Source organism: Myodes glareolus, chromosome 21 (assembly GCF_982192425.1).
Source record: "Myodes glareolus chromosome 21, mMyoGla1.1, whole genome shotgun sequence".
Classification (NCBI taxonomy): domain Eukaryota; kingdom Metazoa; phylum Chordata; class Mammalia; order Rodentia; family Cricetidae; genus Myodes; species Myodes glareolus.
Window position 1 is genome coordinate 7416180 of NC_142046.1, and position 240981 is coordinate 7657160.

Below are 240981 nucleotides of genomic sequence, written 5' to 3' on the forward strand. Positions count from 1 at the left end.
TCTTCTTCTACCATGTGGGTTTCCCAGCCCTCCTGGACCACGCATTACAGTGACTTCTAACCTTGAGCACAAGCAGTCTTTGCTGGGTGACTTGTCAGCCCTGTTTGCAGTCATCACTCATTTTACAGAGAGTAGGAACTGAGCACTGAACTTAGCCAGGTTACCTAAGGTTGCACAGTTGAGTGTGGTTCCAGGTCCACTCTCTCTACAACTTTCCCTGGCCGCCCTGTCCACCCAGGGCTTCAGGGTCTCCTGTAGACTGGTTCCATGAAGCCCTTCTCAACCACTCTTTCTCACTACCTTCTGGAACTGGGACGGCAGCAATCCATGCCTGTCTTCCCTGGTACTTGGGAGTGTGCAAAGGCAGAACTGGTGTCCTCCATATCACTGCTGGCCCCTCAGGCATCAGTGAGAGGTTGAAGGTGCACATGATCCCTAAAACGTTCATCTCTACCTCAAACCAGAGAGATGACTAGACATAAGAACTAGCCCTGTCCTCGGGCAGACGGGGAGAAAGGAAAAGGCAGATGGGCTGGCTAGTTCACCTTGACACAGTCATCTGAGAGGAGGGAGCCTCAAGTAGGGAACCGCCTCCGTAAGACTGGACTCTAGGCAGGCTCGTAGGGAATTTTCTTAATTAGTAATTGATGTGGGGGGAACCCACCACCATTGTAAGCTGGTGGTCCTGGGTTCTTTAAGAAAATGGACTGAACAAGCCATGATGAGCAAGCCAGTAAGCAGCTCCCCTCCATGTCCTCCACATCAGCTCCTGCCTCCAGGTTCCTATCCAGTTTGAGTTCCTAATTTGGCTTCCCTCAGTGAACTGTGAATCAGAATATGTTAGCAAATAAACCCTTTCATCTCTAAATTGTTTTTGGTCATGGTGTTTTATCACAGCAATAGTAACCCTAAGAGAGGGTCAAAAAGAAAGAGCAGCCCGACAGTCATGCAGACTCCTTAGGCCCAGGTAGGGAGATCTTGGAAGATCCTGGGAGACCCTGAGAACTGCTGGGTGTCTGGATGGCAGCAAAGAAAACAGAGGCCCATGTGGGTGACCCAGAAGGAGTCCAGGCAGGGCTGGGATGCTCCACCCCCATCTCACCATAGGAGCAGATACCCTTGTGCCCAGATGGAAGGCAGAAGCGGGGCAGGAGAAGTGATAAGGAGGAGCGTCGAGAGATAAGCAGACTGAGCCTTGGCAGAAGGCAGAGGGGTCACAGTGACCTGGGTACCCAGCTCAGGCCTGGGGCTGGGTTGCCCAGCATGTGGAGGCTGGTCAGCCCTGGGCTGCGATGTGGGCACTATGCTGAGCACTCCAAATCTGAATTTTAGCCCTTCGCCTGGCTGTTCACTTCCCTCAACCCTCATTTCCTGATCTGTGACGGGAGAGGGCACCTCCCTCTTCTGCATAGTGAAGATGTGTATCAGCCCCAAAGGTTCTGAAGAACATGCTGGGCTCCATCTTCTCCTTGGCCAAACAAATTTTGCTGCCATGCCTATGCCCATCTCTTCCTGTGGGTGTGGAGATGAACACATGGACAGCCAACTTCAACACACACAGCAACTGTCAGCCTTCTCCACAAGAAATTAGTGTGTGAGAGTGTCTCTCAAGCCAAAGATCTAGTTTCCACTTCCTATTGCCACCTTGGGAACAAGGTCATCTGCAGTTCTGGTTTGGGGTCCCTGGCCAGCCCAGCCCGTCTGTTGGGCCCTCCTATGGCCCACCACAAATCTTGGAGCCTTGACACTGCAGTCTGCCTCCAGGAAGGGTATTGATGGCATTGCACTGACCTCTCCCTCAGCAGCCTCTCTGGAGCCCCTGGGGTCTGATCAGTCTGGCAGGCAAGGCCAACAAACTCAGTAATTCTTCAGGGTCTGACATGCCATGGCTGGCCATGGCACACTCCTGGCTGAGCAATTGTTTATCAGCCCAGTACTGACAGACTTACTGTGTCTCAATAAACCGTCTATCTGAGCAATTATCTGCTGCCAATGGGGCCCCCTGGGGGGAAGCAGCGTTAACACTGAGGGGAACAGATGTCAAGATGAGCTGCCTCCCTTCCTCCAGTCTGCCCTTCATGGTGACCATGCAGAGTACTGGTGAAGGCAAGTATACCATGCTTCAGGTAAGACGTTGATATACCACCAGGGCCAAAGTCTGTACCCTTCATGCTACAAAGGGGCAGACCAACTCCACTGGTGGGACTTCCTGTGTACCAAGTCACATGTCACATTCTTTATCTGTTCTAGATTACCCAGCCTTTACAAGCCTCTAGAGAATAAAGCCCTTCCTGCCTTACAAACAAGAAAACGGGCCAAAAGAGCAGACATACTTGTTAAGTCCCACAGGCTGGGTGCCCTGACCTGTCTCTGACCATCTTTGGAAATCTTTGACGCCCTCAGATGCAGCAGCACTTTCCCACGGAGTGCTCTGTTTCTCCAGAACCCAAGGATCTGTTCATTGACAGTCCACACATCTCCTCTAGCTCCCTGGGTCCAGTTCATTCTACTGTCTCTGGTGCCCATTCCAGGAGTCACCCAGGCTCAGAGCCACAGAGTTCCTCTCCCATTCCCTAAGGTGTATCCTGCCTGGAGATAGACAGTGACTGATGTGCCATGGCAAGGAGCAGCTCACTGGGCGTCCTTGGCTTTTCTGACCTGCATGCCTGGGTTCTGCAACACAGACCCGGCAGCCTGGGGAATCATGGTTCAAGAGGGGCTGCAAGGGCTGGGTTTGGGTTTTTTTCTCTGTAAGGCCCCTTACAAACAGTGCTGACGGTGGCTAGGATTCCTGGGCTCCTCCACAGGTTCTGGGAAGGGGAAGCAGGAAGATTTCGGCCACAGAGAAGCCAAAAGCAGGAAAAAACACTCAGCAATGCTGGGACAAAAGCCCTTCCCATCCTGCGTGACCTGGACCCCCTACACCAGGAAGGCAGCCAGAGGAAGTGCCCTGCCCCTGAATCCAGAGTCCTGGAAAGCTGGGAGTGCTCAGCTCCTCTTTCTCTGTGTGCAGGGGATGTCTGCAGTGTCTAGGGGCGGGGGTGTCATCTTCCAGAGCACTTCGCCATGAATAGAGGACAGGTGGGAGGACCCATTATCTGACCTGTGTTCATCTCCTACACCAGTTGGCCTAGAAGAACCAGTGAGAGAAGCCACCCAAGACAGGGACATGGCATGTCCTTGGCCATGGCAGGCCCTCTGCAGTAGAAATGAGAGCCATGGTCATCAGTTCCTAACTCCCAGGGTCCTCCGGGTTAAATAAACCTTGGGGTGCCCCTATAGGGCTCAGAATGCTCATGCTGCATCTTACTCCCCTCCATGCCAGCCAGCCAGGCAGTGCCCTGTCCATCTGGCCACGTGCCCAGAGGAAGCCCAGGCAGAGTGGCGTCAGCATTGACGGTCGCTCAAGGCTGCAGTGGCTCCAGCAGGGAGGGCAGTGGCCCTGCTGTTTATAGCTAGCCTCAGAACAACCAGGGGGGCTTGACCTAAGAGGGTCAGGCTTGAGTTGTACCCATGCCAGCAACAATGAGGCTTGGTCAAGATTCTGGAGTCTCAGAGGTGGTGAATGTAAGGAGCGTCAGCTCTCAGGCTTTAGGGTCTTCACGAGAACAGATGAAATGCCTGTGAAGTTCCTCCTATGTCTAGCCTCTGTTCCTCCTGCTATGTTTCCACTTTCCTTAGTGTCATGTGCACTAACTATAGTTTTTAAAAAAAGGCAGTTCAAAGAATGTATTTTCCATCTAGTTGTTCTGCATTTGCACATTTGTGCATCACACACATGCGTGTGCACACGCCTACTTTATCACAGGGACAGTGAGTTCCTTCACTTCAGCTAGGTAGGAATCAGGCCCACAAACACCCAAAGTCATAGACTTAGAGCCTCATTTATGACAGTTGAGGATGGTGGGGATCGGTGTGCTTTCTGAATGAACGAGAGGATAGGATGGCTGGACCTACTTCTGACATAGGTTGGCGATTTGAGGGAGCTCAGGGTCTCCTGTAGGAACCTGAACTGGGAGAGAAGCAAAGGCTGGAGGAACATGGAGGTACGGAAAGACCTCAAGTCACAGAGGGGACATAGGAGAGACAGGGAGAGCGATGGGCAGGGGGGCGGTGAGCACCAGGAAGCTGCAATGGCTCCTGTGGTAATACCTCTCCAGAATGGCCTGAAGCCATTGGGTAGGACTGCCCATCCAGAGGGTAATGCTGGGCAGCCGAGGGGAGTGGCTGGAGCCAAGGCCAGGGGTCTGTGGGGAGCACCTACCTCCAGCTCCTTGAACACCATGCACCTTCGTGCCCAGTCGACAATGGAGATGAAGGTCTGGTCAGCCATCCTGCAGAGGAGGCTGAAGTGCGCTGGCTGGTCAGAGCGACTTTTGGCTGGCTCCTGCAGGCAGCCCACTATGCGGGCACGCACCTGGTCCTCCTCTGGCTCCAGCTGCAGCAGCTGCAGTATGAGCTCTGGTACATTGGGCCCTCCTGAGAAGGGCTCTGGATAGCTGTAGGGTGGCCCTGGCTGCTGAGTGGGGCTGGCATAGGGCTCTGGATACTCAGACTTGATGGTGCGGTTAGAGAAGGCAGGATAGAGGTAGCCAGCCAGAGGCCCATGGGTACCAGGCACACCCATGGGCAGAGCTGGGGCTCCAAAATCACTCAGTGGCCCAGTGGGTGGGCCAGAGACCAAGGCCTTGGGCTCAGGGGCATGCAGGCCAGGGGGTAGCATGTAGTCCGGAGGGGGAGGGGGCGGCGGGGGCACCCCCATCGGGGGTCCAGTCTCCAGCTTGAAGCCATTGGCCCGAATCTGTGCTTTCTTCTGCTGCTTCAAGGCCCGGTCCCTCTTGTACATGGGCCCAAACTTGTTCCGACCGCCCCTCATTCGATCAGCACGCACAGCTGTGAGCAAGAGCAGTCAGTCAACTTCCACCTTCCCAACTACTTCTCACAGATCTTTCCCGAAAGGATATATCTGTGTCTCTGTCTCACACACACACACACACACACACACACACACACACACACACACAGACAGACACGTCATTCTTCACCTCCACTCAATGGCCTCCTGTGCCCACAGGTATAACCTTAGCTTGGCATTCCAGGCCTTTCTCCACCTTCTAGTGACCTTATCTTTCTTCCCTCCTCCCTACTCCTTTGTTTCTCCACTTAACACACTTTCTCGCCCACCTTGCCCTCAATTATTGGTTCCCTTTGCCTGGAACCCCTTTCTGACTCCCACATCTTCTTTCTTATAGCATAACCCAGTGGCCAGGTTGTCACCTCCACGAAGTCCAAGAATTCCTCCAGACAGAACCTCCTGTCCTGTTCCATAGTATACTTGAGGCTGAGAGCACCTGGGGCTCAGCTCTGGGTTCATGGGCCCAGCCTAGGGCCTGGCAGGGAAATGTGAGGAAAGGGGGCCCTAGTCTGCTTTGCTCTCAGCGGGTGCTCAACTGCTTGCTGGAGCCTCCTTAGTTCTATCTAGCTCCTGGTACAAGATGATGGGGCTTCCCCCGCTGCCTTCTACTGTGGAGCCTAGTTTAGTGTTGGAGAAAGGGACCTATTTTGCTGACCAGATGTTTTTATTCTGGCCAAGAATGTGTCACCAGCCAGACTTAACAGGTGCATCTCTGCAGCTTGAGTGTGGCTCCAACCCCTGCTCAGACAGGACCCCACCCAAGCTCTGAGGGAAGGGAGAGAGGGGTGGTATTTCACAGAACTCAGGGCTTGGGAGCCTGCCCGACACAGACCTTCCTGCAGGGAGGTGGCCATTCTGCTTTGCTCCCTCAGGCTGCCCCAGAGGCTTCTGCCACCCATGATGGCTAGCTCTCTGCCCACTCAGGACCTGGAGGTAGGCGTGATGGCTCCAGGAACAGGACAGGGTCCCTCCTTCAATCTGAGTCCTTCCCTAGGTCCCACAGCTCTCCCAGCCTTTGGAGCCTGCAAAAACTTTAGCCAACAGCTGCTCTCTGGGCGCTCAGCCCGACTGGGGCCAGCGGGGTAGAAGCTATGACTGTCCACTCTCTGAGCCTGAGTCTCTCCTGATGGACCATTGCTGTCCTCTCTGGAACAGAGATAGCGAACAGGGGTAGGAAAGAGACCAGGATAGGCCACTGTCCCTCTCCCCTCCCCAACCTTCTCAGAACTGCACGAAGAATGCATGGGAAGGAATCTCAATTCCTGCGAAACTTAGATGCCTGGACAGATAGACAGACAGATGCACAGGGTGGCGAGTGATGAACAAATAGCAGCAGAGAGTGTGATAATAACGACAATTACAGCTATCCTGCTGAGTATTTGCCCTCACAGCAGGCAATTCCAGCTTTTTGTAAACCCCCAGTCTTCCCGCCGGCACAGGACAGGCATTACATTACTTTTTAGCTCATTATTCAGATAAGGGCATCTGCAGCTCAGAGAGGTTAAGGTATTTGCTCAGTGTCTTCAGCCTACAATTGAATAAGCTGGAATTTGAACATTCAAGTTATTGAGACCTTCGACTCTGGCTAGTGTGGGGATATATAGGGTGGCCCCTCACAAAGTGGGTCTGTTGGGGCTCTGCTCTGTCCTGGAGAAAGGCTCACTCCCTAGTGAGGAAGGAGGAGGGAGTGCTGGGTCTCAGTATGCAGTCCTTTACTGGTAATCACCGGGCCTCAGACTCCTCATTCCTGGGATGGCAGGCATGGCCCACCATGCGGGAAGTCTCGCTTTTGATATTCGGAACTGAGCCCAGGCAGGTTCTGCCTGCCAGGCCTCTTCTGGCGCTTGCCTTCCCCGCAGAGCTGGGGCCCTAACGTCTCACCAAGGGACCAGTCACCTGGATTCAGAAACTACGCCGCTTTCCCTTCAGCCCCTCTCCCAGGCCCGCCCGCGACTCCTTGGGGCGGTCAGCAGTCAAGGGTACCGGGTGTGCAGAACGCGCACCTTCCAGGCGCATGCCCACCGTCAGACACTTCTGGAAGCGGCAGAAGGGACAGCGCTTACGCTGCGTCTTGTCGATTTTGCAGCTCTGACTCTCGGTGCACGTGTAATGCTTGTTGTTCTGGACTGTGCGCTTGAAGAAGCCCTGTGCAAGAGGAAGGGAGTGAACGCCAGGTCCCGACCCTCAGTCACCGTCCGCACCCCTGCTACCTGCAGCCTAACCCTTCCCTGCTAGCGCTCACCTTGCAGCTCTCACACGTGAGCAGCCCGTAGTGGTAGCCCGACACCTTGTCACCACACACCGGACACAGCTCGTCCAGGTCCTCGTCATACGAATAGTCCATGCCCGCGGCGTCCGCCTGTGGAAGGAGGAGTGGATCAGTACCGGTCGACGGCAACTGGCCTGGGGCTGCCCTGGTCTGTGCGCCCGGTACGGCCCACAGCACCGGTCTGGTGCGGGGGTTTTCGAGCCGCGTCCCCGCGTCGCAACTCAGCCACCCGCCGCACTCAATGCTGCTTCCACACCGCCCCTGCCGCACCCGATCCGGGACTCTCGGATTCGATGCGTTTCCATTCTGATTCGTTTGTCTGAAAACAAAACCCCGATTCTGAGAAAATCAGATAGGTTCGGGGGCAGGGAAGACGAATGCTAGGCAATCAGGGTGAAGTGGGGCGCGCAACTGGAGTGGTCTGGGGGCCTGACAGAGACATGAGGCAGAAACAAGTCTAGAGAGACCCCAGCCGATGCTGCTCAACGGAGAAAGGATTCTGGGCGAAGGAGATAGGAATGCCGAGCTAGAGACATTGGGAGAGATTCCTAGATGGTTGGTTGGTAGAGAGATACTGATAGATGATAAAGTATATAGATAGATGATAGATAAATGATAGGTCAGATAGATGATGGACAGATGATGATCGGTGACCGACAGATGTTATAAAGATGGTAGATAGTAAATAGATGAAAGACCAATGCTGGGTAACGAAAGAGACGGGATCAGAGGTTCATAGTAACAGACTCAACGAGAAAACCCGTGAGACAGAGAGACAGAGACACAGGGTGAGACACCGAGCAACGAGAGACATCCCTAAGGAGACGGAGACAGCAAGAGTGACAGAGACAAGGACGGAAAACCTGGAGAGACGGAGGTGCCCAGCGAGAGGGTCGGGGACCTGTAGACAGACTCTCGGCGGGCGGCGGTGCGGGCAGCGAGCTCTGAGGTGTGGCCCGGTGGAGGAACAGGGGCCGACCCTGAGAGGCAGAAAACCCAGTCGCCGGGCCACTGGGTCCGCAGACAAAGCCGCGCAGCGACGGCACCCACCGGCGAGCCCGGGACGTCGGGCCGGTAGCAGGAGTGGTGGGCGCAATGGGGTCGCGGGCGCTGGGCGGAGACCTCGGGCGGAGACGGCGAGGGCGTCCAACAGAGGTTGGGGTGCAGGCTGAGGGAGACCTCAGGCGGAGAGTCCAGATTCCGAGAGCAGTAGCCTAGGACGGCGAGAGCCGTACGACGGCGTCGCCCACCCAGGCCGCTCCCGCAAGCAGCGCCCCGCACCTTTCGGCCGCGCTGCCGCCTGCAAAGAAGCCGCACCCGGGCGCAACGCCACCCGCCCGCGATGACGGCCACTTGGGCCGGGGGCGGGGAGACCGGCCCGCTCTGCCCCCGCCTCCCCGCGCCCGCCGCCCGCGGGGCCGCTCGAGGCGCACCTGGGACCCGGGCCCCTCCACCGCACTGCGCGCTGCGCGAACCCGCCGCTCGGGGCCGGGGTGGCCGCTCTATAAGCGCGCGTGCGGGATCCGGGGGCGGAGGCGCGGTCCGCGTCCTCCCCACAGATCGGCTTGGCCTTCACTCTCACCTCCCGGCCCTCCAACCCCAGCTTGGTCCTCCGAAGCCCGCGACTCTAAGGGAATTAGGGACCCCGAACACCCCGGAGTCCAGTCAGGCGTCGTGCGCCGGGAAGCTTCAGGCCATAGCCTACGCAGAGAGAAGGCGAACTCCCATTTGCTAGTCCAGTTTAGGGGTGATCGGGGCCAAGATGGGAACGCTGGTCGTTTTGTGGTGGAAGTGTGTTTTGTGTGGAAGTGGCTAAGGGGACGTGGGTAAGTCACGAGGCCAAGGTAGAAAGTAAGCTTTCTAGTTGACACTGCCACATTTGCTTACTCAGGCTGCAAGCACCCACTCAGACTCTGTTTCTTAATCCGAAATCAGGTGCTCCCAGAGGGTGGCTGAGGATGGACGAGTGTTGCGGTGGAGTGGGTAATGAGAGTTGGGGTGAACCCCATATCTGCGAGTCTCCCTCAGGATGCTCTTCTGGAAATGGGAAACATAGTCATCCCACTCTGCAACATCCCCAGGTCTGGTAAGCAGCCTGAGCTCCAAGGGCGCAGAGACCTAAAAGCAGAGGCAGGGAGCTGCACCCCTGTGCCCCTGTGAGCTCTCTTCTAACTAGGGGGAGGAGGAGCTCCCGGCAGTCCGTAGGTGAGATGGTAGAGCGGTAGATCCACCAGACCACACGGCTTTTCAAGTTAGTTAACTGAGGCCGAGAGAGCTTGAAGAGGCCTGATCAATCCCACCCAGCCGGCTTGACTACCAAGGGTGGAAGACAGTGCTGGGGGCTGGACATGAACACCAGAAAGCCGCAGTGGGGAGGCACAGAAGTTATGCCTTGGCATAGCCCCACCGGTCCAAAACTCTGTGTGGATCTCACCCGGTGGCTCAGGCTTCTGTGGCTGCTGAACTAGGGTGCTCGAACAAAACTGAAGACCCGCTGTAGCAACCAGAGTCGTTCAGCCGGTGGAGGGAGGCACGGAATCTGACCGACTTGGCTGTCCTGTCCTAGCTCAGGCAAGTCACTTCCCTGCTTGGGAAAAAATCCGGTCCTACAGACCAGGGTTCCTGGGTAAAACTGTGTGAATGAATCTTGGAAGAAGAGAGAGCCAGAGGCTGTCAGGCCCTGTCCTCACACCCGAGAACCTACAGCCTGTGTTGTAGAACCAGGGATGGGGGCTATACGGGTTTATGAACAAATCCCCTTCAGACAGGAACCCTCAGAAAGTGAAACTGGGGAGGAAATGGGGTTCGGTGGCAGGACCACACCCAATGTAAGGCTCTGCGTTCATTTCTAGCAAAGCAAACACACAAACACAAACACAAACAAAAGCCCCAAGATACACCAAGCCACAGAGGCCAGTAGGCAGCGGCGAGTGAAGGAATGGGGGGTTGGGCTCCTGAATAGGCACCTCCAGGGTAGAGCCCACTAGAGGCCTCTTGTACTGTGTGGGCACTCCTCTGGGCTAAAACCCTGGTGGGATGGGGGATGGGCAAGAAGCCTCCCTATCTTTCTGCCTCTACCTTAGCCCTTTCCTCCAGGGCTCCACAGGTTGAAAGCCATGGTTCCACTGAACCCCAAATTCACCCCATATACCCCTACAATGACTTACAAACCTTCATCCATCTACCCAAGGAAGCAAAGTAGACACTGGCCCAGACTGACAGCAGAAACACAGACATACATATATAGAGTCTCAGATACCTTCATAGAGGCAACCCAGACACTCAGGCAGCAAGATGCCAAGACTGGAAGATAAACCCGAGACCCTCAGGACAGTCACAGAACACCACACCCACAGGAACACACCTCTAAGACACCGCGGGCCACCCTCAGAGTCCACTAGCTCTGTCGCCGTAGGCCTAGCTCCTCCTAATAAAGCCTAGGGAAGATGAGGAGTATTGTAATGAGGAAATGGATCTGGGGAGACCCCTGGCTTTTCCCTGTCCAGAGTGGTGGGCACTGGTCCTTTCATAGAACAGGCAGTGGCTAGTCCAGGCCCGAGTGAGAAGGTGCTGAGAAGGGAGGCTGGCCATTAGAGGCCTGGGCCCTGGCCCTCACTTACTGAGCGGAAGGAGAACTCTCAGCCGGATGAGGATGGACACTGGGCACCAGGGTCCTGGTGGAGAAGCTCCCAGGGCCCAGGTAGGGCAGTGGTGAGCAGACTGTCAGGAACTTCTTCACCCAGCAGCAGGCGGGTAGCGGGCGGACAGCAAACTGGCCCTGTCCGATAGTCCTCTTCTCCTCCCCGTGTGTGTGGGGGGGGCCACCGGAGGCCCAATTGGTCTCTGCCCCCACGTGACTCTGCAGGCCTCTCTCCTCCTTTGTTGGTGTTTCTCTTCATTTAGGTCTATATCTTTTTCACTCTCCTAAAAGAAAAAAAAATACCCCTATCTTTCTGGGGGCCCTGGGCGGGGGCAGAGGCCAAGGCACTAGGGAGGCCTTGGCCAGCTGGTTGTCCAGGCCACTGTGGGAGCCTGAGGCAGGGACCCCATGTAGGCGGGTAGGCAGCCGCTTGTTAGCGACTGGGTGGGAGTGGGACCTGATTTACGGGCTGCTCCCTCACAAGGCTGCAAGTCTCTCCTCTTGAATGACTTCCTCCCTGGGTGTTGACCTGGACACTACTTGGTCCAGCTTGTCTCAGATCTGAGTGTGGAGTCAGAATGGCTGATGGGGAGGAATGGCATAGTGGAATCCGGTCAGGTGGGGCTCATGTGGCTTTTGATTATGGCTTCTCTGAATATCACTATGTATTGGGAGCTGCAGATGTGTTCTGAGGCCATACCAAGACTGCTGGGCTAGGGGTGTGGTTACAGGGACTCCAGACTGGGCTATGTGGGTACTCGGGCCGGTAGGAAAGGAGGTATTTTTTAATCTAGAAGGCTTTTTTTTTTTATGTCTTCCCTGTTTTGCTTTGGATATCCCTGTACACTTTCTTCAATTCCAAACAAGTCCTGGACTGGCCTGATCCTTTTGGGTCCAGATTGCTGAGTCCTGCATGGTCCTCTATCCCATACCTCTCTGTTCATTCCTTTTTCATCTCCAATAAACTGTGTGCTTTGTGAGCCAAGCACTGTTCTGGGCACTAGGGGATGCTGTGGTGAAGAACAGGGAGTCTGTCCCAAGAGGATTTGCAACCATTTGTTCTGGGGAGTTGCTTAGGGCACAGGGCCACCAAGTAGGGAGAGAGAACTCCCACTCCACTTGAAGAAACAGGCAAGTCACCCGAAACTTCTCATTTATGTAGCTCTGGATGACAGGGACGTTTCTAGATAACCGAGCCAATTGGATTTAAAATCTAGAGTGTCTTTTCCTTATGTTACCATTTAGTTCTTTGCTTTTTTTTTTTTTTTTTTTTTTCTTTGAGACAGTGTCTCATTATGTAGCTGTGGCTGGTCTCAAACTTTCCAGCCACTCCCTTGGGAGTGCTGGGAGGATAAGCCTGTGCTACTGCACCCTGCTTCAGGTTTAAAACAGTGAGTTCAGCCGTGAATCTTACTGTTCATCAGAACATTTGAATAAGTTTTAATTATGTCAGTACCATTACATACAACTCCCCCCCTCCATCATGCCTTTTAACCTAGAAAGTTACATTTTTCCTGTCTAGAGCTAGTACTTATCCAGACTCCTTCGCTTTGTTTTTGTTATCTCTCAGTTCCTTGTTTCACTTTACTACTTTTGTTTCATTTAAACATTTTGTTTTTCTGATTTACTTATTTTTGGTGCTTCATAAATCATCTTTATGTCTAAACAAACAGAAAAGAGAAAATTTGATTGTTCACTAGATACTGTGTGCTTTTAATAGCTCATCACTGGTAACACTTCATAACCAAGAGTAAGTTAACAGGCTAATATGTAAAAATGTGACTTTAATAGGTATGCAGTCCAGCTTGTTAGAGAAGCTGACCAAGACACATTGAGGAGATACAAGTGGCCATCTGGAGTTTTTATATTTCATTATTTTTGTAGAATATTTATTAAGGTTGTTTAATATACAATTTTCATTTGACATTTTGGAAATCCTTTATTGTAGAGATAATCTTTTTGTCTGGTGACAAACAGCAGCTACAGCGATCATTCTGGACCTCCACGCTGGATAAAGTCCATTTCTTCTTGAGATATAGGTTTCCTTCTGTATTTCTGAGGTAATGTTTTTAGTATTTCTGCAGCGTCTGGTGGCCCCAGATGCATCAGCAAATCTGGGGATATGCTTCCTTTAGAATGCTGTGTGAGAGGAGAGGGTAGCCCAGCAGACCAACTGAGGCAGTGAGTTTAGGATGGCCTCTTCTGTCAGGGAACCTTATTAATGGAGCATGAGGCTTCACTGCCTGCACAACCCTTGTTTTCTGTTTGCTCTGGGCCACCGCTCTGTCGTCCAGGCTATTCTCCTGGCAGCAATTCTGCACCAGCCCGGAGTGCTGGAATTACAGGTGAAGCTACCATGCCTGACTCTTTTTTCCTGACCTTCCTGCCAATATTCTCATTTTGAATCCATGCTGCTTGTCCTCTGAGTTTAGTAAAGACATAGGCTAGAAAATATCATTTCACCAACTTGTCACATACATGCCACAACAAAATCTTGGCTTTTTGCCCCTTTAGATGAAAGACTTCAAAAAGTAGGTTCTACATCTCCTGGTATGTGTGTGTGTGGGGGGCAGGGGTTCAAACTTTAGAAGTGCCTAGCTTGCCTTCTTTTTAAAAAAAATTTGTATTTTTGCATATTTATTATTTTTGAGACAAGATCTTACTATGTAACCCTGGCTGGCTGGAACTCTCCAAGTAGACCAGATTGGCCTGGAAGACACAAAGATCCACCTGCCTCTTGAGTGCTGGGATTAAAGGCATGCGCCACCATGCTCAGCAGAACTTGCCTTCTTAAACAGGGTAAGTGGTGTCTTTCAGCACCATAGTGCTTTGGAAATTACCGGCCAGCTTAGCTGTGGTGTCCTGACAAGTCCTTGAGATCTGAGCACTGCCGGCAAAGACTCTGGGTTCCATGTCAATATGGCCCCTCTCTGGGCCTCATGTTTTCCCTTTATAACGGGTATGAAACTTGTAATTTGCCTAGTGTCCTCTTAGTATGCTGTGTGTGCTCAATAAGTGTCAGCAACACACACACACACACACACACACACACACACACACACACACACACGACCCAGGGAAGACCTGGCTGCTCTGTCTGTCCTTAGAGACCTTTTCCTTGTTGAGTCTGACATTGCAACATCACTGACAACGTTGCTTGTCTTTCTGGTGACTCACCTCTGCCAGGGGGAACCCTCAGTGAAGGCTTGATTTATCTTTAGGTTCTCAGCACTATTGAATGCTTGTTTTTGCAGAAGGCCCCCATGTGCTTGTGTAAGGGGCTAGGGCTCTGGCTTATCTTGGCTCCTCTCTAGGTGCTAGCTGTCACTAACACTTAAGCTGGGTGGTCCCTAGTCAACCTTGGATATGATATACCCACTTTCTCAGGGCTGCCTCCTATTCTGGCCCATCAACCCTCACTCAAAGAGGTGCTCCACCACTGGACAGAGCAGGAAGGAGCCGGGGTTGTGAGCATGGGAATGGCACTATGTCCTTGTGAACTATTACATACCCAGGCTTAGTCTCCAACCCTTGCTACCATCCTAGGAGTGGGGTAGAGTATCTTTATTTCGCCCCAGTGAGCAGCGTTCACGACTCAGTCAGGAGGCATCCCTCTAAAGTTACTGAAGCACGGACAGCTTAGCAGTGGGAAAGCAGAGAACTGAGGCATAGCCTACATGTCATGTGTGTTCCTGTGTGAGCTCAGCTACAATGCTGGGGGTCCAGGCCAGACCTCTTGCAAGGAAGCAGAGCCACAGCCCGGATTCAGAGCTACCACCCCAACGCAGACAAAGCTTAGAGGCTCACTCCTGAGTAGGGACTTTCCCGAAATGCCAGGCTTATTTCCTGGAGGTAAAAGAAAAGAAAAAAAAAAAGCAGTTATTCAGACACTGGAAGGGAGGGGAGCGGGACAGTTGTGACTGAGGGACAGTGGGGAGAAACAGCTAGGAAGAGGCTGGGAGGGGTGGTCAGAAACCTACTGATGGTAAGGAATACCCACAGATAGTGGAGGAGAGGAATGAGAGACCCTCAGGAGGGATGAGAAAGAAATGTGCAAGAATGGAGAGGGAGGGAGGAAGAGAAAGGGAGGGGAGAGAGAGATAGAGAGATTGAAGCAGAGAATGGACTAAAGGCCAAGGGGCCCAGGGAGTTGGGGGCAGAAGGAACTGGCTGTGAAGACCCCATTCCAGGCAGCGCAGGGGGCGGGTCTGCTGGCAGCAGCGGAGGCTGTTTCCGCTGCACCCCTTATCAGCCTGCTGCCAGATGTTCAGATCCGATGCCAATGTCAGAGAAGTCCATAGTGCTGGGTCAAGGCCGTGGCCAGCGGGAGCCTCAGCTGCATCATGAGGAGGGGGAGCTGGGGGCCTTCTCTAGACCTGCTGCCTTTTCCTCCTCCTGTGGCTCATCAGGCTGGACCACCTGGTGAGGGTGGGAAAGACCAGTACCCAGGGGCTATTCTCTAGACAGAGAGCCAGGGCCTGTAGAGGTAGTGTCTGGAGACTGGCAACATATGTGTAGACTATTGCATTGCCCCCCAAACATTGGAGGTAGCATGTGGACACACACACACACCAGTACAGAATCACATGGGGACAACTTGGGGTTCATTTCAGAACTGTCTACCTCAGTACTTGTCTGTGTCCCAACCTGCTGGGGCTCCTGCTCTGCATAAGGCTTCGTACCCATCCCTTTCCCATCCCCCAAAAGAGCCAAGGCTGCAGGCAGGTAAGTGCCTCTTGGTGCTGTTCCCAACACAATGTACTTAGAAGCTGCATGTCCTTCAAGGAGGGCAGGGCCAGAGGAACCTGGGACTTTCTAGAATGAAGCCTGATGGAACCCCTCCAGGTAGGGCAGGTGCTTGGGGTCCGGTGGTGCTGAACCTCCAGCCTTGGGCCTGGGCCTCTCATGCTTCTGGAGCGTGCAGTACAGCTGTGGGGCAGCTTATCTCAGAGCGCACACGCTTGGCCCTCAAGAGGTGACCCAGCCTTGCTCCCCACATTCCTCTCCAGTTTTGCAGCCGGTGGGCCCCCCACAGCTCTGAGACTAGGCTTGTGCTTGGTGGGGGTAATCAGAGCTGCCACTGGGCTATGGCCCTGCTCTCCTGGACCTAGGTCACTGCAGTTACTGGTGGTGTCTCCTGGCTTTCTCTGTCTCTATGCTGATCAATCTGTTTACTTTCTCTTGGACTGTCTCAATTTGTTTGCTACTTTCAGTGTTCTAGTATGTTTTTCTTTGCCTTTTCTCTAGTGTCCTTGAATGAGACCAGATCTGCGGACACCTCCGCTCTTCTGACTCAGTGACCATCCTCATGGGAAAGTACATATAAAGTCAGTCCGTGGTGAGGGGACGAAAGGGCCCTAGAAAGGGGAAACCTGGCCTGGAGTAGTGGGGTGAATGGAGCAGCATACTTTTAGGCCCTGTTTTGCCCACCTAGGAAGCCGTCCCCAGTAGGTACAAGAATCCTGCTCTGGTGTGCTCCCCCATGTAGTAAAGAAGGTTGGGGTGGGGGGAAGGGGAGGAAACTGGGGCTGGAGGTCTTGGCCTGAGGACCTCCTTCCTGTTTGTAGGGAAGTGACTGCCTCTGAAAGCTGCTGGGGGAGAGGAGGGAGGCCGTGGTGACTTCCGGGAAGCTAGCCAAGGGCCTAAGGCCACCCTCCCCTGTGCCCGTATGGGGCCCTCCAGTCCTGGCTTAAAAATAGTGCAACTCCTCCATTGATGTAGGATCCCGCCTGGACCTCAAAGGGCTGCAGCAATGGTTTGTGTGCCAGCAGGGGCGCTCTCGCTCTCTCTCTCCCTCTCCCTCTCTCTCTCTCTCTCTCTCTCTCTCTCTCTCTGTGTGTGTGTGTGTGTACCAGTTATCCAGTCCTAGCTAGACTGTAGCCCAAGGCAATCTTGGCCACAGAGAGGAGAAAAAACAGATCGCAAACCTAAAGCCTTGGATGCAAGTTTCAACTCCTGTACTGATCAGCTTTGTGACTTTAGTCTGGTGCCTGCCTGGCTTTCAGCCAAAATCAGGAAGAGCATGGCCACCATAGAGCCTTCCCAGGCATAGAATTGGGCTGCTCCTGCTGGCCGTATGCTTCCTGATTGCACTCTGTTATACCCACATGCTCTTAGGACTGGGTGCAGAGCAGGGAAGGTTTGTGGAGAGGGAGCTTGCAAGGAGGGCAAGGATGGGGCTGTGGTCTCCATGGTGAGACTTGTTACCAAGGGAACAAAGTCTCTACAAGCCCTGGGTCTGGCAGTTGGGCACTTTTGCCACAGGAGCTGGCAGGCTGATTGTCACTGCACCCAAACTCCTGATGGGCAGCCAGGCCAAGGCTAGGCCGAGCAGAGAAGAGGCTCCTGGCTTTGCTGGACCTCTGCTGCTGAGGTGGAAGGGACTGCAGTTTCAGCACACAGCCTCCTTGTACGGATGGACTTCAATAAGCCCTTAGAGCTAACCACTATCATTCCTAAATTCCTGAGCCATGGACAAAGCAAGTGGGGACCACAGAGGTAAATGTTAAATATCACCGTGGAGGAGATGAGCTGAGACCCCTTGTTGATGTTCCCCACCTCACAGGTTGTCAAAGGAAGTCAACCCTGGAAAGGATCCTTGCAGCCAGACCACCCTACCCATCATTTCTGAATGTATCTGGTTTCCCTGATGGAACCTGGAGCAGTCAGCTCCCAGTGCTGGCTGCACAGATATCCTTACCTCCAACCTGGTGAACTCAGTGGACATATTTCCAATAGGCATTTGTGAAAAACCCCTAGTTAGGTCACCTATGCAAATTATTTACCCTCCCTGGGCTTCAGTTTTCTTATTTGTAAAATGGAATTACCACAGCACATACCTTACTGGATTGCTCTAGGGAGTAAGTGACCTTGTGGATGTCACTATAGTCTATGTCACTTTTATTTTGGTGCTAAAACTGAACCTGGGGTGTCACACAGAGCTACACTCCTCCATTCTTCCTTCTTCTTAGACAGTCACCTCATACCCCAGGAAGCTTACAGTTCACTATGACTTAAGAAGCCACTTAGATATTTGGAGAGCACGGTCCTAAATTTTATCCTATGGAATGCTGACCCAACAGAACTTTCATGAAAAAAAAATTAGTAAATCTGATAATCAAGTATTTTTGGCACAATCTGGTTGGGCTAAATGGTAGGACTTCCCACAGCCTTGGGAAGGAAGCCTGGGAGTCTGGGAGGAAAACAAAGAGCATGACATCTTCCTAGTTCCTGGCAACAGACTGTTTCTTTTTTGACAGGGCCTTCATCAGAGGCTATGTTCAGTGGCATCCCAGGGTCTTGGGGACATCATTGCTTTTCAGCCCAACTAGGTCTGGCTTGCATATAGCTTACAGGATTACTCTTTCGCTGGTGGGTTTGTTTTTGAATAGTGGAAGGTTCAATCAAAGGCCGTCTGTTGCTAAGCTTTGTTACAGACTCCGTTTGTGCTCAGAACTGCTGAAGGAGCAGGGAGGACGCTGTTGTAACTTTGCTATCAGATAGACCTGGATTCAAAAGCGAATTCTGCCGCTTGTTCATGTGTCATCTGAGGCAAATGCCAAAACTTCCCTGAGCCAGTTTGCTTCAGAGCAGGTGGCCATAAGGCATGGCTGTCACTAGGCAGCCAGTCCACTCCCTTCTTGTGCCTGTTTCTATCCGCTCCCTCTTGAAGACAGCCTATTACCTCCTTCTGCTGTGGTCCCTTTGTTTCAAATCACCTCTTTCAAGCCTCAAGGGCTCTTTGGTACCTTGGGCTGGGCATGGAACATAGAAGGCAGCTGGGTGTCCCTGTTTCGCGCAGAACAATTTAATAGACTGAGGAGACGCTTCAGGCCTTTATCTTGCCATTGGGGAGTCTCCCTCTGTCTTTTCAGGCGACACCCTGCCTAAGTGTGTGGCTGGGCTTTGGAACTGGTGCTGCCTCTGGCCATGTCCTTTGACTTTTCTGTTGCTATTTGCTCACAACCTACGTAAGTTATAAAGAAGCCATACTGGTTTTCTGGAGCGTCATCATGCAGCACCCTGCTGTCACTGACACAGCTGAGCTTCAGCAAATGACTTCTCCCAAACCCTGAACTTCCAGCGGCGCTCTTCCCCAAACTCAATTTCTTCATGTCCTTTTGTTTTATAGGATCTTGGAAACAGCTGCAGTGTATAGCTCTCATCCTGGTGACTTTCAGAACCATTCTCACCAGGGAAGCCCCTCCGTTACAGCTTCTTACCACCTGTCCCATCCCACACCACAGCGTTCCTCACAGTACTTCAAAGGTCTAAGGATCTCCCACAAGGCTATCCCAGAGTTGTGCTTTTTTTCTGGCTGTGAACCTTGTGCAAGTTTTCTCACCATTCTCAGCCTTAGTTTCTTCATTTACAAACCGAAACAATAGTCCTCGAATAAACCTAGTCCTCCTGGTGGACTTTTTAGCAATGCAGGCACTCACTGGTTTCTGAACTTCTAGAGTAGAACATTCTTTGCCAGGCTCTCAGCAACAGAAATGGATGGTGCTGGCTATGAGCAGAAGTCCATGCCTCAGGACACCCGGCCATCCCTCCCCCAAGCCCCAGATAAGCTTCACAGACAGATGGCATGTGCAGAGGATTCACATTTATTGGTTCAAATACAGTACCTAATGCTTGCTAAACATGCATTTCACACTAACTGGTCACATTTCCAAAGGTAGTCAATTCACAGAACAAGGCCCACCCCTTGCCAGCAGGCAAGTGTGGGAGGTAGCAGAGGGCCTGAGCAGCCTGCAGAGCCCAACTATCATTTGGTCATGCAGGGTTGATGGAGCCAGGCTGGCAGGCAGCCCTTGGCCAGCCCTTTGGGAACAAGGGCTCAGAGACATCCTATTCATCCGATTCCTACTGTGGGAGGACTTGGAGGTAGCCTAAGGTAGGCTCACGATGCACTTGCCATCAGAGTTCCTGAAACCCAAGCTATGGAGCATACATAGGAAGGCCTCTTCCAGGGGTGGCTGGTCCCTAGCTGGGCAGGTGGGAAGGACTCCCAGGATACTGCCCAGACATTACAATGCAACCACAAGCCCCTATCGCAGGCCTGGGATGGCAACACAGACAAAAACACCAACAGTCCAGGGTTTTGTTCCCGACAGAAACATGTAAACAGCACGGGAACAACAGTATTCTTTTCCCACAGACTCCTCAGAGAGGGAATCGACCAGGATGTCACTCAAGAGGTAGTTTTTTTCCCCCCATGGAAATTTGAGTCAAAAACATTATCACCTATTATATTTCTGCTAAGAAAAAGGTCACCAAAGAGCAAGAGAACCCTTTGGCTGGCAGCACTGGCTTCAGGGTTTGGAAAACTAGCCTCCACCAGTAGCACATTTTTCTAGGGTTTACAGCAGGCCCTGGCCTTTCCCATAGCTTCCATTTAAGCCTCCAACTGATATCCATGCAAGCTGGTATCTATTTAGGACTACAGCCTGAGAAGAGGAAAGCAGAAGGACCAGGCTTCCCAGGAGCACCAAAGAAGCTCATGTGCAGGATGGTTGAAGCCCAGACCTAGCCAAGGAGGCAGCCTGCTTCCAGCTCAGTAGACTGTGGTGCTCCCCCTGAGGAAGCACTCAGGGTTTGACTCCAGGAAAGATGTTACTTGTGGCAGCCAAAAGAGGGCTTTCTGGGGACCCTGTAATTAAATACACATCCCTGAGCTGTGGCCCCAAAAGCGCCTGCTTCAAGGCTGACCAGTTTCCAGCACCTGGTGGAATGATTGCCGTTTTTCATCCTAAGACACAGATAAAACACTACTTCACAGACACTGGGCATGAGGAAAAGGGAGGAGGACCAATGGCAGAGGGGCGAGTGGGTATTCCCATGAACCACAGTGGGGGAGTCAGTTAATGGGTTTTCTTTCTTTCTAAATTAAAAAAAAAAAAGGTTTAATAGAAGAGCTGGTCTAAAAGGATGAATTTCTTAAAAACTGCAATTTAAAAATTAAAAAGTAACAAAAGAACAGTGTTGCAGAGGCAGAGACACAGAGCAACTGCTCAGCTTTCTGCCCTATGGGAGGCCAGGGCCCCTTTAGTTTAACTAACCTTGGCCACAACTTAATGACTGCCTTCTGCCTATCCATCCCATTACTCAGGAAGTCAAGAACAAGCAAGAGAGGTGCAGGGCAGCAGGCTAGACAGCTGGCTGAGATCATGGCAGCATGCACTTCCCTCAATAGTGGGGCAGGCCAGAGGTAGGCTATGTGTGGAATGGGCAACTCTGGGTGATGCCTCTATGTTCTCCGATTCCCTCCTGATTCTATGATCAGGATGGGGGGAGGGTTCCTGTTCGCCCCCTTCAGCTGTAGGTTGGCCCTGGGAACAGGGTGTCCTAAGCCAGGTGGAGTGCTTTGAGATGAGTTAGTTGTAGGGAATTTCTCCAAACCCTGCAAAGGACACTGAAGGTCTATCATGGGAGCCAGAGAACAATTACAAAGCTCCAAGACTCCAAACTTTTGTCTTAGGTCAAGAAAACACACAAGAAAAGGAAGGGGATGTCTTTATGTCCTGGTATAGTGCAAGGAGGCTTTTGGGGCCATATTTTTTATGGTGGAAAAATTTTCACTCAAAGTGAGTACTTTTAGTTGCCAAGATCAGAGAGGATAGAAAAAAGAAGAATGAGAAATAATGTGCACAAATTTTTCTTCTTCCACTAGCAAAAAGGCTGCCTGTTAACCAAACATTATGGGAAAAAAAGGCAAAAAACAAGCACACCAAACCTCCCCCTCCAACCTTTCTCTGTGTCCTTCAAACCAAAATCACAAATACATCTAGTGGCTGACCTAATGTCTCCACGCTGCTAGCTGCGCTCCTCCCTCTCCTCACCACACCTGAGTCTGCAGCACACTCACTTTACCCTGTTTAAAGATGCCCGTGTCATAAAAGGACTGGGAGCAGAAGACATTAAAGGCGGTCCACAGGTCAGGCTCCAGCTCAGAACACACAGCCACTTGGCTCAGAGATTCTGCAGGGCTCTTGGCAATGAATGGGCTCTTTGTTCTGTGGAATCTGCTGCAAACATTTGCAAAAATGGATTTGTACGATGGCAACTTGCAGACCGTTTCCCCCACTCTACAAATTAACAACTTGGTCTGTTTAATACTACATTATTGGAGAGACATGTTCCTGCCTCATCAGAGCTCTGACAGTCAACACACCAGGTAAAATGCTAATTTGAAAAGCAATTTCAAAAATTAACAATTTGACAAATGGAGGTCTATGCAAAGTAAGCTGCCGCACACAGGCACTGTCTCTAAGAGGTGTCTCTGATTCCTAGCTTGAGGAAAGCAGCTGAGACTCTGACCTGGAGCCAAAGAATGTGATCTGCTTGGTTAAATGCAAAAATTCAGGCAAACAAGAAAAATATTGTGAGCTTAGAAACTAAAAGACACATCAACACACACATATCTTCCCACCAAAACGTGAAAAACATTCTGTCTGGGACTTTCCTGAGAAACACATCTCTTTCTTTCTTTCTCAGAGTGGCTAGTGAATAAGACTAAGAAGAAATGCTCTGAGCTATGGACAACAAGAGACATTAAGTGTCACTTTGCTGGTACCCGTAACATTTTACTAGAGAGAGAAGCTCTAGTGAAGACTACTTAGAATACACAGGATGTGGCAGCCTCCTGGGTAAGTGAACTAGGCTTCATAGGGGTAGAGTAAACAGTTCCTGGCCACAGAGGCTCAAGGAGATGCTGTGGATGCAGCAGGCCAGCCAAAGGATGCACCAGTGAAGCAGCTGTCTGGGCACCGACTGTAGAAGGCCTGCTGAGGGCAAAGAAAGGAAAAGCAGCTCAAACAACTCTACGACAAACTAGGTGTAGCCGGAGCTGAGGTGTGGAGGCAAGAACTTTCCTAGAACGAAGTGGGCAGGCAGTAAAGCACAGGGGCACCAGGCTGCGTCTGCAGAGGCCTGCAGCAGCCAGCCCTTAGACACATGAGGTAGTTTAAAGCCCCTTTCCCTTCCAGGTACTTCTGGGCCCATCCCTCTAGGCCTCGGTAGACCAGACCACTGATGAGAGTTGAAGGAATAACTGGGCTTCTCTGGGTCTTGGCTTTCTGCTCTAGAGCTCTCGTTTTGGAAATAACAGGAGAGCTTACAACAAAAGTTAGGAGCCAAGTCTCTGGTTCCTTCTACTGTTTAAAAATGGCAGTTTTAGCCACGCGGTGGTGGTGCACACCCTTAATCCCAGCACTTGGAGGCAGAAGCAGGTAGACCTCTGAGTTTGAGGCTAGCCTGGTCTATAAAGTGAGTTCCAGGACAACCAAGGCTACACAGAGAAACCCTTTCTCAAAAAACAAAAAACAAAAAGCAAAAAGCAAAACCCAAAACCAAACCAAACCACCACCAAAATACAAAAACTAAACAAGTTTTAGATTTCATTCTAAGGATAAGGTAGGGTGAGAACAGGGGCTTCCAAAGGAGTCTATTCTTTCAGCAGCCTGGCCTTTGTCCCTCTACCCTTTGAGGGAAACAAGTTAAAGGAGAACAAATGAGAAATGACAGAACAGGGCATTTCTCTGTTACTGTTCTAAAGGACAGGGAGTCAAATCCATAGGAGGAGGGATGGAGTCTAAGGAAGGAGGAGACTGGGCAGCTGGGAGGCAAGTCCTACAGACTGATTTATAGTCAGGACTCTGCCTGGACAAAACCTGACAGCAGCATTCAACAGACAGCAGTGTGTGGGGTGGGAGGTGCAGCACAAGGGAGGAGCACAAGCTTCTGCCCTCTGGGCTGCTGGGATGAGGTGATGGTTAATCCTCATCAAACATTGAGGGTTAAAATAAAAACTGCTTCTCAAACGTCCTGCCCACCTCTCTAGTAAGTCTCCCTTACTGTTTGCTCCTTTGGCATATTTCTCTGGGGCTATAAAAAGGCAGCCAGTTCTCGAACAGACAAGCATACATCTGCTGAGAAATTGTGGAAAGGTAGGGATGGTCATATCCCTGTTTCCATTGAGGTAGTTGTCTTTGTCAACATTACGGAAATAGTCGTCTACTCCATCCCACCCTCTCCCTCAAAATACAAAAGAACTATCTCTAAACAATGACAACATGGTAACATTAAACATCTTCACATTCTGTAAACTGCAAGGAAATGCATCTGCTGCATTCACACAAAAGCATGTGCATCATGTTGAAGGCCATACATTCAACTCTGTCGTGAAATAAATATATAGAAAAATGAGGTTAAAAACAGACAAACAAACAAATTCTTCTTGTGATGGAGGCAGCTGCTCCACAGTCTCCATCTCGGTCTCTCTGGCTCTTTCCTCTGGAGCTTGTCCTGCCCACCCAAGGCACTGCTGGCACCCGAGGCAGTGCTGGGAACAGGTCACTCCTTCACTGCACTTGTCTTGCAGGAATGCAGCACCACCTTAAAGAGGAGGGGCAGCTGTTCCAGGGGCACATTCACCATCTTTCCTGGATAAAAGGGAAAAGAGGCATTAGCAGTGGCTACCAGCTAGGGAAGAAAAGCCAATTTTTCTCTTCTCAGGCTGCTTAATCTCCTTGGTGCAGGACAAAGGTAAGACAAGTATCAGGAGTACCGGCAAGGTCATAAGGGTTAGATAATGTCAGGGTATATCTAGGCTCACTCTTCCATATACTACACTTGTTCTATGCCAGTTAGTTCAAAGCATTGTCTCATTTAGACTCAACGTTTTTGTGATTGCCTTTTACCCCCTTTTACAGCCGAGGCTCTGAAATGGACAGGGAGTCCTACTGAGCTCTTTGTAGCTGAAGTACTATAGGGAACTTGCTTCCTGCAAACTCTCTAACATTCTATAAAACACAGTTCTTCAAAACACAATAACTAATGCAAGTACTAGGGAAGTAGGGGGAAGAGTTATAAGGGCAAATAAATTTGAAATGCCTGAAGATAAAAGAGTTTGACAGGTTTTTTTCACTGATGATTTCTCAGAGCATTAAGCATACAAACAGTGTAAGCAAACTATCTAAGGCTATTGTTCTCCCTGTCAGTAACTTAGAATGACCTGAAGGGCATTAAGAAAACACTGATGCTTGGGCTTCACCCCAGACCAATGAAGCCAGAATGTCTGGAGATGCAAAAAAAAAAAAAAAAAAAAAAAAAACACAAAAAAAACAAACAAACAAAAAAAACAAAGACAAAACAACAACAACAAAAAAACCCAAAAAAACCCAAAAATCAAAAAAAACAAAAACAAAAAAAAACCTCCAGCAACAACGAAAAACCCCACTAAACTAAACCAAACCAACCAACCAACCAGCCAAACAAACAAAAAACGAAAACACAACAACAATTAAAAAAGAAAAAGCTGTTTTCAAAAGCTTTCCAGGTGATTGGAAATACTGTCAGGTCCAGCTCATATCTGCCAGACTGACGTTTGGTCTGGGGTATCTGCACACTATATGAAGATATAGTGCTGTGATTGGTTCAATAAAAAACTGAACAATCGGGGGCTGGGGAGATGGCTCAGTGGTTAAGAGCACTGGCTGTTATTCCAGAGGTCCTGAATTCAATTCCCAGCAACCACATGGTGGCTCACAGCCATCTGTAGTGAAATCTGGCACCCTCCTCTGGTGTGTGGGCATACATGGAGGCAGAATGTTATGTACACAATAAATAAATAAATCTTTAAAAAACAAAAAAAACCTGAACAGTCAATAGCTAGGCAGGGGGTATAGGAGGGACTTCCAGGGAGAGAGAGGAAGCAGGAGATAATCAAGATCAAAGGAGATGCCAACTGGAGAGAGTCGGACATACAGAATGAAGGAAAGGTAAAAAGCCATGAGGCAAAACATAGATCAATATAAATGGGTTAATGTAAATTATAAGAGCTAGTGGGACAAGCCTAAGCTAAAGATGAGCTTTTATAATTAATAATAAGACTCCGTGTTGTTATTTAGGGCTGGCAGCAGAAAACCAAGTCTGATTATATATGTTTTCCTTCAAAAATGGCATTACTGGGGGGTGGAGAGATGGATCAGCAGTTAAGAGCACCGGCTGCTCTTCCAGAGACCCTGAATTCAATTCCCAGCAACCACACAGTGGTTCATAGCCATCCATAATGAGATCTGGTGTCCTCTTCTGGCAGAACGCTGTACACATAATAAAGAAATAAATCTTTAAACTTGGCAGTGGTCGTGCATGCCTTTAATCTCAGCGTTTGCAAGGCAGAGGCAGGCAGATCTCAGTGAGTTCAAGGTCAGCCTGGTCTACAAAGTGAGTTCCAGGACAGTCAGGACTACACAGAGAAACATTGTGTGTGTGTGTGTGTGTAAACCTTAAAAAAACTTTAAAAAATTACTGAATTTTACAGAAACAATCCCAGTCTAAACATCACCCCAGTGAGTACTAGACATAGAAAAGAAGAACCCTCACTATGTGAAGTAAAGCAACAACAAAGAGCCAAGGTCATGCACGAGAACAGACCTACTGACTGTCAAGAGCTTAGCAGAGGGCTGAAGCCACATACAAATTTCCTTTTGTATTTTGTGGTGCCAATTTATATGGTACAATTCTACAAGACAGAGTTTTTGTTGTTGTTTTTTTTGTTCAAGACAGGGTTTCTTTGTGAACAGCCCTAGCTGTTCTGGAACTAGCTCTGTACACCAGGCTGGCCTCAAACTCACAGAGATCTCCTGCCTCTGCTTCCTGAGTTCTGAGATTAAAGGCATGTGCTACCACCGTCTGGTAAAACAAAGTTTTTTAAATTGATATATAACTTGCATATAAAATTCATTATCTAAAAGTATACAGTTCAGGGCATGAAGTGGAGATACTGAGCTTGCTTTCCTCATCCACAGAATAGCTGTACACCATAGGTGCTTGGGAAATGGAAGCTTCTCTTTTCTAAGAGGAAACACTAACTTCCAATTCCAACAGAACTTTTCTAGTAATGGGCCTAGAATGAGCATCGTATGAGCCTTGTCATCTCAGCCCGTTGCAAGCTTGGAGAAGCAAGGAAGGGAGGATACCTGGACCCAGAATATTACCTGCAATGTATCGGATCTCTGGCAAGCACATCATAAGATCAGGAAAGCGGTTTGGTTGATGTGTGTATTTATATTCAGTGAAATCCTGACAAATGTACCAATACCGCTTATTCAGTTGTTCCAGTTGTGAGGCACTGGTCAGACCCCTGATATCTGTAAACAAAACAAAATAAAAATCACACAGGGAACAAACAGGATGGTAAACACCAGATTTTTTTTTTAATGAGACATTATTAAACACAGTCATAAAAGGGATCTTTTCTCCTTCTAATGTGGAGAAAGTAAAATCCAGACTCAGTAAATAAGATTAAAATAAAAAAGGACCTGCAAAGAACAGTCCTTTGTCTTTGTCTGAGCCCCAAGTGCTTACATCGAGGTCTTAACACAGGGTATGGTGGCACAAACAGGCACCAGAGACCATGGAACAAGTGGCTAGCTCTTTACCCAACAATATTTTGAACTGGAGGTTATCAGAAACATTGGTGATACCATCTCCAGTGTCCCCATGTTCTTACCATTTTATCTTGATTGTAAGTATGTATGTCTCTATCTAAAGTACAGAAGATGAATAAAGCATACTGTATGTAAATCCTACCCAGTCTTTGAGGTCCGCACAGTTCTCCTCCTCTAAGAAGTTGCTGCTCATCTTCCCCACACGCAGTACAATTCATGTGTTGAGTACTATTGGAGTATATACTCTTCAGGGACCTGGGAGCTGGTTTGTTTTTTTTCTCCTCCTTCCCAACCCCTGCTAATATCTTTAATATATGGTACAGGGCTTGGCTAGAGAAGGCATGTAGGTCACCTGATAAATGCATGACAACCTATAGACAGGAGTAGGAGTCTACCAGTTACTAGAAGGCAGAGCGGGGAGCAGTGGTAACAAGGCAGGCATGATCAAGAGTCTCTGGATTGGAAAACTGAAGATAGTAAGACAGCACTTTCAAAGTCACAGGGAACAAAGTCACACAGGCCCACTCTGGGAATGGGACATTCATACACTACTTTTGATAAAAACAAAACAAAAACAAAAACAAAAACACACCAATTTTCCTTCATAGATTGATTACCAGCAACTACCACGCGTTACTTGTTGGCGATGTGCCTATAACCTGACTGGACTCTTCTAACGGAGGAGTCATGTGTACCAGCACTCTTCCTGGAGCACCAGAGCAGCTGCCAGCATGTCAGCCACTGTCTTATCGCCAGCAGTTTCATCAGTCACCCTGCTCTTCTTCAATTGCTGGTAAACTTGGTACATATTTTAAATGACGCATGTTCTGTCCTTGGTGTCTGTGTTTAAATGCATTAAAACTGACTAAACAAAGCGAATCCTCTTCCTTCCTCTGTGAGTTATAGAGATTGTGGCATTTAGATTTCAAGAGAAAAATCCAAAGCATTCCTTACACTGCAGGGGATCAAGTAGGGTGATGACTAGGGGGAGCACATGGCCTTCCAAGACGGATGGTCACGGGGTGTAACAGATTCTGTGACAGTCCTGGAGGTGGGGGTGGGGGTGGGGACAATGGGGAGTTGTATATGTGTGACACATAAAACAAGCTGCTGCCTTCACCCCACCACCTACTCACCTTGATTCAGGAAGTTAATTGCTTTCATGCATGCATACTCCTCATTGCTGACCTTCAGCTGATGGAACTTGTGATATAGGTAGATAAGCCGTTCAATCACCTCCATCCCTTCATCACTAAATCTAGACAACAGATAAAGGCTTTTACCTAGGGTACCAATATGAGCAAAGGCCAGTAAGGGACACAGAGGTTATCTATGATAGGAAAGAAACTCCACTTGGGGGAAATGTCACCCACAACAAAATCCATGCTCTGTTTGGCAGCCAGTGTAGATTCTGCAAGTTGCTGTTTCCAGGGTCGGACAGAGTCAAGTAAAACCAGGTTCAAATCCAACTGTACCACACAAAGCTCTGAGAGTCTAGGAGGATTATTTAATCCCTGTAAGCTTTGAGATCTCCCTCTGCAAGATGTTTACCTGCTTATGCTAAAGGAAATTTGGGATAGAAACCGAGAAGAATGTGACAATATTAAGACACAGCTTTTGTGGAGATGCAGTCTGCAGTATCAATGACAGCTGCTATGGCGACTCTGTGAGAGTCTCAGTCACGGTGTGGAAAACGCTTCCAGTTCTGTTTATTTAGGTTCACTGTTTCTAACAAGGCTAGGATAATATACAACAAAACACTCTTACTAGAGACCCTGACTCAGTCCTGGGGGAAGGAAACACTTGCTGAGTCTTTCCACCACAAGAGCCTTGTGCTGAGCACCTGTCCATTCTTAATCCTATGAGTGACGGGAAACAATCACTATCAACACTAGAGGAGAAATTCAAGTTCAACATGGAGAAGGGACTGGCCCACCAACACACAGCCAGCTACTGGTGAGATGAGAACCTGGAGCTTGGGCTAACTTCCCAAGGCTTTTCCAGTGTCTAATGTGGTCTGTTTATGCAGAACAGACAGGTTTCTCCAACTATTTACATATAACTTCTTTCCACCTGATGAATTCTTACATGACCCCAGGGATATGGATAATAAAAGGCATACAAATCCAACATTGATAGTAAACCATAGTGAAATTCATCTTATTCTTTTATATGTTGGTGCATATGTGTACATATATTCATGTATGTGTGTAAGAGCAGAGGTTGACACTGGGTGTCTTTTACTATTGTTCTCCACTTTATCTTTGGGGATAACAATCTCTAATTGGATTTGAACCTCACTACTTGGCTAAACTGGCTGGCCAGCAAGTTCTGGGATTTGTCTGTCTCTGCTATCATTCAGTGCTATAGTGTAATAGACACTTTCAGACTTTTATATGGGTATAGGTACCTAGGGGTCCTCCTACTTACATAGCAAGGATTTACCTACTAAGCCAGTCCCAGTAAATTTACTTTAAGACAACTTTTTGGCATGTAATTTTATCATTCACTAAAGATAAACCAAATTTGCAGACCAATGAGATGAATATGATTATTACTTTTACATGAAGAATTAAGTTGCACCCAAGTATTCGACACTGCAGGACACACAGCAAAGTTTATCAGAGTTTCTTTCTTTCGACAAAGTGTTATCATTTATAAAGAGGTGGTGGTGGACCAGTCACATGAGGAGCAGCAGCAGGTCACCGGAGGCCTGGGTGGGAGACAGATAGAAACACTACGCAGAGAGAGTTTGGGTATAGAGTTTATTTAGTAGGTTATGGAGGGGAAGGAGAAGAGGAAGGGGGGAAGGGGGAGAAGAGAGAGGCAGAAGCAAACGGAAGAAGGGCAGATGGCGGGGGGGGGGGTGGGGAAGGGAAGAAGGGAGGGAGGGAGGGAGGGAGGGAGAGAGAGAGAGAGAGAGAGAGAGAGAGAGAGAGAGAGAGAGAAAGACCAGGCCAGCAAATTATACAAAGTCTTACCATATATCCCTGGCTGGCCTAGAACTCACTACATGAAACAGACTGGTCCCAAACTCAGAGCTCTAACTGCTCTGACTCACTCTGACTCTCTCTCTCTCTCTCTCTCTCTCTCTCTCTCTCTCTCTCTCTCTCTCTGTATAATATATATATCCATATCCTCCTAAAAAAAGTATATTAATCAAAATCTCTTTGTTCATGTGTAGCAAGGCTCAGAGTGGTCACCGACTGTGCTCCTGACATAAAGGCCCTTTCATAGGAATTCTTACTTTCCTGACAACTTGTGAGATGAACCATATTTCTGTATTAGGATAAGGGTGTAGAAAGAGGTGACTCTCTCAAAGTTACATAGTAAGAAAATCTTCCCCAATCCTGTCAAATCCTCAAGTGCTACCTGAAAAAGGCTGCCACATGCTATCCTGTGAAACCTTAAGAGCTTTATGTTCCCACAGCAACCCATCCTGGGGCCTGACCCTAGGAGGTGATGGGTATTTCTGCATAACTAGCAGGCTGTGTCTTGGAGGAAGCAGCATGCCTAGGGGTGAAGACCACTCCTCATAAAAGTACTTGCTGGCTACTTAAGTTCTTGAGAGAGAAGGAGCCTCAATGATGATTCCCTGTAGTATCTGCATGGAGGAGTTGTGATATGCTGAGGTGGGACATAACAAATAAGACGGGGGAAACAGAGCTGACATCTGTCTGGTGGTCGAGCAATGCAGGAAGCACAAATAATGCTCTGTCTCTTAATCAGCCCCAGACCTCACGATGGCAAGGCAGGACCTGCAGGTGTGTGGCTATCATCCAGACTCTGAGCTGGCAGTGCCAAATCTGTTCCCAGTTGTCTTGGCCTGGGGGACACAAAGGAGCTCTGAAAAGCTTGGGCCTGTACATATGCCCAAGCTCTGCTCTTTCTCTTGGGGACAGCACACCCCTTCTTCAAATACCTTAAAAGAAGCAGCCATCATAGTCCCTTGGCAGTGGTCCCCACTGCGTCTCCACAACTTGGCTGCAAAGCTTTCCTCCACACCCGCATCCCACCCTTTGATAAACAGAGCTGTTCTCTGTTCCACAGGCCTGCTTTCTCCTCCAGCCGTCCCTCCTCCACATCTGCCCACTCCACAGTTCTGACGCCCCTGTATTCCCTGTCTACAAATTATCAGCACTCAAAGCCATAAAGTTGGACAAACACACCCATTCTTCTCTTAGGTTCCTATCATACAAACATTCTAGCACAAAGAAAACATTCCTTCCAGGATCCCCCAAACCACTGGACCATTCAGTCAGCAATTGAACCTGACACTCTAATAAGTTATATGCCAACAAGGGGCAGAGAGGAACGGCTCTCTTCCCCATTCATCTAAATGTTCCCTCCTCAGCAGCAGTCATCAGCAGCCACCTTCACATCCACACACAGGCCAGATTACAGCTCCAGGATGCATTCTAGAAAGTCATTCCTTCTAAGAATCTGGGATAAGGTAATGGCAGAGAGCTCTGACTTTGAAGCACAACAGACCTGCATAGCAATCTTAGCTCTGTCTTTTTCTACCTTTGTAGCCCTGCATTTTCTTCACTTTGAAATTCAAGGTCCTCAACAGCAAATATAAGTAAATACAATGATTAAAAACTGGTGCAACAAATTCCATTGATCATTACACATTCACAGTATCACTCTCATTGTCATTCTCCTGTAATAAGGAGAGAAAAGACTGTTTCCCGAGCCTGAGAACTAGTCAAAAGTGCCCATTAGAGCCCATCTAACTCAAAGCATCTTCTCCAGGGAGTGAAAGGGTGTTATTAGGGCTGGGAGCGGTCCCCGGCTGGTGCTACAATCTGCTTTAAATCACATTTGTCCACCTCTGAGTCTGATAACAGTCTGATGAGGAGTAGGCACCAGAAACTTGATTCAGTATTAAGAAGAGAAAAGGAGCTGGTCGTGCATCATCTGGGAAGCCTTTTCCTGACAGCAGGCACTCACACTCAGGAGCTGTGAAGAAGCAAAGACTGCCTGGGGGAGTAGGAGTAGAACAGCAAAGGAAGAAAGAGCTATGGCCAATTAGACGCTACACCCTGGGGATGTGGCAGAGAGGGGATGCTTGGCAGTGATTAACCCAACTCCAGAGGCTCAACTTCCAGATCTTATGACTTACATGCGACTCAGACTTCACAGGCACCCAAGCCAAACACAGAGTGTCTTATGTCCCCCATCATGCTCTTCCTTGATGCTTCGTCCTGGCTAAGATAACTTGTGCCCACTTGCCTAGCAACTACTCACAACTTACAGATGTCCTGCGGACGCCTTGCCTTTGACACTGCTAGCTTGGCATTGTCCTGTCTTCCCATATCACTGTTCTGTCCTTCAGGCATTCTCTGCTTTTCCATGGACACAGAGCAGCCTCTTGTTCAACCATGTTCTAGTCTTAACAGCCACAGAGCGCTTTCTCAAATATAAACCACTCAAGCAATTCCTTGATGCAATGCTGCTAACAATCAAATCCAAAGTCCTCTCTCTGGTTTGTTTGTTTGGTTTGGTTTTTAGGCAGAGTCTCAACATGTATCCCAGGCTGTCCTGGAACTTGATCTGCAGACTAGGCTAGCCTTGAACTCAGGCATTCTCCTGTCTCTGCCCAGCTCTGGGACTAAAAGTGCGTGCCACCATGTCCAGCTCTTCTAGGGTCTCTCTGTGTACTGCTGAAACTTGCTCTGTAGATCAGGCTGGCCTGTCCTGCCTTCATCTTGCTCTCTATAGTGTATTTGGAAAATTCTCACTTCAAAATGCAGCTCAAATGTCTGCTCTTGTGGTATGCCAAGTATGTAAGCACAGCCCTCTTTCCTTAGTCTGAGTTTGAATCCTCAATCTCCTTCAATATGACCTTACATTGTAGATTGTATTTGTTACTATAAAATGAGAACTGGGACTCTCAGAGTCAGAAACCATGTCTAAGTTGGGTATGGTAGTACATAGCTATTATTGAAGCTACTCAGAAGACCAAAGCAAGAACATTCTAAGTTTGAGGCCTGCCTGGGAAACTTTGTGAGATCTTATTTCAAAATATATGAAACATAGATAGGGATTCTATCTCAGTGGTAGAGTACTTACATAGCACGTGTAAGGCCTTGAGTTTAAATCGCTGGAACCAGAAAGAAAGGAGGGAGAGAAGGAAAAAGGAATGAAAGGCAAAACCTTATCTACATGGTTTGTGTTCCTAGAATCATTGCCTCCAACAACTCCTAACATATGCAGTGCCTGCAGAGGGCCTGGAAAACCTTCCATCCTGTAGGGAGTGGAACCTAGAGGCTGATTTCACTGCTGCTACAGGGAGTCCATCCCAGGAAGAGCTAGTAGTTCCCAGAAAAATAGGGAGACTGGGCTCCCTGAAGCCAGATCTACAAACCAAGTTTACTGCTATCCACACTGCCCTTCAATCCAGAGTTATGATCTGGAGACAGAAATCTGATGGAAACAATGAATTAGAGGGTCTAGACAAGGGGTCAGGTCATCTGTAAAATTAAGATGGCTCTGTTTATAGGACAAAATGTCAGGTAGGTGCACCCTGAAGCCAGTAAGCAAGGAAACACTAGAAAAGCAAAAGAGAGAGCCAGTTCCCAGATTCCCACTCAGCTGGGCACAAACTCCTGAAGGTCTTAAAGCTTTGCTCCTTGCTTAAGTGTTGGCTTGTTTTATGTAATGCACAGGATGGCAGGACTGATGCACCCTAGTTCTGTAAGGAAAATTACGGGAGTTGGTACCCTATTTCCTCCATATCTCATTTATTCTTGTTCTGAGTACCTGTAAATTGTTATGACTTATATTATTTAAACTGTCCAAAAAAAGGTGATTTACTGAAATGCTTACTTAAGTGTGAGTTAAGCTACATAAGACATTTCATATGGATAAATTAATAATCCAGAAAAGTTAATGAAACAGATACTTGTTTTTTGTTTGTTTGTTTTTTTGGTTTTTTGAGACAGGGTTTCTCTGTAGCTTTGGAGCCTGTCCTGGAACTAGCTCTTGTAGACCAGGCTGGCCTCAAACTCACAGAGATCTGCCTGCCTCTGCCTCCCAAGTGCTGGGATTAAAGGTGTGCGCCACCAACACCTGACTGATACTTGTTGTTTTAATTTGGAGGTCAGAAATGAAGAGTTTTCCTTTCCATTTTCCCTAGGTCTTCAAAGAATGTGACTAAAATAGTTCATGGACAGGTTATAGAAGCAGCAGGGAGGAAAAAGGCTGTTCTAGAGGAGGTTAGAGGACGCTGGTTAGTCAGAAGGAAAATTATGGCAAAGAACAGCCAGGAGACCTGCTTGGTTCAGTTCCGTGCTCTTAACATCTCATCCCACCTCAGGTACCACGAAAGAGCCTAAGCAGTCAGGCGGAGGGCAGGGGAGGGGGACGGGAAGCTATGGAACAAGATCAAGACCAGGCTCTAGATTAAAATCTAAAACCTTTAAGGGGCAGGTTCTCTGAACTTCAACTTTCTTATCTATAAACAAGCACACAATGGCGCTTATGTACTATAAGTCATAAGAAAGAATCAATATAAAGTTGCCTACAAATGATACCAAGCTGACTTGCAAGTCCAGAGTCCCTTCTCGTGGGGGTCAAGTTTAGATTTTTGTTTTTCTCAGGTATATCATCCCAATAATGCAGACATAACATTAAAGCAACAGCTTAGCATTCTTCCAGTCTGACTGTGTGACACTTGTCCGCCACCCTGTCTTGTTGGAGAGATACCTACTCTATACACTGAAACTGTGATTTGGACAATAACAGGACAGTATTAAAATCCAGGTCCATGGGATTCAATGTTCCCTCTTTGGAGACTAGGTAGCCTTGCCTCACAGGGAGGATGAAGGCTTCGTTGCTCAGGATGTCCTCCCCAGTCAGCAGCTCTCACCTGTGTAGCTCTTCATCAGATGGTGAGTACTTGGCAGTGACATCAGCCAGCTCCCCAAAGATTTGCTTGCTATAAACTGTGAGGGAAGAGAGCAGGATCAATTCCTGCCATGTAGAGCTCAAGAGGCACGTGTAATCCTTGATTGAGAGCTCGCAGAAGAAAGGCAGCTTCTTGATCCAGGCAATTTGTCTAAAGAGCAACTCGTCGGCCAGGCGGCAAAGCAGAGCAAACAGCTCCGCTTGTGTCACGGCGTACCTGGAAGAGGGGGCAGGCCAGAGAGTGAGGGTGGGAGCACAGGAGGGAGGGTGTTCCTTGAAGGCATAGTATGTCCTTGGCAGTAGGGCCCTTGCCCTTAACCACAGATTTCCAGTTTCACTCAACTTCTTATAAAGGGGTAGGGATGAAGTCTGCAAAAAGCTGGGATGGGAGTGGGGGGCAGTTATATGATTTTCTGAGAAGAGGCTGCTGAGAGAAAAAGAGGTTTAGAAACTTGTGGAATTTATGAGGGGCTATCACTCTTAATGTTGGTGTTCTCTAATGTTTCATGCCCTAGAAGAAATTCTTACTCATTCCTGCTCTAGTTTTGGTAATAAAAATACTAATGTGGTGGGTCTGGAGCATACCTAGTATGAAGAACAACAATCACACATACAAGAAAACAGAAACAAAACACAAAGCCAAATAAATCCAAGGGCTAGACTGCCGCAGAGAACAGGCATTCAGAAGCTTTTCCTGTCCTCACTGTGCCCCCTGGTGGTGACAGTCAGGAACCAGAGTTGCTCAGCCTTTCTAAAAAGCTATTTCTTAGCTCTAGCCCACAGGGGACTCTGAGTCTCAGCTTTATTACTGTCAAGGTCCCTGGTCCCCTTGTCATCCTCTTCCTCATTCCCTATATAAAAGCTCTGGGGGATCCTTCCTTTATGTATTTAAATCTACTCTTCTGAAACTGGAGCCTAGCTGAGGATCTCAGGATATCTTTTGGGAGGCTTAAGACTCTAGCAACCCATGTTCTCTACCTAAAAAGTAATGGGTGCAAGAATGGGTGGCCCAGATGATGAACTACACAACATCCAAATGCAGCCAAATGCAGACTGAGGTATCACTGCCACCCACTCAGGTCTGTACCAAAGGCTGCCAGTCACATGCCATTGATTACTAATGGGCATGTTGGCTAGGTATATAGACAGGTCACAACTGATTAGGGTTTGAATGATTTTAAAACCTTAGGCCCGAAGTAAAGCTTATTTCTGACACAAAAACAATCATTTCGGGCTTGGTTTACATAGACCCACAAAGAAATGAAGGCTCTTCAATCACAATTTCATAGGAACTAAAAAGTAACCTGAACTCTCTGAGAAAAGATGCTTAAGGAAACATGAGGAACCAATGCCTTCAGTGACAAAACTGGGGATACAATTGGTGCATGGTAGGAACATTTTGAGACTAAAGGGGCCAAGCAAGGCAGAATTTACTCACCCATCTTCAATCAACATGGGTGTGCCCAACGGCTCCAGGTCTTCAGCTGACATCAGCTGGTGAATCAGACTGTAGGACTGAGGGTCCAAGCTTCGAGCTTGTGGGGGCAGAAGTGGTGAATGGCCAGAATAGCTAAAAAGGTGTGGTATATATTGATAATGTGGAGGCACTGACATCCCCATGTACTGATCCCTGAATGTCATGAATCCATTTAGTTCCACAGACCTACTGGAGAGAAGAACTCCACATTAGGAAAAGCCATGGCAGATTGAGTACATGTTCAAAGGAATAAGATAGCTGAGGTGTTCTCTGGTCATAAAGTCTATAACTAATCAAGTCATGGGACAAAATTAAAGATTACATGCATGTCTACCCATTAGATTTCAGCCATGAGACAAGGACTCTGTGAGAGTGCAGAAGCATGGGGCTCACCATTGGCAAACTCAGTGACTTATAGGAGATATAAATAAATAAGGATTGGTTGAAGTCTTTGTACTGATGTCACAACTAGCACCGCACTCAAGCTAGGTAGGTGCTTGGCCATTGTGCTCTGTCCTAGTGCTCCTCTACCTACTAACATACATTTGAGATCCTGTCTCTAGGGCTAGTTGCCAGGGCTAACCTTGAATTCATTCTGTAGCCCAGGCAGGTTTTGAAGTTGTGATCCTCTTGCCTCAACCTCCTCGATAGTTGAGACAGTAGTCTTCACCACTAAGCCCAGATTGAAAGAGTTTTTAATGTACACCAATAGACTATTGTGACAAAAAATGTGTGTTTATATTGTTGTTTTACTGTTAGGAAAACAAAAGGCACAGGGCAGGCTAAGTGGACTTAATTAGTCCAAAAACCAAATCCAGTACCTAGCATGAAATATAGCCTGAAGTCCTTAAGTTCCTAACCCCTAAAGAGAAAGAACAGGGAACAAATAATGGACTAGAAAGCTCTAACTGAATATGAAGAGGAAGGCAAGCTCTTCCCTGCTTCCTCTCTTTGGGAGAAATCTAATCATTTTCTCAATTGACTAAAGAAGTTACATCTGTTTATTTATATTTCTAAGCATGTGTGAGAGTGCATGAGCGAGTGACTCTCCTGACGCACGTGTGGCATCAGGCTTGGCAGCAGGTGCCTCTACCTGATGAACCATCTCACCAGCCCATTGTTATTTATCATTTTGAAACTCATTTAGCTTTTCCTAGATGTATCTCCTATGACTGAGTTTGGCAAACTATAGTTTATAGGCCAGACCTAGCCTAAGGCCTATTTTTGGTAAATTGAGTTTTTTATGGGAACAAAGTCACACTCACTGTTTTACATATGATGTGTGCAGTTTTTGAGCCACTAAGGCACAGTTGGGGAGCTGGGACCCAGGCCAGACTTAGAAAGTCTAAAATAGTTACTATATGGCCTTTTAAATTTTTGTTTGTCTATTTGGAAATAGGTTCCCTATGTAGTCCTGCCTGTCCTAGAATGACCTTTTATAAAAGAAAGATTTTTTATCATGTGCATATATAATGGTGTGTGTGTGTACAGGTCTGAGATTGATGTCAAGTACCTCTCTCAATGGTTTTCCACCTTATCCTTCTGAGACAGGGTGTCTAAAAAGACCTGGAGCTTATCAGTTCAGTCAGATTAGCTGGACAGTGAGCGCCAGTGGCCACAGTCTCCCTAGTGCTAGAAGGACACAAAGTCTATATAGTCCTCACTGCACCTTACTTTTATGTGGGTGCTGGGGATCCAAGCTGGGGCCTCATGACTGCAGAGCAAGCACTTTACAGCCTGAGCAATCTCCACAGGCCCTACTGTGTGACATCTTTTTCTCATTTATTATTTATTTATTTTTTAAAGAGTTATTTATGCTGGACAGTGGTGGCACAAGCCTTTAATTCCAGCACTCAGGAGTCAGAGGCTGGGAGATCTCTGAGTTCGAAGTCAGCCTAGTCTACAAGAGCTAGTTTCAGGACAGCCAGGACTGTTATACAGAGAAACCCAGTCTCAGAAAACAAAACTAACAAAAAGATTTATGTATATGAGTGTTCTGTCTGCATGTTTGCCTGCACTTCAAAAGTGGTCATCAGACCCATTACAGATGGCTGTGAGCCACCATGTGAGTGCTAGGAATTGAACTCAGGACCTCTGAAAGAGCAGTCAGTGCTCTTAACCTCTGAGCCATCTCTCCAGAGATTTCAAGAAAATATCTTTGATTCTTGTCCTAAATGAAAGACTTCTGGGGCGAGGAGCCCTCCATTATAGCTAAAAGCTATATTACAGCTACTAGCTAACTTAAGATAGCACGATTGCCTCAAGAAGCTTTAATTTTTTTTTTAAAGATTTACTTATTTATTATGTATACAGTGTTCTGCCTGTGTGTATGCCTGCATGCCAGAAGAGGGCACCAGATCTTATTATAGATGGTTGTGAGCCACCAAACGGTTGCTGGGAATTGAACTCAGACCTCTGGTGAACAGCCAGTCTTCTTAACCGCTGAGCCATCTCTCTAGCCCCTGAGACTTTAATCTTTAGTTCCCTAATAACACTGACTCTTGTGAGTTAGAAAAACTGTTAACTCAATTCTGCAAACAGTGTATTAAAATGTTATTCTGCTAACTGAAGCCTATGTAGGCATGGACAGAAGTAGTGCTTATCAGTCTGAAAAAGAGGCTGATGACATTTTGTTTTGGTCTTGGAAAGCCGGCCTTGTACCATCCTGGTCCCCAAGAGCCTGAGAGACCAAGGGCACAAAGGCTGAGGCAGCCTGGTAGAAGAGCACTCTATCAGAAGTTCTTTAGAGGACAACTTGCTGGGTAGTCTGTAGATAATGATACTGGGCTTGCCTTTAGCTTACCTGGATGACAATGTGGAGCCTGGCGAGGGCTGGTTGCTCTCTGAAGCCCTGTTCCCAGGGGAACTGTGGTCACTGTCACCATGGTTGCTCCAGTGATTGGCTTCTTCCTCAAACTCTTGTCCTGACATGATTCTTTCAATCTCTTCTTCTGATATCTTTGACAAGAAATGGACAAATGTTACACCTGGTACTATAGATACCTCTTGTTCTGTCTGTAGGACACTGAGTTTATACTCCAGGTCTCTTATACTCTTTGGAGTTCCTTGGTTATGCCCAGTATATCTGGACACAATCTTGACTTTTTCCTTGCCCATTTACCCTACCTTCCAGCCACAAAGTCTATTTCTCAACTCTCGGTTTTGCGTCCTCACTTTCCTAACTGAAACTTCATTCTTCAATGACAATCCCCTACTTGCTCTACCCAATAATGAATGTTATCTCCTTTGTAAAATTATCTAGCATTATTTACTATTCATAATTATATGGATTCTGAGAAAAGAAGGGCAGCATCATGGCTAATAGTATAAATTCAGGAAGCAGACCATCTTTTGTCAAATCCAGACTTCTGGAACAAACTTGGTAAAGTTACTGAATTATCTCACGTGAAGTATGTCCATCTGTTTGGTAGATAGAACAAAATCTCCACCTCACTGGATTCTTGAGGATTAATCAAATCAGATACTTAGAAAGGGGACTAGCACTGAGAGTTACAATATCATCATCTTTGGGTTGCTTTGTTTGAGACAGGTCTTGTTACAGTGCTCAGGATAGTCTTAAATTCCTAGGCTCAAGCAGTCCTTCTGCCTCAATCTTCCAAGTCGCTGAAACTATAGGTGTGTATCACCAAACTGGGTTGTCATTGTTACAGAACCCTCATAGTAACATATCACTAAAATATCCTTTGTATAGCTAAAACAATGGGTGATAGGATCTAACAAAGAAGTGTATAATAAATGGGTATTAAGTAAGTGGTGTTCATTGTTTAAGAGCTGACATGTACTTTCACATGGATTTTCTTTTTTCCTAAGAAAGATATCACTTACGGGCAGTGGTGGTGGACACCTTTAATCCCAGCACTCGAGAGACAGAGGCAGGCATAGCTCTGTGAATTTGAGGTCAGCATGGTCTACAGAGTAAGTTCCAGCACAGCCAGCCAGGACTATTTCACAGAGAAAACCTGTCTCCAAAAACCAAAAACCGAACCAAACCAAACCAAACCAAACAAACAAAAACAGAAATAAAAAAAAAGAATATCACCTAATCTATTATTCTATTAAATAAAACTTGAAGAAATCACAACTCACATAAGTCATACTGTGTGCACCTAGATATGGTTGGGGGTATGAGGAAGAAACAGAAATATACTAGAACTTAGTCTAGTACTCTATAAAAAACTTTATCTTCTATACAGTTTCTAACTTAGGGTTGAGGCCTAACTGGTTACAGTCAACAAAGGGCAGACAGAGTAAGTGCTAAGGAGGAGGGCCAGAGAAAATTTTATATGATGTTTCTATGGAAACTGCAAAGTCCATTTTTTCACAGGCTCGTTTGGTTCAGACCTGTATATGTATTTGCTCTAGCGGCGTTCAAGAAAACCCTGAACTGTCATGGTCATAAACAAAAGCTTTCAGAATGCAACACTACAGGAGCAGTGAGATGACTCAGCAGGGAATCGTGTTTGCCATTCCAGCCTGAGGACCTGAGTTCAACCCTTGGAAGCGATGTAAAAGTGTAAGGAGAAAACAAACACCTCCAACAATGAACTGTGGTACTTGTGTGTTTCCATGCACACATCACACATGTGAGCACACAAGGGCACATATGTATAAACATATAAAACAATGATAATAATTTTTTAAAATTCATATTTATTCTCTCATTTATCCTGACTCTAGTTTCTGATCACTCCACTCCTCCCAGTAATAATACAGTTTTTTGTTTGTTTTTGCTTTTTTTTTTTCAAGACAGGATTTTTCTGTGTAACAGCTTTGGTTGTCCTGGAACTCATTCTGTAGACAAGGCTGGCCTTGAACTCACAGGGATTTGCCAGCCTCTGCCTTCCAAGAGCTGGGAATTAAAGGCGTGTGCTACCAGTGCCTGGCATAATAAAGTTTTGGTTTTTTTTAAAAATAAAAAAAAAGAACTGAACATTAATGAGAATATGGGACTAGGCAAGAAGGATTTAACTAGTAGATAAACAAAGGAGCTGGTCTGAAATTATTTGGTGTATACATTGAAATGGAGCAACTGTTTTTGAAAATTAAGTCATATATACCAAAGAAACAAACTCCAGCTTTTCTCTTAATTTCAGAACCCTGAAATTGTTGTCACTCAAGTGATGGTACTGACAGCAAGAACAGAGTTTGAAGACTTGGGCTGGGTGAAAAGAGCCAACCCAACTCCCACGTGGGAGTTGTGACTGCTTTCCCTTGTGGGCACCATGGGACAGTGAACAATCACTGATACACTGACTACAGAGAGGACAGAACTTGTTGGGAATGCTTGGCCTGGGTTCTAACTTCATTTGTTACTTCCTAGTCAGATGCTCCTGGGAGAGTCAAGTCATGTGAACTCTCTGCCTGCAGACAGAGGCAATATTACCCTTTGTAGCTCACGGCTACCCCATCAGAGGTCAAAGTCAGACAGACTTGGGAGTTAACCCAAGATAGAGTGATAAAACAGACAGAGAATAGATGTTTAATAAATGGAAACTCCATCTCTCCTTGTTGTTTTGCTTGTTTTTGTTTTTTGAGACAGGGTTTCTCTGTAGCTTTGGAGCCTGTCCTGGAACTAGCTATTGTAGACCAGGCTAGCCTGGAACTCACAGAGATCTGCCCACATCTGTCTCCTTGTTTTTATTAAGACTAGCTAAACACAGATGGGTAGTGGTAGTACAAGCCACTACTTGTACTACCCAGTACTGAGGAGGCACTCAGGAGGCAGAGGCAAATGGATGGATTTCTGTAAATTCAAGGCCAGCCTGGTTCCAGGATAGCCAGGGCTGTTATACAGAGAAACCCTGTCTTTTATTCTTTTTATAATTTTACGTATATAAGTGCTCTATCTGCACGCCAAAAGAAGGCATCATATCCCACTATAGACGGTTGTAAGCCACCATGTGATTGCTGGGACTTGAACTCAGGACCTCTGGAAGAGCAGCCAGTGCTCTTAACCACTGAGTCATCTCTACAGCTGGTTGTGATGGTACATGCTGGTAGAATTTGCTCAATGAGGTTGAGAAGAAAGACTATGAGGCCAGCTTGAGAGAAGCCCTGTCTTGAAAAAAAGAAAAAAGAATAGCTAAACACAACTGAGAACTTACAGATCACAGCTCTAACACACTACCCATAAAAACCAAAATAATATGCTTAGCATAAAAACTCAAACATAACTGGGTGGCGGAAGCACATGGCTTTAATCCCAGCACTCAGGACATAAATGTAGAAGGATCTTTGAGCCAGAGGACAGCCTGGTCTACAGAGTGAGTTAGTTCTAGGATAGCCAGAGCTACACAGAGAAACCCTGTCTCAAAAAACCAAAGCAACAACATCAACAACAAGAAAAACTCTCAAACACAGTAGCAGATGAAATGGCTTTTCTACTCACTGGTGTCTTCAGTTCTAAAGGAAACAGTAGGACCTGAGCATCCCCGGGCAGGGCAGAAGTCTTATGGCAGAAGACTAAGAATTCATTAGGTGCTACTATAGCAATAGTTCTCAACCTTTCTAATGCTTCAACCCCTTAATATAGTTGCTTGTGTTGTGGTGAACCCACCAAAAATAATTTGTTGCTACTTCATAACTGTGATTTTGCTACTGCTATGAATTGTAATATAAATATCTGTGTTTTCTGATACACAATCAACATAAATGAATTCTTTTGTTATAGGCTATCAGGAAACAACCTGAAAAAAAATTTTTTTGTTTGTTTGTTTGTTATTTTGAGACAGGGTTTCTCTGTGTAGCCCAGGTTGTTCTGGCACTCAAGAGATTGCCTGCCTCTGCCTCCTAAATGTTGGGATTAAAGGCATGCACCATCACCTCCCATATGAAAATTTTAAGGAAACAATTCCACTTAGAATAGCATAAAAATGTAATAAAGTTAAGAGGATCAAAGATTTACACAGTGAAAAGCACAAAACATTGCTAAAAGAAATTACACACTCAGCCAGTGTAAGTGTAAAGGCACACACCTTTAATCCCAGCACCTGGAAGACAGGGGCAGGTGGATCTCTGTGAGTTAGAGGTCTATAAAGTCTCAGGACAGCTAAGGCTGTTACACAGAGAAACCCTGTTTCAAAAACAAAACAGACAAACAAAAATTCCAAACACACATATAAATGTTTGTGGACCAGAAAACTTAATACTGATGTTTACAAACCATCCTAAGAGTTGGAGAGATGGCTCAGTGCTTAAGAGTACTGACTGATCTTTCAAAGGACCCAGGTTCAATTCCCAGCACTCACATCACAGTTCACAGCTGTCTGTAACTCCAGAAAACACCATTGAAAACAAAATAAAAATACATAAAGTAAACACACACACACACACACACACACACACACACACACCTTAAAAGCCATATGAAACCAAAAATCCCCACAGCAGCCAGGAGAATCTTAAGAAGGAATAACGAAGCTGGAGCTGTACACTTCCTGGTGTTAAAGCATACTACAGTGCTGCAGTAATCAAAACACTGGTACAGACATATAGCTCAACAGAATAAAATAAAAGCCTACAACTACACTCAGAAATATATGGTCAAACAACCTTCAACAAAGGTCGAAGACTACATAGTGGGGAAAGAATAATCTCCTGACTAACAGTGCCAGGCAAACGTTTGGCAGTCTCACACATACAGGCAGAAGCATAGAAAGAAAAAGAGAGTCCTCTTGTCTTATACTACACACAAAGATCAACTCAAAATTTATTAAATGTAAGGTCTGAAATTGTAAAATTCCTGGAGAAAAATAGAAGAAAAGTCTTCTAAGGTTGGTCTTAGCAATGATTTCATGGATAAGACACCAAAAAAGCCCAGGCAGTATGAGCTAAACTAGAAAAAAGCAGGCTGAGCAGCCAACAAACCACCATCCCTTCAAAGCAGCCTATGAAATTAGAGGGAAGGAGTTAGCATCTGGAACATGGTGAATTCAAGAGGTAGAGTTTTCAATCATAAAAGATAAAAAATGCTAGAGGAGACTGATATACACTTAAGTGAGTAAAGTGTTTGCTGAGCAGGAGAAAGATCTGAACACAGACCCCAGTGTTCACAGAAAAGTCAGGTGTAGCGATGTACATACACGGTCATCTCAGTGCTGATGAGTGGGCAGACAGGTGCATACTGGGGACTCTGGCCAGCCAGTCTAGGAGCAATGGCAAACCTGAGGTTTAGTGAAAGACCTTGTCTCAAAAAATAAGGCAGAGAACAAATAGAGACATCCCGATACCAATCTCTGCCCTCCATAAGTGTCTATATGGATGATAGCATCCACTCCCCACATACCACACACACACAATCACATGCTGTTTTCAGACCAGACTGAAATAAATTATTTTTCAAGAGAAAAATTTTTCAACAGGAATAAAAATGCTTGATTAAACAAATCAAAACAGTAAAATTGGGAGTTTTACACACAAATATATACACATTGATTTAGTACATGCTGTGTACCCATGCAGAGGACATAGCTCAGATTTCTTGTCTTTCCTTTGTTTATATTTAATTGGAGAAATCCTTTAATTTGCTTATGAACTCTCTCTTGGCTCTCTTTCTGCATTCTGATCTGTGCTGTCATTGTCCTACTTCAAACTATTAGCTGACTCTTTTTTGTTTGTTTGTTTGTTTGCTTGTTTTCTTTAAGACAGGGTTTCTCTTTAGCTTTGGAACTCACTTGGTAGACCAGGTTGACCTTGAACTCACAGATAACCGGCTGTCTCTGCCACCCGAGTGCTGGGATTAAAGGTGTAACCTTTAATTAAAGGTGTAACGAGATTGGGCTACATCAATCTCGTTCTCGTTCATTGAATAGGCTTCTGCAAACCTATTTTAAACAATTTCCATTATTTTTTTCTAAAATGCAAATCTGTATATGACACTCTCCCTGTTTGCAACTGTTAAGTGATTGCTTCTTGGTACATAGCAAAAATTTTTAAAACTCAACCTGGCTCCTCATGTGCTTGAGAATTATTTTGATGGGTGGGTCATAAAATAGATCCAATTTTCTAGACTCTGGAGGCCCTTCTGTTTGCTACTAGGAACAGGTGGTGTAGGATGGCCCCATAAAGGCCCCACAAATGAGCCCATGGCATGGGCTGAGACCATGACAGCTGAGACCACTCTTTAGAGAACTAATAGAAATCCAAGGCCTCTACCTTACTTCTTTCCATGCTACTACATGTGCCGAGTGCTCCAGCTTCACTGAACTACCTTCTGGTGATTTTTTTAAAGGATCTGTCTGTCTTTAGGCCATTCCAGTCTATTCTATCTAGCTTTGATAAACAATGTGTAGCTTTTCAACACAACTACTTCTTCCTTCCCCTTCAAGGATAAGTTCAAAAGTACCTTAAGGAACCTTTTCCCGAGTGTCTCCAGCCTCTACATCTTCTGCTAACTCTCAGTGTACTGTGTCTATTTAGTATCTGTCTGTCTCATTAGACTGAGTCCATAGTATATAGACTAAGAGAGTAGGAACTTGGTAAATACCCATGGAAAGGAGTGGAATAGGAAGACTATTATTACTACTTTATATGAACAACAGCCAGGTGATGGTGGCATACACCTTTAATCCCAGCACTGGGGAGACAGAGACAGGTGTGATGGAGAACCTCCTTCAACCAATGGCCTTTAAGAGGCTGGACCAGGTGGGCATGGAAAAAAGTCATTGCTCGACCTCTTCCACACCTGGATGTTGAACCTGGTTCCTGTTTCCTTATTGTGATGTTGAGTTTCCCTTTTAATAAAGAAAAACCTTAGAAGTCCCAATTCAGAGCTAGTGTGGGATGATTTGATTCACATTTCCCCATCTGATGCGTTCTGCTTCACGGGTGGATGTCTTTGAGTTTGAGGCCAACCTGGTCTACAAAGTAAGTTCTGAGGCAGCCAGAGCTGTTACAAGCGGAAACCCGGTCTCAACTCCCCACCCCCAATAAACCCCCCCCCCCCCAACACACACACACAGAGAGAGAGAGAGAGAGAGAATATGATTTTTGCTGATTTCTGCCAGGCTAAGTTACCTATAACTAAGTTATTGATCAAAAGGAAAAAATATTTCTCTGGATGGTTTAGAACCAGAATTGAGTTCATTACCTGTGAAATTCTTAGGAAGGATTGAGGGATCATAAGGAGAGCTTTAGACTTTAAACATTCAGACTCTAAACACAGCTTTACAGAAGTGAAAGCCAAAATGGCAGAAGAGAGAGACTCAAGGTGAACAGCTACAGGAACATTTGGAACACTAAGCTTCCAGATCACACTAGGAGAGTGAGTGCAAGAACTCACCTGCACTGGCCCAATGCTCTTATTCCGGCCTCCAGGCATGCCATCCTCTCTGATAGCTAGAAGGAAATATAAGACAGTCAGAAGCACACTCATAGTCATTTAAAAATGAAAAGGAAACTTATCTGTACCAGCACTAGGGAGGCAGAGGCAGGCCGATGTATATGCACTTGGGGCCAGCCTGGTCTACTACAAAGTGAGTTCCAGGACAGTCAGAGCCACATAGTGAAACCCTGTCTTAAATGCATGCGCGCGCGCACACACACACACACACACACACACACACACACACACACACAAAACTTACCTCGCTAAAAGTATACTGTAGTAAGTGATGAATTCAAGACCAAAACACAGGCCATTCTGAACACACAGTGCACGTTATTGCTATAAGTTGGCCACAAGCAGCAGATACTTTTGGGTCCCCAAGGTAGTGGATGCATACTGCATATATTGTACACATTCAAGATGTCCAACAAAAATGGAGCATTGTTAACAAGTAAAATATCCCACAAGAAAGGGATATTTCTGAGGGACATTTTAGTGTGTGTGTGAGTGAATAGTTGCACTTTAAAATAAAATATATTTTATTCTTTGCCTAAGTTTAATGTAAAGGATTAGAACAGCACTCTACTGCCCAGGTAGATGCACATATGGCTTTTGATGCTGAGTTTTTATTAATTGCAATGATCACCTTACTAGTTTCTCATCACAAAAGCAGGAAATTGAAGCTGAAGGAACATACTTAGCATTTCCTTATTTTATATGTATGAGTATCTTGCCTACTTGTGTGTACCCATGTGTGACTGGTGCTCACAGGTCAGAGGAGGGAGTCAGATTCCAGAAACTAGTTATGAATGTTTGTGATTTACTGTGTGGGGTCTGGGTGCCATTCAGATCCTCTGCAGGAGCAGCAAATGTTCTTAAACACCAAGCCATTTATCTAGTTATCTAGTCCCCAAATGATTCTTAGGTTGCAAGTTTGTTGTTAATGTTTATTTAAATTTTAGAATTTATCTCTATGCATATGTCTGTGCACTATGTGCCAGGTACCTAGTAAGGCCGGCAGAGGGTGCTGGATACCCTGGGATACCTTAAGAAACCCGTAAGCTGCCAAACCAGAACCCAACACTGCACTTAGAAATGTTTTGGGGCTGGAGAGATGGCTCAGTGGTTAAGAGCACTGACTGCTCTCCCAGAGAACCAATGTTCAATTCCCAGCACCCACAAGGCAGACAGCTGACAAATTTCTGTAACAGTTCCAGGGAATCTGACATCTTCATACCAAAAGCAGATAAAAATAAAGTTAAATAAATATTGAAAAGAAAGAAATCATGTTTCTATTGTTTTCTCCAAATTGTAACAACTCTTTAGTCTTTGTCTTCCTGACCTTGACACTTTCCAGTAGTGTGTTACACTATAGCTTCCTACCATGTTAGTTATTCTGAAAAACAATCTTCTAGCTGGAGGTGGTGGTTTGTCTTTAATCCCAGCACTATAGAGGCAGAGACAGAAACAGGTTGATCTCTGTGAATTCTATACCAGCCTGGTCTACAGAGTGAGTTAGTTCCGAGACAGCCAGAGCTACACAGAGAAACCTTGTTTGGAAAAAATCAAAAACAGAGAAAATAAAAATTAGAAATAAATAAAAAAACTTATGTCAATAAGGGCTCCTAAGTTTTCTCATGAGTATTCTGATAATGAACTTCATGCTCTCTCTCCCCTCCCTCCCTCGACTCTCATCTCTGTGTGCGCCAGTGCTTGTCTTGACATTCTTACCAGGGTAAATTATATTGGTATGCTTACTAGTGATACAAACTATGGTGGAGGGTAGTTTTACTTGACACAAGCTAAAGTCACAAGCTAAGAGTCACCCAGGTGATACTGGTTTTGAAGGCATGAGGGGTCATGGAGAACAGCTGAAGCCTGACATTGTGAGACACCAGGAGAGGCCACTGGTAAAGGTGCAGCCTCAGTGGTACTTGAAGGCCCGAGATTGAATGGGTCATGCTGAGATGTGGAGGTTTGGCACCATGAAGAGGCTATTGATGAGAAGTGCAGTCCATTTGCAGCAGAGACCCCAGCATTTGAGATGCCAGTGCCATGGGATGACCACCAAAAACAGCAGCAGCAGTGGAGAGGATCCTGCTTGAGTTTACAAGACAAGCTGTGTGTGCTGCAGAGGACAGAGCTGGAGAACTGACCCAAGTCCTTTAGAAAAACCCAGAAGATCATAAATGGATCCCATACATTAGACATTACTCTACACTCTTGGGAGTTTGATATTGCTTGGATTTGATTGTGACTATGCCTTGGTTCTTCCCTCTTGAAGTAAGAAAGATTTTAACTTAATTTTTACTTTTATAGGTGCCCACATCTTTAAGACTTTGAATTTTTAAAAGAGACTTTGGATTTTTAGAGATTGGATATTTTAGAGATACTGAACTTTAATGTGTTTGAATCTGTAAAGACTGTGGGACTTTTAAAGTTATTTATGTATTTTTGTTTTGTTTTTTTGAGACAGGGTTTCTTTGTGTAGCCCTGGCCATCCTGGAACCAGTTCTATAGATCCTACTACCTCTGCCTCCCTAACAGGGAGTCCAGCTGCGTGTTGTGGCGCTATTTATGTTTTTAATGTGAGAACTGGAGATGAATGAGAAAATGTGTTTCAGATTGACAAGGGGTCAATTGTATGGACAGTCTTAGGTCAACTTTACACAAGCAAGTCATTTGAAAGGAGGGAATCTCAATTGAGAAAATGCTTCCATAGGATCAGACTGTAGGCTAGCTTGTAGTACATTTTTAAAATCAGTGATTGAATGGAAACAGTCCAGCCATGTGGATGGTGCCATCTCTAGGCTGGTGGCCCTAGGTTCTGTAATAAAGTAGGCTGAGCAAGCCAGTAAGCAGCACCCCTCCATGGCCTCTGCATTAGCTTCTGCCCTGTTTGAGTACCTGCCCCAACTTCCTTCATTGATAAACAGTGATATGGAATTAGAAGCCAAATAAAATAAACCCTTTCCTCCCCAACTTATCTTTTGGTCCTGGTGTTTCATTGCAACAACAGAAACCTTGACTAAGACACTAACCTTCATCACATTCTGGCTGAAGTAAATTCTCCATGGAAACAATTTCCTTTTGAGTTATTGTTTTAAACTTCAATAGTTTAAACCAGTACTCATTTCTGTTGGATCCCTATAGTGGATCTCAGCTGCAAGTCAGTACTGTGGTGTTGTAACTTGTATATCATGTCTTCTCTACTTACTCACTGGATTTCTTTCATAAGGAAGAATGGTCGCTTCTGTTTATTCAGCTAGTTATTTCTATTAATATAAGCATGCGTAGACTTATTTCTGAATATCAGAATATCTGAATTTCTGAATACCAGAATTCTGAATAACAGAATACCTAGAGATGTTCTGTTAGAACAACTGTGGTTACCGGGAGCTCTCAGGTTGATTTCTGTGCCCTTTCACTGTGCCCTGTGTGCTCACTCACACACTCACGCACACACTTGCTCTTGTTCATTTATTAAGTGTATGTGGTACCTGTGAAGGTCAGAAAAGAGCCATGGATCTCCCAGAGATGGAGTTAAAGATGTTTGTGAGCACCTGGCGTGGGTGCTGGGATCCAGACTCTGGTCCTATCTGCAAGAGCAGTAAATTTTCTTCACCATGAAGTCATTTCTTCAGGGTTTTAACCCCATCACCTCTCCTATTTTCAAGTCCTCTAAAACTCGCCATGCTTATATTCTTCTTGTTCCAGTCCTGAATTCAACTATTTCCCCATGGAGACCTTACTGTTGTGGCGGGGGTCCTTCTGTCTGTGTGTTGCTTTTATTGGCTAATGAATAAAGAACGGTGTTGAGCCTATGGCAGGGAAGAACAGAACTAGGCAGGGAGAGGTAGTTTATATGCTGGGAGAAGGAAGGGCAGAGTCAGAGATGTCATGTAGCCCAGCCGGAGACAGACGCTGGAACTTTACCCTGTAAGTCACAGACATGTGGCCATACACAGATTAATAGAAATGGGTTAAATTCAGATGTAAGAGTTAGCCAATAAGAAGCTAGAGCTAATGGGCCAAGCAGTGATTTAATTAATACAGTTTCTGTGTGATTATTTCGGGTCCAAGCTAGCTGGGCAGCCGGAAACCAACAAGCAGCACTTTACTCTTTTTTACTGACACTTAAAACAGATTCTGGGTACTGGCTGTGTCTAGCCTCATGTAGTGGTTAGGGTTTATAGAAATACATGTATGGACACTAAGTCACATACACCCCACACAATTTCTATTGTCCATTCACCAGATACCAGGCCCATATTAATATATCTGACTCTGATATTCATTTTAGCCTTTCCTAATTAATAACTCCTTTCTCAAATATAGTATATTTATTTGCCTGTTCAACCACAGTATTCAATTAAAATAGAGACAGAATTTCTAACATATAACCTTGAGAGAAAAATGTTACAAATCAGAATGCTTTGTTTGTATACAATTGTTTTTATCCTTACCCTTACAATATCAGTCAAACACTGTTTTCCAAGGTCAGCTCCCTTCCTCCCTAGCGCCTCAGTGTGGTTATGTGACTCATTTTAAGACCAGCTAAATGAATCCATCACATTGTTGACTCCATCTCTCCACCCACTTCCTCCACACCAACACATATAGCTTGACTAGTTTTTTATATCCAGTAAAAGTCACTTTTTATAACGTACAGTTCTATGGCTTTTGATAAGTAAGTAAAATTATTCATTACCAGTTATGAAAGTTTCAGAGAGTATCTCTTACTTCCTAAATAATCCCATGGAAAGTCTAATTTAGTCCTGCCTTCTCAAGACCAACCGGAAGTGGGCAGGGTTTTCCCTCAGCATCCTTCCCTAGGCTACTAAGCCAGTTTCAAGGAAACAAACCAGGCAACTCTCTGTCCCAAGTGTCACAGTCTCTGGGCTGTAAGAGCTTTCAAGAGTTATAAAGTATGATTCTTCTTCCCCAAAACAAAAAACAGATGAGTTTAACTGGAAGTTCAGAATCCTACATGCCAAATGACTAACCAAGATAATCAATCTGTGTATGCAGTCAAGAAAGTATCCCACAACTTAGCAGAGACTTAGTACTCACAGACCCTGGGCAATGAAGGAAGATGAGAAAAAATGGAGTATAAAGGCAAATCAGAGTGAAGGTAGAAAGACAGTACTGCTCTGAAATTGGTAACTAGCAAGGATTTCTGTAAGAGACGAAAATACTGGGGAAGAGAATGTACTTCAAAATTATTATCAATCACCATGCTCACTCCTCAGCTGCATGTGTAAACTGGGAGTCAATAGGATTAGTGTCTGTGACCAACAGACAACGCATACAAAGTAAAGAAGAGTCTATGGCACCTATATCTAAGTGTTCAATGTTAGTTCTGCAAATACTCTGTAGGACACCTAATCTAAATGTCCTTAAATAATCCTCTTACCTTTCTTTCTTTCTTTCTTTCTTTCTTTCTTTCTTTCTTTCTTTCTTTCTTTCTTTCTTTCTTATTTATTGCATGCGTGTATATGGTGGGGTGTACATGTCACAGCACACCTGTGGAGGTCAGAGGACAACTGTCAGGAGTTGATTCGCTCCTTCCTTCCAGCATACGGGTTGCAGTAACTGAACACAGGTCGTCGGGCTTGGTGCCAGGCACCTTTACCTCCTGAGCCATCTTACCAGGCCCCTCTCACCTTTCAATAGTAAAGCTCTCAAATATCCTTCATTTTTACCTCCTCTCCCCAAGTTTGGCTTTTCATCATCATTTCTAACTCCTTAAAAATAAATCATTAGAGACCTAGAGAGATGGCTCAGTGGTCATCAGCACTGCTGGTTTTGAAGAGGATCTGGGTTCAATTCTAGGTTTGGTTCCCAGCACCCACATGGTGGCTCACAAATGTCTGTAACTCTAGTTGCACAGGATCTGATGCCCTTTTCTGAGTTCCACGGGTTCCTCTGTGCATAGGAGCAGTGCCCACTCTCTCCAGGGCCCTTCTGGGCATTTCTAACAACTTCCTAGTTGGTTTCCTCTACTCAACTTTCAAAGCTCCATAGACTCAGTTTATTCATGTCGCTTTAGGGTAAGAGCTCCCAGAAACCTTCTCAATAAATGTCAAACTCTTTACCGCCCTAGACAAAACTTCTAAATAAACTTTGTGTCTGAGTATGCCATGTTTCTAGCAAAAGGACATCAAGTCCTACTTCATGCCTTTACAATTAAATTCCTGTCACTAGTCCCTGAAAAAGTTGGTGAACTATATATAGTGCATGCATACAGAAAAAATAACCAGCAAGTTTAATAGTTGCAGATGAGGGGACAGACAAAGGGTAGCAAAGAGAGCCCTAAGAACCAGCTTACCCTTCCTGTTCATGCCCATCTGGAGACACTTGAGCAAGCGGCAGTACTGGCACCTGTTCCTCTGCTTACGGGACATGACGCAGTTCTTGTCACGACTACACCGATACACACGCTTGTTGCAGATACTTCTCTTGAAAAAGCCTTTGCAGCCCTCACAGGAGATGATCCCATAGTGCAAGCCTGTAGCACGATCCCCACAAATAAGACAAGTTCGTTGTTCAGCTCGATCATCTGGAACAGAAACTGAACATGTACAAGTTAGAGCGCTGTGGAAACAATATGATTATGATCACAGTTCCTAAAACCTTCAGCCCTGCTCTGAGTAAATAAAAAATACCACCAATTTCATGCTAACTGGCAAGTCACTGAAGTGTCTTCTACAACCTCATCTGTTAGCTTTTGGGAAAGAGTTGTTTTTCCAACTCAATGCTAACAAAGTTCTTTTTGTTTTGTTTTTTCAAGATGTTTCTCTGTGTAGCCCTGGCTGTCCTAGAACTTGCTCTGTAGACCAAACTGGCCTCAAACTCAGAGAGATCTGCCTGTCTCTGCCTCAAAAGTGCTGGGATTAAAGGTGTGCATGTGCCGCCGCCATCACCTAGCTTGTGTTCTTAATCTATTAACTCTGTTCTTCCATGTATTATTCCTAAAACAGAGTGAAGAAAATGGGCAAATAAGCACTTTAAAGTCAAGACCAAAGTTCAGAAGATGTAGCTGAGGAAGAGCTGAGGTCCTAATGATAGCAGGCATCTGAAACACTGAATGAAGTTTGTTATCTACAAAAACATCAGTGGGTAAAAACTGTCTGGGAAAAGAAAATACTCTAGGGCTGGAGAGATGGCTCAGTGGTTAAGAGCACTGACTGTTCTTTCAGAGGACCTGAGTTCAATTCCCAGCAACAACATGGTGGCTCACAACCATCTGTAATGAGATCTGGTGTCCTCTTCTGGCCTGCAGGCATACATGGGGAGGCAGAATGTTGTATACATAATAAAAAAATAAATATAAAAAAGAAAATACTCTAATTTATCAGTGAAACTGGTATTTATAGGGCCTGGACTTTAAATAATAACTCCTGTATGCAGGACCTGCAATACTTTGGGGGAGTTTTCTGATCCCAAGTGCAAGGTAGAAAACATACAAAGTGACCTTTGTTGTGCTAGCCAAACTACTCATGAGGCCTCTCAGAAGGAAACATGAGACAATACGAAATTCTTTCATAAGTCTAGGATAAAGCAAGCTATGCATCAAAAAGAATACTAAAGGCAATGGACAAAGCATTTCAAATACATGGCCAGTGATGTGCCTCACTAGTCTGATTACCTGAGCCTGTAGTAGATAGACAAACCAACTACCAAATGTTTCCTCACCACCACAAGCACACGATCCTGTCACAACACAGTATACAAAACAAACTTTAAACATTTCAATACAAGCCAGGTGGTGGTAGTGCACACCTTTAATCCCAGCGCTTGGGAGGCAGCAGAGGCAGGTGGATCTCTGTGAAGTTCAAGGCTAGCCTGGTCTACAGAGTGAGTTCCAGGACAGTCAGAGCTACACAGAGAAACCCTGTCTCGAATGTTTTTTTCTAAATATAAAAACAAGTATACTCATTAAGATTAAAAATGAAAAGCCTCATTAGTTATTACTGAAGATTGCCAGGACCTGAATTTGCTATTTAAAAAAAAAATGAAATAAAGGAAATGGGGAGTGTGATCAAGCATTTAAATAACATTACTAGAATTATCACTTTATTCTATGTCCTAACAGTAAGAGAAGGAAGCAAGGATGGAAAGACAGTTCAGAAATATCTAAACATGGCATGGTGTGGAAACCACTCAGCTGGGCTCCCACAGCATAGGCAGAAACAAGCAAAGGGGACATCTGGCTTACACAGCTCTACAACAGAGGCAGGACGAATGAGGCCAAGACTTTAGACCTCTGAGTTCAAAAACAGGCTCTGGAATCTGCTAGCTCTGTCTCTATGAGAGGAACTGGTAAATTCTGAAGTGTAAGTAGCTACCAGCAAGACAAGTGATAGTACAGCCAGAAGGAACCACTGCCACAAAGAGTCACACCCTACACATGTGGTACTAGACAGCTCTAGATGGCTCTCTTCAACTTGGGTTTACTGAGCAAAGTCATGTTCCTTTCTTTTTTCTCTTTTTCAAGAAGGGGTTTCTTTGACTATAACTCCATTCCTCATTCTGCAAACTGTTTTGGTTTTTGACACAGGATGTCATGTAGCTGAGACTGGTTTTAAACTCCTGATCTTTCTGTTTCCACACTTAATGCTGTGATTATAAGTGTGTGCCATTGTGTCTAATTGTGCTCTCTCTCTCTCTCTCTCTCTCTCTCTCTCTCTCTCTCTCTCTCTCTCTCTCTCTTTGATTTTTCGAGACAGGGTTTCTCTGTAGCTTTGGAGCCTGTCCTGGAACTAGCTCTTGTAGACCAGGCTGGCCTTGAACTCACCACCACGTGCAACACCACCGCCCGACTCCTAATTGTTTTCAAAATGGTGCTGGTTACCTATGGCAGCCAGTAGTAAGACATTAGCCCCATAGTTACATACAGCATGCAAAGGGGGGGGGGTTATGACAGCTCAAAGCTTATAGGTAGCAGCCATGCTAAACAATGGCTGGTGGTGATGAAAAAAAAAGCTTAGGAAATAAAGTAAATGTAATAAAACTATAAAATTCTGGAAAAATTCCTGCATGTGGCCTTTATTTATATAGTCTTTAGTACAGTCTTGCAAACCTTAGGAGCAATCTTAAAAACTTTTCTGGGTCAGGCGGTGGTGGCACACGCCTTTAATGCCAGCACTAGGGAGGCAGAGGCAGGTGAATCCCAGTGAGTTCGAGGCCAGCCTGGTCTTCAAGAGGTAGTTCCAGGACAGCTAGGACAGTTACACAGGGAAACCCTGCCTCGAACCCCCCACTCCCAAAAAAAAAAAAACTTTTCGGTAGTCAGAAATTACTGTGACCCGGGTGGTGGTGGTGCATGCCTTTAATCCCAGCACTCAGGAGGCAGAGGCAGGCAGATCTCTGTGAGTTCAAGGCCAGTCTGGTCTACAAGAGCTAGCTTCTGGACAGGCTCTAAAACTACAGTGAAACCATGTCTGGAAAAACAACAACAAAAAACAAAACAAAACAAAAGAAAGAAAAAGAAGAAACAGACTTTCTCACTGACAGCATGGGATCCTCTAGCTCCTAAATGGGCACATGATTTCCAGGTCAAAGTACCTTATGTGTGACCCTTGTTAAAACAAACAAACAAACAAAGAATAAATCTTGTTTAGGGGCTGGAGAGATGACTCAGTGTATAATAGAACAGGCTGCTCTTCCAGAGGTCCTGAGTTCAATTCCCAGCACCCACATGGTGGCTCACAACCACCTTATAACTGTCATGAGAGCCAATGCGTTCTTTCTGGTGTGCAGATGTACATGCAGACAAGAGCAGACAAGAACATATATACATAAAATACCTAAATAAATAAATAAATAAATCTTAAAAAAATAGAAATTACTGTGAACAACATACTGTTATGTTGAATGTTGCTTCTCCAAACTTCTACTAAAGACAGTTACAAACAGATCCAGAGCTCAATCAATGTTTCCATGGACATGGAACTACTCAGATTCAGAATGTCAAATTCAAAAGAAACACTGAGAATGCTAAGACAGCTCATGAAGTGGGCTAGAAGAATGCACCCAGCCACAGTGTTTCAAAGCATGCCTGACATGCATCTGTTTAGGCAGATGTATGTATTCATCTTCACATCACTTACGAGAAACAAAAATGCCAGTGAGAACAAAGAAATTTAAAAGTGTGGTCATTAATCTGACTAGAACTGTACAAACTTATTTTTTATCTTGTTTCATAAAAGTTGCAGGACCTTTTAGTTACATCACATCTAACCAAAGTTACTCTGAAGACAAATTTCAGAGAATTAACAGTAACATCTGGTGTCATGTCCACCATGGAAAAAGTGTATTTTTGCTCTTAGTTCTGAAATTTGAATCTAAAGGCTCCCCTTTCTTATTTGTTTGTTTGTTATATACAGACTTGCTAAATTAAACAGGCAAGCCTTGGATATGTAATCCTCTAGCCTCAGCATACCAAATAGTTGAGATAAAATAATCTCCTACACCACTTGGTCTAGCTCGTAATCCTTTAAATAAATGTCTAAGTGGGTAGGCAGTATGACTTAGTGAAGTGTTTTCAAAATTACAAGCTACAAAAACATAGAGTTGTAACTTTTTTGAAAAAGAAAAGAAAAAAGAAAATGTCAGGTGGAAAATGATGAAAAAGATACCCAACACTGACTACCTCCCCTCACTTTTCTTTCAAGACAGGATTTCTCTTTGTAGACCTGGCTGTCCTAGAACTGGCTCTGTAGACTACAATATCCTTGAATTCAGAGATCTGCCTGCTCTGCCTCCTGAGTGCTGGAATTAAAGGTGAGTACCACCACCACCATTACCCGGATTCCAACAGTGACTTCTAGACTTCACATATACATGCACAGATACAGACACAGACACACACACACACACAGACACACACACACACACACACCACAAACAAGTATACACACATATACCACATACACATGCATATATGTAAAATATGTATTATGTAAGTGTAAAATATTGTTAGATTTGTGTCAGTTAAAAGATGCACATTTATTTGTATGCACACTGCTTGTGTACATTGTTTGTGTAGGAGGCTACTACATCCCAATGAGCATTGTATCAAGTATTAAACAGTTCAAAATATACTGACCTGGTATTTAAAACTGAAGCTGGAGCCAGGCATGGTGACACACACCTTTAATCCCAGCACTTGGCAAGTGGAGACACGTAGATTTTTGTAATTTCAAGGCCCACCTGATCTATGTGCAGAATTCCAGGCCAGCTATGGCTATGTAGAGAGATTCTTAAAACAAACAAACAAAAGTACTAGAGCTGGGTATAGTGGTACACACCTATAATTCTAGGACTTGGTAGGTAACAGAAGTGTCTTGAGAATGACATCAGCCTAGATTACTTAGAGAATGCTTGTCTCAAAACAAAGTACAACACACATACACACACACACACACACACGACTTCACCATGCTTCTTCCTAGCTTTGGAACCATGGGAAATGATTGACTTCTCTAAATCTCACTCACTATAAAACACTTATGCAACAACATAGGTGACTTGTATAAAAATGTTTGGCCAGCAACGGGTTGGAAGATGGCTGGCTCAGTGGTTAAGAGCACCTCCTGGTCTTCCAGAGGACCCAGGTTCAATTGCAAACACCCACATGATAGTTCACAACCATCTGTATTTCTAGTTCCATGATCCAAAGTCCTTTTCTGGCCTCCTCGGGCATCAGGTATGTACACAGTACATGGACTTACATACATACAGGCAAAACACCCCCCATAATAATGATGATGATTATGGTGTTTGGCCAAAACAGTCAGAAAGAAATACATAGTGTAGATTTTCATTTTTTTAAGTTTTTAAAAAATTGATAAAGAGAGTTATATAGTATGAAGAGAAGGGGTGTTAGAATGCCTTTAGATTCTGAAGATGATCTATTTCTTGACCTGGGTAATACTTGCTTTATAATTTTTAAAAAAGATTTATTTATTAATTATGTATACAGTGTTCTGTCTGCATGTATCCCTGCAGGCCAGAAGAGGGCACCAGATCTTATTACAGATGGTTGTGAGCCACCATGTGGTTGCTGGGAATTGAACTCAGGACCTCTGGAAGAGCAGTTAGTGTTCTTAATCTCTGAGCCATCTCTCCAGTCCCTTGCTTTATAATTTTCACAATTACATTTCATACACTTTTTTCTTGAGTGTTCATATTCATAATAAAAGAGTAAACAGCAAAATATGAAATACTCCAGAAAGAGAAATAATATCAACAATGGCAAAAGGAGAGTAAATTTGAAGAAACTGCATCAGATATTAATGCTACACATAGAAATCTTTGAGGAATAAGGCTTAAAAAAGCTAGTTTAGAATGAAGTGCAATATACAGTTTCCCCGCTAAGAGACCACAGGTCAAAGTAGGGTCTTAACTCCACAGCAATGCATCAGAAACAAAAAGAGAGGGAAAAGCAGGTGGCACAGACACACAGGTAACAAGATGTAAAAGAACGGCTGAGTGGCAAAGAAAGCTACGAAACCCAGAGAGGCTGATGATAACTGACTGGATAGTCAAGAAATAATGAGGAAAAAAGAAGGCAAGAAAATGTGCAATGTGAACTCTAAATCAAGGTGGTTCTGAGAAACATGACTTCATTAGTAGCAAAGTAGCAGTTAAAATAAAAACGTAATGGCTTTGGTTTAAGCGAAGATGGCATGTAGGAGACAGTGTCAGGGCCAGAATTAAGGATTTGGGAGTCAACAACATTTAAAGAGCTAAAACTAGGGCAACACATCTGAACCACCACCAGGGTAGAAGATCTGAGGAGATACAGAAACAGGATAAACAGAGATAAGCAGAAAAGGTAAGGAATGAGGGGAGTCAGATGAGTTCCCACAGAAGAAAAAGGTAGATTATATGTCCACGATTACTGGGAAATAAAAAGAGTTCCACAAAGATGACAATGATGTGATGTTAAATGCAAAAGATGTAAGAGTGTAAGAAAAAGAAAAGGCTCTAAGACCAGAAACAGAACACTTCTCAGGGCTTAAAACAAGAATCACACTGAGTTAAAAACAGATGACTGGGCCAGGAAAGGACACATCTGTAATCCCTGCACTCCAAAGGTAGAGGCAGGAAGATCTCAAATTCCAGATAAGTCTGGGTCACACAGTAAGATCTTATCTCAAAAGACCAAACAAACAAACAAACAAAGGGCTGAGACTATAGCTCAGCAGTGGGAGTGCTTGCCTAGGATTGCTCAAGACTATGGGTTTTATCTCCAACACCAACACAAAACAAATAACAAATGTCTGGTAAAGAAAGAAAACAACTACTTATGGATTACAATCCATGTAAAGACTGACTGACGTGCTCAGTCAGTAAATTACCTGTCAGATGACATGACACCCTGAATTTAGATTCCCAACACCAAAGTCTGTGAGTCCCCAGGACTGAAAGCAGAAAGAAAGCTGGTGGATCTTTGGAGCTCACTGGCCCCCCAGCCAGCCCAATCAATGAGACCTGGACTCTTAAAGAAGAAGATGGACCACAATAGAGAAAGATGCACCCCCCATGCATACCCACCTGTGCGCATGCACTTATTTGCATACACACATGTGCATATCCCCACATGAACATACACCACATATGTACACACACACATGCAAGAGTTCTAGTGCATCCAAACAGATTGCTTTTACTGTATATTTATAAACTAGGAAAGATTCAGTTTAAAGAAGGCAAACATAGAAACAAAGGCTTTCAAGGGAAGAATGATCAGCTCCCTAGGACGATTCAGTGGTATGTGGAATAAAATGTAATTCAGGCATACTTAAAAAATAGAAAATGTTCCTTAAAAATAAAATCAGTTACTTTTGCCGGATGTTGGTATCACACTCCTTTAATCCCAGCAGTCCGGAGGCAGAGGCAGGTAGATCTCTGTAGTTCGAGGCTGGTCTGGATGGATTACAGAGTGAGTTCCAAGGAAATCCTCTTAAAAAAAAAAAATCAAAAAAAAAAAAAAAACCAACCCAAAACAACAACTATTGTTTCTGCAGAATAGGAAAGAGACCACGAGGTGCAAACAAACCCACGTGTAACTTTATTACAGGGAAGGGGCGTGGGGACAGTGCAGGCTGGAAGCTGGAAGGGAAAAGAGGAAGGGGGGGGTACCGCGGTTCTGCCTTTTAAAGACCAACCCAGCGTATGCGTGCATCAGATGCTGCGTTCTTCGTCCCTGTTGGATTGTGGGTGCATGTGTCTTTGGGAAATGAAGTCTTTTGAGTCAAGCGGACCACGCTTTACTCTGCGCCTGAACATAGGGGCCTCCTGGGAAATGCAGTTCCCCAGGAGAATAACAACAACAACAAAAATCCAAAAACCAAAAAATAAATAAATTAATTAATTAATTAATTAAAAATTAGTTAATTGTAAAAGTTTTTTTTTAATGTGTATGCTTTTTCATGTTTTTTAAAAAAGTGATTTGCACTGATCAGGAAACTAATGTGACTTGCTCAAGGCGATATGGCAAGTCAGTGAGTTTCAACCTCACCACTTTTCAAAAGGCAGATTTCCTGTGATACCAGCTGCCTCTAATGAGGTAAGGGAAGGGAAGATTAGGGGATGTGATAAGCATGTCAAGACAGCTGCCTGGCACTGCTTATTTAGAAAGAAACAAACTTTAAAAGTAATAAAAAAAAAAGTGACAAAAAAACAAAACTAACTAGATACTGTTCTTCCCACCAAAAACCAAGCAACCAGATTAGCAATGTGCTCTACTATAATCCAGGCTACAACCTGCTAAAAAACACCTCTTACTCTCATTCCTCCAATAAGCCTTGCTGTTATTTAAATACCATCCCCTTCCCCAAGGACATTTTAACCATTCTAAGGGTTCAGGCTATGCAAATTACAATTTGGAAACTGATTTTTATCAAAACCTGTTATTCAAACTGTGATAAAGGGCAGATTTAGGAAACAGGCAGTACAGCTGCTCACTTGACCAAAATTACACTAACAGCCAGAGCCAGGTGAATGTGCCTGACTACAGAGTTGTTAAAGCAAAGGAGTCTGTTTTCTTAGATTACTGGTTCCAGGTTCCAGATCAGCTGCATACTTTTAGGACTGACTCCAGGTTCCTAGGTTGCCATCATCTAAAATAAAAGTTTCAATCTGGTATGGCAGAATTGAAACTCTCAAATTTTCATTTGAAGTAGGGTTTTCCTCCGTTTGTAGACCACTCCTACATGCACCATTATAAAAATCCACGTATCATTTCCTGTGTCAGCAACCCCCTTCTCCCCTAGCACCCCATAAAAAAAAATCCATTTCTAGATTCATTTATTTATTATGTATACAATATTCTGCCTGCATGCATGCCTTCAGACCAGAAGAGGGCACCAGATCTCATTTTAGATGATTGTGAGTCACCATGTGGTTGCTGGGAATTGAACTCAGGACCTGTGGAAGAGCTCTTACCCTCTGAGCCATCTTTCCAGTCCTAGAAATGGACCCAAACTTGGAAGCTTGAGTACTGAGGTTACAGGCATGCACCACAATAAACAGCTCAAAAATATGCATGGGCTGAATATTTTTATTGATTGATGAATAAAAACTGGAAAAAGAAAAATTGACTGATGCTATTAACTACTTAAACCCAGAAGTAAAAGTGAAATGATTCACAAATTACAATTGGCTAAAGCTGCACCAATCTCCAAGGAGAAGGTAATCCTTTTACTCAAAATCTCAAATGAAAACAGGCAAGAAAAATCTAGATCATAGTCACTGGTTCTCTCCTGTGGCCTCTGTGCTAGGGTCTTTGAATCAGAAGCCATGTAGACAGAACACTGTATACATAATAAACAAATAAATATTTAAAACACACACACACACACACACACTGACATTTCATTAATCTATAGCTCGAACATATATACCACAACACTAAATAAGTATTTTTGAAGTTAGAAATATACTGGAAACATTGATTCACTATTCAATAATTAGTATTTCTTGATTCTAAACATCTTAAATTTAATCACTAAGTCAACACTTCAGTGGGTAGAGAGGAGTGGTGATGTGAGATGGAGGAAGAAGGATGGTTATCTAGAATACCAAAAGGACAAAGCAGAGCATTAAACAATGGCATACCACAAGGAATTTCAGCCAGAGGGCATAGCACAGACAGAAACTTGTAGGCTGTAGGTGTGTTTTAGGAGTTTGCTGTTTGGGATGGATTGAGATGAGGAGGTGGGCCAAAAACACTAAACTGTGATTCAAATCAACATGGAAAGTTCTTCTGTCAAGAGATTCAGCATGGTGAGATGGACAGACAACAGCTTCTGCAGCACATACCTTTCAAGCTGTCTATTTAGTTTACACTAACCTTCCTTTCTTTGAAGACAGCCACTGCTTCTCTGTGAGGTACTTGTTTTATATTGTAGACAAGTGAGCTGGGCCAGAGAAAGTTATTGTCACTGCTGCTTAGACTGGAAAAAGATATTTATTCAGACTGAGTCAGTGAAATTCTCTGGTCCTGAGAATTTGTACTGTAGTGGTGTACATCATGGTGTACATATTTCTACATAGGACCTGAAAAAGCTCAAAATAAAATAAAACAAAACAAAAAACAACACAGCTTCCTGGTAAAACCTGGTGCTTGTAGCACACGAGGTGCAGTTCTGTATGTACAGTGAGCACCTGAGCTGCCTGCATGTTAAGTAGAAACAACAAGCTACTTTATAAAAAGATAATGAGCATTAAAGAATCTCTATTGGAGTTTGCCTTCAATGTGGCAAAGCTTTCAATGAGGCAATAAACTATCCTTGCCTCGACTGCTGACTGTATACCGTCCAAACTGGACAAGCAAGACACAAGGAAAGTGACTACCAAACCTTGCCAAGACAAGATGGGACAGCCCTTCAAAATTCCTGCTTCAGAGAAAAGTCTGCCAGATATTCTAGGACTATAGGCTAAAGACTGGATGCCCATCATTGCATAGGAACCTTGGGTGATTGTCCAGGAAGCCAGGTGCCTCTGTCAATAGTACTCTTCTTAATAAGAAACCTCAGTAGCCAAATGAACCTATAATCCCGTCTCTAATAATGAGCACAGGATTTTGATCATCATAAATTGTGTTGAATGTTCCTGGGAACATCTGTGAAATAAACATGGAGAGAATTTTCTTTGGTAATTGTTTTTGATATAGCTGCAGTGTATGTCTTTTTACCTCTCTTATAGAGGACTATAAATTAAACTCAAACCTAATTTAGATGTCTCTAAAAAGAACTGTAGTCTCTGGCTGAGAAATAACCGTGACTGAACAGAATAAAACTAGATTTATTGGTTCAATCTTTACTAATATTTTATAAGTCTTTTACCAGTAATCTCATTTTAATATCAACCCTGTTAAGTATATGTTTATTTTTTTTTAAAGTTGGAGTGGGAGGGGTTTAACATTCTAAACCAGGTAGTGGTGGTGCACACCTTTAATTCCAATACTCAGGAGACAGAGGCAGGTGTATCTCTGAGTTTGATGCCAGCCTGAGTGAGTTCTAGGACAACCACAGCTATGCAGAGAAACCCTGTCTCAAAAAACAAAATAACAAAACAAGCAAATGTGTCTAATGCATAGCTCAAACTGCCCTCAAACCCATTATCCTCTTGTCTCACCCTCTTCTGTGTGCTGGGACGCCACTTGCCTACAGTTTTATCTATACAGATGAGGATATGGGTGCTCTGAGAGAATAAGCAATACAGCTGAAAGGGAAGAACTACAATATAAAGTTGATGCTAATTTGCTTTAGATTTTATAATTACAGGAAGGGGTATAAAGAAAAACAAAGCCAAACAACAACAACAACAACAAACCAACCCTTTGAGGGGGCTGCAAAATTGATTACAATCACTTACTGCTCTTCCAGAGGACCCATAGGTGCTATTTCCAGCAGCTATGCTGGGCAACTCACAACTGCCTGAAGACATGAATTGGAGATATTAATGGGGGAACACCAGCAGGAATGCTGAGTAGAAAAAGCTATGTGAGGGGGCTGGAGAGATGGCTCAGCGGTTAAGAGCACTGACTGCTCTTCCAAAGGTCCTGAGTTCAATTCCCAGCAACCACATGGTGGCTCATACCCATCTGTAATGAGGTCTGGCACCCTCTTCTGGCCTTCAGACATACACACAGACAAAATATTGTATACATAATAAATAAATAAATATTTTTTAAAAAGCTATGTGAAGCTGGGCAGTGGTGGCTCACGCCTTTAATCCCAGCACTCAGGGAGGCAGAGGCAGACGGATCTCTGAGTTCGAGGCCAGCTTGGTTTACAAGAGCTAGTTCCAGGACAGCCAGAGATACACAGAGAAACCCTGTCTCGATAAACAAAAACCAAACGAAAGAAAGAAAGAAAGAAAGAAAGAAAGAAAGAAAGAAATAAAGAAAAGAAAAAGCTATGTGAAGCTACTATTGGAAGATGCTGTTCTGTAACCAGAGTGATAAGCAAATACAGCAGGCCCCCACAATACAAGAGTTCCAGGGGCTTCCTTAGCTAAATGGCAGCTCTCCTCTAAAGACACTTTCCTATTTAGTCTTCTCATGTACTTTTCACAATCCTCATTTTACTGTGGTAACCTGAGACAAAACAGCAATGAAATGTTAACGACTCCCATTTACTGAACATTTGCAATGTGTCAGGACCTCTATGTTGTTAGCCCTGTCCTAAGTACACTATACAAAATAACTCAGTCCTCACAGAGAACTTGTGATGTCAGTAATGTTATTCTTCCCTTTTACAGATGAAGGACAGAAGACACAGAGAAATGAAGAACTAGGGTTTCGGTCACACAGCCTAAGCAATGTAACAGGCAGTAAATGCCAAAGCTAAGATTGTAATCCAGACATTTTGACTTGGAAGCTTATGTCCTTAATTACCATTTTATACTGAGATATAGGCTTATTTTACTCCTCATCAACTTTCAATTGCAGAAGTACGTTATATATTCTGCGGGCTTCTATGAATGACCCAAAACTAGAAGGAAAAGCTTATAGGCAGGAATAGAGATGACTCAAGTAAGTAAATAAGAAAAATTTATGCAAAGATCCAGCTTACTGGTAAACCACGGAAAATGACAAAAAGTGAACTGCTATTTCACTGTCTTTTATTAATACATTATTTTTTATGTAGTTGTATAGTATATACTTTCAAAAACACATTATGGGCTGGAAGGTGGTGATGCACACATTTAATTCCAACACTAGGGAGACAGAGGCAGGTGGATCTCTGTGAGTTCAAGGCCAGCCTGGTCGATAGAGCAGTACAGCCAGAGTTGTTATACAGAGAAATCCAGTCTCAAAACAAAACAAAACAAAAAAACAAAAAAAAAAAAGGAAGAAAGAAAGAAAAAAGATTAGAAAATTTTAAGAACAGAAGCAGGATCACATTAGTTGTTCTACATAGTCTCTCTTCCTGATGGTGCAGTAAGGGAATCCTGACTAGTCGCCGTCTGCTATGGCAGCTTACTTACTTCTATACATCTTAATTTAGCATTCACAACTTTTCACTAATTTTACTATCCTTTATTCTGGATTATGATTTAAACTCTCTATTGTCTTAAAGGTCAAGGTCCTTTCTTTCCCTCTTTCAATCAATACAATTGCAAAAGATTCTGGAAAAGAAAAAACTCAAGGAGTTTGCAGGCAACTCAGTTTTCACTAGCACAGCACTTGGCCCAGGAGAGTGCTCTGCAGCCTGTTTCACTGGTTGTACAGCATTTTCAAGGCTGAATTTCCAAAGTGCTGATTATCACCTACTGAACTGAAACACTCCTGGGGACCTTTTCGCCTGAGGTATAAACAGCATGAGCTGTTTTTCCTAATCTTCCTAAATTTGCTACTCTTGGAAAATCCCTCCCATTTCAAGCCATGCACCGTGTCACAGGCACTCTCACAGCTGCTGTCCTATTTAGTGTACAGAGCAGCTTGCTGAGCATAGCTGTTACTGTCAAGCAATAGAACCAGGCTGATGAAATTCACTCCCCAATAGAAGAAGTCAGTGATGAGCCATCTAGGCAGCGGGGCAAGCCTTTTACCACAGAGACCAAGGGATCCAACTAACAGAAATAACAGCAGTTTGGGGTTGTTTTGATGGCTTAAAAATTCTACAGGAGTTCCAGCTGGCCCTACTGAAAAGCCTTGAGACCCATTAGCCTGGAAAGGCCCAACCATCCCTGCTTCTTACACTAATGAATGCAAGGTCCTTGGATCAAGACAGCAATGAACTTTACATTTTTCAGGCTTTTCAAAATATGTAAAACACCTGGGCATTGGGAATATCCTCAAACTCTTAGCCCTGATATATAGATAGGTGCATTTTTTTCATAATTATGGTGTTTTCACCCAAGTTTTAGAAAAAAGAAATTTTGTATTACTAAAAAAAATATTTGAGATGTGGATGTATTTCAATTGCTTTAACAAACTACTGAGGCATGGAGGAAGAAGAATCTTGTAAAAACGTGAATTCCTTATATATTAAAAAGAAATCTCAGCAGCATGGTGACACAGAGAGTGATCTGAAAAGGTCAGTGTGTGTGTAGGAGTCGTTTGGCTTTCATACGTGTCTCTCTGATATTTTTCTACACTTCATTATATTAAGGATGTTAAATCAAACATGATTGTAGTGATGTTTGTGTGTGAAAATGACAAACCTAATGAGCCCAAATCCCAACCTCATCTTGAACTCTAAAGATTTCTATGGCTTTCCTTTCACTAGGCCCTCCCCCAATACACATTAAAGATCACATTGTTCAAGGGAGTCATGGTAGGTTTTATACCCCATTTTAATACAATGTAATAGTAACTAAACTTCCAAGTTTTGCTAGCAATATTCTTTGGTTTAAATATTAGTGCAGAATTACAATGTATTCAAGAGGGGAAAAAAGTGCTATCAGGCAAGCACTAGTTCCAGGGATTACATCAGATTTTCTTTTTATACAACAATTTTCTCCAACAAAGGGACATGGACTAAAAGTGTGTTAAAAAATATACAGAACACCTATGAAATGTTTAAGTAGTTGTCTTAGCTCAAACTGTACAAAATAAGTCAGGTCTTATTAATTTAAGAAGCCTAAATACATTGAACTTGCTGCTAATTTCAAATGCTGGCTCTCCCTTCCCCCCATTCTCCTCTTCCATTTGTATGTCTGCAAGTCACATTATGGACCCCCAGCTGTTTTATTCATTTATTCCTATAAGAATTCAATTTGGGGGACGAATTAGAGGCTGTTTTTTATTCATTTTTCTCAGTTCTTACTATTAGCTGTTACCAATACTTTGAAGGGTTAGTGGTAAAGAGGCAGCGACTACTCCATCACTTTTTCAACTATCATAAACAGTTTGCATAATGAAAGCCACTGAATTAACTCCCTGGTCCTCTGAAAAAAAAGATCCAGCTAAATAGGGAATTTACAGTTGTACTTGGTAAAAGAAAGTCTGAAGGATAAAAATATGCACTGAAGCAGAGGAGTAACAAACCCTTTCAACTTTTAAAAACCATAATTTAATTGGCAGAACTGCTCACTTTCCCTACCTCAGGCATTTTTGTTTAATAGACATTAAAATGATTTTACAACATCAGTGTAATTTAAGATTTTTGCATGTTTCTTAGACTACAAACCTGAGTATAAAAAAAAAAATCTCAAACTAACACACTAAGAGCATCTGCTTAGGTCAATTCTAGTTTCAGGAGCCAACACCAGCTGTTGGGGGAGGGGTCTCACATGTGCTACACAAATCCTAACCAAAGCTTGTCATCCCCACCCCCATTCTCTCATTGATGAAAAACCAGTAAGTAAAGCAAATGTTAGAATCAATAAGAAAAAAAGGAGGAAAGGAAGACAAAAATCATAACTAAAAATTTTCATTGTCTAGATACAACCACTACTAAGACGCTCACCCTTTCCAGTTCCACACAGTGTCAGCATGAGGACAAAATACATTTAAAAATCAATTTGGAGCAATTTCTAACAGGAGCCTAGCTCTACGAGTTGGAGAATGAGAACACCCCAAATGTTGAAAGGCACTCGAGTTACTAAAAAGTTTTCTCTTGTAGGGAGCAATCTACTTTTCACAGGAAATTTCACTTTGTAGCATGTTTTGTTTTTAGGTGTCTGTCCTGCCAGAGGGGCTGTTCACAAGGGTTGCATCTATCTTGAAGTGTGCACAATGGCTTCTCTTGCGGCTCTTTCCCTCTGTTATTGATCCTTGCAGATGCTCCAAGACCCTTCCCCCACCTTTCTCCAAATCCCAACCCCCCATTCTGAAAGATAGCTTAAGAAATAAGACTTCCTGCCTAGCGACTGGCAGGGCTGAAAGACCAGATTGTATGACTCCACAGAGCAGGCCGGCCACAGTGAAGGCTTGAATAGATTTAACCCTCTGTGAACCAAAACAAAACATTTGCATGCCCAGCTGTGACAAAGGTTAATTTAAATGGACAAGGGCCCAATATCTAAAACCAGGCAATGTCTTATTTTTTTACAGTAGCATTATAAAAAAGTACACTGACTTTTATAAGCAGTTAATTTTGCCTTTTAAGCTTCCAAAGACCTCATTCAGCTGGGATAATTGTTTTCTGGAATTTAGTAAGAAAGATTTGGGTGAAACTGTAACATTTTCTTGTTTTGTCTGTGTTCTCATTTTAGCAACCAAAATTACGTTGTGCCACTGAATGGCTAAGGAAAGCCGTACTGGTGTTTAGGAGCTAATGAAATACTTTGGAAGAATCACCCAGCATCAGGAGTGAGGAGTGCGTGGACTACACATCATAAGAGATTCAAACTGATGGGGAAAAAAAATTCCTCAAACCCTAAATTCCCCACAACTGTCATGCACTCATGCTCTGAACCTCTGCCTATCCCTAAACTATCCAAGAAAATCTTAGTTCTTAAACTATTTGTTTCTATAAAATACATCTAATAAATTCAAGAGTAATTTAATAAGAATTACTATGTATATTAAGAGAAGAGGAAGCTGTTGATGATAAAACTACAGATCTTATACATAATTGATCACTTCTACACTCGTTTCTGTTAACTTACAATAAACCAATGCAGTAATGTTGGAAACCACATCTAAGGAAGGACAACAACAATGTATAAAGATTACAACTTGCAGTGGAAGACTCATTTCCCTGGCTCAAGCAGTTAGAAAACTGCAAAGCTTTCTATGACAGATGTTAGTTAGTCATGCTGAAAGGGGCTGGGAAGCTTTACCAGGACGTTCACAAGAGGTTACTGTCTTTCCTAGAAATTTATCAATTACTTCAAACACTTGAGAATTCTTTTGGCTCAGTAATAACTATCTATAAGGAATCAAACTCTTAGACTCTACATTATCAACATAGCAAATCATCAGTTCACTATTTGAGAGCTGTATTTTTCTTTCCTGGTCCAAATAATAATATGGGATACTGGGTTTCATATACGGAAGAATCTATTCAATATAAACAAGTTATAACAATAACTAATCAATGTTATTTACCTACACACATCTACTCACTTAAAACACACTCTAAAAGAAATTAGCAATGGCTTAGTCTTATACTAAATGGCTTAGTCTTATACCCCAAAACCATAAAGCTTTAAAGTCCCCCAAGAGGATGAGGCTACCTTATCAATGGCCTCATGACCCCAACTCTATCTACAATCAACAGTACTAAATTACAATCTGCTTTGACAGATTGTAAATTGGATTAAAGAATTAAAAATATCAAAAAATTCTATCAAGAGGTAAAACCCACATTGTTTAAAGGTAAAATTTACGGTGTCTCGAAACACTAAGTTTAATTTTTTTTCAAGTCAATATTTTCAAATCCATCGTCCCTCCCTCTTCCTTGCTTTCTCCTAACAACACCTACAACAATTAAATCACTATAGTTTCCCAAAGCTGCTTTTCCAGCCAGTTCTCATAAAAATAAAAGAAAGAAAGAAAGAAAAAGGAAAAAGAAAAAAGAAAAAAATCTGTTGGCTAAATTCTGACAAGATACGGGAAAAAAAACTCCCAAAACAAAACAAAACAAACAAACAAACAAAAAAACCGAGCTGTCTGTGAATCTGATCCAAACGTTTCTTCCAGGAATTTTTCTAAACTGCAGACCTGGGTCCTGGACTTAAACAATCAGTTTCCTTACCTTCCCATGTCTCCATTTCATGCTTCTCGGAGTCTGCTGAGAAGTTCCACTGCAGCCATGAAGACACTGAGATTACAGGGCAAACCCAGCTTGATGACTTACCCTTCCCACACTTGGTCAATTTCTTTCTCTAAGGCGAACTACAACAGTCATCCTCACAGGTCAGTTTACAAGCCGGTCATGTGATTACAAAGTTCAGGCTCTAAGGTCACAGTGTGCAGGGAGTCCGTTTATTACCAAAGGTTATCTGAGTGGAACTGATAGACTTATTTTCCTCAGCTAACAATACTGCCTCACACGCCTTTCTGAGAGCATTTAAGGCAAAACACTCCTCCAGTCTGAAACAGACCCAAAAGAGAGAGAGATAGAGAGAGAGAGAGAGAAAGAGAGAGAGAGCCAGAGAGAGAGAGAGAGAGCGCGCGCGAGAGAGAGGGAGCGAGAGAGCGAGAGCGAGAGAGCAAACCCCACTATTTTTGAAGAACTAAATTAAAAAGAGTTCTAGTATTAGGGTTTTCCTCTCTTTTTTCACCCTAAGCTCTATGCTACACTACTTTTCTAAACTCTAGATTAGAAAATTTAGGGCTAAGAACTTTAACCCAAAGAAAAGGCAAAACAACTCAGGGTTAGTGTAAGGGTTTCGCTCTTTTTTTTTTTTTTTCTTTTTTTTTTTAAGGAGTTGGAGTTCAAATTCTCTGATTTTTGTCATTATAATAAATATCGACAAGGCAAATTCTGAGAAAACTGAACTGAGACAAGGAGCTGTTTGCAGGGCTCCCTTTAACTTTTGGTCTTCCGTACTCTGGATGGGTTGATGTATGTATGGGAAGATACATACTTGAAAGAATGTAGAGAAAGGAAAGCAGGACTTCAAAATCCTTCTGGAAACCAAAGGTTAGAATTCCTGCCCCCAGTCAAAAGGTTGCATCTTTTTAAGGCAGGCTTCTTGCTTCATTCCTGAAGTGCCGAAGATCTTAAGTAACCACTGTGCTATAGCGTCCCCGATTCCTGAACAAATGAGGAAGGGCTTGCAAATATATTTCCACCTCCCAATCCTTGTCCAGGAGCTGCAAAAACTAGCAAATCTGGGTCATATGCAAATGACACCTGGCCAAACACTCAGCTGTCCGTCCATTCAGGTATCAGAAGACATACATAAAAAAGCAAAGTTATCATGTAGAAGGTACTGGCTTTGATCCCCAGCACCACACAGAGGAGAAAACAAACAAACAAGCAAGCAAGCAAATAAACAAACAAACAAAAAACAAAACCAGGAGGAGGACAAGTTCCACTGAGAATGTGGAGTAGATCTGAATTCCTAAAAATAAATGCTTTAAACATAACTGTGATGTCTTTCATTTTAAGAAAATGCCCTTTTTCTTCTGCTTAATTTATTAGTTAATGGCTAGGTGAAACTTATAGCAATACCCCTCCCAAAGATTCTTCTTGGATAATAGAGGGATCTAAGGGTTTTCTTAACCACTAGGGCACAACAGGATGATCTTCCAAAGAAAGGCTAAGAAAAAACGTCACCAACTATTTAGAAAACAGGATATAATTCACCTAAAAATAAATGTTTTGCCACTGCGACTAAACTTCTTATCCATCCATCCAGCCAACCAAACACACACACACACACACACACACACACACACACACACACACACACGAGAGAGAGAGAGAGAGAGAGAGAGAGAGAGAGAGAGAGAGAGAGAGAGAGAGAGATCCGGATTTTCTGGTAGCAGCAGAAGAAAGGTGAATATGCACCTCACTGCCTGTGAGATACCAGAGATAAAACATCAGCTAAGGCTCTGGGGACGCAGAGAATACAAATCACTCAAGATTCTTTTTTAATCCCGGAACTTGTGAGAAAGAAAGGGAAACATAAAATAAGTTAGAAAAATTTTTGATTTGCTAATATTAGAATATTAGCTTTGTAATATAGATGGGGTAAAACTTTATACCAGCACTGTATCTGAGTCCAAATGTAGGGTAGAACTTTAGTTAGCCTGTAAGACACTTGGTTACATCTTCAGTTTAAAGATGGAGAAAGGACAAGACAGATCATCAAATCAATTGAGAAGAAAACAAAATATTGATTTCTCACTTCTTTTCATTATATCTTTGAATATAATAAAAATTCATAGCTTTAAAGGCAGAAGCAAAACCTCTCTTTAAATGCCATGCTTTCCCATATGTTTGTTTATTCAAATGAAGACTTTCAAAGAGGCCTACAAATTCTAAAGTTGAAGCAGGTATCAAGACTAATATAAGTTTATTGCGCCAATGTAATTAAAAGACTCTAGGTAGTTCCAGTGGTCTCAAGGTCATGGCAGGCATTTCAGCCTTGCTCTAAAGAATGTTTGATGAAAGCCTGAGACAAAGTGAAAGCTGTGGAACCACTTTTATAGAGACTTCTGATGATGTCACAAGTTCAAATATACAAAACATTTTAAACTTTCTAACCTTGCAAAGATTAAAGGAGAAAATACAAAATAGGAGCCCAAGACTCTGGTTCCATGTATTAGGCCTTTGATAAAGACCATCCACTATGACAAAAGAATTAGCTCAGCTGAAAAGGGACAATGAAACAGGCAAAGGAAGAATGCACTGCCAAAGACTGCAAAGGAAGCGCCTGACTGCAGAAAACATGCATAAACAGAAAGATGTCTGTGGCCTCCATGGATTTAAACATTGGGGAGAGAGGCTTAGGTACTACAACTAATGAAGCACTCCAGAAACTGGCTATTTTCACCCAATTCTATAAACACGTGACATAGAGACACACCCACCTTATGATCCTTGCTCACACTGCAGCCTCGCTTTCCCACCACTCAATACTAACCCATTGGTGACAAAATACATAAATCACATCACAGTATTATGAATACTCTGACAGAATAGGGTAAGAAAACCATTAGAGAAATAGAAATGAGATGGCTTAGTAGGTAAAGGCACTCGCTGCCATCTGAGCTTGATCCCCAGGTCCCATATGGTAGAAAGAGGAAACAAATTCCTGTGTGCTGTCCTCTGATACACACTGACAGAGGAATGCATGACATCTGACTAGATTATCGTGGGACTTGTTGGGGGGCTCAATGACACACTATACTTGAACTAAACTTTGGAGTTCCCTAAGTAAATAAATAGGGAAGGTATTTCAGTATCTGAAAGGAAGTGGTAAAATGATTTAAGAACAGTCTTTATGTACAGCAATCATATGTAATCTATATACTTTTGGGTCCTGATTTGAACAAACCAACTAAAACATGCTTTTGCATTAAAACAAAACCAAGAAAATCTAAATGTAGGTAGGGTATTTAATTAGTTACTACCTACATACTAAATGAGAACTCTGAAAAAGGTAAGCCTAATTACACTATAGTTTCAAAAAATAAAAACCTGACCAAGGTCCATCAAAATGGCTCAGCAGGTAAAGTCACTTGCATATACACTAAATAAAGCAATAAAGAAAATAGAAAATGGGTTATATAGTCAGGGACCAATACATGGGTTTGCACAGCAAGTGACTTTACCTGCTGAGCCATTTTGCTGGACCTTGGGGTAGAACATTTGATTGCAAAAATCTGCCCCTAGTCCATTTCTACAGAGCAAAAACCAGTTCTCCCAGTCCCAATTCTAAGGCTGGGGGAATGAATGTAATAAAGTTGCAGAACAAGAGGACCAGTAAATTGCAAATTGACCAGATAGTAATTCTGCCATCAACCACCTCTACCTTACTCGAATCTCCCAAAGAGAAAGCAGTTGAGTCTTGCAAGTATTCTCTGGGTTAGTGTTGTGCTCCAGCTGGCAAACAGATAAAGTATTATCAAACAAGATATAGCATATTTAATTCCAATCTGAGTCACGTGAGCCCTCTCCTGGAGCCATCTACTGCTCCTTGAAGCCTCATGCCCTGATGATATCTGTTTCCAGGGTACTATCACCTAGATGTATCTATCTTAAGTACCTCAAATATGTCTTCTCTATAAAATTTGCCCTTTGTCTGGGCTCTCGGTTCCTTAATGACACCAATCAAGTACCTTAGCCAAAAACCTATGACTCCTTCCTTGATTCCTTCTTTCCCCTTTCTACCTATTCCATCAAAAGTTATAGTCAGTCACTCTGAAAAGGAATCACTAACCAATAGTGAAAGTGAAAGAATTCAAGCAACTTTAACTATATAATCAACTGAAATACAAAAGTTTAGATCTCCAAACTAAGATTAGAAATATAGCTCAGTGGAAGAATTACTGACTAAGTATGTGAAATTGAGTACACTTGCCAGCATCACCAAAAAGAAAAACCTATGAATTAATGAAGGTAGGGGTGGGGCTATAGCTCAGTTGGTACAACAAAAGACAATAAATGAACAAGAAAAATTGGAGTTAGGCTATTCCTATACAATAGTGCTAAGTACCAATAATCAAAAACTGCTAACATGACAAGACAACTCAACATACTCATGGAGTCATCTTCTCAAAAACTGAACTGTGAAGATGACAGAGGACAGTCTCTCGCCTCCATCTACTAAACTAATACAACTACATGACTCAGGAACACATTCACTTATGTCACAAGGATACACTGGTGGAACCCTTCCCAACTTCTTTTTTCTCATATCCTCACTGCTCTCAACAGTGTGCTAGCAGAAGATTTCCAAAACATGCCTCTGAATGCACATTCATTCTGCATTATAAAAAGACAAAAAAAGCCTCACTATTTTGTAGTCAACAAGGTTGAAGAGATTACTTTAAGTCTATCTGTATGTTTCAAAAAGACTGCAAATAAATTTTCCCTTTGAACATTTAAATTAGTGCTATCGCTGGGCGTGGTGGCACACACCTTTAGTCCCAGTACTTGGGAGGCAGAGGCAGGTGGATCTTTGTGAGTTGGAGGCCAGCCTGATCTACAGAGCTAGTTCCAGGATAGCCAGGGCTACACAAAGAAACCCTGTATCAAAAAACCAGTAAGTAGATACATAGACAGACAGATAAAAATTTACAAGTTGCAAACCAGTAGGGAATAATTATTAACACATGCAATACAAAGTTGATACAAAGAATGAGGTGAGGGTTGGGTTTGACCACAGTGGGTACGAGCACTTGCTGTGCAAGCATGAAGACCTAAGTATGAATCTCCAGCATCCCAGAAATTAAAACTGAGGGCTAAAGAAATATATTCTAGTCTTCCCTTGGCCTCCACATGCATAGACCTGCATGCATCTGACCCTCTGGTACATGTATATATTACACGTTATATGCATACTAAATATTTAAAAAGTGGTTTTTCAAGATACTGCATATATAGCAGCTAATAACATATTGCTAATATTTGAAAAATGAAGACGAGTTTCATACCTTTCATGAAAAAGCTGATTATTTCAAAGTGTAGGGTAGGTGAAGGCAGGTAAAGGGATTTGCCATCAAGTTTGATGACCTGAATCTGATTCCTTGGGAACCTACATGATGGGAGAAGAAACTGTCTGTCAAGGGTGGTCCTCTGATCTTCACATGTACACTATGGAACACAGACTACCGTCACAAAATAAAATACAAGTATATGCAAGTATGAGGCTTGGGATGCAATTAGTCAGCAGAGCACCTGCCTACCAAGCATGAAGCTCTAGGTTTGATCCCTAGCACCACATAAAACTGGATATGGCAGTCCCTCCCTATAATACCAGTACACAGGAGATTTAAAACAAAACAAAACAAAAAACAGGGGGATATAAAGTTTAAGATCAGCAGCAGCTATAGTGAGTTTGTGGCCAGTCTGGAGACATGAGACCGTGCCAGCACCTCTCACCCCACCTCAGGAGATATAATACAAATGTGTACTTCAATACCTCTGGCAAAATTCTAGGCAACCATAGAGCTTGTTAGAGTATATAAAACAACAGTTCCAGGTACTGAATGTCAGGAAATGAAGAACAATGATTTCTGGGAAGCAAATCAAACACGGTGAGCCCTGTGAGTGCCCTACGTAACTACTGAGAGCAGTGGTTCCCAACCTGTGTGACTGGACCCCTTCTATCTGGAAAACTATTTATTATGATTTTTAAGAATAGCCAAATTACAGTTATGAAGTAGCAACAAAAATAACTTTATGGTTGGGGTTACCACAACATGAGGAACTAACTGTATTAAACTGCTGCAGCACTGGGAAGCTTGAAAACCACTGGTTAGAAGTTTCCTAGGCTATAAAGGGAAGAGAACAACCAGTTAGAACCTAACAGTTTCCCAGAGTTATAGATATGAAGCTAAAAATCAAAAAGATCAATAAAACTGGAAAGAGAAGTTCATTAGGGCATGGGATTAGAAGGCAAGGGTCCCACAGAGAGCATACAACTCAGACCTGTACAGAGTTCTCTACATCTTCAGCTATAGATTGCTCTGTTCATGTATTAGAGAAAAAACATTCAAGCTGAGGAATGAACCGCTAAGTAGGAGAGTAAAAAAACAATTTCTGGGACCCTTTCAGATAGAATTATCCTCCAATGTTGGGGATAGAATTAGGGGCCTTTATGCATGCCAGGCAAGTACTTGACCCCGAAGCTACAAAGCTGTTTCAACCAGTCATTATTGGAAAACTCTCTGGATTGGAGATTTACTTTCTGAAGACAGATTAGAATTCATATATTTCCCAACACCTATCCTGCAGGCATTCTCCTTGGAGCACTGACTGATTTATCAGACTAACCACTTGATAAATTCAATACAAATGACAGACTCTAAGGCAGGTGGTAATGACTGGTTTGTGGAATGAAAGATAAAGTCAGCAGGAGCCAGATGAGACAAGTTCAACAGGTTGAGGACAATCATCTTAATAAACTTTGCCTTAGGCTCCTCTTAACAGAGACAAAAATGCAATAGTATAAGGATGTTAGCTTATACAAAATAACTGTAAAAATCATCATAACTTTATTTCAATGACCCAAACACTGAAAATTTCTATTGTATGCTTTTAAGGGCTCTACGATTCTCTATACAGTGGACCTTAACAGTTCACCACGTTTTTTGCAAGAAACACTCAAATGCATTAAGGTAATCCTGTGAGTCTACTCCTGGGAAATGGCTCTTTACACTCTTACATGGTCTTTTGGTCCTAATGAGGTAATTTTGCAGTAAGTTTGGTACTGCCCCTTTAATGGTGTTTACTCAATTTCATGCAAATAAGACATTTAGATTCCAGTGAATATCTTTGTCCAGATTAAGTAAATACAAAGTTGGAAAGCTTGGATCCCTGCTTGTGTAACATTACGATTTTTCAGATGAATGAGGCATAAAAAGAAAAGCATTGAGAATACAATTCCAGCTGAAGAGAATTCAGCTGGGTGTAGTAGCACACACCCTTAATATCAGCACTAAGGAGGAGAGGTCAGTTTAGCCTACAAAATGAGTTCTAGGACAACCAGGGCTACACAGAGAAACATTGTCTTGAAAAAAAAACACACAAAATATTAAAAAAAATAAAGAAAATTCACTATAGAGAAAATAAAAATAAAATAGCTGAGAACTTTTTACATATGTGCCTCATAGTAAGAGACACATGATCTGAAAAAAATCAACACTCAACATGATGGTATGACTTGACAGATCATGGTCAGGAAAAGGTGCGAAGTGTTGGGGACTTGAGAATGGGAACAAGGTATAGAACTGGAAGTGAATTACTGGTGAATTAAAGGCCCAAACAGCTTCAGAAATAAATAATGTGTTTATGATGAATTCTATAGACACCATACACTTGAGACCAGAAAGGAATATTAAGCCAGCAGCAACACAGTATTTCTTCAGTCATTTCATAATTCTCATATTCTCTCTCTCTCTCTCTCTCTCTCTCTCTCTCTCTCTCTCTCTCTCTCTCTCGTTTTTTGAGACAGGATCTGTAGCTCTGGAGCCTGTCCTGAAACTAGTTCTTGTAGACCAGGCTGGCCTCGAACTCACAGAGATCCTCCTGCCTCTGCCTCCCGAGTGCTGGGACTAAATTATGAAATAAACCACCACCGGGTTTATTTCTTAATTCTCATTATCTCATCTGAACTGCTGTGGATGTTTGTTAGCCCACCAGCAGAGGGCACAATTTCCCACATAAGAAAGGCCTCAGGATGCAGAACTCAAATTTAAGCTGGAAAAGGATCACACTCTGCAAAGACCACAAAGGCAAACTCCATAAAGTAACCTCACCCAAAGAGGGAAATAAAGATTAATGACATAGTTGGTAAAATTTTATTTCTATTTCTAGTTTTTCTGCATTTCAGCATTTATTTATATTGAACTAGATAAAATATGGTCAACATTGAAAGCTATCTTTAAGATGATATAGTTGGATAAAGAGATCTCAGCGATTAAGTAGAAATAACTTTTTTCTTTTTATCTATATATTAACCTCTAAATCACTACAAAGAAAAAACATTTTAGCAGAGTTTGCAGTTATGCAGTATAGTTTGAAAAGAAATGAAACCACTCTGTAATCCCGTAGATTATGACTAAAAATAGAAAGATGGGCCAGCTCTCAGGTGCACACATTGTACACAGAATGAGGTCTACTAGAATCTTCGGCCAAAGACTGCTGCGGGAGCTCCTTCCGCTCCTTCAGCCAATTGCTGCTGAGTTACCAGCCCATTGGGGCGTGGTCTCTCTCTTTAAAAAAAGCAGTGGCTGTCTTCCACTCCCTCTCTGGCTTCCGGCTCCGCTTTGGGCTTCTAGACTCCTTTCCTGTTCGCTTGGAGGGGCTGTTGTCTGGGATGGTAATCTGTAAGTTTTTTCCCTTTTGAATAAAAAACCATTTTGTTAATCATAATTCCAAACTGGTATGGGATTGTCTGTGACTTACGCCTTCAAAAGACCACTATAATTCTCATGGCACCTGCCCCCACTAGGAGAGGTAATTCCAACCAACACAACTCTAGCAGCTACTCATCCCTCCTCCCTCTCCCACCTAAGACAAGATCTAATTTTGTATGCCCCAGGCTGGCCTCAAACTCACCAGCCCTCCTTCCTCTGCCTCCCCAGTGCTGGAATTAAAAGTATGTGCCATGACATCTGGCTACTGATTACTTTGTGAGTTCAGACAAGAGTTTGAATACATAAGATTGTAAAACTGCTGTGAGACCTCCCCCTAAATTTACAACCTGCTAATCCTAACTTGGTACATGATGGAAAGGCCATACAATATAGAATCTCTGCCCAAATGAAACTTTTAAAATGCGTTTTTTAAAACGTGTGCATGTGTGAACATGTATGTGATCTCTTCTTAAATCACTTATCTTGCCAGGTGCTACACACCTTAATCCCAGCATTTGAGAGGCAAAAAGGAGGTAGGTCTCTTGAGTTCAAGGTCATCATGGTCCACAACTTGAGCTTGAGGCCAGCCAGGGCTACACAGCGAGACCCCGTTTCAAAACACAGGGAAGATATTTTAATGTCTCCCATTCTGATTTAGATATATGGGATCAGTAAGAAAGGGCTCTATTGAGAACAAAGTGTAAGGAGTATCTGTCTAAAACAACTGGCCCAGGAAATACAGTTTGTGTGCATGTGGGACACAAATTCGTTCATTCAAATACTGAGTACTCACCATCAAGCAATTTGCACCTTTAGTGAAGAGCTAGAGAGACAATAGGGAAAACATAAAATGATTCAGCCTCCTACCTAGTACACTCAATACTCATAGCTGAGGAAGGGTCTAGCTTGCTTCAATGCCTCTGAGTTAGTTTCAAGTAAAATTAATTCTATATGGTATGTGAGGAGGAAGTTGTTGGATGAGACAATAGGATGAAAAGTAACATACTAGCCATTTTTTAGTACCAATTTCCTTTCCTAGTTAGTCTTACCCAGAAGTGGTGGCATTGCTATAAGACAGAAAATGATGCAATAGAGATGTAAGAGAGAACAGTTTCAGAGTTGTCTACTCTGCTAATACTTCTAATCTAATAAAGGCCTGGTCAACTAGTAATACCACTTCCAGAACACTCCATCTTGTATGAGATGCTTCTCCTGTGAAATCAGACACTTGTCTTTTTTAAATCTCAGATCCTTTGTATACTGTTGACACAATTTACTCAATGAGGGTGATGATTTAATCATTAATTTAATGAATAATAACAGGCCATACATACTCTACACTGGGGATTTAGTGGCAAGCAAGACCAACATGTCTCTGCCCAATCAGACCTCCAAACTGCTGGAACAAAAACTAAGCAAGAGTCAGGTGGCAGCAGCACAAGTATTTAACCCAAGCACTTTGGAGGCAGAGGTAGAAGGATTTCTTTGAGTTTGAGGCCAGCCTGGTCTACAGAGCAAGTTCCAGGTCAGCCAGGCAGGGCTACACAGAGAAACCCTGCTTTGAACCTCACCCCTTCTCCACCCCCCCCCAAAAAAAAAAAACTAAGCAAGTTTAAGAACTTTAATTACAAGGCAAATCAGGAGGCATCACTTCTATGTATGGTTAAGCATCACCATACATGATTATTATGGTTAAGAATAAAGCATACCATTTCTTTCCTAAAATATAGTCTAGCCTCTCCACTAGTTAAGTTTTAAACACATTTATTCTTGCTGCTCACAATACTCTGTTTCTCAGGATCAACAAGTAGAGAGCAGCATTGCTCTCACTTTATAACTCTTGTCCCTATTGCACTGCGAACTCTTCCAGGACAAGGAACCTCGGTGTCTAAAATTGAACTAGCTACTGAACAGATCTTAGAAAATGGTGAATGTCATCATGATTACTGTTTTCTAGATTGATTCTTGCAAAGTTTGTTCCTGTTGATTAAGCTCACTTGTGATCAACAATCCAACCTGTGCCATAGCTTTCAATTCCTTTGCTGGGATGAATTTTACCTCTTTACATGGCTGATACAGAGTTGTCTTTTCTGCTGTGCTGTGGTGATGTCCATCATAAAACTGTAGGACAAGAACAGCAATGCCTTAAAGGCAAGTGATATGAAGATCATAAGTGGAAAAAGGGGCAGTGAAGAGAACTGGGACATGGCTGTAGTATTCTATAGGCTAGAACACAGGCTCAAAGTGTCACAGAAAATTTAATTACAGGTTGACTATAAATTTTAGTCTCTTGACTAAACATCATCAGGTGCCTGATATTGTTTCTGGCTACAGTGGAGCCATACTAGAACCTCAATGACATTCAGTTATAAGCCTCTGGATCATTCTAAAATGAGGAAGGAAAATCTCTGGTCCAGCAGGTCAGATTCTACAAAGCTCCAATTGCCCCAGACAGGGTGGGGGAAAAAAGAAGCTGCCAACTGCTAAATCCACATTGATAGCCGCAGGAAGATTAAAGAAACTGCACACATGGCGATGTTCAAGTCTAAGCAATGAAATTAACTCCCAGTGGACTGCCTAGACCTCAGTGGATTTCTTGTTTGTTTTCCTATTAAGAACCCCAGTATCTATTTTCATTATAGCTGAATATTGAGAACATTTCTTTCAGAATGGACTGTTAAAGGAGCTGAGAGATTTGCAATCTGGGTGCAGTTTTTTGACTTAGTACTTTGTACCTACTCTGTGCTTGGAAATGAATTAAGGTCACTATTCAGAAGATGGTGATCTGGATTATATCTGTACAGGTAGAATGAATCTTCTTTGCAACTAAAACACTTTAACCAAAAAAATAGATACATGTATTTGGGGATAATTTGTTCCACAGAAAATGTTACAGCAGGTTGGATTTAAGGCAATTTTGTTTCTTTAATGGACTGTACATAGAAAAGTGTTTAACACTTGTTTTAAGATTTAAAATTATTTTCCTTTAGATATGTATTTTTCAGCAATCATCACATGTTCCTGCAATCTGAAAAGCCTGTGCTAAACTCTGGCCATTTATAGACTGTAGGTATGCCGTGGTACTTCACTGTGCTTTCAGTACGCATCTTCCAGACAGTGTCTTTTCAAATGCTTCTCTGCCACCTGGATCATCAACACAGGTTTCTGTCCGACCTGGTCCTGCAGTCATTCAGTCCCAAAGAAACACACAGAGGTCTACATTAATCATAAACTGGTTGATCTAGTAGCTCAGGTTTCTTATTAACCCTTATAACTTTTACTATCCCATAATATTTGTCTGTGTTAGCCTCGTGACTTGGTACCTTTTTCCGTGTGGCAGTCACATCTTGCATCCTCTGCGTCGGGGTGATGACTGCAGACTGACTCTTTCTCTTCCCAGAATTCTCCTGTTTTCATTGCCCAGCCTTTAATTTCTGCCTGGTCACCCAGCCTATACTTCCTGCCTGGCTACTGGCCAATTAGCATTTTATTAAACAAGTACAAGAAACAAATCTTTGCCGGGCGGTGGTGGTGTATGCACTCGGGAGGCAGAGGTAGGTGGATCTCTGTGAGTTTGAGGCCAGCCTGATCTAGAAGAGCTGGTTCCAGGACAGGCTCCAAAGCTACAGAGAAACCCTGTCTTGAAAAAAATGAAAGAAAGAAATCTTTATAGGGCAAAACCATTGTTCCACAGCATGTGTGTATTAAGGACTCTGAACCATTTTCCATTTTTACAATCAGATTGTGTCTTTATTGCTGTTTAAAGAGTCCTCTATTCTCAGTAACAGTACTTTATTAGAAATGTCATCTGCAAACATTTACTCCCAGTGTTTGGCTTGGTTCTCCATTGTCTTGACAATATACTTCACAGAGAAAAACTCTTATTTTAAAGAATCCTATCAAATTTTTTCTTTCATGTATCTTGTCTTCATTGTTACTGCCATTAAATAGCTAGTCCACTAAACCCAGGGCCATCTAGGTTTTACTTACACACTATATTCTTGGAGTTTTACAGCTTCTCATTGTACACACAGGCCTGCAATGCACTCTGAGTTAATTTAGTGAAAGATAAAGTCTGTCTAGATTAATCTTTGGTATATGGATACATAGGTGTTTCAGTACCACCTATTGAAAAGGCTATGTCTTATTCATTACCTTTGCCCTTTTACCAAAGACCAAGCTATGAGAATTTGTCTCTGCCATCGTCATTTTGTTTCACTCATCTATTTGCCTATTTTTTTGACCAGCAAAACAATTGTATTGATCACTGTAACTCAACAAGGTTTAACACAAAGATATCTGCTATTATATTCTCCACATCTAGAACAAGAACTGAAAGAGCCACTCCTGAGACATAGTAATGTATTCTGGTGTTTCAGAACAACAAGGAAATGCAAGAATAAGACCGTTGTCCCTAGAACTTACAGACAAGATGTCTCTGCAATAGACTAAGCTACAGTGTAGTGTACTTGAGGAACATGTGAATGACACAGTAACAGGGCCACAAGCAGGGGTGATAAATCCAGCAAGGGGTATGATGAAACTTTCAAAACCAGAAGAGGTATCTGAGCTCAGTTTTGAAGGGGAGGCTGCCCACAGGCAGAGCAGGAGGGAATGGAAAGTGCATTCTAGGTAGGAGCACACACAACGACAAGGAAGCAGTAAAGAATGACTCCTGAGAATATTAGTAATTAAGTGCATCCAATTACGTACATTATGGTGAGTAGTTGAGAGATTTAAGAATGTTGAGGTAGTCAGGCGGTGGTGGTGCATCTAGGGAAGCAGAGGCAGGCATATCTCTGTGAGTTCCAGGCTAGTCTGGTCTACAGAGGTAGTTCCAGGACTGGCTCCAAAGGTACACATAGAAACCCTGTCTCAAAAAACAAAACAAAACAAAAACAAAAGAATGCTGAGGAAGGTGAGGATAGGGAAAAGTCTTATGCACCTGGATATTCTTCCTTAAAGTATGAATAATATACAATTATTGCACCTATCATTTGTCTGTTTTGAGGCAAGGTTTTTTTTTACATATTTTCTGATGAACACTCTGTCTGTCATATGGGTATTTTTCTCTTCATTACACACACGCACACACGCGCATACACACACACACACACACACTTACTCGCTGGGTGGTGGTGGCTCGCACCTTTAACCCTGGAACTTTGCGGGCTGAGTCAGACAGGTCTCTGGCCAGCCAGAGCAAGTTACAGGACAGAGAGGGCTACACAGACAAATGCTTTTTCTTTAAAAAAAAAAAAAAAAAAAAAGCAAACCGCAAGACTAAAAAAAGAGGTATCTGTTGTGGTAACTTTTTGGGGGGTGGAATGGGGGTGAAGGTTCAAGACAGGGTTTCTTTGTGTTTTGCATAATACCCTTTGCTGTCCTGGAATTCATTTTGTAAACCAGGCTGGCCTCAAACTCATTTAAAGGCATATGCCACCAGTTTATGACTATTCTTTTATTTTTTTTTATGTTCACAATTTAAGTTTATTTAGGAAGTAAAAACAGATGAAGATAAACAATAGGTTCATAAAAAGGAAATACAAATAACCAGTAACAATGGAATATCAACCTCATTTATATTGAAAAAAAAGCAAATTTAAAATATGGTATCACTTTTCAGTTATCCAGACCAACAAAAGAAAGGAGCAACAACAAAAATACCCATCCAATCTTCAGAAAATAAAATCGAGGCAGTACCTACAGATGACCAGAGGTACACAGACGGTGGTACTCATACACGACTAACTGCAGTTTTTCAAGAGCAATATAATAACACATACCAACAATGTGTTTAAATCCTGTGAATCAGCCGGGAGGGCAGTAGTGGCACGCGCCTTTAATCCCAGCACTCAGGAGAAAGAGGCAGGCCTTTGTGAGTTTGAGGCCAGTCTGGTCTACAGAAGCTAGTTCCAAAAGAGGCTCCAAAGCTGCAGAGAAACCCTGTCTGGAAAAACCACACACACACACACACACAAATCCTTTGAATCAATCATTCCATTTCTAAAACTTGTCTGCAAGACACAATTGACACAATTAAGCATGTCTCTCCAAATGCCAGAGCTTTCACTGTACTACCATTTACACTAAGGATAAAATTAAAACAGTATGGTACATCTTCCTGAAGTCCTGTAGTGTTATACCTCAATGAAATTCTCCCAAGCCAGCCTTAGCTTTTCCTTTCAATAGTCTCATTCTTGACAGTGGTAAAAAATGTCAAGACACATTCAAAGTGATGGAATCTTTGGGGGGGGGGGTTACCCATCTCTAATAAAACAAATGTCGCAACTTTATTAAAAAAAAACAAACCTGGAAGCTCCAGCAGCAGTTTCTATTACTGTAGCTAAGGCAAAACTACTGTAACGCTAATGACAACTTAAACCTTACCCTATATGCAAGACAGACGTCACAGAAGACAATATTTTAGAACTACTAAATTTATACAGCAAAAATAGTTACGAAGAGCAGATGCATTTTCTTGAAACTACAAAACATGTTATAACTTTTTAAAAAATTAATAGGGCTGGAGAGATGGCTCAAAGTTTAAGAGCACTGCCTGCTCTTCCAAAGGTCCTGAGTTCAATTCCCAGCAACCACATGGTGGCTCACAACCATCTGTAATGGGGTCTGGTGCCCTCTTCTGTCATGCAGGCATACACACAGACAGAATATTGTATACATAATAAATAAATAAATATTTAAAAATTTAATATAGATGCATTTCAATAAAAGTTTCTGGAACAATAACTCGTTCTAATAGTTCTCTAAAAATGCTTGCCTTCAGCATGCTTACACTTTACTGTTTTCTTTCTATAAAGCTCATTTATCATTGGAAGATTCTGTCATCATTTCTATTAATTACAGTTCTGGAAAGGAAGAAGTAAACATATTCAAAGAAGTCACTGAACTGGAAATCTGCTCTTAAAAAGCCTTTGGGTCCTTAAAAATGTTTTAATAAATAAAATTTGATCATATCTAGCACTTTAATGAACGCAGAAGATTGTTATTTTTATTTTCCCCCCATTACTCAGGGAATCTATCATGACTTGGTACCATTTTGTATTAGAATTTCTTCAGTGAAGTAAAAACAGTCCCAAAATGAAGGATCCTCTGGTGTCATAAGAATAGCAGATGCTATCAAATCATTAAAGTTAAGAATGGTAAACTGCCTCTGGGATGGTTTAGAATCACCTTGATATGAAATATTTTGTTGTTTAGATCTATCAGGTTTCCTAACAGCCACTGCAACAAAATTGTGCTCATCTATTTTATTTTCCTCAAAAGCCCATTGTTTTTCTTCTTCCCCATCCAAGCACAAACGTGTTTCCTTATAAACCTGACATATATCCAAGTTTAATGGAGATAAAGCAAATTCAAGCCTCTGCATTTCAAATCCCAATTCAATACCAACAGCTTTTATGAAGCTTTCTTTTAGTGCCCAGTGCCAATAAAACATATCCAGCTGAGTCCATTCATTATTAAAACATCTTAATTGTTTCCCACTCCTTGTTGGTAAACTTTCTTTTTATAATATGAAAAAATTCTGAAATCAAACCACTACCTGGAAAACTAGTCCTTATTATATCAACGCCAACTTGTAACTCAGGCTCTGCAGCAAGAACTGCAAAGTTCCTTTGGTGTGAGATGTTAAAGTTGAAATTAAGATAAGGATTCAAAGAGTCTTTTGCAAGAACCGGCTTTCCTTTTGAAGTTCTTTGCAGATGAATATGATCCCAAGGGATACTCAATTTCTCTGCAACTAATTTTCTTATCATCAGACGACAGGCCATGGCCGCCTTGGCCTCATGGGCAAACACGAACAGGCTGATGTGCTCCTTCTCCTGAGGCTGGATTGGCCACAAGGCCAGCAGCCATTTGGGCTGCCAGGTGCCGCAAAAGGCAGCAGAAGGCCCAGCGAACACCCTCCATGGATCACACCATGCAGAGCCTCTTGGAGGGGAACACCATGAGCCTCAAAGCGACTGCAGGTCTTCAGGCCCGATGGCGCCAACCAAGTCCCCTCTTATGACTATTCTTGATGTCAGCTTGACTCCATTTGGAATTAACTGGATTCCACACTTGGAGAGCACACCTGTGAGGGATTTTTTTTGGCTTTGAAGTAGGTGTATCCACTTCAGATCTGGACTTTGATTGGATAAGAAAAGAGTCTATTGAAGACCAGCTAAAACATCCAGCCATGTGGACTAAGCATTAGCTGGACTGCAGCCTATAATTCATTCTGATAAATCTAATCTGATAAATTCTCATCCTATGTATATATACTCATTCTATAAATTATCCTAGAAAACCCTGACTAACACAGTTATCTTTCTCAAATCAGATGTTTGTTTCCAAAAACTACCTAATCTCAGCATGGCTGTGGTGGGGCACACCTTTAATCCCAGCAGGGAGGCAGAAGTAGGCAGTTCTCTGGGAGTTTGAGGCCAGCCTGGTCTACAGCGTGAGTTCCAGAATAGCCAGGGCTACATGGAGAAACCCTGTCTCAAAATACTATTTTAAGGTATGTTACTTTTGTTTATGTTGCACTTGTTTAACTCTGTGAAGCTGTGCTACTGTGCCTAAAACACCTGATGGTCTAATAAAAAGCTGAGGACTTCAAGGGTCAGCCACCCAGCCAGAGTAAGAAGGAAAGAAAAGGTATACAGGAATAGAGAAAGATAAAAGCCCCAAGGCCAAAAATAGAAGGGATATTTTTTTTAAAAAACTGGCAATAATTCATTTTTTACCACTAAGTAGTAATTCACTGTGTAAATATACCATATTTTCTTTATCCAATCTTCGGTTGAGTAGTATCATGGTTGTTTCCAATTTCTGGCTATGACAAATAATGCTGCTATGAATATAGCTGAGCAAATGTCCTTGTAGTATGATTGAGCATCCTTTGGGTATATGCCAAGAGTGGTATTGCTGGATCTTGAGATAGGTTGATTCACAATTTTCTGAGAAATCACCATGCTGACATCCAAAGAGGCTGTATGAGTTTGCACTCCCACCAGCAATGAAGGAATGCTCCCCTTACTCTGCATCCTCTCCAGCATAAACTATCATTGGTGTTTTTGATTTTAGCCATTTTGACTGGTATGAGATTATGGTATCTCAGAGTCATTTTGATTTGCATTTTCCTGATGGCTAAGAATATTGAGCAGTTCCTAAAGTGTTTTTGGCCATTTGAGATTCTTCTGTTAAGAATTGTTTGTCTAGATCTATACTCCATTTTTATTTATTTATTTTTTATTTATTTATTTATTTATTTTTCGAGACAAGGTTTCTCTGTGGCTTTGGAGCCCGTACTGGAACTAGCTCTTGTAGACCAGGCTGGCCTCGAACTCACAGAGATCTGCCTGCCACTGCCTCCCAAGTGTTGGGATTAAAGGTGTGCGCCACTACTGCCCGGTTTATACTCCATTTTTAAATTGGATTATTTGGTATTTTGATGTCTAGTTTCTTGAGTTCTTTATATATTTTGGAAATTGGTCCTGTCTGATGTGGGGTTGGTTAAGAGTTTTTTTCCCCAAGATGGACAGTGGTGGTCTACGCCTTTAATCCGAGCACTCAGGAGCCAGAGGCAGGTGAATCTCTGTGAGTTCAAGGCCAGCCTGGTCTACAAGAGCTAGTTCCAGGACAGGCTCCAAAGCAACACAGAAACCCTGTCTCAAAAAACAAAACAAAACAAAACAAAGAGTTGCCGTGGTCATGGTGTCTTCACAGCAATAAAACCCTAACTAAGATAGTCATTAAAATACATTTTATTCAAAAATGTCATAGTAATATCTAGTATCTTGTACAGTGACTTTTAAAAAAGAAATATTTTCGAGTGGAGAACAGGTCAAATCTAGAGGCTTCATATATACTAAATAATCACCCTGGCAGCACTACAGACCCAGCTTATTTTAAATAGAAATAAGACCATTTTACTTTATGATTTCCCAAATCTCAGATGTGTTATATTATTACAGGATACTTAGGAATACAGATAAACAAAAATAATAAGGTCTGGAGAAGTTGTAGGGGGGCAGACACTCAAAAATATATACATGCATGAAATTATCCAAGAATAGATAAATCAATTTAAAAAATTAGAAAATGCAGCATATTTTAGAAACGTTGAAGAAATTTGTGGAAAATAGTTTGGAAAGAGGGTCTTGAGTTCAGGCTGGAGAACCAAAGTGACTCTGTACTGGGGACTGTATGCAGAGAAGCAGCAAGATGCAAGCCACAGACAGAGAAATAGAGAAGAAACGCAATGAGATCAGGTGGGACACACTGTTAACAGTCCCAGTAAAAGTAAAGGTCAGGCTGTCTGTCCTGACCATTGCTCAGGCTCTTGGTAGACAGACCAATGTTTGAATTTGGCTCTGTCACCTAGTAGCTGCATGGCTTTGATTCAGTTACGTAATTCTTTTTTTTTTTTAAAGATTTATTTATTTATTTCTTATGGATACAACATTCTGCCTCCATGTATGCCCACACACCAGAAGAGGGCACCAGATCTCATTATACAGATGGTTGTGTGCCACCATGTGGTTGCTGGGAATTGAACTCAGGACCTCTGGAAGAGCAGCCAGTGCTCTTAACCACTGAGCCATCTCTCCAGCTCCCAGTTACTTAATTCTTTAAGACTCAGTTTTATCCTGAGTTTGGTTTACATAGCAAGTTCTAGGACAGCAAGGGATACAGAGATCCTGTCTTAAAAAAAAAAAGACTCAGCTCTATCATCTATAAAAAAAATAGGGAGAGAAACCCATCTAAAGGGATGTAATGAGTGTTAGGTACTATGGAACACTATATAATCTGACTGACTCCCAAGGTCGCTTCAAGCAACAGTCAGAGAGGACACAGAGCTGACTTGAGGCATCTAAATACAGTGATGGTACTTTAGACATTAGATTGAGTCAGATATCTCAAGTTCTAAACTATTGGTGTATCAGGCTGAACAATCATTTTTATATGAAACTGCTGTGCATAACAGCAAGTAATGCCAACAGAGACTAGAGGCCAATAACAGTCTCTGACTGTTATCTCCAGTCAAAAAAAAATGTCTCCAGATATTGCCAGTCAACCTCAGCTGAGAAACATAGTTTCTGGCATATAAAGTGAAAATGAATTTTTAGGTAGGGGAAAAAGACTATGAGAAGGAAGCAGAAGGTGGTTGTTTGGAAATGACAGCAGAAATAAAAAGGGTGATGACTAAATTCATTGACTAGATTCAGTAGATTCAGAAACCATTAGAAAGGAAGGTAGCAACCATAATTCCAATTTTAATGCAGTGTGGCTAGATCAACCAAAATAATTAAGGAAGCCACAGCTGTTAAGGTTTGAAGGACTAGAGGGGCATGTGTATGAAAATACTTGCCAATTATTAAGAATCCTGGCCTAGCTGGGTTTGGTGGTGCACACCTTTAATCCCAGCATTTAGGAGGCAGAGGCAGAGGCAGGTGGATCTCCAGGACAGTCAGGACTACACAGAGAAACCCTATTTCAAAAAACAAAAAGCAAAAACAAAACAACAACAACAAAAAAACCAAAATAGGAATCTTGGCCTAGAGCCAAGAAAGGTTGGAAGAGATCCCCACATCAAATAACAAAACCATTCCTTACATCTTGAGGTCTTAAGAACTTTGGTTTTATCTAGCAACTCTCAAATGAATAGTAATTACATGGCTCAAATGTAAAATCCCTGAAGAATAAACTTGTAATACATATCTGACAATGAGTATAGGATGCTCTTTAAAATCAGAAAAGGGCACTCCACATCGTAAACAAATATGATAAAAACTAAACATGTTAAAAAAAATCACTATAAACTTATATAGTCATAGACTATAATCTTCCATCTTTGTATTATACAAAATCAGATGTGTACAGATAGATCCTGCTGAATATTAAATTACTGAGTTCTTAAATATGTACCACACATTTTAGATAAACTGGTGCAAAGAGGAAAGACCATATACAAATTCATATGCATCTAAACTCTGGGTAAATGATAGAGAAGCCATTCCTCCTGCCCCATATCACTCTTAAGACAGTTCTTCACTTCAATGCAATCCCCATCAAAATCCCAACAAAATTCTTCACAGACCTTGAGAGAACAATAATCAAGTTTATATAGAAAAACAAAAAACCCAGGATAGCCAAACAATTCTATACAATAAAAGTACTTCCGGAGGCATTACCATCCTTGACTTCAAACTCTATTACAGAGCTACAGTAATGAAAACTGCTTGGTATTGGCACAAAAACAGAGATGTTGACCAATGGAATCGAATCAGAGACACAGATATTAATCCACAAACTTATGAACACCTGATTTTCGACAAAGGAGTTAAAATTACACAATGGAAGGAAGAAAGCATCTTTAACAAATGGTGCTGGCATGACTGGATGTCAATCTGTAGAAGAATGAAAAGAGATCCATATCTATCACCATGCACAAAACTCAAATCAAATGGATTAAAGACCTCAATATTAATCTGACCACATTGAACCTGATAGAAGAGAAAGTGGGAAATAGTCTACAACACATGGGCACAGTAGACCACTTCCTAGGTAGAACCCCAGTAGCACAGACAATAAGAGCAACAATGAATAAATGGGACCTCCGGAAACTGAGAAGCTTCTGTAAAGCAAAGGACACTGTCATTAAGACAAAAAGGCAACCTACTGATTGGGTGAAGATCTTTACCAAGCCCGCTGGAGAGGTTGTGGGGAAAAGGGAACACTTCTGCATTGCTGGTGGGAATGCAAGCTGGTACAGCCCCTTTGGTTGTCAGTGTGGTGATTTCTCAGAAAATTAGGAAACAACCTTCCTCAAAACCCAGCAATACCACTTTTGGGTATATACCCAAAGGATGCTCAATCGTGCCACAGGGACATGTCCTTAACTACATTCATAGCAGCATTGTTTGTCATAGCCAGAACCTGGAAACAACCTAAATACCCTTCGATCGACGAATGGATAAGAAAAATGTGGTACATTTACACAATGGAGTAATACACAGCAAAAAAAATAAAGACATCTTGAATTTTGCAGGAAAATGGATAGAGCTAGAAAACACTATTTTGAGTGTGGTAACCCAGACACAAAAAGACAATTATTACATGTACTCACTCATAGGTGGTTTTTAAACATAGATCAAAAAAAGCCAGTCTACAAACCACAATCCCAGAGAACTTAGACAACAATGAGGACACTGAGAGACATACATAGATCTAATCTACAGGAAAGTAGAAAAAGACAAGATCTCCTGAGTAAATTGAGAGCATGGGGACCTTGGGGGAAGATTGAAGGGGAAAGGGAAGAGACAGGGAGGGGAGCAGAGAAAAATGTAGAGCTCAATAAATATCACTAAAAAAAATGAATTTTTTAAAAAAGAAAAAAAAGAAGAAGAACATAAGAACATAGATAAAACAAGCTGGTGGTGGCGCACGCCTTTAATCCCAGCACTTGGGAAGCTGAGGTAGGCAGATCTCTGTGAGTTCGAAACCAGCCTGGTGTACAAGAGCTAGTTCCAGGATAGGCTTCAAAGCTACAGAGAAACCCTGTCTCAAAAAACCGAAATAATAATAATAATAATAATAATAATGATGATGATGAAAACAACAACATAGATAAAATGAAGAGTGCTGTGCCTGGGGTCACACACCTTTGATCCCAGCACAGCAGAGGCAGAGGCAGGAGGGTCTCTGAGTTCAAGGCCAGCCTGGTCTAGGCTAGCTGTGTAGCTCTGTGTCAACAACCCAACCTATCCCTCCCCAACCTTAAAAAAAAAAAAAGGCTGGAGAGGTGGCTCAGCAGTTAAGAGCATTTGATGCTCTTGCAAAGAATTTCAGTTCAGTTTCCAGTTGTAAATGGTGGTAAATGTGTAACTCCTGTTTCAGGTGATCTGATACCTTTTTTTTTTTTTGGACTCCTCTGGCACCAGGCACACATGGGGTGCACGTACATGCATGCAAACTTTCAAACACATTAAACAAATTAAAAAGAAGTCATTTTAAAATTAAATTACTCAAAAATCCTTATAGCTTTAGTTATGCAATCAAATGATTAACACTGGGCTAATCTCGTTTTCTGAGAAAACAGTCATTTTCCTAGCAGAATGTAAGAGCATATGGTCCAGTCTTCCAAACCAATTCTTTCCACATGATATGATCCTTCTCTCTAACAGACACCGGCACCTAACTGTATCTACCTCCCTCAAGAAAGAAAACTGTCCAGAACCTTTAGGAGTCACTTTGGTTGAAGTGCAAAGGAGAAAGTTATCTCCAAGTAATGGCAAAAGAAAAAAAAAATCAGAGCTGATTAACCAATTTGGTCTTAAATTGGCTATAGAGGCGGAGGATGGCTGAACTTCTGGTCCTCCTGCCTCCACCTAAAGCGCTGGATTATAAGCATATGACACTATGCCCAATTTGCAAAGGGCTGGGAATTGAATCCAGGGCTGAATGCATGCTAGGCAGGCATTTTACCAACTGAATTACATCTCATTCTTTTATTCCAAAAGCTAACTCATGAAGAGTAAAAACTAGCTCCAAATACCTGAATCTAGACAATTTAAGAAGTAGTCCACTAAAAGTAGCTCAATTTTCTTCAACCCTACTGGGTCTTCAGACTTCTCATATAACATAGCTTCTGTTCCCAGGGTCTAAGAACAACCACTTCCACACTGGCTCAGCAATTTAGACTCTAGCACTTCGGTGCTAGTTGCTTATACATATCCTGCCCCCCTAGGTAAACTCAGGGCCTCAAATACACACACACACACACACACACCACCACCACCACCAACACCAACCCCAACAACAACAACAACACAACACACTAAATGGACAGAATGGAAAAAGTATTTATATACCTAATACTGATTAGATTTTTATTAAATTATTGGAGATAGGAGTACCTTAAGAAAATAAAAATGATGGGTCCATGTAGAGTAGAAGTAAGATCTCACAGTGCAGTAATGTGTATGGGTGTTTTACAACCAACTATTACATGGACCATTGTGTGTCTAGCACCTGAGAAGGCTAGAAGAGGACATTAGATGCCCTGGAGTTACAGAGAGTTGTAAGCTACCATGTGGATGCTGGGAATTGAAACTGAATCCTCTGGAAGATAAACCACTACCCTTAACTTCTGAGTCACCATATCTCAGCCCCTCATAATGTAATTTTATTGCTTCAATTTTAAAAGTGAACTTCAATTTAATTAACAAACAAAGCAACTTTCTTTTACTAAACAACATTACAACTGACAATCCTTTATGATAACCTGGTTTGTCAATGGTCTAGAAAGACAGGTGATAAACACCAAGGACTGTAGTTCAGCCTAAAGAGAGCAACTGAGGGTTGTATGGCATGACTAAAGGCTATGCCACAGCTCCATGGAGTCTCTGCTTTCACACTAGCCACCTCCAAAACCCCATGTGACTAAAGAGTGACAGTCTCAAAAAGGAACAATAAGAGATAAAGCTTCTCCTTCATGTGTTCAAACACTCTGAAATCTAAAAATTCACTTCTCTGCTGTTCGTCCAATTTTCATTAAGTATAATTTACACTTACAAAATATCCCTCCTTCCTTCCCTCCCTGGATAGGATGTTACTATGTAGCTAAATTTGACATGAAATTCACAGTCCTTACTACCTCTGCCTTCTAAAGCAGAACTTGCTACAGGCACACACACCACACCACTCTCGGCTTCAAACACCACTTTTATAATTCTCAAATTGCAAAATCAGGACCATGTAATGGTCTGGATAGGAAGCTGATTAGAATCTCAATAAATTTCCAAAGAAAACAATTAGTTTAGGTATAGCACAATTCATCAATAAAGGATGGTCCAGGATTCTGGCAGTCATCTGTCCTGTTTTATGTTAGAAAGTCTATTTCCCTAAATACATGTATATAGGTGTAAACAACCACTGTGTGGGTCATGCCATCAAACAAAAGCAACACCTACAAAGTCTCTCTCAGTGACTGGAAGCAGCCAGACACTCAAACTGCCAGTCCTGAATTATAGCCTCTGAATGGTGAGGGCTTCACATTTCACCGATCCGGGCACAGCCCAATCAGAAGACAAACCCCTGCCCTGCCGGGGACCAGCAAATCCGCTTTCTTCCAGTGTGCACATGACTGACTGTGCTTCTGTCCATCATCTGGGTCATATATAGTTCAATGCAAGCTAAGCAGACAGGGCTGCAAGGAAATCTGGCGCGGTTCAGTACCTTGTCTAACCTGGGCTCCAGTATCTTTCTTTCTTTCTTTTTTTTTTTTTTTAAAAAAAAACTGACAAACTCATTTTTCTACCGGGACAGGATGCTGTGCTGGCTGAAGTTCCTTTTCTACAGCAAGAATCCTATCTGGAAGCACAGAAGTTGTCCTCTAGCCACAGCAGTTCCAACTTTTTTTGATTGTTGTTGCTGCTTTCTCCCATCACCCCCATCCCCTTTTGACAAAGATCCAACTGTAAAAAGTCTTACGTAACAGTTCAGGACTACTTCGGTTCTTTTACCGGGTAAGCACTTTCAATTTTTTTTTCAGCTAAAAACCATTTTAAAATTGCATCTGTTAAGAGGCTTGACTAAAATCTTTGAAGTAATTTATGTGGTGAAATACTGTCACTGGATATTTTAGTCTCACTTCTGCACGTGCTCCTTTGTTCTCAGAACAGAAGCTTTTATACACTCCCCATAATGCAGCTGCAGAGTTATTAAGTCAATTATTATAAGGAACACAAAGGTTGCTTTGCATTCTTTGCCTTTAGATAATTAGTTTTGTATTTGTTTTTCTTAAAACAGTATTTAAATAAGGAAGATATTTTAAAAAGAATAAACTGTTGGAGAATCTAGCAAAGTTTGAAGTTTTTACCACCTTTCTATCTGGAGTTTCGTGTGGCCAAACACTTGTGCCGCCTGGAGCGTTGGGGGTAGAGGCAGCAAAGACAGAGAGGAACTAAGCCAGACATGGACAAAGGCATGAGCCAAAACCAGACAGCCCTGGCCGTTCGATCGGCCAGCAGTGGGTGAGACAGGTCAGCCAGCTGCAGAGGTGGGAGGGGGAAAAGGGACATGGATGTGTGAGGTGCTCATGCGTGTGATCGTGACTAGATTCTGAAACTGCCAGCCATTTTCCAAGCTATGCTTTGTATTATCTAAAGGAATGTGTCTCCTCTAAAGCAGTCTTTCCAGAGTCACTGAAAGACGAGAACAAGTGACACCAGCAGCACACAGAATCAGAAAATACCGGGAACTTGAGTGGGCAAGAGGGAATGCAGAGTGTGTGGAAATGTTTTAGTGATCTGGAATGTGTTGAGTGACAGGAAGTGCCCCAAGATCCCCCCCTCCAAAAACCAACTCTTCTCAGTCCCGCCTGCTTTTGTCTAACTCTGTAATCTACACACTACTGCTTACAAAGCTGTCTGAGTTTGAGACAAAAAGAACATAAAAGGCTCTCTCCTTCTCATAGTAACTCTGACATAGCAGAAATGTAAAAGCATGGTCCTTCAATCCTATCAAGACTTTTTTTTCCCCAGGAGTACAGAGGATACTTAAATAGCTTCACAGATAAATGAGAAACATGAATTATAGTAGCATTTTAAACCTATAACTTAAAAACAGTAACCAATTCTGGGATAATTGAGTGGGTTCCTAATTTGAAGGCCACTTGTTTTTTGGGTTTGCATATTCCATGTGAAGTCGGATTTTCTTTGTATTGGTGTGTGCTGGGGGCGGAAAGTTCAAAGTATTAAGAAGAGTGTATTTTAAAAAAAGGAGGTGGGGATGATTTTCCAGCATGGGCTGAAAAGCACGTTAAAAGACTAGTTCCTTGGGAAAGCACTGTCTCTTATGCTTGTGTGTAATCAAGTAGTAACTTTATACTATAATAAGTTTTAAGTAGGAAACTTTTCAAAGAATAACCTTGTTCTAAGTGAAAAAAACCAATCTGGCATTTTCCCCAAACTTCAGAAACCACTAAAAATCAGTCAAATAATTAAACACATAACTCTACTTATGAAATGAAAAATTAAGTATTAAAAAGATGATTCTTTTTCATGTTTCCAGCTCCTACCACAAAGAGCGTTGTGGTCAGCCTAGGAGTTAATCTTTCCTAGCATGGCTCTGAGCCTTCATGCCGAGCAGACGTTATTCACATGACGATTTGGAAAGTCCATTCATATATCTCACTACCTGGATTTGAATAGAAACCAGACAGCAATTCTTCAGTTCCAGCCACAATCGCCCCACTGGACAATAGTGATTTGTTAGTGCAGTGTTGCAGGCTGTGGGACACAAAGCTGGGGAAAGATGCAGATTCAGAGAACAGGAAGTTACAAGCTCCATGCACTCCTATCAGCCCTGAGATTTAAAATAAGGGGGGGAGGGCAACAGGAGATGTCATGTTTAAGAGCTACTTCTAGCATTTTAACCACCTCCAATGTCATAAAGTTGTATTGTTAAAGTGCATAGAGTCACGAGTCCCGCGTGTTCTCTTTTCTCACTACAAAAACTCTATTCAAAGCCTCAGCACAGTCAGCAGGATCTAAAGTGCCCACTGCCGATGGGCTGCATGGTCTGCTCTAGAAAGAAGTGGAACATTTTATAAATAAAGCCTATTAGCACAAGTAGAGCATAATAAACCTTTTAAATTTATTTCAGAAAACTATTCAAAAGTTAATTAAATGTAGCAAAACTGTATATAGTAATTTTTATCCAAGATGTTATGTAAGACTATTATTGAATTTCAACTAAGGTTTCTTAGGACACCAGTTTAAAACTAGTCTTACATAGAAACTTTTAAGTTTTAGATTATATTTGCCAAACCAAAAATTTTAAATCAAAGTCTCAAGCACTTAATTTTGGAAACAAAGCAAAATCATATTTTCTTTTGTTGATTATCAAATTATAAATTGTCTCTACTTTATCTAGAAACTTAAAAAAAAAACTATTAATGGAGTAGGGCAGTGGTGGCGCACGCCTTTAATCCCAGCACTTGGGAGGCAGAGGTAGGCGGATCTCTGAGTTTGAGGTCAGCCTGGTCTACAGAGTGAGTTCCAGGACAGTCAGGGCTACACAAAGAAACCCTGTCTCAAAAATACAAAACAAACAAAAAGAAAGAGAGAGAGGGAAAGAGAAAGAATAGAAGAGAGGAAAAGAAAGATACTAATGGGAATTCTAAAAAGCAGAGGGTATATTATTAATCAATCTCAATTAATAAGCAAGGGGAAAGAATGGTTTCTATTCTGGTCCTTATGGTGCGACCTGAGCATCAACAGGCCAGACTGGTGTCCATTCATTCAATAGGAACAAAAGAACCTTACAAAAACAAAAGGTACTGAGTATGCAATCTATGATGAAAACCAAGCCATGAACAGTATCATTCCTGAGATCACAAATAATCAAAGAGCTTTGCAAACATGTACTGTTCTGCTCAGTTATGTCACAGGATAAGAGTTTTGAGTTGGACCCAAGTAAGTTTCATACTGCTTCCAAAGACTGAACCTCTTCAACTTTTGTTTGTTTATTTGTTTGTTTTTGTTTTTTGAGACAGGGTTTCTCTGTAGCTTTGGAGCCTGTCCTGGAACTAGCTCTTATAGACCAGGCTGGCCTCGAACTCACAGAGATCTCCCTGCCTCTGCCTCCCAAGTGCTGGGATTAAGGGCTTGTGCCACCACTGCCCGGCAACTTCTTCAACTTTTATCACTGCTAGTCAAACCAAAAACATCAATCACCACCTCTATCTGTGCACTGACCAATACAGTAGCCATTAGTCACAATGTATCTATTTCGATTTACATAAAAGTGAAAGTTCTCTACCCTTACTAGTCTTATTTTAATTTAAACTTTCAATATGCTCATGTAACTACTGGTTATTATTATTCTGGATGGCCCAGATAGAAGGTTACTTCTGTCACTGCCAAAGTCACTGGACAAAGCTGATCTAAGCCATGCTCACACCTTACACATTGTCTTCGGCTACACATACAGTTGGATACATGCACACAATCTATAGGTAATAGCATGTATGTAATAGCAATAGCCTTTATGACAAAATAGTTAGTGATATGACATTTGACAGACACCCAAAAAGAATTTGGAACCAATGGTGAGGCAGGAGGCTCAAATCCATTTTCTTTACTTGATTTACAGTAAAAGCTACAATTAAGAATATAAAGAGAAGCTGGGCAGTGGTGGTGCACGCCTTTAATCCCAGCACTCGGGAGGCAGAGGCAGGTGAATCTCTGTGAGTTCGAGGTCAGCCTGGTTTACAGGACAGCTAGGGCTGTTACACAGAGAAACCCTGTTTCAAGAAAAAAAAAAAGATATAAAGAGAACAGTGGCAGGATAGTGGTGCTCAAATTGAGCCACAGTTCTTTCCAAATATCATGTAGATAATTCTGTAGTCTCTCTTACATTGCCATTGCTACAAATTAAACACAGTAACAAAAGTCAGACCTGGGTGACTTTTATAGCTCAAAGCTACAAGGCAAATGAATTCACCTCTCTCAAGCTTCTGCAAAATAAGGAAATATGAAAAAATTCACAATAAAACATCTAACAAGATGCAGAGCATAAAAGGAGCAGTGATTATTTACTACATTTTCCCCTTTAAATCTTCACAATGTAAATTCTTCTGAACAGATATTGTTCAGAACACAAGGTGAGCCTTTAAAAGCAATTATCCTCATATCAACTAAGTAAAATGAAAATATATGAATACTAGACAACTTTTCCAAGTCACAAGGTGCCAATGATATCTATGATTGCTGAGCCTTATAACAGACTTGCAGGGTGACATTAATATTCCTGTTTTAGCTGCACGATGGTGGTGCACGCCTTTAGTCCCAATACTCTGAGTTCGAGACCAGCCTGGTCTACAGAGTGAGTTAGTTCCAGAACAGTCAGGGCTACACAAAGAAACCTTGTTTTGAAAAACTAAAATAAGTAAATAAATGAATAAATATATTCTTGCAGACTTGTGGAAGAGAAGGAAGTGACTTATTCCTGGACAAGCCAGGAAAACCTCATGTCATATTTGACTCAAATAACCAGCATGGTTTCTATGTGTTCAGATCTTAGGTATTAAACAAAGGCCAGAAGGCTGAAGAGCAGGCTCAGTCTTAAAAGTATAAGGACTTCATCTCAATATCCGGCACCTACAACATACCACTGATCGGAAGCACCCTTGGCTTCCGGAAGTCAGGAAGACCCCTTGGCTTCGTTGGCCAACTCAGCCTAAGCAAATTAGTGAGTCCCAGGTTCAAATGACAAGTTCCAGATCTTACCATAAAAATGAAGTGAAAAGTGAATGACTAAAGTACAGTTTGTCAACCTCTGACCTCTGCACACACGTACATGTGCACCCACTTATATAAATAAACTGTAGCCAATAAAAAAAAAAAAGACTCTAAATTGTCAAGGAATGTCAACAGTATCCAATGTGAGCCCAATACCTGTTCAATAGTAAAATAAAAGCTATCATATTACATTTACTTATTATTTTGAGGGAGTATGAGCATATATACAGATGTCAGAGGATAATTTGTAGGAATAAGTTCTCCTATCCACCATGAAAGTTTGGGGACTGAACTCAGGTGGTCAGACTTGGCAGCAAACATCCTTACCCAGTGGGCCATATCTCACCCTACTTGAAAAAGCTATTTTAGAAATACAACTAGGAACCCTGAATCTCTTGTGACTTGATTAAAGAACACAGAGAAACCTTTGGTAGAAAACCTTAAGAAATACTAAACTGGAGCTTCTTCAAAGAATATTCAAACCACCTAGGTTATAACACAGGAATAATGAGCCAGAAAAAATACCTAATGCCTTATGAACTTCAATTATATGAACTGTTTTATGACGGAGACTGGATGCAATGAGCAGTACTTCCTTTCGAGGCTTTGGTGATAAATAGTAACAAAAATAAAACACCATAAGTGACTTCTATCGTGACCACAAATTTTAAACCCAAATCTACCACCAAATAAATGTGATAAGATTCATAGATTGTGATGTCTCTCTCTCGGCCATCCAATATCACACCTCCTTAGTATAAGAAATATGTCTTAGGGTTAGTAGACATACCTAAGAATACTAGCTCTACCATCTACCTGCTATAATGTATTGAGTAAGTCCCTTCCTCCTCTATCAGAGTCTACATTAATAACAAGTATTAATGTCACTTGCAAGACTGTTTAAATGCACAAGAATCACAAATATTAAACACCTAGCACATGGAAAACACTCTAGACATCCAAACTCTATCCTAACTTCTACAGGCTTTAAATCCAGACCAATATCTGATACTTTTCCTGGATAGAGAATGGAAGTACAAGTGTTCCAATCTAATTCATAGCACCCAGTATTCTGTTTAAAATTAAGTGCACAAGTGTAAAAACAGTCAACATTGCACAAGGAAGTTTAAATCTTAGAGACAAAAACTAGATGTAGCAACTGAATTAAGATGAGAAACTTATTTGGAAAAATAAGGTAGGTTATCAGATTTTAAATATACACATATATACCTTTTTTTTCCCCTCGAGACAGGGTTTATCTGTAGCTTCGGAACCTGTCCTGGAACTCACTCTGTAGACCAGGCTGGCCTCGAACTCACAGAGATCCACCTGCCTGCCTCTGGCTCCCGAGTGCTGGGATTAAAGGCATGTGCCACCACCGTCCAGCTTATATACATACATATTTTTTAATGTATGAATGTTTTGCCTGCATGTATGCATGTACACCACATGTGTGCGATGCCTACATGACAGAAAAGTGTGTTAGATCCCTAAAACTAGATAAAGACAATTGTAAGCTACCGTTAGATATCAGATTATAATAATGTCAAGAATAATTTATTGTTGAAACAAGTTTAATACTATTATTAGATCTAAAAATAGAGAATACTTTTTCCCTAAACAAGGTTTCATCATGAACTGAGGCTGGCTTGGGATTCTTTACATAGCCCAAACATAACCTGAGTAGACAATACTACAGTGTGCCTCAGGTTACACAGCAAGACAAAGAACATTTTTCTCTAAATTAACAAATTTTTCTATTTTCTAGAGACTCTTTTGGAACATATTTCTATGGATTTTTCTTGGTTATTACAATAAACACATATCCTAAATACATGTCCTAAATACAGTTCATGGTTAAGAAATTAAAAGTCTATTGTAGGCATGGAAAAGAAATTTCTATCTTTTATAAGTCAAAGCCATACAAAGAATTTCTAGACAAAGTATTCCCAAATGCACCTGTGGACACATTTCAAGTTAAAAATAGCTCAGCAGTAATCATAAGCAACAGGTGTCCTTTCACTGACGCTGTCAGACCTGACGCACAGACCTTTCCGAGCATGCAGAGTGGCAGGTTTCCAAAAGCACACAGAAATGTAAGGGAAATAACATGATGTAGTAGGCAATCTTAAAAGGTTGTTTTTCTAACACAAATAGTCAAATCTACCTGCGATGTTCTCTTAGATCGTCAGTAACTTCCTGGAGATAACCAAAGCAAAGGATTCTGGATCCTTATTAAACACTAATTATGAAATTAATCAATATTAAGCTCCTAGTATGTATTATATACAATGTTAGATCTAAACTGAATCAAGGGCCAGGAATGGTGGTACATACCATTAATCCTAGTACTTCAGAGGCAGAGGCAGACAGACCTCTGAGTTTGAGGTTAGCTTCCACATAATGAGTTCTAGACATGCCTTGTTTCAAAAAGCAAACACCAACAATAAAAGACTGACTGGTGGAGAAATTTTAAAAATTAAAACCAGCCAAGTGTGATGGTGCACATCTTAAATCCCAGCACTTAGAAGGCAGGGGCAGGTGGATCTGAGTTTGAGGTCAGCTTGGTCTACAGAGTGAGTACCAAGACAGCCAGAGCAAAAAAGAGAGCAGCCCAGTCTCAAAAACCCAAAAATAAAATAAAATAAAATAAACCTTTCACCCACTTAATTGTTAAAATACTATGTCCCTGCCAACAGCTGACAAGAAGTATAGCAATGATGATTATACATAACTTTTAAAATCAAAATTTCTAGAGGTAAAAAGTAATTCAACACAATGCAGTTACATTTCATTCACATGGCCTTCTAGTAATGCATAATGTTTGGAGAATGGAGAGATGGCTCAGCAGCTAGGAGTACTGACTGCTCTTCCAGGAGATCTGCGTTCAATTTCCAGCACAAAAATGGCAGTTCCCAACTGTCTGTAACTCCTAGGTCTGACATTGTAATACAGACATGCATGCAGGGGAAACACCAATGCACAGAAAATGAAGAAAGACAAAACAAAGAACCAATGTACAATGTTTACCCAAGTACCTATACTCAAGAGAAATGAAAATGTTAACAAGAAAAAAATAATAGGGCTGGAGAGATGGCTCAGAGGTTAAAAGCACTGACTGCTCTTCCAGAGGTCCTCAGTTCAATTCCCAGCAACCACATGGTGGCTCACAGCCATCTGTAATGAGATCTGATGCCTTCTTATGACCTGCAAGCATACAGACAGACAGAACACTGTATACATAATGATTAGATAGATAGATAGATAGATAGATAGATAGATAGATAGATAGATAGATAGATAGATAAAAGAAAAATAATAAAAACTTCCTTTGAAAAGAGTAAATTTAGTGGGGTGGTGGTGCACACCTTTAATCCCAGCAGAGGTTGGAGGATCTCTGTGAGTTCAAGGCCAGCCTGGTCTGCAAGAGCTAGTTTCAGGACAGGCACCAAAGCTACAGAGACCCTGTCTCAAAAAAAAAAAAAAAAGAGGAAAGAGTAAAATTAGCTGAGTATTTCATTTCTTTGTGCTTTTCCTGTAAACCCTATGTCTTGTAAGAGCAACTTCTTGTGAAAGAAGGATCCAATCTTGCTTGTAGATGCTAAAATCCATGTACCACATGAGAGGGATCACTGGCGACCACAGGCTCCAGACAGAGGTTGGCCCACTCAGTGTGAAAAGAGGTTCCTAGTCAAGTGTTGCATTGGCTGAAGGACTCTGATATCTGTAGTTGTATTTTTCTTTGGGCCACCAGCTCACAAATAATTAATTATTTATCATGAAATATTATAATATTTTATTAATCATGAAAGTTCAGTCAAGCTTAGACTTGTGCCACTAGATCTTATAACGTTAATTAACTCATTTATTTTAATCTGCTTTCTGTTATATGGTTTGTTACCTCATTTCTCCACAATGCCCATGCTGGTGACTTCGCTTTCTTCTTCCCAAAGTTTTCTCTCTGTCAGGATGTCCCACCTATACTTCTGCTTAGCTATTGGCCATTCTACTTTTTCTTACACCATCACCACAACAATACATTTTCACATAGTGCACAAATATCTCACAACAGGAAATAGCCAAACATGCTACTCCAAACCATATAAAAACAAACTGAATAATGAAATGAACAGTGCCCAGAGCCAGACATCTGAGTTCAAATCTGGATTCTTTTTTTTTGGGGGGGGGGATGTTGAGACAGGGTTTCTCTGCAGTTTTCAGAGCCTGTCCTGAAACTAGCTTTTGTTTTGTTTTGTTTTCGTTTTTTTGAGGCAGGGTTTCTCTGTAGCTTTGGATCCACCTGCCTCTGTCTCCCAAGTGCCGGGATTAAAGGCATGTGCTACAACCGCTCGGCCATAAGTAAGTATTTTTAAAAATATAAGCAAAACATTTTATATTTAAAATAATAGCATCTCTGTGGATATAAAAGGTATTTATAAACAGAGAAGGAAAATCACTAACACTTTATTCATTTATTATTATTGTTTTGGTTTTTCAAGACAGAATTTCTGTAGCTCTGGCTATCTTCTGTAGACCAAGCTGGCCTTGAACATGTCAGACCCCCTAGAAGTGGAAATACAGTGAGCTCCCATGTAGGTGCTGGGAATTAAATTTGTGTCCTCTGAGAGAGCAGTCAGTGCTCTTAACTACTGAGCCAACTCTTCATCCTTCTCCCACCTTTGTCTTTACTAGGTTCACATAGAACTCAAAGTTTACTAATAAATATGTAGGAACAAGACTGTACAACCAAAGTTTGGGTCCAGAGGCAAATCATTCTTTCTCTAGTCTTCTGATACTCATTTATTCAGGCACTTGTATATTCAACTTTCAACACAGTACAATGTATTCAAAAACAGAGTCACTGAGGCTAGGCAATGGAGGTACAGCCTAGAATCAACAGTTAGAAGACTAAAGAAAAACAAAAGTTCAGGGTCAGCCTGAGCTACTTGTGTCTATAGACTACCTTAAAAATATTTTTAAAGTCACTGAAAGCCTTGTCTGTGGCATGCCAAGGAGAATAATGCCTCCAAAATTCCCACAAAAGCTCCCAGTCTAGTTTAAGAGACAAATCTGATTATAGGACACTGCTAAGAAAAGCACAAACTAGAAGCATTTAATCTTCCACTTGAAAGACAACTTTGAAGACAGGATGCCTGAAGTTTGAAAGAAAGTTTTACAGAAAGAAATAAAGGAGAGCTTCTCAGACACTAATAATATAAATGAAAGTACTGATATGATGTTCAGATTTGCGTACACAGACAACAAAGGTTGAAATGGTAGGAAGAGGCCTTTCTGGTTAAAGCTAGGAAAGACATTGCAGCTCCAATGTCGTAATTCACTAAGCTTGTATTGAGAGTAACTTCAGGAATTGCAGAGATGGCCCAGCAGTCAAGAGCACACACTGCTTTTTCAGAGGAGCAGAGTTCAGTTCTCAACCATACCCTTGTCATAAATGCCCATAACTAACTCCAGGGGATCTGTTATTCTTCTCTTCTGGACTCTACAAACCTACAAAGATTAAAATCAGCATTTTTTTGTTTTTTTTGAGACAGGGTTTCTCTGTGTAGGCCTGGATCTCCTAGAACTTGTTCTGTAGACTAGGTTGGCTGTGCACTCACAAAGACCCACCTGTCTCTTCCTGGTGTACAGAGCAGGTTCCAGGACAGCCAGTACTACACAGAGAAACACTATCTGGAAAAACAAAACAAAACTTTAAAATAGTATGCTATTTCCCCCAGTGTGTGTATGTTCATACTCTTTTGTGATGGGTATGTGAACTTCAAGCACAGATCTAGTAGTGAGAAATCAAAATTCCTTGTTTAATGGGAAACTGCTAAAGTTTGCAGATCTACAAATTTCTCTGGTGTACTTAATAGTAATATTAATAGGCTCAGTGATTTGCAATTTTAAAATAAACTTCCATTTTTTCTTCCTACATTTTCCATTACAAAATCAAGAAATTTTTTTTTCTTTTAAAAAATACTTAAAAGTACTCATGACTTTTAATTGTCAAGAAAAGGTCTAAAAAGCTAGATAATGGGAAATGTTTTTAATTACTGAATTTTTATATTCTGACATTAAATTGGTTAGCTCCAGGCATAGGCAGCTGACAAACACAGCTTCAAGTAAGTCACAAGTCACTGAACGAGAGCATCCAGATACAGAAGAAGTTCAGAGTGAGTGAAGCACAGGTATTGTACAGTTTGGGAGCAGTGAGGAAAAGGTAGCTACTGGGGTCCAATAATATCATAAGCTCATCTCGAGTAAAAGCATAGTCAGACTATAAGGTTGCCAAGCAAAGTTAATTTGAATGTAGCTATTAGATGGATTCAAAATAGGCAATGCTAAAAAGATTACTTAAGTATGTTGCACTCATTCAGATGAAATCACTGTGCTGACCTAGATGACGGCAGTAAAGTTGCAAAAGGCTGTTACATGAAGCAGTTCCTATAGCAGTCAAATTCATAAAAATTCAAAACAGAATTGATGGCTATAAAAGATGAAAAACGAAAAGTTCATTCAGTGAACACAGGATTTGGGGTTTGTGAGGAGAGAAAGTGCTATAAGTCTGCTGCACACCAGTGTGAAATTTGCTCAACACTAGTGAACTGGGCACTTTAAGAGTTAAGGATGCTGGCTGTGGTGGCACACGCCTTTAATCCTAACACTCAGGAGGAAAAGACAGGTGGGTCTCTGAGTTGAAGGCCAGCCTGGTCTACAGAGTGAGTTCTAGGACAGTCAGGAAACCCTGACTTGAAAATAAAGATATAATAATAATAATAACAACAACAATAACAATAATAGAAGCAGCAGTAGCAGCTACAGTGTTAAGTTGTATGTCATGTGGAAGTTAATCTTATTTTGTAACCCAGCAATAGATCAGAGTCTTGCTAGATTGCCTAAACTAGTTTCGAACTCAAGGGCAAAGAGATCACTGCCTCAGCCTCTTAAGTAGAGAGGACCACAGGCATATACCACATGTATTTGATGCTGCTTTTTTTTTAACAGCTTAAGAAGAGAAAAAAGAGACATGAAGGAATTTATTTGTGGTGTTACCACGGAAAGTGAGAAGGAAGAAAGAGAGACATTTCGCTCTAACTAACCTCTCAATTGCTAGTGTCCCATACCCCAGTTATAAAATGAATATGGCTAAATGGGATCCTATTTACAGGGTACCACAAAGTTTTAGCATGGTTCCCAATGTCTACACTATTAATTTTCATGCTATTTAACATTTCCTAAACCACAGTCATTCTTCGTTTTAAATAAAAATATTAAGAAATAACTTAAAATGTAAGAAATATAGAACAAATGTGACCTTGGGCTAGGGCTGTTGCAGTTTCATGGTAAAGTGCTTATCTAGCATGCACAAGACAGTTCCCAGACCACCAGAAGAAAAAGCTAACAGTAGACTAAACAATAAAAAGCCAAGCAGGGTGTGTATGTGTACTCTGCTAAATCTCTTACAACCATATGCTCTTTTGAAGTACTGTTTCAATGATCACCCAAAGCCTTTCACTAAGTGTTATTTTAACAGTCCTTGATTCCCTGCTTCAGAAATAAGGCCATGCAGTCCTACTGTGGAGTACAGGAACTGTGTGAACAACCCAATGTGGTGGTATTAAAGTTTGTCTTTGGCAGTTAAAAAAGAAAGTTTCAAAGCACATTTTAAGGAAATTTTTAAATTTGAAAAGTTAAATGCAAAAAGCTGGGCGGTGGTGTCACGTGCCGTTAATGCCAGCACTCGGGAGGCAGAGGCCGGCGGATCTCTGTGAGTTTGAGGCCAGCCTGGTCTACAAGAGCTAGTTCTAGGACAGGCTCCAGAGCTACAGAGAAACCCTGTCTCAAAACACCAAACCAAAACAAAAAACAACAACAACAAAAAATTAAATGCTGAAATTTTGTGCAGCAAAAGATCAAAAATGTCTAATTTTCACTAAATGGTTGCTATTAATTACTCTGATGGACATATGGGTATGCCATTAATGATATTAAACAGACAGGTCAGCTAAAGAAGCTTTGGCTTCTATTACTAAAGCTGCATGTACTTATTGTATTAGAAAGCAAGACATTTTCTTTCAAACAAATGCAAATAAGTCTTTTCTAAATTTCCTCCATGCATTTTTCTTCTCTTAAATTTTCTGTTGTTATGATATTGGTTTTAGTCATCAAAATGCATGAATTATTAAATGGTATTTGTCTTATTTCAATCAAGACATGTTTCAAATAGTTGATTCATGAAGTTTAACAACAGTTGTAGCTTATTCTTTTGAGGAACAAATAAATAATATCAACATTACATATGCATATAAATAGCTATAGAAAAAAAACACTGGGGGATAAAGAGATGGCTCAGAGGTTAGGAGCTCTTGCTTCTCTTCCAGAGGTCCTGAGTTCAAATCTCAGTAACCACATGGTGGCTTTACAATCATCTATAATGAGATATGGTGCCTTCTTTGGCAAGCAGGCAGGCATCATCTCAGAGTAAAGGGTTGGGAAAAACTATTCCAATCAAAAGGACCTAGGAAACAAGTGGGTGTAGCTTTCCTAATATCTAACAAAATAGACTTCAAGCTAAAATCAATCAAAAGAGACAAAGAAAGACATTTCATATTAGTAACAGGAAAAATCCATCAAGAGGAAATCTCAATACTGGGCATCTATGCCCCCAAATACAAGAGTACCCTCATATGTGAAAGAAACACTTCTAAAGCTTAAATCATACACTAAACCCCACACACTAATAGTGGGAAACTTCAACACTCCCCTCTCTCCACTGGATAGGTCAGTCAGACAAAAAATGAACAGAGAAATAAGGGAACTAACAGATGTTATGATTCATATGGACTTAACAGACATCTACAGAATATTCCATCCAAACAGAAAATATACCTTCTTCTTAGCACCTCATGGAACCTTCTCAAAAATTGACATTATCTATTTTTAAATTTAATACAACCTGGAAGCTCAATTACAAGTGTGTCATGGTATATGTATGGTATGTGCTCTCTAACTCTGCTCTAAATGTGTACAAATTCAAGGAGGTCTGCATTCCATGGGTAGAAAGTAATCATTGTTTCCTACTCTCATAGGAAAAGCTACGTGTACACACTCACATCTTTCTTAAAGAAAACATTACTTAGACCAGAATGACCAATTCTGGAAGCTGTCTTAGAATGGTCTTCCTGTATTATACTAAATTTTATAGTTCTGACACTCCATAAATTGTCAGTCCTAGACAAATCAGAAGAGGTGGCTAAAGAGGCAAAACTTAAAGCAAATTAGCATGTTTTAGAACTGCCAAGAAATCGCATGAATATTAAGTCAAGGGATCAATTTTATAGACTGGCTACGGTCAGCTTTACTTACAAAGTAAACAAAATACTAAACTGTATGAGCAAATACAATTAGTGGATTGTAATTTATCTGCTTCAGAAGCAGTGCTCTCCCCATACTATAGCTTCTAGGGGACAAAAAAGAATTTTAATTCATCTCTAGTACCTACGCACGGTACGTAGTAAGTGCTGCATACAGTTTCTAAGCATTTCCTCTTTGTGCAAGGTACCATTGCGCACCAGAGACCCCAAAATGGCTAGCTTGAGTTGAAATGAAAATTTCTGTTTAAAATGTAGGCAGGGGGCTGGAGAAATGGCTCAGCGGTTAAGAGCACTGACTGCTCTTCCAGAGGACCTGGGTTCAATTCCCAGCACCCACATGGCAGCTCACAACTGTCTGAAAAATTCAGTTCCAGGGGATCTGACACCTTCACACCAATGCACATAAAATAAAGATAAATAAATCATAAAAAAATTAAAAAAAATAAAATGTAGGCAGGTATGGTTAAGGAGCTGCAGCTGCCTGCTCCCAGTCAGGATTCCCAGCAGCAGCACTACTTCCCTTGGCATGCCCATTACTATTTCTCTTAAATAATATGGTGCTTTCATGGAGTTCCAGCATGTAACCTTTTTCTGCCCAGCAAAAGGGGTAAAACTCCAGGATCTTTTGGTCATAAAAATAAGGTTAAGCAAGAGAGTAAGTCTAGTGCACTTCAAAACTCTTAACGTGCAGAATTCTGATTATCAGCAGCACGACTTAATCCAAAACATCTGACTTTGCTTACTTGGCTTCAATCTTTCTTAGAAAGATGCTAGGAAAAATTATGTTCCTGCCAGTATGTGAATGTGTGACTGCATACTCAAATATTACTCTTGGGAAGAATCTAAGGCTGAGCAAAATGGATGGGATATACCACATAGAATAGCCAGAATATACTCAAGCAAAGAGCAGGGTGTTCATATAGGAAGTAAAACTATACAGGGTACAAACTACCACAGTGCGTTACTAGTTGGAAGAATTACCACAACAGTAAGAACATTGGAACCAATCAGAGGAAATGTTTGGTAGCACAACTGAGGCACATCAGGACCACCACCTTGGAAAGCAGCATATCTATGACCCTTAATTTCCCTTACTCCAGTGAAATAAATGGGGGGGGGCAGTATGGTAATTATGGAGAAATACCAAGTTATGGTATTTCTTTCAAACAGACAGCATTGAAATTCAACACTGTGAGCTTTTGTGGCTGCATTAAGTACTCAATAAAATTCTTACACTATTACACCAAGTTAGCTTGGGTTCTGATGTAGTTTAGAGAAAGAACTTACTGCCTTAAAAATAAACAAAAAAAATCTACAAATAGTTATTTTAACAGTTATAGCAAATATTACATTCCAGGTTCTTTTAAAGGATAGAGCAATATTTCCAAGTTGCTAAAAGAGTAACTTGTGTGGTGCAGCATGGCTGTGATCTCAACACCAGAATCAAGCAGCTAGGACTGCTACAAAGAGAAATTGTCTCGAACCCCCCCCCCCAAAAAAAAGAAAATCATGATCAAGTAAAAGGTCTATGCAATGATTTTAATAAGACACAATACATGAAGTTTAGACACCTAGCACCTATGTAATAACCCACGTACAGCAAACACATCTATAACCCCAGTGCTTAGGAAGTAGAGACAGTTCTGAGTCTGAAGATTGCTGGCCAGCCAGTCTAACCAAGTCAGGCAGCTCCAAGTTCAATAAGACTATCTCAAAAAATAAAGTAAAAATTGGTAGAGGAAAAGACACCCAATGTTAACCTCTGGCCACAGTACACAAGTACATGCACACACACACACACACACACACACACACACACACACACACACCCCTACCTTTTTGTTTGGTGACTTGTAATGTTGGAGGTGGGGGCGGGCTCAAATGAAGACTTCACCCATACCAGACAAGTGCTTCTCTGTGAGATACAACTTTGACCCAAAAACCACATCTATTTTACTGTTTTGTTTTTGTTTTTAAATGTATCTTAGGTAGAGCTAGTGCTCACCTGAATGAATAACACAGCACTTCCCTCCCATGGACAAGGCTCTGGACTCGCTGCTCTGCACTCCGTGAGCAGAGGGCACTTACTTTAACAGTGTAATGGATTTACCAGACGGGGTTTCCCTGTGTACCCTGGCAGTCCTGAAACTCACTCTGTAGACAAAGCTGGCCTTAAACTCAGAGCTCCACCTACCTCTGTCTTCAGAGTGCTGGGACTAAAGGTGTGCATTACCATTTCCTAGCGGATTTAAAACTTTTTAAATTTTAACAGAACATCAACCCAGAACCCAGAACATCAACGGTACTTCATAAGTAATCTATTACTGAGATAGATTGTCAAACCTTTAAAATTTGTCTAAATAAATTAAGATATTTTACAATTTACCAAATTTCATTTACACTGCAAGCTTAAGGATAACTGCTCTGAACAATGAATGCTTCCAGCAGCCAGTGGCCTGCAAACTCTGAGTATGTTTCTGATTGGTATAACTTGAAGAGTACAGAAACTGAGTAGTAACATGTGACATAAGTAAGACTGGGTCTCCTGACTTCAACTGTGTGTTTTTTCTACATAGTAATTCTCTAATTGTTTAGAAGGTCTTAACAGAACATTGCAAATTTAGCAAATTATAATATTAACTATAACTGAAATTTGTTTATCATATGCCAGAAATTTTTCTATTACTGAACTCATTCAAACTCAGGAAAACTCAGTGATACAGAAAATTATGAATCTCCATTTTGCATATGAGAAACTTGTGCCAAAAGTCACAAGGCTACAATCACTTTATATATAAAAAGTACAGCCATACAAATTGAGTTTATACATAGTGGCAAAAAACAACAAAAAAGGAAGATTTGTTTGATATAACCACACTACCTTGCTCCCTTATATCCAGTGTCTATACCACCAGCCACTAAAATGTACTGACAAGAGTCTAGGGTTATCACTGGTATAAAACTGGCAGTTTTCTCTAAATGATAATTCCTCTCCTATGCAAAGTAAGCACCAACCTGGGTCTTCCCAGCTTTATCACACTAAGGAAGTCTTGACAAGAGCCATTCATTAGTGTCCAAACTACACTTTTTCTGATGACATGTGTCAATCCTTGATTCCTGGGGCCACTTTCTTCTGCCAACACAGGAAAGGTTTCAATGATGTCTTTGGCTCTTCTTAAATATTTTTAAGTCACAGCAGCAACGGACACCAATTCGCTCCTGAAGGTGAACACCTGGCCAACAGACTAAGCTGAATGGAGTTAGAAGTTCTTCTTATTCTTTTTTGTTGTTGTTGTTTTGTTTTTTGAGGCAGGGTTTCTCTGTAGCTTTGGAGCCTGGAACTAGCTCTTGTAGACCAGGCTGGCCTCAAATTCACAGAGATCCACCTGCCTCTGACTCCCAAGTGCTGGGATTAAAGGCATGCACCACTACCGCCCGGCTAAATTAGAAGTTCTTGAACTTAAATCATTTGTACCTTCTCACTGGTAATTATAATAAATTCCTCCCAAGAGTAGCCAAAGGTTCTGCAATTATCTACCTAATGGGAATCAGTCACCTTCAACTGGAGAAAAGCTGTAAGTGAAGCAGTAGCTGATAAATATCAGAGCCCAAATGACTACTAAAAGATTTTGATCACTTAACAGCTACTTCTCATTTAAACTATGGACAGCTTTTGAGCCAACACCACTCAGAATCACTTACTCAAATGCTTCAGAATAGCATACCAAATCCAAGTCAATAGTTCATTGGCTCTACCTCTGAGTGCATCCCTAAGAGTATGAGGTTTGACCTGTCAGGAAGACTGACTTGAAAGCTATGCCCCTTCTCAGTCTGTTTCCTGACTTGTTAAATTAAGATCTCCAGCTTAAATCAGAGGTTCCCAAATTTGATCATGAAATGGTTACGTGAGAATCATCTCGAAGATACATATACATATATACCTATGCCTGACAGAATCAAATACTAAGTTTGGGTATGTGCATAGAAACTTGCATATTACTAGATTGTATTTCCTACTATTAACTTTCAATTAGAATGCAAAATTGGCTTAGGAACCATCAGACTACTACTCAAAAGATGAGGCAGGAGCATTTAAACTTCAAGAACTGCTGTGTTTAAGTTCAAAACTAGCTTGGGGAACTTAAGAGAAAATCAGTAAAGAGGATGGGGACTTAGCACACTAGTAGAACTGCCTAGCATATGAAGAACCTGGGAAGAAGGGTTGGGGAGGAAAAGAGAGGAAGGAGAGAAGGGGAACAATAATAAATAAATTTTTAAGAATCCTATGATTTTTTTTTTAAAAAAAGATTTATTTGTTATGTATACAGTATTCTGTCTGTCTATATGCTTGCTGGCCAGAAGAGGGCACCAGATCTCATTACAGATGGCTGTGAGCCACCATGTGGTTGCTGGGAATTGAACTCAGGCCCTCTGGAAGAGCAGTCAGTGCTCTTAACCTCTGAGCCATCTCTCCAACCCCAATCCTATGAAGTTTTCACAGTTATAAAACATTATATTAGAATTTAATTTTCTATTCAACCCCCATTTTTTCCCTCTTAGGATTAACTTTCCCAGTCAAGCACCAATATTTTCCAGTTTTAGTTTATCAATGGAGACATGCATATGTTGAATACTAATAACTTGTTCAATCTAGTAAAGTGTTATTTCATTTACAAAAGTATGTGACAGATCTCTGCACTGCTATTCTAGAGAAAGCATCCTTTTAGAATATGCTATAAAGATTCAACTATTTGCTGGAGAGAGCCAACCAAAGCAATATAAAGCAATCTCCATAAATGTTATAGATAACTAAAAATAGTTTAGAATATAACAATTTACCCATGACTTATACCTTAAAGTAGAGCTATAATCCATTTGAAACAAAACTCTGAAATAGGTTCAGGTATTGTAGGAATTCATTCAACTGATAGCCTTTAAAATACCAGTCCATTAGGGCGTGCTCTGAGGTACTATAAGCACAGGACAGGAAACATGCTAGTCCCTTTTGTCTTTTCATTTGGTCGGTGGTCAGTTATGTTCGCAGCTCCCAGCACCCCTATAGCAGAGGAACACAGAGGTCTTCTTATTGTGAGTGTTCCCCAATAAACATTTGCTATCCTTTATTTCTGGCTCTAGGTGACCCTTAATTATGTTACATTCTGGCAACCAATGTGGGGCTCAAACCCACGACCCTGAGATTAAGAGTCTCATGCTCTACTGACAGAGTTAGTATAAAGTACCATATGATTCAACTGAACCCAATAAACTAAATTAGACAGGGGAATAACTCTGTTATCTCCTACCAGTGATAAATCATGAGCACTTCATCATTGTGAGAGTTAAGACTAAGATAGTGGGATACTGTTATATTTCATTAACAGGCTGCTGCAAAACATATCTGGTGGCTTTAAAGAACTATTCATAAACTGTCATCCAACTCATGATGTCAACAACTGTCATTATTTAACCGCTATGAGTATCAGCTACTAATGATTTATATTCTTTTCTTTTTCACAATTTTTTATCTTACTATTTTTAGACTTACTTCATGTGCATGAGTATTTTGCCTCAATATACGTCTGTGCACCTTATGTGTCTTTATTGCCTGAGGAAGCCAAAAGACAGCATTTGAATTCTCTAGAGTTACTGTGAGCCACCATGAGGTTGCTAGGAATCAAACTGGATTCTCTGTAAATCAGCCAGTGCTCTAAATTCTCCAGTTCTATGGCTTTACATCTTAATTCATCTGCTCAGGTTAACTAAATAATACCTGGTACAGTTACTCAAAAGAGTTCCTCACTGAAAACAAACAGCCTAGGAATTAATTTAACACAGAAAAGTAAGACCTGATTCCTATGAGATTGCAAAATTTTAAGTAATACCTCAAAACCATAAAACTCAATGTTAACTATGGGATAGAAGAAACTGTCTTCCACACGGGGCCAATTTGCCATCTCAATGTCCTAGCCTACTTACTTCCTCCTACTATTGTCTCAGATAAGAAAATGTTCCAAACTATTGAGTTTATGAAAGATTTATTACTTTTAATTATGTGTTGGGAGGGTATACAGATGTCAGATTACCTTGGAGCAGGAGTTAGCCACCCAATGTGAATGATAAATTAGAACTCAGGTTCTCTGCAAGAGTAGTATTGCTGCTGGGCAGTGGTGGCGCACTCCTTTGCCTTTAATTTCAGCACTTGGGAGGCAGAGGCAGTCGGGATCTCTATGAGTTCAAGGCCAGACTGGTCTACAAGAGCTAGTTCCAGGACAGGCTCTAAAACTACAGTGAAACCCTAACTGGGGGAGGGAGAAGTAGAGTGGAGAGTAGTATTGCTCAGCCATCTCCCCAGCCCTCCCTACTTAAATTTCCAATTCCTACCCTTGCTTTGGCAAAACACAATCTTTTTAAATTTAATTTAGTGTGTGTGTGTGTGTCATATATTGTATATAAGTATGTGCCGAGTGTGTGTACACATGCACATTTGTGTATGGGGAAAGTGGCATGTATACCATGGCACAAGAGCAGAGATCAAAAGCCAACCTGCAAGAATTGGCTCTTCCCATCACATGAATTTCAGGAATTGAAACCAGCCATCAGGCTTGGCAGCAAGCACTCTGACCAATGAAGCCATCATGCTGGTCCATTAAACCAGAAGCTTGAGAGGTTCTGTTTTCCTCCTTCCTAGTACTGAATCAGACACTACTCAGCAGGCTTCTTTTTGAGAATTGCATTGAAGTAACACATTCATTCAGATTAATTTAAAATTAGAATGTGCTCAACTATGTTCATAACAGCATTGTTTGTCATAGCCAGGACCTGGAAACAACCTAAATGCCCCTGAATCAAAGAATAGATTAAAAAAAAAAAAGTGGTACATTTACACAATGGAGTACTACACAGCAGAAAAAAATAACGACATCTTGAATTTTGCAGGAAAATGGATGGAGCTAGAAAACATCATTTTGAGTGAGATAACCCAGGCACAGAAAGACAATTACCACATGTACTCACTCATAGGTGGTTTTTAAACATAAAGCCAAGAAAGCCAGCCTACAAACCACAATCCCAGAGAACTTAGACAACAATGAGGACACTAAGAGAGACTTACATAGATATAATCTACATGGGAAGTAAAAAGTAGAAAAAGATCTCCTGAGTAAATTAGGAGTATGGGGACCTTGGGGGAGGATTGAAGGGGAAAGGGGAGAGACAGGGAGGGGAGCAGAGAAAAATGTAGAGCTCAATAAATATCATGGGGAAAAAGAAAGAAAAGAAAAACACCTGGGTTACAGGGGAGCCATCTCAAAAACAAAATAAAAAACAATTGGCAAAGTTAAAATTCAAAAAAAGTAAAATAAAATTAGAATCAGAGTCACAGCACAGAAATCACTTCCAAAGGTTAAATTCATGCAAATACTTTCTTTTAGAAGCTGTGATTATATAAATAGAGTTACTATTTAATGACTGATGTCTGTAATTAGTATAAAACTTGGTGACATCAATAGCTCTTTTTCCAGGAACTATCACTTTTAGTTTTATGCTACAGAGACAGTAAGACTGGCTAGCAGCAACAGTATTTCATCTGTAAGCCACTCCTACCAGTTAGAGACCAAGCAGCAACAAAATTTCATTATCCAACACCCCAACAACTTGACAGATGACATCTTATATTTAGTAATTCAAGTTCCTTTCAAAATTCTGTGTTTTATGTGTAAATATTTAGGGAAGATACCTTTGCATGGGGTTTCCAATTATGTTACCTAACTTAATCCTCACAATGAGGTTGGAACCTATATATTCACTTTATAGATTAAAGAAAATGAAATATGTGTGAGAAGAAAACCTTATTAAGAAAGTGATAAAACATCAGTTTAAAATGTCTTTAAAACATGCACACATGCCGGGCTGTGTTGACACATGCCTTTAATCCCAGCACTTGGTAGGCAAAGGCAGGTGGATCTCTGTGAGTTTGAGGCCAGACTGGACTACAAGAGCTAGTTCCAGGAGAGACCCCAAAGCTACAGAGAAACCTTGTCTCAAAACAAACAAACAAACAAGAAATAATGTAAAACGCCCAGGCAGTAGTGGATGACACCTTTAATCCCAGCACTCAGAAGGCAGAAGAAGAAAGATCTCTGGGAGTTTGAGGCCAGATTGGTCTATAGATTGAGTTCCAGGATAGCCAGGGCTAAACAGAGAAACCCTGTCTTGAAAAAAAAAAAAAAAGTAAATCATTTTGAATTAGCAAGATACTCCAAGTTATAAGCAGAGGTTACATCAGCCATGTTAGTTCTCACAACCACCCTATGAAGTGCATATTATCATGATGTCTAGTTTATGGAGGAGTCACCAATAAAGATAGTGTATAATTCTCCTAACTCTAAAAATTGAGTGTTCTAAAACCTGTGCTTATTTATATAATCATATTGCTTTTATAAACTATAACATAAAATATTTAAACTACAGTCAGGAAAAAAAGAAAAACCAAACATTTATCCAATTTGGAAAAGGCTATTATGAGAATACGCATCAGTTCTATTTTGGATGAGCCAAGAACAGTAACTGGAGAGAACATAGCAATTAAACATGCATTTTCAAATATATGGCCATATCTAACTTAGAAAACTGTATGTGCAGTAAGTGCTATTTGTTGTACATTTTAAACAGAAGATAACTTGAAAGTCTAAGGCTACTATCCCTACCCACCAGTGTTTGCACACTCCTTTTCTAGAATGTCCTGTCAATCCTTTCTCCTCATTGGAGTACTTTTCCTTCTCTGTCTAGTGAAAATCCAACTAAGCCTTTTAAATCCACATGGGATACTGCCTGCTTAGATACAGCATTTCTAGCAAATTAACACTCCTATTTCCACCAGCATTCTCTTTGTTATCTGCTGTATGAGTCTCACTGGCTTTGTGATATCAAGGGCTGTAATAAAGAAACAATCCCTAAGGTTCTACAGCTTCAGTCAGTAAAAGGGCGAAGTAGTAACCAGCATTTTGGCTAAAGGATGTCTGGGATTCATGCTGACACAGTGCTATTATTCAAAACAAAAATTTATCTTCATGTGAATGACCCCAGAAGTTTCTGGCAAAGCTCCCTGCAAAAAAATATGGAAGTAAGTAGGAAGACTCCTACCTAAGACAGCAACCATGTACTATGGTTTCATTGAGTTTATACTTCTTTTTTCTTTCTTTCTTTACTTTTCTTTTTCTTTTTATTTATTTATTTATTTATTTTGGTTTTTTGAAACAGGGTTTCTCTGTGTAACAAACAGCTCTTGTTGTACTGAAACTAACTCTGTAGACCAGGCTGGCCTTCAAATCAGAGATCCACCTGCCTCTGTCTTCTGAGCACTAGGATTAAAGGCTGCACCACCACCACCTGGCAAGTTTATACTTCCTGTTTCTCTCAATTTCAAGAGGTTCAGAAAGCCTCTGGAAATACTTACATATCCTTGTGAAAAGAAAAAAGTGTGTGTTTGAGTATTCCAGGTCTCTCTGGAAAAGAAGGACTGTGAATGAAATTATAATAATATGGTAACTTCTGACAAAGTCAAAACCAGTTTGAACTAAGAATTAAATATTGAAACCAAGTTAGTAAATATTCAGTTACATAACTGTCAGACAAGGTGACTCTTAACTTTTAAGTTCTTTAGAGTCCATCACTGCATAAATCCCTTAGGCAAATTCATTTAAAAGACCCAATGTGTGCTCGCTGCACCTTCGGATGGTGAAAATCTGGTCCCCAGCAATTAAGTCAGGGGGCTCATGACCATTTCCGGTGCCTGGCAAGCGATGCAATACTTTTTCTTATTCTTTAAACTCCACGGGTACCTGCAAACATGCAGTGCATGTGCATGTACAGACACACACATATATTTTTGTAAACATTAATAATAATAGGAAAAATAACCAATGTATACCTTAAATGTGAACAAACTAAAATTAAAGGCTTAAAGCAAGAAGAAATATGGAGAATAAAGATGAAAAGTAGCTGGGTGTAATGGTGTACACCTTTAATCCCAGCACAGGCAGAGGCAAGAAGATCTCTGAGTTAGAGGCCAGTCTGTATAGGCAAGAAATAAAAGTCTTTTTTAAAAAATGGAAAGAATCAAATTCCTTCCTGTGTAGTATTTTAAAAACTTTGTATTGGATTTCTTTTAAATGATCTTTGCTTGTCTGATAAGCAATACCAAGATTTATATTATTTTAAACAGATAATCAGAAGTAATGGGTTTTTTTAGATTTATTTATTTATTGTTATAGATGCAGCATTCTGCCTGTATGGATGCTTGCCCGCCAGAAGAGGGCACCAGATCTCAATAAGGATGGTTATGAGCCACCATGGGGTTGCTAGGAATTGAGCTCAAGACCTCTGGGAGAGCAGTAACTGCTCTTAACCTCTGAGCCATCTCTCCAGCCTTCCTTTCATTTCTTTCTGCTTACACATCACAACAGAAACTCAGCAAAGCCTCCAAGTAAGTTTCGATGGAAGATGGAATAAAATTATGCAGAATGTCAACAGTTTTTATTTGAACCAAATTCTCACTGGTTAATTTTTTTTCTCTCAAGAAGTGCCATTTGGGTACTTTAAAAAATGAATTTTGCCAGGCAGTTGGTGTTGTATGCCTTTACTCCCAGCACTCAGAAAACAGAGGCAGGTGGACCTCTGAGTTCAAGGCCTGATCTATAGAGGGAGTTCAAGGACAGGCTCCAAAGCTACAGAGACACCCTGCCTCGAAAAACCCGAAATACATACATATACAGATACACACAGATGAATCTGAGCTGGAGGTGGTGGCGCACACCTTGACTCCCAGGACTCAGGAGGCAGAGACAGGCAGATCGCAGCCAGGGCTCCAGAGTGAGATTCTGTGAGGAATAAAAAGAAGAAGGGAGGGAGGAAGGTAGGGTAGGAGGAAGGGTGGGAGAAAAAAGTCAGTTAATAAGTAATAAAAATACTCAGGCCAGGTGGTGGTGGTGCACGCCTTTAATCCCAGCACTAGGGAAGTAGAGCTAGGTGAATCTTTGTGAATTTGAGGCCAGCTGAGTCTACAGGAGCTAGTTCCAGGACAGGAACCAAAGCTAACCCTGTCTCAAAAATACCAAAAAAACAAAAGTAAGCAACAACAAAAAACACCACTCAAAACAAAAGTCAGATACATCTGGCATTTTACTCTCTGCAATCGGTTTAAGACTTTTCATTAATTATGTGTATATATGTGTGATATGTACAAATGTCCATGAAGGCTTGAGGTAACAGACCCGTGCAATAGGAATTGGGAGTTACAGGTGGTTGTAAGGTGGGTGCTGGCAATCAAAGTCAGGTTCCCTGCAAGAGTAGTACATGTCCTTGGCTGCTAAGCCATCTGTCCAGCTCCATTCTGTACACTACAGTATACATAAAATTTTGTTCTTTCAGTATGAAAAATAGTTCATGAGGCATCTGTGCTAATTTAGTGGCCCATGGTTCTGAACTCAGTAGTTTTGCTTTCATCTTTTCCTCTGGAACATATGGCTTTGGATCTACTTTCTATTATTACAGGCAAATAAGGATTTACTTGTTTGATATAGCTCTGAAGTGAAAGTCCTACGCAAGTTATGAGCAAGTCCTGTGGTGGGCAGGAAGAAGCAGTACAACAGTGAGCACTGAACCACCAAGTCCGCTGTTCAAGCGCTGGCTATGAGTAAGTCAGGGTTTTCTCAGGGAAACATGGGCTAGAGTTAAAGAGACAAACCCTACTACATACACAACAGCCCCTAATATATGTTACCGTCTTTCTGATTCTTGTACCTTAATAATTAAAATATTACTATAAAATTGGTAAATGACATCTTCAGAACAATAATCCACTGAAAACCATTTGCACAGATGTCCACTTAAGTCAGCAGTATAATTAGCAATCTCACAACCCTGCAGCTCATCACCTTTCTGCTGTATGCAAACTAATGCCACAATTTAAGCACACTCAACTTGAAACCTTGGAAACCATAAGAGAGACCCAACAGCAGTGGAGTCACTGCTCACTGGTCCTTAGAACATGAAAGCAGACCAAATACAAGCAACCAAGCCAGCTTTAAGAGGACTCCGTGGAACATTCAACGCTGTCGGTGAGTTTGGGATTAAAAAGGAAAAAACCACCAACCGTTGACTGTACCTTGGGATCCTTACAGACAACAAATTTCCTGAAAGGCTGTGTTGACACATCATATGACATCACACGAAATAGTAATATGTTCTGTTCTCTAAAGGTAACCAGAAACTTTTTTAATGTTTCTATGTATTTACACTGTTCACTGATTTCGTTTGAAATATTTTGACAGTGAAAGGCTTCACTTTAACAATTTATAAGGAGTGACACCAAAGGACCAAATGCACTCAAGTGTCTTCTAGAAATATGCCATTCTAGCCGGGCAGTGGTGGCGCAGGCTTTTAATCCCAGCATTCGGGAGGCAGAGGCAGGCGGATCTCTAAGTTTGAGGACAGCCTGGTCTACAAGAGCTAGCTCCAGGACAGGCTCCAAAGCTACAGAGAAACTCTGTCTCGAAAAACAAAAACAAAAACAAAAAAAAAAAGAAAAAGAGAAAACAAGAAATGTCCCATTCTAGTGAGAAATAGGGTATATTAAAAATATTTATTTAGTATATAAATGAAACCTAATTAAATATTTTATTGCTATTTTTTCCACATTCTTTCAAGACGTTGCTTTAAGGGTAAGGAGAGGATTTAGTCAGCAAAAATAGCATAAGACTGTTTAATGTTCATAAAACTTACTATATTGCACCTGCAATTGTACACTGTGGTTAGGATTGACAGTCCCCATTAAAGCACCTGCTACGTACTGCTGATTTCTACCACTATGTGCTTATTTAAATACTTCCTAATTTCAAGCAAAAAGATACAGAATGAATTTTGGGTCACCTCTAGCTGTGTAACCCTAAGTATCCAAGTTGGCTTTCTCAAGTCTAGAAAGGGAGATGACAGTCTATCCCTCCCAGTTTTGATTTAATGAGAAAATGTGAGAGTAATTTGAACTATTTCTAGCTCATAGCAAATGCTTACTACATAAACTATTACCTAACTACAAACATAATCTATGCTACTTTACCTTGAAAATAGGTACTTAAGACTTCTCAGTTTGAAAGAAAAGATGAATCGATGTCTCTGAGCTCTGCTTTACAGACATCAACACTCCAGCCCATGTGAAGTTTTAGACAGCATCTTCCTCTTCATAACTTTTCTGTCTTTAAGTTCTTGCTCTGCAGTCAAAGTTATCTATAATTACGAGTCCTTAACCGTACAGTTGGCTGGTCACTAACATGTAACAGACTTCAAAGAACCATTGTGAGAAGATGACCCAGGAGACGAGAAAGATCAAAGCAATCTCATCAACTGGAAACACTGATGGCTGCATTCAACATTCATTGCTGTCGGTGGGTTTGAATGTCAATCAACTCACTGATCAATGAATGGAAACTGCGGACCAAAAAACACAAGGAGGCAAAAATACTCCCAGATAATCACCAGATCGTCACTGTTCCAGGTTGGACTCCAAACTTCTACCTAAAGCTTCTTTAGTTTGTTTCAAATACGAAGGAAACTCTATTATTCCTAGTACTTTTCGTTTTTTTCTCAAACATACCAAGTTTAAGGAAATTATATTATCACAGGCAAAATGAATAATGCCTTAATATCATACTTAAAAATGCTTTCATAATTTTTAAATTAAAAAGAAACATTCTCATTATTTTAAATCCATCTTAAATGCATTCCCTCTGTGAAAACCACGTGAGAATATCCACTTGATAGTATTTCCTAAACAGTAAAGACCATGAAGTTAAAATCTTATACTCTTGAAGACTGCTGTTCCCCCAGAGGACTTGAGTTCAATTCCCAGCACCCACAAGGCAGCTCACTACTGTCTGCAACTTCAATTTCAGGGGATCTGAGACCTTTACATCAATGCACATAAATAAAGTTAAAGTCAAAAAACAACTGAGACATAACTAATTTTGGGGAAGTTCAATGGTAACAAATTGAGCTCAATGCTCTTCAACTTACATTTTCACTCAGTTATATACACTGAGCAAACAAATGTCATTTTGACTATTTTTTTTAAATAGGTCTTATTATTCCACACTAGATAGCTCAAAGTGGCGTTGAACTTCTGATTTCTGCCTTACCCTCCCAAATACTAGTACTACAGGTGTGCACCACAAAGCTTCGTGTGCATGGTGCTGGAAAGTGAACCAGAGGCTTTATGTATGATCAATAAGCACTCTACCAATAACTGTAGTTCCTGTGTGTGTGTGTGTGTGTGTGTGTGTACATATGTTAGTGCGTGTATAAGTCAGAAGCAGGAGTTAAATATATTCTTCAATCACTCTCCACTTTATTGACAAACCTGGGGCATAGCTATTCTACAAAACCAGAAGGCAATCAAGTTTCAGGAAGCCTCTTATCTCCACTTTCTTGCTCCTCACTGCCATGCCCAGTTTCTACAAGAGTGCTGAGAAGCACACTCAAGGCTTCACGTCTGCATGACAAGCACTCATCTAATGAACCACCTCCCCGTCCCCATCAATTTTTTCTTTTGTTGTTGTTTTGGTATTTTGAAACAAGATTTTTCAGTAGCTATGGAGGCAGTCCTGGAACTGGCTCTGTAGAACAGGCTGGCATCTGCCTCCCAAGTGCTAGGATTAAAGGTATGTGCCATCACCGCCGGCTCTTTCTCATTCTTTTGAATGACTATGTCTTATTATGAATACTCTGGCTTTTATGGTTCAACTATATTAAAAAAAAAAATCTCTCAACCAAAACTATGAGGCCCATCTACTCTTACCTTTACAAAATATGTTCTTAAAATAATAAAAAAAAGATGGAAAACACCCATTTTGTGATAACAAAAACTAAAATAAAAGAGCAACTCTATAAATTCTTTTTTTTTCTTTTCTTTCTTCTTTTTTTTTTTTTTTTTTTGTTTGTTTTTTGGTTTTGTTTTTCGAGTCAGGGTTTCTCTGTAGCTTTGGAACCCGTCCTGGAATTAGCTCTTGTAGCCCAGGCTGGTCTTGAACTCACAGAGATCTGCCTGCATCTGCCTCCCGAGTGCTGGGATCAAAGGCGTGTGCCACCACAGCCCAGCATCCAAATTCTATAACAAAAATAAGTCGCCAAATCTTTCCTGCTAATGAAATAAAAACATAGGCTTTAGTGCTCGCTTCGGCAGCACATGTGCTAAAACTGGAACGACACAGAGATTAGTATGGCCCTGTGCAAGGATGGCACTCAAAGTCGTGAAGTGTGTATTATAATTTTAAAAAAACCCATAACCTTTAGTCATAAATTAATTGTCGTACAATTTAAATGTAAGAGAGAATCATTCTTGTTAATTTAGTTTTCCAAACTTTCCTCTCATGTACAAGATGGAAAAGAGAGAATAAAGTTGTACTAAACAAGAATCAAAAAGACAAAAGACCCCCCCAAGGTCCAAATGAGGAGCAGAAGGAGGAAGAACATGAAAAAGGAAATCAGGACCGCGAGGGGTGCCCTCGTTCACCCACTGATACAAGGGGACTGATCTAATGAGAGTTCACCAAGGCCAGTTGGACTGGGACTGAACGAGTACGTGATCCAACCAGATTCTCTGAATGTGGCCGGATTCTCTGAATGTGGCTGGCACGGGGTCTTTCTGAAAAGCCATTGACAATGACACTGGGACTTGTTTCCTCTGCATATACTGGATTTTTGGGATCCAGTCTGTTTGTATGCTCACCTTCCTGGACCTGGAGGAAGGGGGGAGGAACTTGAACTTCCCACAGGGCAGGAAACCCTGACTGCTCTTAGGGATGGAGAGGGAGTGGGGGGAGTGGGAGGGTGTTGGGAGGAGGGGCGGAAATGGAAACTTTTATAAATTAATAAACTCTAAAAAAAAAAAAAAAGACAAAAGAAAAAGGCAGGTGGATCTCTGTGAGTTCAAGGCCAGCCTGGTCTACAAGAGCTAGTTCCAGGACAGGCTCCAAAGCTACAGAGAAATCCTGCCTCAAAAAATCAATATAAATAAATAGGTAAACAGATAAATAAAAAATTTTAAAAATTTAATAACAAAAAAGAAGGGAAAGAAGGAAAGCATGAGGTTCAAAGATACTGTTTTCCAAACCTGGCTGTATACCACAATCATCTAGTGTTGTATTAAAAATACACACTCCTCAGTATTTACTGTAGATCAGAGATGAGGCCTTAATTGTCTATATTAATAAACGCACTGGATGATGTCTCAAATATTGGAGGCTTGCCCAAAGCAAAGCAAGCATAACAGTGTAATATTGGCTACTGATCCCCTGCGGAGACATTGCATGCCGTCCACTTTCCAACTACAGCATGTTGTCTCGCACCACTCTTCAAGGGGCAAAAAGGTGTTGCTGTGGAGGAGCTCAATCCAAAACATACCAGATTATCTTGAATTTTATAGGAGTAGGTATACTTGTGTTTATGTCTTCACAAAATATGAATGAAGAAGGTTAAAACTCACATTGTGCCACCTAACAACTTGGGATACAAATAAAAAGCTTTCATCTGGCAGAAAAAGTACTTGGTACTTAAACCTGATGGCCTATGTTCAACTAACTCATAGAACCCAAATGATTGAGAAAACCATCTTCTGCAAGTCATCATCTGACCTCCACTGTTGTGAAATATTTGTATATCGTGAAGATGTATCTCTGTGACATGTGTAATAAAAATGGTCAATAGCTATGCAGGAAAGATTGGTGGGATTTCCAGGCAGAGAGAAAATGTTGGGAAGAAGGTGGCAGAGTTGAGACAGAGAGGAAGCAGGATGAGGAGTACCCTCATCCCCTAAAGACAACAGGAAGCAGCCTAGGGAACTTAATGCTCACATTCCCAAGAGGAGGGGCGGGTGGCTTCTGGTTGCTCAGTGGATTATGGATATTTATAATCATTTCAGAGGGTTAGTTATAAGTTGTTGGTGGTCATAAGGAGGGGAAAAATTGAACAAAATAGATTAGTTTCAGGGATCTCTTTCTGAAGGCAAAAAAGTGGGATATAGTATAGAAATGATGAGATAAAGGGTCGATTGTTGAGTCTACTTTTAACAACCAGTAGTGTCAAATATTTTATATCAGAATGGATTTTTATATATTGATACAATTTTAAAGTTACATTTGTTATACTATATTTATGCTTCGACTCCTGCGTAAGGTATTGTACCTGTGCAGCTCATTTAAAAATGTAAAACTCTAGTCCTTAAAAGCTATTATTATAAACCATTTAGGATAATTAAAAATGCAGGCTAATAGTCATCTATAATAATCAAATTTGTTTTCAAAGGTCATACATAAGATATTTTTGATAGAATGATGGTTTCCAACACTTTAAAAACCTACAGAATATGGCATGTAAAATGTTTTAATAACAAGGCTTTTTTCATGACAATGAGACACATCTGCCCTTGGCAACACCGAGGTTTACTTAAAAACGAATGATGGGCATCAAAGAACCTCCATATGGAGTTTGCCTTCTTTATGGCAAAACTAGCCACTTGGGCAAGAATTTGCCCTTGCCTCGACTGCTGACAGTATGCTACCCAAACGGGACTAGCAGGACACAAGACAATGACTGCCAAACTTTGCCAAGCAAGGTAGGCCAGTCCTTAAAAATTCCTGCTTCAATAACGACAGCTTGAATTTTGCAGGAAAATGGATGGAACTAGAAAACATTATTTTGAGTGTGGTAACCCAGACACAGAAAGACAATTATCACATGTACTCACTCATAAACATAACAAAAACACTCATAAACATAAAGCAAAGAAAGCCAGCCTACAAACCACAATCCCAGAGAATTTGGACAACAATGAGGACACCAAGAGAGACTTACATAGATCTAATCTACATGGGAAGTAGAAAGTAGAAAAAGACAAGATCTCCTGAGTAAATTGGGAGCATGGGGACCTTGGGGAAAGATTGAAAGGGAGAGTGGAGAGACAGGGAGGGGAACAGAGAAAAATGTAGAGCTCAATAAATTTCAATTAAACAAATATATAAAAAACAAAAAAGAACTGTGGTCATGGAAAGGAAAATAAAACAAAAAGCCTTCAGATTAAAAACAAAAACAAAAATCCTGCTTCAGGCTGGGCAGTGGTGGTGCATGCCTTTAATCTCAGCACTTAGAAGGGAGAGGCAGGCGGATCTCAAAAGTTTGAGGCCAGCCTGGTATACAACAGCTAGTTCCAAACTGGGCTGTGGTGGCACACGCTTTTAATCCCAGCACTCCTGAGGCAGAGGCAGGCAGATCTTTGAGTTCGAGGCCACCCTGGTCTACAGAGCGAGTGCCAGGACAGGCTCCAAAGCTACAGAGAAACCCTGTGTCAAACAAAACAAAACAAAACAACAACAACCTCAAAAGAGGTGTAAAGTATATAAGATTGAGAGACATTAAAACCTAAGTTGTTTATCTAAGAAAATGTTTTGAGGCCTAAAAGGATAGTTTTATGTTGTATGAGTTATAGTTATAGTATGAGTTAGGATACAAAGTAAATTAGGTTCAAAACTTTTGACTCACCAAGATAGGATAGATAATACAGTATTTTCTCTGAATGTGTCAAATACAAATAGACTGAACATTGTAAATGCAATTCTTACCTGATTAATTATTCTTATTGTATATAGTTTTACTATGTTAGGAGTTAAAACCTTCCTTTTTATTTAGACAAAACTGGGAGAATATTTGTATACTGTAAGGATGTATTACTGTGATTTGTATAATAAAAAGCTGAACAGCTAATAGCAATGCAGGCAACTTCGGGGATTTCCAGGCAGAGAGACGAAGAAGACGACGAAGTCACCAGCCAGAGAGGAAGCAGGATGGGGAGTACAGAATAAAAGTAACTGAGCCATATAAAAGAACATAGATTAAAAGATATGGGTTAATTTAAGTTATAAGAACTAGTTAGAAACAAACCTAAGCTAAGGATGAGCTTTTATAATTAATAAGTCTCCATGTCATTTTTTTGTGAGCTGGTGACCGAAAGAAAAATCCATCTACACTCCACATATGCTGTGATAATTATGAATTATTTGAAGTTATATTATATATAAGCTATATATAACATATACATGATTCTACTTAGATGAAATTCCTAGACTCCCTAGAAATTAATGAAGTTCTTTTAAGAAACCAAAGAGCTTTCTTTCTGATATTCTGTATGACATTTCCTTAAATCTAGAATATCAATAAGCTTTAACTACATCAATAAAGAATTCTATTTCAACAGACAAAGTTTTATGTGGTTTAACTTAGAAAAAAATCAAATAGTAGACACAGAAAAGAAGACAATTACATGACTTTAAGGATGTTGTCTAAAAATGGGACTAAAATAAATACCTGCATAACAGATAATTAGACCACAGGGAATTTAAGACACATCCTGTATCTATCATTAGCACTGTGAGTGAAGCCACGGAAAAGAGCTTTATGGACAGCACCTAGTATTGTCCAAAATATGCTGGTCTCACACGGCACCTTTAGTGCAGTGGCTCTCACCTTCCCTAATTCTGCAGCCCTTTAATACAATTTATGTTGTGGTAACTCCCAACCATAAACGTATTTTCATTCCTACTTCATAACTGTAATTTGGTTACTGTTAGAAATCATAATATAAATGTCTGTGTTTAATGATGGTTTTAGGTGACCCCTGTGAAAGGGCTGCTCGACAACCCCAAGGGTTTGCACCCACAAGTTGAAAACCACTGCTTTAGATTCTCCACTTTCAGCAGCACAAACACGATCCCTTCACTAACAATCAGCAGAATATATATATAAACTGTCTACAAAGAGGTAAGCTATAATCCAGGATTTGAAGGCACCTTTCTCTAGTCAGTCTGAATGGAATACGTCTAACTCTGGGTCCATCAGTAGAATCACACACCAAATGTTCCTCAACAAGCTTGTGGTAGATTCTGTATAGAGTAGGACACAGGATACAGTTTTCTAAGTACAAACTTCCAATGCAAAGTCTAGTAAGTGAGCTTACAAACCTTAAAACCATCTAATCAAAATTTCTTTTAGATCCAACAGATCACAGGCATTTTTTAAAAGTGTGATTTAGGTATAATTTATATACCACACAACTTATCCACTGTATACTTACAAAATTATATTCATCTAGCTATGTAACTATTACCAAAATTTAAGAACATTTCTAAGACCCTACAAAAAAACTATCTAAACTTATTCCCAAACAATCCCCACTCTGATACCAGGCCACAGTTAATCACTAATCTGCTGTCTCTCTAAGCATACATCATATAGGTAGTTCATTTTAGCGAAATCACATGTATATTAAATAATTTTTCTATGTATATATAACATATACTGTTTGACCAGATCAATCATTTGGAAGCATGACTTTTACAGCACTGTGTTAAAATTACAATGCAGTGTAACCACAACTACTGTCCACATCCAGATTTAATAATCCTAAACTGGAAACTCATTAAATAATAACCATCTATTCCCAATATCCCCTAGGAAACTTTATCTTACTTTGTCTCTGAATTTTGCCTATTCTAGTTTTCAATACAAGAAATCATACAGTACTTCTGATCTAATCTAAAAACTGACATAATTTCATTGTAAGAATTGTTTGAGTCAGGCCCAGCAGTACTAACTTGTAATCCCCGGGCGGTGGTGGCGCACGCCTTTAATCCCAGCACTCGGGAGGCAGAGGCAGGCGAATCCCTGTGAGTTCGAAGCCAGCCTGGTCTACAAGAGCTAGTTCCAGGACAGGCACCAAAAACTACAGAGAAACCCTGTCTCGAAAAATCAAAAAAAAAAAAAAAAAAAGATGTGGACTAACTTGTAATCCCTAAACCTGGGAGGTAAAGGCAGAAAGACCAAGCACTCAGAGTCATCCTCTCCTACACAGCATGTGTCAAGTCGGCCTAGGCTACTCGTGGTCTTAGTGTTTATACTAAGTGTGTGATACCCTGTGAATTATTTTGTGGCCTAATGTAGGGTCTGATGTGTGTTGTTTTCTTCCTGTAGGCTAGCTGGATTTTTTGTTTTGTTTTGTTTGTTTTTTAGAGACAGGGTTTCTTTGTGTAGTCCTGGCTGTCCTGGAACTCCTCTGTAGACCAGGTTAGCCTCAGAGATCCTCCTGCCTCTGGCTCCTAAATCCTGGGATTAAAGGTGTGCGCCATCTTTTCTAATATGTTGTTCTGTACTGCCGCTGGCTGGGTTTTTTGGTATAAACATATATCAAAAAATATATATCACGCAAGATAGAAGCCACACTCCCCCACCATATTAAGCAAGCACCTTTGCCAAGATTCACCTGGCATATAGATCGGAATCTATTGCTGAACGCAATCTGGATTCAGTGTTCATCGTGACCAGCATCATCCTGTTTTGTGTCTACAATATTTGAAACTGCACAGTTAAGTCCTCAACCTTTGTTCATTTTCAAAACTTCATTGGCTATCTTAGGCACTTTGCACTGCTATCAGTGTTGGAAGCAAGATGACAACCACTTTAAACGAATAAGTTGAGTTTTTTCATAAATACTTAACTGAATGAATAAAACAATCTAAAAAAGTTATCTTAATATCTAGTCTTTTAACCTATAAACATGGACTATTATTTCTCCATTTAATGGCGTCTTTTAAATTTTCTCTCGGCAATACTTATAGTATCTAAATCTTGTATTTGTTAGATTTATTCTTTGGCTGCAACTATGAAAGCAATCTTATTATTAATTTTATTATGACTTTTAATATAATTATTTTGTAGGGTGATTGAAACAATGCCAATCCAGTTTAATCAGTTTTGTGGAATCGTTAGGATTATAGACTACATTATCTATGAATAAAGAGTTTTAGTCCTTTCTTCTAAATTTGGATGCCCTTTCCCCCTTATTTATTGTATTGGCTAGAATCAGTGTTGAAAGGGTGAGACTCTAACCAGACATAGAGCCTTCTAAAAAAAAATTCATTCATTTATTCACTCATTCATTCATTTTTTTTTTTTTTTTTTTTTTTTAGCTTTGGAAGGCAGTCCTGGAACTGGTTTCATAGACCAGGCTGGTCTTGAACTCACAGAGATTTGCCTGCCCTTAATCCCAGCACCTGGCTAGTGCCAGGACAGGCTCCAAAGCTACACAGAGAAACCTTGTCTCAAAAAACAAAACAAAACAAACAAACGGTATTGGATAAGTCATTCCAACAGATCGAAATGGTTCAAAAGCCCTAAATCTTCTCCTGCCCTGATTTTGTATGTGTGTGGTTTTTTAAGACAGGGTTTCTTTGTATCTTCCGCCCGACTGCTGCCATGATTTTTAAAAAATATTGTGGGACTACCAAAATGGCTCAATGTAAGAGTACTTTCTGCCAAGCCAGGCAATGAGTTCAATTCCCAACATCCACAGGGTAGGAGGAGAGAGCTGAGAGAGCTGAGTCTGGCAAGTTGTCCTCAGATCTTCAGACAGGTGCTATAGTACATACTATCCCCTCAGATACATGTGAAGAAATTTTAAAAAGGGGAACAACTACTGCTACTTGTTAAATTAAATCCTGTGTTAAGTTTGTAGCCAGGTGGCAGTGGAGAGGCAAATGGATCTCTGTGAGTTCAAGGTCAGCCTAGTCTACAAAATGAGTGCCAAGACAGCCAGGGTAACACAGAGAAACTTGTCTTAACAAAAGATGAAAATAATAATTTAATTTTTAATTCCTGAAATAAATACCAAGAAGTCACTGTTTATGTATTAGGTATTCATACATTTATTATATTATTTAACCTAATTTGCTAGTGTATGTTAAATATTCTGCCAATGTTAAATAAACAAAAAATGGTCAGGGGTTTCTTGTACCGGACTCTAATACAGGGACAATGTTGTTAAAATATGAGTTAAAATGCATCCCCTTTTCTATTTTCTAAATGAACATGAAAGGTAAAATTACCACTTCTAAAAACAACTGACAACTAGCGCAGTCGCACACCCCTATTGTCTTCCATTTGTGTGAAACTGTACTTTAATAAATGTTCCTTGTTGCAGATGGATCAGTATATTTTCCTCCTCAGTTTTAATAATTCCATCTTTCTAAGTTTTCTAATTTGTTCAGAATGAAGTTTTATGGACACCCATTTTATTTTCTGATCTAATAACTCTTTTACCACTTGTTTTTGTATGTTCAATCCTCTTGATTTTCTTGGTCAGACTAGGTATGGGTTGATAGCATTTATTCAGACTGAGAAGATTGGTTTCATTGTTTTCCGTCTTCCTTTTTACTGCATTCTATTATAGAAAATTAGAATAAGTTGGGCAAGCTATAAACTTTCTTCAAACATAGCCTTGGTTATAGACCATAAAATTTTGACACGCTGTATGTCCATTTATATTTAGTTAAAAAATATCTTAAAGTTTGTCTTGAAATTTCTTCTTTTTCTGTGTTATTTAACTTTACATATTTGGGATCATCACAGGTTTCTTTCCACTGTAAATCTCTCATTTAGTTTCACTATAGTTACAGAATGTACCTTGTATTAAAGTATTTGAAAATAACAGATGTATGTTATCAACAGATGTCAGCTTCCTTTTACCCTAAACCCTCCGTATAGTATTTAAATAAGATCCTCTAGAAAAAACGTTTTTATAGGTGAGAATATCATTGGACTTATTTTTATTTTTTTAATTTATTTTTTTCCAGCAAATTTTTTACTTTTTATTAAAAATTTCCACCTCCTCCCATTTCCCTCCCCCTCCCCCAGCCCTCCTTCCCTCTTCCTCTCAGTCCAAAGAGCAGTCAGGGTTCCCTGTCCTGTGGAAAATCCAAGGACCTCCCCCCTCCATCCAGGTCTAGGAAGGTGAGTTTCCAAACAGACTGGGCTCCCACAAAGCCAGTACATGCAGTAGAATCAAAACCCAATGCCATTGTCCTTGGCTCCTCAGTCAGCTCTCATTGTGGACTTATTTTTAAATAGCTTTTCAGGATAGATAAATCTTGGGTAGAAATTGTTTTTCCACGCACTGAACATTTTTAACCCACTGACTTCAGCCACCCATTATTGCTAAATTAGAATTCAACCATAAATCTTATCTTTGCTTTTATTTTCCTTGCTACTTTTCAGATTTTCTCTCTATCCCTATTTTCCAAATTTGGCATTGATATATGCTTATTATATATTAAACTGAGTGTTTAATCAGGTATCCTGGATGTATAGATTGTTTATATTTATAGTCCATATTAAGCTATAGAGTGTTAATTATCAGGATTTTCTACCCCTTTTTCTCACTCCTTACTTCCTGATTCTCACTAAGGGCATACTTGATGCTACCCTATGAATCCTCAAATTCGTTCACTTTTCTTTTTCCTCTCTGTTTTGCATATTAAGTAAGACATACAGTGATCTATCTCCCAGTTCACCATTTTTTCCTTCTATCACTTCCAAGCTTCTACTGGTCCTTCCTGCTTAATTTTTTATTTCAAGTGTACTCTCTATACCCAGTTTATTCTTAATATCTGGCTATAAAAATTATTTGTATTAAGTCAATGTCTTCATATTTTCTTCTAATTCTTTAAACATGGTTTTCTTCCTTTGAAATATCTAAAAGCTGCATGCCAAAAATGTGTAAGAACTGCTGAAAGAAAAATTTTTAAGCTTTAAATGGTTGAAGTATGTCCTGCATTGTCAGAACGTAACTAAAAAATTCAGGCAGGATGATCTCATGTTCAAGATTAGTTTAGGCTACACAGGAAGACTCTGTTCCAAAACCCAAAAAGAAAGAAATGTCTATAACAACTGGAGTCTGTGTGCGCCAGATCCAACACTTGAATTACTTGAGATAGTTTCTAGTAAATGATTTTCCCTCTCACATCTGACAGGTCAAGCTTGTCTCTTTGTATATTTTGTAATTGTTGTTGCTGGATAGTGACTGTTTTGTCTTGTTTTTCAAGATATGGTTTTTCTGTGTAACAGCTCTGCTGTCCTGAAACTTGGTTTTAGAACAGGATGGCCTTCAACTCACCAAGATCTGCCTGCCTCTGCCTCCTAGTGCTGGGATCAAAGGTGCAACACCACTATCTGGTGGATATTTAAACATTTAAAATAATGAATCGTGGGGATGAGGTAGAGGAATGTGAATTTTTGGTTACCCTGAGCTACACAAAACCCTACCCCAAATGATGATGATGATTTAAGTGGGTGACCTTTGTTTTCACATTTTCTGAACTAATCTATGAAGTCTCTGCCTCAACGACAAGTTCCTCATATCTCAGGGCTCTCCCTTATGTTATAGAGGCTGATTTCTAGAAATCACTCAACCTCCTCCTATCTGCATAGCTTACTACTCATTCATTCAAAGATTGGTCAGATATAGATTCGCTTGCCCAAAATAATTGGCTAAAGCCTTTTTACTCTGCTGTTGAAACTGTGCTTGGAATATGTGGAACAAGTCTATTCCAGATTTCTGTTTTACTTGGGCTTTCCTACAGATTCCTGGTATTGTCTCATACTGTTTTCCTGTTGTTCTGACACAGCCCCATCACCCACCCACATCACCTTGTCAACTCAGGGTATCGAAGAGCTGGTAACGTTGCCCTATAGCTGTCTCATGTCAAAACCTTCACAGTAAAGATTCTTTGCTATCACAACAGAATGATAACCCCAGGCTAGCAGAGTTGTCACCAAGATTGCTATGCTTTTCTTTTTAATTTTCATGACACTGAAAATAAACCTGGGATCTTAGTAAATGCTGAATATACCTTCTACCACTCTGCACATAAGATCATCATTTTTAACAAGCAGTACTTCAAACTTAGTGCCTCCCTCCCCTGCCATAGCAGAAAAAATGCTGGTTTGTAGCCTGTTAGCAATCCCAAAAAAAGGAACTCATGTTGATCTTAACCAGCCTCAGTGATTTTCATGTATACACCCTTGTTGGTTTTGTGACAGTAACTTCTTTGGTGAAAAAAAACTGCTAAGTATAGCTGGTCAAACATATTTTCAGAAATTATACCCAAATGCCATAGCACCTACATGGCTAAAATACAAATTTAAAAAAAAGAATATACTGGAGAAACTCTACACGAATGAAGAATGATAGAACTGCTCTGGGGTTGTGGGGTCGTTCTCAATTACATGATACAACAGTTTAAAAACACTGAGTCAGGGGCTGGAGAGATGGCTCAGTGGTTAAGAGCATTGCCTGCTCTTCCAAAGGTCCTGAGTTCAATTCCCAGCAACCACATGGTGGCTCACAACCATCTGTAATGAGGTCTGTAGACCTCATGTAGACAGAATACATACAGAATATTGTATACATAATAAATAAATATTAAAAAAAAACAACACTGAGTCATTTTTAGTTTCTACCTCCCTGAAGCACTAACTGTCAATCTCAAGTGAGGCAAGAATCCGAAGACAACCTCAGACTTTGTCAGCATGTGGAACTCCAACAGGTCCTAGGCAAATAAGTACACAATGTTACATCTGATCCTGACCACTACAACTGAGACCACTAAAAATAAGCCAGGAATGTCAAGTCCAAAAGACTAGAAAAGAGAAATAACAACAAAAAGAATGTATACGTATTCTATGCGTTGGTGTTTTGCCTATCTGTATGTCTGTGTGAGGGTGCCAGATCCCCTGGAACTGAAGTTACAGACAACTGTGAACTGTCATGTGGGTGCTAACAATTGAAGCTGGGTTCTCTGGAAGAACAGCCAGTGCCTTAACCTATGAACCTCCAAGCCCAAGAGTGTGTACTTTTAATTAGTTTTCATGTATGTTCTTACAACAAACTAACTTTATACCTCTCAAACTTTAAAGCTAGTTGCATTACTTTTTAGACATCATTGTTTTTCTGTTTCTTTCCAAGTAACATTATCTTCTATTTTTCTTAGAGGACTTCCCTCTGCATTCTTCACTTAGGTCCTGTTGCCACCTAGTGGACTAAGCACGAACACGCTAATGAATCACCACAGTGGCTCACCACTTCCATTTCAGAACAAACCACTAGATGGAGTCTTTAAAATCAGGGAAGAACTCCTAAAGAACCAGTTGGGTAATTTGTAACTACACAAAATACAAAAACTTATAACATAAATAACAGATGCTATGTACTGAAGATAATGAATGGGTTAAATAAAACTAAAAATCTGTTGTAGGAAGCATAGTAATGTAGTTACTGTAAGCTTTGGTTCCCAAAGATTAACCTCACAAAATGAATGCTTAAGTAAGCAAGATATAAAAATTATAATATCTCATGACTACCTGAGGTTTTTCCCCAAAGTTATATGGCTCATTCAGTTTTAAAACTTCAATCAGTAAAACACATCAAGATGCAGAAATTATAGCTGGGTGGTGGTGGTACATGCCTTTAATCCCAGCACTTGGGAGACAGAGGCAAGCAAACGTCTGTGAATTCAAGGCCTGGTGTACAAGAGCTAGTTCCAGGAACAGGTTCCAAAGCTACAGAGAAACCCTGTCTTGAAAACCAAAAAAAAAAAAAAAAAAAAAAGCAGAAATTGTACTTAAACACATGGACATTGCTCATAAGAAAAATACCACCTCAGGGCTGGAAAGATGGCTCAGAGGTTAAGAGCACTGCCTGCTCTTCCAGAGGTCCTGAGTTCAATTCTCAGCAACCACATGGTGGCTCACAGCCATCTGTAATGAGATCTGGTGCCCTCTTCTGGGAAGAACACAGTATATCTAATAAATATTTTTTTTTAAAAAAAAAGTATCACCAGCTGGGCAGTGCTGGCACACACCTTTGATACCAATATTCAGGAAACAGAGTTCAAGACCAGTCCGGTCTCCAGAGGGAGTTCCAGGGAAGCCTGGAAAAAACCTTGTCTTGAAAAGTTAAAAAAAAAAAAAAAGGCTAGGTGGGTGGCATATGCTTGTAACCCTAGCAGTTAAAAGGCTGATAAGAGGTTTGCAAATTCCAAGGGAGTCCAGACTACACAGTGAGAGATTCTTCTCAAAAAAGGGGGAAAAAAAACGAAAACAGACCTGGATATACTGGCACACACCTTTAATCTCAGCACTTGGGAAGAAGCAGATGGGATCTCTTACAAGCTAAAAGCCATCATGGTCTTCACAAGTTCTGGCCAGTTAAGGCTCTGATAGAGACAAAAAACTAAATCGACTACAGATATACAAACACAGCCATAAAAGCTCAGACGCCTGTGCAAGGATTGCCCATGTGCTCAGGGTCAACACTTGCCTCCGAGAGCTGGACCTGAGCTTCAGTGACTTGGGAGACAGGGGCCTGCAACTGCTGGGAGAAGGACTGCGGCATCGGCCTGCAGACCCCAGAAGCTGTGGCTGGACAGCTGTGGCCTCACATCAAAAGCCTGTGAGGACCTCTCTTCCATCCTGGGTACCAGCCAGACCCTGATGGAGCTTTATTTGACCAACAATGCTCTAGGGGACACAGGTGTCCGGCTACTGTGCAAGAGGCTAAGGCATCCAGGGTGCAAACTTTGAGTCCTGTGGCTGTTTGGAATGGACCTCAACAAAATGACCCACAGAAGGCTCGCAGCACTTCAAGTCACAAAGCTGTACTTGGACATTGGGTGCTGAGCATTGCTGCAGCATCAGAATGGAGGCGACCAGGATCTTTTTATTCCCTCAGATAGCTACAATCCAGCATGTGATGGAGTAAAGAGGATTAAAAATTCAATGTCACCCTAGGAATCAGAAACCAGAGACACTGACTGTGGGGCAGGAGGCCCAAAAAGTACCAGTTGGTAAAAATGTTTGTTCTGCTTGAGCCATTAACAATCTTTGATGAAGCTCTTTGGAGCTGAAAAAAAAAATTAAAAAAAAAAGTAGCCCCAGGTGATGGTGGCACACACTTTTAATGCAAGTACTCAGGAGGTAGTGGCAGGGGAATACATAGAGAGAAGTACTTACCTAATTGATATATGTAAATACTAGCTGGGCAACAATGGCGCAAGCTTTTAATCCCAGCTAGTTCCAGGAATAGACTCCAAAGCTACAGAGAAGCCCTATCTCAGAAAACAAACAAACAAATAACAACAACAACAGCAAAATTTTAAAAGGCAAATACTGAGTTCAAAACTCAGTAAAGCGAAAAAAAAAAGTATGCTTCAGACACAGACATGACAACAAACTGGACAAGAGAATATGGTTATTTGTTCAAATATTTGTGTATGTAGTTTTTTTTCTTTTTTGCACTGCTGGGATTAAACCCAGAGCTTTGTACATATTAGGCAAGTTCAAGTAAGTTTTTGTCACTTTTTACAAATTCCATAGGGAAAGAAATTCTTTCAACACAGAACAAGAAAAACAATGTCCATATCCAAAATAAACTAAATATTACCTCATACCATATGTAAAAATTAACATCAAATATGTAATATAAAGAAAAAACACGCCAGGCAGTGGTGGCACACAGCTTTAATCTCAGCACTAGGGAGGCAGAGGCAGGCAGATCTCTGTGAGTTCGAGGCCAGTCTGGTCTACAGAGTGAGTGCCAGAAGAGGCAGGGCTACAAAGAAACCCTGTCTCAAAAAACCAAAAAACTGCACGCAACAAGCAGAGCCAGTCCCAAAAAGAGGTTGTGTTTGCTGAAACCTGAAAGACTAGGGTGGGACTGTGCAAATGCCTTTGAGTTTATATCATATTACAACCCAAGTCCCCCTATAAAGAGAAACAGGGTTTAAACATTTGTCTTGACAGGCTTTCCACTTACTTTATTTTATCTCTTCTTTCTCTGCCCCTACTACTCTCTTTTGGGTGGAAATGTGAACCTGTGACCTTGGGAAAGTGCAGTTTGCTCTTATTCAAGAGTTTGCCTAAATCTCTAAGAAGGAATTTGGACTTCTGAACCACATTGGAATTATTAAGATTTATGAGAAGTCTAGAAAATAAACTAGGTACATTATGGGGTTTTTGTAGTTTTTTGGTTTTTCAAGACAGGGTTGCTCAGTGTAGCTTTGATGCCTGTCCTGGAACTCACTCTGTAAACCAGTCTGGTCTTGAACTCACAGAGATCCTCCTGCCTCTGCCACCACTACCCAGCTTAGAATTCTTATACATGTTAGTAAAAACGTAAAATGGTGATTCTGGTATTGAAAACAATACAGCATATATACAAACATGTATACATAATAACAATGAAAAAAAGACCATAAATTTGAAAGACAGTGGGAGGTGGTAGATGAGAGGATTCAGAGGAAGGAAAGGGAAATATAATCTCAAAAAAAAGTTACATAAAATTAAAAAAGAAACAAAACAGCAGTTACTCAAAAATAGAAAAGATAATTATCACATGGTTCAGCAATCCCACTTCTGGTTATCGATCCAAAAGAATTTAAAATAGGAACTCAGAAATATACTTTTGTACACCTATGTCCATAACAAGACAATTCACAATAGATCAAAAGCTGAACAAAACCAAATATCTACTAACTAGTAAATAATAAAATATGATATATACATACAAAGTGACGTTATCCAACCTTAAAAGAATAAATGAATTCAAATATATCATACAGCAATATGGATAAATGTTGTAGAATATTATTTTAACTATGTAAAGATGTTAGATTTGTGTAAGCTGCAGAATATTACTTTAACTGTGTAAAGGTGTGTTACATTTGTTTATGCTATGTTTGCTTAATTATGTAAAGATGGGTTGCATTTGTTTTGCCTTGACTGTCTAAGGCACATGATTGGTCTAATAAAGAGTTGAACAGCCAATAGCTAGGCAGAGAAAGGATGGGCAGATTTGGCAGTCAAAGAGAATTAAAAAGGAAGGGAAATCCAGGAGAGAGAAAGAGGAAGGATGAGGGAGGGAGAAAGGAAGGAGAAAAAAAGAGGGAGAAAGACAAGGACAGGCCTGGAACCAAAAACCAGCCAACTGCCAGCCAGTCGCCAGTCAGAGAGACACAATAAGCAGGAAAGTAAGACATAGAGAAAGAAAAAGGTAAAAATCCCCAAGGCTACCTGGAGAGATAGATGGCTCAGGGATTAAGAGCATTGCCTGGTCTTCTAAAGGTCCTGAGTTCAATTCCCAGCAACCACATGGTGGCTCACAGGTCTGGTGCCCTCTTCTGGCCTCCAGGCATACACACAGACAGAATATTGTATATGTAATAAATAAAATAAAAAGAAAACATTCTTATAAAAAAAATCCCCAAGGCAAAATGTAGATAAAGAGAAACAGATGAAAATAATAGCTAAGATAAGGCTGAGCATTCATAAACTATTAAGTCTCTGTGTCATGATTTGGGAGCTAGTTGATGGCCTAAAAGAAAGACTGCTACAGATAAATCTGGAGAGCATTATGCTAAGTGAAATGTTAGAAACAAAAAGACAAACACTATGATTCCACTAATCTGTAAGGGTAAAGAACTGGCCAGGTGGTGGTGGTGCACGCCTTTAATCACAGCACACACACACACACATTCACACGTGCATATGTATACACACACGCAAAGGAGAGTCAGACATGGTATTAGGTGCCTGTAATTCCAGAACTAAAGAGGCAGAAGCAGTACAATCTATGAGCTCGAGGCCAGGCTGAGCTGAGCTACATGGTGTACTATAGGCTACCAGGAGCTATACAAAAAAACTTGGTATAATTACACACATCTGCATGCACATAATCAAAAAATATATTTAAAATGAAAACTGTAAGAAAAAAGTCTGGCTGGGTAGTGGTGCTGCACGCAGCAGTTGGGAGGCAGAGGCAAGCAGAGCTCTGTGAGTTTGAGGCCAGCCTGGTCTACAAAGAGTTCCAGGACAGGCTCCAAAAGCTATAGAGTAAGAGAAACCCTGTCTCAGAAAAAACAAAAAGAAGAAAAGAAAGAAAAAAGAAAAAGGTTTAAAAATTAACATTGTATTTGATCATGGAAATTGAAATCCTTCCACCTAAGACTAAGAATGAGACAAGAATACCATTGCCATCGCTTCTACCTACTATTATGCTGGAAATCAAACACCATAAACATCAAAAAGGAAAACATATGGCTGTCTTTATTCATAGTTGTGCACACAAAAGTCCCAACAGATTTATTGTTTTAGGTGACTACCAGAACTAGTAAACAAATTCAATACAAACTCAATACACAAAAATCAATTGAATTGCAACAATTTGGCAAATAAACTTTAAAACCAGTCTGAGTCATAATAGCATTAAAATGCAAAATGGAAATAATTTAAAAGTAAAACAAGATGTCAACATTAATCCATTTAAAACATTAATGAGAAAAAGTAAAGATACTGCATTTAGAAAAAAGACAAACTAAATGCAAGGATTAGAAGCCCTGCTACTGTTAAGGTGACAGTTTGAGCGAGGGACAGAACACAGTGATAAAGCACTGTGCCTCACAGGCAAAGCTTCTGAGTTTACCTAGCAATGGAAAAAAAAAAAAAAAGACAATTCTTTTGATGGACTCAGTGCAAATCAATTGTAAAAACTCAGCAAATTTTTTAGTTTTCTTTTCAAATAAATTGACTCTAAACTTCATATGGAATAGTCTTTTGAAAGAAAAACAATTAAGCCAAAATAACTTTGGAAATGAAGAATAGAGGCAGCTTATCAATACTCCTTATTTATCATAAAGCCATAAAATTGAGGACACCATGGCTTTGATTAAAAGATTCAAAAGGATTAATGAAAGAGAATACAAAAATCCACAGATTCGCCTTTAAACCCAGCACTTGAGAAGACAAGAGGCAGGCAGATCTCTGTGAGTTTGAGGCCAGCCTAGTCTATAAAGCGAGTTTCAGGACGGCCAGGGCTGTTACACAGAAAAACCCTGTCTCGAAAAACCAAAAGAATCCACAGATTCACACAATTTATTAAAGAAAACCATAAAAATATTGAGAAAAAAACTTTAACAAATAACACGAAGAAACAAACTTTCATATGAAAAAGTCTTTGATTCCTACTTTATAAAACATGGCAAAATTGTGGGCATGAATGTAGCCCTTAAAAAAAAAAAATCATCGCTGGGTGGTAGTGGCACACACCTTTAACTGCAGCACCCAGGAGGCAGAGGCAGGCGGATCTCTGGGATTTCGAGATCTACAAGAGCTGGTTCAGGACAGGCTCCAAAAGCTTCAGAAAAACCCTGTCTCAAAAAACCAAAAGATAAAATAAAATGTTTAAGTTTTGGCGGGCAATGGTGGCGCACTCCTTTAATCCCAGCATTCGAGAGGTAGAGGCAGGTGGATCGCTATGAGTTCGAGGCCAGCCTAGTCTACAAGAGCTAGTTCTAGGACAGGCTTTAAAGCTATAGAGAAACCCTGTCTTGAAAAAAAAAAAATTCATAGTTTCTAAAAGAAAATGGAATTTGGTTATACTAAGAATTTTTAGTGAAGGCTGGAGAGATGGCTCATTGGCTAAGAGCACTGGCTGCTCTTCCAGAGGATCTGGGTTCAGTTCCCAGCACCCACATGGCAACAGTTAATTTTTTAAAAAAGATATTCATCATAAAATATGTTTAAAATGAAAAGGAAAACCACAGGCCAGGAGAAAATATGAATATCACATATACCATATGACATTCAGAATATAAAAATGCCAACAATGCAAAAAGTAAAAAAAAGAACTTAATGCTTCTAATGTTCAAGACTTTGAACCATTTAAAGAGATGACATATGAATAGCCAGTAGGTATATAATACAGTAGCCAATATAACTGGCCATTGGGGAAATGTTGGCTAAAAACATACCTTCCCATCACAATGCTCACTAGAGTTACAAAAATTAAAACCCTGACAATATCAATTACTTGAAAACATATGAAATAGAAATTCACATGCTATTTAAACTATAAAACATAAAAACATTTTGGAAAACTGGCTACTCTATAAAAATTTTAATGTGTATCTACCTACCATATAAACCAACAATTTTTACTATGCTTTAGAGGATCAATATACAAAATGTATACAAAATTTTGTGTAAGAAATTATTTATTTATTTATTATGTATACAATGTTATGTCTGTGTGTATGTCTGTAGGCCAGAAGAGGGCACCAGATCTCATTACAGATGGTTGTGAGCCACCATGTGGTTGCTGGCAATTGAACGCAGAGCCTTTGGAAGAGCAGGCAGTGCTCTTAACCTCTGAGCCATCTCTCCAGTCCTGGTGTAAGAAATCTTATAGCTGTTTTATCTGCACTAAACTAGGACCAGCCCGGACCAGATGACACTGTCAGTACAATACCCCTCAGGGGGAAAAAAAGAACGATTAACACTTGCATCATGGATTACTATGAAATATTGGGCTGAAAATGCACAAAGAACAAATGTGTAAAGTTATGCTTGTGAGATTTTAGGACAAGAACTAAGAAGTTATTAAGTTTTAGGGATAGACTAACGAATCAAAGGGGAAAAAGCATAGGGAACTTTGAAGTGGAACTACAGTGGCGAAAACTGCTTCGATTTACATTGCAGATAGAAGCATTTCTTTGTATGAAAATTCATGTATCAATTTTAAAAAGGTACAAAGAACAAGGGCTTGGGATCACATAGAGCAGCTCCACCACTTACCAGGTGTGTGACCTTGGCCAAGAGTTAAACTGTCAGTCTCCCCATCTGCAAAATAGAAAGAATTAGTGTTGAGAATAACTACACAGAGCTGCAGGAAAATTAAACAAGATAATACTTTTAATTAATGATATAATACACTAAATGCTCAGTAAATATTAACAAAGAAGTAAGGAATTTAACTCGCATATTTCAGTCTTGTTTACAATGGCACCTAGTAGGGGCTGTTACAGTTTTATGAAGAAACCAGGCTTCACAAGAAGTAGCAAAGATCATCATGCAAACTGTCATCTATGTTTTTTCTTTTCTTTTCGATAAAGGGTCTCCTGTATTTCAGGTTGGAATTTACTGTGCATCCCAAGACGATCTTGAACTACTGATTCTCATGCCTCTATCTTCCAAGTTCTGGGATATAGTTCATTTGTTTTCTACTGCACCATGCATCCTAAGAAGCTACTCAACACTTCGTTTATTATTTCTTTTAAGAGACAACATCTTACTGTATAGCTCACGCTGGCCTGGCACTAACTAAATAGACCAGGCTGGCCTTGAAATCACAGAGACCATCAGCATCTGTTAGGATTAAAGGTGTGCACTGCAAAGGCCAGCCTCAATTGATTCTTGCAAGTATTAACTCAAGCCTCACTTTATGGGGCTGAGCCATCTCACTGACCTATTCTAGGCTTTTAGAGTTTCCCTTCTACAGAGCAATTTCAAGATAAGAGAATTCTGGTCTGGCACAGTGACTGACACATGTAATTCTAGCACTTAGGAGGCTAAAGCAATAAAATCTTGAGTTAGGCAAATCTTGACAACATAGGATATCCAGACCATTCCAAACTACATAAGACCCTTTCTCCAAAAAAAAAAAAAAAAAAAAAAGAAAGAAAGAAAGAAAAAAACCACACCTGGGGGAAAGGAGTATGAATGAATGCATATAATCTGAATATAAAACCTATGCTCTAAGTCGAAACCTGGAGGTAAGGCTTGATTTGGCAGAATAGTTTCGAAAACTTGTCAGCTGAAAAGTAAGCTAAATTCCCTTTAAAATATATCCATTTTTCTTAATCATGCAAGACTCTTACTTTAAAAAGTTAAAATTATGAGGCAGGTGGGAGTGCAATCCTTTAAACCTAGCACCTAGAAGGCAGATCACTTTGAGTTAGAGACCAGCGAGATCCTCAAAGGGAAAATTCCTAAAGTGAAAGACCAAAACAGGAGAAAAATTCTCGTGTATTCTGATACCAAGGTATTGAATTCAAACAACTATTTTCAGCTTTTTTCTTTTCAAATATGAGGGCCAGAGACATGGCCCAGTGGGTAACAGCACATGACACACAGGGCTGATGACATGAGAATGATTCCTGGAACCCACCTAAAGCCAGAAGGAGGGCGCTGGAGAGATGGCTCAGAGGTTAAGAGCATTGCCTGCTCTTCCAGAGGTCCTGAGTTCAATTCCCAGCAACCACATGGTGGCTCAAAACCATCTGTAGTGAGATCTGGTGCCCTCTTCTGGCCCACGGGGATACATGCAAGCAGAATATTGTATATATCATAAACAAATAAATCTTTTAAAAAAAAAAGCCAGAAGGAAAGAATCAACTCCTCAGGGTTGTCCTCTGACCTTCACACACTTGCTTTGGCAGGTGTAGCCCACCCCATTCATCTCTCTGTCTCTGTCTGTCTCTCTCACACACACACACCAATTTCAAACTGTCACAAGACTGCTCCCATAGAAAAATAATTGCTACAATCTAACCTCAGATATTTTTTTACATTCTTTCTTAGTCATCTATTTTAAATTTCCAGACTTAAGTGTTTTAGCATTCCCTATACCACCAAATAATGACAGATCTCCATGACAACTGAATAACTAACAATTGACTTTGAATGTAACTATCTTTGCATCAATTGTAAAGAAATGCTGAACTCTTGGCTCTGCAGAGAATGTCTTCAAGTCAGTATAAACTCTGAAACAGCAGCAGAGGTCAAGGGAATGGAGGTTCAGCCTATGTTCTCAATTGCATCACACCCCACCTTGTTCAAAAGAATTCTTATGAATCCTTATCAGAAAGCACTTCCTATCAAAAGACCTGAACCAGCAATGATGCAGCATACTGAACTGGAGCTTTAGATGTACGGGGAAGTGCTAATGCCATGAGCCACTGTAAGATTTTAGACAATTCTGAAGCCATTTCTGACAAGTCTGAACCCTCTCAGCCTCTGTGCCTCAGTGCTTCCCCTCCTCCCCTGGGAACCAAGGACCTAACAGCTACACATGCACGTACTCAGTTCCTGAACAATTACCCATACACGTATGTTTTGACTCAGTCCCCTGGGAAATGGGGTCAAAATGACCTCTTACCTCATCTGATCTGACAATAGTTCTCCAGTCAATTATTGGTATTAGCCCTTTAAGAACAAGCCAATCATAATGGTCAAGGAACAACCCCTCTTGTTTCTATGGGGCCTTCTCCTTTAAAAGTAGACTGTACCAGCTAGTCGGGGGTCCCTCGGCTTCCCGAATGCTGAGGGACCCTGTCATGACAGAATTAATAAAATCCTCATGCTTTTGCATCGGCTGTGGTGTATGAGGTGGTCTCTGGGGGCGACTCCTTCTCAGGTTGGACACTAGAGTCCAACACCACCTAATCACTGAACGGTGCAGAGGAGACATTAAGGAAAAACAGGGAGACTTGTAAAAGTTTCTTAATCTGCTTTAGGAAAGAGCCTGTCTCCTAAAGGACCTGTCTCATGAAGTCCTGAACATAAGCTAGAGAAAAAAAACCTTGACAGTGAATTCTTCCAGCTTGTATCCAAAATCATCCTATAATGCAAAAGATGCTAAAATGACACATTATTGCCTTATTATTTCACACACCAAAACACACACACACACACACACACACACACACATCAGGCTGTAGTGGTACACGCCTTTAATCCTAGCACTCGGGAGGGGAGGCAGAGACAGAGGGACAGCTGTGAGTTCGAGGCCAGCCTGGTCTACAAGAGCTAGTTCCAGGACAGGCTCCAAAACTACAGAGAAATCCTGTCTTGAAAAACAAAGAACAAAACAAACAAACAAACAAAAAATCACACCTGGGCGTAGTAGTGCACAACTTTAATCCTAGCACTAAGGAGGTAGAAGCAGGCAGATCTCTGAGTTTGAGGCCAGCATGGTCTACAAAAGTGAGTTCCAGGACATCAAGTGCTGTTACACAGAGAGACCCTGACTTGAAAAACCATATGTATACAGACACACAAAGAGAAAATAACCATCATATATGTTATAAATCATTATACTGAACTGGACACGCCTTTAACCTCAGTACTCAGACAGAAGCAGGCAGATTTGTGAGTTCAAGGCCAGCCAGGACTACAAAATGAGTTCCAAACCAGCCAGGTGTAATGTAGAATTCTAAAATAACTCTAAAGCCATTTCTGACAACTCAGGCCTCTCAGCAGTAGTGCCCCCATTCCCCTGGGAACTAGGAATCTAACAATTACCCACACACGTACTGAAATGTTGGGAACTTTCCATTTCCCTTAGTCATTGTGAATGTTCTCCAGAAATTGGGGCAAGATAACCTTTAAGATGTTGACTCAGTTCCTGATGCCAGGTGGGAGGCCTCCCGGAGACTTGATTTGACTCAGCCCCTGGGAAAGGGGTCAAAGTGACCCTCAGATGTTTCTTCTTACCTAGCAACCACTCTCCAGCCAATTATTGGTAATAGCCCTTTTGAATAAGCCAATCATAATAGTCAAAGAACAACTCCCAGTCACCCCCCTTGCTTCTGTGGCTTTTTCCTTTAAAAGTAGCTTGTACCAGGGCCTTTCTGGCCTCTCTAATGCTGAAAGATCCTGTCATGACAGAATTAATAAAATCCTCATGTTTTTACATCAGCTGTGGTGTGAGAGATGGTCTCTTGGGACGACTCTTCCCAGTGATTGGACTCTAGGGTCCAACACAGGGTGACATAGTAAGACCCCGTCTAAATAAAACTGCCGTTACCTCTTCATATATACATATAAAAAACACATATACATAGATACACACACACAGAGAAAATACAAGTTGGGTAGTGGTGGTATACACCTTTAATCCCAGTACTTGGGAGACGGAGGCAGGAGGATCTCTGTGAGTTCAAGGTCATCCTGATCTACAAAAAGCCAGTTCCAGGCCAGCCAGAATTACACAGAGACCATGTCTCCAATAATGATGATGATCATGATGATGAAGATGATCATACAAGGACCTTGCACATATTAGCTAAAGGCTTTGTCACTGAACTTCTTCCTCAGCCTCACCACTAACATCTGAGACTCATCAAAATTCAGAAGGCTACAGACAGGGCAGACCAGTTAAACAGGGCTCTGCAGCCTTGCTTTATGGCATACTTGGGATAAGTCATTTCACATTTTTTTAATTGTTTGTTTGTTGGTTGATTTTTTTTTTTTTCGAGACAAGGTTTCTCTGTAGCTTTGGAGCCTGTCTGGAACTAGCTCTTGTAGACCAGGCTGGCCTAGAACTCACAGAGATCCACCTGCCTCCCGAGTGCTAGAATTAAAGGCGTGCGCCACTGCTGCCTGGTTCATTTCATGTTCTTAAGCAGACGTCACAGTTCTTATGTAAAACTATGGAATGTTTAGTCTTTATAAGTATTTAATAAAAAAAACCAATGTGAAGCACTTTGTAATATGAGAGTTATTCTCATGGTAACCAGAAATATTTTATATACAGTGTCTGCCACATAAGAAATACCCAATAAATTGTATTTCTCAGTCTGGGACAAAGTCTAAGTGAATAAACTGAGTTCAGATCCCCATGCACCTATAATTCAATTGCTCCTACAGCGATGGGAGACAGAGACAAGAAGTTTGAACAACAAGAGACCCTGTGTCTCAAGGTGAAAGGTGAGGTCCAACACCCAATGTTTTACCCTAATCTCTATACATGTACACACACAGAATAAGATAAAAATAGATAAAAAATGAAATAAATAATAATAAAAATAAAACAAATAAAAAGTTAAAAATGAGATTAAAAGTTTGGGTTTTTTTGTTCTTCTTGTTTTAGTGTTTTGAAACGGATTTCTCTGTATATTTGTGTAACAAGCTCTGGCTGTCCTGGAACTTGCTTTGAGAAACCAAGCAGGCCTCAAACTCACAAAAATCTGCATATCTGCCTCTCAAGTGCTACGATTACAGGTGTGCGCCACTATCACCTAGCTACCTTTCTTTTCCTTGACAGTACTATTCAACTTTAAATTGATTCTCTGCAGACAGTGTTTGGACATATCCTCCCCACCCCCTTTATTTTTGTTTGTCAGTGTTTTGTCTGCATGTGTATTTGGGCACCATACACACACACTGTATGTAGAGGCCAGAGGAGGCATCAGATTCCCTGGAACTGGAATTACAGGTGGTTGTGACTGGCAGGTGAGTGCAGGGAACTGAACCTGGGTCCTGTGAAAGAGCAGCCAGTGCTCTTAACCACTTATACATCTCCATAGCACCTGCACTTTTTATTTTTTTTAAGATTTATTTATTATTTGTTTATTATATATAGTATTCTGCTTGCATGAATGCCTGCAGGCCAGAAGAGGGCACCAGATCTGGGAACTGAACTTAGGACCTTTGGAAGGGCAGTCAGTGTTCTTAACCTTTGAGCCATCTCTCCAGCACCCTGCACTACTTTCTAATATCAAAAGTTATGCTATATTGCCAGGTGTGGTGTTGTACACCTTTAACCCCAGAACTTGGGAGGCAGAGGCAGGTGGCTCTCTGTGAGTTCGAGGCAAGCCTGGTCTATGGAGGGTTGCAGAACAGTCAAGGTTATACAGAGAAGCCCCGTCTTAAAAAAACCAAAGGTAGGGGAAATATGAAAGAAACAAAACATAGGTTAATCTACTGAATAAAATACAGTTACAATATTCCAAGAATACAGACAATGAATTTCAACAACACAACAGCATACACTTATTAGTGTTTACCATTAGTTAAACATTGTTCTAAACCCTTCACATGTATTACTACACCTAATCCTCATAATAGGCCTAATAAAATTGTTATACTTAAATTATACTTTTCTTGTTCGAATTTTCAGATGACAAAAGTGATACACAAAGATTACATAATTTAGCCAAGATTGTAATAGAGCAAGATACTGAGCTAGAGCTCTTCCTTTTTTTATTTATTTATCTATGTGTATTGTGTATGGTGTGTCTGTGTGGTTTTGTGCACATTTAAGCATTGCTTACAGAAGAGGGGATCAGATCCCCTGAAACTGGAATTACAGATGGTCTTGAGACACCATGAAGATGCTAGAAACTAAATCCAGGTCCTCTAAAGAAGTCTAATCATCTATCTCCCCAAACCCTGATCATTTTTTTCTTAATTCAGAAGTTTTTGCTTATACAAAAAACTGAAGCACTTCATTTGAAATGTGGACTTACGAACTATAGAACATGTCCACTGTAGCACTGTTTATAATATAGGAAAAGTAGAAACCATCTGAATGTCCAGGAATAAGAGAATGGCTAAATAGACCATGCCAAAGCTATTCCACCATTCAAAGAAGTTGCCATACTGCCATTAAAAGTATTTATTAAAATAAATATCTCATGACTTGGAGCCAATGTTCTACATGTATAAGGGGAAAATGAGATAACAAAAATACACAGATGTTAAGATTATTAATAATTTAAAAGATTATCTCAAACACAAACTTAGAATGGTTATTTTCAAATGAAAAACAATGTTTAATTCTGAGTGGCAATATTAGAGATTTCTGTGTTTTCATTTTAATATTTTAAAGAAAAACACAAGTTTCTGCTAATTAAACTATACCAGTAATCTCAACTGTCTGGAAAGGGAAAAAAAAGCTAAAAAGATTCTGATCTGTCTAACTGCACGTGGCTTCTTTCCTTTTGAGTCATAATCTTTGGACATCATACAAAAAGCAAGCAGATATAAAAAAAACCAACTTCAACTTTGTAAACCAAATGAAAGTATTTTCAATTTTTTTAAATGATTATTTTAGGATCACAGCACAAGAAGAGGAACAGACTTCATACAGGTCAAAACTTCAGGATAAGAGACAAAAAATGGACTCTGGAGAAGGAACTGATGTTGAATCCAACCATTTACCCTTTCACCCTCTGCCCCATAACTGAGCAAGACCAATTGTTTCCCTGTATTATGGGATGTTTACAATCCCAGAGAGCCATGAAAGGAATTAATAATTTAGCTGACAGCCTTTATTGGGAGCCTCTGGTCTACAGGATAGACATCAGAGCAAGCACTGTCTTGAAATCACAGGTCCCTTTACTGTTTTATAGCTTAATTGGCCCCCAAACATAAATCACTTATTTCTCCTGTATTAGGCAACAATGACTTCTATTCTCTAATTTTCCTTGTTATCAAGTCAGCCCTTGTTCTTTTGAGTTTTACAACTACACGGTAAACACAGCAGCTGAGGGAAAACTCAAGGAGCCAGGCAGACTGGGGCTATTTGGAAAATAGCACAGAAAGGTTATGCTATTTTGAACTTCTCTTGACCTCTGACTGCCCTTGTACCCAGGCGTATGCGAAGGACACAGTACAGGGCACTTCTTGTAGAAATGAACTTAGCCTGAACCTGGGTCATAACATTGGACTCTAGGAAGTCCGGAATTGTAGGAAGGAGCCAGAATGTGAACACAGCTCATATTTGAAGCATGGCTGTCCATCTGCTCTGCCACAGAAAAGGTGAAAGAACACCTGGTAGGTAAAGTAAGTCCTCCCTAACTAGTTCCAACACATCCCACCTGTTGTCCCAAATCTGCTACCTACAACCACTGCCTTAACCTCTGAGTCATCTCTCCAGGCCCACCCATCTCAATCTTACAGCTTCTTAATTTGACAGAGTTAAGTGTGTGCACAGTCAAGGTCCAAAACTAATGCAGACTGAGATCATAATTTTAGTTTTGTCAATCGATTATATTATAATTAGATCCTTACATGTTTTTCAAAGACAAGAGCAAAAGTAATGTACTAGCTTCACAAAAATGATGTAGGAATTGAGAATATTACCTGTATACACGAAGTACATTTTAAAGTACTTTTAAAAGAAAAGTCATTTTAAGTGACTCCCATTCCACAGTGATATATAAAATCATGTTTACTTGCCAGGCCTGGTGGCACACACCTTTAATCCCAGCACTAAGGAAGAAAAGGCAGGAAGATCTCTGTGAATTCAAGGCCAGACTGCTCTACAATCCAAGACAGTCAGATCTGTTACACAGAAAGACCAGGTCTCAAAAAACAAAAAACAAACCAAAAAAACCATGCCTACTCTCACAAAATGAAGAAGTCTGTAAAAACCACCATATTCAGTAAGGGAGCAAATATGTAACAGAAGTAGGGTTATTTAATCCACAAAGTACAATACCTGAGTAACAATCTCTAAAGATTTTCTCAACAAATGGCATGAGCTACTACTTTTAGTAAATACAGAATTGGATGCTATTTCAAAGTCTGAAAACTATCTTTCCAAATATCTTTAATATATTCCTAATATGTGAAGGCAAGAACTAAAGTTAATCATTTGTGCAATCTGAGGCTAAAAACTGGGCCTGGAGCAAAGAAAAGCACAGTATTCCATCCAGCTTTAAATTATTTGGTGTGCTTTCTACATAGTCACACAAAAGACTGCTTGCAGAATCTCTTAGTACCTTAGTACTTAGGACCATGACTCAAGAAAATAACTGAAGTTAGCTTTTCTTCTTCCCAAGGTTAATCATAAGAAAATGATGAGAGTCAAAACGGTGTGCTGACCCTCAGCTGTTGTACTGATACAGTGTATGGTCATAATTTAAAATCGATTCTGACTTTTGTGAATTTCAAAGAGCCATGTCTAGGGCTGCTGAGTTACCAAACCTAAGTTTGATCCCTAGAATACACATGGTAGAAGGAGAAAACTAACTCCCACAAGTTGTCCTCTGATAGCCACATGCATATTGTGGCATGCACAAGCCCCTATAGACACAATTAATCAATGTTTTTTTAAGAAGCAAATCTAATTCCCTGCCATTTGATAAATATCATGGACTTATTTTGCTTGACAATAAAATAATAGTTGAACATATATGAATACTTAAATTTTAAGGTATGGGGGAAAATACATAAAAAGGTCCATATTCTCAGGGATGATATTAGCTCGTGGGTGAAATATTAGCTTCATTACTTACTTAATAACATAATGGTCAGTTAGCTCCATGACCCTTTAAAAGTTCTAGAACGAGAAGGTAACTCTAGACTGTCTCATAAATGTTAAATCTAATTTATTATGTGACCTTTTAAGTTAATACACAGTAGACACTCATGTTTTATTTCTGTAACAACTATAACCATGTCCCAGAATATTTCATGCCAAAAATTTAAATAGTTTTTATCAAAACTTACAGAGTTTTGAAAATCATCATTAAACTAGAAATAGTCGCTCTCATTCCCTCATCTTAATAATATACATGCAAATGCTTTACAAATTAAACTGGAAAAAAGATTATCGATTATAAAGTTCAAACAAAACATAAAGCTAGGCATTTATATGACACACATTTGTAATTCCAGCACCCAGGATGCACAGGCAGGCGAATCTGGAATTTAAAATCATTACCTGAATTTGAGGCTACATACATGCACACTGAATTTGAGGCTAACCTGAACTATAAGACCCTATCTCAAAGAAAAAGAAAATATCAAGAAATGAGGGTATCAAGGAGGTTCAATAGGTAAAGTGCTCCCTAATGAAAGTCAAGCATGGCAGAACAGTGTGTGCCCACGATACTAGTGTTGGGGAAATGGCAAACAGGTCATGCAGGTAAAGACACGTGAGTTCACACCTGCACAAACACAGGTATATGAATACACAGAGGGAGGGAGGGAGGGAGGGAGAGAGGAATGGAGGGAGGGAGGGAGGGAGGGAGGGAGGGAGGGAGGGAGGGAGGGAGGGGAAGAAGGAGGGAGAAAAATGAAGGGGAGGGAAGGAGGGAGGGGAGGGGAGGGGAGGGGAGGGGAGGGGAGGGGAGGGGAGGGGAGGGGAGGGGAGGGGAGGGGAGGGGAGGGGAGGGGAGGGAAGGGAAGGGAAGGGAAGGGAAGGGAAGGGAAGGGAAGGGAAGGGAAGGGAAGGGAAGGGAAGGGAAGGGAAGGGAAGGGAAGGGAGGAGAGAAGGGGGAAAAGGGAAGGGGAAAACAGAAAAGGGAGGGGAAAGGAGAAAAGGCAAGGTAGAGGAAGACAGAACAAGAGGAAAGAGGGAACGGGAGAAAACAAGCTGGCCGCTGTAATGCTTGACTTTGACTCTGATAGCTGACCTTCACTGTTAACTTGAAGGACTTATAACCATAACCACTTAAGGGACAAACCTCTGCATGTCTAAGAGGACATTTACAGAAGGCTTTAACCGAGAGAGTAAACCAACCCTTAATGTGGGCAGCACAATCCGACAGGCTGGGGACTCAAACTCAATAATGTACAAAGAGCACTAAGCACTAGCATTCTTGTCTCATCTCCTTCCTGAATACAGATACAAGTATGACAGCTTCACACTCTGTCATAAGGAACTGGACCATAAAACTGGGACCAAAGACTGACACATCCCTCAATAAGCTTCTTTTGTTACAGCAATGACAAAATTAAGTAATATAACTCCTTTGAATAAACTATGACAACTACCACTTCAAATGTTTTTGCTCAGTATACTGGCTTACACTTTTAATCCCAGTACCCAGGAGGCATAGGAAAGAGGAGTTCAGTGAGTTCAAGGACAGCCTGGTCTACCAGTAAGTTCCAGCACAGCCATTGCTGTCTTGGAAAAAGGAAGGAAGGGGAAGAAGGGAGTGAGCTAAGGTGGGTAGTTTTGAATATACCGTATATGTTTGCTGCTAGTTTCACTGGAGGATGGAGAACTGAGCAAGGGGGGGGGGGGGGTCTGTTTTAAATGAAAATTTCAGAAAACAACTTTTTATTAAATGCATAGATCTGGCCATCAAACAGTACTAGCAAATAAAAAAGAAAATATCACAAGAAAGAATATCATCCTTATTGTTAAGAAAAGATACACTCTTCAAAGAACAACATCAAAGACGCCATAAGTTAAACACAGCCACACCTTTTCTTACCCACAAACACTAGGTAACATTTAGAACTTACTAGTGCCTGGATCAAGTTCTGCCAATTCATCCTGACAGAAACCTAAAGAGAACACAAAAGGGGGAAAAACAATTATTATTTTTTAATTACTCCAAGCTGACTCTAAATATTAAAAATCAAATATCATATAATATAAGAGGATTTAGACTTCAGGCTGGGGTGTGTGACTCAGTTTTTGTCTAGGTGAGAAAAATACTGGGTTCAATTTCTAATAAACACTCCCACATCCCAAATTAGACTCAACAATTAGTTTGGTTTTAAATCCTAGTTCTAACAATTACCTACTGCACAGGCCCCTCTCTGGGCTTCCATTTCATCACCTTACTAGAGAAATGATGATAAGAGCATGTGCCAAAGTTATAGCTGGAGTGAGAGAGCTTAGCACATTTCTTAGCATAGCAAGAACAAAAAAATGTCAGTGTCCACTGGAATATGGAAAATTAAAATTTATTTAATACTTGGGGGTTTCTTAATGGTATCAATTATGTCCCAAAAAGAAAGCAAAATAAGCAAAACAGGAATTTGAACAAATATACAGGGTGAATTTACTTAAGATGAAAACAGATTATGGCTGGGGATATAGCTCAGATGTTAGTGGTTGCTTAGCATACATGTTCTCTGTTTGACCCTTGACATTGTATAAGCTGGGCACAGTGGTACACATCTACATTCCCAGCCACCAATGATTAGATACGGGAGGACCAGATCAAGATCAGCCTGGGAGGCGTAAGAACAGACAGGAGGACCAATGGAATCGAAAAGAAGACTCAGATATCAGGCTGGAGAGATGGCCAGCCTATTCTACAGTGAGTTTCAGAATACCCAGGGTCACATAGAGACCCTGTCTCAAAAACTACTAAAAAAGAAAAAGAGTGTATGCCTGTAATCCCAGCAGAGGCAAGCTTACATTGTGTATCGAATGACAATGTTGGAACATTCAATGAAGCCCCAATTTCTATATCCAGATTGGTGAAAATTGTAACTGTAACTTTGATGTGGGAAGTCCTTCTGTATATGTGTTGCTTTTATTGGTTAACAAATAAAGAATCTACCTTGGCCTGTGATGGGCAGAGTAGAGCTAGGCAGGGAAAACTAAACTGAATGGTGGGAGAGAGAAGGTGGAGTCAGAGAAAAGCCATAAAGCCACTGCCAGGTGCTGAACCTTGCTGGTAAGCCAAGGCCACATGGCAATATACAGATTAATAGAAATGGGTTAAATTAAGATGTAAGAGCTAACCAGTAAGAAGTTAGAGCTAAACCGGGCAGTGATGGTGTGCACCTTTAATCCTAGCACTCGGGAGGCAGAAGCAGGCGGGTCTTTGTGAGTTCGAGGCCAGCCTGGTCTACAAGAGCTAGTTCCAGGACAGGCTCCCAAGCTACAGAGAAACCCTGTCTTAAGAGAAAGAAAGAAAGAAAGAAAGAAAGAAAGAAAGGAAGGAAGGAAGGAAGGAAGGAAGGAAGGAAGGAAGGAAGGAAGGAAGGAAGAAAGAAAGAAAGAAAGAAAGGACGGACAAATTAGAGCTAATATGCCAAACAATGATTTAATTAATACAGTTTCTGTGAGGTTGAGTCTGGGCAGCCGGGAACAAACAAGCAGGCTCCTACAACATAACTTGGCTTATAATTTTTATGCTTAAATACTTGCTTCAAGTTGCATTTGGGGGGGTCACAGTTCAGTTCCTAAATCTGTTCTTGGCCCCGATCAATCAGCGCGTTCCTCCCTTTTCCCCCTTCTTTTGTGCCATGTGGTAACCTCTTGAGTCTGTTTGGGTTGATTTGGAACCTTGGTCTACAACTCAGACTAAGTATTGTGTAGTGATGCATGTCATTGGTCCCAGAACTCAAGAGGCATAGGCAAATGTGGGCCTAGTTTACATTATATAGTTGAGTTTCAAGACAACAAGGGTTATGTAAAAAGAGCCTAAATGTCTCAGCATTTTAAAAGGGAGGGGGCCCGGACAGATGGCTTGGTGACTAAGAGTATCTGCTGCTCTTGCAGAGCACCCACGTGGTTTATAGCCATCTGTAACTCCATTTTCAGGGGCTCCAACTCCCTCTTCTGGCTTTTATAATAATTGTTATTAATCTGGCTGGAAACCTTCTTGTGTATGTACAACAAACTTTTTAAAACAAGGTTATGAAATTCTTTCCTTTGTATTTGAAGAAACTGTCAAAATACAAAATTAAATTAAGAAAACATGACAATAGGACATGCTTTTCTCTTAATTATTCAGGAAACTTTAAAAATAAATACACTATGAGGTGGTGATACAAGCCTTTAATCACAGCACTAGGAAGGCAGAGGCAGGCAGATCTTAGGATCTGAGGCCAGTTTGGTCTACATGTAAGTTTCAGGACAGCCAGAGCCACACAAAGAAATGTCTCAAAAAATTTAAAAATTAAAAAATAAAATAAAAGCAATCACCTCCAGATCCCAGAATCCATAAGGCAACTCACAACCATCCATTATCCAATGCCTTCTGGCCTTCAGAGACATGTGGTGCACACACAGGCATATAGGAAAACACCTATACATATTAATAGAGTTTTTAAAGAATTTATTTATTTAATGTATATGGGTGTTTTGTCTGTACATATGTCTGTGCACCAGTTATGTGCTTGGTGATAAAGGAGGGCAGAAGAGGATCCTCTGAGACTGGAGTTACAGAAAGTTATGAGCTGTCATGCGAGTGCTAGGAATCCAACCCCTGTCCCCTGGTAAAGCAGGCAGTGCTCTTAACTGTTAAGCCATATCTCCAGCCCCATCATAACAGTTTTCTAATCAAATTATAATCTAGATTCTAATCATGGTAATTATATCAGGTACCTATTTACTGTCTCTAACAAAATACACTAAGATGGCAATTAAATTTTTAGCAATTATAAATTATAAAACTGAAATGCTTTTTAATTGTACTTATATAAAAAAAATCACACTCAATGGCTGGATGATGAGGCATATCTTTAATCCCCGCACCTGGGATGTAGAGGCAGGAGGAACTCAATGACTTTAAGGCTTTAAATTCTATGACTAGAATTTAACACAATTTTTGTTTTTATTGAATTTAATCTTAGTGTTCCAAATTTTGGTAAATAACTTTGAGGGCTGCACAAGTTCCTCTTAAAAAGTTGTGGTAGCTAGGCATAATGCTTTAGTCACAACATTCAGGAAGCAAAGGTGGGCACTGCGCAACATTTGATTACACTTTGTAAAGATGTGCCACTATGACTGGTTTAATAAGAAGCTAAAAGACCAGTATCCAGGCAGGGAAAATAGGTGGGACTTCAGGGCAAAAAGAAGAACTGGGATTAATCTAGGCAGGCAGAGGTGGCGCCAGGAGTGGCAGCACAAATCAGCGGTATAGAATGAAAAGTAAAAAGCCATGTGGTAGAACATAGATTTAAAAATACGTGTTAAGATATAAAGCCTAGATGGGGAAAAGCCTAAGCTAAAGGCCGAGCTTTTATAATTAATTAGTAGTGTCCATATTATTATGTGGGAGTTGGCTGGTGGGGCACACAAAGATTTCTTACAGTGCGCAGAGTTCTGTGGGTCTGAAGCCAGCCTGCCTCATACCAAGTTCTAAACCAGCAGGAACTTGTCTAATAAAAGTTTTAGTCTACATGGTACAGAGAACCAATTCTCTGACCTCTGCACAAATATTGTGCCATGAACTCATGCATGCACATACACACATAATAAATAGAAAAATGTGAGCCGGAGAGATAGCTCAGTGGGTTAAGAGCACTGACTATTCTTTCAGAGGATCTGGGTTCAACTCCCAGGACCCACATGGCAGCTCACAAATGTCTGTAACTATATAGTTCCAGGGACTCCGACACCCTTATAATAGGCAAAACATCAATGCAAGTAAGAACAAAAAATAATAAAGAAAATAAATAGATAAATGCTAAAAAAAAAGTTGGTCTCTTCAAACAATTACTATTTAATATTTAAAATATTAAACAAAATATATTATACAATCATAAAATTTATGATATTGGACCAGGCTGTGGCAGTGGTAGTGCACACGTTCAATCCCAGCACTTGGGAGGCAGAGGCAGGCGGATCTCAGTGAGTTTGAGACCAGCCTGGTCTACAAAGCAAGTTCCAGGACAGCCAGAGCTATTACACAGAAAAACCCTGTCTTGAAAAACTAAAGTAAATAAATAAATAAACAAATAAACTATGATACTGATACAAAACTGAAGTTTTGAAAAATACTGGCTTAAAAAATACATGCTTAACTATGCAGAATTCAATTAATCCCCCGGAATTGGGAGGGGGACTGATATACTGGAATAGTTGTATGAGAAATATTATTTTCAACTCTAAGTCTCAGTTCATTCATCCTTAATATGGGCTTGTATCATCTTTCAAAAAAAATGTAGAAAGGACTACATGAGTAATGCCAGGTTCTCAATATCCAACACTATCTTATTCCGTCCCTTTATTAAAGGGAACTCAGGGAAAAGCTTCGAGTAGGGCTGGAGAAGCCTGGCTTCCTATGTATTAAAGGAAGGAGTATGTTCCTTAAATGAATCTCCAGGGACCTTGCTTTGCTGCTAAAGCTGCAGTCTGCTCTCCTAAGACTTGTAATTACAATTTCACACCAGTAATTGAGAATAAAGGGCTATAGAAAAAGTAGTGGAGAAATCTGGTTAAAAAGAGTAGGGCAGGGTAGGAAAGAAAGGCAATTCTACAATATAAGTCCAAGGTAGAAGATGCTTTAGAGCTGGAGATTCTTCAGTGAGCAAGGTCTTTTGCCACCAGACTCTCAGGAACCACATAGTGGAAGGAGAGATGGACTCCATAAACTGTCCTCCAACTTCCACACACATGCCCTGGCACCGAATTCTCACTCACTCACTCTCTAAACATTTCATTTGTGCAAATTGAATTAAAGAGTCTAGATCAGTGGTTCTCAACCTTGCTAATGCTATGACCCTTTTAATACAGTTCCTCATGTTGGGGTAACCCCCAACCATAAAATTACTTTTGTTGATACTTCATAACTGTAATTTTGTTACTGATATGAATCATAATGTAATATCTGTATTTTCTGTGAAAGGTCATCAAAGAAAGGGTCATCAGAATCCCAAAGGAGTCAAGACCCACAGGTTCAGAGCTGCTAGTCTGGATGATCCACAAACCAGTCTTGACCACTGCATCACTTGTTGCTGTATTAGAGCGCACAAGAAAGCCCTTGTGGGGAGTTGAGCCTTGGGTAGAACTTCAAGAAAACCTGAAAAAAGAAGAGTGAGAAAGGAAGAGAGGAGCACAAGGAAGGAAGGAAAATGAGAGAGAGGTAGGGGAGAAGTGGAGGAGGGTGCAGAAGAAGAGAGAAAAGGGAAGGGGGAAGAGACAAAAAGAACACTGAATACTTATAGTCCTACCACTGTAGGAATTAGGAACTTTACATATGTGGCTTCATTTTTCCCAAACCCATCCATGCAGTAATTCCAACCTCTAGATTTACCGGTTTATAACAATTCTCTCTCATGGGGAAATCTGCCTGCCCCTCAAAAGTTCCTCAAAAATTCCTCAAAAGTTCAAAATAAAAGATTAAAGTTATAGTACTTTCAAGAACGTTCAATTTGCTAGAGAGAACTGGGACAGAGAGGCTGTAGGACCCAGACATGACAAGCTCAACAGAGGTCTGAGTCTCAGTTGTTTACCCTGAAGAAATACCTGGTTCTGAGAAAGACCTGAGACTACCCAGGCACCACCCAGGAACAGACCATCCAAAGGAAATTCCTAACATTCCAATGTTGTAGATAGGATCACCTGCCAGCACACACCCATTGCTTTTCCTCAGGACACCCCCAGACAAATGTACGCCGACCAGGGGTCCTGAACCCTAGAAATTCCTCACCCCCACCTTTGCTATTATAAAAATCCAACTTTAGATCACTCCAATAGCAGGACACACAGAGAGTCTGAGTTTACAGACTTGTGTAAAATAATGGCTCTTTGTTTTTACATACAGGACTCAGACTCCTATTTGGTTTTGAGAGGACTCTGTGATCTGGGCAACAAATACAACCAGGTTTTGCTACAGAGAATGAGAAAACAGGAAGGAAAATGGGGAAAGGGAAATCACAGAACAACAATTAAGGAGATTAATAACTGTAAATTCTACAAAGTAGATTCAGCCAACTGATTAATGAACCAGATATAAGTAAATTGGACATGTGGCAAACTGGTTTTCAGGTTGGATTCAATAAACTGGTTAACTTTAGTTAAAGATTATGACGGCTATTATTATTATTGGTTGTCAACTTGACTACATCTGGAAATAACTGAAATACAAAAGTGGAACGCACACCAACAGCGAGGAATTTTTGCTTTATTTGAAGTAGGAAGATCCACTTTTTAAAAAAATATTTATTTATTTATTTATTATACAATATTCTGTCTGTGTATATCCCTGCAGGCCAGAAGAGGGCACCAGACCTCACTACAGATGGTTGTGAGCCACCATGTGGTTGCTGGGAATTGAACTCAGGACCTTTGGACCTCTTAACCACTGAGCCATCTCTCCAGCCCAAGATCCACTTTTTTTTATTTTTACTTTGTTTTTCAAGACAGGGTTTCTCTGTGCAGCTTTCACTGTCCTGGAACTAGCTTTGTAGATTAGGCTGGTGTCAAACTCAGAAATCCGCCTCCCAAGTGCTGGGATTAAAGGCGTATGCCACACCACCTGGAAGATCCACTTCTAATCCAGATCTTGAGACAGGAAGACATACCTTTAGTCTGGGCCATACTTTCTGCTGGAAGTCTATATATAAGAACATGAAAAAGGGAAGCTTTTGTTCTTTGCCTGCTGGTAAATCCATTTCTTTACTGGAATTAGAGCCTAATTCTCTGTGATTCCAGTGTCTACAAAGACAGTCTCTTAGATTGAGCAACTACTGGATTCTTGGACTTTCTTTTCATAACCAGCCATTACTGGTGGACTCCAGACTGTAAATCATTCTAATAAATCCCCTTCCTATATTTAAAAATTCATTTTGTTACATTCTATTACTCTAGAGAACCCAGGTTAAAACACAGATTTAAAAAATAGGGAATTGCATTCTTAAAGTAAAACGGTTATATTCTTTACTGAAATAATGCCACCCAACCTCTAAGTAGAAATTACAAATCTTTGTAGAAACGAAGAGTTGTTAGAGACTTCAACAGTGGGGAAGGGAACTATTCAGCTCCAATGATTGTTAGATATGCTAGAGTGTGAACCTTGAGTTAGATCTGAGTTACCTTGTTTTTGCTGTTTTGTCTTGAGGAGACATAATGGTAACAGATGTAGAATCCCCACTCCTACTGGACTATAAAATAAGATAGTATGTGGAAACTCTAAACAGAAACATAATTCTTTTATGTAGCCAAGGCAAACCTATTGCTCATTACAGATCAAATTTTGCAGCACTGAAATTGCTACTCTTATCCCCACCAATAGCATCCTTACAGGCTGCCAGGACAGACAACAATGGTTTTACTTTTGCTACTATACACTGTCTTCATTCACATACACATAAGCATACAATTTAATGATAAATTATTCTGTCAAAGTATGACTAGCTTAATTTTACTAAATAAATGTGAGAATTTGCTGGTCGTGGTGGCCTGCCTCACTGAGTTAGAAAAGTTTTGTAAATATTAATGTTTACTTTACATTGCCTAAGTATAATCAGAAACTCTTACTACCAAAATTCCTGCTCTTTCTTATTTAAATATAAGATATATTTATAAATATAAGCTTCTAAATATATATTTGTTACTTCTAAAATGTATTCAAATATTTCTTCTGTTTCTCCAGTGTGATAAAACTTTTCTTTGATGTTAAGATGGCAAAGACAGATCTTTTCAGCAAATCTGAATAGCACAAAGTGACACTCTGTAAAATGCCACCATACCCTAAACCCTCTCAAGTCTACATTTTAAATGTCCAACAAGTAAATAACATTCCTAGAGTCTATTTTGAGTTTCTCTTGCATGTAAGAGTATCTCTTAGGAATTATTTCGGTGTTCATGCAGGGCAGCGCACAGAAAAGAGATTCTACTTAGTCTCTTTTGGAATTAAGAAAAGCTATAAAATTAACTGGACAGTTTTTATACTTCAGTTAGATTCAAGGTCGTTTCAAGGCTTTTAATTACCAAACAAGAGTCTGAAGAGCAAACACCTACTCCATACCTGAAGGAAATAGCAGATGACTTATTCACTTTCTTATTAGAAAAGTATTATAAAAAATCATTTTTATGAAAAAGAAAAATATTTTCTGAGAAGTACAAGAAGGTTGATAAGAGATAAGGCAAAGCAGTTTACAGGAGGGTTTATAAATACAGGAGAATGGTTTTTAACTTATCCTAAGTAAATGAAGAATAAACAATTTTAAATGGATTATCTTGTATTTATTTTATAAAAGATTCATTATTGGTATTAAACAAGATAGAATCAAGGGGGTGAGACATGAGAACCCTGAAAAAATGTCAGTTGTGGTGGGAAATGAGGACAGAGTTGAGAGTACTTAGAGTACAGAGTCTGTGCTTTCTAGCTCATTTGTTGGACTGTAGGGAAAAAAATAATTTTTAACTATTGGCAACTTAAAAGTTCTGCTGACCTGTGACAGTCAGAAAGAAGCACAGCAATGCTCTGCAAACATCAGTGCTCACTTTCAATCAACAAAAACTTTAAAAATGACTACAGGATTCCTTGACTCTAATTTGCCTCTGAATAAAAATTTATAGATAACTATGATCCCAAAATGTTCCTATTTCCATTCTGAAACCATACTTATAAAAATTTCTAAGTGTTGCCAGGCAGCAGTGGTGCACACCTTTAATCTCGGCACTTGGGAGGCAGAGGCAGGAGTATCTCTGTGAGTTTGAGGCCAGCCTGGTCTACAAAATGAGTCCAGGACAACCAGGACTACACAGAAACAGAAGAACCCTGTCAGGGGGAGGGGAAATTCTTAGTGTGCTAGGCATTGTGCATATCCCTTTAATCCCAGCATAGGAGGCAGAGGTGGATTTCTGAGTTTGAAGCCAATCTGGTTTACACAAAACAAATGAAAAAAGTTGTGAGTACATTTTAAATTATTCTGAGATAACTCCAGGCAGGATCACCAAGCTATTCAGCAATTTACCAAAAAAAAAAAAAAAAGAAAGAAAGAAAGAAAGGAAAAGAAAAGACTAATTTCTAAGGAAATTCATTTAATTTCTCCCTCTGTGTGTCTAACTTTTCAATCTCACTCAGCTGTAGGTATCTTCAGACATGCTGAAGACACTGTGAAATATGATATAACTGAGTTTGAGGCCAGAGCAAGCTCCAGGACAGGGTTCAAAGCTACAGAAAAAACCCTGTCTCGAAAAAAACAAAAGAAATATTGGAAATTACTTCATCTGTCAAAAAATAAGTAAAAATAAGAACAAAGCAAATAGCCGACCAATGTCTCAATGCTATCTGTAGCATAAGAATTTCTTTTTAAAGAATTAGTCCTGGAGCCCTGGTTAGCAGAGGTACCTCAGAATAAATTAAGTCAATGAAAGAACAATGGGGTCAATCTTCCTAATTCCAGAATGGCCTGCAATCAAATGCCAAGATAAAAGAAAGCACAAGATAGCACAGGAACTACTGTTTTAAAAGTAAAAATCTATTAACTATCTAAGTATCATATAGCATGGAAAAGTTTCAAATTAAACACATGCTCAATGAGTGAATAAAAGAGAAAAAAAGCAGAAGAGTTTTTACCATTTGGTCACAAAAATAGGCAACCCCCCCCCCAAAAAAAATTTAGAACTTGAAGAAAAAGTTAGTAACAGTTGCTTGGAAGTAGAATTACCGGCAATTCCTCAGTAGTTTCAACAGTGACTGTATCTTCAGACTTAAAAACAGAACTACTATGGAATGCATGCCTAAAACCCAAAGAGCAACCGGTAACTGAATTCACAAGCTCAGAAATCACTATTTAAAACCTAAATACATTAAAAAAAAAAACAAACAAACAAACAAAAAAATAAAACCTAAATACAAGCTACCAGAGCCCTCCAACTTGTATTTATATGCAAGCAATTCCAACTACTGCTCCCCATAACATGCCCCATAGACATTTACAAAACTAGGTTTTCTCCAGCCAGAAGTTGGAGAATAAAATTGCAATTCTTTACAAGTTACCCATAAATAATTCTAAGCTTTTAATTAATAGAAATGTGTGAAAAGCAAACTTATGTAGAATATTTTTGAAAAGGTTCACAGCAGACAGAACATTTCATCTTCAAATGTTAAATGAACTTCAACACAGTAGTATTTCCAGGGACTAACATAATCATTTGAATCCTGAATATCTCGCAGCCCAACTATCTTTAGGATTTGATTTATCAGCAAGAAAGAGAATATTTGGGGGAAAAAACAATTGTACTTCCCCACATTAGGTGACTCATTAAGCTTTCTTCTCCAAAGGCTGATTGGCTTCCTGGTGCCAGTAAAATGATTGATGAGTATTTCAAATGTAGTTCTGGGCTGCACGCTTTACTCTGCCCCTCCCCCATGGCAATGCCTTCCCTTCCCTGCTGGGCTCCCCTTTCACAGATCTGCAGCATTTAGGTTTCCCTTCTGTTTTGCAATTTTCTTTAATTGAATCGATGTTCTCAAATGCAAGGTAGTTGATCTTAGAAGACAGCACTCTTCTCAATTATAGTTTTACAATAAAAATCCCTTTAAAAGGAATGAGGGAAAACTGTGAAGTTAACTATGGACTTGGTTCAGTGAATGAAACTCACAAAAGAGAAAGTGTGGCAGAAAAAGGTTACAAATGGAAAGAAAAGTAATCCCATTTAAAAAAAAAATCTTGAATTTCTCTCAAATTTACACTCACTACAAATTATCCTAACATTAGTACTTTAATCGTAAACAAAGTTGACTTACAAATTTATACGTAAATCACACGGTTGTGCAAACTTTATAAAAACCGGTCCTTCTAATACAAAAATGGAAACAATGTAAATGTAAGAATGACTAAATGGTATAATCCTCTGAAACTCTGGGATGTGAGGACCATAGGTTTATGTAAGGACTTGATTTATGCAACACTTCCTAAATCTCAGTTTCCTGTTCTATCCAATTCATTCCCACCAAAAAGCTGGAAAATCATTCCCGGGATTAGTGAACTTAGTCTTATTTTATAGGTGTGTCCATAGAGACATACATACCTTTGAGACAGAGTGAGAATCAGAACCCAAGCATAAACTCCTTCCTTGGCCTCTCATAACATCTTGGATGTGGCTGGTCTTCTCTGGAGTCATAGTCCTGCTCAAAGTACACTGCTATTGCAATCGACAGCCCACAGTGCCTATCATTTCTCAAACTATTTTTCTTTTTGCTAGGAAATCACCCTCTATATTATACAAGTCTTAAGCAACTAGCTTTTATATTTCCATTTGTAAAGGTCCAGACCAATATCCTTGCACTAAATCTCCCTTTTCACATAACCAGCTTTTGTGTACCAGGTATGAGAAAGGTAGTAGGGGATAAAGGCCCCCTTTCCTTCTTAAATCCAGTCAAGCAGTCAGAAGCTTATCGACCATTCATTCTCCTTAACCTAGAATATCTATCTAGTGTTTCTTCCATTATAAGGAGAACAAAATTTCTAATCAGAAACTTTCTTTATTCTAGTTTCAGGACTTCAACACACTTGTTAAAACACTGCTGGCCCCAAATTACTCAATTTCCCTCTCTTCTGTTTTGCAGACTGTTTGACTGAGGACAGGAAAGGGTTGAGATTTCCAACCGACTGTTCTTCTACTCATGAAACAGCCATTTCGTGTACATTGTACAGCAACATCAGCAACTCAGATCCCCTTTTCCTGAGTGCTCACCCATCTGATTCAACAGGAATTATTGTTCCTTTAGTAGTGATATAATCTTCTAGCCAATCACTTGTTAAATACATCATGCAAAGAAGAAAAAGATAGTTGCTTGCAACTCAGAGTTGATCTTTGTGACTCCCATCTGCAGGAGCGAGACCTTCTCAACAAATATAAGTACCCTGCATTCTCAGTTGTCTGTTTGGGGGTAAACATTAAGCTTGGCACTTCACGGACCTTGTCCCTAATCCTGATACACCATCAGGCAATTTCAGAGACAATAAAATATATAAAAAGTGCATATATATTCTAAAAAATAAATTATTAGTATGTCACTGTGAAAAGGAGTGGGGGCTTAGTCTCTGCACTTCAAAGTTGGTTTTCTTCTTTAACATTACTGTACATTGTACGTGGGCATGTGTGTGTAGATGTCAGAGATCCATCACTTGCAGGAGCAGCTTCCAGGGTTCTCAGTCTTGGCAGGCAAGAGCTCTTACCAGATGAGCTAACTCCTTAGGCCCAGGCCCCTGCAGAACAGGGATAACGGACCTTATAGCTCACAGTGTTATAAGGATAAAGTAAACACTACAAGTTAGCTATTATTAAAGGGGAATACTGAATTTCAGAAAAGGGACATAACAAAGTTAGATAGCCAAGATCTTTATTCAGTTACACGCCAGTTCAGCATTTCTCAACCTGTGGGTCACAACACCTCTAGAGCTCAAATAACCTTTTCAAAGGGGTCACCTAAGTAGAAAACTACAGTAGCGAACTGCTATGAAATAGTGATGAAAATAATTTTATGATGGGTGGGAGCAGCCTTAGGGAGGTTGAAAACCACGGCTCCAGTCCCAGCTCTTTGCCTCTCACACCATTCAACCAAAACCGTCCCTCTCTGGCTGGCATAACTAACAGCACTTCCAAAAAAGAAAGCCCTTAAAATGGGTGTCAGTGGGGGTTCCCCAGGTGGTTTATTATCCTGCTGAAAAGGCATCTTGGTGGAGGGACGGAAAGAACAAATCAGATTTAAAGGGTACAGTATCAACATGGAAGGAAAAAAAAAATAGGCTTCAAAAACTGGGCTAAAATCATTTGACTCAACTAAAGAATTTGTTTAAAGACTTCATCAGAAACATAAAACCCAGGCATTAAAATCAAAAGATAAGGTTATAATTTTCTTATAACTAAGTTGTAAGTTTCATGGAACATGTTTGTACCGGACATGAACTTTCAACCCCAAGATTGAGTTCTTAGGACAGAGCCTCAGATGCTTAAAAGACCTTTCCTCACCCACCCAAACTAGGTTCTGATGCAGTAACTCCCAGCTGTTACAGTTATGTGGCATTTCTTCAGCCAACAAACTCTACAGAATGAGTTCTAGTTAGCAGTTAATCAAAGCTAAGGAGTAAATCCCTAACTCTTTTTTTAAAGACAGGGTTTCTCTGTGTAGTCCTGACTGTCCTAGAACTCCCTCTCTCTATAGACCAGGATGGATTCCAACTCCGCCTACCTCTGCCTCCCAAGTGTTGAGTTCAAGACATGCAGCACCACCACCCAGCTAAATCCCTAGTTTTTAACAACATAGTAATTGACTTACACTAAAAGGTTATTCACACTAAGGAAGGGTATTTCTAAGCCACAGGAGGATATGATTCTCCTATCTACACTTCATTACTATCTCAGTGAAAATCAGGTTGAAAGCAAACCAATCTACAAAATGGCATTGCCAAATCACAACTTTAAAAAGAGCTCCTAAAGACAAATTTGCCTAAGGAAAGTAAATAAGACAACCTCTTTGTTAAATTTTTATTTTATTTTCAATTATGTATACATGTGTGTGTGTTTGTGTGAAGGTGCAGGTGCCCATGGTCAGACGCAATTTGAACCCCGACAATTGTGAGCAGCCAACTTGTACCACGAACTGAACTCTGATTCTCTAGAAGAGAAGCAATTGCTCCTAACTGCTGAGTTATCTTACTAGCCCCATATGATTGTTAGTTTTAATTGTGATGTAACATTGGAAGAAAAGCTCAGTAAGGGATTACCTAGACCAAGATGGTCTATGGGGCTCCCAAGAACCCATGTTATTCTTTTTTTTTTTTTTAATGTAATTTGTATCTGAGTACTCTGCATTTTTGTAGCAATGAATCATACTGGTTTGTTGCTAGACTTGGTTCTACAACTTTAGTATATACTTCTTGCAGAAGAATGGAGCTACTAGGTGCTGGCGAGATGGCTCAGAGGTTAAGATTACTGGCTGCTCTTCCAGAGGTCCTGAGTTCAATTCCCAGCAACCACATGGTGGCTCATTACCATCTGAATAAGACCTGGTGCCCTCTTCTGGCCCACAGGGATACATGCAGACAGAATATTGTATATATAATAAAAATAAATAAATCTTTTTAAAAAAAAACTTTAAAAAAATGGAGCTGCTGAAAAGCTGCTGCCCAACACAGCAGCTAAGCAATCGGCTAAGGAGAACGCGGAGATACACTTCATTTAAGAAATTCAAACAGAGAAAACAAAATGACAGTACTCATTTCCAATAAAAGAAGGATCATGAAAAGAATAATAATTATGGAAAGAAAAGAAAAATCTAAGTCAGGTGTGAGGGTGATGCTTGGTGCATGCCAGTATCTCAGTACCTGGGAACCTAAGGAGAGTGTTTGAAACACCCTAAGTTACATACAGCAAGACTGTCTCAGAAAAAAAATGAAAGGGAGGGGAGATGATAGGTGAAGACAGAGAGAGGGGAAGGAAAAAGGAAGAAAAAAAACCCAACAACAAATAGCCAAGTACTTGCAATAGTGGTGGTTTATTAAAACTTAGTTCAAGGTAGGGTCTGACTTATCACTGGCCTGGGGGATGCAGTTCAGTTGTAGAGTGCTTGCCTAGACAAGTACAAAATGGCCCTGTCCAACTCCCAGCATTGCAAAAATTAAAAACATATCAGTAGAATATGTGCACTCAGGTACATTAAATTGCATTCTGAATAGATCTTTGATCCACATAGGACTTGTGATAAAGTCTAACAGTGACACCTAAGCTAATAATCCTCCTGCTTCAACCTCCTATTATGACAGGCACCACCATGTCCAGCCAGTTATTTTCAAATAGCATACCTATACATGCTTTGAAAAACAATGTATCACTTAGTTACATAGAGCCTTTAAATAATAAGCACACAACATTATACAATAGCAAAAAAAGAACTTTTTTTTTCCCTCGAGACAGGATTTCTCTGTGTAAAGGCCCTAGATGTCCTGAAACTAGCTCTTGTAGACCAGGCTGGCCTTGAACTCACACAGTTGGGATGAAAGGCATGCACCACCACTGTCTAACTAGAAAGTTTTTAGTACTGAGAATCTGTGAAGTTCATAGCAACAGGTCCAAGATTTAAAAAACCCCAGTATGCCAGGTGGTGGCGAAGGCCTTTCATCCCATCACTAGGGAGGCAAAGGCAGGCAGATCTCTGAGTTTGAGGCCAACAAACCTGTCTTACAGAGCAAGTTCCAAGACAGCCAGAGCTACACAGAAGCCCTTGAAAAACACTAGAAAGGTAAATATAGATAGATGTTTTGACCTGAAAAATATCCTGAAAGGATCTCAGGTTCCCCCAGAGGTCTGTGAGCTACATTTTGAAAATCACTGATTTAGATGCAAACTACATTTAAAGAGTCAGTATGTTAGAGAAACAATTAAGCCTAAAACAATTTAGTAAGAAATGATCAAGAAATGATGGAAAACAATCCAAATGAGTACCGCCTCATTACTTTTTAACATTATTTAGTATACATTAAAGTAACACAGTGGTGCTCCGACCACATCGCTGAATTAAACTGTAGTAAGAAAAATATTTTACCTGATCCAGTAGAATATGCATTACTATCGAAAATAGTCAAACTGAATCTTTTAGTTCTTCCAAGGTGATACGCTTTGAGACTGATATGAACACATGACTTAGAGGCTATTAAGTGAAAACTGGCACAGTTAGTTCTTCACACTGAGCCACGCTACTTTATTTTGAAATAGATGTTAATGAATGCTTTCTTCCTTTTTTTTTTTTGAGACAGATTAGCTTTGGAGCCTGTCCTGGAACTCTGTAAATCAGGCTGGCCTCGAATTCACAGAGGTCTGCCTGCCTCTGCCTCCCGAGTGCTGGGCTTTCATAAATCTTTATCAGATTATGTCTCAAGGAAACATAGGCAAAATTTCAAGGGAAGTTCAACTATCTCTTTATCCAATTAGTCTTTCAGAAGAAAAATAAAAAACATGGAGATCTTAGCACTACAAGAAAAAATTAGAAATAGAGAACACATTAACAGAACTCTGAAATGCTTTTAGAGAGATCTAAAATTCCATGGTTCTACAATTAAAAGGAGTCAAAAAATTAAGAAGCTAAGGAATTCCAAATAAGGAATTGTGTGTCTCTCCCTCACACATTATCCTCAAATAGATTGTTTCCAATGAAAAGAGTAGTTCAAGGCAGGCGGTGGAGGCGCATGCCTCTAATCCCAGCACTCTAATCACCAGGAGGCAAAGGCAGGTAGGTGAATCTCTGTGAGTTCGAGGCCAGTCAGGTCTATAAGAGCTAGTTCCAGGACAGACTCCAAAGCCACAGAGAAACCCTGTCTCGAAATACCCCCCCCAAAAAGAGAGAGAGAGAGAGAGAGAGAGAACAGAAAAAAAGAGAAAACAGTAGTCACACTGTGACCACAGACCCAACAGACGACAGCTTACTATTCTAACAAGTCTTTTGATCACCATCACCGAGTTAAAAACAAATCTCACTTTGCCTATGCGAAGCGAGCCACTGCTCTAGCACACACCCACAATGCATCTCCAGATCGGAAGCTGGGTTTTGTTCTCCGGAGTACACTACATCACACCTGCCAAGAGACTTATCAACAGTGTCTACAGAATTGACACTAACCTAAAAGTAAAAATCAGCCTAGAAAACAGAAAAATAACTACTACTTCCCTCTGCGGTGTAGGGGGAACAGCTTCTCTGCTATAAACAAATTCAAGGATTCAGAGTTTGCAGTTAGGATGCAAAGATATCATTTTAGAAGAAACTTTTAAAAGTTAACTCATAATACAACAAAATTACAGCATTTACTTGTTTGAAACTTAAGAACTCATAACTTCTTAATCTGGAATTACAAAATGCTACAGAAAAACCACAAACTACCTTGAATAAAAATGTTTCCATTGCACAAAGGCTAACTTCTGAAAATCTCAAAACAAAACTTGCATTTTTTTACAGAAATCTGGAAGTTTTCTCTTCGACATAATAGTAAATCCAGCTTGCTTTCAACATGATAAAAGTCTGAAGTTCAATTATTTCTATAATTTAAGAACAAAAATCGAAAATGCAAACAAAGCTCAAAGTAGGCTATTTTCCCAACTTATTTTCTCTCAATTTGCTTTCTCAAATGACAACCATGGTAGCATGGGGATCAAAAGATTCTGGGAAGTTGGGGGTGGGGAAAAAAGCAATTCAGATCCCCAGCAGCCAGCTGAGGCAATCCTTGTCCTTCCAAGCTCAATCACTGTTAATTAGAATTGCTGAGTACACTAGAAAAGGCTTACTAAAATAATTTAAATAATTGTAACCCTTGGGAAAACAAATCTATTTTCTTCAGAGATGTCTCTAAAAAGAATGCTGTTTAACAGGTCATAACAGCAGAATAAAATAAGCAAGAAATATTTAATTTAAATAAATTATGCCCATTTGTTTCTAAACAATAGCTATCTCACAATGTTATGGGTTTGGTTGTTGTTTTTTTCTTTTTAAATTTCTCTAACTTACAATCTAACAAGCACCCCAAACTATGCTGCAGACACTGGGGAACAGAAGACTGAGGCTGATTTTAGGAACATCGTACAGCAAAGTTATATTCAGAGAGTCCTAAAATTAACAATTAAAATAAAGATGAACCCAAAATTTCAGTTACAAAAACCTTAATAACCAAAACAGAATTCTCTGGAATAAGTACCAAGCCACCTTGCAAACTTAATAATTCTGTCATCTCTGAACACCACTTATCAAACAGTGACGTCCATAGATCCACCCAAGGACTTACCTAAGCCAGGAAAACATTTATTAAAAATATTTTTTTTAATTTTTAAATTAACTTCAAGAATACAAAAAACACTTCCCTTCACAACTTGTGTGTTTTGGAAATATGTTTGGGGTTTTACAAGGAATCCGTTATATTGCACCACTACCCACAGGGGCACATTAAAAAACTATCTGCTCCTTAAAACTGCTTCCTTGTTGAAATGGAAGCCTGTTTATCTATAGTCAGAGCTTTCTAATTCTGACCCCTTTTCTCAAATAAGATATAATATGGTTTTTACATACAAAGTCATTTCCTTCTTCTATTTAAGAGCTATTTTAGCAACTGTCTTAAAACTGTGTTTTAACCTAGAATTTTTACCTTTGTCCCACAATTCCAGAGGAAAAAGGGAGATGAGAAATCAAGAAATACTATATATATATATATATATATGTAATATTCAAATATATATATTTGAAAACTTGCATTTTTTTCATTAGCTTCCCTTCGAACACCTTTTCATGTACTTGTACAAGCATACAACTTCTGCTACAAAATGTAGCATGAATTTCATATTAGTAAGCATGCTCTCCTCATACTCTCCAAGAATAAGGTGTTTTCAGGATTTGGTAAATGGTAGGTACATCAGAGCCTGGAAATGTGGTGACTTTACATCTTAGATTTTTCCTTAAGGAAACTAGAACATTCTCAATTGATTCAGAATTAAATTTTCAAGTCACAAAACTAAAAAGTTAAATTTGTGAAGTAAAGTGCTTGTTAATTTAAGAAATAAGCATTTTAAGCTGAGCATGGTGGTGCACACTGTTAGAATCCCGGCACTCAGGAAGGAAGAGGCAGGCAGTTTTCTGAGTTTGAGACCAGCCTGGTCTACAAATTGAGCTCCAGGACAGCCAGGACTACACAGAGAAACTGTGTCTTGAAAAAAACAAAACAAAACAAAACAAAAAAAGCATTTTGTTGGTAATCTCATGTGAGGAAGCATCCACAGTACTTAGTGAGCTCATTTCCTCCAAAAGAATAAGGTGAAATTATGCACTTAATTCCTTATAATGGTTTATAGTCCTTTTGCTATTTAAATATTTAAAAATCTACTCCCTCACTCTCTTGAAATAAAATGAACAAATGCTTCCTCAAAGCATTCATCTCCCTTTGAAATCCCAAAAGGGAGCATCATTATAACAACTAAGTGAGTTAGTTTGTTATGAAAACCACAAGCAACAGCCAAAAATAGCAGAGTCAGCATAAGGAATTCCTGGAAGGGTGATGGTGCATTAAAAGGCTGGCTACTCTGTTCAGATGCAATCATAAAAACATCTGGAGGACTGTAAATTCAGCAATGGACTTTACTTCTTGACACAGACCGAAGACCTCCTCTCTAGAAAACGACTTCAGTTAAAATGGAAATGTCGCCAGGATGAAAAGTTAAAGAAGTGCTTTTCCCCTCAGATATCAAACAATCTCATTTATCTTTGGAGAAAACTATTCATTAGGGAGGAAGAAAAAAAAAGTTCACTATTCCAAAGGAAAACTTTATATTTTGAAAATTCTCCCGAGCACCTTTTGGGTACTCATTAACATAAACTAAAAAACACTACAGACACAATGCTAATTTTTGTACTGAAGAAACAAGCTATGCTACAAAAATTTCATGTTTTCTCTTGAACAAATTAAGCTGCCAAAAGTTCACATTGTGTTTTTGACAAAAAGGAATATATTTGTATCACTAACTTGAACTGGTGTGAAATAGTAAAACGCTTTTAGCTTAACAGACTGTTCCTTAAGAGTCTTTTAAATGGTTCTGATCCGTTGAGAAAAAGATGAGTATTAACAAATAATCTGATTAAGAGATAAAACTGCCACACAGTTCTTTAAATGTTCCAATGAATAATTAATAACAACGGCATTGTTCTCTGGTTTCCCTTACAATAATATTCTCAAGTAGAGCTGAAAGTGATGGCTGCAATAAAATCTGTCATCCAACAGTAAGCACAGGTGGGGACAGGAACTACTCGCAAACAGGAAAGCATTACGGAAATACACTAACAGGGACATCCGATAGATCTGGGAATGGAATTTTAAAATCTGCATGGCGAATTTGAGGTCAAGAATTACAACATTGCCAAATCTCTGTATAAATTAACTTTTAAAACGTCAAAGACACTAAAGAAATCACCTTGGTTCTAGACACTGTCCTTCTTCCCCCCTTTTGTGACGTGGGATTTTACCGATCCCAAACACGTTCACATGTAGAATCAATCACTCTCCACCGGATGCCCGGCCACCTAGATCCCACACCTCATACACATCTCAAACTCAAGAGCTTTGAAAACATCACCGTTTGATCACAATATCAAATTAGCCAGGCTTTCTTCTAAACAGACTTTTCCTCTTAACTGGTTAAAATAAAGAAGAAACTAAAGATCTACCGAATTAACAATAAATGGTTGATGAATTAATAAATTTATGAAGAAGCAAATCCAGCCCGATTTCCCTTTTGTGGCTCCCCATTCATTCATTCATTCCACAACCGAGCGCCTCGGTGACCGATTTTCGGGTTGCATTCCCCACACCTGCCAGGTCACTGTCCTGATTTGAGAAACTTCTTACTAAAGCAATTAATTTTTAGTGCCTCCTAACTGTCCCCGGTGTTTGCATTCAATCTGAAATCTGTTACTTGTTAGACACTGTTCGGGTCCTAGATCTTCCAGAGAATTGCGCGTTTATGGCGCAGAGAGGGGAGGAGGCAGGGATCTCTGAGGGCCTGCCCTTTATTCGGAAATGAGGAGATGTGAAAGGTGGAAGGCAGGGCAAATAAATAAATAAATCGGGTTTACCGCTGGAGCGTTTGCCAGCCGCAACGAGCACCCTTTGTAATGCAGGCCTCCCGGGGCTATCGCCTTAGCTAATTGCTCCAGGGCGCTTTCCAAGTTCAAAAGTTCACCTTTTACGACCTCACAAAAGCTCCTTACACGTTACCAATAAAAACATTCCGCTGCAAACACCGAGGGGGAAAATATCAAACAGAAACAAAACACTGAGTGGGGGGGGGGGGGGAGCCAACCCGGAGGAACCTGCAGGCTGGGCCGGGACAAACAAGGGGACACAGCGGCCCGGCCAGGTGAGGAATTCTCAGCACCCCGGAAGAGCTAGGCTGGGCGGCGAGGGTAGAGTCCAGCAAAGGCCGGGAAAAGGCAGGTGTCCCGAGCCCCGGGGTCCCACCGGAGCCTGAGCCTAGGAGAGGGGGCCTGGGCAAGGGGAGGCCGGGGGACAGGAGTGGGCACCGAGGTCCGAGGAGAGTCACCATTAGGGGTCTGCGCAGAGGCGGACGCTTGCAGGGCTGGGAGGAAGCGTGGGGCTTCCTGAAGAAAACGCCCTAGGATAGGTGCACGGTGCCAAGGTGTGGCATCTGAGAGCCCTCAGTGAAGAAACAGGGTGCTCCATAAACCAGGGTCCCCTGAGGGAGAAAGGACTGGCTTAGGGGAGACGGCGGGGGGAGGGTCCGCGCTGAGAGGACCGGGACCCTGCGGAGAGAAAGTGCGAGCCCAGGGTGGAGTCCACGCTGAGGGCCGCCCGGCGTCCCGGGGCCAGAGCCGGCTGAGAGAAAGAGGGGATCGCGGGCGTTGGGATCGCCGCGACCCCGAAGGCCCTTCACCCACCGTTCCGCGGCGGCGGAGGGAGCGCGGCGGGTGGCTCCAGGAACCCCGCCGAGCCCCCGCCGCCTCCCGCTCCGCTGGGCGGCCGTTCGTCCCGCTCCATGCGGCGGCGCTCAGGGCCCCCGCAGGCTTCGCTGCTCCGCCATGACTCGCGCCCTCGTAGTCGTCGTCGTCGTCCACCGGGGGGAGGGGGCTGTCAGGGGCCGGCGGGCTCCCGGCCGCCGCGCGCTCTGGGCCCCGAGCCTCCCGGTTCCGCGCCCCTCCGCGCCGCGCCCCCTCAGCACTGGTCAGCTCCCTCCTCTGACGTCACGCGCTGCTGCCACGCACGTGCCCGCGGGACATACTAGGAATTGTAGTCCTCCAGGCGAGGCTGGTCACAAGGGACTCTACCAATTGAGGGGGTGAGGTAAGAGAAGAGGCAGTCCTGAGGAGGGAGAACCAAAACATATTATTCTAAACTCTAATAAAACTTCCCATATAGAATGACCATAAATAGTTAGCCATGGTCCTCTCTCTGTTGTGACTTGTCCGTATTCACAGTTCCTTGTAATTTCGACTCCTTCCCCGCGCTAATAATGACTCGTTCCAAGGAGGCGGGTCCACCAGGAGCCCGCTGAGCACGTGCAACCAAGCCCAGCCCTGTGGGGAAGGCGCCAGGGGGCGGGGTGTGTGGTACTCAGGAGGGCTTTCCACCCGGGCTGCACGACAAATTGGACCAGAGATTAAAGGACCCGAGTTTAACCAGAGGTGACTGCGTTCGTATGCAAATAGAATCTATACAGCTCTGCTTTCCGGAGAAGTGTTTAAAGCCTCTAACCTCCGGATGGGCGGGAAAGACTAAAGTTTCTCTTCCTCCCCCCCCTCCCCCCGCACCCTGCCCATAGAACAGATGGACAAACTAAGATCAGGGTCTTTGATGCCGTCAAAGAAAACTTGAAACTCTTGACTACGGGTATCCTAAAGAGCTGATCCTCTTTTTCCGGCCTGTTCGTCACATCTCTGCTCAGTTTACTTGTCTGAAAAATAAGAACCCTGTCAAATGATAAGATGCTAACACACCCACACACACGTCGCCTTCCGTTGCATCATGTCCAATGGTAAGATGCTAACGCACACACTCATACACATGTCGCCTCCATTTACCGAAGTTTCACACACGTCGCCTCCGTTTATCGAAGTTTCTACCAAACAAAATCTTGGATTTTCTCCCCTTCCTCCACCTTGGCACAACTCCCACAACCACAAGGTGGCGCGCGGCCACGGGCTTCAAGACGAGCTGTGGGGACTGCTTTCCATGACGCCCCCCACCTCCCTTAGGAAACCACTGCTGTAGTAGGCTACAGCCCAGGACGTAAGCGCTATCTGACCCACTGGAAGACAAAGAACCCTAGTGCTTTACTTGCTGGTTCTCTGCTAGGTCATGTCGAAGCGTCTTCACTCTGTCACCTCACTGCCCCATCTGCCTCGGCAGTCCTCCGGTTCCTGTGTGTCAGTCCTTACTAATTGTTTAAAAGTCTTTATCCTGACATATGCAATCTAGCCTGTTCCGATTGATTCCAGCCCATTCACACCTCTTTACTTACTCAGGAGACTTTGCCACATCTACCTGCATTTTCCAACAGCTGTCCATTACCAATAGTAGCTAACCTGGGTTTTATGCTTAATCCATGCCAGCTGCTGTTAGGAGAGACTTACACAAATTATATGCTGTCTAAACCTCCTCCACCTGCTCAATGAGGTGTCCTTGATATTGTTGCTTTCATATGCAAATGGTATGGCCCAGAAGTGATTGCCATTATGTACTTGGTGGGTCAGAAAGCTGAAATGCCACAGGGCAGTTTTGACACAAACCTTTAATCCCAGCATTTGCGAGACAAAGACAAGCGGATTTCTTTGAGTTCGAGGCCAGCCTGGTCTACAGAGCTAGTTTCAGGACAACCAAGGCTACACAAAGAAACTCTGTCTTGAAAAAAAAAAAAAACAAAACATAAAAGAAAGAAGAAGCTGCACTGCCTTTGGCCTGACCACTATAAACTCTTAACTCATCTTTTTAGATCCTGTTCCAATCCTTCCTTAATACCTCCGATCGAGGGACAACTAGGTCCCTCTATGTTCTTTAAGAAATGGTCTTCCTCGCCACTTTCTGAGCTCCCCAAGGGCTGGGCACTGTACTCGGCAGGAAGCCCTTAGGAAGAAATCCTTCTTCAGCTCAGCATTTCACCATGTGTCAGGATCACATGGTCTTCCCAGAGCCAGTCTTTCTCTGCATTAAAGGCCCCTTCTCTGGAATGCCAAGTGGCTGGGCAGACATCTGATGCCTGAGGATTGAAAGGTAGATAAAGATGAAGTCAACCCAACGCTGAGTTCAGTCACATGCACACCTCCTGGAAACAGCTCTTCCTCCTGTTCAGCTCCAGGCTTCCTCCTTCCCAAAGCCTCCCAAATACCCTTACCAGTCAGTCCTAGTACTCTCTCACCATTATCTCTTCTGCTACTGAGTAGCATACAGTAGATATTTGCTAATAGGCATCCACTAAGAGTCCAGCACCCACACTGGGCCTTATTTCTCATTTTTTTTTTTTTTTTTACATTTTCCCCACAACCCTGAAAAGTGAGTTCCCTCTCTGAGTTTCCAGCTGAGGAGACAGCCTGTGTAAGGCAGATTTAAAGGGCTCTCGGCATTTATAGGGAATACAGGAGAAATGGAAAGGAAGCCCTCTGAGGATGAGGGGGAGTCTGCAGGAGACCCAGCTCAAACCGAGATCCCAAAGCCAATCAGGAACTTGGTACGTTTGAGCTGTGGGTTATCCATGGTGACAGAGATGACTGTAGAAGGATGCCATTGGTTGTCCAGAAGGGGGCAGAGTTCCTCTGGTGGCCTTGCTCTAGCAGGACAAACCTTCAAGAGTCAATCAGGCCAGGGGATGGTGGTGCAAGCCGTTAATCCCAGGGAGACAGAGGCAGGTGGATCTCTGTGAGTTCGAGGCCAGCCAGGTCTACAGAACGAGTTCCATGACAGGCTCCAAAGCTACACAGAGAAACCCTGTCTAGAAACAAACAAAAAGTAGCTGTTATTGGCACAACAGAGAGAAGAAAGATGGAAGATGTGAAAGAGCAGGGGCTCAGAGACTGGAGAGTTTTGTCAGAGCAAGGGTAAACCCTAAGTACCACTCGAACTTTGTAGCCATTCCCAAAGGGCAATTTGACTATTCCCCCATCACCACCTTTTTGTTTTGTTTTTGTTTTTCGGGACAGGGTTTCTGTGTGGACCCCTGGCTGTCCTGGAACTCATTTTGTGGACCAGGCTGACCTCGAACTCAGAGATCCTCCTGATCTTGCCTCCCGAGTGTTGGGATTAAAGGCGTGCCCTAGCACCGCCCGACTATTTTCTCCTTTTTATCAATGGGGAAATTGGTACTCAAAAAGGCAAAGGGACACGTCTAGGGTCCTTCATTTCACAAAACCGAACCTCAGTTCGTCGCGAGCCCGTACTTCTCTTTCGGCCTGGCTGCAGCTCTGTCTCTCACACACCGGCATTTCTCAAAGCCTCAGGACCGCAGGGGATGGGCGGGGATGGGAGGGGAGGAGCGGGCACCCCTCCACACTAGCTCCGCCCCCAGCGGCACTGCAGGGGCACCGGGCTGGGGGGCGCCCCGCGGCAAAGCCGGGCTGCAGCGTCGAGCTCGCCGTGCTGCCGGCGATCCCAATCGTGCTCGTGGAGACGTCCGTTCCTGTCGAGCCATGGCAGCGGCAGCCCACCGGCCTTGGTGCCTTCAGTTGAGGCTGCTGCTGCTGCTGCTACTGCTACTTTTGCTTCGGGCTGATCCGGTGCGGCCCGACAGTAAGGTACGTGCGCTGCTGCAACCTGGCACAGCTCGGCGATGACCGGCGCGAGGGGGCGCTATGGCCGAGGAGGGTGCCTTCAGTGGGGAGATGAGGACTAGGAAAGGCAGATCAGACTTGGTACTTGGCTGGACTTTGTTGGAATCAAAAGCCTTAAAAAGGGAACATGTGCGGGAAGAAGCATTGGTAATGATAGGGTACTTGGGTCCTGGAGCCTGAGAAAGAGGCACTGTGGACCTTGTAATGTTCAGAGATAGGGCCTCAAATCCAGGATCAAGTTGGGAAGTCCCAGGTACTCTGGAGCTGGCAGGGAAAAGTCAGTATGAGCAACTGGTTGAGTTTCCATGCGGAGACTGCCCATGTGGATGTAGACCCACGCGTGGGCAGTTATCCAGGTACTCTTGGGCTTGCAGTGGGCCTTAAACCAAGACTTTCAGGAGAGGCTGGGAACTCAAGAGTTCTTTCCTCAGTGAAAAAGACTGGCCACTTGACCTCTGAGACCTGAACTCACATACTGTGTTCACCTGTCGCTGATGCTTTTACCTCTTAGCCTCTCTCCTTCTTTCCCTCCCTTACTCCCTCCCTCTCCCCATCCTTCCTTCCTTCCTGCCTGCCTGCCTCCTGCCTTTCTGCCGTTCTTCCTTCCACAGTCTCACTATGTAATTCTGGTTTTGCAAGGAGGTAGAGGCAGGCAGATCTCTGTAAATTCGAGACCAGCCTAGTTTACAAAGCAAGTTCCAGGACAGCCCAGGTTGTTACACAGAGAAACCCTGTCTAGAAAAACAAAACAAAACAAAACAAAACTCTGGCTGGCCTCAAACTCTCAGAGATCCTTCTGCATCTGCCTCCCCAGCTGCGGGATTAAAGACAGTCACCATCTTTCCTTCCCCTACAAGCATGGGGAGGGAGGATTGTGCCCACTCCCTACTGTTGATGATTTCTAGATTCAGTGAGAATATGCAGAATGTTTACATCACACCTAGTAGGTGCCCAATGGATGCTACCATGCTACCACAATACCACAAGAATTCAGGTATTAGATCCAGAACATAGAGGGAGCAAGAACAGATCAAGAATCTCTTAAGGCTCTAGAAATGACCTGATAAAGATGGGTCTAGAGCAGTGTTTTTCAACCTGTGGGTCTCAACCCCTCTGAAGTCAAATGACCCTTTCACTGGGGTCACATATTCTGGATATCAGATACTTATGCGTCATAACAATTATGAAGAAGCAATGAAATCATTTTATGGTTGGGGAGAGGTTAGTGGCCTAGAGGGAAACTGCTCACAGTGGATGCAGCGGCAGTGACTTCTCTTGATGTTACTCCACCTTTTTTCCCTAGTGAAACCTAAGTCTGCCTGTGAGCAGGCAAAAGGTACAAAGCTATTTTGCAGTGCAAACTTGGAAATATGACTGCGTGTTTCTGAACTTCAGTTCCTCGAACTGAAAATAGAGGTGCCCTCTGGCTCATTGAGCAAAATCCCAGATGACCTGATCACACTCTCTCACCCCCTGACTGTCCTCTGTGGCTGGGAAGTACTTTTGGACCTAAGCATCCCTAAGATTTGCAGAGGGCTGTAGAGCAGGAGGGCTTACATCCAAAACAAAGCCAAGACAAAGAAAACCCAACACCCTGTTTATGTAGTGAGTCAGCCAAACACTTGCTAGGATGGGAGGGGTATATTTACTTGTCCCAGAGCAAGCTGGAGCTGGCGGAATAGGGAGGATAAAGCAGCTGGGGATCCAGCACAACCCACTCCTAGACACTTCCCATCCCTGCTCCACTTCAGCCAGCTGGGAAAAATAAAAATCAAGTGCTGGGTGAATTTCCTCTGCATTCCTGCCCAGCCAGACTCCTGCTGGCTCTGCAGAGCTGCCTTCATTATCACCCTCCCTCCACAGTAAGGTAAGGACCCAACTTCTTCCCCCTCCAAGCCTGGCCTGTTTTTGTTGGGGGAGGGGAGGAGCTTAGAGGACCAGGACCACCTTGGAACTTGAAGTGATCCCAGAGCCTTGAGTTCGCCTCTCATCAGACTTCCTTTCTGCCAGGCTCCTACCCATGGTACTCACCCTGGTACTGTTGGTCGCCTTGCATTCTAAGTTGATGTTTACAGTGAGGCTCTCCTAAACAGGATTTGGAGTTTCCATTCTAAGGAAGTGCTTTGTCTGACCTGAAGTAGGAGGGAACTCCCAGCTGCCCTGGTGTTTCTGCATGGCTGCCTAGCATTGAGGCTGGGAAGAACAGGCAGTTAAGGCTCAATGCATGACACCCCGGCATGGCGGCAGACACTCCTGGGATGTAATAATTTACCTGTCCCTCCGTCTGAGAAAGAGCTCCTGGGACCTCACTCTTCATACATGTGGGGGAGGAGGGGTGGCAGAAAGGCCTTGAGCAAAGAGAGAAGCCTGTGTGAGCCAGAGCAAGGGACCAGTCCAGGCTTAACCCAGCAGGCTGTGGTTTCCTGGGCCAGGTCAGATGTTCCAGGCAGGCCAGTCCCAGGGGCTTAGGTGTTGCTTCCCATCTACTACCAGAGTTTCCGCACGTGGGAGTAATTGGAAGCAGGCCCCTGAGCAGAAAAGGCAGAATGACATGGTAATGTCATTCTTTGTGGTACAGTGTCAAACCAAGCAAAACCCCACCATCTCTCTGTAAGGAATGGACCTGCCTCAACACTCCTGTGAGAGCGTAGAATGCTGGGACTAAGGTCCATGCCCAGCGTTTTATATTCAACATCACATACAACTGCCAAAGGTTAGTGGTCCCTTCCCAGGGAATAGATCTGAATACCCTAAAGAATCACACTGGGGCGGTGGTGGCGCACACCTTTAATCCCAGTGCTTGGGAGGCAGAGGCAGGCGGATCTCTGTAAGTCTGGGTAAGTCTGGTCTACAGAGCAAGTTCCAGGACAGTCAAGGCTACAGAAAGAAAAACCCTGTCTCTCAAAAAAAAAAAAAAAAAAACAGTAATAATAATAATCTCTCTGGGACACTGAGGCATCTGCACTTTCCAAGTACAACCCCAGATACTTCGTGGGCACAGCCCCAGGACAGCCCAGAATTTATGGAGACAATATGGAACTAAGATCTGTGGAGCCAGGGAGTAACAGATTCTCAAAAAAAGTGATTTTGGAAGATTAATCTAGCAGAGAGGAATACACACCGACATGGGACTGTGGTCATGGAGTTGGTAGCAAGGTACAAAAGTGGGGCATATTTAGGGTAACACCTCAGGAAACCATTACTACTAGTAAGTTGTCCAGGGTACAAAGGAGGCACAGAGACCTCACCCAGACAGGACGGAAGGTAGACACAGGATGGGATAAGATGCTACCTAGAGTTTACCAGATTGAGGGCTTTGCAGGTGAACTGCCTCAGGTGAAGTGGAACAGTCATGAAGAAGGCGGGCCCAACCTCAGTACAACCTCATGGGGGGAGCCTGCCCAATCATTATAAGAACTCTCCCTTACTCTAGTAAGAGTTATCTGGCTCTCTTCAAGAACACCTCAAGCTACCCTCTAGCTGTCTGTCACGCTGTGAGCTTTCTTCCAAGTACCCAGAGGCCTTCTAGACCCCAACCACCACCACTGACACATCGGGGAGCTTTCGTAGGACCATGTGCTGGGCACGGCTTCAGGGAAAGACGGGGGCTGAGGCAGGGATTTTCCTTCAGCCTTCATGCCAAGGAGCAGACCCAGGAGGTAGTGCCAGGTCCCATGACCACCTTCTGTGTGGACCTCTGCCAATCCCAGCTCAGTTGCTAGGGTAGAAGCCTTGGCTTATTGACTGTAGATGTTCAGGACAAGGACACCGTGTAAACAAAATTTTGGAATCAGACTGTGTGGACAAGCTTCTAGACTTCTCTAATGTACCATGGAGCTGTGGTAAGGGCAGAGAGAGGTGGAACACATGGAGGAAATGGGGGGGGGGCTTCCAGAAGTAGCAGATCTAGCACAGATTACTTAAATTAGGAGTTACCCTGGGCCGTAACTGCCAGGTGCTCTTCATACATGGCTGCAGTTTCATGACAAGAAGGAATTGATAGCCGCCCCATTTTACAGAGGAGGAAGCTGAGGTTCCAGGGAGTCGACACCATGCAGGAAGGAGGTATCCGGTATCAAAACTATAGCCCAGACATAGCTTTTCACCATGGTGCCTGGCTGTCTCCAGCTTTACCCCACTGGAGGTGGGACCCTGCCACATTCCTGGCAGTGTGAGAGCCTTGGCCACCGCCATCTGGACATAGCACCTCATCTGAGAAGGAAGTGTGGAGGAGCTGCTGGATGGGGACGGTTAAAGTCAATGCGGGGGGTCCTCCAGGAGACACACACACATCTATTTGCTGGGCTTTTGACCCTGATGGGGAAGTAATACAGTATCATGGAGTTTTGGCAGAGCTGAGAGGATGTGAGTTCCTCTCTGGTGGGGTTCTGGGGCCAGCAGAAGCCTAAGGAACCAGCAGGCCTCTGGGGCTGGCTGGCTGTTCACAAGCAGGGGAATAGTCTGCAACACCCAGAGTACACTCCACCCACAGAGGACCAAGACAGAAAGCAGGACCACAGCCTTCTTTCTAACTCTCCTTTCCGCCCACTGTTCCCTGTTCCGCCCACCATTGACTCCTGTCCCCGTCCCCCACCCCCACCCCACACACACAGCTGCAGAAAAAAACAGAGGAAATCCACACAGCCCAGGCTTATCCTCCCCAACCTGGCATTTTATGGCTTAGGGGCTATTTTCTCATCTGTAGGATGTTGCTAACAATAGAAAAAGTAGACCAGTGCACCCACCCAGAGAAACTGATCACCTACAGCTCAGTGTGTTCCTGCCCTGTCTGTGGGACCGGCACTCTACCTCTCAGTCCCTCAGTGTCCTTGGTGGGATCTGTGCCCACAGCTGTCAGCCCTAGGCTAACCTGGTTGACTATGGTCTCCAGCCTCCCTGCCATCAACTAGCACATGGGGCCGGGGGCTGGTGGCACATGCCTTTAATCCCAGCACCCAGGAGGCAGAAGAAGGCGGATTTCTGTGAGTTCTTGGCCAGCCTGGTTTACAGAGCTAGTTCCAGGACAGCCAAGGCTACACAGAGAAACCCTGTCTTGAAAAATAAAATAGCACATTGGAGAGAGTGAGCCTAGGCGGTGTGGACTTGCGTTTCTTGGGAAGCTGCAGAGAAAGACGGAAGGAGTGGGGAGGGAAGGCAGCGGAATGGTTTGCAGAGAAGAACCACTCTTTGGGGCACACCCTCAATGACCTAGGCCCCCTCCCGGGTTGCACCGCTTCCCCAAAATGCCATTCAATTATGAATTCATCAGTGGATTATTCCACAGATGAGCTCAGAGCTTTTGTGATTCCTCCTCCCTGGCCTATCAGCAGGCAACTGAGCCTTTAACACAAGAATCTTGGAGAACATTTCAGATTCAAATAGAAAACTGAGATCCTCAGCCAGCCAGCCAGCCCTAGACCCTCTAAGACTGGGCTCTGCCATGTCTATAGTTTCACCTCCTGCCACCCTGCATCCATGAAAGCACCAGTCAGAGTGATCTTCCCACCCCGCTCCCAAGGCTTCCTGAAAAGCCAGACTCTCTTGTTTTTGCCTGTCTGATTTGCTTTCCAGCAATGTCCTCTCCACAAGGGCACACTTCTCCAAGCCACCTCAACAGTCTGTGCTCTCAGAGCCTCTGTGTTGCATCTCTGTATCTAAAGAAGTCAGGATAAGCTGGAGGCTTATCCAGCACTCAGGAAGTAGAGGCAGGCAGATCTCTGAGTTCAAGGCCAGCCAAGTCTACAGAGTGAGTTCCAGGACAGCCAGGGTTATACAGAGAAACTCTGTCTCAAAAAACAAAAACCAAAGAAGTCAAAATGTTCCCTAATCTATTCTGCGCCTCTAGGTGTCAGCCACTCAGAGCCTGGCAGAAGCCAGGAGCTCACATGGGTATCTGAGGATCTAGACAGGAAATGAAAGTCTAAGCTTATTCCCTTCCTTAGGCAGCGTCTTGGGGCTCAACAGAGGTCCATGGTGCCATGAGCTCACCTGTGTCCTCATGGTTTCTCATCCAGTGATAGCTGAGCAGCTGTAGCCCTGGGGTGAGTCTTTGCGAGCTGGGCTGGGACTAGTAGTTCACTAAGGGTCTGGAGCCCAAGGTACAGGCCAGGTGTATCTGTGCAAGGCACCTGCCTCCCATCTCACTAGGTTGATATCTGAGGACACAGAGCTGGTGGTGTCCCCGAAACAAGTGACCACATGCGGTCATGGGGTGTGTAGCATGATGTGATAGCGTGATGTTGAAGGAGGAGAGGGAGGAAAAGGAAACCTTTGGCTTGAGGTTGTGTTGTTTCATGTGATCTCCGCTTTGAGAAGTCTGGACACTCCATTGTGCCATTGAAGAAATGGGGTTAGAGCCTGTTGACGGTCCCCTCTACCCAGGGCATAGGAGAACAGCTCTGTAGAAGTCACCTAGGAAACAGGCTCCTGAGGCCCCACTCCTCACTGTGAGACAATTGGCGGTTAAGGATTGTGAGTTAGGGGTGTCGTTTTAAAACTCAGTGGGACACACACAGACACCATCAAAGTAGAGGACATGGGACAATGAAAGGTTTCAGCAGGAGAGAGGGATGGTAAAGGGTAATGGGAAGAAAATGACCAAAATATATCATATGCATGAGTGAAACTGAAAGAGTGAATCAAAGGAGCCGCAGAGCAATGGTGTGTTGTGGGCCAGTCTTCGACCTCAAAATGGTGTCATCTTTAAGCTTGTGGCGTGCTGGGCAGTGATGGCGCATGCCTCTAATCCCAGCCTGGTCTACAAGAGCTAGTTCCAGGACGGCTAGGGCTGTTACACCGAGAAACCCTGTCCTGAAAAACAAAACAAAGCAAAACAACAACAACAAAAACCCTTGTGACTCTAAGCCTGTCCTCATCTGTGTTAATGGCGCACACCTAAGGCACACTCTGTATGTGCCAGCTCCTGTTTTTTATGTTTTGTTCTGTTTTTTTTTTTTTCTGTGTTTCGTTGACTTGTCACCAGCCCGAGTCAGGGAGCCCTCTCTTCCAGACGCAGGAAAATGACAGGGACAGAAAGGATGCTGCTACCTGTTGCCCTCTCACCCAGGATTCAGGCCGTGTGTGTTTTTTCTTTTTGACAGTGTTTCTCAGTGTAGCCTTGGCTGTCCTAGAACTTGCTTTGTAGACCAGGCTGGCCTCAAACTCTCAGAGATCTGCCTGCCTCTGCCTCTGGAGTGCTGGGATTAAAAGAGTACGCCACTACTGCCACGCACAGTTCCATGTTTTGAACTTTTCCACAGCTGGGCATTAACATTTGAAATGTAGTTGTGTGTGACGTGCTGTTGAGTCCCTGCCTCTTCTCAGCTACCTCTAAGTGCCACCACCCCAGCCTGTCACCACGGTACGACACATGGAACCCCACTGGCTCACCCTTTATAGGTGTTCAGCAATCTGGACCAGGTACGGATGACCTCAGAGGGCTCCGACTGCCGCTGCAAATGCCTTCTGAGACCACTGAGCAAGGATGCCTGCAACCGGGTACGAAGTGGGCGTGGACGAGCAGAGGACTTCTACACTGTGGAGACCCTGAGTTCAGGGACCGACTGTCGCTGCTCCTGCACTGCTCCTCCTTCCTCACTCAACCCCTGTGAGAATGAGTGGAAGATGGAAAAGCTCAAGAAGCAGGCACCTGAGCTCCTCAAGGTAGGCTGACACAGTGAGGGGTGACCTGGCTCTCCCAGGACATCCGTATCACAGGTGAGAGAAGCCAGCTGAAGTCAGGAGGACCCCTCGAATCACTCACTGTCCTGAGTGTCATCGAAACCATTTCTGGGGCATTTTATTATTATTTTGTTTGTCCTATCTTGCTTTTTGAGACAAGGTCATACAATTTGGCCTGGAACTCACTATATATACCAAGATAGCCAGCCTGGAATTTGTAGCAATCCTCTGTTGTGTGAGTTCTGGGATGATTGGCTTATGCCGTCATGCCAGGGTTATTTTTGTTTATTTTAATCGGCATAGGAGTTCCAGGCTTGCCTCAAACTTCCTATGTAGTCCAAGACAACCTTGAACTCTGATCCTCCTACCTCTGCTTACCAAGTACTGATATTACATATGGGCAGCACCATGCCAGTACTCGGTGGGCCAGGTGGGGCTGGGCTTTGAACCCAGATCCTGCTGTGTCTGAATGTGTGTCTAACCCACCTGCTCCTCGGCTTTTCTCTAAAGGACCACTTTGTTAGATCTTATAAAGGGTACGTTTGCTTCATATCTTATAAAAATATTTTTTTAATTTTGTAATGTATATGAGTGTTTGCCTGTATGTATATAACTGCATCACATGCATGTCTGCTGCCTATGGAGACCAGAAGAGGGCATTGGATCCCCTGGAACTGGAGTTACAGGTGCTGAGAGCTGAACTCAGGTTCTCTGCAAGAGTAGCAAGTCACCTTAACTGCTGAGCCATCTCTCTGCTCCTGTCTTGGTATCTTTGTAAGTCTTTTCTCTTACAGTGTCTTCCAAACATGCATCTCATTGGCCTGTTGGTGTTGGAAACAATGAATGATCTGAGATGCTACCCGACATATAAGTTTACAAGGTGACATAGTCCTGGATGCTAGTGGAAGGCACAGCTTCCTGGGTCACAGACAAGGGAATTCATGACTCCCAGCTCATCTCCATTCCCTTTCGCTGGGTTTGCTGTGCTCCAGCATACTGTAATCAGTATGGTATTCAATATGGTATGGGAAAGAGGAGCCCTGAGTTCAGAGAACTTAGAACCTTGTGTTTGTCATTCCCTGCAGGGAAATGCTGTCTCATGACCCAAGACTATCTCTAACTAGATGACTCTGAAGTAAGGTGGTTGGTTCCTTTGCACGCAAGACACACAGAGAAGCAAGAGGCCCATGAAGTGCTGTCTCCAGCATTTGGCTAAAAATGTTTTCTTTAAATTTAACTTAGTCTTATTTTTGTACTATATAAGTTGATGCCAAAATTATTAAACTTGGAGGGAGTAGCCCATTTTAAGCCAGTGACCCTCTAACAGTTTGGCAGTGTCTGGAGCATACTAATTCCATGGGGCCTGCCCAGTGCCCTGTTTTCTCCAGCATTCAACCCACAGACCTGCTGCAGTTACAGGGACAATCTCGGTTTCTCCTCAAGTGAATGGCCCAATATCTGGAGGTTCTGTTTTTGTATTGACTTGTAGACCCAAGATCTCACTCTGTAGCCCAGGCTGACCTCATACTTTTATCAACAATTCTCCTGCCTCAGCCTCCCAAGTGCTGGGGTTGCTGGCATGCCCTATGATGCCCAGCTTCTGCAGCTGAGTTGTGAGCATGCTCACTATGAAGTCACCAAGGCCCTCTGTCTAAACGCTGCCTCATGCCATCCTTCCTGGAGTCCTTTAGGAAGGGGGGCTTATGGTGACAGCTTTACTTGTAATGGTCTCTGAATCCAAAAAAAGGTTGTAAATTGCCTGAAGTTACCAAGAGGAGTGGACTGAGCCCCAAATTCTCTGTTGCGGTCACTTGCCCACCTGAAAGGTCACCAGGCTGAGGTTCCCACTAAGTCACTGTCCCTAGGCCTTCTGAGTGCATGGCAGGTCTTGCCACAGGGTCTTGACCTGACCTTAGAGATAGAGGAACCCCAGCAGGTAGGACATGCCAGAGGCAGGAGAGATTACCTAAAGTGTACTCAGGGAACCCCCAAAATGAGAATGGGCCAGAGGCAGTGGGAGCCAGTACAAGGGTTTCTCCTACTCAGCTGGCACTGCTACCATCAGCAGGAGGTCCTGGGTAAACATCCCAGGGAGGGACAGAACTGGCCTTGCAGCCTACCTCTCTATCCCAGCCCCTTCACCCATGAGAATACCTCCAGTTGTGATCTGGCCTAGGCTACATAGCTGTAGAGGAGAGGAGATGCCCTCCTGCCCCATTTCTTGACTAGACTGACCAAGAAAAATGCCTCTTAACCACTTCCCTCTTTTTCTTTCTGGACATGGGGCCAGACATAGCCCCAGCCTTGAGGAGTCACCAGGCCTCTAAGGATACAGCTGCTGGCCCCAACAATGGCAATATACTCTGTACTGACTGGGCTAGGGACTGTGCCAGGGATCATGGAAGCCCCATAGCGTGAATAACATTGGGCCTGGGCCTGGGCCTGAGCAATGCATAGGAGTCCTCAGGCAGATGGAGCGTTCTGAACAGAGGTTGGTGAAATGCTGTAACGGGATGCATCTGTGCCCTCTCTAGCCCTGTTTAGTCCCATGGCTACCTGTCACTTCCTCATATACATGATGCATGACTTCTGATCACTATCTGTAGTGAAGATCCAATTTAAAAGGGTGGCAGGGGGAGGGGAAGCTGGAGGTGTGATTTAGTGGTTAAGAGCCCTGTTGCTCTTCCAGAGAACCTGGATTCAATACCCAGCACCTACCTGCTAGCACACAACTATCTGTAATTCCTGTTCTGAGAAATGACATGAGTTCCAAGGAAACTCATACAAACACCAGTGTACATAAAACAAAAATAAATAAATTATACTTTTTTAAAAAAGAGGCTATTGGGCTAGAGAGATGGCTTAGCAGTTAAGAGCTCTTTGCGCCACCTTCAGACGACCAGAGTTCGGTTCCCAACACTCATGTTGGACAGTTTACTGCCTGTAATTCTAGCTTTAGGGAATCTGACATCCTCTTCTGGCTCCTGAGCACACCTGCACTCGTGTAAACACACACACACACAAATTAAAAACTAAAATAGGTCTTTACAAAAACAACTACAGTTTGAAAAAGTCTATCAAGAGGTGAGCCCTCAGGGCTGGAGAGATGGCTCAGCAGTTAAGAGCACTGCCTGCTCTTCCAGAGGTCCTGAGTTCAATTCCCAGCACCCACATGGTGGCTCACAACCATCTGTAATGACATCTGGCCTGCAGGCTCACATGCAGGTAGAACACTGTATACATAATAAATAAATAAATCTTACGAAAGAAAGAAAAGAGATGAGCCCTCTCCATATGCAGCCACATTGGCTACCCAGGATGTGGCCCAGAGGTGCAAGGAGCTGGTGCATCACATATCAAACTCCATGCCACAGAAGAATCAGGACCAAGAAGAGCCCAGTCAGCCCTTGGAGCTCTTGCTCGCTCAGGTATGAAGACTGAGTGGATTGAGGATGTCACCCCTATTCCCTCTGACAGCACCCAAAGGAAGGGGGCTTGTCATGGTCACCATCTGTGAACAGGATCTCTCAATTATTTTCTGTTAATAAATTGCTTTGTATAAACTTAAGAAAAAAAAAATAAAGTCTGTCAATGCCAGTCATAGTGTCTCAGGCCTTTAATCCCAGCACTTGGGATTAAAGCAGGAGGATCTCTATGAGTTTGAAGCCAGCCTGGTCTACAGAGTGAGTTCCAGGACAGCCAGGGCTGCACAGTGAGACCTTGTCTTGAAACAAACAAGTCTGTCAAGGACTAATACTTTGTGAAATATTCTAGAAATGGACTTCAGATAAATGAAGTTGGAGTACAGTTCGGTAGTAGAGCACTTGCTTAGCATGCATAGGTTCCCTCGGTGCAGAAAAGGGAAGGAGAGGAAAAAGAAGAGGAAGGGGCTGGGGAGAGGGAGCTTGGTGGACAAAGTGTCTGCTGTGCAAGCGTGAGGACCTGAATTTGAATCCCAGCACCCACACAAAGGCCAGCCATGGAGTCACATGCTTGTGACCCAGTGCTGGTGGGAGCAGAGACAGGAGGACCCTGGAGTTTGCTGACCACTCAGTCTAGCCAAAATGGGGACTTCCAGGTTCCCTGTCTCAGGATGTCAGATGGAGAGTGTTAAGAGACAACCAACATTGACCTAGAGCCTCCGGTGATGAGCTCACCTACAGTGGGAGATGGCGGAGGAAGAAATGTGAGAGAGAGAGAGGAAGGAGGAGGAGGGAAGGAAGGGAAGAAGGAAGGGAGAAAGCAGGCATGCCAAATTTGAAGTCCAATCTCTTATGAGTGTCAACCCAAATAAAATTGCTCTGCCGGGAGCTACAAAGCATCATGGAAAACTGGAATCTCTTCTCCTGTTCTGCACTGATTTCTGCCACAGGCACCTCAAGCTGTTTGCTCCTACGCCTCTCACTCAGCAGTAAAAAAAAAGGCAGAGCTCCATATCCCCCTCTCACGCGGCGCTGAGCACAGGCCCCAGAATGCACAGGCTCAGGATAGCCTCTGCCATCAGCTCTGCAGTGTATGCTCTTCTCGAGCTTACTTCAGACAATACTAACCCACTGGGGCTGGAGAGATGGTGCCTCCCTTAAGAATACTGACTACTCTTGCAAAAGGACCGGGCTTTGAGTCCCAGCACTCACATGGTAGCTCACAAACATATGTAACTCCAATTTCAGGGGAATCCAATGGCATCTTCTAGTCTCCAAAGTACCCACATGATATACAGACAGATAGACATACAGGCAAAACACCCATACACATAAAAATAAAAAAAATCTAAAAAAGAAAAAGTAAAAAGGTCCTTGTTTGGGTGGGTTGATCAATTAAAGCAAGCACACCTGTTGTCCAGTGATTCATGACCAAAAAGCAAGTTATAAAAGTGTCTCCAGAGACACAGTAGCAAAGTACATAAAGCAGGGCCATGAGGGGAGACCTCCCAAGTACAAATGTGGCCAAGGGACAGCTGCAGCCTGACTCCGAGGAGCCCACAGCTGTCATCATGCCACAGGGCTGCCTCTGGAGACACTGTAGCTCTGGAGTCTAGCCACTTTGTCGCTCAAAAGATAGGCTTGCATGGAGAGGATGATTGCTGGGCACGTAGTGTGGGTCAGAGGAAGAGCTCCCCGTTCCATCATACAAAAGGGTGATTGTGGGTGATAGCATTTTATCAGAAAAGAACTTGAATGGTCCCATCACAGGGAAACTGGAGATATATAATATATCACCACCTACATATAACCCCCACTTCCTGGAGATGTGACCCAATGGTGTAGTATTTGCCTAGTATGTAGAAAACCTTCAGATACATCCCTAGCACTTCAAAAAAGAAAACACAAATATGCATATTTGTAAAATGCATCAATAAAATCTTATCTGCTCCTTGTCCTGTGATTATGAGCAGGCTGGAGCCCAAGCCTCTGTGAGACCCTGGGATTCTGGGCTTCTTTCCTGCAGTGGACTTAACCATCCGTCTCCCTATCCCACCCCCACCTCCAGCTGCAGTCTATGGTGGATCTCCTGGAGGGTGCCCTGTACAGCATGGATCTGATGAAAGTACACGCCTACATCCACAAGGTGGCCTCCCAGATGAACACGCTGGAGGAGGTAAGGGCAGGGCCAGGGGCCCAGGGCTGTTTCATCCTTGTGGCCATAGGAAGGAAACTCCATCAGGGAACTGGGAAGAGGGTGTGAGCTGCAGGGTCCTGCCGTTGGGATGGAGGTCTGGGGGTTGCAAGAACCCAAGGAAGCGGACTGGAGAGATGGCTCAGCGGTTAAGAGCACTGACTGTTACTGACTGCTCTTCCAGAGGTCCTGAGTTCAATTCCCAGCAACCACATGGTAGCTCACAACCACCTATAATGAGATCTGGTGCCCTCTTCTGGCCTACAGGCAGGATACTGAATGAATGAATAAATAAATAAATTTAAAAAAAAGAACTCAAGGAAGCTAAAAGCCTGGATAAAGAAACTGAGGTTCTCTTTGGTAGTGTGAAAGGAGTGTTAAGGGGGTGCTGCCAACATCAGGGTCCACACTCCCGGTGGACCCAACATCAGAGTACCGCTCCCAGAGGATTGTCATATCAGTTGTGCCTCTGGGTTGGTACAACCTAACAGACCTGTTAACAGCCCTCTGGGTTGGTACAAGGACCTGACCAAGCCCCAGTTGATTTAACAATCCCAGCAAAGGCACTAGAATACAGACTGTGTATTCTGGAAGACTATCCTCTGAGTACAAGAACAGTTGGACACGCCTGGAGGTCCAGGCTGTAGGTTCAAGGCTTGTCTCTCTTGGCATTGCCTGGCCTCCACCCTCCACCCATTTCCTGCATCCGGCCTCTGCTGAGCACCAGGGATCTAGTGACACACAGCTGCCAGGAGCAGGCGTGGGGACTTCCTTTCCCAGCTTCCTTTCCAAAGGGAGGTGGTAACTGGGCATCCTGTGCCACAGGAGGGAAGACTTACATCTGACTAAACCCAAAGCTGCGTGTCACAGTTCTTAGATTATCTGAGACCTGTTGGATCAGGCCAGCTGGGGAAGCTGACATGAGAGTTTTTCTTGGCACAGTATTACCTATATGTGCTCTCACAATGCTCTGCAGATCAGGCTGGCCTCAGACTCACAGAGATCCGCCTGCCGCTGCAGACCAGGTTAGCCTCAGACTCAGAGAGATCCGCCTGCCTCTGCCTCCCTAGTACTGGGATTCAAGGCCACTATACCTGGCCTTTTTCTTTTATTAATATAAGCATATATTACCTATTTTTCATTCATTTGGTCATGAGAATAAAATTGATTAACTACAGGTCTTACGGGACATGCTTTCTTCCACCCTCTTCTCCAAAACCACTTATATCTATGCCCCTTGAGTCTTCATGGCCAAGTTGGCGTGCCCTGCTAGGGTGGCAGCTCAGAAGAAGCAGGGCCAGGAATGACCATGAATCCTGCCCCACAGAGCATTAAGGCCAACCTGAGCCAGGAGAACGAGGTGGTGAAAGACAGCATACGCCACCTCAGCGAGCAGCTGAAGAGCTACGAGAACCAGTCAGCCATCATGCTGAGCATTAAGAAGGACCTGTCCAGCCTGGGCCTCCAGCTGCTGCAGAGGGATGCGGCTGCCGTCCCTTCCACAGCCTCAGCCTCAAGCTCTGACAGCAAAGCTCAGGTGAGACCTTTGCTCTGGCCACAGGGGTAGAAGGTGGCTGGGCTTGAGGAATGTTTGGAGAGTCCATGGTGTGCAGGGCAGGAACTGGGGAGTGTCTGTCTTTACTTTGTGGCTAGTACAGGTAAGCTGGGGCACCCTTGCAGATTCAATCCAGGGCATGGCTGGCCCCTAAACTGGGTGTTTATTCTTATCCCCAGTTGCCAAAGTACTGGAAATGAGGTTGTGAGAGCCTCCCTCTGATCTTAGAGAACCAAGCCAGCATTCCTGCAGGACTGCTTCTAGCCTCTCCTGCTGTGGCTGGGACCCTGGGTGGGTGCAGGGTAAGTGAGCGGTACTACAGGGGCCTCTGAAGACTAGTATCTTACCCATAGCAAGTAGCATGTCTTTGCACAAACTTAAAATCCCCTTGTTCTAGTTTGCCTTCACAGTACTGCTGTGATAAAGACCGTGACCAAAAGCAATATGGGGAAGTGTCGGGTCATACACCATCACTGAGAAAAGTCAGGGTGGGAATTCAAGGCAGGACCTGAAACAGAGGTGTGGTAATACTTTGTGTTTTAACAAATAAAGCTTACCTGAAGATCACCAGAGGCCAGGGAGTAGTGGCACACACTTTAATTCCGGGACTCTAGTGACAGAAGTAGACAAGTTTCTGTGAGTTCAAGGTCACCCTAGGCTACACAAGATTGATCCACTTTCAAAGAGAAACAGAGCCAGGCAGTGGTAGCCCATACCTGTAATCCCAGCACCAGGGAGATGGAGGTGGGAAGTAATATGGCTGGGCAGAGAGAGGAGTATAAGGTGGGAGGAGACAGGAGCTCAGTGCGGTCTGAAGCAGTCAACATGAGGGTGCTGTCTGAGGACAGATTGCGCTTTTGGTCTGAGCATGGGTAAAGACATAAGGTGGCTGTCTACGTTGTGTCTCTGATCCTTCAGACAAGCTAAACCTGCTTACTGGCCTCCTCAGCCTGCTCTCTTATATAACCCAGGACCATTTGCATAGGGTTAACTCCACGCACAGTTGGCTGGGCCCATCCAATCCATTGTTAATCAGGAAAATGCCCACAGACTTGCCTGCAAACCAATTTGGTGGAGGCATTTTCCAAATGAGGTTCTCTCTTCACAGATCACCCTAGCTTGTGTCGAGCTGGCAAAAATAAATAAATAAATAAATAAAATAAAAATAGCCAGCGCACCCCTGCAGGTAGAAAAATTGACCTCCTACTTCCCATATAGTCAGGAAGTCAGTGTTCTTTCCTCAGGTGATACTCAGAGTATGTCATTTGGCCAGGAGTGCAACAAGTCGTGCCCTTTTGGTGCCCCTCAGATCAGTCATCCATGGGCAGGACCCAACCCAGTAGCCTCATTTTTTGGTGATATTTTTAGGAGTCCTCTGAGCCTGATTCCCTCACATACAGTGTTAGTTCATCCCACAGCCTGCACAGAGAATTGACCCCCTGCCTACTTGGCACAGGAAGAAACAGGGAGAGAGGTCACAGGGAGAGGGGGTGGCTGAGCCGGGCTGCAGCGGGCCTTCGTGACTGCCCAGCCCCAGCCCTTCCTCCTCAACTTGTACCTCCTGTGCTGACAATGTGAGAGTAGCGCTGTCGATAACTGTAGGTGGGCCTGCCTAGACACAAGAAAGCATGAGGAAGTCTACACCGTGGCCTGGAGCTGGCTGCCAGGGAGATGCCAGCCCTGCAAGTGCAAGCGAGTCCCACGTTGGCCGCTGCTCAGAAGCCGTCAGATGCTGCACAAACCTTATCTGCCTGTCTCACAAGGGTGGCGTCCCAGGCCCTGTGTTCTTGTGCCAAGCTGGCCTCAGAGCATTTGAGTAGAAAGTGAAATAACAAAGCTCACAAAATGTTAGATATGGCATTCCCTAGGGCTAGCCAGACCAACATGGGACTGAGGGGCTTCTCAGGATGCTGTGATTTCAAGGCTAGCATGGGGAGCATTCTGGGTACTCTGTAAAGAACCTTCCTCTGTAAAGAACCTCCCTTTCCCCATAAGCTAAGACCAATGAATGAGAGACAAAGGTAGGAGGCCTCCTCTGGAGCCAACCTGTCAGTCAAGCCAAGAGAACAAGTGGACAGGAGTTGGGAATGAGTGTCTAAGCCTCTGGATTGGGTCTCAAGCCTGCAGAGGAACTAGAAAGCTGAGGGGAGAAACAGAGGCAAGCAAATTATTGGATATATCCACTGTGGAACTTCACATACCCTGTGACCACCTCCAGCTCCCACACATTGGGCTGTGACTCCCAGTCCATGAGTCTGAGACTTCTGCTCTTCCCAGGACACAGCTGGAGGGCAAGACAAAGACCTCAACAAATATGGCAGCATACAAAAGAGCTTCTCAGACAAGGGCCTTGCAAAGCCTCCCAAGGAGAAGCAGCTGAAGGTGGAGAAGCTGAGGAAGGAGAGCATCAAGGGCAGATTACCCCACCCCACAGCCAGGCCACGTGCCCTGGCCCAGCAGCAGGCTATGATCCGAGGCTTCACCTACTACAAGGCGGGCAGGCAGGAGGCCAAACAAGAAGAACCAAAGGCCACGGCTGGTGAGTGGGAGGGAGTGGGGCTTATTTGAGCGATGGCTACCTCCAGAGATCCACCTGCCTTCTCGGCAGCCACAAAGTCACAGATCACAGCACCATTGTTTGCTTTTTTAGGGTCCTTTGCTCAATCCCACACTGGGTAGAAGACCCTGGTAGGGCTGCTGATGAGGAGGAAGTAATGGAGGCAGCACAAGAGGCCTCTCTCGGTATTGCACAGCTGTCCTCCCCTGGTCTGGACTTTGGTTCAAAGATTTGCTGCCGGTCAGCTATGTACAAGGTCACAGAGTGAGGTGGACGAGGAGCTTGCAGTTCTATGGGAGGAGCCGCACCTGTGACAGTGGACATGGGAGAACGTGGGGCTTTTGGAGAGTGAAGTGGGCCGCTAGGGAGCCCTCCCACTTCTGGACCAGCCTCTCCAGTTCTCTCCTGTGTTATTTTCCTGAAGAAGAGTCCATAGACCCTGCCCTTTTCCTGCCAGCCTGGTCCCTGGTGTCTCCACCTGGGTCACAGCCAAGGGCTACACAAGAAATAACTGGGTTCTTCCAAAGGCAGGGATGTCAAGCAGTTAGAGTCCAATATTCTTCAAGAATTCCCTCCTGTCGGGTTCAGAAGTGAAATCCCAGGCACTCAAGAGCTTGAGGCAGGAGTTCAAGGGCAGCCTGAACTATACAGTAAGAGGCTGACTTAAAAACAACCAAAAAGGCTACTCCAGGCTTGGTAGCGCTGGCCTGCAAGTTGCAGCTAATGAGTGCCAAGGCTAGGATATTGTTTGTTGTTGTTTTAAAGATTTACTTAATGTACGCTGGGCTTTGCCTAGATGTATGTCTGTGTGCAGGTGTGAGATCCCCTGGAACTGGAGTTACAGACAGTTGTGAACTACCATGTGGGTGCTGGGAATTGAACCCTGGTCCTTAGGCTCTTAAGCTCTGAGCCTTCTCTCCAGCCCCTACAATATTGTTTTAAGTTCAAGGTATCCCTGGTACTCAGAGTGATTTCAAGAGTAAGCTAGGCAACTTACTGAGACCCTGTCTTAATATATGAAGTAGCAGTGGACTGAGGCTGTGGCTCAGTGGCAGGGAGAGTAGATGCTTATCTAGCACACCTGAGATCTTATTGATAAGGTGAAATTCCTACCACAGGAACTAAAAAGTGCTCAGTCAGTAAAGTGCTGGCCTCAAAAGCATGAGGACCCACGTTTGATACCCAAAAGCCACATTTTAAAAAAATACTGGTTATGGTAGCCCAGACCTGTTTGTTTTTATTATTTTATTTTGTTTGGTTTGAGTGTTGTTTATTTATTTTTATTTTATGTGCTATTTTTATTTTGTGTGTTTTGCTTGCGTGTATGTCTATCTGTGTGAGGGCATCAGATCGCCTGGAACTGGAGTTACATACAACTGTGAGCTTCCATGTAGGTGCTGGGAATTGAACCTGAGTTCTCTGAAGAACAAGTGCTCTTAACTGCTGAGCCATCTCTCCAGTTCCCCCACACACACGCCTTTAAAATAACTTTTTTTTTATTTTTTAGAGATTTATTTATTTATGTGTGTGCATTGGTGTTTTGCCTGCATGCATGTCTGTGTGAGGGTGCCAGAACCCCTGGAACTGAAGTTATAGACAGTTGTGAACTCCATGTGGATTCTGGGAATTGAACCTGGGTCCTCTGGAAGAGTGGTCAGGTTCTCCTCCCCCACCCCCACATAGGATTTCTCCATGTAACAGCCCTAGCTGTCCTGGAAACTCACTCTGTAGACCAGGCTGGCCTTGAACTCCCAGAGATCCTCCTGCCTCTACCTCCCAAGTGCTAGGATTAAAGGCGTTTTGCCCAGTGCAGTCAGTGCTTTTAACCACTGAGCCTTCTCTCCAGGCCAGTAGCACACATTTGTGATCCCAGCACTGGGAAGGCTTCCACACACAAGTGCACCCCATACCCCCATACATTTGAGAGAGAGAGAGAGAGAGAGAGAGAGAGACCCTGTAAAAGAAAAGGTCCCTTCATTTCTAAGCCCTTCAGGGTATAACCTCCTCCCCTAGTCCCTGATACCAGCTGTTGTCCTTGAATCCTGCCAACTCAGCCTGGCACAATACAGGGCTTCTGACCCCTGGCTGGACCACTGCCCAGGCACAGCTTTGGGCATCTGACTCTGCCAAGAATGCTCATGGGAATAAGCCTCCTGACCTGACAGACTGCCAAGGCCGTGTTCCCTGTGGATTCCCTGAGCAAAGAGGCTTTCCTCACCCTGGGTCTCTGGTGTGGGGACAGAGTGGCTTGCCCAACTGCAGGCAAAGAGGAACCCACTCAGCTGAGCCTGTACTGGCACTTGGGACCTGGAAGGTATAAACGCAGCTAGAGAAGTGAGTATCGGAAATGAGCGAGGGGCAGAGATCTGTGGTCTAGAATTGACAAGACACTAGCTGCATCCGTCCCTTCCTTGTTTGAGGTAACAGACACTAGGGAAGGAGGTTCAAGGCTATCAAGGTTCCCAGGAAGGTGACTGAGAGAAAGTCTACAATCCTAAACAAGGAGTTTTGCCTGTGGAACTAAGTTTAAGGCATGACAGAGTTGGAACAACGTACTTAACACTTGAAAAAAAAGAACCTTGTATTTGCCACCACCTGTTTGCAGAATCAGTACAAACGTCTTATAAGCATATTCTTCTAATCAGCACTGTGGTTATGACACTCATTTTACAGAGGTGCAATCCCAAAGAAGTAAGGGCTTACTCTTTAAAAACTCACCCAGGAAAGGAGCAGCAAAGCTGGGCCCCAGGCCAGAGTGCTCGTCGGAAAGTCCTATCCTGTTGACTAGGAAGTCTACCCATCTCCTACTTGAGGCCTTTCAACTCCTCCATGGTCAGAGAAGAAAGACCCTGAGGAGGTCTGTGGCAAAGCTGTGCGTCCGTACTTCTGGGGCATGAATACTAAGTCATCTTCTCTCCACAGATAACACCCTCAAGAGCACTTCCTGGCTGGAGAAAGTACCACTCAAGATGGAGGCCAAGCTTCTAGAACCAAACTCTGCCAAACATAATGGAATCATGCTGAAAACTTCAGAAGGACCCAGCTTGGCCCCTCACATCTCTACTTCCACCCCAAGTCCTGCCACCACTCCCTGGCACACTGAGCCATCTTTGCATCCAGAAGTCCCAAGCCATGGTGAGTAAGTCTCCTAAGAGTCAGAAAACTCGGTCAGCTTATGACTAAATCCAGTGTCTTGTTTGCCTCTTGATCCAAGAATGTTCAGTTTTATCAAATTGTTGATTTTTTTTGTTTGGTTTGTTGTTGTTTAGTTGTTTAGTTATTTTGAGGCAGGGTCTCACTGTAGCTCAGGCTGTCCTTGAGCTCACACCCTCCTGCCTTAGCCTCCTCGGTGTTGGCATTATAGACATGTGCCCCCACACCTGGCATACTTCAAAATTTCTTTTTCTTAAAAGGAGTATGTGTGTGTGTGTGTATGAAGAGAGAGAGAGACCCTTTCAATCACTTTCTGACTATTCCTTTTTTAGAGGCAAGGTTTCTCCCTAAACCTACGGCTTGTGTTTTCTTGGCTAGCCTGAAAGTCAGAAAATTCCAGCAAACTGCCATCTGTGATAAGCATTTTTGAATCCCCAGTATTGGGTTTCTCCACCAAAACAGTAAGCCAAATCAACCCAAATTAAAGGTAAAGAACAGGGTTATCTGAGCAAAGTATTCCCAGGTGATCTCTGGGAAAGAGGAAAAATCAATCAGATGGCAGTTCTATGGACCAGAGCCTAAATACCCTGTAGGCGGGGTCTTGAGCAGCTGGGGGTCGGAGCAGGGTTTGGAGAGGGAGGAGGGAACCTGAGGCAGAGCTTCCAACAGAACAACAGGTGTCGGGGGGGGCCCACTTGCTAGAACTGTGCTGGGCTCCAAACACAAATCCTCAGGACTGTACAGCAAGCTCTCTTAGCTTCAGCTTTGTGCTTTCAAAAGAATTATGTGGAAAAAGAAAGACTATGGGATAGGAGTTTGTCCCCTCGTAGCCTAGCTTAGTTATCCCAGGAGCCTTTGCAGAAAATGCCAACATTTAATGTGACTGTTAAACAGGTATAGTTGCACTAAATTCTCTTTAAAACGTGAACTGGATACCTACCACTAAATCCAGCCACTGATAGATTTCTTAGGTCCTTTTCCAGTCTGTTTTGTTTGGGTTCCAAGGTGTCAGGACTGAGCCTATGGCCCAGCTGCCACCTCTGAGCTGCATCCCACCTCTGAGCTACGCCCCCAGTACTCTTTGGCTGTTTTTTTCTTTGTTTATTTTGTTGTTTGTTTCTTTTTTGGTTTCTGAGTTTGTTTGCTCATTTGTTTTGGTTTTTGGGTGGGTTTTTTTTTTTTGTTTTGTTGTTTTGCTTTGTTTTTTTGAGAAAGGGTAGCCCTGGCTGTCCTGAAACTCATTCTGTAGACCAGGCTGGCCTTGAACTCAGAGATTTGCCTGCCTCTGCCTCCTGAGTGCTGCAATTGAAAGCGTGTGCTACCATGCCTGGCTCTTTGTATGTCCACATTGATAGCTATAGTTTGTGTCACACAGTAGACATTGTCTGCAGTAACACACGGATCAGTCATTCTGAAGGACTGTGACCGCCTGTGACTGCAAGCCTTCAGACCCTTCCTCACTCTGGCCCAGTGTCAGCTCTTTCATGCCTGCTTTTCCAGAAGGACCCACAAGCAACGTGGACAGCAGCTGCAACTAGTATGGCTTCCTCTCAACACAGTTCCTGGTGCCAGGAAACTGGAAATAACCTACAGAGCTGAAACTGGGGATGGGGTAAATTAAAGGATACAGCTGTCTGGTGGTGGCAGGACCCAGACGTCCCATAGTTAAAAGACTATTTAGTGATGTGAGAAATTGGTCAGCGGCAGGAGAAAACAGGGTACAGAAAGCCAGGTATTCGGAAGGATCAGTTTTTTAAAAGTCTGCGTGACTTCATAAGGAAGGAAGATAGGGAAGGAAGCACATATATTCAGAAGTTGCTTTGTATACTAGAATTCATTTTAGGACTGTCCTCCCTCCTCCTTTCTTTCCTCTTCCTTTCTTTCTTTTTTTTTGGGGGGGGGTTGTTTTGTTTTGTTTTGTTGGGGTTTTTTTTTATTTTGTTTTTGGAGATAGGATTTCCCTGTGTCTTGGCTGTCCTGGAACTCACTCTGCAGACGAGGCTGACCTTGAACTCAGAGATCCACCTGCCTCTGTTTCCCAAGTGTTGGGATTAATCACATATGCCACCACCACCCCACTTCTTTCCTTCCTTTTTGAGACAGGGTCTTGCCATGTAGCTGACTGACCTGGCACTATATAGCCCAGGCTGGCCTCAAATTTTCAGCAATGGCTGTCTTCCTACCTCAGCCTTCACAATTCGAGGGTTGCAGGCATTTCCCCCAACAACCAGCCTCAATTTTCAAGTATTGGGAGACACCCTGAACTCATCTTCTGCCAATTGGTACTTCTGAAGTTTTGATTGGCATCTCCCAAGCCGTTCTAGTCTCTGCTTCTCTGAGATGAACCTCTTTTTTTGTGTTTTAGTTTCATGTACAATGGATGCTGGAGTTTTGAATGGTATGCATCTTCTCCGTTCCCCTTTCTGGATGTTCCTGCTTTTTCCAGTGATCAGGCATTGTTTTGCTCATAGGCCAAAGGTCACCAACAAAACCTTTGAGAGAGTTAAAGTAAACTGGAATAAGCCAGGCATGGTAGTACATGCTTTTAATCCCAGCATTCCAGAGGCTGAGGCAGGTGGATCTCTGAGTTTGGGGCCAGCCTGGTCTACAGAGCCAGTTTCAGTATAGCCAGGCCTACACAGAGAAACCCTGTCTTGAGAAAAAACAAAAGATGAACTTGGATCAACTTCCTAAACCCAGTGCTCTGGCTTGAAACTAGTGGCTGTGTGTATCAAATGCTGTGTCCTTTGCTCCTCACAGGTAAGGAGGACAGCTGTGAGGGCACCCTCCGAGCTGTGGACCCCCCTGTGAAGCACCACAGTTATGGGCGCCATGAAGGGGCTTGGATGAAGGACCCTGCGGCTCTAGATGACAGGATCTATGTCACCAACTACTACTATGGAAACAGCCTGGTGGAATTTCGGAACCTGGAAAATTTCAAACAAGGTCAGGGAAACTGGGTAGAAAGGGGAGGGAGAAGAGTGTGGTTGGCCTGTGACAGGGGGAGTCTCATCAGACTCAGCCTTCCTGTGCCTATGGTTTCCAGTGCCCAGCCTATCCTCCAGGTAGCCTCCTGCCCTAAGGAAGGGTGTCTGGGGGCCTAAAGAAGCCTGTCGCCCACTGCTGGGAACTGAATACAGGGCGAAGGAGGGAGTGTGGCCCTGCGTCATGATATCACAGGTGTGATCTGCGATCAAGCTTCCACTTGCTGAGTGTTCCCTGCACTTGCCTGTGTCTGTCTGTCTGTCTCAGTTGGGCTTTCTATTGCTTCATGCAAGTTGGGAGGAAAGGGTTCATATGGCTCACCCTTCCGTATCATCATCATCAAAGGAAGTCAGGCACCTGATCTCAGCACTCAAGAGGCAGAGGCCAACCTGAATCTCTGTAATTTAGAGACCAGCCTGGTCTAAGTAGTGAGTTCCAGGAGAGCTAGAGCTACATAGTGAGACCCTGTCACAAACAAACAAACAAAAACTATCTAGTTCAGTGTCCACTCATGTTTTATGAATCTTCCTAAGCCCATGAGATTGTTGCCTGCCCTCCAAGAAAGCAAGGCTCAGGCCTTAGAAGACTTGCGACTTGGGCAAGGCCCACAGCAGGGATTTTAGCATAAGGAGGACAATTTTTGATTATCAGATCTGGGGCAGGACAGGGGAAAAGTCATTAAGACTGTCTCACCTTCCAGAAATCCATATTCTAGGGGAAGCAAAGGCATAAGGGAGCAATCTTGGTACAGCTTAGAGCAGTTTAATTCAGTATCTGTGGGAAGAGAGTGGAGACATAGGAAAGCCTCCCCAGGGGCTTCGGGGGCTTACTGAGTTCTTGGAGGATCAGGAAAACAGGAGAAAGAAGGGAAAGTGTTCCTCACAGAAACAGCGTGGTGTCATGCAGTGGGGTGCACCCACCCAATCCCATGAAGGAGTAAGGACATATCCTGAGAACCATGGAATCCTAGAAAATGTCCTGAAATAGCTAATGTTGTAAAATGGCGGGAGAGGAACCTTGGTGGGCCAAGGGGCTGCGTGGCAGGTGAGAGCCCAAGATGGGTGAGGTACAGACACGCCATGCAAGTAGAGCTTACGTGGGAGTTTTTGTTTATTTGTTTGTGTTGTTTTTAAACATTTTAAATGATTTATTTATTCTTATTTTACATGCTTTGGTGTTCTGCTTGCATGTATGTCTATATGAAGATGTCCAATCCCCTGGAACTGTAGTTGCAGAAAGTTGTGAACTGCGTGTGGGTGCCGGGAATTGAACCCAGCTTCTTTGGAAGATCAGGCAGTCAGTGCTCTTAACCACTGAGCCATCTTGCCAGCCCCTATGTGGGAGTGTGGGAGTTTTACTGAGATAAAGGGAGTGGGAGGAGGAGAGCAAGAGGAAGGGCCAGCCTGCCTCTTCAGGAGAGCAGGAATGGGCAGAGCTCATCTCTTAAAGGGACCTCTTGCACCTGCATACAATCTATGTAATGACATAGCAGCCACAGGACCCTGGCCTGGCCTGGGTACTGCATGATGCATCCTGCCAGGTAACAGGAGCCAGCATGCACCTAACAGCTAACATCCTTTCTAAGCTCAAAATTGACTTGATCTGTGGTGTCTGGAGCAGCCCACAGGCTGGTGGATGTGGCAAGTGCTAAGACAGGGTAGGGGAGGCCCTTCACTAAGGAAGTCACGCTGGCTAAGGACACCGAGAGACAGGCTGAATGGGGAATAGCAAACCTGACTCAAGGAACATCATATACAAAGACTCTGAGATAGAACACAGGGTTGGTGGGCTAGAGAGATGGCTCAGAGATTAAAAGCACAAGCTGCTCTTCTAGAGGCCTGAGTTCAATTCCCAGCAACCACATGGTGGCTCACAACCATCTGTAATGAGATCTGGTGTCCTCTTCTGGCCTGCAGGCATACATGCAGGCAGAACACTGTATATATAATAAGTAAATAAATCTTTAAAAAAGGGGTGGGAGGCCCTGCGTTGGTGGCGCACTCCTTTAATCCCACCACTCGGGAGGCAGAGGCAGGTGGATCTCTGTGAGTTCGAGGCCAGCCTGGTCTACAAGAGCTAGTTCCAGAATAGGTCCCAAAGCTACAGAGAAACCCTGTCTTTCTTATTCACCCTTGGCCACTTACCTAGGCATGATACCACCCACAGTGGCCTGGGCCCTCCCACATCCATCATCAAGCAAGACAATTTTCCCAGATGTGGCCACAGGCCAGTCTGGGCAGTTCCTCTAGATTGTGTCAAACTACACAGCGCATATGGGCTAGGACTGCCCAGGGTACTCTGGTATGACCCCTCTCCTTTCCGTATGCAGGGCGGTGGAGTAACATGTACAAGCTACCTTACAACTGGATAGGCACAGGCCATGTGGTCTACCAGGGTGCCTTCTACTACAACCGTGCATTCACCAAGAACATCATCAAATATGACCTGCGCCAGCGCTTTGTGGCTTCCTGGGCAATGCTGCCTGACGTGGTCTACGAGGACCACACACCCTGGAAGTGGCGTGGCCACTCAGACATTGATTTTGCTGTAGACGAGAGTGGTCTCTGGGTCATCTACCCAGCTGTGGATGAGCGAGATGAAACCCAGCATGAGGTGATCGTGTTGAGCCGCCTAGACCCCCGAGACCTCTCTGTGCACCAAGAGACCACGTGGAAGACACGGCTGAGGAGGAACTCCTATGGGAACTGCTTCCTGGTGTGTGGTATCCTGTACGCTGTGGATACTTACAACCAGCACGAAGGCCAGGTGGCCTACGCCTTCGACACCCACACAGGCACTGATGCTCACCCACAGTTGCCCTTCCTCAATGAGTATTCCTATACCACTCAAGTTGACTACAACCCCAAGGAGAGGGTGCTGTACGCCTGGGACAATGGCCACCAGCTCACCTACACCCTCCACTTTGTGATCTGAATGGGCACCTATGTTCACAGTGGAGGGCAGCAGAGGAGTGGGGGCTGTCCCTAGCAACTCCTGCAACTGCTGTCAGTATCAGCTGGGGGTGTCCCAGGCAGGTGTTAGCAGGTGACACCTGCTTCCCCTGCAGAATGTTGTGCTGAGGGCTTTTCCTACATTTACCCTATTGACCCTTTCCACTGCTTCCCCTGCAGGCAGAGGTCCTTAAGCCCTCTGAACAGAGGAGGTGACTGAAGCCCCACGGAGCAACATCTCAGTCACAGTAGGGCTGTGTTCTCACGATAGCCACATTTTATAGATGAGATGACCTCGTCTAGCTCTTCCCATCTCCAGGACCCTTCCCACTGAGGTCTCTGTGTCCTCTGTGCTGGGCTCTGCAGCTCCAGGCCCCACTTCTGGCTGATGCTAGCGACCTTGAGCCCAGAGCCTCTTGACCTGTCAAGCACTGCCTCCCTCCATAGCTACTTCTTGTCTTCCTGCTCCTTGCACGTTCTCAGCAGCTGAGAAAGAATAGGCAACTCAGCTGTGGCAGGGTAGGGTGCTGGTCTGAGCTCCCCCCATCTCAGCTCCTGTACCAGAAGTCTTGCTTAGCCTTGGCCACCCAAGAGGCCTTGGCTCCTTCCCTATCTCTTCCCAAAGGTTTGGGCCTGGGGTTCTTTATGGGCCTTCAAAGTTAGTCTGCTCACACTCAGGGATTGCCAGGAGGTAGAAGCAGGGAAAAATAGCCTGGAGCCTCAGCACTAGGATTTTCTTTGAGATAGTTCATGGGGTTCTGGACTTATAGTTGTATAAGCTATCCTACAAGGGGATTGGCAGCTGCCCTGACACAGGCAGACCTGAGAACATGACCTTTTAAGCCACCTGTGACTGCTTTGGACATTCTTTTTAAAGATGTAGAGAAACTTTTTTGCCCATCTCCTTGTTTTACCAAAGAAAATATAGTTCCCAACAGTTCTAGGGTATGGGGTGAAATCATTCAGGGCAGGATATGGCTGATCTCCTTTGGGACAGCCCTGTACTCTCCTACAGATCCTCAGCACCTTTGAAGGTGTCTACCAACGACCCCTACCCAGACCCTGGGCCCTTCCTTGTGCCCTGTGCCCACTCCTAAGATATCTGCAGTGGGTACCAGCTGGTAGGCAGATTTAGGTTGTCTGTAGACTTCATTTCTTGCAGACATTGCTGGGTGATGTTTTGCTTAAGGAATAACTCACCCTGAAATAAGGGAGGGAGAGTGACGCCCAGCCCAGCCAGGTCTGACTCATAGTGGTAGCCACACCCAGCTGACCACCACAGGCTCCCCTTCCAGCCTCTTCAGAGAACTTGGAACCCCCAGTTCCCACCCTCCCCCCAAAGCCTGTGTACACCCTGACCTTTCCCTTGGCCCTGGGTGTGGGTTTGTGATGTCATAGCCCAGCCATGTGTGAGGTGCTGAGGCAGCTGCAGCAGTCTGAGGAAAGGGACACTGGGACACATTGGTTTGAAGAGTAAACACACATGGCATAGTTTCCAGGGGCGGGACAAGGGGCTGCCATAGTGACCAGTCATTCTTTAGGTCCCTTCTGTTTTCAGTCCTTTGTGTGCTGTGTGGTTAACACAGTTCATTTCCTCATTTATAGAGTCACACTGGATGCCAGGTGAGTCACTTGTCACATAGGCTGGCGATGGAAGGTAACCTGTTACCGTTATCTGAGAATCATCGGTGTCCTCAACAGACAGAGCCCACAGGCATGTGAAGACAAGGACATGGAGGAATTTGCCTATGATCACACAGCAGTGTAGTCTGGCAGAGCGAGGGGTTCAGGGCTCCTCAGAGCATGCTTTTTGCCATCTTCACGCTATGTTGCAGCAAGCTCCAGAAGGGCTGTTAGTTGCAGCCATTCAAGATGGCCATGGAAAAAGCCAGCTTATACAGAGCTTTGGGTGCCTAGCCAAGTCTAGAACAAAATGGTATAAACTAACAGAGCCAAGAAAATTCTGACACAGATTCTGACTGGATTTTGTCCTGTTGGTGATGAAAAGCAGGGAAGGAGTTTTGAGTCTGCCAGTTTGTGAGCTCTAAAGGAAATGCGGCTCCCACTACCACACACACAAAGTCACACCTTCACACACACACCACATGCACAGACACATACCTTGGTGTATTATGTTGGGCAGTGGGTACTTCCTAGGAGGCAAGGCCTGGGCTGTATAGAACTGCCCACTGACCTTTTTACAAGGGCAAACCATCTAGTGTCTGAACAACTCTAGAGGTAGAGGAACTTTGGCTTCCATCACTAATTCCTCTCCAGAGATTGCCAGGCCTTGAAGGGTGTTGGGGGTGCTAGGCAAGTGCTGGATCACTGAGCCACTCCAGCCCCTCAGTCTTTGAATCCCACTCTGGGGGATGGGAGGGGGGGACAACCTCCACCTTGGGGCAGCACGAAAGGCAGGAACAGCTGTGGGGTCCTGTAGGGAACTATTCTCCCTACTGCATCAGAGAACCTTTGTGGTGCGATGCAGGGCACTGTGTGTCAGGTACAGGGAATGGGGAGCCTGCCTCTTCCATGCTGCTCTTCCCTAAGCCTGGGCAGGGGTATTCCTGAGACAACTGGGACCAAGACTTAGTGAGGACAACGGACTTCAGGAGCCTTCCCAGCACCCCCAGTATTGGGAGTCCCCTCGACCTATGGTCTCACCAATCCACCCTGGAACTCCCAAGATTTCTCTCATGGGTTATGAGCCACAGTTCTGAGAAGTTGAGCAGTGTCCTCAGGGCCAGGCATCTAGCATGTAGAAGTGAGATCCAAACTAGGTCTCTTTAAACCAAAGCCCCTAACTAATAGTTGTAAGTAGTCATGGTTTTTTTTCCCCCTTTGGTTTGGGCCAATAGGAAGCTCAAAGACAAGTTTGTGATCATTTTAAACATTTAACCAGCTTCATTCTAGCCTTTTGTATGTACCTTTACCCTGATTTATTTTTATTCTACTGTATTTAATCTATCTTATTAAGGTGCACCAAGATTTTTTTGCAACTGTGGCATATACATAAATAAAACTCAAGAATACAGCTGAATGCGGTAGTGCACGCCCTTGGTTCTTGTACTTTGGAGGCAAAGACAGGCTGATTTGAGTTTGAGGCCGCCCTGGTCTACAAAGCAAGTTCCAGGACAGCCAGGGCTACACAGAAAAACCCTGTCTAGAAAAAAAAAAAAACAATTTAAACAAAAAACCGGAAAGCTTGATTTAAAAATCTTAAGTAAGGCCAGGCCGTTATAGCATACACTTTTAATTCCAGCACTAGGGAGGCAGAAGCAGGCAGATCTCTGTGAGTTTCAGGCCAGCCTGGTCTACAAGAGCTAGTTCTGGGACAGGCCCCAAAGCTACAAAGAAACCCAGTCTTGAAAAACAAGAAAAAGAAAGAAAGAAACCTGTCTTAGAAAAAGAGAAAAAAAAAAAAAAAGCAAGGAAAAAGTCTTTAGTACTGTGATCTACAACTGGGGCGTAGCTCCGTGGCATACTGCTCCTTACAGCAAAGAGGGCCTGGTTGTTATTCCAGCATCACACAAGAAGGAAGCAAGAAAGCAAACAAACATTTCTGGTCTGTATCCTTATCATATCATATATATTTAATAACTTTTTTTGACTTAGGCTGGCCTCAAACTTGGTATGACTCCAAAGATGGTCTTAATTCTTGGTTCTCCTTCCTTTGTCCCTTGAGTGGATGCAGGTGTAAGCGATCATGTCTGACAGTATATTTGTCCTAGTTAGTCTGTGTCGGTGGGATCAAAACACCATCAAAGCAACTTGGAAAGGAAAGGGGTATATTTTCTCTTACGTCCAGGTAGCAGTTTATCAGCGAGGGAAGTCAGGGCAGGACTCAAGAAAGATCCTGGAGGCAGGAACTGTGGAAGAGTCACCGCCGATGACTTGTTCAGCCTTTCTTGTACAGCCCAGGGCTGGCTCTGCCTACAGGGGCCTTGACCCTCCCTCTCCAATACCGCAGGCCAGTGTGATGGAGGCAGTTCTTCAGCTGTGGCTCCCTCCCCCCCAGTTTGACAAAAACTAACCAGCACAATCTTTAATAGCCTAAAAAAGAAAACACTAGAGCTGGGCATGCATGCACTCAGGAGGATGAGGCAGGAGGATGATGCACGCGTGCACTCAGGAAGATGAGGCAGGAGGATGATGCACGTGTGCACTCAGGAGGATGAGGCAGGAGGATCTTGCATTTGAGGCCAGTTTGGGCTACATAGAAAAACCCTGTCTAAAAAAGAAAGAAAAGAAAACTTATTTCAAAACAGCAACAACAAAAGTCTGAGGGCTGATTGCTTCCCTGTCCCTGTCCCTGTCCATGGAAACCAACCAGTATACTGCGCAATGTAGAATATAACAGGGTAAAACTCTGGTTGTTTGTTGTTGTTGTTTGCCATTTCCCACTTTATGTGCCACTGCAGAAATATTTTTTTCTCACTCTGACACCATAGCTGGCCTTGAACTCACTATATAGACCAGACTGTCCTCAAATTTGCAGAGATCTTCTTGCCTCTGCCTCCAGAGTGCTGAGATTAAAAATATGTGCCACCATGCCCAGAGAAACAACTTCTATGTGCCCCTCCTCAGGGCTCAGAGATAGGAAATGGGGCAAAAAAATATAGTGATATTTTATGTTTTAATAAGTAAAGCTTGTCTGAAGATCAGGAGGTGAAACAGACTCTAGAGGCCAGGCAATGGTGTCACACACTTTTAATCCCAGGAATACAGAGACAGGCAGATGTGAGTTCAAAGCCACCCTGGGCTACACAATATCAGTGCAGAAACAGATCCAGGTGGTGGCGGCTCACACCTTTAATCCTAGGAAGTCACATGCCTTTAATTGCTTTAGTCCCTTAATAAAGGAGGCCCAGGGCTTGGTCTGCAGTTACCCAGCCTTGGTAGAGGAGAATAAAGGTACCCAGCTAAGGAATTTGAAGACCACTGGACAAATCATCCAGAAAAAAAATGTCTCAAGAATAAACGTATATCACATTTCCAACAGGATAAAATTTCGTAAATCTTCCCAAATGTTTGTTTCTGCTGTTCTCTACAGACATATAACGCAAATGGTCTTTTTGTAGTCCCAGTCCTGTTAAAGATTAAAGCTGGCTTTGGAGTTACAGTGTGGCTCTCTTCTTCTCTAAACCCAAGCATGTTTATTAAAGTGAAATCCGAAATCTCTGTCTCATGTCAGAAGAGCCACCTGATGTGGGACAGAAAAAAAAATTAAGGACTATGTATGCTATTGCTACTAATCTCATAATTCTTTGGTTTTATATTGATCCTTTAGCAGCTTAAGGTATAAGATTTATAACACACACACACACGTATTAAACTTTTTGTTATAATATTAAGGGTCATATAGAGTACTAAGTAAGTCTAGAAAGAGGTCTCATCTACCTTCCTGTACATGAGTTCATGTTTGAGTCTCTGTTTTCTGCAGTAAACCATGAGCATGCCTGTTACAGTAAAAGTAAAATGCGCTGTTCCCTGGGCAGCAGATCCCAGGCAGGGAGCCACGCGGCAGATGAGAGACCTCGGTGGGGCAGCCAGTCCCACGAGGAGCTACAGCCATGCAGGTGAGAGACAGACGGATAGGCACGCCATGCAGAGTGAGGTTGAATATTTAGTGGGTTATGGAGGGGAAAGAGAAAAGGGGGAAGAGGGAAAGGAGAAAAGCAGAGAGGCAGAGAGAGAGAGAAATGGAGAGGGAAGGAGAGGAGTTACGGCAGCAGCTACCTCTTTGGGAGACAGAAGGAAAGGAAAGGACACAGGCTGAAAGCAGAAGACCTACTAGCCTCAGCAGGGAGTGGGGAGGGGAGTGGAGGGGGGGTTGTCTCTTAAAGGGACAGGACAAACCATTGCTTGGCTGTTTTGCTTTTCTGATCTTCATCTTGAACCCCAATACCTGTCTCTCAGTTTTTATTATTCGTTCTACAGAATTCTGGAGAAACAGTGTCATGAACTGGGATGTGGCCTCAGGTGGCTTTTGAGACTGTGTGTCTCAAATGCCAGTCAGTTAGACTGCCTTCTCCATTATCTTTGCCTCCCATCTCAGGATACCTCTCTATCCCTTAGGTCTGTCCATCTATCTACCTATCTAATGTGTGGGGCCGTGGTGTGGTGGTGTGGGTGCCATGACACATGTAAAGGGCAACAGACAACCTTTCAGTGTCAGCCCCTGCCTTTCCACTGTTTGGTTTTTCATTTCTGGGTCTTTCTTTCTTTCTTTCTTTCTTTCTTTCTTTCTTTCTTTCTTTCTTTCTTTCTTTCTTTCTTTTCCTCTCTCTCTCTCTCTCTCTCTCTCTCTCTCTCTCTCTCTCTCTCTCTCTCTCTTTTCGAGACAAGCTTTGGAGCCTGACCTGGAACTCACTCTGTAGACCAGGCTGGTCTTGAACTTACAGAGATCTGCCTGCCTCTGCTTCCCTAGTACTAGAATTAAAGGTGTGTGCCACCACTGCCTGGCACTTGTTTCTGTTTTTGGTCTTTTGAAACAGAAACTATTTAGTTCTGGCTGTCCTGGAACTTCCTATAGAGACCAGGCTCATCTTAAACTCACAAAAACCCACCTACCTCTAACTCTTCAGTGCTGGGGTTAGAGAGGTCACTACTCCCAGCTTCTGTCTTGCATGAGACAACATCTCCTTGCTGCTAATTGGCCTACAGGCCTCTGGAGGTTTTTCTGTCTCCACATCCCATCTTCCTGGAGAACCACAGTCAAGATTCCAGACAACTGGGCTGGAGAGATGGCTCAGAGGTTAAGAGCATTGCCTGCTCTTCCAAAGGTCCTGAGTTCAATTCCCAGCAACCACATGGTGGCTCACAGTCATCTGTAATGAGGTCTGGTGCCCTCTTCTGGACTGCAGGCATACACGCAGAATATTGTATACATAATATATATATAAAAGATTCCAGACAACTGCATTACTATGCCCAGGTTTTATGTGAGTTCTGAGATCCAAACTCCTTTCTGTAGGCTTTGTGGCCAGTGAATTTTCAAACACAGCCTTCTTTCCAACCCCTTGCTTCTCTGTTTCTTACAAATGTTCTCATTCCTTTTATGGAAATACTTCTTTTACCCAAATAAGCTTTTATAAGTTGTTAGCCAAGCAAAACAATTGTTTTTAATTTTGAGGAGAAAACTGAATTTTACGGTAGTAAAGAAAGTTGGTATCGATGACCACAAATAGACAGTGACTGCATGCCACTTGAATTCAGGCAGTGCTGGGCATTCTAACTTGTGGCTTTTTGACTAAGTCCCCAGCCCATCCTCCTGCCCTGTGTTTAAGGAGGTAATGAGTGGGGCTCTTAGTGGTGGAACACTTGGTTTGCATACCCTAGGGTCTGAGCTCCAATCCCAGCACTGCAAAGAAAAACAAAAATAATGGACTGGTTAGATGGTTCACTGGTAAAAGTGGTTGCAAGCCTATTCAATCCCCAGAACCCTGGACTTAATGGTTCTTGACATGGTGGTTTGGATACACACCACCATGAAGTGCTTCTCTGATTAGTTACCCGCCCTGCCTTGTACACTTTTTAAAAAATACTTATATATTTTTATTTTATGTGTATGAGTATTTTCCCTGCATGTATGTAGACATTCCTGGTGCTCTTGGAGACCAGAAGGGGGCAACAGATTTCTTGAAACTGGAGTTACAGCAGTTGTAAGCCGAACCAGGGACCTCTGGAGGAGCAGCAGTGCTGCAAACCACAGAGCCATCTCTCCAGCTCCTATGCAGACACCTGTGGATATGTTAAGATGGGTTTTGTTTTCCACAGCTGCAGAGTTCTTGCCATATCAGGAAGCTAGAACCTATCCCTGCAGCTCTGAGGCCTCTGGAACTATAAACCCTCACCTTACACAGGGCTGACCATAGCTAGACTTTGGGTAACCTGGACCACAGACACCCCCACAACCCTTTTTCTGTAGTTCAAGATTCTGGTCAGCAAGGTCTTTCCATCAATGTTGGAGAGAGGTTGCTTGTTGGCTCCCAGCCACACAGCTAGCTTAGACCCGAAATAATCACTCAGAAATTATTAATTAAATCACTGCTTGGCCCATTAGCTTTAGCTTCTTATTGGCTGACTCTTATATAATTTAACCCATTTCTATTAATCTGTATATCACCATGTGGCAGTGGCTTACCGGCAAAGTTTCAGCATGTCTGACTCTGACAGCAGCTCCATGGCATCTCTATGACTCTGCCCTTCTTTCTCCCAGCATACAACCTAGCTTTCCCCACCTAGTTCTGTCCTTCTCTTCCATAGGCTCAAAGCATTTCATTATTCATTAACCAATAAAAGCAACACACAGAGAGAAGAATCTCCCACAACATTTCCCCTTTTCTGTTTAAACAAAAAGGAAGGTTTTAAATTTAACATAATAAAATTACATATAACAAAACAGTTATCAAGCAAGAATTACAGTTACAATATTTATCTCTACTTTATCTTTTATCATAACTAAGGAAAACTATAACTACAACTACAAATTCTTCAACTCCATCAAAGACTACAGAAGGATATGACATTACCTAAGTAAACAGGAAGAGCATTGTAAGCAACTTCCAAAACTCTAGAATTGACAGAGGCATCTATCTCATTGCCTGGACAGTCACCTAAAGTTCTTCTATACCATTGGGGCATCCATCTTCAGCCTATAGGCCCATAGTATCCAGCAGACTTTTCCACAAAGCAAGAAATTTGAAAGACTGTTTGCCTCTATTGGCAGTTTGTCGGTCACTTTCTTCTGTTGAGAGTTCTCTGTTTAGGACTTTACTCCATTTTTTTATTGAATTATGTGTTCTTTTTCTGACCAATTTCTTGAGTTCTTTGTGTATTTTGGAGATAAGACCTGTCTGATGTGGGGTTAGTGAAGATCTTTTCCCATTCTGTAGGCTGTTGTTTTGTCTTGTTGACTGTATCTTTGCTTTACAGAAGCTTTTCAGTCTTAGGAGGTATGTGGATTAATATCCAGGTCTTCTATTGGTCCTCCTGTCTGTTCTTATGCCAATACCAGGCTGTTTTCAGTACTGTAGATCTGTAGTAGAGTTTGAAGTCAGGGATTGTGATGCCTCCAGAAGTTTTTTTATTGTACAGGATTGTTTTGGTTTTTTGCTTTTTCATATGAATTTGAGTACTGTTCTTTTGATGTCTGTGAAGAATTTTGCTGGGATTTTGATGGGCACTGTGTTGAATCTGTAGATTGCTTTTGGTAAGATTGCCACATTACATTTTTAAAATGAGCTACACAAACACAATGCCTTAATCAAGAGTAGAAATATATATATAACAAAATTGACCTTAAATTTGCATCAATAAACCAAAGTCCACACCAATGCAAATCTCTCTAGCCTATCCCCCTTTAAATGTAAAACAATTATAAACAATATTTGGGAATTTGGGCATAGTATTCTCCAAACTGCTTTATTGGATGAAGTAATTTTTGAGGGGTGTTCAAGGTGACCTTTCAGGGGGTCTTGGTCCATCAAACAATGTTAGTCTGGAATGAATACATAGGTTCTCATCCTCTGTGGAAACAAAAGAAGAACCTCTTTTTCAAAGCAACATATCCTTAGACCCAAATTCTGAATTCAATATACCTTTAAAATACATATGTTGGGGGGCTGGAGAGATGGCTCAGAGGTTAAGAACATTGCCTGTTCTTCCAAAAAGGTCCTGAGTTCAATTCCCAGCAACCACATGGTGGCTCAAACTATCTGTAAAGGGGTCTGGAGCCCTCTTCTGGCCTGCAGGCATACACACAGGCAGAATATTGTACACATAATAAATAAATAAATATTTTAAAAAATACATATGTTGATTTAACTTAGTAGTCCATACAATGAAATGTCTCTCTGTACTTAGCTCCTTCACACTCAAAAAATTCAAAGAAAACACAATAGTATACATAATACAGACTCTCTGTAAAATTTCCATTGTTATGTGGCTTATTATTTTTTACTCCTTTTAATCTATGACTGTCTGTACTCTGACTCTTTAAAGACCTTTTTAAATGATTTACTTCTCTTCCAACTCTCTACATTCTTTTTCTTCTCTCTCCCAAGCCTATGTACATTTATCCAACACTGTGACCCATTTAGAGTTCTTTTATGTCTGAATCTGTCCTTATTGCATTGTCTGTAATTCTTTATTGTTTTGAAGAGCTTTTAAAATGGTAAGCAGCTTGGTTACACCTACTCTGGATGCTGGCTCCACCTCTCTCCACTTTTAAAACAGTGGAGGTACCATTACTGCCAGCTCTGGGGCTGCCGGTTAGGAGCTGCACTCAGCACTTTAACTCTGAGGGTGATCGTGCAGCATATAAACCTTTTTTATCTGAGTAATAGCTAAATCTGCCATGCAGAACACTGCACAGTCTGTAACTCAGTTTTTAAGTGGATTTTAGTTGGCCAAGTGGGCACCAATTTGTAGTAAAGAAATAAATTAGAATAAACTACATAAAGATGTAGGCCTCTGTGTGTTTCTTTGGGACTAAATGGATGTGGGACCTGGTGGGACAGAAACCTCCGTCAACAAGTGGTGCCCAACGTGTGGTCAACTACACCCACAGAAAACCTGAGAGAGCTTGGGAAGTAATTCCAGACACAAAATAACAGCATTAAGCATGGCTTCTTGGTAGCAGCATTTTCTAAGGTTTGCTCTCTTTGCTGGAGGCAAGTGCATCTCATTTAAGAGAGGCTTATTGATGACTCAGTTTTAGCTATAAAACTTTGCAGTTCTTTTAAGAGGCCCTTCCACCAAACACTTAAATGGTGCTTATAAATTGCCAACAGCATGCTTCTTGGTGGTATCAGGGACCTTGAAACTCCATAGAGTTATGGCAATAAACACAGCCAATCTCTGGGTATGGGGGATCACCCAGGAGTTGTTTTTCTCAAATAAACTTTTACTTTTTCAATTTGGCTTGATCTGGCTTACTGCTTTGGTGAAGAAGCCTATGTAGGACCCAGCGTAAGAAACTTGAGTCTCAGTAGTTTACCCTAAGATAAACAGGGTTCCAAGAAAGACCACAAACTGAGGTCACCCAGCCCCAGGAACAAAGCACCCAAAGAAAATTCCTAACATTCCACCCCATCGTAGATAGGCTCACCTGCCAGCACAGACACACCCAGTCAAATGTCAACCAACCAGGGGTCCTGAACCTTAGAAATCCCTCACCCGCCCAGCTTCCATCCAGAGGGCCATCGGAGGGGTGAGTTTGCTTCGGGCCCGTGGCAGGGGCCCAGCGAGGAGGAGCTCGGACTTTCCCCGACCCCGTAGATTCCCAGGTCACCCCGCAGTGCTGGCTCTACCCTGCTAAGCTCCCCCCGCCAGCCATCCCAGCTTCCATCCAGGTACAAATTCCTATATTTCTCCCTTCCCACTGGGGCCATAAAATTTCCCCAGCTCAGCTGCCTTGCACGCTGGGCCTGCTCTGTAGGCGCATCCCGGAAAGAGGGAGTGCCTGTGCTTCAATAGCCTGCCTGAGGAAAGGTAGGCATTCTATCAGTGAATTCCCTGCCCAACAAGGGAACCTGACCCGCTACCAGAAGTTCCAATAGAGAGCATTTGAACGAAGAGATGGGCAGACGCCAAGGCAAGACCTCCTCCAACAATCTGAAAAACAACATGAAAACACCAGATCCCAATGAACGACAAGGGAGCTAAAGGTATACAATGGAAGAAGGAAAGCATCTTTAACAAATGGTGTTGGCATAACTGGATGTCAACCTGTAGAAGAATGAAAATAGATCCATATCTATCACCATGCACAAAACTCAGGTCCAAATGGATTAAAGACATCAACATTAATCCGACCACTTTGAACCTGATAGAAGAGAAAGTGGGAAGTAGTCTACAAGATATAGGCACAGGAGACTACTTCCTAAGCAGAACCCCAAGAGCACAGACAATAAGAGAAACAATGAATAAATGGGACCTACTGAAACTGAGAAGCTTCTGCAAAGCAAAGGACACTGTCAGTAAGACAAAAAGGCTACCTTCCGACTGGGAGAAGATCTTCACCAACCCCTCATCAGACAAAGGTCTGATCTCCAAAATATACAAAGAACTCAAGAAACTAGACACTAAAACTCTAATTAACCCAATTAAAAAATGGGGTACTGAACTTAACAGAGAATTCACAACAGATGAACTTCGAATGGCCAAAAGGCACTTAAGGTCATGCTCAACCTCCTTAGCGATCAGGGAAATGCAAATCAAAACAACTTTGAGATATCATCTTACACCTGTCAGAATAGCCAAACTCAAAAACACCAATGATAGCCTATGCTGGAGAGGATGTGGAATGAGGGGAACACTCATCCATTGTTGGTGGGAATGCAAACTTGTGCAGCCACTGTGGAAATCAGTGTGGCGGTTTCTCAGGAAACTGGGAGTCAACCTCCCTCAGGACCCAGCAATTCCACTCTTGGGAATATACCCTAGAGATTTCCTAACATACTACAAAAGCATTTGTTCAACTATGTTCATAGCAGCACTATTTGTAATAGCCAGAACCTGGAAATAACCTAGGTGCCCCTCAATAGAAGAATGGTTAAAAAAGGTGTGGAACATATACACATTAGAGTTTTACTCAGCGGTAAAAAACAATGACATCTTGAATTTTGCATGCAAATGGATGGAAATAGAAAACGCTTTACTGAGTGAGGTAAGCCAGACCCAAAAAGAGGAACACGGTATGTATTCACTCATAAGTGGATTCTAACCATAATTAAAGGTCTTTGAGCCTATTATTCGTGATCCTAGAGAAGCTAAATAAGAAGATGAACCTGATGAAGATTATTTAGCTATCTGCCAGGTGGTAGGAAATAGACAAGAGTCCCAGGTAACCTCGGGTGCATGGGGGGTGGGGAGGGTTGTTGGAAGGGGAGAGGGTTAGAGAGAAGGGAGTAGGGGAGGAATAGGGAAAGCTCGGTGGACAGGGATGGGGGGGAGGGAGGAAGGATGAATATGGGATCAGGGAAGAATATATTTCAACTAAGGGAGTCATTTTAGGGTTTACAGGAGACTTGATTATATATGGGATCCCAGGTCCAAGGAGAGATCCCCAGATTGTTCTCTGGACAGAGGAGAGGGTGCCTAAACCGGCCTTGGCCCATAACCATACTGGTGAATATTTTGCTTATCACCATAGATCCTTCATCTGGCGATGGATGGCGATACAGAGGGAGACCCACATTGGAGCACCGGACTGAGCCCCCCAAGGTCCAAATGAGGAGCAGAAGGACGAAGAAAATGAAAAAGGAAATAAGGACTGCGAGGGATGCTATCACCCACTGATACAAGGGGACGGATCTAATGAGAGTTTACCAAGGCCAGTTGGACTGGGACTGAACGAGGACGTGATCCAACCAGATTCTCTGAATGTGGCTGGCCTGGAGTCTTTCTGAAAAGCCATTGACAATGACACTGGGACTTGTTTCCTCTGCGTATAATGGATTTTGGGGGATCCAGTCTGTTTGGATACTCACCTTCCTGGACCTGGAGGGAGGGGGGAGGAACTTGAACTTCCCACAGGGCAGGAAACCCTGACTGCCCTTAGGGACGAAGAGGGAGGAGGAGAGGGAGTGGGGGAAGCGGGAGGGTGTTGGGAGGAGGGGCGGAAATGGAAACTTTTATAATTTAATAAAATTACTTTCAAAAAAAATAAAAATAAAACAGGAAAAAAAAAAGAAATCCCTCACCCCAACCTTTGCTATTATAAAACCCAGCCCCAACAGAGCTAACGCCAATACGTTAGACACAGGGATAGTCCGAATTCAAACTTGAGTAAGAATAAAGACTCTTTGCTTTTATATACAGGACTTGGTCTCCTAGTTGGTTTTTGAGGAACTCCATGATCTGGGCATAATAACCTATATCTATTATTGCGTTACAGAAAACCTGTTACATACATCATATAAAATACTAAATTAAAAAATGTATTAGATACCTGATGATGATGAAGTTGAAAATAAAAAAAGTATTAGAAGTTGTGAAATAGAAATATCAAGGCACACACATATATATGTATATATAGGCATATATATAAAAGAAATATAAAGGCATATTGTTTTTTCAATATATATTGTAATTATTCAATATGTATATATATACAGAGTTTCTCTGTGGCTTTGGAGCCTGTCCTGGAACTAACTCTTGTAGACCAGACTGGCCTCAAACTCACAGAGATCTGCTTGTCCCTGCCTCCAGAGTACTGGGATTAAAGATGTGTGCCACCACCACCCAGCTCAAGGCATGTATTAAGGCAAGCCCATAAAAATACTAGCTGACTGGTCAATAGAAGCTTTAAAATACAAACAGGCTTGGAGAAATGTATTTCAGGCTTTGCATGACCAAAGCTTCCAAGCCAAACTACTATACCCAGAAAAACTGTTATAATTGAAGGATAAAGAAAACATTTCCATGATAAAGACAGGTTAAAGACATTTATGACCAATATTGCAGAGGACTTTGGAAGAAACTCTTCAGGCCAAGGGAAAGTAAACTATGCAGAAGAGTCTATAGGGAAATCTCAATCATGCTAGAACACACGAGCAGTTCCCAAGGGTATTCTAACACAATTTAAATAGAGAAGCATCAGAGTCAAACAGACTGCACCTTCCGTGTAAATGCCGCAGGCTGAGTAGTCTTCTCAGCAGATGTGCAGCTCCTTCTAAAATAGGCCACACACCAGGACACATCGTAAGCTTCAATAAGTATAAAAAAAATGTAGTGACTTCTTATATTTGATCTGGCTATGGTGGAATAAAGCTAGAAGTTGACCACAAAAGAAGTACAGAAAGTACACAGAGTTGTTGAATTTAAGCAATACACCACTGAATGCTGACTGAGTCACTGAAAAATATCAAGAAGGACATTTTTAAATGCATAAAATTGAGAAAAGTGAAAACATAACATACCAAAACCTGTGACATACAATAAAAATTATCAGGAAGTCAAGTGGTGGGGGTGCATGCCTTTTATCCCAGTACTCGGGAGGCAGAGGCAGGCGGATCTCTGTGAATTCGAGGTCAGCCTGGTCTACAAGAGCTAGTTCCAGGACAGGCTCCAAAGCTACAGAGAACCCCTGTCTCAAACCCCCTCCCCCCAAAATGAAAAAAAGACCAGGACTCAGGACTTTTGTAGCCACAAGCTGCTATATTTAAAAAATTCAGAGAGAAGGCTGGGGAGATGCTTCATGCTTAAGAGCACTGGCTACTCCTCCAGAGGACCCAGGTTTGATTCTTTGTTACCATCTGGCGGCTCAGGACTGTCTGTAACTCCACTTCTAGGGGATTCAGCACTCTCTTCTGGCTTCCAAGGGCACCAGGCATGCACAGGGCTCACAGACACTGAGGCAAACACCCATGCAAATACACCAATAAGAGTCTAGCAGTGGTAGTGCACACTTTCAATTCCAGCACTCAGGAGGCAGTGGCAGGCAGATCTCTGTGAGTTCAAGGCCAGCCTGGTCTACACAGCGAGTTCCAGGACAGCCAGGACTGTTACACAGAGAAACTTTATCTCAAAAAATCAAAATCAAAACCAAAAGAAAAGAAAACAAACAAACAACAACAACAACAAAAAACCAGAGTGAGCTCAAATAAATAATGTTTTTTTCAAGCCCTAAGGTACATCATTAGAGGAACAAGTGAAACCCAAAAGTAGTGGACAGAAATAAACACAGGGCACATATTAATGAAATAGATATAAATAAATGCAAGGAATCAATAAAATAAAACTTTGAGTTCTTAAAAACATAAATAGTATTGACAAACCCTTAGCCAAACTAGTCACAAGAAAGAATGAGAAGGCCCTAATTAACAATATTCAAAATTGGGCAGTCATGGTGGCATATGCCATTAATACTTGCACTCTGGGAGCAGAAGTGAATGAACCTGCAGGTTCAAGGCCAACCTGGTCTATGTGGTGAGTTTCAGCAAGGCTGCACTGTAAGACCTGGTATCTTAGGGTTTTATTGCTATGAACAGACACCATGACCACTACAACTCTTATAAAGGAAAACATTTAATTGGGGCTGGCTGACAGTTTCAAAGGTTTCATTTGTTATCATCACAGCGGGAAGCATGAAAGCATACAAGCAAACAAGGTGCTGGAGAAGGGCCTGAAAGTCCTACATCTTGATCCACAGGCAGTAGAAGAAGGAGAACTGGGTACTGGGCATACCTTGAGCATATATGAGACCTTAGAGCCAGTCCCCACAGTGACAGACAAGGACACGCCTCCTAATAGTGCTATTCTCTATGGGCCAAGGATTCAAACACAAGAGCCTATGGGGACCATACATATTCAATCTCATAAAAATAACAGAAATGAGGGGGCTGGAGAGATGGCTCAGAGGTTAAGAGCATTGCCTGCTCTTCCAAAGGTCCTGAGTTCAATTCCCAGCAACCACATGGTGGCTCACAACCATCTGTAATGGGGTCTGGTGCCCTCTTCTGGCCTTCAGGCATACACACAGACAGAATATTGTATACATAATAAATAAATAAATATTTAAAAAAAATAACAGAAATGAGAAGAGAAACATCACAGCAAATATGAAATTCAGAAAATGACAAGCAAATTTTTTCTTTTCTCTTTTTTTTCAAGATAGAGTTTCTATGTGTAACCATCCTGGCTGTCCTGGAACGTACTTTGTAGAACTTTGTAGACCAAGGCTGACCTCGAACTCACAGAGCCCCGCCTGTCTCTGCCTCCCTAGTGCTGGGATTAAAGGCGTGCGCCACCAGTGCCCAGCTGTGCTCTTTGCTGCCAGTATAAACACCTGACCAAAAGCAGCTTTGGAGGAAAGGGACTTACACTTTGACATCACCCATCACTGAGGTAAGTCAGGACAGAATCTCAAGCAGGAACTGAGCAGAGGCGGTGGATGAACACTGTTTACTGGCTTGCTCCCTACCTTGCTCAACTACCTGCCTTCCTTTATGCCCAGAGTCACCTGCTGTGGGGGTCCCAGCAAGCACATGGGAAGCAAAACCATGAAGAGACAAGAATGAAACTTAGTTCAGAATGGTTTAGTTAGCCAGGCTGTTCCAAAATTCTGGGGGCTGACCCTGAGTTGTTGTTGTTGTTGTTGGTTTGTTTGATTGATTTTGTTTGTTTTTCAAGACAGGGTTTTGTGTAGCCTTGGCTGTCCTGCAACTCATTCGATAGACCAGGCTGGTTTCAGACTCAGAGATCCTCCCATTTCTGTCTTGAACGCTGGGATTAAAGTTTGTGGCACAACTGCCAGGCTCAATTTTTCTTTCATATTTATTTAAACACAGTAAAACTTTGGGAAAAAGTTTTCTCATGACAGCTATCACAACAAAGCTTAAAGCATGACTGCATAGACATTCCCTTGGTGGGGTGGGGGGCACTGGAGAGATGCTCAGAGGTTAAAAGAGCATTGACTACACTCTTCCAGAGTCCCTGCAGGCCAGCAGAGGGCGCCAGACCTCATTACACATGGCTGGGAGCCACCATGTGGCTGCTGGGAATTGAACTCAGGACCTCTAGAAGAGTATTCAGTGCTCTTAACCACTGAGCCATCTCTCCAGCCCAACAGCTGATGTTTTTACAGATGCCAAAAATACATAGTAAGAAAAAGCCTTTGGAACAAATGGAAAAGAATAAAATGGTCGCTCTAGTTCAGCAAAAGGTGATGAGGACGTGGCAGAACAGACCTCTGACCCAGTGCTATGGGGATGTAAATGTCAAAGTCAGTGCACAGTTCCTCAAATAAACAAAACAAAAACAAAAACAAAAAACAAAAAAATATTAGCAACAGGCTAGGCACATGAGTTTAATCCCAGCACTAGATCAGCAAAGACAGGAGGATCTCATGAGTAGGAGACCAGCCTGGTCTACACAGTGAGTTCCAGGACAGCCAGAGCTACATTGTGAGATCCTTCCTCAAAAACAAACAAACAAAAAACCCTAACTTCAGGGCCTCTGAGAGGGCTCGATAGAGAGAGGTGGAAGGAGAGAACCAGTCACATACAGTTGTCCTCACATGCTCTGCTTGACACACATGTCCCCATGCGTTCACACCACACACACACACACACACACACACACACACACACACACCACACACACACACACACACACACGGTTTGCTTTTGACAGCCCTGATGTCCCCAGAAGAATGCAGGATGTTGCCACTTCTGCTTGTTACCCACCAGAACTAGATGGTAAACCTTATCGTTGAAGATACTACACAATTCAGTTGCAAGACATGGAGAAATCAAGTCGGGATTAAGCAGCAAGCTTCCTCAAAATTCCTCGGGCTGGCTAATTCTCACAGTCCTGTTAGGTGTCATGCAGACTCTGTCATCTACAGGCTTACTCAGCTGTGGCCCTGCATGCTACAGTACAATACTGTACTGTATCTACAATTTACATCTGGTATTGTAAACCTGGTCGAAAGCCTGTTACAGCAGAACTCATAGGCCCTAAAGGGTAATCTACTGCTCCTGTTTTGCTAAGTGGCCTTGGCATGTCAGTGTCAAATCACATTCTAAATATATTTATGCCCAAATGTTAGTACTGATGTCAGTTTTAGTCAGAGAAGCTCGGTTATTTTGCAGTGATCATCAGTTACTGCAGATAATCCCAACTGGTCAAAGCACAGAGAGTGATCAGACAGTGGTGGCCCACGCCTTTAATGTCAGCACTTGGGAGGCAGAGACAGGAAGATCTCTGTGAGTTCGAGGCCAGCCTGGTCTACAAAAGCAAGTTCTAGGACAGTCAGAACCGCTACACAGAGAAACCCTGTCTTGAAAAATAAAAACAAAACAAAAAATGCTGAGCCCTACATTAGACATCTGACAGCTGTATTACCCTTCCAAGGTCCAGGGAGCATCAAGAGAGAAGGACAGAGAGGATACCAGAGCCTGGACTGCGATGTAGACTGCGTCCATAAGGCTTTGGTTTGGTCCTCAGCCCCACATAAACCAGGCAGAGTTGTGTGTAAATATAACCCTATCACCTGGGAGGTAGAAATGTGAGTGTCAGGAGTTCAGGGGCACTCTCAGAATCCCTTAGCTTAGTAAGTTAAAGGCTAGCCTGGGCTATTTTATACCCATTCTCAAAAAAGCAAAACTAACTGACAAATAATAGTAATGTCAGAGCCCAAAGAAGAGGTGGGTGTTTTGTTCTCTTCTGAGTACACCACTGTAGCCTTTAAACTCTCAGCAGCTCTGGTCACCTGCATAAGATGCACACAAGACAGGGCTCACCAATATCCATCATAGAAGGGGTGGAGCTCATAAGGTGCCACTGCCACACACGATTTATAGACAGTTAATGGCTGCAGAGAGATCTTCTTCAGAAGTGTACTACTGTCATAGAGTTCTTAAGAATGACCCTTCATCCATGCCCTAATTTAGTGTTTCACAGAAATCAAGAAAGAAAAAAAGGAAAAATTAATATAAACAACATTAATATAAAATAAATGTTGGCAAGGATTAGAGAAATTATAATCCTAGTACATCTCTTTGGGGGAAGGTTGACAAGATGTCTTAATGACCACAGGGGAACAGATTCAGGCTGGTCTGGCTTTTCCTCAGGTTCTACTCTCCACAGGGACTCTAAAAATCTTTTTCTGAGTCCTAAACTTTACACTTGAACTCCCGATTAGTTGAGTACCAGATCACCCCAGGCCAAGCTCCCTGTAATGTGGCATAGTTCCTGGGAAGCTTGAAACTTCCTTAAACCATCTCAACCAAGGTGCCAAAGGCCACGGAGGACACAAGGTCCTCCTGAAGCAACTTTTCTCTCCGATTCTCCCAAGACACGATAAATATTAATGGGGCTAGGGATGGCTTTTGCATAAGGTTGTGTGTTCACTGCCTGTCTCTTTGGGATATGTTGATTTAGGAAATACTAGCATGCTGTTTAGTTATTCATTCATTCATTCATTCATTCATTTGATTATTTATGTTTTGCTTTGGTTTTCGAGACAGGGATTCTCTGTGTAGCTTTGGGGTCTGTCCTAGAACTGCGAGACAAACGCAGATTCACCTGCCTCTGCCCCCTGAATGCTAGGATTAAAGGCGTGTGCCACCACTACCCAAATTTGTGTTGTTGTTCTAATAGATGTGTTAGAAATGGCCCTGGTGGAGTAGACACAAGTTCTTCGGTTTGACTCCAGCACCACATAAGTGAGGTGTGATGGTGTCTGTCTGTGATGCAAGAACTTAGAGGGAGAGAATTGAGGATAAGAAGTTCAAAGTCCGTCATCAAAAGTCTCCCAACGACAAAAGCCCAGGACCAGATGGTTTCAGCTCAGAATTCTACAAGACTTTCAAAGAACTAATACCAATACTCCTCAAATTATCCCTGGGCATCAGTGGGCCACAGCTGACAGGCTTCGATTTTTGCAGAGGTGGGACTGGGAATGGATGGTGCCCAGAATCTCCAGCTTTTTCCCTGTGCCTTTGGGCAGGTGCACACACTGACAGAAGAGAAGGAACACAGAGAAAGTCAGGTACAAGAGCTGGAGACCAGCTTGGCGGAACTCAGGAGTCAGTCAGGTGAGTAGGACAAGGGCCAAGGGCGACCTGAGAGCAGAAGTGGGTCCAAGGCCATAAAGGTGGCTTCCATTGCCCTGGGGAGGCGGGTTGTACAAGGGCATTGGAGTAGAGGACAAGGGGGTTCTGCCAGGAGATGGCAAGTTTTGTTATCCCTCTGAGCATGTGTCCTTCTGTGCAAAGCAGGGTGGCATGCCTACTACTACCCCTGCAGGTGGCTGAGCATCACGGAACTGTACTAGAGTGGCTTGAAACGTTTACCTTGTCTCAGACCCTGACAGAAAAGAAGCCAGGGCTTGGAGCAGGAGCCTAACTCCAGCTCACAATGGAGCCTGTCTGAGAAGTCAAGAGTGGAGCCCCTCACTGTGCCTGCTTCCTTTCTCAGAGGAGCCACCACCCCCACAGCCTCCAGCTGGGCCCTCCGAGGTGGAAGAGCGACTGCAGGGAGAGGTTGAGCAGCTGCAGAAGGAACTGGAGAAGCTGACGGGACAACTGAGGGCCCAGGTACAAGGCAATGAGAGCCTGAGCCTCCTGAACCGGGAGCAGGAGGAGCGGCTGCTGGAGCTGGAGCGGGCTGCAGAGCGCTGGAGTGAGCAGGCGGAGGAGCGCAAGCAGATCCTGGAGAGCATGCAGAGTGACCGCACCACCATCAGCAGAGCGCTGTCACAGAACCGCGAGCTAAAGGAGCAGTTGGCTGAGCTGCAGAACGGCTTTGTCAGGCTGGTGCGGAGCTTGCAGGCCCTCCCTACTCGGGGAACACACTCACCCCTTCTGGTGATGGGCTGGGGATGGGGTGCTGTCCACCTCCCGTGAGGCGTGTGGGAATGATCCAGGAGCCTTCCCTGCTCTGTGGGAGGAGGTGCTCATACAGGTCTGGGCACCCTAGCCACATTGGCTCCTTATGACGGCTGCTTTCTGTCCAGACCAATGAGAACATGGAGATTACCAGTGCGCTGCAGTCAGAGCAGCACGTCAAGAAAGAGCTGGCCAAGAAGTCGGGGGAGCTCCAGGACAGAGCTAAAGGAGACAGTAAACCCATGAAAGTGGAGGCAGAAAGATCGGGAGTTCAACATCACCCTCTGCTACAGAGTGGGGCTCACCCTGGGCTAAATGAAACCCTGTCTTAAAAATCACACAAAAGAGGCTGGGGAGATGACAACAACAAAAGGGCTTGTTGCACAGATCTGGTGCCCTGAGTTCAGACCCCTGAAATCTGTGTAAGTGGAAAGAGAACCAACTCCACGAAGTGTCCTTTTCTGGAAGAATGTTAAGAACTGTAAGTACCCTTAACCCATGAGTCATCTCTCCAGCTTCCATTGATTTTGCAACCAACATATTCAGCTACCTCCATTTTAAAGTGGGTCTGGATGCTGTTGCCCACACCTTCACAAGTCAGAGAGAGAGGCAAATCCAGTGGCAACCAGTGTCCAGGAAGGCATTCCTACTCTGGCTGCTCCAACCATAGCAGAGATGGGGCCTGGCCTGGCATCAGCAGTTCTGTCCACCGGATGGTCGGTCTGGAGGGTTGCGAGTCTTCCTAGAGCACAGAGCACAAAGGGGCCATCTGGCCTCAGGCAGTGCCCAGACGCTGTCCGCCCCCAGTTTTGCACCAGCCTGAACTCTGCCTATGTCTGGGGACAGGCTGCTGACCCTTGGCTTTCCTGCAGAGACCCTAAGAAACAGAAACAGACTGGGCTTTCAGAACGCATGCCTGCTGGCAGGATGACTATCACCAAGATTATCTGCCATGAATGCAGGGTGGCACTTCACGTGCCAAAGGTTGGCTGGCTCTGCCCCAGCCCTAGCTGTTTGGCTCTGGGGCCCTCATTCCAACCAGGGTAGGACAGAACCCTTATTCTCTTCCCGAATGAGAGGTCTCCACATCCCTGCCCTACCCCCAACCTCAGTCATCTCTCACTCCCACTCAGGGGCTGGCGTTTCCTCTGCTTATGTCTTGGCACCAGACCAGATTAGACAAAGGTGATCTCAAGTCAAGTTTCCCAGGCTCTTCAAAGGTAGGAATTTTGTTGGTAGGGAAAGTTGCTGTTCCCAGGATGTCCACCCAGCCTGTTCTGGATTTTCTGTACGAGGTCCTGCAGGTGCTAACAGCTGCTCCTCGGGGACCAGCTGAGCTTTTGGAGACTCTGCCCTCCACTTGCATCTGCTTCTGCCACCTATCACCTGCAGCACACTGCTGTTCTCTTGGTCTTTGAATTACTCTTCCCACCTGTAAAGTGGGGTGGTGGCCCTGATCTCCCAGGAATGTTATGGGATTGAAATGGGTTCTCAGATGTGAAAAGACTCCATACAGGCCCATGGAAGGCACTTAGAAAGATGAGGCAGGGCTGGAGAGATGGCTCAGAGGTTAAGAGCACAGGCTGCCCTTCCAGAGGTACTGAGTTCAATTCCCAGCACCCACACGGTGGCTCACAGTCATCTGTAATTAGATCTGGTGCCCTCTTCTGGCTAGTAAGTATACATGGGGACAGAGCAATATATACATAATATAAATCTAGAAAAAGAAAAAAAAATGGGACAGAGAACCCTAACTGAAATGCTGACCTAGTGTGTTGCCCTCCATCTGTCACTCAAAGACCTTGGGTTAGAGCAGGGCCACGGTGAATAGTAGGCAAGCATGGGCATAACTAGATACTGATGGCATTCTCACTGTCTTAGGTTTCTACACCTGTGATAAAGACTATGACTACGTCGGGCAGGGTTCTGTAGAGGAACAGAACACACAGAATGAACATATAAAGGGTATTTATAGAGGATTCATTCATAGAATGAGGGGATTTATTAGAATGGCTTACAGGCTGTGCTCCAGCTAGTCCAATAATGGAAGGTTCAAAATGCCAGTAGTTGTTCAGTCCATGAGGCTGGATGTCTCAGCTGGTCTTTAGTCTACACTGGAATCCCAAAGAAGTAGGCTCTAATGCCAGTGGAAATAGACTTGCCAGGGAAAGAGAAAGAAAGCATGCAGAGACAGTATCTTTCGTTCTTTATGTGGGCAGCAAGAAGAAGGCATGACCAGATTAAAGGTGGAGCTTCCCACCTCAAAAGATCTGGATTAAACCACCCCAAAGATCCAGGTTAGAAGTAGGTCTACCCACTTCAAATAATATAATTTTAAAAAAATCTCTTACAGGTGTACCTACCCATTTAGGTTTTCATTAATTTCAGATGTAGTCAAGTTGACAATCAAGAATAGGAATCACAGCTGGTTGATGGTGGCTCACACCTTAATGCCAGCACTTGGGAGGCAGAGGCAGAGGCAGAGGCAGAGGCAGAGGCAGAGGCAGAGGCAGAGGCAGAGGCAGAGGCAGAGGCAGAGGCAGAGGCAGAGGCAGAGGCAGAGGCAGAGGCAGGCAGATCTCTGTGGGTTCAAGACCAATTTGGTCTACAACGTGAGTTCGAGGCCAGCCAGGGCTGTTACACAGAGAAATCCTGTCTCGAAACTCCCCTCAAAAAATAGCAATCACAATGACCAAAAGCAACTTGGGGAGGAAAGGGTTTGTTTCAGTGTAGCTGTACTCCAGCTCGCTTGCTTTCCTCCTTCTCCTCCTCTTCCTCCTCCTCCTCCTCCTCCTCCACTTCCTCGTTCTCCTCTTCTCTTTCTCCTTCTCCTTCTTTTCTTTTGATTTGTCAAAACAGGGTTTCTCTGTAGCTTTGGAGCCTGTCCTGGAACTCTATCTGTTGATCATTGACCAAGCTGGCCTTGAACTCACAAAGATCTGCCTCCTGAGTGCTGGGATTAAAGGTGTGCGCCACCACCACTCCGCTCATTAGCCTGGTTTCTTATACAACCCAGGACCAACTGCCCAGGGTAGCATCACCCATAGTGAGCTAGGCCCTCCCATATCAATCATTAATTAAGAAAATGCCCCCACACAAGCCATTCTGATAGAGACAATTTCCAAATGAAAGTCCTCTTCTCAGATATGTTGAGGTTTGTGTTGACTTGTCAAAAAACACTAACCACTTGTCAAAAACCACTTGCCTTGAGTGAGAGGCAGGAGAGAGAGCGAACGTCTTTCTTCTACTTTCTCGAGTCTAATTGATTGATAGTGGCTATCTGTGTGGGCTACCCACCAGACACAATGCAAAGCCATGTCTGTACTGAGAGTAAGAAGTTGAGGGGGACTGTATGCCACACCTGTCCTTTCTTGTATAGAAGAAAGCCTAAATAGTCTCCAGTCTTGTGCGCTGGGTTCATATGACTTCCATACTCATCTTTCTGTTCATCTTCTCACACTTTTATCCTTGACTTCAGCTGTGTGGCTTGAATTATCAAGGCGGAAGTATGAGAATTGTTCTCCATTCCCTTTCTGTCTCCTTCCCGTTGTCCCTCTCTCCATCACTCTATCCAATCAACTCTCAGGGGTGACATTTGAGTCCTCTACTTGCTTCTCAGTTTCATCCATGGCCACTGACATCTACACATTCTAAGTGTTCTAGTACATTCTGTTGCTATGATAAACATTTCAGCTTATTCCAAGGTTGCAGTCCATCATCTGGGAAGTCAAGGCAGAAAATCAAGCAGAAATCTGAAGGTGGGCTGCTTGCTAGTCCATGCAGCTTCATCTCTGAACAGGAAACCCACATGGCCAAGTGCAGCAGTACCATGGAAGATGCCGCTTGCTGGCCAGTTGGCTCATACTTAACTACTTTTCTAATGTGTTCAAGTTCATGAACCTATGGGAGACATTTCTCATTCAGACCACCACAAGCCACCATACATTTGTACATGCAGCTATGCACACACATATGCATACACCACACATATCCATACACATGAAGGGTGGAATATAAGATGTGTGGATAACACTCAGTACAACAAACTCGGTGGAACTTCAGGTTCACAAGTTAAAGCAAAGCAAGGAAACCAAGAACACTGCAGAGGGTGGCTACCTGGGAATTCTTGGGACCACTTGATGGGTATTTGCCCCTGGGGAGGATTCCTCAGGGTAAATGCAATTGGCACATGGCTTCCATGTGGTACCTTCTAGAAACCTTCCTTTACCCCCGAGTCTTAGCTTCTGAAGCTTCTTGGGTTAGAGCTGCTCCCTAAGATGGAGCGAGGGTTGGAAAGATGACTCAGTTAAGCTTTTTGGCACAAAACCTGAGTCTGAGTCATGAGTTCCACAGTATGGAAGCAGAGACCTAACTCCCAAAAGTTGTCCTTTGACCTCTGCATGTGTGTCATGGCACATATCTGTGTATATGTGCATGTACATGTGTGCATGCACACACACATACACACATATGTGCAACTGTGCATGCACACATACAATAGATAAATAAAGCTAGAGAGAGTAAGCCAGAATGGCTTGGGAGTGACAAGTGTGATGTGGGATTCCCCTCTATATGCTATAAATATGTTTTATTACCATTGGTTATTAAAGAAGTTTTTCGGCCAATGGCTTAGTAGTGTCAAGCCAAGTGGGAAATCTGAGTGTATATATTATTGTGGGTATATTAAATTTTTTTAAATTTTTTGACTGTGAATAAGCCTAGTACAGAGCGATATTTCATTGTATGGCCTGCAAAGCTAAACCAAAATATATTTAAAAGGTATCTTGACTTCAAAATTTGGGTCTAAGGATATGATGCTTTGGAAAAGAGGTTCTGCTTTTGTCTCCTCACAGGATAGAAAGCTGTGAATTCCTTACCAGCTAATATGGTTTGATCAAACAAGAGCCCCTGAAGCAATGGTCCAGATGGTCCAACATCCATGACAGCGTCAGAACTGCTGGCTGAGATGGACCTACCACACAGCATACCCCATGAAAGGCCTGATTAACAGCACCCCCAATCAGCAGGAAGTAGTCTAGAGAACAATGCCCAAATTCCCTAAATGATTGCTTATAAATGTTTGTTTACATTTAAAGGGGGATATGCTATAGAGATGAATACTTTGCATTGATATGGATCTTAGTTTATTGATACAAATTTAAGGTCAATTTTGTTATATGTATATTTCTGCTCTTGATTAAGGCATTGTGTTTTTGCAGCTCATTAAAAAATGTAATGTATAATTAAGAAATACATACTAATAGCCATCTATAATAGTCAAGTTTATCGTCATATTAGTTAGGTTTTCTAGATATACAGAGATATATTTCAGATAAGTAGCTATTCTTCAAATCTTTCGAAGACTAACAGAATATGGCATTTAAAATGTTTTTAAGAACTTAGAACTTTTCATGACAATGAGGCACATCTTTTCCTGGCAGCACCAATCTAATTCAAGAGGATGATGGGCATTGAAGAGGCTTCTTTTCTAGTTTGTTAGCCATTTATGTAATAAACTGCTCTTGGCTGGACTACTTGATGGTATGCTGTATGAATTGGACATACAGGACCCACAGAGAAATGACTGCTGAACTTTCCTAAAGGCTAGGCAATCCTTCAGGGTTCCTGCTTCGTGAAAGAGTCTGCCACATACTCTGCAGGATACAGAAGAAACTGATGGACAAACTGACAATAGATGCAAAACAGTCTTTCAAATTTCCTGCTTCATGGAAAAGTGTACTGGATATCATGGGCCTGTAGGCTGGATGGATGCCCCAGTGTTACCAAAGAACTTTGGGTGACTGTTCAGGCAGCAAGATGTCTCTGTCAATTCTAGAGTTTTGGAAGTTGCTTATAATGCACTTCCTGTTTACTTAGGCAATATTATATCCTTCTGGGGTCTTTGATAGAATTGAAGAATAGATAGTTATAATTATAGTTTTCCTTAGTTATAATAAAAAATAAAATAGACATAAATATTATAACTTTAATTCTTGCTTGATACCTGTTTTGTTATATGTAATTTTACTATAGTAAAGTTAAAACCTTCCTTTTTATTTAGACAGAAAAGGGGAGATGATGTGGAATTCCCCTCTATATGTTATGAATATGTTTTATTACCATTGGTTATTAAAGAAACTGTTTCAACCTATGGCAGGCATGTCCCACGCTACCTTCTCGCCAGCAAGAACGACGCGGGGCACTTAGGATCCTTCTGCAGCAAAGTTTTAATGCGTCTTGAGAGGGAGAGCATCAGCTTCCAAAGCGGAGACCCAGAATGAGGGGAACCCAGCCCTTATAAAGGAAACAGTCCTCACTTCTGACGTGTCACTCTTGGATTGGTCCGCTGCCCATTATCCCAGATGATGCCTCGGAAGTAGGCAGGGATGCAGTAGAGAGTTACCAAGCACATGCGCTGGGATTGAAGGCGTGTGCTACGACACCTTGAACTCACAGAGATCTGCCTGTCTCTGCCTCCCAGGCATTGGGACCAAAGGCGTGTACCACCACACCTTGAGGTCACAGAGGTCAATCTCTACCTTTGTCCCTTGAAGCAATGGAGAATGTGGTTGCGGCCCTCCACACAGGCAGAATATAACTAGGCAGGAAAAATAAAGATATATAGAGAGAGAAGAGACAAAGCAAGAGAGATGCCATGTAGCTGCTGAAGGAAACAGACCTGGAACTTTACTATTACAGGAATGAGCAGGCCTGCTTTTGGTCCTGTCTGCCTGGCTAGCTTAGCTCTGAAATAATCACACAGAAATTGTATTAATTAAATTACTGCCTGGCCCATTATATCTAGCCTATTCTTGGCCAACTCTCCCATCCTGATCTAACCCATTTCTAATAATCTGTATGTCATCATGAGGTTGTGGCTTACCAACATGAGTCTAACCAGCATCCACCTTGGGAAAGAGAATCTGCCACTTTTCCCTTCTTCCCAGAATTTTGTTCTGTCTACTCTGCCCACCTAAGGGCTGCCCTATCAAAAGGCCAAGGCAGTTTCTTTATTCAACAATGAAAGCAACATATCAGAAGAACCTCCTACATCATTTCCCCTTTTTCTGTTTAAACAAAAGGCTTTCACTTTAACATGATAAGATTGCATATAACAAAACAGTTATCAAACAAGAATTACAGTTACAATATTTAGTTCTATTTCATCTTTTATCCCTTAGTATCAGAACAGGTTGCATGCCTCCCTCAGACCCTATGATCAACTTGGATGCCAGGTGCTACTAGCAAATTAATGAGTGGAAGGGTAGACTCTAGGACATAGCCAGGTCTAACTGGGCAGTGGTGGCACCATGGCACCTTTAATCTCAGCACTTGAGAGGCAGAGGTAGGCAGATCTGAGGTGTTTGACATTAGCCTGGTCTACAGAGAAAGTTCCAGGACAGGCTTCAAAGATACACAGAGAAACCTTGTCTTGAAAAAACAAAACAGAATTCCAGGTCTGTCTGCAGTGATGGAGGAAGGGGAGCTGGCAGCTTTCAGTGTGGTCACATCATAATCTCTTTCACACACACACACACACACACACACACACACACACACACACACACACGGTGCAGGACAATTGTCTATATTGTGTCAATTATGTTTTAAATAAACATTGATTGGCCTGTAGCCAGGCAGGAAGTATAGGTGGGACAACCAGACAGGAAGTAGATGAGAACAGGAGAATTATTCTGGGAAGAGGGAAGCTCCCTCTGCAGTCCTGTCCAGACACAGAAGAAGCAAGATGTGGCTAAGCCGCTGAAAAAGGTACTGAGTCATGTGGCTAACACAGATAAGAATAACGGGCTAATATAAGTTATAAGAGTTAATAAGAATCCTGAGCAAATGAGCCAATCAGTTTATAGTTAATGTAGACCTCAGTGTGGTTTCTTTTGGGACTGAATGGCTGGGGACCATTTAGACAACACATACACACACACACACACACACACACACACACACACACACACCACACATACACACCACACACACACGCACACACACACGCACACACACACACACACACACACACACACTTTTTCAGTCTCTCCAGATTATTGCCTTACTCCTTAAGATCAGCAGCCACTACCTCCTCCAGAAAGCCCTCCCTGCTGTCTCTGGCTTCCTCGGAGAAGCAGACTCCACCTATGGCTCCAGCCACAGATACAACCATATACTTTCATGCGTCATTATTTGAATTCAGAACAGCTCCACCCTGAATCCCCAGAGTGCAGAATCTGGCACAGATTTGATCATGATGTTTTCTTCCTTTTTTTTTTTTTTAAACAGTGCTTGGGGTAGGACCTCAGTCTTCACACTTGCTAGGTAAGTACTCTATAACTGAGCTACAGCCTGACCTCAGCAGACAGTTAACTAGACAAATGGATGAGTGGGTTACAGGAGAGGGATGCTGAGTCCAGGAGAGGCCCTCACACACATTCTCTGGGTCATGGAAATTGTTGAGGCATCTTAGGCAGAGCTCAGCAACTGAGCTCAAGAATAACTTTCTTAAGTAGCTGGGAGGCTCCATGGAGAGTAATTTTATTTTTCTCTTGGTCTTCCCAGCTGAGGTAAATCTTTTTAAATGATTTAAAAACATGAACATCACATATGAGAGGTTGTGTCATTTTTTTTTAACAAAACAAAGCTTGTACTTAAAAAAAAAAAGGAGAACTACCATTTTTTTTTTTTTACTATGGGGAATGTAGAATTTGTGGGGTTCTATAAATTCCACCCTCCCCTTGTCTGGAATTTCCCTGAACTCATCAGGAGCCCCTATGCGTCCTCAGTAGTTCCAAGTTTGTTCAAAGACCCAAAAGGTTGTGCAGGGCTCAGAATTAAAATCAAGGTAAAAGATGGTTTTTGATGAGAAATGGCACAGGTGTGCATTGTCTGTTGCTTTGATAAAACCCTGACCAAAAGTAACTTGCATGTGTAGCAGTTGGGGAGGTATTTTAGCTTACAGATCACCATCCATCACTGAGGTAAGCTGAGGCAGGAATTCATGGCAGGAGCAGAGGCAGAAACCATGACGAAAGGCTGGTTACTGCCGACTTGTTTCCCGCATGGCTCTCTCAGCCGCTTTCTTACACCGCTCAAGGCCAAGGCCACCGGCCTAGGGGTGACACCACCCACAGTGAGCTGAACCGTTGCATATAAATCATGAATCAAGAAAATGTTCCCCACAGATGTGCCCACAGGCCAGTCTGATGGAGGCGACTCCTCATTTGGGGTCTCTCTAGCTAGGTGACTCTAGTTTGTGTCAACTTCACAGAATTAGCCCAGCACACGGTGTTTATGTTTTCTTTTTCTCCCTCACTGGAATTGGGTGGGAGGTGGTTGAACCATCTGGATTTTTTTCCCCATTTATATGTGTTTTGCCAGCATGTATATTGTACATCACATGCAAACAGTGCCCAAAGAGGCCAGATAGGGCGTCTGATTCCTTGGAAAAGGAGTTACAGGCAGTTGTGAGCCACTGTGTGGGTGCTGGCAATAGAATCATAGTCTTCTACAAGGCCCACTGAGTCATCTTCCCAGCCCCAATAGGTTCTTTCAATAAAGCCTTGAAGCATGTTTTCAAGTCGTGTTAATGACAAGTTTGGGACAAGATCATCATTTGCTTTTTTTTATTTTTAATTTTTTAGGTTTTTTTGAGACAGGGTTTTTCTGTGTAGCCCTGCCTGTTTGGACTGTAGACTAGACTGGCCTCGAACTCACCGAGATCTGCCTGCCTCTGCCTCCTGAGTGTGGCCACCGTGGCCCGACCAAATTCTTCTACTTTTTCATTCACCCCTGACTGGCCAGGTTTCCCACATCTGTATACTGGGAACATGGGGAGTGAAGCGATAGCTCCCAACTGTCCCTATCACCAGGGACACAAACACAGAGTCTTAACAATCTCTTCCAACCAAGACAGAGTCCAGCTGAGAAGAGGGTGGGCTGAGAGCGGTGCGGAGGCTGTTACGGGAGGGGTGGCCAGAGGGAGTCGGGAAGGATACACAGAAGATTGCCAGGCTGAGATGAATGGAAAGGCATTCTGGGAAGAGGACAGAGCAGCGCACCGAGCAGAGACGCCAGCGCACATGCGGGGTTCACACACATTGTCTGGTTTGATATCTGCAGGAGGCACTTTGGGGTGGGTTGGTATGGAGCGCAGAAAACAGTGGATTCTGTGCAGGCCTGAAGGGACAACCATGGTGTGTGATATGCGGGGGCACTGTCTTCTCACATTACCCAGGTCTGAGTTTGAGGCTGAACCCCTAGGTCTGGCCCCTGGGCCCTGACACAGTAACACAAGGCAGCCCCGTGATACTAGTACAATCTGGGTGAGGCACAACCAAGTGGGCTGAGCCTCAGCATCAGGGAATGAAGGAGAGCCGGGCCAGGGGAGGGGAACTGTCACCAGGGCATGTCTCCAAACCCCACAACTGATTTGACCTACAGTGTTTATTGGAACATAGTGAGGCATTTTGGTTCTTCTTCCATTCTGGATGGCGATAAGAGTACCCACAATGGGGGATGGGTGGTGGTGGTGCACGCCTTTAATCCCAGCCCTCGGGAGGCAGATGCAGGTGGATCTCTGTGAGTTTGAGGCCAGCTAGGTCTACAGAGCAAGTCCCAGGACAGGCTCCAAAGCTACAGAGAAACCCTGTCTCGAAAAACTAAATAAATACATAAATAAATAATAAAGGCGTATGCCACCAGGCAAGCAGCCTGCAAAGAGAAGAAAGTAGAGAAGAGAAGAGTAGTAAATGCTTGTTGCTTAGGTCCCTTCTCCACTTGCACAGTCCAATCCAGCATCCCTTCCACGGAATAGCCCCTCCCACATTGGGGGGTAATCAAGAAGACCCCACCCCTAACCCTATCCAGAGACCCATCTCCCAGGTAATTCTAGATCCTATCAGCCTGAGAATATTAATTATGACAGGCATGACTGCTGTGGTCTGTGCTGTGCGTGCTGTGTTAACTATGGCAGTAGTCATTCACATGCACAAATAAATGTAATTTTTAAAAGAAATTTTTGTTGAGTGTGGTACCTTTATAATCTTGGTATTTAGGTCCTGAGACAGGAGGATAGCTACAAGTGACATGAGTTCTAGGATGGCCTGAGCTTCCAGGTGGAAGTGTCTCAAAGGGAGGGGGAAGGGCGAAAACAGGTTCTTGTTAATGAAGAGCACAAGTTTCATCTGCAGTAAACATTGAGAACTTGGAAGCTGGTGGAGGTGGGAAAGCGGCTCACTGCAGGGTGCTCGGTGAG

The 240981-nt window shown here is 42.7% G+C and overlaps 4 protein-coding genes, 1 non-coding gene and 1 pseudogene across 8 annotated transcripts in view; 3 read left to right on the forward strand and 3 right to left on the reverse strand.

Annotated features, from left to right (window-relative positions):
- Positions 1 to 11009, reverse strand: part of Nr5a1 (nuclear receptor subfamily 5 group A member 1) — a 20722-nt gene extending 9713 nt beyond the window's left edge. The window contains exons 1-4 of the mRNA XM_048429161.3: positions 10805 to 11009; positions 7158 to 7274; positions 6919 to 7060; positions 4265 to 4893 (exon numbers count right to left, since the gene is read on the reverse strand). Coding sequence (XP_048285118.1) covers positions 4265 to 4893; positions 6919 to 7060; positions 7158 to 7259 — 873 coding nt within the window. The 5' untranslated portion in view covers positions 7260 to 7274; positions 10805 to 11009. The remainder of the gene's footprint in view (positions 1 to 4264; positions 4894 to 6918; positions 7061 to 7157; positions 7275 to 10804) is intronic.
- Positions 11010 to 19414: 8405 nt separating this feature from the next.
- Positions 19415 to 178274, reverse strand: Nr6a1 (nuclear receptor subfamily 6 group A member 1). 3 transcript variants are annotated; one of them, XM_048429187.3, is made up of 11 exons: positions 178002 to 178274; positions 156400 to 156441; positions 145210 to 145254; positions 53340 to 53582; positions 46964 to 47019; positions 39467 to 39621; positions 36625 to 36849; positions 35149 to 35403; positions 28412 to 28533; positions 26823 to 26975; positions 19415 to 24266 (listed from the first exon to the last, which is right to left on the reverse strand). In XM_048429187.3, the coding sequence occupies exons 1-11, from the start codon at positions 178099 to 178101 to the stop codon at positions 24178 to 24180; spliced, it is 1485 nt and encodes a 494-aa protein (XP_048285144.2). In that variant the 5' UTR covers positions 178102 to 178274; the 3' UTR covers positions 19415 to 24177. The 3 variants fall into 3 exon arrangements, with proteins under 3 accessions (XP_048285144.2, XP_085537403.1, XP_085537404.1); XM_085681277.2 differs by having other exon boundaries at positions 36625 to 36852; positions 178002 to 178273; XM_085681278.2 differs by lacking the exons at positions 145210 to 145254; positions 156400 to 156441; positions 178002 to 178274 and adding an exon at positions 71179 to 71335 and having other exon boundaries at positions 36625 to 36852.
- LOC125397041 (L-aminoadipate-semialdehyde dehydrogenase-phosphopantetheinyl transferase-like) lies at positions 87004 to 87932 on the reverse strand (annotated as a pseudogene).
- On the forward strand, positions 125869 to 125971 carry LOC125397071 (U6 spliceosomal RNA). Its single transcript, XR_007230980.1, has one exon. It is a non-coding gene; the product is annotated as a U6 spliceosomal RNA (small nuclear RNA).
- A 3282-nt stretch (positions 178275 to 181556) lies between the features above and the next one.
- Olfml2a (olfactomedin like 2A) lies at positions 181557 to 211417 on the forward strand. Of its 2 annotated transcripts, none has more exons than XM_048429157.3 (8): positions 181557 to 181844; positions 189279 to 189542; positions 195051 to 195158; positions 196504 to 196713; positions 199009 to 199270; positions 202211 to 202423; positions 205202 to 205387; positions 207756 to 211417. In XM_048429157.3, exons 1-8 carry the CDS (start codon positions 181572 to 181574, stop codon positions 208358 to 208360), a joined length of 2121 nt encoding a protein of 706 aa, XP_048285114.1. In that variant the 5' UTR covers positions 181557 to 181571; the 3' UTR covers positions 208361 to 211417. The 2 variants fall into 2 exon arrangements, with proteins under 2 accessions (XP_048285114.1, XP_048285115.1); XM_048429158.3 differs by lacking the exon at positions 181557 to 181844 and adding an exon at positions 183565 to 183747.
- Positions 211418 to 228790: 17373 nt separating this feature from the next.
- On the forward strand, positions 228791 to 230050 carry LOC148118635 (golgin subfamily A member 2-like). The gene is made up of 3 exons (XM_087900138.1): positions 228791 to 228926; positions 229309 to 229646; positions 229847 to 230050. Exons 1-3 carry the CDS (start codon positions 228791 to 228793, stop codon positions 230048 to 230050), a joined length of 678 nt encoding a protein of 225 aa, XP_087756264.1.
- The last annotated feature ends 10931 nt before the right edge of the window (positions 230051 to 240981 follow it).

Coding starts and splice junctions, on each gene's coding strand:
- Nr6a1 (XM_085681277.2), bottom strand. CDS start 178,101: ATGGAGCGGGACGAACGGCCGCCCAGCGGAGCGGGAGGCGGCGGGGGC. Junction 145,255..156,399: donor AGAACTTGATCCAGGCACTA/GTAAGTTCTAAA, acceptor TCTATTTTGCAG/ATGGGGAGACTGACAGTTTA. Junction 35,404..36,624: donor CCCATGTTGATTGAAGATGG/GTGAGTAAATTC, acceptor CCCCTCTTCCAG/GTACGCCGTGACACAAGCGG.
- Olfml2a (XM_048429157.3), top strand. CDS start 181,572: ATGGGAGGGGAGGAGCGGGCACCCCTCCACACTAGCTCCGCCCCCAGC. Junction 189,543..195,050: donor AGGCACCTGAGCTCCTCAAG/GTAGGCTGACAC, acceptor CCCCACCTCCAG/CTGCAGTCTATGGTGGATCT. Junction 199,271..202,210: donor AGAACCAAAGGCCACGGCTG/GTGAGTGGGAGG, acceptor TTCTCTCCACAG/ATAACACCCTCAAGAGCACT.
- LOC148118635 (XM_087900138.1), top strand. CDS start 228,791: ATGGATGGTGCCCAGAATCTCCAGCTTTTTCCCTGTGCCTTTGGGCAG. Junction 228,927..229,308: donor GGAACTCAGGAGTCAGTCAG/GTGAGTAGGACA, acceptor TTCCTTTCTCAG/AGGAGCCACCACCCCCACAG. Junction 229,647..229,846: donor AGAACGGCTTTGTCAGGCTG/GTGCGGAGCTTG, acceptor CTTTCTGTCCAG/ACCAATGAGAACATGGAGAT.